This window comes from Pseudophryne corroboree, chromosome 12, assembly GCF_028390025.1.
Source record: "Pseudophryne corroboree isolate aPseCor3 chromosome 12, aPseCor3.hap2, whole genome shotgun sequence".
Lineage (NCBI taxonomy): Eukaryota > Metazoa > Chordata > Amphibia > Anura > Myobatrachidae > Pseudophryne > Pseudophryne corroboree.
The window spans coordinates 8054095-8338061 of record NC_086455.1 but is presented as its reverse complement, the minus strand read 5'-3'; the positions used below and the strand labels follow the sequence as shown (position 1 = coordinate 8338061).

The 283967-nt window shown below is 50.2% G+C and overlaps 2 protein-coding genes across 8 annotated transcripts; one reads left to right on the top strand and one right to left on the bottom strand.

Annotated features, from left to right (window-relative positions):
* Positions 1-40641: 40641 nt before the first annotated feature.
* On the top strand, positions 40642-43358 carry RXFP4 (relaxin family peptide/INSL5 receptor 4). Its single transcript, XM_063947976.1, has one exon. The coding sequence runs from the start codon at positions 41099-41101 to the stop codon at positions 42302-42304; it is 1206 nt and encodes a 401-aa protein (XP_063804046.1). The 5' UTR covers positions 40642-41098; the 3' UTR covers positions 42305-43358.
* Positions 43359-70218: 26860 nt separating this feature from the next.
* ARHGEF2 (Rho/Rac guanine nucleotide exchange factor 2) lies at positions 70219-280589 on the bottom strand. Of its 7 annotated transcripts, none has more exons than XM_063946869.1 (28): positions 280378-280589; positions 217238-217354; positions 216291-216589; positions 198120-198267; positions 191401-191506; positions 184943-184982; positions 184181-184310; positions 118054-118216; positions 103041-103108; positions 102869-102932; positions 96028-96160; positions 95672-95781; positions 95408-95554; positions 94997-95247; positions 94450-94575; positions 94201-94318; positions 93569-93817; positions 92545-92621; positions 92171-92340; positions 91880-91947; positions 91471-91659; positions 91054-91134; positions 90862-90926; positions 90215-90256; positions 77409-77459; positions 75596-76036; positions 75292-75481; positions 70219-73058 (listed from the first exon to the last, which is right to left on the bottom strand). In XM_063946869.1, the coding sequence occupies exons 3-28, from the start codon at positions 216557-216559 to the stop codon at positions 72973-72975; spliced, it is 3582 nt and encodes a 1193-aa protein (XP_063802939.1). In that variant the 5' UTR covers positions 216560-216589; positions 217238-217354; positions 280378-280589; the 3' UTR covers positions 70219-72972. The 7 variants fall into 7 exon arrangements, with proteins under 7 accessions (XP_063802939.1, XP_063802940.1, XP_063802942.1 ...); XM_063946870.1 differs by having other exon boundaries at positions 217238-217351; XM_063946872.1 differs by having other exon boundaries at positions 280382-280589.
* Between the last annotated feature and the right edge of the window lie 3378 nt (positions 280590-283967).

Sequence of the window (283967 nt, the reverse complement as noted above, 5' to 3'; positions counted from 1 at the left end):
TCGTCTGATAATCACTCAGCTACATAACTTTTGCCATTGCATACATCTCTGTACCAAACCCTTTATTGCAGGGCTGGCCAAACCGGTCCTCGAGATCTACCAACAGTTCATGTTTTCCAGGTCTCCTGGATATCTGTAGAATTGTCAGTTAGGAATGAATGCAGCACATCTTAATTAGTAATGACTACACCTGTGCACCAGCTAGGTGGTCTGAAAAATGTGAATAGTTGGTAGATCTCGAGGACTGGTTTGGCCAGATCTGCTTTATTGGGTTCAATTGCAACAAGATAAATCTGCCACCTGCTGGCCAGAGAAAGCGTCATCAGTGGGTGTGGTTACATACTGCAATGCCTCTCCTGAGGTACTTATGGCCGCCACCAAGCAGTGACTGTGTAAGATTACTTAGATTAGGGAGACACTTGTTCATGCCCAAGCGCAGATCTGGTTATCTGGCCTGAGTGTAAAATAAATATATGGTTCAGCATTTAGGACTGATGACTGGATCACAAAGGCCTGATTCACACATTGCACCCATTTTAGAAACGCCAATGGTCTGTGGCTTCCTGCTGCCTCCATTCCCCTCCTCACATCATGTCACTGCCCCTGTCACATGCAGCCCTGTCCTCAGTGACACATCACTCATCTCCTGATATACTCTGTGCTGCTGGGGACCCTGCTCCTCCCACTATATAACTCTCAGTCTGTGGCTTCCTGCTGCCTCCATTCCCCTCCTCACATCATGTCACTGCCCCTGTCACATGCAGCCCTGTCCTCACTGACACATCACTCATCTCCTGATATACGCTGTGCTGCTGGGGACCCTGCTCCTCCCACTATATAACTCTCTGTGGCTTCCTGCTGCCTCCATTCCTCTCCTCACATCATGTCACTGCCCCTGTCACATGCAGCTCTGTCCTCACTGACACATCACTCATCTCCTGATATACTCTGTGCTGCTGGGGATCCTGCTCCTCCCACTATATAACTCTCAGTCTGTGGCTTCCTGCTGCCTCCATTCCTCTCCTCACATCATGTCACTGCCCCTGTCACATGCAGCCCTGTCCTCAGTGACACATCACTCATCTCCTGATATACTCTGTGCTGCTGGGGACCCTGCTCCTCCCACTATATAACTCTCAGTCTGTGGCTTCCTGCTGCCTCCATTCCCCTCCTCACATCATGTCACTGCCCCTGTCACATGCAGCCCTGTCCTCACTGACACATCACTCATCTCCTGATATACTCTGTGCTGCTGGTGACCCTGCTCCTCCCACTATATAACTCTCAGTCTGTGGCTTCCTGCTGTCTCCATTCCCCTCATCACATCATGTCACTGCCCCTGTCACATGCAGCCCTGTCCTCACTGACACATCACTCATCTCCTGATATACTCTGTGCTGCTGGTGACCCTGCTCCTCCCACTATATAACTCTCAGTCTGTGGCTTCCTGCTGCCTCCATTCCCCTCCTCACATCATGTCACTGCCCCTGTCACATGCAGCCCTGTCCTCACTGACACATCACTCATCTCCTGATATACTCTGTGCTGCTGGGGACCCTGCTCCTCCCACTATATAACTCTCAGTCTGTGGCTTCCTGCTGCCTCCATTCCCCTCCTCACATCATGTCACTGCCCCTGTCACATGCAGCCCTGTCCTCACTGACACATCACTCCTCTCCTGATATACTCTGTGCTGCTGGGCACCCTGCTCCTCCCACTATATAACTCTCAGTCTGTGGCTTCCTGCTGCCTCCATTCCCCTCCTCACATCATGTCACTGCCCCTGTCACATGCAGCCCTGTCATCACTGACACATCACTCATCTCCTGATATACTCTGTGCTGCTGGGGACCCTGCTCCTCCCACTATATAACTCTCAGTCTGTGACTTCCTGCTGTCTCCATTCCCCTCCTCACATCATGTCACTGCCCCTGTCACATGCAGCCCTGTCCTCACTGACACATCACTCATCTCCTGATATACTCTGTGCTGCTGGTGACCCTGCTCCTCCCACTATATAACTCTCAGTCTGTGTCTTCCTGCTGCCTCCATTCCCCTCCTCACATCATGTCACTGCCCCTGTCACATGCAGCCCTGTCCTCACTGACACATCACTCCTCTCCTGATATACTCTGTGCTGCTGGGGACCCTGCTCCTCCCACTATATAACTCTCAGTCTGTGACTTCCTGCTGCCTCCATTCCCCTCCTCACATCATGTCACTGCCCCTGTCACATGCAGCCCTGTCCTCACTGACACATCACTCATCTCCTGATATACTCTGTGCTGCTGGAGGACCCTTCTCCTCCCACTATATAACTCTCAGTCTGTGGCTTCCTGCTGCCTCCATTCCCCTCCTCACATCATGTCACTGCCCCTGTCACATGCAGCCCTGTCCTCACTGACACATCACTCATCTCCTGATATACTCTGTGCTGCTGGGGACCCTGCTCCTCCCACTATATAACTCTCAGTCTGTGGCTACTGCCTCCATTCCCCTCCTCACATCATGTCACTGCCCCTGTCACATGCAGCCCTGTCCTCACTGACACATCACTCCTCTCCTGATATACTCTGTGCTGCTGGGCACCCTGCTCCTCCCACTATATAACTCTCAGTCTGTGGCTTCCTGCTGCCTCCATTCCCCTCCTCACATCATGTCACTGCCCCTGTCACATGCAGCCCTGTCCTTGTCCTTGATGACACTGAGAAAAGCTGAACCCTACACAAATGCTGCAGTAGCCCAGGCGGCTTGTAGTTACATCTGCCCCTGGTGGTAGTCGTGTATGTCCTAGGTCAGTGGTTCCCAAACTGTGTGCATAGGCTCCCTGGCGTGCCTCAGAACACTTGCAGGGGTGCCTTGGATTGGTGGTCCAGGAGAAATCAAAATTATTTTTGGTCAATGTAATAGGCAAAACCAGTGCTGGTGGCTGCCAATGATAAAATATGTTGACAAGCGGAAGCAAATCTTGTTCCTCACCACATAATGGAACCTAAAGATGACATATAAACACAATTTTTTATTTAATATCTATTTCAACATTTCTCGCTAAGAAATTTTTGGCCTAGGGGTGCCGCGAATAAAATTCTGATACTCTAGGGCAGTGTTTTTCAACCACTGTGCCGTGGCACCCTAGTGTGCCCGGAGCAGTCTCCAGGTGTGGTGCCATAGAAGCACAGCCAGGCCCGTCAGTGTTTGGCGCTACTGAGGCCCTGGAACGATCAATACTGGTGGGTTTAGTGGTTGCAGAGCCAGGTCTAATTTTGGGCCCGGGCAGTGTTGGGCTCTTCTGGCTTTCTCAGATGTGGCTCAGGCGTTACCTATGGAGAAGCCTATGACATCCTAGGACACGCAACTGCACCATGCATCACCGTTATATTTGAGTGTGCCTTGGCAATATTTACATCTTGTTCAGTGTGCCGCGAGTTGTAAAAGGTTGAAAATCTCTGCTCTTGGGTGCCATGATTCCAGAAAGTTTGGGAACCACTGTCCTAGCTCATATCACTATCTGGTATTTCCTTTTATGTGTACAGAGGGAAAAAATTGCAGGTGCACTATCTCACACTAGCTCAACCTGTAATAACCAAAGGCATTTAGCATAATCCTGGCCCGGGCTATGATCTTACCCACCGCGCCAAGGTAGCCTCTCATTGGGTAAGTCTCTAACACCACTATAGGGGTTCAGTTCCGGGGGGCAGGACACCCCAGAGCCACCCAGCCAGACAACCCCAGGGCATCGCAAGAGTGGTACAAATAAAGGGTTAAAGAGGTAGGAGCTGCTGCATGTGTGAGTGATGTGAGGAATAAAAGAAAATGATGTGAAAGTGTTACACATATATAAAACAAACTATAAGTGCTATAGTGTATTGAAATAGAGTTAGATTGTGATGCCCCGGGGTCGTCCCAGCCACGGCAGGTGCAGGGAGCCCCACACCCCAGATAATCCCCCCAATAGTGGCTATCATAGTAAACAAATGTATGAGTCTTACCTCAGTGTGCTTACTCCACATATGTAAGTCAGAGTGCTGGGCTATCTAATTAATATCAGTGAGGGGTGTGTGGGGCAGGGTGCTAAACTAGGCTGAAGGTATCTCATGCCTTCAGACATATGTATAAATACATTGCACCAGGTTACTTACTGACACTGAGACAAGTCTCCCTTCAGCCTGGAGTGTAAGCTCAGCAGACTATTATTCTGCCCCTACCCTCCGCAGTATTGGTGTGATTCTTGCTTTGGTTCCCATGGTAGGCTTCTCTGTATGTTGATCACTGCTGCATGATATTATTATTGTCTCCACTCCTGTAAGGCTCCAGGACATCAACCATCACTGGCAGTGGGCTTCTGTCTGCTGGATGGCTGTTCCAGCCAGGCCTGGCCTGGTTCATACGCCGACGACGCAGCTTGGTAGAGCGCCGAAATGGTGAGGGCACTGCTGATTTCACTGTCACTCTCTCTTCTTCCAGCCAGGTATGCTCCAGACGCGTAGCTCTTCTTCAGGGGTTACAGCACCTTTGGCACATATCAGGAGTACTGGGGAAGGAGATGGAAGCCGGCCACCGGCAGCTAGTGCTGCTGTAGCCCTGTGTGCCCGGCACTTGCCTGCTGCGCTCTGCGTCTCTGGGGAGAGGGCTAGGTGGCCGGCAGCAGCAGCGCACGGAAGGCACAGTGTAGTTGGAGGACTTAGGGCACGCCGGCGATAGAGGCACAAGGAGAAGGAAGGGCGGCAGTGTTGGGGCTGTATATAGTGGTGCAGGGTTGCCTGTGTGTATACACAGTATATATTAATGCAGCGTTGTTTGTGCTTATACGCTGTATGTATATAGTAGTGCAGTGTTCCCTGAGCGGTGTGTGCATGTATAAGCGGCTCTTCTGTGGTGTAATGTGTATAGGCGGCTCTACTGTGGTGTAATGTGTATAAGCGGCTCTACTGTGGTGTAATGTGTATAAGCGGCTCTACTGTGGTGTAATGTGTATAAGCGGCTCTTCTGTGGTGTAATGTGTATAAGCGGCTCTACTGTGGTGTAATGTGTATAAGCGGCTCTACTGTGGTGTAATGTGTATAAGCGGCTCTACTGTGGTGTAACGTGTATAAGCGGCTCTTCTGTGGTGTAATGTGTATAAGCGGCTCTACTGTGGTGTAACGTGTATAAGCGGCTCTTTTGTGGTGTAATGTGTGTAAGCGGCTCTTCTGTGGTGTAATGTGTATAAGCGGCTCTACTGTGGTGTAATGTGTATAAGCGTCTCTACTGTGGTGTAACGTGTATAAGCGGCTGTACTGTGGTGTAACGTGTAAAAGAGCCTCTACTGTGGTGTAACGTGTAAAAGAGCCTCTACTGTGGTGTAACATGTATAAGGGGCTCTTCTGTGGTGTAACGTGTATAAGCGGCTCTTCTGTGGTGTAACGTGTATAAGCGGCTCTTCTGTGGTGTAATGTGTATAAGCGGCTCTACTGTGGTGTAACGTGTATAAGCGGCTCTTCTGTGGTGTAATGTGTATAAGCGGCTCTACTGTGGTGTAACGTGTATAAGCGGCTCTTCTGTGGTGTAATGTGTATAAGCGGCTCTTCTGTGGTGTAATGTGTATAAGCGGCTCTACTGTGGTGTAATGTGTATAAGCGTCTCTACTGTGGTGTAACGTGTATAAGCGGCTGTACTGTGGTGTAACGTGTAAAAGAGCCTCTACTGTGGTGTAACGTGTAAAAGAGCCTCTACTGTGGTGTAACATGTATAAGGGGCTCTTCTGTGGTGTAACGTGTATAAGCGGCTGTACTGTGGTGTAACGTGTATAAGCGGATCTACTGTGGTGTAACGTGTATAAGAGCCTCTTCTGTGGTGTAACGTGTATAAGCATATCTACAATGGCGTAACGTGTATAAGCGGCTGTACTGTGGTGTAATGTGTATATATGCCTCTTCTGTGGTGTAACGTGTATAAACGGATCTACTGTGGTGTAACGTGTATAAGCGGCTCTACTGTGGTGTAACGTGTATAAGAGCCTCTTCTGTGGTGTAACGTGTATAAGCGGCACTACTGTGGTGTAATGTGTATAAGCGGCTGTACTATGGTGTAATGTGTCAGTGTCCGGAGTCTTACCGGTACGCTGGGGCCGCGGGGCTAGCTTCCTTGGCGATGTGCGGGCAGTGGCGGAGGTGGGCTGCTGCGCCGGATCCGTGGGCAGCAGTAGCGGCGGTGAGGGGGTCTGCTCGTGGTGGCGGGACGCTCTTGCTGAGCCGTTGCTAGGAGACATGGGGCAGTGAGCATTGTGGCTTTGCAAAAAGGTCTGCATTACTGGGCGCCGCCATGTTGGAGACCAAGTTTTAAGCATAGTTCCTGTTTCCTGTTTCTTCCAGCCAATTTAGGGGAAGCTCTCCCTGTAAAAGGGGGCTGGTTTAGGACAGGGATGCCAGTGCTTCAAGTTACAACCCTGTTGTAGGGTCTTTAGCCTGTGCTCCCAGGATTCCTGCTGTATTCTGGTTCCTCCTGATCCTGCTTGGTCGGTTCTCTCGTTGCTGCTGCAGCCCTGCCGTTTCTAGCCTGCTACTGCCTATAGAAGCGCCCCTGGGAAAACCGGTCCAGTAAGACTCTTTGGGCACAGTCGGCCCCGAGTCTTCCGCCTCGTCTTTCAAGCCACACTCCACAGATATACTTCACCAGCCACGCCTCTGTACCACCGACCACAGATTATCTTCAGCCTCGTTTTCCAAACCACAGTCCTTGTCTCAAGCCACGTCTTCAACCACCATCCACAGTTCCACAGTTCATCATCTACAGTCTCGTCTTACAAATCTCAGTCCACAGTTCTTCGCCGCCAGCCACGTCTTTAACCATCGTGCCCCAGCCTCAGTTCTCTACCTCAGCCCTGTACATAATAAATACTTTCCATTGACTCTCAAACCCTGCCTACGTTCTTCATTGCTCCGTGTCCCATGTGAAGGAACTATATCCAGCCCCCTCATCTGGTTCATTCACAGCCTGCTACCTCCTCGGGCAAATCTCAGCTGCCGGACCTCAAACTCTGCTAGACGTGACATAATGTGTATAAGCGGCTCTACTGTGGTGTAACATGTATAAGAGCCTCTTCTGTGGTGTAACGTGTATAAGCATCTCTACTATGGTGTAACGTGTATAAGCGGCTGTACTGTGGTGTAACATGTATAAGCGGATCTACTATGGTGTAACGTGTATAAGCGGCTGTACTGTGGTGTAACGTGTATAAGCGGATCTACTATGGTGTAACGTGTATAAGCGGCTGTACTGTGGTGTAACGTGTATAAGCGGATCTACTGTGGTGTAATATGTATAAGAGCCTCTTCTGTGGTGTAACGTGTATAAGCATCTCTACTATGGTGTAACGTGTATAAGCGGCTGTACTGTGGTGTAACGTGTATAAGCGGATCTACTATGGTGTAACGTGTATAAGCGGCTGTACTGTGGTGTAACGTGTATAAGCGGATCTACTGTGGTGTAACATGTATAAGAGCCTCTTCTGTGGTGTAACGTGTATAAGCGGCTGTACTGTGGTGTAACGTGTATAAGCGGATCTACTGTGGTGTAACGTGTAAAAGAGCCTCTTCTGTGGTGTAACATGTATAAGGGGCTGTACTGTGGTGTAACATGTATAAGGGGCTGTACTGTGGTGTAACGTGTATAAGCATCTCTACTATGGTGTAACGTGTATAAGCGGATCTACTATGGTGTAACGTGTATAAGCGGCTCTACTGTGGTGTAACATGTATAAGAGCCTCTTCTGTGGTGTAACGTGTATAAGCATCTCTACTATGGTGTAACGTGTATAAGCGGCTGTACTGTGGTGTAACATGTATAAGAGCCTCTACTGTGGTGTAACGTGTAAAAGAGCCTCTTCTGTGGTGTAACATGTATAAGGGGCTGTACTGTGGTGTAACATGTATAAGGGGCTGTACTGGGGTGTAACATGTATAAGGGGCTGTACTGGGGTGTAACATGTATAAGGGGCTGTACTGTGGTGTAACATGTATAAGGGGCTGTACTGGGGTGTAACATGTATAAGGGGCTGTACTGGGGTGTAACATGTATAAGGGGCTGTACTGTGGTGTAACATGTATAAGGGGCTGTACTGGGGTGTAACATGTATAAGGGGCTGTACTGTGGTGTAACATGTATAAGAGCCTCTACTGTGGTGTAACGTGTAAAAGAGCCTCTTCTGTGGTGTAACATGTATAAGGGGCTGTACTGTGGTGTAACATGTATAAGGGGCTGTACTGGGGTGTAACATGTATAAGGGGCTGTACTGGGGTGTAACATGTATAAGGGGCTGTACTGGGGTGTAACATGTATAAGGGGCTGTACTGTGGTGTAACGTGTATTAGGGGCTCTTCTGTGTTTATACTTACCAGTCGCAGGAGCAGGTGTCCGCTGCTTCAGGAGGCTGCCGGGTGCAGGTCCTTCTTTTGTGCTGTGGCCCCCAGTGCTGTGAAGTGAGCTGCCATTTTGCAGCGTCACTTTACTGCACCAGGGTCACAGCCTAGCACATGGAGGTCCCGACGCCCAGCTGCCCGCACAGGAGCACCAATCACCGGCTCCTGGACAGGTAAGTATGTTTTGTTTGTTTTTTTACTTTTTTGTTTTGTTTTTATACTGTGATCAGCTTGGGTGTCCATCAGCTTGTGTGCCATAGCTGATCACTGGAGCCCGGTCACCGCACATCTACAGTGTACAAGGGAGGTCATTCCGAGTTGTTCGCTCGCAAGGCGATTCTAGCAGAGTTGCTCACGCTAAGCCGCCGCCTACTGGGAGTGAATCTTAGCATCTTAAAATTGCGAACGAAGTAATCGCAAATATTGCGATTACACACCTCGTAGCAGTTTCTGAGTAGCTTCAAACTTACTCGGCATCTGCGATCAGTTCAGTGCTTGTCGTTCCTGGTTTGACGTCACAAACACACCCAGCGTTCGCCCAGACACTCCTCCGTTTCTCCGGCCACTCCTGCGTTTTTCCCGGAAACGGTAGCGTTTTTTCCCACACGCCCATAAAACGGCCTGTTTCCGCCCAGAAACACCCATTTCCTGTCAATCACACTACGATCGCCTGAGCGAAGAAAAAGCCGTGAGTAAAAATACTAACTTCATAGCAAATTTACATGGCGCAGTCGCAGTGCGGACATTGCGCATGCGCACTAAGCGGAAAATCGCTGCGATGCGATGAAATTTACCGAGCGAACAACTCGGAATGAGGGCCAAGGTTTTAGCAAGGTACAGTACCAGGCACAGCCTGTAGGTGGTGCTCTACACCAGTACTATGCATTTTCACTTTTTTACTTGAGTTCATAGACCGTGTTTAAAGGGTCAGCTTACTGGCAGGAGGGGATCGGAGGGTTAAGGCAGTATAGGGGAGAAGTTAGGCGAAGGTTGGAAAGTTAGGGTGGCTACACACCAGAACGACCACGATAATGCGACAATCGTGATACGATTTCCCTTGAACTTCCTGGGAGCTCCCAGGCTCACGATTTGTTAAAAACGGTGCATTTGTGTCAAACGATCGCGATCCGATTCCTATGGTCGTTAGACGGTCGGATCCTGTGCATCGTGTGTTGCACAGTACACCATGCGACCATCTTGCAGATTGGCCTTTGAAATTCAAATAGGCAGGTCGCTTGATGGACTTGCGATGGATTTGAGATGCAAACACACACACGATCTGCACACGATCGGCACCCAATTGGAGGTCGGATTGACGAATCTTTACTGCAGTAGGTAAAATCTCCAATCCGACATACGAGTGGCATGGACCCGCATCGGATCGGAATCGTTGTCAAAACAGGTACGATTCTGTACTTTTCTCATAAAATCGATTGTATGACGCATCAAAATCGGGGACTTGGAGGCCTAATCGTCCTGGTGTGTAGGGGTACTAAGGCACTAAGCGGGAGGGTTAGGCTGCGGGAGGGAGGGTTATGGTCAGGCTGCGGAGAGGGAGTGTTAGGGTTAGACGCACAGCGGGGAGGGTTAGGCTGCAGGAGGGAGGGTTAGGGTTAGGCTGCGGAGATGGAGGGTTAGGGTTAGGCTGGAGGGAGGGTTAGGCTGCGGGAGAGAGGGTTATGGTCAGGCTGCAGAGAGGGATTGTTAGGGTTAGACGCACAGCGGGGAGGGTTAGGCTGTGGGAGGGAGGGTTATGGTCAGGCTGCAGAGAGGGAGGGTTAGGGTTAGGAACTAAGCGGGGAGGGTTAGGCTGCGGGAGGGAGGGTTATGGTCAGGCTGCGGAGAGGGAGTGTTAGGGTTAGACGCACAGTGGGGAGGGTTAGGCTGCGGGAGGGAGGGTTAGGGTTAGGCTGCGGAGATGGAGGGTTAGGGTTAGGCTGGAGGGAGGGTCAGGCTGCGGGAGAGAGGGTTATGGTCAGGCTGCGGAGAGGGATTGTTAGGGTTAGACGCACAGCGGGGAGGGTTAGGCTGCGGGAGGGGGGTTATGGTCAGGCTGTGGAGAGGGAGGGAGGGTTAGACGCACAGCAGGGAGGGTCAGGCTGCGGGAGGGAGGGTTAAGGTTAGACGCACAGCAGGGAGGGTTAGGCTGTGGGAGGGAGGGTTATGGTCAGGCTGCGGAGAGGGAGAGTTAGGGTTAGACGCACAGCAGGGAGGGTTAGGCTGTGGGAGGGGGGTTATGGTCAGGCTGTGGAGAGGGAGGGAGGGTTAGACGCACAGCAGGGAGGGTCAGGCTGCGGGAGGGAGGGAGGGTTAAGGTTAGACGCACAGCAGGGAGGGTTAGGCTGTGGGAGGGAGGGTTATGGTCAGGCTGCGGAGAGGGAGAGTTAGGGTTAGACGCACAGCAGAGAGGGTTAGGCTGCGGGATGGGGGGTTATGGTCATGCTGCGGAGAGGGAGAGTTAGGCTGCGGGAGGGAGGGTTATGGTCAGGCTGCGGGAGGGAGGGTTAGGGTTAGGCTGGAGGGAGGGTTATGGTCAGGCTGCGGGAGGGAGGGTTAGGGTTAGGCTGGAGGGAGGGTTATGGGGTAGTTGAGGAGGGGGTTAGAATGCTCACCTAACAGTTATCAAGATTCTGCGTGTCAGGATGCCGCTGTCGGTGTTCTTCCCGCTGCCATCCCAATTGCCGTGATCTTGATACCATTCCATTTAAAGTAACATGATGTCTGTCCACCAACCACAGGCATGTCAGGGGATCAGTGCAGATACAGGTCATGTGAGATAGTGAAATGATATTTAGCTAGGCATAATGGTATCATGTTGGAATTGCAGAAGTGCAGTGGTTATCATTGCTGACTTACAGCATCGGTTTCATGGGTTAGATTTCCACCAGTGTCATATATGTGTGGAGTTTGTATGTACTCACATTTCTGTGGGCTTCCTCCAGGTTCTCCAGTTTCCTTCCACCTTCTGAAAATATACTTTTAGGGGCACATTTATTTAAAAAAATAAAGTGCTGGATATGCCCACAAATTCTAAGTACCCCCAGGATGTATGTACGGTGGCCCCGGCAGATATCGGAGGCATCTTCTTCATTTACATAAACAGGTGCTATATGGGGGGCTGCTAAATAGTCACATTTACCAAGCTCCGGTATGCCCACCATTCTGGTAGCTAGCACCATCTTCAGGTGCATTAGCCATTGTAGCCTAAGTGGAGGGGGATTTATAGGATCTCACCCCGGTACTCTCCACTCTCACATCTGCAGTCCCAACCCTGGAAGTGAAGTGATCACGTTACTCCTCACATGATCCAGGCGATCCTTCATTTCTCATTGCTGCTATAAGATATAATTATGGGGACCACTTCCGGATAATTTCTCAATGTTCCTTCTAGTAAGTTGCACCAGTCTTAGTAATGACACTGAGGGCACGCACGCCAGCTAGCTGCAGCTGATGGAGCTTTGTGGCCTAATAGCCGGCTTCTCTCCTGGTAGTGATGGTCTCCTGAGGGGCTTTATTTCAGCATCTTGCTGGATGATGGAAGTCTCCCTGCTTACATACACCGGGGCGCAGTCTCCCACTGACAGAGTAACGTCATGTGGCCAGGTGCTTCATTGGGCTGATCATGGGTAAAATCCCCCGTCTGGCCTCCTGTCAGTGCCTCGCATGGTGCACCTGGCTGATTAATGTCATTAGTAAGTGCTGAGTTCCAGGACAGAGCAGGATGGCTCGGTGCACTAATGCCTTGTTGTATAATGTCAGCGTTAGTGGGGGCCCTGGTTCTTATTTACATGTAGGTTTCCATTGATGGATTCTGCACTAGGCTAGCTGACTGGGGAAAAAAGCCGCCTGGTTTATTATAGTCTGTAGTCTGGGATCTCTGGTTTGAGTCCTATGTGGGTTTACATTTAGTTCTGTGGATTTTGCACTAGGCTAGATGATAACACTGAGGAACGGAAGCCTATGTCTCCGTAACCTGCGTAGCTCAGTGGGCTAGTAGCTGCTCTCTATACTGGTAATTGATGGTGGTGTTCCTGGTTCGAGTCCCGTGTGGGTTTCCATTTAGTTCTGTGGGTTTTGCACTAGGCTGTATGATAACACTGAGGAACGGAAGCCTATGTCTCTGTATCCTGCGTAGCTCAGTGGGCTAGTAGCTGCTCCATACACTGGTAATGATGGTGGGATCCCAGGTTCGAATCCCATGACGGCTTCTCTTTAGCACCTTGGATAATGATCCCGGCTGGATGACGATACTCTCGCTGCTTCTTGTAAGCAGGCTCCCAGCATGCCCCTCCACACTGCATGCCCACCCCCGCACCGCACTCACCCTGCATGCCTCCCTCCCACCCTGACAGCAATGGTGAGTCCTCGTAGCTAGGTGCCTCATGTGGAGGATGCCTCCCAGCAGCCCTGATGGTGCATAACACACAATCAGAACACGCAAGGAGTGTCCCCAAGATAGAAATCCGAGCTAGGACATCCCGTCATTGCCAGTAGGGAGGGCAGCTACAGGGCAAAGGAGCTACGCAGGTTTTATTATTTGTAAACACCATACAAAATAAGGAAACCAACAAAACCCATTATATTTTACACATAGCACAGTAGAAGCTCACTGTGTTATTCAAACCAGGGTCCCTATGACCATAGAAGACCACAAACCTGCCAACAAACCCACCGAGCTACTGCAGGCTTTACAGAGAAGAGAGTATTTTTCTCATTGTCATCAATTACCCCAGTGCAACGGCCAATATATAGCAAAATAATCCCACCATGGGAATTGAACCAGGGTCTCCATCATCATAAAGTACCATGTATTTGGCAACATACAGACTGAGCCATGGCAAATATCATAGAGCGTGGTGTATTTTTCTCATTGTCTTAAATGTGCAACAGCAAATATATAGCAAATCAATGCAATTATGAGAATCGAACCAGGGTCTCTATCACCATAACGCTCCGAGTACCTGGCAACATACAGACTGAGCCATAGCAGGTGGTATAGAAATAAGTGTATTTTTCTCATCATCAATTACCCCAGAGCAATGGCCACTATATATCAAAACAATGAAGTCATGGGAATTGAACCAGGGTCTCTTTCACCATAAAGTATGGAGTACTGGCAAACATACAGACGGAGCCACGGCAGATGTTATAGAAGTGAGTGTACTTTTCTAATTGTCCAAAATGTGCAATGGCCAATATGTAGCAAAACAATCCAGTCATGTGACTGGAACCAGGGTCTCTAGCACCAAGTACCTGCCAACATACAGACTGAGCCATGGCAGGTGGTATAGCAATTAGAGTATTTTTCTCATGGTCATAAATTACTCCAGTGCAATGTGCAATAGAATGCAATCATGGGAATCAAACCAGTGTGTCTATCACCATAAAGTACCAAGTACCTGCCAACATACAGACAGAGCCATGGCAGACTGATTCGAACCAAGATCCCTATGACCATAGCAGACTACAAACCCACCGAGATACTGCAGGCTTTACAAAGAGGAGAATATTTTTCTCATTGTCATCAATGTGCAATGGCCAATACATAGCAAAACAATCCAATCATGTGACTGGAACCAGGGTCTCCATCACCATAATGTTACTGTATCCTGTGTGGCTCAGTGGGCTAGAAGCTGCTCCATATACTGGCGATGATGGTGGGATTCCTGGTTCTGATCCCATGTAGGTTTCCATTTAATTCTGCGGGTTTTGCCGGCAATATACCGGGTTATTTGTGCAATGTGAAAGGGGTTTTACCAATGCCAGATACAGTACCAGCACACAGCCTGTAGGTGGTGCTCTACACCAATTCTATGCATTTTAGCTGTTTCACTTGAGTGCATGGACTGTGATTAAAGCAACATGACATCTATGGTCCACCAACAGCAATCACTTCTAGGGAAATACAGGCGATCTCAGATAGTCAGGGCTGGACTGGGCCACAGGTGAACCCCCCGGTGGGCCCTACTACCTCTAGGGATCATGCTCCAGCCCAGCCCATGTGTTTTATTTATACATTATACATGTGTTACCTTATACTGCACAGGACTGTGGTGTATTCTCTACAGTGCATTGCTGTTATTAATCTGGCTCATTATCATGCATACACTAGCAGTATTTACTATATATATTTATGAAGGGGCCCAGACCATGCACTCTCTTATGGTTATCCAAGCCGCTGTGGTGGCTGGCCACACCCCCTATGGATAGTGGCCACACCCCTAAGCATGGGCCCCTACAACTGCATTTCACCAGCGGGCCCTTCATACACTAGTCTGACACTGGAGATCGTGAAATGATATTTAGTTAGGCATAATGGTATCATGATGGAATTGCCGATGCACAGTGGTTAGCAATGCTGCCTCACATCACTGGGGTTATGGGGGTAGAGTCCATTAGGGTCATATGTGTGTGGAGTTTTTATGTTCTCCTTCTGTTTCTGTGGGCTTCCTTCCAGGGGGCTCTGGTTTTCTCCCTCCTTCCACAGTCAGTTTATCCCTAGATAGATAGATAAGAGTCTGTCGTTTTCTAGAATACAGGAGAAATGAGAGCTAGAACCGGATTGGTCGCTGTCACCCCTTTTTATGAAGCTTTAGAACAAAATCTGCAAATACGCAGTTAACCCCTTCGTACCAGTTCCCGTTAGCGCTCCCAGCACAGCAGCAGGGACACCTACCAAGTGTACCGGCCTTTATCTTTCCCATAGTAGGGCTAGGTTGCAGGGGGGTAGGCTGTGAGGGAGGGTTAGGCTGCAGGCAGGGCTAGGTTGCAGGGGTGGTTAGGCTGTGGTGGGAGGGTTAGGCTGCAGGCAGGGCTAGGTTGCAGGGCTGGTTAGGCTGTGGTGGGAGGGTTAGGCTGCAGGCAGGGCTAGGTTGCAGGGCTGGTTAGGCTGTGGTGGGAGGGTTAGGCTGCAGGCAGGGCTAGGTTGCAGGGCTGGTTAGGCTGTGGTGGGAGGGTTAGGCTGCAGGCAGGGCTAGGTTGCAGGGCTGGTTAGGCTGTGGTGGGAGGGTTAGGCTGCAGGCAGGGCTAGGTTGCAGGGCTGGTTAGGCTGTGGTGGGAGGGTTAGGCTGCAGGCAGGGCTAGGTTGCAGGGTGGTTAGGCTGTGGTGGGATGGTTAGGCTGCAGGGTGGGTTAGGGTTAGGCTGCAGGGGAATTAGACTTTGGGGGAGGGTTAAACTGCAGGGGAATTAGACTTTGGGGGAGGGTTAGGGCGCAAGGTGGGTTAGGGTAAGGCTGCGGGGGAATTAGACTTTGGGGGAGGGTTAGGGTTAGGCTTGCGGGGGAATTAGACTTTGGGGGAGGGTTAGGCTGCGGGGGAATTAGACTTTGGGGGAGGCTTAGGGTTAGGCTGCAGGGTGGGTTAGGGTTAGGCTGCAGGGGGATTAGACTTCGGGGGAGAATTAGGCTGCAGGGTGGGTTAGGGTTAGGCTGCGGGGGAATTAGACTTTAGGGGAGCGTTAGGCTGCAGGGGAATAAGACTTTGGGGGAGGGTTAGGCTGCAGGATGGGTTAGGGTTAGGCTGCGGGGGGATTAGACTTTGGGGGAGGGTTAGGCTGCAGGGGAATTAGACTTTGGGGGAGGGTTAGGCTGCAGGGTGGGTTAGGGTTAGGCTGTGGGGGAATTAGACTTTGGGGGAGCGTTAGGCTGCAGGGGAATTAGGTTGTGGGGGAAAGATTAGGGCTAGGCTGCAGGGGAATTAGGCTGTGGGGGAGGTTAGGGTGAGGCTGCAGGGGGGTTGACTGACTGGGGGTGTGGGGGTTAGGGTTAGGAATCTGGCATACACTGACCGACGGGGGGGCAATTTATTATACACTGACTGACTGGGGGAGGATTGTTTGAGGAAGGAGAGCTCCCAATTGGTGTCTTGCTTAGGGATCTATGAGGTCTAAATCCACCTCTGGTGGGGAGGGTTGGGCCTGCCGGGAACGGGGGGAGTCAGCGAGGGTTATGCACTAGAGGAAGGGTTAGGGGTAGGCATTAGGGAGATATATTCACCTGAACACCAAAGGATTGGAAGTCTACATCAGAAGCCAGGAGACAGCGGTGCAGCCATCAGGAGCCGGCCCACCAGAAACATTCTATCATGCCCAGATCTCATCGCTGTCTACATCAGTGGTTCCCAAACTCGCTCCTCAAGAAAACCACTAGTCTACATGATGAATGTGGAAATAGCATACACACCCAACCAAAGCATTTCTGGTGTTTATTGGGAGTATTATACACATTTTGCTGTGAGACCACTTTCTTACAATTTCAAGAGATGCTTTTTCTTTTCTTTTTTTTCCACAATTTCTTTGACGTGTTAAAAGGAGCAAATAAAGAGTAATTGTGCGGAATATGTGTGCGCCATATAGATAACTGGTGACAATAAAGAGAAATGGGCTTTTCTGAACATGCATTTCCTCTGGCACTGTATAGTAAATATGACTGGTAATAATGGTAGAAACACAAATGTAGGACTATGTGCTCAGCTATGAAGGGGTAAAGGAGAGGGGACGACAGATGTGCGCACTGGGCGGAACGTAATTAGTAATTTCATTTTGTATTTGCGTCTGTCTGTTTTTTTTATTTCCTCTTACATAATAAATGTGACAATTATTTATTACTGACACTGACCAGACGTAGACGCACTATACGGTATGGATGTATGTGTGCTGTAATATGTGCTGCTGGCATTGTGACGCCAGGATTACCCGCACACAATATACTGTGCTATGCCGCTAGTGCAAACTTGTCCAGACACAGGATATGGAGCGTTGTTGGTAATAACACACAATAAATGAATACAACATATAACGTTCAACATTACAGTGATGCACTTGCAAAAATGATTAAGCAAATATCCGCAAAACGAGCATCAATGTGATATGCATACAATAAATAGGGCGTGAGTTTCTGACATAGGACAAACGTGGCTCTAAGGGGCAGATTTATCACGTTTTTTTTATTACAAAAATTTGAAAAAGTGTTTTTTTTCATACCCTCTTCTCATTTTAGTTTCACTCAGAAGTATTGAAAGGCTGTTGGAGCAGTTTTTGTGAAAAATGTCTCCAAACCCGTTAATTAGCATTTTTGTAGTAACCCAGATCGCATTTCAAAATGTAAAAAAATACCGCAGCGAGCCCTGTGATGAAAACGCAATCTTCAGCTGGCATAATCACAGGGCAGCACTGCGATAGGGGTTGGTTCTATATTGGAGTGGGAGAAGGGACCTTCTGACGTACCTGGGGGAGGAGACACGTCACCAGGGGGAGGAGCTGCGGCCGAACAAGGTACCCGAAAAGTACCCTCGCGGGCTCGCTTCACTCGCCACGCTTCGGGCACGGTGGGGCGCTCCGCTTCGCTCGCCACCTAATTACTAAAGGTAATAGTTGGTGGTGTGGATACTAGACCAACTGTACCGCTGGCGTAGCTCCTCCCCCTTGTGTCGTGGCTCCTCCCCCTGACGGAAAAGGTCCCTTAGGCCACTTGGATCTAGCCTCTACCCTGCGATAGGAGTACCTCTGCACAGCTTCCTGTGCCCCACGGCCGAGAAAGCTGTGCGGGGAGCCGGCAGTGTGATCAGCTCTGTGTGTCCGATGAACCCGCAAGCTGATCACCTTAAAACAAAAAATCATACTCACCTGTCCAGGAGTCGTGGATCGGTGCTTCAGTGCGAGCTGCTGGTCATCAGGACCTCCCACTGTTGTGCTGTGATCCCTGTGCAGTAAAGTGATGCTGCAAAGCGGCAGCTCGCTTTACAGCACCGGGGGTCACAACACAGCAGCAGGATGCGGCGCCCGGCAGTCTCCTGGAAGCACCGGTCACTGACTCCTGGATGGGTAAGTATAATTACATGTGTGGGGTGCCCGGCACGGCGCGGGGGTAGACGGGATGGGGAAGTACCAGGTGGCGGCGGTAGCGATGGCTGGTGGTACATGCGCAGCAGGATATCGGAGTATTTTTCCAATAAATACCCCGATAATGCTGCGGAGAGGCATCGCATGCGATAATCGCATGTCCCTGCATGCGATAATCGATACATCCATGCAATGTAATCAATTATCACATTGCGAGTTCGAACTATTTCATCACCTGTCATCAGCTGCGATGTTAATCAGTATAGCATGATTGACAAGCTGCCTGCGCTCAGGGTGTGGCAACAGGCAGCGTTCCAAGGAATGGGGCGTCTTGGGCGTGCTGAAGCCAGGACGTAGCTTTGCTGGCTTCAGCAACCTGATTTCAGTGGACATCCTGAGTTACCCGAGTGTTTCTCAGATGTCCAATGGTCACGCAGATGATCTGATGGATCACAGGGGCCGGCAGCGGGCGTCTTTCTACACGACAGTTCTTTACCACGCCCAGTCACTGCCGGGGAACACCCAATACAATATCAGTACACTACTGATGCTGTGCCTCTCAATCGCACCTGCGACTCTCTGAGCGTGGACTCTGGCCGCAGGCGCTGTGCGACTTAGACACCTGCGCAGTAGAAAAGAGAATCGCTCAACTGCATGCGAAAGAGGCCCTCTGTGTCTCTCTACCACCAGATACAAGCTCTGAACTGGGAGCATCTACTCATGGAGAGAAGGCCCGTCTGGTCTGAGACTTTAATTAAAGTAGCATCTGGTAATTAGTGTCCGAAACACGTTGGTAAACATCCGTGCTGGGATTTCTCAGAGTATTATGAGAGGATGACTGGATGGAGCGTGTTCTGGAAGTCCCCCACCCCACTAATCTCATCGCGTGTCAATATTGATCTATAACCCTCGTCCTCTATGCTGTACCGGCAGCTGACTGAAATACTAAAACCTTTATTAGCTCATCGTAAAGTCCTAATGAAATTGGCCAGAAAGTATTACGGTCGTGCGCTGTGCGGTCTCCTCCATGGAAAGCCACCGCAGAGACAGCGTGACGTATCCAGGTGCAAAAACGGGGCGATGTCAGATCTTTACAAACCTAAATATTTTACCGATATATGATGAGGAGTTATGGATTTTCCTTTATTCAGTTGTTTGGTTTATTGATGGCTAGCCGCAGCCTCCCAGGAGGTGTAATTAAGCATTTGGAAGCTTCCAATGAACTTAATTAGTCTGTAATTACTCACCTTCCCATGCAGGGACTTCTATATCCAACGTCAGAAGGCGGTCCTCTGCAGGAGCGGTGGATATGTAGTGTGTGTGAGAGTTTGGGAAAACAACATTTCCCAGCAGCCCCTGGGCCTCACAACAGCTTCTGGGACTCCCAGCAGCCCACTCCCCAGTTGGAAGATGGGTTTTCAGCACTGAGAACCACGTGACTATTTTTTTTATTGAATACCACGGGTATCAGGGGCGCGCATGATGCTAAATTGGGCACGGGGTCCGCAAGATTTTTTACCTCACGAAACCTTGCTCCCAAATGACTCTCCCCCATAGACAGAAGAGAGACGTCCTATGTACTATGGGGGTAATTCCAAGTTGATCGCAGCAGGAATTTTTTTAGCAGTTGGGCAAATCCATGTGCACTGCAGGGGAGGCAGATATAACATGTGCAGAGAGAGTTAGATTTGGGTGGGTTATTTTATTTCTGTGCAGGGTAAATACTGTCTGCTTTATTTTTACACTGCAAATTAGATTGCAGATTGAACACACCACACCCAAATCTAACTCTCTCTGCACATGTTATATCTGCCTCCCCTGCAGTGCACATGGTTCTGCCCAATTGCTAACAGAATTCCTGCTGCGATCAACTTGGAATTACCCCCTATAATATGTCATATGCCACCATACGCTTGCCGTAACCCCTTAAGGGTAGATTTACTAAAGCATAAAAAAATGAAAAGTTGTCCTGTTGCCCATAGCAACCAATCACAGTATGTCTATCATTTTCTAGGACCCAGTAGAGAAATGGTAGCTTGAATCTGATTGGTTACTGGGGCAACACCTTTACTTTTCATTTTCAGAAGCATTAGTAGATCTACCCCTAATCAGTTCCCAGTATCTTCCCGATAGCAGCGCCATCATCTTGGGTACTTAGGGCTTATCACAGAGTGTATTCTTAGAGAATAAACAGAACACTAATTAGGTGTACAGGTCATACTTACCTACTCTCCCGGATTCTGCGGGAGACACTCGGTTTCTTGGGTAGTCCCCCGCAGCCCCGGAAGAGTGGGCACCCCTCCTGCATTCTGTCCACTTCCAAGAGAAGTGGGCAGAATGGGTAGCTAAATCGTGGACCTGACGGAGGGGGTGGGGCTTAATGACACACTTATATGCAAACAGTGTAATTGAAGCTCCGCCCCTATGCAAATAACGTCCAATTGCGGTATTTTCACGTGCAGTGGGTGGGGCCTAATGATGCCATTGTCTCGGTCCCGCCCCCACCGCCGCCCACCTGCTTCTCATCTCCGTACCGCCCTAACTTGTGGGAGTGTCTTTGGAGTGTAGTAGGCGATATTAAGCCCAGGTGAGCAGTCTTCAGCAGACAAGACAATGTCTCAGTCATGTGACCACTGGAGGGTATAAACCAGTGTCCTGGTCGCTATGCAGATCGCTGCTCATAAGTTGTCAGGTGCGGCTGCCCTTTTTTACTTCCACCAGTACACGTGTGAGGCCATCTCACCAAAGGGCCCATTTATCCTGAAATATTTGTGGCTTATTCCCTAAAGATGGCGTTAGCCCATTGTAGTTTACGGGTAGCTATAGCTACAGATCGCAAATCTAGTTGGCAGAGGGTTACTCCGGGGACTCCACATCAATGGCCAGCAGGACTGCACATGTGCAGGAGACCCACTATCACTCCGAGCAGATCGCAGGGACGGGCTTCTCTCAGCCCTGTGTAATCGCATACTGCAATGCTAGGGCACAGCACAGATAGTCTCAGGGCACAGCACAGATAATCCCAGGGCACAGCACAGATAGTCCTAGGGCACAGCACAGATAGTCCTAGGGCACAGCACAGATAGTCCTAGGGCACAGCACAGATAGTCTCAGGGCACAGCACAGATAACCCCAGGGCACAGCACAGATAGTCCTAGGGCACAGCACAGATAGTCTCAGGGCACAGCACAGATAACCCCAGGGCACAGCACAGATAGTCCTAGGGCACAGCACAGATAACCCCAGAGCACAGCACAGATAGTCCTAGGGCATAGCACAGATAGTCTCAGGGCACAGCACAGATAACCCCAGAGCACAGCACAGATAGTCCTAGGGCACAGCACAGATAGTCCGAGGGCACAGCACAGATAACCCCAGAGCACAGCACAGATAGTCCTAGGGCATAGCACAGATAGTCTCAGGGCACAGCACAGATAGTCTCAGGGCACAGCACAGATAACCCCAGAGCACAGCACAGATAGTCCTAGGGCACAGCACAGATAGTCCCAGGGCACAGCACAGATAGTCCTAGGGCACAGCACAGATAGTCCTAGGGCACAGCACAGATAGTCTCAGGGCACAGCACAGATAACCCCAGGGCACAGCACAGATAACCCCAGGGCACAGCACAGATAGTCTCAGGGCACAGCACAGATAGTCCTAGGGCACAGCACAGATAGTCTCAGGGCACAGCACAGATAACCCCAGGGCACAGCACAGAGAAAACCCCAGGGCACAGCACATATAGTCTCAGGACACAGCACAGATAGTCCTAGGGCACAGCACAGATAGTCCCAGGGCACAGCACAGATAGTCCTAGGGCACAGCACAGATAGTCCCAGGGCACAGATAGTCTCAGGGCACAGCACAGATAACCCCAGGGCACAGCACAGATAGTCTCAGGGCACAGCACAGATAACCCCAGGGCACAGCACAGATAGTCTCAGGGCACAGCACAGATAACCCCAGGGCACAGCACAGATAGTCTTAGGGCACAGCATAGATAGTCTCAGGGCACAGCACAGATAACCCCAGGGCACAGCACAGATAGTCCTATGGCACAGCACAGATAGTCCCAGGGCACAGCACAGATAACCCCACAGCACAGATAGTCCTAGGGCATAGCACAGATAGTCCTAGGGCACAGCACAGATAGTCTCAGGGCACAGCACAGATAACCCCAGGGCACAGCACAGATAGTCCTAGGGCACAGCACAGATAGACTCAGGGCACAGCACAGATAACCCCAGGGCACAGCACAGATAGTCCTAGGGCACAGCACAGATAGTCCCAGGGCACAGCACAGATAGTCCTAGGGCACAGCACAGATAGTCCTAGGGCACAGCACAGATAGTCCCAGGGCACAGATAGTCTCAGGGCACAGCACAGATAACCCCAGGGCACAGCACAGATAGTCTCAGGGCACAGCACAGATAACCCCAGGGCACAGCACAGATAGTCCTAGGGCACAGCACAGATAGTCTCAGGGCACAGCACAGATAACCCCAGAGCACAGCACAGATAGTCCTAGGGCACAGCACAGATAGTCTCAGGGCACAGCACAGATAACCCCAGAGCACAGCACAGATAGTCCTAGGGCACAGCACAGATAGTCCTAGGGCACAGCACAGATAACCCCAAAGCACAGCACAGATAGTCCTAGGGCACAGCACAGATAGTCCTAGGGCACAGCACAGATAGTCCCAGGGCACAGCACAGATAACCCCAAAGCACAGCACAGATAGTCCTAGGGCACAGCACAGATAGTCCTAGGGCACAGCACAGATAGTCCTAGGGCACAGCACAGATAGTCCTAGGGCACAGCACAGATAGTCCTTGGGCACAGCACAGATAGTCCCAGGGCACAGCACAGATAACCCCAAAGCACAGCACAGATAGTCCTAGGGCACAGCACAGATAGTCCCAGGGCACAGCACAGATAACCCCAAAGCACAGCACAGATAGTCCTAGGGCACAGCACAGATAGTCCCAGGGCACAGCACAGATAACCCCAAAGCACAGCACAGATAGTCTTAGGGCACAGCACAGATAGTCTCAGGGCACAGCACAGATAACCCCAGGGCACAGCACAGATAGTCCTAGGGCACAGCACAGATAGTCTCAGGGCACAGCACAGATAACCCCAGGGCACAGCACAGATAGTCCTAGGGCACAGCACAGATAGTCCCAGGGCACAGCACAGATAGTCCTAGGGCACAGCACAGATAGTCCTAGGGCACAGCACAGATAGTCCCAGGGCACAGATAGTCTCAGGGCACAGCACAGATAACCCCAGGGCACAGCACAGATAGTCTCAGGGCACAGCACAGATAACCCCAGGGCACAGCACAGATAGTCCTAGGGCACAGCACAGATAGTCTCAGGGCACAGCACAGATAACCCCAGAGCACAGCACAGATAGTCCTAGGGCACAGCACAGATAGTCTCAGGGCACAGCACAGATAACCCCAGAGCACAGCACAGATAGTCCTAGGGCACAGCACAGATAGTCCTAGGGCACAGCACAGATAACCCCAAAGCACAGCACAGATAGTCCTAGGGCACAGCACAGATAGTCCTAGGGCACAGCACAGATAGTCCCAGGGCACAGCACAGATAACCCCAAAGCACAGCACAGATAGTCCTAGGGCACAGCACAGATAGTCCTAGGGCACAGCACAGATAGTCCTTGGGCACAGCACAGATAGTCCCAGGGCACAGCACAGATAACCCCAAAGCACAGCACAGATAGTCCTAGGGCACAGCACAGATAGTCCCAGGGCACAGCACAGATAACCCCAAAGCACAGCACAGATAGTCCTAGGGCACAGCACAGATAGTCCCAGGGCACAGCACAGATAACCCCAAAGCACAGCACAGATAGTCCTAGGGCACAGCACAGATAGATAGTATTAGGTGTGACACACAACATTAACACAATATTGTTTTTTTATCAGGATACAATTTTATAATGATAGATGATTTACAAATGGATGTTCCAGGCATAAGAAGCTATAATATCCCCTTCCTCATTCCTGGTAGTATGTACAATGCTTGGTTCCACACTGCCGCACCTTCATCTCCTCTCATTCCAGTAGCGCCACAGTCTACAGCCCAGCTGATAACATGTCATAAATGGGGAACATTCCTGGAGAAGACTGTGATTTGTGAGCTCAGTGTGCAAACAGAAAGTCCTACTGTAATCTGATAACATCTCCATCCCCTAACACGGAGAACAGCACTAACAGGGGCAGAGAATGGCACTAACGTGCACAGGGCATCACTAACAGGGGCAGAGAATGGCACTAACGGGCACAGGACATCACTAACAGAGGCAGAGAATGGCACTAACGTGCACAGGGCATCACTAATGGGCAGAGAATGGCACTAACGTGCACAGGGCATCACTAACGGGGAAGAGAATGGCACTAACGTGCACAGGGCATCACTAATGGGCAGAGAATGGCACTAACGTGCACAGGGCATCACTAACAGGGGCAGAGAATGGCACTAACGTGCACAGGGCATCACTAATGGGCAGAGAATGGCACTAACGTGCACAGGGCATCACTAACGGGGAAGAGAATGGCACTAACGTGCACAGGGCATCACTAATGGGCAGAGAATGGCACTAACGTGCACAGGGCATCACTAACGGGCAGAGAATGGCACTAACGTGCACAGGGCATCACTAATGGGCAGAGAATGGCACTAACGTGCACAGGGCATCACTAATGGGCAGAGAATGGCACTAACGTGCACAGAGCATCACTAATGGGCAGAGAATGGCACTAACGTGCACAGGGCATCACTAACGGGCAGAGAATGGCACTAACGTGCACAGGGCATCACTAATGGGCAGAGAATGGCACTAACGTGCACAGGGCATCACTAATGAGCAGAGAATGGCACTAACGTGCACAGGGCATCACTAATGGGCAGAGAATGGCACTAACGTGCACAGGGCATCACTAACTGGCAGAGAATGGCACTAACGTGCACAGGGCATCACTAATGGGCAGAGAATAGCACTAACGTGCACAGGGCATCACTAACAGGGGCAGAGAATGGCACTAACGTGCACAGAGCATCACTAATGGGCAGAGAATGGCACTAACGTGCACAGGGCATCACTAATGGGCAGAGAATGGCACTAACATGCACAGGGCATCACTAATGGGCAGAGAATGGCACTAATGTGCACAGGGCATCACTAACGGGCAGAGAATGGCACAAACGTGCACAGGACATCACTAACAGGGGCAGAGAATGGCACTTATGTGCACAGGGCATCACTAACGGGCAGAGAATGGCACTAACGTGCACAGGACATCACTAACAGGGGCAGAGAATGGCACTAACGTGCACAGGACATCACTAACGGGCAGAGAATGGCACTAACGTGCACAGGACATCACTAACAGGGGCAGAGAATGGCACTAACGTGCACAGGGCATCACTAATGGGCAGAGAATGGCACTAACGTGCACAGGACATCACTAACGGGCAGAGAATGACACTAACGTGCACAGGACATCACTAACATGGGCAGAGAATGGCACTAACGTGCACAGGGCATCACTAACGGGCAGAGAATGACACTAATGTGCACAGGGCATCACTAACGGGCAGAAGATGGCACTAACGTGCACAGGACATCACTAACAGGGGCAGAGAATGACACTAACGTGCACAGGACATCACTAACGGGCAGAAGATGGCACTAACGTGCACAGGACATCACTAACAGGGGCAGAGAATGGCACTAATGTGCACAGGACATCACTAACGGGCAGAGAATGGCACTAACGGGCACAGGACATTACTAACGGGCAGAAGATGGCACTAACGTGCACAGGGCATCACTAACAGGGGCAGAGAATGGCACTAACATGCACAGGGCATCACTAACAGGGGCAGAGAATGGCACTAACGTGCACGGGGCCTCACTAACAGGGGCAGAGAATGGCACTAATGTGCACAGGGCATCACTAACGGGCAGAGAATGACACTAACGGGCACAGGACATCACTAACAGGGCAGAAGATGGCACTAACGTGCACAGGGCCTCACTAACAGGGGCAGAGAATGGCACTAATGTGCACAGGACATCACTAACAGGGGCAGAGAATGGCACTAATGTGCACAGGGCATCACTAACGGGCAGAGAATGGCACTAACGGGCACAGGACATCACTAACAGGGGCAGAAGATGGCACTAACGTGCACAGGGCCTCACTAACAGGGGCAGAGAATGACACTAACGGGCACAGGACATCACTAACAGGGGCAGAAGATGGCACTAACGTGCACAGGGCATCACTAACAGGGGCAGAGAATGGCACTAACGGGCACAGGACATCACTAACGGGCAGAAGATGGCACTAACGTGCACAGGGCCTCACTAACGGGCAGAGAATGGCACTAATGTGCACAGGGCATCACTAACAGGGGCAGAGAATGGCACTAACAGGCACAGGACATCACTAACGGGCAGAAGATGGCACTAACGTGCACAGGGCCTCACTAACGGGCAGAGAATGGCACTAATGTGCACAGGGCATCACTAACGGGCAGAGAATGGCACTAAAGTGCACAGGGCATCACTAATGGGCAGAGAATGGCACTAATGTGCACAGGGCATCACTAATGGGCAGAGAATGGCACTAATGTGCACAGGGCATCACTAACAGAGGCAGAGAATGGCACTAACGTGCACAGGGCATCACTAATGGGCAGAGAATGGCACTAACGTGCACAGGGCATCACTAACAGAGGCAGAGAATGGCACTAACGTGCACATGGCATCACTAATGGGAATGGCACTAACGTGCACAGGGCATCACTAACGGGCAGGGAATGACACTAACGGGTAGAAGATGGCACTGATGTGCACAGGATGGCACTAACGGGCAGTAGAAAGGCACTAATTTGCAGAGGGCATTGCTAACGGGCAGAAAATGGAACTGATGGCAGAAGATGGCGCTAGTGTGCACAGGGTGGCACTACCGGGCAGGTAATAGCAGTTATGCGTTTATAAGTGATGCAGTGATGACATCACAAGGTCTGATGCCCCTTCTCCTGTACGGGGTGGTCTTCAGGTTGCCGACTGTCGGGATCCCGGCGCACAGTATACCGGCCCCGGAATTCCGACATTTTTTCTCCCTCGTGGGGGTCCACGCCCCCCCCCCCCCCGGAGGGAGAATAAATAGCGTGGCACGCATAGTGCACCACCGTGCCCGTAGCGTGGCGTGGAGCCCGCAAGGGGCTCATTTGCGCTCGCCACGCTGTCGGTATGCCGGCGGTCGGTCTTCCGGCACCGGTATGCTGGTCGCCGGGAGCCCGGCCGCCGGCATACCATACCACACCCTCCTGTACGTTGTTACTGATATCAGATGTCCATGACCTGAATAATAGCCCCGGGCTGTGAATTGCTCCGATATATTTACAGCAGTATAAGAAAGTATCATGTAAAATGATTATTATTCCTGGAAAGGGTCATTTAACATTGTAGACTTATAATAAATAATGTGACATCTTGTTTCCAAGGGCAATGATAACATGCAGGCCTTAGGCTGCATATAGAATATCAATCCAACCCCCACCCCCCGGACAGCGCAATAAACACAGCTTTATTAGTACATACAAAGCAATATGTTTAAACAGCAGGCGATTCTCTCAGGGAATCAGGAGCAATTCCAGGCCCGGCGCGGCCGTCTTTCATGTTAGTTTCCAGGCGTACAGCAAATCACTGACAATGCCCCGAGGGGGAGATCTGGGGCCACATGTTATATTAACATGAATATATTGTATTTGTATAGTGCCACAAGTGTCCCCTGGCTACATACTGTACACACTCGTATGTAGTGGACGGAACACACTGTACATGGATGATAAGACAGGGCAGTTATATAGAAGGTCGCAGCTTACAGGTATACATCATCTTACTCTCGCAGATAATATATTTACGTAGTGACCCTGGAATGATGGAGGCCTTGCCCGCAAGAGCTTACAATCCGGTGGGGCTGAGGTCAGACACAAGGGAGAATTGTGGAGCACAGCTGGATATTGTGGAGGCCGGAGAGCAATGTGGAGGTGTGGTGGGCTTGGCTGGAGAAATAACTTTTCAGTTGGTCAACTCTGGAGCTTGCTGAGCTGGGAGAGTATCTGAGGTAAGGACAGGGGCAGCACGTGAGAAGTCCTTGGAACCAGGCGTGGGATGAGAGAGGGTCTTGGAAGGTGAGTTATAGGAGTTTGAACTTGATTCTGAGCGAAGTCATAGCCCTTTCAGACCTCATTCAGTCGTACATGGGTGCGGTCCGCCTCGGCCCCTTTCACAGTGGCGTCCCCAGCCCGGCTGACGCGTGCGGAGGTGGTGCTTGGAGATTAGATGATCTTCAAGCACCACCCGTCCATACAGTGTGAACGGGAAACGGGCCACATCGCCCGGGCAACCCGTTCACACCGCACAGCGACCCGGGTTGAAGCCATATTCAACCCTGGTCGCTACCAGGGTTGAAAAAACGGGTCGCTCGACCTGGGATACTTCTCCTGGCACCTTTCAGACTGCACAGCAACCTGGGTTACAAGCTGGCGGTCTGAAAGGAGTATTAGTGGAGTGAGTGGCAGAGCGCCGAGAGGAGGCGGAGTAAGAGGCGGAGTAAAGGAGAGAGTGAAGGGGGGCAAGGCAGAAGTTCGGGAGTATATTACCGGAATGGAGGTGACAGGTGATAAGGATGTGGGTGATGGTCTTAGTGGCCTCACTGGTGCCAAGCTATAGTGAGTTGCCCCTTCACTAAAGTGCAAGTTTTTAGAAGTGGAGATGTTGCCCATAGCAACCAGGTTTTACCTATTATCTTCTACAAGGTGCTAGATAAATGATAAGGAGAATCTGATTGGTTGCTATGAGCAACTTCTCCACTTCTAAAAACCAGCACTTATCCCGTAAACATACCCCGCACAGTCTGCATTATTGCCCGGCTATGGCCGGGTCCTCAGGAGCTGCTCAGCAGCCGGGCAGCAGTTATGGAGAAAGTACTGAGTAGATCTCAGTCTGTGGTGTTGGCTCACTGCAAGGCATCACTACCTGCAAAGCAACATTGCAACACACACCTGATGGGGGAGTCGCTAAATGTGTGTTTACGCTCAGCATGCCCTTTGTACACACTATATTGTCACATTATTGTCACATTCTGTTGTCTAACAAAACAAATGATTGAGGTTAGTGTTGTGTGGCACACAGATACTGCAGTACCGCCACTGGCCAGAAGGAGGTGTGTCTGAGGATCTCTACCCGGTCTGATCTTCACAGAACAAGTGATATATGTCACCCCCCAGCCACAGCCTGAGAGTTATATAGTGGGAGGAGCAGGGACCCCCAGCAGCACAGAGTATATAAGGAGATGAGTGATGTGTCAGTGAGGACAGGGCTGCATCTGACAGGGGCAGTGACATGATGTGAGGAGGGGAATGGAGGCAGCAGGAAGCCACAGACAAAGAGTTATATAGTGGGAGGAGCAGGGTCCCCAGCAGCACAGAGTATATCAGGAGATGAGTGATGTGTCAGTGAGGACAGGGCTGCATGTGACAGCTGCATGTGACAGGGGCAGTGACATGATGTAAGTAGGGGAATGGAGGCAGCAGGAAGCCACAGACTGAGAGTTATATAGTGGGAGGAGCAGGTTCCCCAGCAGCACAGAGTAAATCAGGAGATGAGTGATGTGTCAGTGAGGACAGGGCTGCATGTGACAGGGGCAGTGACATGATGTAAGGAGGGGAATGGAGGCAGCAGGAAGCCACAGACTGAGAGTTATATAGTGGAAGGAGCAGGTTCCCCAGCAGCACAGAGTATATCAGGAGATGAGTGATGTGTCAGTGAGGACAGGGCTGCATGTGACAGGGGCAGTGACATGATGTGAGGAGGGGAATGGAGGCAGCAGGAAGCCACAGACTGAGAGTTATATAGTGGAAGGAGCAGGTTCCCCAGCAGCACAGAGTATATCAGGAGATGAGTGATGTGTCAGTGAGGACAGGGCTGCATGTGACAGGGGCAGTGACATGATGTGAGGAGGGGAATGGGAGCAGCACGTAGCCACAGGCTGAGCGTTATATAGTGGGAGGAGCAGAGTCCCCCAGCAGCACAGAGTATATCAGGAGATGAGTGATGTGTCAGTGAGGACAGGGCTGCATGTGACAGGGGCAGTGACATGATGTGAGGAGGGGAATGGAGGTAGCAGGAGGCCACAGACTGAGAGTTATACAGTGATAAGAGCAGGGGTCACCAGCAGCACAGAGGTTTTATGTAGGGCTATAATTTCTACGGCTGTCTAGATCCATTATCTCTGGTAAAATATATTATCAGTGTCATAAATCTCTGTCGTTAATCAAACCAGATGAGAAGCTGCCTCTGTGTAATTATCTCAACTGAGACAGTTCTCAGCCACAAGCAATGTGGCACATCTGTGTCTGAGTTGTCGGTAGCAGACCATAGCTGCTTATTCTCCGGGAACATATTCCTTGATTTGGATGATCGACACGCACTTGAGAAAGAACCTGTGTAGTCCGATACATTGTAAACTTTAAGAAACCACATATATGTGCATAGATACACATTACTTGTATGACATGGATGTTGACCTGTTCACCTTTCGCACAGGGAATCCGTCATTATAATCAGGTTATCTTGTTACGGTAAATTGACATTCTATATTTAGCATTGTTTCCAAATCTCATTTTATCGATCTGTCCAGGGTTCTAACAAGGAGTGATAAGCTGCTAGGTCATAAAATCAGGGTTTCCCCTGGCAGCGGGGCTTGTGATCATTTTACTGAATATAATATTGGGGTTATTACCAGGCACCAGCAATATTCTCATTCCTGTAGAGCTCTACGTGCACAGCCAAAATAGATCTTTTTGCCAGAATTAATTTTTCTTTCTTGGATAATATCTCGGTGGCATTTACAGAAGGAAAATTATGGAAAACAAAAATATATATATTTTTTTGAATGCACGTATATTTAAAATGATCAGGGTCAACGCTTTGCCCCGGGTTTGCTCAGCTGGCTTGTCTCTCTCTCTCTATATATATATATAGTCAAAAGATATATACTGTATATATATATATATATATATATATATATATTTATTTATTTTTTGGTGGGGGGGGGGGGGGAGGGAGTCAAACCTTCTAAAGATGATAGAATCTGATTGGGCCATATCTCTGCCTATCTAATTTATAGAATGCGCCTGATAATTGGCAGACAGAAGCTGATCTCCACTTCTCCTCTTCGGAAGTTTTGGCATGTCTCCCCTTTAAAGACGCTCTTATTCACCATGGATCAGTAATAAAATAACGTGCTCACTAACACCCCTTTTCCATTGCCGCAATAATCCAGTTTATTTTTGGGTCTACCCGGGTCGTGGCTTGGTGTAAAAGGATTCCCAATAAATGACCCATGTCCAGTGACCCAAGAATCCACCGCAGGTAGCGAGCAGGGTTGGATCCAGGTCACACAAAGCCTATGGAGAGTAGGCTCACCAGTGCTCAGACATGATGTCATCTCCAAGCGCCGGCAGAGGGAAGACCCCTATCTAACCTAGGTCCAGCCCCTCGATGTGACACGGCTTGAAACCGTGTTCAGATGCCCAGGTCGAACCCATGTTTTTGGAGGAAAAGGGGTCTTCTAAAACAGAAGAACTTGTCTCCCCACGTATTGTGGCATTTGCTCCAAGTCAGGGCTACATTCCGTCTCGCAGTGGTGTTGCAGGTATATGAGGAATGTGCAGTCCACATGTATAGCACCACTGTTGGTCTTACGTTATTGACATTCCCCTCTCTCCATACTCGATGAGTGCACTTTATGTCCATAGACACACACGGGATAGTAACAATGAAAGGTGTTATCGTTTGTGACAGGAGACGGAGTGTACGCAGACTCTAGGGTCATCCGGTCATTGGAAAACCACCCAACTGCAAATATTGCATTAAACGTCTTTTCATTTTAGGACAGCGCCTACAAAAATGTGTTCATTTGCAGATAGCTGCCCCATGGTTCCTGGCTGTTTCTGTAATGCTTTCTCCTGTCCATATTAGACAGCTGGCGCTCCTTCCATATATTCAGCACCGTGTCCTAATGGCACCCACGTCTGAATGAAAAAGCTGAGGCTGCAGTTGGTTAAGCTGCTGACGCATCACTTGCCATGTTCCAGTGCACAAATCCATATAGCTCACTGCTGCGGTCTGTGAGCTATGGTCCTCTGTTTATTCAGCTTTTGTAATAGCGGACGTCATTTCTTGGACAAGACAATTATGTCTTCATAAATAAATAACATTAGAAATATATGACCCCAGTTTTCCCCATTAAATGCATATACATGCAGCAGATGACGCAATTCCTGCCACAATGACATGATCCCAACATCACCCCCCCCCCCCTTCCCAATGCCTCCCACAGAAAGTTGGCAACTATGAGATACACCCTCATAGGACCTACAGAGGAGGCAGCCATTTTGTGCAGCCTGTGGAGTCATGATGGGCCGTTCCCTCATGAATATTAATGGTAAAGTGCCTCAGATGTCGTACAAGGCCTAGGAAATTATTCACCTATGTTCTTGTGAACCCTGGGTCGACCCAGAGAAACGTCTGCTGACTACACTGCGCGTGAGGAACAAGTGCGCCAATCTCAGGCCCTTTACTGTACAGAAAACCAATATTTTCCTGAGGGCTACATTAAAAAGATGAGAGACCTGTTAATTATTAACGGCTATACAGTACTTGAGGTAACTCATTGGCAATAGTTTTCAGCGATGCGTTAACTGTGTAAATGTATGCACTGCAATGCGCACTGTATTCCGTGGTATGGTTAACAATGTAGTCCCCAGCGGCCAGCACACATTTACTGAGGGCCAAGTCATTTTATAGCTGCTAATCCCAACTCAACAGCGAGTGCACCACCGTTAGGGGGAGATTCATCAAACCTTCTTACAAAGAAATGTGGGTTGTTGCCTATAGCAACCAGATTCTAACTATGACTATAAAATGATGGCGCCTGACCTGCACTTTTTAGAAGGTTTGACCCCCCCCCCCCCCCCCCCCTTAACCATACACAGTTTCCTCTGTGGAATGTAGCCATAATTTGAAAATTTACAATCATAATGTCAACACTGCAATGTCAACAGTTATGTCGACAACATTGAAATGTCAACATTTATCAAGTTGGCATCTGTAGAATGTCAACTTGTTTACTGTGTTGATGTGAAATGTCAACATGTGAAATGCCGACATTCGGGAGGGACTCAGAGGGTTAGGTTGCGGCAGTGGAGGGTTAGGAATAGGCTGTGACAGCAAAGAGTCAGGGTTAGGCTGCGGCAGAGGAGGAGCAGGGTTAGGCTGCGTCAGCGGAGGGTCGGGTTAGGCTGCGTCAGTGGAGGGTCAGGGTTAGTCTGCATCAGCGGAGGGTTGGAGTAAGCTGCAGCAGAGGAGGGTTGGAGTTAGGCTGCGGTAGCAGAGGGTTAGGGTTGGGCTGCATCAGTAGAGGGATAGGGTTAGGGTGCGACAGCAGAGGGTTAGGTTAGGCTGTGGCAGAGGAGGGGCAGGGTTGGGCTGCGTCAGCAGAGGGTTAGGTTAGGCTGCGGCAGAGGAGGGGCAGGGTTGGGCTGCGTCAGTAGAGGGTTGGGGTTAGGCTACGGCAGCAGAGGGTTAGGTTAGGCTGCGGCAGAGGAGGGGCAGGGTTGGGCTGCGTCAGTAGAGGGTTGGGGTTAGGCTAAGGCAGCAGAGGGTTAGGTTAGGCTGCGGCAGAGGAGGGGCAGGGTTGGGCTGCGTCAGTAGAGGGTTGGGGTTAGGCTACGGCAGCAGAGGGTTAGGTTAGGCTGCGGCAGAGGAGGGGCAGGGTTGGGCTGCGTCAGTAGAGGGTTGGGGTTAGGCTAAGGCAGCAGAGGGTTAGGTTAGGCTGCGGCAGAGGAGGGGCAGGGTTGGGCTGCGTCAGTAGAGGGTTGGGGTTAGGCTGCGGCAGCAGAGGGTTAGGTTAGGCTGCGGCAGAGGAGGGGCAGGGTTGGGCTGCATCAGTAGAGGGATAGGGTTAGGGTGCGACAGCAGAGGGTTAGGTTAGGCTGCGGCAGCAGAGGGTTAGGGTTGGGCTGCATCAGTAGAGGGATAGGGTTAGGGTGCGACAGCAGAGGGTTAGGTTAGGCTGCGGCAGAGGAGGGGCAGGATTGGGCTGCGTCAGTGGAGGGTTGGGGTTAGGCTGCGGCAGCAGAGGGTTAGGTTAGGCTGCGGCAGAGGAGGGGCAGGGTTGGGCTGCATCAGTGGAGGGTTGGGGTTAGGCTGCGGCAGCAGAGGGTTAGGTTAGGCTGCGGCAGAGGAGGGGCAGGGTTGGGCTGCATCAGTAGAGGGTTGGGGTTAGGCTAAGGCAGCAGAGGGTTAGGTTAGGCTGCGGCAGAGGAGGGGCAGGGTTGGGCTGCGTCAGTAGAGGGTTGGGGTTAGGCTGCGGCAGCAGAGGGTTAGGTTAGGCTGCGGCAGAGGAGGGGCAGGGTTGGGCTGCATCAGTAGAGGGATAGGGTTAGGGTGCGACAGCAGAGGGTTAGGTTAGGCTGCGGCAGCAGAGGGTTAGGGTTGGGCTGCATCAGTAGAGGGATAGGGTTAGGGTGCGACAGCAGAGGGTTAGGTTAGGCTGCGGCAGAGGAGGGGCAGGATTGGGCTGCGTCAGTGGAGGGTTGGGGTTAGGCTGCGGCAGCAGAGGGTTAGGTTAGGCTGCGGCAGAGGAGGGGCAGGGTTGGGCTGCATCAGTGGAGGGTTGGGGTTAGGCTGCGGCAGCAGAGGGTTAGGCGGCGGCAGAGGAGGGGCAGGGTTGGGCTGCGTCAGTAGAGGGTTGGGGTTAGGCTGCGGCAGCAGAGGGTTAGGTTAGGCTGCGGCAGAGGAGGGGCAGGGTTGGGCTGCATCAGTAGAGGGATAGGGTTAGGGTGCGACAGCAGAGGGTTAGGTTAGGCTGTGGCAGAAGAGGGGCAGGGTTGGGCTGCGTCAGTAGAGGGTTGGGGTTAGGCTGCGGCAGCAGAGGGTCAGGTTAGGCTGCGGCAGAGGAGGGGCAGGGTTGGGCTGCGTCAGTGGAGGGTTGGGGTTAGGTTGCGGCAGCTGACGGTTAGGTTAGGTTGTGGCAGAGGAGGGGCAGGGTTGGGCTGCGTCAGTGGAGGGTTGGGGTTAGGTTGCGGCAGCTGACGGTTAGGTTAGGTTGTGGCAGAGGAGGGGCAGGGTTGGGCTGCGTCAGTGGAGGGTTGGGGTTAGTCTGCAGCAGCAGCGGTTTGGGGTAGGCTGCGGCAGCAGAGAGTTGGGGTTAGGCTGTGGCAGTGAGGGGGGCGTACAATTAGGCTGCAGCATAGAAGGGTTGGGTTTGGTTGCGGTAGCAGAGGGGTAGGATTGGGACGCAAAATGCCAAAGTACCAACACCTGAATCCCACCCAGCGGCCATAATACCGACACCACAATTCCGACATAGTAAGGATGCCTGGCATCAGATAACCAATGCAGAGAATCCCGGACGTCCTCTCAGCAGCACGCGCTCTGGTCCTGCTGCGGGTGGGGGGGGGGGGGGGGGGGGTTAGGTTTAGCCATTAGAAGTGGGGTTAGGGTGTAGGGACAGGAAGGTTGGGGTTAGGCACCAAGCGGGAAGGGTTAGGTATAGTCAGCGGGGAAGGGAGGGTTAGGCACCCCCGGGTAAGGTTAGGCACCCCCGGGGAGGGTTAGGGTAGGGGACAGGGGAAGATTAGGGGGTTAATGCGGGGCTGTCAGGATTGTAATGGCCGGGATGCCGGTATTCAGACCATCTGTATTCCATTCATCGGGAATACATACTGAACCCGCTTCTGTGCGGAGGGTTGGGGGTAGGCTACAGGAGGGGAGGTTAGGGGTAGGTACTAGGGGAGGGTTAGAGGTCTACTGGAAGTCATCATGACGTCACTGATGGACACCGAGCTGATGGACCCACTGTACCAACTAAGCCACCACTATACCACCAGAAACATGGTGCTGGTATTTCAATACACTCTACCCCCTCTCCTATCTACCCCCTGTCCCATCTGCCCCCTCTCCTATCTACCCCCTGTCCCATCTGCCCCCTCTCCTATCTACCCCCTGTCCCATCTGCCCCCTCTCCTATCTACCCCCTGTCCCATCTGCCCCCTCTCCTAACTACCCCCTGTCCCATCTGCCCCCTCTACTATTTACCCCCTGTCCTATCTACCCCCTGTCACATCTACCCCCTGTCCCATCTGCCCCCTCTACTATTTACCCCCTGTCCTATCTACCCCCTGTCACATCTACCCCTCTCCTATCTACCCCCTGTCCCATCTGCCCCCTCTCCTATCTGCCCCCTGTCCTATCTACCCCCTCTCCTATCTACCCCCTGTCCCATCTGCCCCCTCTACTATTTACCCCCTGTCCTATCTACCCCCTGTCACATCTACCCCCTCTCCTATCTACCCCCTGTCCCATCTGCCCCCTCTCCTATCTACCCCCTGTCCCATCTGCCCCCTCTTCTAACTACCCCCTGTCCTATCTACCCCCTGTCCTATCTACCCCCTGTCCTATCTACCCCCTGTCCCATCTGCCCCCTCTCCTAACTACCCCCTGTCCTATCTACCCCCTGTCCCATCTGCCCCCTGTCCTATCTACCCCCTCTCCTATCTACCCCCTGTCCCATCTGCCCCTCTACTATTTACCCCCTGTCCTATCTACCCCCTGTCACATCTGCCCCCTCTCCTATCTACCCCCTGTCCCATCTGCCCCCTCTCCTAACTACCCCCTGTCCCATCTGCCCCCTCTCCTAACTACCCCCTGTCCCATCTGCCCCCTCTACTATTTACCCCCTGTCCTATCTACCCCCTGTCACATCTACCCCCTGTCACATCTACCCCCTGTCACATCTACCCCCTGTCCCATCTGCCCCCTCTACTATTTACCCCCTGTCCTATCTACCCCCTGTCACATCTACCCCCTCTCCTATCTACCCCCTGTCCCATCTGCCCCCTCTCCTATCTGCCCCCTGTCCTATCTACCCCCTGTCCCATCTGCCCCCTCTACTATTTACCCCCTGTCCTATCTACCCCCTGTCACATCTACCCCCTCTCCTATCTACCCCCTGTCCCATCTGCCCCCTCTCCTATCTACCCCCTGTCCCATCTGCCCCCTCTTCTAACTACCCCCTGTCCTATCTACCCCCTGTCCTATCTACCCCCTGTCCCATCTGCCCCCTCTCCTAACTACACCCTGTCCTATCTACCCCCTGTCCCATCTGCCCCCTGTCCTATCTACCCCCTCTCCTATCTACCCCCTGTCCCATCTGCCCCTCTACTATTTACCCCCTGTCCTATCTACCCCGTCACATCTACCCCCTCTCCCATCTACCCCCTGTCCCATCTGCCCCCTCTCCTATCTACCCCCTGTCCCATCTGCCCCCTCTCCTAACTACCTCCTGTCCTATCTACCCCCTGTCCCATCTGCCCCCTGTCCTATCTACCCCCTGTCCCATCTGCCCCTCTCCTAACTACTCCCTGTCCTATCTACCCCCTGTCCCATCTGCCCCCTGACCTATCTACCCCCTCTCCTATCTACCCCCTGTCCAATCTGCCCCCTCTACTATTTACCCCCTGTCCTATCTACCCCCTGTCACATCTACCCCCTCTCCTATCTACCCCCTGTCCCATCTGCCCCCTCTCCTATCTACCCCCTGTCCCATCTGCCCCCTCTCCTAACTACCCCCTGTCCTATCTACCCCCTGTCCTATCTGCCCCCTCTATCTACCCCCTCTCCTATCTACCCCCTGTCCCATCTGCCCCCTCTACTATTTACCCCCTGTCCTATCTACCCCTGTCACATCTACCCCCTCTCCTATCTACCCCCTGTCCCATCTACCCCCTCTACTATTTACCCCCTGTCCTATCTACCCCCTGTCCTATCTACCCCCTGTTCCATCTGCCCCCTGTCCCATCTGCCCCCTGTCCTATCTACCCTCTCTCCTATCTACCCCCTGTCCCCATCTGCCCCCTCTACTATTTACCCCCTGTCCTATCTACCCCCTATCACATCTACCCCCTGTCCCATCTACCCCTCTACTATTTACCCCCTGTCCTATCTACCCCCTGTCCCATCTACCCCCTCTACTATTTACCCCCTGTCCTATCTACCCTCTGTCCCATCTGCCCCCTCTCCCATCTGCCCCCTCTCTCATCTGCCCCCTGTCCCATCTGCCCCCCTGTCCCATCTACCCCCTGACAGATACATAGTGATATACTCTGCGGATTATTACATTACTGACCTCTCTAGTGATCTGCAGAACATTGCTGTGTCCCATCTACCCCCTGACAGGTACATAGTGATATATCCTGCAGATTATTACATTACAGACCTCTCTAGTGATCTGCAGAACATTGCTTTGTCCCATCTACCCCCTCACAGGTACATAGTGATATATCCTGCAGATTATTACATTACTGACCTCTCTAGTGATCTGCAGAACATTGCTCTGTCCCATCTACCCCCTGACAGGTTACATAGTGATATATTCTGCAGATTATTACATTACTGACCTCTCTAGTGATCTGCAGAACATTACTCTGTCCCATCCAGCCCCTGACAGGTACATAGCGATATATTCTGCAGATTATTACATTACAGACCCCTCTAGTGATCTGCAGAACATTACTCTGTCCAATCTACCCCTGAGAGGTATATAGCAATATATTCTGCAGATTATTACGTCATTGACCCATCTAGTGATCTGCAGAATATTGCTCTGTCCCATCTACCCCCTGACAGGTACATGGCGATGTATTCTGCAGATTATTACATTACTGACCCCTCTAGTGATCTGCAGAACATTGCTCTGTCCCATCTACCCCCCGGCAGATACATAGTGATATACTCTGCAGATTATTACATTACTGACCTCTCTAGTGATCTGCAGAACATTGCTCTGTCCCATTTACCCCCTGACAGGTACATAGTGATATATCCTGCAGATTATTACACTACTGATCTCTCTAGTAATCTGCAGAGCATTGCTCTGTCCCATCTACCCCCTGACAGGTACATAGTGATATACTCCGCAGATTATTACATTACTGACCTCTCTAGTGATCTGCAGAACATTGCTCTGTCCCATCTACCCCCTGATAGGTACATAGTGATATATACTGCAGATTATTACATTACTGACCTCTCTAGTGATCTGCAGAACATTGTTCTGTCCCATCTACCCCCTGACAGGTACACAGTGATATACTCTGCAGATTATTACATTACTGACCTCTCTAGTGATCTGCAGAACATTGCTCTGTCCCATCTACCCCCTGGCAGATACATAGTGATATATTCTGCAGATTATTACATTACTGACCTCTCTAGTGATCTCATACCTCCCAACTGTCCCGATTTTCGCGGGACAGTCCCGTTTTTTGGGGACTGTCCCGCTGTCCCACCCGCGGGCCGCAGTGTCCCGCGGTGGGGGGGTGGGGGGGGGGCAGTTGGGAGGCTCTGTCTCTCGCTGCCCTGCTTAGCAGAGCAGCGGTGAATAGATGCTGTGCGCATACGCACAGCGTCTATTCATTGGAGACAGAGGGAGAGGGGGCATGCCAGCAGCTCACAGAGCGCTGGGCATGCCCCTTCAGTGACAAAAACGGGTGCATGGCTCGCAATCGCGGGTCCTCCCGCGAAGCCACGCACCTTTTCGTAGGTCACACCCCCATTTTCGGGAGTGCGCGCGGCAAAGCCGCGCGTGTGTCCCTCTTTACAGAAGGGAAAAGTTGGGAGGTATGGTGATCTGCAGAACATTGCTCTGTCCCATCTACCCCCTGACAGGTACATAGTGATATATCCTGCAGATTATTACATTACTGTCCCCTCTAGTGATCTGCAGAACATTGCACTATACCATATACCCTCTGAGTTTTCTGGAGAACTGCAGAACATTGACCTGTTTCATCTGCATATGTTCCAAATATCTATTGCAGAACATCCCATAAAAAAAAAAAAAAAAAAAGAAGGAATATTTCCCATAATGGATTTTACTTAACCCCTTACTCCCTGATCACATGCAGTTGCTATAGATCATGTGTAATGGGCGCTCCCTGACTGAACACTAATATAGGAACATGTCCCCACAGCTCTTATAATAACATATTCATATTGGCGGTCACACAGAGCAGCTCTGCAGGGTCTACGCTCAAATCCTATAGCACTTCAAAGATCGGAGCATTGGTTCTGCAGAGTGCGGACCTTGCACCGTTCCTTGTTGCAGAGCTATATAACATTGGCCATAAAATAATTTCATTTTGATCAGCCTGTTTTCCTGGCCCCGTCTCTGCATTCTGCTCTGTTTGCTCTCCATGAGACATAAACTAGTTTCATCCAAGCACGTGAAGTGCTGGGCAGAAGCCTTGCCTCCTCTGCAGAACAGCCCCCACCACTTGTGCACAGACAAGGCAGGAGCAAGCAACACGCTGGGACTATCACGCTGCTGTAGTGCCCTGAACTGCTGCTACTCAAGACAGTCCAGTAAAGCGTGATTCCAGGAATAAGGGTGAGGCAGTCAGAACTCTGCAACACACTCAAGAAGCAGCCATGGAGCAAGACGCAGCCACACCGGTCACCTTTCAGATGACAGCTGAGAACTAACCTGGGATTGCAGTGCTAGCAGCAGATTTGAGCACCGGTGCTTGGTTTCAGAAAGCTGGGTTGCATCCAGTTGTCGCCTGCAGAAGATGAGTTTGGTCACCTGTAGCACCGCAACACCTCAGGAATTTGCTGCCATGTCTTACGGCTTGTGTCTTCTAGTTTCCCACTGTTGACTGGCTACCTCTAGGAGACACCTGGGAAAGATGGAACTCAACTTCTCCTCTCTGATGGTTGGCAACACGTCCGAGGCTTTGCAAGGCATCAGCGTGGACGATGATGCCATCATACCAACCTATGGGCTGGAGAGTTTCCGAATTATTATTGCCGCCGTCTACTCTTTGGTCTGCGCGGTGGGACTGCTGGGCAACTTCTTTGTCATGTACCTCATCAGGGCTAAGAAAGTCGCCGGTCTCACGGCCATAGACATCTTCGTTTTCTGCCTGGCCCTAAGCGACTTCCAGTTCGCCATCACCCTGCCATTTTGGGCTGTGGATGCCATCTTGGACTTCAGCTGGCCTTTTGGTAATCTCATGTGCAAGATTATCCTGACTATGACTCTCCTAAATGTCTACAACAATGTTTTCCTCCTTACCGCCATGGCGGTGACCAGATACTGGTCGGTAGCCTCGGCAATGAGCCTTAGGTGCAGGGTCTCCACTTCTGTTGCCAAATGGATCAGCTTTGCCCTCTGGCTTTTGTCTGTGGTGGCCACAATGCCAACTACAATTTTTGCCAGCACGGAAAAAGTCCACGGGGAAGAGCTTTGTCTTCTCAAGTTTCCGGGCAAGAAGTGGCTGGCCACCTACCATCTTCAGAGGGTCATCATTGCATTTGTCATACCTCTGGTGGTGATATCTTCATCCTACATTATGCTATTAAACTTCCTGCGACAACATAAGGTCAATGCCAACAACCAACACAGGCAAAGCAGGATCACCAACTCGATCCAGCTGGTTATCATCGTCTTCTTCATCTGCTGGTTCCCCAACCATGCCGGCATTTTCTGGGGGATCCTCATGAAGTATGAAGTGGTGCAATGGAGTGATGCATATTACTACTTTCATACATTTGTTTACCCCATCACGGTGTGCCTTGCCCACAGTAACAGCTGCCTAAATCCTGTGATCTACTGCCTCATGAGGAAGGAGTTCCGCAAGGCTCTCAAGGATTTGTTCTGGCAAGTATCGAGCAGGACGGTTTCCTACTTGCCCGACGGAAGTGGAAAACGTGCAGGTATGGACCAAGAGACCACAATGCCCCTGTTTCAAAAGTCCAGTTTCCCCCAAACTGGGAGCAAGGACTACCCAGTAGCCTCAATCTCCACCATAACCATCGTTCCAGAGCTGACTATTAAGGATCCGAGTCAGCACAATGCAGAGCCCAGGCGGCAGGAAACATTGATAGACTAGCTTGGTGCCTGTAGGTGAAGTCGGACTGCTTTCCCACTCTCATATGTACTAACAGACAAAAATAGAAATTTCTGTGTGGCCGTCTTTGAGTCAGGTCTACGTGACGGATGCTCGGATGGTGTGGTGTCCTCCTTTCAGTCTGTTATTTTGCCTCTGTTACTACTACTTCAAAGTGTGTCGTTGATTGCTGAGCATTAATAGGCACTTAAAGACATCAATACCAGCTATCTGCCTAATGATCCAGAACAGTGTATTGTTCTTAGTAAATATGGATTTATCGAGTGGCCCTTGTTTTATAATTGAGTCTGTTGCTGAGGTCTTGCAGAGCACAAACAGCTCAGCCGTGCTTAAACTTTATTTTGAGACAAATTGCAGGTTATTGATCAAAAGACTGTGGCCTGGCGGCCGGAATGAACTGGGGCGGGGGGGTCTAGCAGCCCGTCATAGATAACATCAGTTCTACGTGCAATATCATAGACTGCAGAGCATTTTACACATGCATCATTACTGCGTAAGCAGGAGAATGTCTCGTAGAGAAGGTTGCATAATTATCTTTTTGTTACGGTCAGGGTATCTGACAAATTTGTTCAATTGTTTGTTCAATTGTTTGTACTGTAAAAAAGGAAACAAATGAAAAATACATTATCATGTGTTGCTGGTCAATGATAGGTGCAAGAAAGTGGATGCTATACGGAGGCTTTTCTATATAACAATCTCCCGTTCTCATTCTCACTCCTCTTCCCCAGAGATGGAACTAACGATTGTCTTATCAATCAATCATCTGCTGGAGAGTCGCACATCTCTGTGACAGTACGACTAACAGCTTGTCCTAATATTTCACAGCAGAGAATGGGGAAAATGGTCTTGCATAGGGCTCTTATCCAGAGAAGCCCAAATTTGGGAGTACGGCTTTGGGTATGACAGTGTTTGGTTCATCCGTGGTATTTCTATGACTGTCAGTCTACTCCAAGTTGATGTGTCTTATTGATCTGATTATTAACATCCCAGTACTGGAAGGGGATGTAGTTGGGATCCCGAATGTCAGTATGCCGGGGAGGGTTGGGCTTAGGCTGTGGGGGGATGGTCAGGTTTAGGCGGAAGGGGAGGGGGGCGGTAAGGGTAAGTGGGAGGGTTAGAGTTTGCGCCTCCTGCACCCCTGTCGGCATTCAAAGCAATCAGGATGCCTGCGTCTGTATTCTACTGGGGGGGGGGAGGGGGAGGGGGGGTAAGGGGGAGGGTTAAAATCCTGCACCCCTGTCGGCAGTCAAAGCAGTCAGCATGCCTGTGTCTGTATTCTGACTGCCGGTATCCCATACCCAACATGTTTTCAGGATTTGCTTAATAAGTCAATCTTCTTGCCTTTCGATTATGAAATCCTGAAAACAAGACTTGTCGGTGATAGGGAAGAGGGAGAGCGAGACACCGTAAGACACCGCGTAATAACAATTCACCATACATTATAATACCCCAGACCCCATCCACCAGTCAGAAATATACGCAAAAATTGATGGTTTGCGTTCATTTCTGACGGTGGGGCGGCTGCGCGTTTGTAGAACGGGTCCTGCGTGATCGCCCGCAGTGCCCTGATGCTACAGCCTGATTGACAGGGGTTCGGCATTTAGGGGCGGGGGTTAGCCTAGCCAGTGTAGCCGAAAATGGGGCCAATATCAGAATATAAGTAGTTCAGCGCTCACCCTTGTTTGTATTGGCTAAACCTAATTATATGAAAAACACACTTGTATACAGGATTCTATTTTAAACAATAAATATACATGAACCAAATTAATTCACAATCTCCATATTTTATTGATAAAAATTATATATAGTGTAAGTTATCTTCAAAGAAAAATGAATATCTATATACCGGTATATAACTTACAAACAAACAAACATATAAAACTGGACACACAAACAGGACAATTCCCTGTGGGTACACTTAATAGCGTTTTACCCCACTTGGGTGGAGACGGGTTTTTCTTAAATACCGTTTCCGCAGTCTCTAAAAATCCCACTTGGATATCCAAAGTTTTTCCTGAATGGATATTATTTCTGTACTGGTTAAAACCCCCCTTAGGGTGTAGAAGTTTCCTCCAATGTGGATTCAATTTCAACAGTCTCTGTATGGTGAACTCTAAAGTTACTAGTAAAATGTGAGATCAAGCAGTCTGTTTCAGGGGTTGTTGGTAGTATATTTAAATGGAAAATATTCCTACCGTTTCTATCAGTCAAATTCTGAAGCACTTCCCCCACCTGCAAGTGTTGTTATTCACCCTCCGGTGTAAGTCTTCCGCGATGCGGCGGTGATGCTGTCTGCCGGCAGACACCCGTCCGTGTGGCTCCGTTCTTCCTTGTTCCCGGACGCTGTACGGAGCGGGATCGACTTCTCCACGATCAACGCGTTTCGCCTGGTAGGCTTCGTCAGGATTGTAGTGAAGTCGATTTCCAGCCCAGCGCTGCTTAAATCGCTCCTGAGGTCTGTTCACTTCCGCCCTCAGTTCTGATGGCCATGGAGGCTTCCCTGCCCTCATGCAGTAATAATTGTTTCAAGTAGTGCTTTAAACCATGCGTAACGTTACACATATAGACAAACACACATTTAACATAAAAACTATTATTTTATCATGTATTAAAATGGTTCATTATTTACATCTGATGGTCTTAATTGCTCCTGAGGTGGAACTCCCTTCCGCCCTCAGTTAAAATGGTAAATATGGCTTCCCTGCCCTCACAAAGTGCTAATAATTTGAAAAGGTGGTATTCAAGTCCCCACATAACTGCATATAAGAACAGACACACACATATCATAAAAATTATAGATTTATTAAATATTTAAAAAATTGCATGATTTATATGTAATGATCTTAATCAATCCTGAGGTACTTTCCCACTACCGTCCTCAATTACAATGATCAAAACGGCTACCTTGCCCTTAAACAGTGCTGATTTAAGAAAATATTGCTTAAAAGCCTACACAATGTTGTATATAAAAATAAACACACATATAACATAAAAACTAATATATGAACTTGGCACCCTGACTCCCAGAGGACTTAATATAGACTTGGAGATTATACCTTTCCTGAAGTGATTTGAACATTACAGCACTGTAATTCATTTTTAATAAAAACCATCTTCCTTATATGAATTGCGATACGAAACACTCCAAGAGGATTTAATATAGATATAGAGATTATACCTTCCCTGTAGTCATAGTAGTATTACAGCAGTTTAGTTAGGTTTTAATAAGAACCATTCTCCTTATATGAATCATAATATATAACACTTAGTAGAAGGAGATTATAAACACTCTTGAGCAGAAGTTTTTATTAGCACTTTGTGAGGGCAGGGAAGCCATATTTACCATTTTAACTGAGGGCGGGAGGGAGTTCCACCTCAGGAGCAATTAAGACCATCAGATGTAAATAATGAACCATTTTAATACATGATAAAATAATAGTTTTTATGTTAAATGTGTGTTTGTCTATATGTGTAACGTTACGCATGGTTTAAAGCACTACTTGAAACAATTATTACTGCATGAGGGCAGGGAAGCCTTCATGGCCATCAGAACTGAGGGCGGAAGTGAACAGACTTCAGGAGCGATTTAAGCAGCGCTGGGCTGGAAATCGACTTCACTACAATCCTGACGAAGCCTACCAGGCAAAACGCGTCGATCGTGGAGAAGTCGATCCCGCTCCGTACAGCGTCCGGGAACAAGGAAGAACGGAGCCACACGGACGGGTGTCTGCCGGCAGACAGCATCACCGCCGCATCGCGGAAGACTTACACCGGAGGGTGAATAACAACACTTGCAGGTGGGGGAAGTGCTTCAGAATTTGACTGATAGAAACGGTAGGAATATTTTCCATTTAAATATACTACCAACAACCCCTGAAACAGACTGCTTGATCTCACATTTTACTAGTAACTTTAGAGTTCACCATACAGAGACTGTTGAAATTGAATCCACATTGGAGGAAACTTCTACACCCTAAGGGGGGTTTTAACCAGTACAGAAATAATGGCCCTCATTCCGAGTTGATCGCTCGCAAGGCGATTTTAGCAGAGTTACACACGCTAAGCCGCCGCCTACTGGGAGTGAATCTTAGCTTCTTAAAATTGCGAACGATGTATTCGCAATATTGCGATTACAAACTACTTAGCAGTTTCAGAGTAGCTTCAGACTTACTCGGCATCTGCGATCAGTTCAGTGCTTGTCGTTCCTGGTTTGACGTCACAAACACACCCAGCGTTCGCCCAGACACTCCCCCGTTTCTCCAGCCACTCCTGCGTTTTTTCCGGAAACGGTAGCGTTTTCATCCACACGCCCATAAAACGCCGTGTTTCCGCCCAGTAACACCCATTTCCTGTCAATCACATTACGTTCGCCGGAGCGAAGAAAAAGCTGTGAGTAAAAAAACTATCTTCATAGCAAATTTACTTGGCGCAGTCGCAGTGCGAACATTGCGCATGCGTACTAAGCAGAAAAACGCTGCGATGCGATGAAATTTACCGAGCGAACAACTCGGAATGAGGGCCAATATCCATTCAGGAAAAACTTTGGATATCCAAGTGGGATTTTTAGAGACTGCGGAAACGGTATTTAAGAAAAACCCGTCTCCACCCAAGTGGGGTAAAACGCTATTAAGTGTACCCACAGGGAATTGTCCTGTTTGTGTGTCCAGTTTTATATGTTTGTTTGTTTGTAAGTTATATACCGGTATATAGATATTAATTTTTCTTTGAAGATCACTTACACTATATATAATTTTTATCAATAAAATATGGAGATTGTGAATTAATTTGGTTCATGTATATTTATTGTTTAAAATAGAATCCTGTATACAAGTGTGTTTTTCATATAATTAGGTTTAGCCAATACAAACAAGGGTGAGCGCTGAACTACTTATATTCTGATATATGCCCTTCTTGTAAGTAGTGTTTTGTAGTACACCTACCCACAGTTCACAGCAGCCACCAGTTTGCCAGGTAGTGTAGTTGATAAGCGCAGTTCTTACAAAACCATTTTTTACTGAAAATGGGGCCAAGTTGCGTGCCGATGGTCGCAATAGAGATCTGATGCTGCGTCTTAGGACTCAGCACTCGGAACTCAGATGCCGACAGGGTGCATCCCAGCTGCCGACACCTTCTCATCCCTGGTCGGCGTAGACCAACATCTTTGTTAAATATCTCCAAGATGGCGTCTCTGGCAGCTCTGTGCTTTATTGTATAGGTCCAGGTGAGTGTTACAGCTGTGGCAGCATCTCTGTGCGGGTAGTATAGGTCCAGGTGAGTGTTACAGCGGTGGCAGCACCTCTGTGCGGGCAGTATAGGTCCAGGTGAGTGTTACAGCGGTGGCAGCACCTCTGTGCGGGCAGTATAGGTCCAGGTGAGTGTTACAGCGGTGGCAGCACCTCTGTGCGGGCAGTATAGGTGCAGGTGAGTGTTACAGCTGTGGCAGCACCTCTGTGCGGGCAGTATAGGTGCAGGAGAGTGTTACAGCTGTGGCAGCACCTCTGTGCGGGCAGTATAGGTGCAGGAGAGTGTTACAGCTGTGGCAGCACCTCTGTGCGGGTAGTATAGGTGCAGGTGAGTGTTACAGCTGTGGCAGCACCTCTGTGCGGGTAGTATAGGTCCAGGTGAGTGTTACAGCTGTGGCAGCACCTCTGTGCGGGCAGTATAGGTGCAGGTGAGTGTTACAGCTGTGGCAGCACCTCTGTGCGGGTAGTATAGGTCCAGGTGAGTGTTACAGCGGTGGCAGCACCTCTGTGCGGGCAGTATAGGTGCAGGTGAGTGTTACAGCTGTGGCAGCACCTCTGTGCGGGCAGTATAGGTGCAGGTGAGTGTTACAGCTGTGGCAGCACCTCTGTGCGGGCAGTATAGGTCCAGGTGAGTGTTACAGCGGTGGCAGCACCTCTGTGCGGGCAGTATAGGTGCAGGTGAGTGTTACAGCTGTGGCAGCACCCCTGTGCGGGTAGTATAGGTCCAGGTGAGTGTTACAGCGGTGGCAGCACCTCTGTGCGGGCAGTATAGGTCCAGGTGAGTGTTACAGCTGTGGCAGCACCTCTGTGCGGGCAGTATAGGTGCAGGTGAGTGTTACAGCTGTGGCAGCACCTCTGTGCGGGCAGTATAGGTCCAGGTGAGTGTTACAGCGGTGGCAGCACCTCTGTGCGGGCAGTATAGGTGCAGGTGAGTGTTACAGTGGTGGCAGCACCTCTGTGCGGGTAGTATAGGTGCAGGTGAGTGTTACAGCTGTGGCAGCACCTCTGTGCGGGTAGTATAGGTCCAGGTGAGTGTTACAGCGGTGGCAGCACCTCTGTGCGGGCAGTATAGGTGCAGGTGAGTGTTACAGTGGTGGCAGCACCTCTGTGCGGGTAGTATAGGTGCAGGTGAGTGTTACAGCTGTGGCAGCACCTCTGTGCGGGTAGTATAGGTGCAGGTGAGTGTTACAGCTGTGGCAGCACCTCTGTGCGGGTAGTATAGGTCCAGGTGAGTGTTACAGCGGTGGCAGCACCTCTGTGCGGGCAGTATAGGTGCAGGTGAGTGTTACAGTGGTGGCAGCACCTCTGTGCGGGTAGTATAGGTGCAGGTGAGTGTTACAGCTGTGGCAGCACCTCTGTGCGGGTAGTATAGGTCCAGGTGAGTGTTACAGCTGTGGCAGCACCTCTGTGCGGGTAGTATAGGTGCAGGTGAGTGTTACAGCTGTGGCAGCATCTCTGTGCGGGTAGTATAGGTGCAGGTGAGTGTTACAGCGGTGGCAGCACCTCTGTGCGGGCAGTATAGGTCCAGGTGAGTGTTACAGCTGTGGCAGCACCTCTGTGCGGGCAGTATAGGTGCAGGTGAGTGTTACAGCTGTGGCAGCACCTCTGTGCGGGTAGTATAGGTCCAGGTGAGTGTTACAGCGGTGGCAGCACCTCTGTGCGGGCAGTATAGGTGCAGGTAAGTGTTACAGCGGTGGCAGCACCTCTGTGCGGGTAGTATAGGTCCAGGTGAGTGTTACAGCTGTGGCAGCACCTCTGTGCGGGTAGTATAGGTGCAGGTGAGTGTTACAGCTGTGGCAGCACCTCTGTGCGGGCAGTATAGGTCCAGGTGAGTGTTACAGCTGTGGCAGCACCTCTGTGCGGGCAGTATAGGTCCAGGTGAGTGTTACAGCGGTGGCAGCACCTCTGTGCGGGCAGTATAGGTCCAGGTGAGTGTTACAGCGGTGGCAGCACCTCTGTGCGGGCAGTATAGGTGCAGGTGAGTGTTACAGCTGTGGCAGCACCTCTGTGCGGGTAGTATAGGTGCAGGTGAGTATTACAGCTGTGGCAGCACCCCTGTGCGGGCAGTATAGGTGCAGGTGAGTGTTACAGCTGTGGCAGCACCCCTGTGCGGGCAGTATAGGTCCAGGTGAGTATTACAGCTGTGGCAGCACCCCTGTGCGGGCAGTATAGGTGCAGGTGAGTGTTACAGCTGTGGCAGCACCCCTGTGCGGGCAGTATAGGTGCAGGTGAGTGTTACAGCTGTGGCAGCACCCCTGTGCGGGCAGTATAGGTCCAGGTGAGTATTACAGCTGTGGCAGCACCCCTGTGCGGGCAGTATAGGTGCAGGTGAGTGTTACAGCTGTGGCAGCACCCCTGTGCGGGCAGTATAGGTGCAGGTGAGTGTTACAGCTGTGGCAGCACCTCTGTGCGGGCAGTATAGGTGCAGGTGAGTGTTACAGCTGTGGCAGCACCCCTGTGCGGGCAGTATAGGTGCAGGTGAGTGTTACAGCTGTGGCAGCACCCCTGTGCGGGCAGTATAGGTGCAGGTGAGTGTTACAGCTGTGGCAGCACCCCTGTGCGGGCAGTATAGGTGCAGGTGAGTGTTACAGCGGTGGCAGCACCTCTGTGTGGGCAGTATAAGCCGATGTATGTTGTATATATGTCAGTAAATGTTCCTGTTAGCTGTATGACAGACGGACTCAGCGAGGGAGGAACAAGGACATTATAGGAAACCTTGGTTCAGTGACCTTTGTGTGAATGTGTTTTATCCTCCTGGTCCCCAAAGAGCCAGCAACGACGTAATAATATCTGTCCGCTGCTTATAGGGACACAGGCACCCTGGTGGGGTATTGTGGGAAGCGGGAGCCGGAGGGTAATAATCCCTAGTACCAGAGTACCTGTCAGATACTGTACTGCCCAGTATACACAGATTGATGGTGGTGTTTCTGCAATAAATACAGCAGAATACAGTACGTACACGGGAGGTGGCTAGTACTGCGTATACATGATATATAGCACATGCGCTAGCCGTTGCAATGTTGGTTTGTTTTTTTCCATTGCATCCTTTTGATGCGGTCATTGATTACCATTGCATGGAAGTTTTGGTGTCGCCTGTTGGAGGGTTTCTGATGTCCGTCCATACACTACAAGCCTTTATTCAACAATGCAGGGGTAAGCAACCCGAGTCTCTATAGAACTACAAGCCCCAGCCTACCCTGCCAGCTACAACAGCTGAAGAGTGCCGGGTAGAATCTCTGTCTAATATAACCTTTGGCATTCCATCTGACAGGCACGCTGGGACTTGTAGTTCTACACCAGTAACCAGGTTCTCATGCCTTCCTGATTTTCTGTCATCTCCTTACTCCCTGCTAGTCACAGTCCTCCCCAGAGGGATCGCTTCCCCCATTTATAGTCCACAAGCGGACAGGCCTCCAGACCCCTGTAACAGCATATACATCTGGTCTCACAGACACTGCCAGATAATCTTCTTCCTGCAGCCGTCACAGCAGCACACAGCATGCCCCCCCCCCCCTTCTTCCTTCCCCCCGGCATCTCCCGACTGCCGGTCACATAACCGTATCCCATCCAATGGGTCTGATTCAGAGATTTACATAAACGCGGTGTGCAGGTCTCCCTCTATGCGATTGCTCGCAGTGCCCCCAAACTGCGTCATGTCTGACATGTTGCGGGCTGGCTGCGCTTCTAGAAAACGGGGGAGTGTCGGCCCCGTTCTCTGGGAGCGGTGGGTAGGTGGCACTCATACTGAGCAAGCTGAGGCTTACGCGGATGGCGGATACTCTGGTGCAGCGCTCGGATCTACGATGCCGGCAGGAGGCGTGTTTTCCGTTAGACGGCTCCTGCGCTCATTAGCATATTTCCGCATCGTTGCTACGTGGAAAAGCGGCGTCTCTGCATCAGGCCCTACACACAAGGATGTTTTTTGTGCAGGGTTTATGTGGGAAGTGACATGCCCCTATGTGAGAGACGGTCGGCCGGTTCCGCTTCCAGGTTCTCAGTGACAGGTTCAAGGTGAAATGGAAAGAGGCAAAACTGGTTTCTAAGCCGGTGACAGAGATACGTATATGAGCCTGGTTCTCCAGGGCGGGGGATTCTCTCACCTCATACAGGGGGAGATGTACTAACCTGGAGAAGACATAAGGAAGTGATAAACCAGTGATATGTGCAAGGTGATAATGCACCAGCCAATCAGAGCCTAACTGTTCATTTACATATCGGAGCTGATTGGCTGGTGCCTTTATCACCTTGCACTTATCACTGGTTTATCACTTCCTTATGCCTTCTCCAGGTTACTACATCTGCCCCCATGGGGTCTTATTCAGTCCCACGCTGTGCCGGTATTCACACAGATGATTGGGTCACTAGGAGGTAACGGGGGGGAGGCTGTGCAGACGCAGGCGTGTCGCTGTAAGTCGCCATGGTCAGGCGGAGAGACTGCAGCTGCCATAGCACTGGTGCAATTTCCCGATGGTGCGCCTAAAGACGCACAGAGACAAGCTCACGCTGCAGGCTGGCGTCTCAGTATTAAGGAAACCCCTGGCAGCAGCGTATGACGCGTCTGTGTGTGACTGCGACTCCGGACAGTGCTGCATATTATCTGCACCTTTTACTGACACAGAACTTATTGTAAAAACAATGGGGCAACACATACACCAGTGATGTCCTGCACTACGTGCCAGGGTTATTCTTGTATTTAAAAGTGTTCCAGTATCTGGGCCGGCTGTCAGTGTCCAGCCAGCCAGTGGGGGCAGTATCTAGGCCGGCTATCTGTGTCCAGCCAGCAAGTTGGGGCAGTATCTGGGACGGCTTTCAGTGTCCAGCCAGCATGTTGGGCATTATCTGGGACGGCTATCAGTGTCCAGCCAGCAAGTGGGGGCAGTATCTGGTCTGGCTATCAGTGTCCAGCCAGCAAGTGGGGCAGTATCTGGTCTGGCTATCAGTGTCCAGCCAGTAAGTGGGGCAGTATCTGGTCCGGCTATCAGTGTCCAGCCAGCAAGTGGGGGCAGTATCTGGTCTGGCTATCAGTGTCCAGCCAGCAAGTGGGGCAGTATCTGGTCTGGCTATCAGTGTCCAGCCAGTAAGTGGGGCAGTATCTGGTCTGGCTATCAGTGTCCAGCCAGTAAGTGGGGCAGTATCTGGTCTGGCTATCAGTGTCCAGCCAGCAAGTGGGGCAGTATCTGGTCTGGCTATCAGTGTCCAGCCAGTAAGTGGGGCAGTATCTGGTCTGGCTATCAGTGTCCAGCCAGCAAGTGGGGGCAGTATCTGGTCTGGCTATCAGTGTCCAGCCGGCAAGTGGGGCAGTATCTGGTCTGGCTATCAGTGTCCAGCCAGTAAGTGGGGCAGTATCTGGTCTGGCTATCAGTGTCCAGCCAGTAAGTGGGGGCAGTATCTGGTCTGGCTATCAGTGTCCAGCCAGCAAGTGGGGGCAGTATCTGGTCTGGCTATCAGTGTCCAGCCAGCAAGTGGGGCAGTATCTGGTCTGGCTATCAGTGTCCAGCCAGTAAGTGGGGGCAGTATCTGGTCTGGCTATCAGTGTCCAGCCGGCAAGTGGGGCAGTATCTGGTCTGGCTATCAGTGTCCAGCCAGCAAGTGGGGGCAGTATCTGGTCTGGCTATCAGTGTCCAGCCAGCAAGTGGGGGCAGTATCTGGTCTGGCTATCAGTGTCCAGCCAGCAAGTGGGGGCAGTATCTGGTCTGGCTATCAGTGTCCAGCCAGCAAGTGGGGCAGTATCTGGTCTGGCTATCAGTGTCCAGCCAGTAAGTGGGGGCAGTATCTGGTCTGGCTATCAGTGTCCAGCCGGCAAGTGGGGCAGTATCTGGTCTGGCTATCAGTGTCCAGCCAGTAAGTGGGGGCAGTATCTGGTCTGGCTATCAGTGTCCAGCCAGTAAGTGGGGGCAGTATCTGGTCTGGCTATCAGTGTCCAGCCGGCAAGTGGGGCAGTATCTGGTCCGGCTATCAGTGTCCAGCCAGTAAGTGGGGCAGTATCTGGTCTGGCTATCAGTGTCCAGCCAGCAAGTGGGGGCATTATCTGGTCTGGCTATCAGTGTCCAGCCAGTAAGTGGGGCAGTATCTGGTCCGGCTATCATTGTCCAGCCAGCAAGTGGGGGCATTATCTGGATGCTGTTTAAGAAATGATTTGTGTGTAAAAAAGCAGTCCCTGCATCCAGCAACATCTGCCAGCCATCCTGTCCCCCTGCGCCTCTCCTGTAGGTCTCCCGCCCGCCCTACACTCTGAGAAGGAGTCACGTTCCCATGCTCCGGCCACAGAGGTCTCCGGCACAGACACGTGAAAACAGATATAAGGAATCTGGCGCACCCCGCTGAAGTACACAGCCGCCCTGTTACTTATAACAGCAATAATACACTAGCAGGACACTGCGAGCTGCTCCTGACATAAAAGTAAAGAACACTAAATTGATGTGCTCGGGCAGAAAAAAGGGTCACAAGGTTAAGTGTTAATACTTCAGGATTCTAGAATGTACTTGCGCTGACACAAAACAATGGCGGCCATTTTGATTGCTAGGCCGTATTATCCCAAATATTGGAAAGACTCTGTGTATAGGTGAGAGGGATAGAATTAGCGCATAAAGTAGTTTTCAATGTAATTTTATTTTCTCATACGTCCTAGAGGATGCTGGGGACTCCAAAAGGACAATGCGGTATAGACGGATCCGCAGGAGCCTGGGCACACTATAAAGACTTAAACTGGGTGTGAACTGGCTCCTCCCTCTATGCCCCTCCTCCAGACCTCAGTTAGATTCTGTGCCCAGGAGAGACTGGACACACACTAGGGGAGCTCTACTGAGTTTCTCTGAAAAGACTTTATATTAGTTTTTTTATTTTCAGGGAGACCTGCTGGCTACAGGCTCCCTACATCGTGGGACTGAGGGGAGAGAAGTCAGATCTACTTCTACTTAGTTAAGGGCTCTGCTTCTTAGGCTACTGGACACCATTAGTTCAGAGGGTCTGATCACTTGGTGCGCCTAGCTGCTCGTTCACAGAGCCGCTCCGTCACCCCCCTCACAGAAGCCAGAAGCCGGGTGAGTATGAGAAGAACAGAAGACTTCAGTAACGGAGGTAACAGCGGCGGTAGCGCTGCGCTCCATGCTCCCACACACCAACGTCTCTGGCAGGGTGCAGGGCGCTGGGGAGGAGCGCCCTGGGCAGCATTTATTGAATGATCCCGGGCGGGGGAACATACCCGGACACCGGGTGTCTTCACCCCGCCAGGGTACCGCAGCGTGCGCGCTGCGCTCCAGGGTTCCCACACACCGACGGCTTCCGTGGGTGCGGGGCGCAGGGGGGGCGCCCTGGGCTGCGTTTATACATATAGGGGTATATACAGGGGGTTACTCCCTGTATATAAGTTCCCCCAGCTCAATTTAGAGTTATATATTTATATATTTTGAGTGGGCTTAAGCGCGTCGGGAAGGGGCGGAGTTTAGCCCTCACAGAGGTGTCAGCGCCATTTTCCTCAGATCCCCGCCAGGACTTGCTGGATAGTAAGATGGAGGGGGGGGGGGCACAGTGTTTTTAATGCTATATGGGTGTCATATAGCATTATGTTTGATATTGGACGCATAATCACTCTTATGTTGCAGAAATTCACTGTTTCCCTGTTTGTACCCACTATTGGTTAGTCAACATATGTCGGCAGGTGTGAGGGCTTGGTCACAAGCTGCTGTGGGGATAACTGTCGGCTTCGCCGGCGCATGGCGGTACTTGATGCGGAAAATTAAGTATTAGCAAATTGGTGTTTGTGTGCTTAACACAGTAAACACGATAGGGGAGACACAGTTGTTTGGGGATGCCCTGTCGGCATCAACGTATTTCCTGGGTAAAAAATTATCAGGCGGTTACTGCCTTGTACCTGTATATATATGTATAATTATTGGTATATGTGGGGGAAGTGTTATCAAAATTGTATTTGTATGCTTCCCTCAGACCCCTCGGGGTTCCGTGATTATTTTTTGCCCGCTTACTATTCCTTGCTGTCGACATTTACTACGTTTCTGTCGACCATAACGTTCCTGGTAGATCCACATCGGGGGCACGTCAGTACATGTCATACACATTCACAACACATTACCGTCACTTTAGACCTGACAGGTCTGGGCAATCCACTTGCGTATAGGTTATATCTATATGTGTATATGTAGATATGTTATATATGCATGGTTAGGATATATGTGTTTTATTGTGTATTACATGCTGTATATCCATGAATGCTGAAATAATGGTGTTCTTATCATGTGCTGGTCGCTCTGTTGATTAAGCTCTAGATTGGCCGTGACGAGTTGGTTTCGATCCTCTCAAGGAGTCCGAATATTATTCTATTCACATCGCAGAGAGAAAATTATGACAGTCAACTCCTGGTCGACGCAGAGCCGGTCGCAAAGGATCATACACAGGCAGCTAAGTGAAGTTTTATTTCTATACTTTGACCTTATTTGCGCTGTATGCACTTGAGGGAGTGTTGTAGTCGGGTAGGCATCCGATAGAATTACCCTACCCAGAGTGGCTGGGCTTGCCTATGGTTATTCTACCGTATAACATTACAGCAGGCTGCCCCGTGACAGCAGGAGGTGTGACCGGAAAAATGCGGAGGATGTCTCCGGGAGATACTGGAGGGAGGTATACAGCTGTGGGTGTGGCCTCTGTTCAGTCAATCTCGGCGGATTCCGCTGGTAAGTCTAACTGCGTGTGTTAGCCTCCTTCACAAAGGTTGGTGACGCATTCTTTTGTGGGATGCAGTCGGTGTAAACGGTTCGATACCGTTCTTTTTTCCTTTTCTGTGTAGACAGTGGAAGGTGAAAAGGTAAGAGTTCTGCAGCCTTGTTAGGTTCGCAGAAGTGGATGTAGTTTTCTGTTTCCACTACATCCATCACTTGTCGCTGAGTCTATCGGGCTGGTCCCCACTCCGGTGGGCACTCGTCTACTGTTTTTCAGTTGGTCCAGGAATAGACTGGGACCTGTGGGTTATTTATAGAATCCAAAGGGGAACATTCTGAGTTACGGTTGTTTCCCCTGACTGTTTTTCTAGTAGTTCTTGCCGTTCCACTCTGGAAGGGGAGATAGTACGCGACGCCATACAGAGGTGCGTCAGGATCAGGTCATTGTCCGGTTGTCCCTGTATAAAGGTGCAAATCGTTGTTTCTCTCTGACTGTTCTTCGACACAGGGATTGGCTGTTGTTTCCAACGACACAGATGTCGGAGGTGGGTTTCGGAGTAGATAATGACCGGTTAAAGTTCGGTGTTGTTCCATGTGAAAGGAGGTCTGAAGATCCAGAGTTGGATCAGCTTTACTGTGACACTTCATCAAGGTGTTCCGTTACTTAACCGGTTGGGTGCGGCCTGAGAGGCATTTTTTGGTGAGCGGCGCTAATGCCAGAGTGGTTTTCAAGAGACCAGTTGGAAATGTGGTCCGGGTCTCACCTGCACCTGAATATAATCCTAACGGCCAGGACATCGCTCCTATGGTGTCTGCTCGGTTCTCTCCTTCTAGAGGGATGAAGGTTCGGGTTCCGGGTGTAGATCCTGGTGTCCGTGCATACAGATCTCCGAGACGGGGGAGCAGTACTTGCAAGGGACGTGTTTCCAGGGGATAAGGTCAAGTTGGACAGCTTGTCTGCTATAAACTTTCTTGAATTAAGAGTTAGTTTCGAGTCGACCAACGTATTCTTCGTGTTCTGCCGTGTTAGTTCTGCTAGACGACTTGTCAGCAGTGGCGTAAGTAAACCGCTATGGCGGAACAAGAAGCAAAGCGGCAATGGCAGAAGATGCACAGTTTTGCCGTTGGGTGGAAAGTCTGGTAAACACTTTATTAGCAGTCTTCGTTCCGGAGGTGAACGACGGAGAAATAGATTTCCTCTGCTGACGCGATCTCCATCCGGGAGAAATTCAGTCATCATCGAAAAGTTTTCACAGACGTGACAAGTCGTTGAGGATTGTCGCAATTGGATATGTTGGCGTCTCGCCTCAATGAGGGGCCTCAGGGATATTGTTCCAGGTCATGGGACGCTCAAGCTATAGCAGTGGACAACCTCGTGACACCATGGGTGTTTTTAGTCGGTCTATGTGGCCTCTCCGCTTTCATTTTTTTTTTTTTTGAAGGTGATAAACGTGGGATGAACAAAGGTTCAGGCGATCCTCTTGGATCCGGTCTAGCCAAGGAGGGTTTGCTATCCAGTTTTTCATGATTTACTCATAGAAGATTCCTGCCCTCTTCCTCTACGTGAGGATCTGTTACGACAAGATCAGGGCGTGTTTCAAGACTTACCGCGGCTGCGCCTGACGTCGTGGCAGTTGAATGCCATATCCTAAGCCGAAAGGGTGTTCCCAGTGAAGTCATTTCCTTAATTCTTCAGGCTAAGAAAGAAGTAACGGCTAAGCTTTACCACCATAGTTGGCGTAACTATGTGTTTTGGTGTGTATCCAGGAGGGCTCCTATGGAAGACTTTCAGCTAGGTCGTTCTTATCCATACTTTACAAACCGGTGTGGATGCAAGCCTAAAGTTGGGAGTATGGCCTAATAATTTCTTTACAAAAATTTCTCTCTTGGAAAGTGGTCATGCTCTTGGCTTTGACATCCGCAAGGCGGGTGTCAGAAGTGGTAGTTTTGTCTCACAAGAGCCTTGTTTGATCTTTCATGTGGATAGAGAGGAATTGAGAACTCGGTTAGTAGTTCTGCCAAGAGTGGTTTCTGGGTTTTGCAGAAATCGGCCTATTTTGATGCCGGTGGTTACTTAGGCATTAGCTGATTCAAATTCTCTCGATGTAGCCAGGGATTTGAATATTTAGGTCGCCAATTTGGCTCAGATTGGAGAAACAGGGGCTCTGTTTGTCTGGTATGTTCCCAGCATGGTTTGGGTGACTGTGTTATGCAGTCGGTTACACGCTGGATCTGTGATGCTATTTGGCATGTTCGTTCTACGGCTGGATCGCCGTCACCGAAGTCGGTGGAGGCCCATTATACTGGGAAGGTGGGCTCTTCTTGGGCGGATGCCCGAGGAGTCTCGGCGGTTCAACTTTGCCGAGCGGCTACTTGGTCGGGTTCAAACGCTTTTGCTATGCTCTACAAGTTTGACACCCTGGTTGAGGGGGACCTTTTGTTTGCTCAATAGGTGCTGCAGAGTCGTCCGCACTCTCCCGCCCGTTCTGGAGCTTTGGTATTGACCCCATGGTCCTTTTGGAGTCCCCAGCATCCTCTAGGACGTATGAGAAAATAGGATTTTAGTACCTACCGGTAAATCCTTTTCTCTTAGTCCGTAGAGGATGCTGGGCGCCCGTCCCAGTGCGTACTGTGTCTGCAGTTATTGTTTTTGGTTACACCCTGGTGGTGTTTCTTCTCTGTCAGACTATTGCTGACGATGTTCATGCCATGGCATGTGGTTTCTTATTATTGGTTGTGTTGGCACACGCGTGGTGTTACATATTCTCTCAGCATGTGGCTGTGTTTTGTTCATGCCGTAGGCTGGTTTTGTATTGAATGCCACGTTCTGCGGTATGTTTGTGGTGTGAGCTGGTATGACACTCACCGTGTTTATAAATTCTTTCCTCGAAATGTCCGTCTCTCCTGGGAACAGTTTCTAACTGATGTCTGGAGGAGGGGCATAGAGGGAGGAGCCAGTTCACACCCAGTTTAAGTCTTTATAGTGTGCCCAGGCTCCTGCGGATCAGTCTATACCCCATGGTCCTTTTGGAGTCCCCAGCATCCTCTACGGACTAAGAGAAAAGGATTTACCGGTAGGTACTAAAATCCTATTATTAAAAATGATGGGGTCTATTCATGAAGCAGTGAAAAGAGTGGAGAGGTGAGCCTGTGGAGAAGTGCCCATGGCAAGTGTGGCCGGAGAGACCCCCAACCACATGTGTAATGGCGGCCGCAGCACTGAAGGGGTTAACCCTTAGCTGCCCGGCGCCATTATGAGGACAATGGGCGCTTGGCGCCAATTTTTAACTTTCACTGGCGCTAGGCGTCAAGTGTTTGTTTTTAAAAAGTGCACCCTGCGGACCCTTGGGGAGAGCCCAGCAGTCCTTCAGGCTGCAGGTCTATGGTAGCCCAACGCTGGGCAGAATAAAAACACTGCATTTAAATGTATATAATATATATTGTGATGTGAAGCACTGAGCTGGGGATAGCAGATCCCCCAGCTGAAGTGCCTGGGTATGTGGAGCCTGTGCAGGGCACAAGCTCAGTGTATATTTAAAGATACATGTAGCGTATTTAAATGTACATTAAAGGAAAATGCACTTACTTGATTGTGTGTCCCAGGAGGGCGGAATCCATAGCTGAGCAGGCTGTTGGATTCCTCCAGACCTTTCCCCAAAAACAGAATGCCTTCTCCTCCAGCCTTCCCCATGGAAGTATCATGGGGAGAGAGAGGAGAAGATCAGCTTCCCAACAAGCTGAGTGGTTTTCTGGAGCTCCATAGGGATCACCCTCGGTGAGCAGGAAACCCTGACCGGGGATCTAGGCTGCCCATCTCTGGAGCCCGAATCCAGGCTGCAGATAGTGAGCTAGGTCCCAGGCAGATTTCTGGAAGTAATTTTAGGCGGGAAAACTTCCCCCAGCCTATACTGAACATCACTGGGGCGGATACCGATCCTCCAGGATGGGACGGTCAAGGGAGAGTGACCACTCCCCACTGTCCATAGTGGACAATGGTAGCTGTGCATGTGACCAAGGCATGCACAGCACATGGGTAAACATTGATTGGTTGTAAACCACAGGGCGGACTTACCCCCGGTGGTATTGTGTATTGGAGTAGGATAAAAGGAGGGCAGCTGCCCCATGAAAAGTGTGTTATATTGCTGTTGCCCCTAGCAATAGGGAAGAGTCTTTTTTAAGACTGTTTGAGCAAATAAACATAATCTGCCTCAAGACGACTGCTTCATCTTGTGACCTGCAGGGCTAGGCGAAACCTAGCTCCGTTTCTGGCTGTCCAGGGTGTACCCAGCGCCTCCAAGCTCCGCCTCCAGTCAGCTACCGGGTAGAGGCCTAGTCAAGCGACTAGTGGGGATTCGTCAACACCACACAGGTGTGATAAGACAGTGTGTCGACGCATACAGAGCAGAACCATGGTTCCAGATGCCACGGCTATGAGGAGTCTGGTGGTGGCAGTGTAGTACCCGCCCACTGCGCAGTGGGTGGAGTCAGTAACAGGCGGTTACTGACGGTAAGCGGGAATCCCCTATGTGGCCAGGTCCCGTGTGACCTAAAACTCCATTCTGTTACTGGGGACAGGACGCAAAGCGGTGAGCGCTCTCGTACGGGTCCGTCCGGTCACAGCAACCAATCAGCTTCTCTGCACAATTGTATAGTATGCAAATTATAAATGTTACTTCAATGCTGATTGGTTACCACTGGCAACTTCTCCACTGGCTCACTTCTCCACACTTTTCACTGCTTCATGAATAGACCTCAAATAACTTTAATTGTATTATTTGGGGGGGGGGGGGGGGGGGAGGGGAGAACGCGAAAAACTATCAAAAGTCTGTATCTTTTTCCATTTGCTAATTTCCATATTTCTGATAGAAAACAGCCATTAGTGAGCTCTCGTGCTCAGTTATATAGCGCATGCATATTCCGCAGCACTGTACAGATTATTTCTCAGTCATTCCATTCAGTCCCTGACCCAGAGGAGCTTACAATCTACATTCCCTGTCACATGGACACACGTATACACACACTAGTTTTTCTCCTATGTCAGAAACCAATTAACCTACTAGTATGGTTTTTTTTTGGATTGTAGGAAGAAACCAAACACCCGGGGGAAACCCACGCAAACACAGGGAACGTACAAACTCCACACATACATTTCCTTGGTTGGGAATTAGCCACATAATTTATTGTAACCACTAGGCTACCAAATTATCATGTACCCCAGAGGCTGCATTTCCTGGCACAGTATCACTCGGATTAGATAAACCATCAAATCTGCGCTATATATTGCAGCGTGTCTCTTAATTCTTAAATTAAATTGCCCTTTTGTCAATTACATAGAAATAATTACTAACAGACCTTAATTAGTGTGTTAGGACTCTATACATACACAGATAATAATAATAATAATAATAATAATAATAATAATCATTTACTTACAGATAACGGTATTGATGCACATGTTACCTACAGATAACTGTATTGGCGCACATTACCTTAATTAGTGTGTTAGGACTCCATACATACACTAATAATAATAATAATAGTAATAATAATAATGTTACCTACAGATAACGGTATTGGCGCACGTTACCTACAGATAGCGGTATTGGCGCACGTTACCTACAGATAAATGTATTGGTGCACATGTTACCTACAGATAACGGTATTGGCACACATGTTACCTTAATTAGTGTGTTAGGACTCTATACATACACTAATAATAATAATAATAATGTTACCTACAGATAACGGTATTGGCGCACATGTTACCTACAGATAACGGTATTGGCGCACATGTTACCTACAGATAACGGTATTGGCGCACATGTTACCTACAGATAACGGTATTGGGGCACCTGTTACCTACAGATAACGGTATTGGGGCACCTGTTACCTACAGATAACGGTATTGGCGCACATGTTACCTACAGATAACGGTATTGGCGCACATGTTACCTACAGATAACGGTATTGGGGCACCTGTTACCTACAGATAACGGTATTGGCGCACATGTTACCTACAGATAACGGTATTGGCGCACATGTTACCTACAGATAACGGTATCGGCGCACATGTTACCTACAGATAACGGTATTGGCGCACGTTACCTACAGATAACGGTATTGGCGCACATGTTACCTACAGATAACGGTATTGGGGCACATGTTACCTACAGATAACGGTATTGGGGTACATGTTACCTACAGATAATGGTTTTGGCGCACATGTTACCTACAGATAACGGTATTGGTGCACATGTTACCTATAGATAATGGTAATACATACCTTCCAACTGTCCCGATTTTCGAGGGAGTGTCCCGCTCTCCCACCCGCGGGCCGCAGTGTCCCGTGGTGGTGGTGGTGGGGCAGTTGGGAGGCTCCTGTCACTCGCTGCACAGCGTCTATTCACTGAGCGCTGGCCATACCCCCACAGTGACGGAGACTTGGCTCGAGATTGCGGCAGTACCGTGAAGCCACACCCACTTTCTATGAAACAACGCCCTTTCTATGAAGCCACACCCATTTTCCCAACAGGTGCAGCTTTGCCGCGCAGGAGTCCCTCTTCCTCCCTCGTCAAAGTTGGGAGGTATGGTATTAGCGCACAGAGACTCCTTAACCAGGATGGTAGGTTTATCGGTATACAGCAAGTACAGGGTTAATGCATGAACACAGTGGTAATGCAGGTCTTAACAGCAGGAAAGATGGCTGCAGTCTGCACATCAGGTCCGAGGTTGCACCTCCTGGAAGCCTCTGGGTCCTAATGACCAGCATGTTCTAGAAGAAGAACAGAGGCAGCACAGAGCGCCCGTCCTTTATTACGTGTTACCCAGAAAGTGAGGTTTTCTGACACTTGGCGATAGTGCAGCACGTCCTCTATGCAGCAGAATACTGGCTGGGTAAACATGACCCTAAGAATTCAAGAAAAACACATTTCTCCTTTTCATTCATCCGCAAAACCTGAAATTCAGGTCTCCAGAATCATACCAGCAAGTTGCCCAGCCTCACCGGCCACGGGACAGGAGGACGGGAACTCCACGGTTTTATCTCCTAAAGGACCAGAACATCGGAGAAGAGATTACTTTTATGTAAACGTCTCACCCTGCTAGGTACGGATAATTGTAATCAGATTGAATATTGCACAGTCTCCAACATCATGGAGTTGGTTCTTGCGCGACTTAGTGGCGCCATAAAGACGTCCGATATTTACTACTGGACATAAATAGTTAGATAATGAGTCCCATCCAATCTGCCGCAATAAAAGTAATTCTCCAGCTGTAGTTCTGCTGTGACATTTCCCGGGAACGCTGGAGTAAGGGACGAGGCGGCAGGAGGGGCGCTGTCACCTGACACATTGAGTGATGTCTGCCGCATACCAGCGTATGTTTACACCTGTTTACACAACTTCTTCATAACTAGATTTAACACAAGCTATAAAGTGCTCTGTAGTAGGCCAGGCCTCAAGGACAAGGTCAAAGGTAACCTGTAACTTAGAGCGCAGCAACAGGTTATACACCTTGGGGATTGCGCAACATTTGCAGCTGCACGTTATAGCAGCCAGCGCGTTCCCGGCATTGCAGGATGGTTTGTCCAGGTGCAAATCTGCATCCTTCACCTGTATGTGCTCCTAGCTCAGGGGGCTCCAGTTTAAGAATTGTAAAGGACGGAACCTGGTCCCACTGATGAGAGTACAGGGTAGGATCTAACCTGATGTGTAATAGCAATTAGTATGTCGCCCCCTGCTGGCACTAAAGCATAACAGCCAGCATAGGGATATAGCCTGACACACACATGCAGTGGCCTGGCATATTAGATTGTGTGACGCCGAGTGCGTCTTGTGCTGGAGAACGTTTATAGTGGGGTCACGGGGAGGGTAAGAGGAAGAATCGATGCCAGTACTCCCAATTACTCCAGCATTAAGTCTTGTCCTATTACTGGGACAGATTAGGGGCCAGCTAGTGTCGCCAACTAACAAATCACCCTGAGAAACCTCACTCACGTCTGAAGCAAAGAGCGCCAGCTGGTTAACATTGTGCAGCTTGCCAGCTGTTGCTCTAGGACTACAAATCCCAGCACGCTTTGCCCAACTCTGTAGAAAAATAAATTCTGAGTTTCTGCTTTTATTCTGTGGCGATTTCTAACCTAATATTTATTATACAGCATTTGAGGTGCAAAAAAATAACTACGTAGATTATAGCCCAAATATTATAGGCTGCGATTTGCACAGGTGTGATTTCAGCCATACAGACTCTAGATTTAAAGCAGCAATTCGTTTTAAGGCAAAAACCAGCCTGATTGTGCTTTTAAAAGAATAGCGGCTGTATATCAGATGACTGTATTGTCAGGTATCGCCCCCCCTGTGCCCGCAAATCGCAGTCCATTGTATTTGGGCCTATCATTCATCTGCTACACTCTTTAACATGATAGCTAGAAGCTGATGGCTTGGTTGGTTGCTATGGGCAACTTCACGTATCCTCAGATGGAAAGGGGCTCTGTGTAACAATATCAGAGAGGCACCATCCACCCCCATGCCACATTGCCCACGTCAATCAACCATTCAGCACCACATTAAATGAAGCCGGATTTACAGGAAAGATTGGACAATAAACCCATGTGTAATTTACAGCCACTATACAATCTGACTAAGTTCCTCTTTCTCTCAGCAATATGTAACTGGATAGTATTTATATTGCCGGCAATGTATGGAAGACTGCGTCCCGCAGATTACACCGCTTTCCCCAAACAGTACAGTAAGCAGCTCTTCCATACAGAACGCACATTCCACTTATTACTGGGGTATTATGGGACCGTGCGGACACCAAGCATGTCTGATTTATGTATAGGGTACTGTATAGCTGATAGCCGGACATGTAATTCATGAATATTTTTATATAACACATATTGAATACCAGCAATTATTGACGTTTCTGAGAAAACTACTGTACATAAAAATATTTACCAGTAGAGGGCAGGCTTGTAGTGCTGGCTGTGAGTGGGCCATAGGGAAGGGCCCAGGGGAACACACTCTCTGATCAGTTTCAAGGAGCAAGACAGGAACAAGGTAAGTATGGTTTATTCAGGCAAAGGTCACCAGTTTGGATACTAATCCCAGTAATATCAGAATCCATTAATACTGAGGACCTGAGTGCAGCAGAAATAGGGACGGTCATTGAGTGATTCACCATCGATGGCGCCATTGGTACTTTTTATCAACGATATTAAAACATGAACGTTAAATAATTTACGGGCATCACTGCTGTGGGACATGGAATGCGGGAGACCAATCAGGGAAGGGGAATGCTAAGCAGACTGTCGGGGAAGGGGCAGGGGTAAGCACTATGCAATGGGACCCTTCTCCGCATGAAATGCATTAGCAAATCCAATGCCACATAATAAAATATAGTGGAAGGTATGAATAGAGGGGCCTTGAGTCCTGACCAGTGGTCTTAGGAACATTGAGGGTCATAAATCCCTAAAACTGACATTTATGAGGATCGTAACCTTAATCAGATTACTAATGATGGGCTGGAATGCAGCCGATTCCCAGACATAATTTGGAAGCCGAATTCAACTTTGGTCATTTTTTCCTTTCAGCTGGGATGCTGCATAGATATAAATAACACATTATACCAAAAGAAACGTGCATGTAGACAGCTGTGATGGCAGAGTAGAGAGAAGGAGAGGGAACGTGCATGTAGACAGCTGTGATGGCAAAGTAGGGAGAAGGAGAGGGAACGTGCATGTAGACGGCTGTGATGGCAAAGTAGGGAGGAGGAGAGGGAACGTGCATGTAGACGGTTGTGATGGCAGAGTAGAGAGAAGGAAAGGGAACGTGCATGTAGACGGCTGTGATGGCAGAGTAGGGAGAAGGAAAGGGAACGTGCATGTAGACGGCTGTGATGGCAGAGTAGGGAGAAGGAGGGGGAGGATGTCACAGTGCAGGTAGAAGGAGGGGGGACACTGCTAAACTATACATTATATGCCATGTAACTGTGGTTGCCATGGTAGTCACATAACATGGTGCAGAATTATAAATCAGTAAATACAGTCTGAAGAAATGAACCTATAAAAATAGTACTTACCTTGCATCTACTTGTAGCCTGGAAGTAGCTTCTCTTGGGTGTGGATGCACTGGATATAAATAATTAACTGCTTAGTGTATACAGCGTGGAGTTTCCTAATGTCCCAGCAGGAACGCAGAATGAGTACTCTCAGCATCTATGGAGAGATTCCGCTGAGAAACACAGCTTCTAGTGGGAGGAGTTTCCCTCTCAATATGGGGTGGTGCCCAATGATATGGTCCAGTCCGGGAATATGTGATTCCAGTAATTAGTTTAGTTAGCGATCAGATAAAAACACAGCATGAAAGCTGTGCCCCTTTGCAGTGTCCAAATGAAGTACAGGTTTGAGTACAATTGTATAGGTATGGACGAAGATCCTCCTTCCAGATAATATTCACATTTACGCGTTTCACAGGTCAGCTGCCACTACATCAGGGGGCCCCACATTGCAAAGCTGGACTAATTTCTTCAATACTTACTTCTCCATAAAGTCATACATAGGCTTTGGCAGTGCAGCACGAATCACCAGGAAAACGGAGCAGTGGACATTTTCCCGGTGTTCTGCGCAAGTGCAGTGGGTAAATCGCCAGTAAAATGTCCATAGCGCCTCCTCTTTTTAAACCCTATCTGTCTTATAAACCAGGTAATTGCTTTCTATCGCAGCACGCACACCCTACACCCCACTCCAGCACAACTGGGGGTAATGGCGCCCACTGGCTTCATCCTTAGCAGATTCTCACTGAACAATTACAAGACAGGAAATGTTTTTGCACTTCTAGCCAGGGCCCTGAACTTTTTCACACTTGTGATACTGTGCAATAGCAGCTGCTCCCTTGTGTGTACACTCTGCGCAACGCCTGCGCCGTAGGAGTCGTAAGGAATCTTTGTGAATGAGCATTACAATAATCACCCAGCTACAGGAACATCGGCACATCGCAATCAGGCCTCAGGCGCTCTGGAAGGCCGCACTGCCGGAGTCATGTGTAACCCTGCAGAAAGAGTCCAGCACTCTCCAAGCAGATACGAATAAATACATTGAGTCCATAATAAATTGTATTCGTTCATCTACTCGGCATTTATTTATTAAAGAAGGTTCCCGGGGGATGAGGTAACCTTTCTGTGGACAGCTGGCTGAGGTTCCGGCACGGTGTGATGCGGAGGGGCTTGCTGCCCGTTATGAGGGTCCGCACTCTCTTAGATGTAACTTTAGCTTGTGGAATAATAACAGTAGGTGTGTACATTTAGATTGCGCGTTTCACCATTTCATAATTGGCTCTCTCACTGTCCCGACCGCCATCTACTAACCTCATGCGTCTCAGCGACTTAATTTCCTTTTCCCACTTTCTCCCACTTTTTGGACCTTTTCATTTATTCTCTAGCGTATTCTTTGGGGCTTTGATGATCCATGAACTCTGCAGAGCAAAGGGCATTAACCCCCTAAATGACACCACGACACAGATGATATGGACGGGGATCGCAAATGGCTCGGCGGTCCTTCCCCTTCAGACCCTGGACTGCTTTTAAGTGCCATGGAACACAATAGCTTTAAATCGGAAGAACAAGAACAACGCATCCGACAGTTGATAGACCAACACCTCTGTGCTGCCCCCTGGTGGATGCTTTATGGGCGCAGGCCTAGAGTGTCAGGAAGGATTGCAGGGACCTGAAGGTGGCACATATACTCTGCAGTGATTGAGGGCAGTGGGCACACTCAGTGGGCCTGATGGGAAGTTATTGAGATCCAGGCCTGGCTCTAGGCATCAGCCTGTATGGTAAATTGGTTTTCAAGCTTAAACACAAGGGGAAGTACACTGAGCACCCTCCACCACACCCCTCCCCCCCTCCTGGACGTAGATAAAGTCCCAGACAACCAGCTTCTAGCTGTCATTTTTCAAATGCAGTCTGTGACATGCCAGGTAGTTACTGATTGGCTGGTACTTTATCTCCATCCAAGGATTAGTAAATACTATGCGATTTCCCTTGAATTCCCCCAGAGCGCAGTTAGCACAGATAGGACAGATTGTGACTCTGTGCTTGAGATTTTGTCTATGTACGATTTTGACTAAGTGCCAGTCTTGACTGTACTTCGTAGTATATAGTACACTAGATAGTAAAGATTGACTTGCCTGCACAGTGTATCTAGCCTTACGCTACCGACCTCACGGGAGCGCGCATCGGGATCAAATCTGTATCGCAAGCTGCCCAACGTACATAGATGGTCATTCCGAGTTGTTCGCTAGCTGCATTCGTTCGCTGTGCAGCGATGAGGCAAAAAAACCGGCACTTCTGCGCATGCGGCGCAATATGCACGCGCGAAGTAATATTACAATGAACGATGTAGTTTCACACAAGGTCTAGCAAAGCTTTTAAGTCGCACTGCTGGCCGCAGAGTGATTTACATGAAGTGGGCGTTTCTGGGTGTCAACTGACCGTTTTCAGGGAGTGTTTGAAAAAACACAGGCGTGCCAAGAAAAATGCAGGCGTGGCTGGGCGAACGCAGGGCGTGTTTGTGACGTCAAAACAGGAACTGAACAGTCTGAAGTCATTGCAAGCACTAAGTAGGTTTTGAGCTACTCTAAAACTGCACAAAATTTTTTGCCGCTGCTCTGTGATCCTTTCGTTCGCACTTCTGCTAAGCTAAAATACACTCCCAGTGGGAGGCGGCATAGTGTTTGCACGGCTGCTAAAAACTGCTAGCGAGCGATCAACTTGGAAGGACCACCACAGTCAAAATCGTAAGGAAAGTTAGTGCTTATCTTACGGATAGGAAGATGAGATGTAACACAGGTATCTTCAGGTGTGAAATAGGAAAACTACGTAATTAAAATTTTAAGAAACCTCCCCAAATGGGATGAAAAGGGGGCGGTGACATAATGACGTCATTACCAATGCGTGGCTTGCGTTGCGTTAACGATAACGCCCAAACGGATCAAAATTTGGATTGCACCTCCCGTGGGTAGAATTTAATAAAGTACAAAAATGGTCCTGTCACTTTTGACCGTATCGGCTACGGGGGCTCCTCAGAACAATCATTTATATTAACAACTGTGAAAATCAGAAACTCCCGTGCGAAGAACGGGAAGAGAGCTAGTACTTTATAAATCAGATACATAAAGTGTAACTACAGCTGGCGTACAGTGCTGGGGCTTATTACCCTTTGGCGACGTTGCAGTGTCACCTATTAAATATATTGTGATTAAAAGGGACAGGTACTTCGTAACACTGCGTATAACACTAGCAATATCTTCAGCCCACAGAGCGCGGTAATTACGGCTTGATGGCTCAGCAGCTTCCCCCGCCCAGGTGCCCCCCTCAGCCATGTGCCCCGGGGTCCCCACCCACACTCATTGTGACCCGCAGTTGACCACATAGCTACTGCCTATGGATCATAAAACACTTTATTGTATATATTTATTAAAAGCTATAATACAGAAGCGATGAGATTATACATCTAGAGTCCATTAAATAATAACTGTATTTCCGGTGAGTTCTGAGGTCATAATTTAATTGGTCATTAGGGAAATGTGTTAATTATAAGGAATACTGACTTCCCCGCTGTACTTCACAGGTACCATGCTTCCCAACTGTCCCGATTTCAGCGGGACAGTCGCGTTATTCACGTACTGTGCCACTCACAGCCCACAGTGTCCCGCGGACGGGCGGGAGGCTCGGAGACACTTTGTTACACCGCTGCTCTAACTGTAGAGCAGTGGTGAGCAGCGTAGGTGGCTGGGGGCAGTCTAGCAGGTGCGGGAGAGCTAGGCTCCTCCCCCCCCAGCATGATGAACAAAGTGTGTGTGACATGCGATTGCTGTTCTCTGCTGCGCCAATGGCGGCTTTCACACCAGCACAAATAGTGAATGGATTAGGGTGTTCAGTACTGAGGCAGATTATGTACGACGGTGCAAGAAACACCCGCAGACAATTCAGTATGAATACAATTTTATTGACCATCAAAGCAAAAAATATCCTTTTTTTCCAATTTTTTTGTTGTTGTCGTTGTGTATTTCTATCAGAACAAAACATGACTTGAATTTCATACATTATTAAGTCAGGCTATTTACAAAACTATTATTTATATATATACACACCTACACATATCTGTGTTACTTTTTTTCCCCAATTTTTTTTTTTTTTAACTTTCTTTAAAAATTCAGCAGCTGCCGCTGGTTATAAACCGGTTCCTTTTGGCAATATTTGTTCCATTGATTGGTCTTGATTTAAACGATACCCAATGGCTAGCACTCAGGGGCAGACGGTACCTACAGAGTGCACGGGATTCTATGCCGATCGTTAATTTTGTTTTCTTCTTTAAAATCGGACATAATCCACCTAGAGATCCTCTGCTTCATGGAGATCTCGTTATAAAATAAAACGAAAGCGCAAAGATTTCTACAGATAAAAAAAAAATGAAGATTTGGAAGCATAAAATAAGCAAATGCATTTTTTTTTTTTCATTTTCTGAAATAAAAATATAGCCACGATAATCAAATAAAACTATTTACATGAGATCGGTCCGTACAAAATATAAATAGTATTCGGGTAGGGGGGAATGTGTGGAATATTAGGTTTCCCGTTAGTATGAAGCAGCTTTGCAGGGTTTAACACACATGATGCGCCTGTTACTGAGCATTGGCCCCCCGTGGTTAGCGTGTTTGCCCCACGACGGCCTGAAACGTCCCTCGTGGGCATTGTAACTCAGATATTTTTTCCCCATTCTGCTGAAGTAAACAGAAACCAGTAATGATACTACCAGATTCATAGGCACCCAAAGGCTGCTGGAAAGGGCCACAACAAAAAGAGATTTTGTGACCGGAGAGTACTTGGGAGAAATGGATTCTCGCTGGGGTCGCTACACAAGATTTGGTGACACGCTTCTTAAATTAATGGCACGTGGCGCCTGGCTTCCTGCTCAAAGCATTCTTAAACGATCCAACCGTCCCGTGGCATGGCGGAGATCGGCCGTCTGTTGTGTGTGACCAAGATGGGGCAAAGCTCCTTCTCGCTCCTGTGCGGATGTTTGAAACAATAACTTAAAAACAGTGATTGCATTAAAATAAATAATAATAAAAAAACAATAAGGACATCTAGGCAGGCGGAGGGAATACCCGTCTTACAGAAATCTGTGGCAGAAATACACGCCCGTTCATGGATGTTGGGATTAGACAGCTGGAAGCTCGATCTATTTTTGCTAAAGTCCCTTCAGTTCATTAAAAAATATTAATTGGATTTTGGTTAAAAAAAATAAAAATAAAATTTGAATAAATTATCATCATTTGTGCTTTGTAAAATTAAGAACGTCCGATTAGTATTTAAGCAATGTGTTCCTCATTGCAGGCTTTGACCCATCCTCTCATCGTTTGGTAAATTAAGGTAGTGGTTCAGGAGATCGCTTCATCTTTCCATTTTAACGTTGATACTTTGGTATAAGACCAGATGTTTTAAAGTGCAACCATCATGCAAAAATGACTTCAAGTCATAAGAAAGCTTTTTGCAATTCTATATGTACATTGTACAAGTGAAACTGTTGAAAAATAAAGTATATACATTAAGTAAATTCCAGTTAGTTCTGCGTGGCCTGCAATATTATTGTTTGGCCACAAGGTGGTGCCAAAAATGCATAAATTGAAGTTTGTAATTTAAAACAGCTATTATCTCCAGCTGCTGGTGTACTACAAGTTCCACCATGCCCTCCACAAGTGACAGTGCCAGCTTCAAGGATATGACATGCTGGTACTTGCAGTGCCACAGCAGCTAGAGAACCACCACCTTAGCAGAAACTTGCAGATTACATCTCAGTCTGTCCCCATTCTTTTTCCAGGGACAACAAAAAGATCTATAACTGGAGATCAGTACAGCAGACCGCACTGCAAGACCTTTCTAATGACACTGGTTAGAGCCTTATTCACAAAAACTGCGTTGCCAACGTTACTTTGAATGGGAAAACCTAGACGCTGTATTTCCGAATGTCTAGCGCCATTTGTAGAACCACGACCATCAAATAAAAAAGGGGGCATTTGGCTGAAGCCAATGAGAGACGATAAACACAAACTTAATACCAAAGGACAAAGCGGTTGGATCGCCCCCTGGTGTGAACAGGAAAAAAAATGTGATCCTACGATGAGGAGGCCAGCGTGTGACGCGACCAACCTGGCGCATGTGAATCTCCAGGTTCTTAAAAGCAGGGTTGTTCTACATGCGGCCCTCCAGCTGCTGTGTAACTACACATCCCAGCATACCCTGTCACAGTTTTAGCATTCCCTAGTAACAAAACTGTGTTATCAAATACAGCAACGGTCAATGACCACCAGGGGGCAGTCCAACCACTGCAGCTTCCAACAATTAGTGTCAACGCAAATTTGCCAGCCTAGACCGATTCACAAACGCTGTCCACGGATCAGATTCGTACATTTCTAACGCTGTGTTTACGAATAAGGGTCTTGATAATCGCCCTTCCCACACATCCCAGCAGTGTATATGGTGCCTCCAGCTAACAGTCGCATGCAGCTATATCAGAAGCCGTGACACGGTATGACAAATAAGAAGCGGAATTGAGCCGGTTTCTCTCTTCCGCGTACAGTCACTTGTATCTCACTGCTCCCTGGGGTTCCAGGCCAGGAGCAGCGCGTCCATCCTGCGCTCGCAGCGGGAGTCATGCTGTAACGCAGCGCGGCCTTCCTCAACTATCCGAAGAGCCCGTCCCCACGTCTCTCAGCTCGTGCATGCTCTCGGCCTCCTCCGGAATGTCCTGCATTCTCTGGAACTCTGCGTAGGATAAAGGCAGGAGACGAGATTAGAACACTGGAACGTTCCATTATTATATCTCCGTCAAATACGTACGGAAGCCCCGCCATCACTTCCCTATCGTCGCCTATGATCTAGTACTGCGCTAAGTTGATGGGTACTATCCAATATTAATTACCAATAAGCTCTATGTGAGGATGACCGTTCTCTACGCAGGGTGTTTCTCCATTGCTACTATCCCGGTCTCTCTCCCACTCAGATTTTATAAAGTGGGAACATATTGTATCTCAGTTTTCTCCTCCCATTATCTTTCAGGCTACAAAAATCTGGCAGGTCCTGAGGGTTCTTCTTACATTTGATGGTTTGGACCCAGATACTCCCCTCTGGTACTCTAATTGCTTCCCGAATTAAAAACTCTCGAGGGACGGGAAGTTTGGGCTCCTAGATCCATTGTTTGCTTATCTCAACTGTACAGTGATGGCATATTAATATCCTTTCAGCAGCTGAAAGATGAGTTTCATTTACCTAACTCATACTTTTATAGGGGATCCGGTCTGAAGATCGACAGTGTCTAGGTCGACAATGTTTAGGTCGACAACTATAGGTCGACAGTCACTAGGTCGACATGGATGGAAGGTCAACAGGGTTTCTAGGTTGACATGTGCTAGGTCGACAGGTCTAAAGGTCGACATGAGTTTTTCACATTTTTTTTTCTTTTTTTGAATTTTTTCATACTTAACGATCCACGTTGACTACGATTGGAACGGTAAAGTGTGCCGAGTGAAGCGGTAGTGGAGCGAAGGCACCATGCCCGAAGCATGGCGAGCGAAGCGGTGCACTAATTTGGGATCCCGGTCACTCTACGAAGAAAACGACACCAAAAAAAATACTCATGTCGACCTTTAGACCTGTTGACCTAGCACATGTCGACCTAGAAACCCTGTCGACCTTCCACCCATGTCGACCTAGTGACTGTCGACCTATAGTGGTCGACCTAAACATTGTCGACCTAGACACTGTCGATTTGATGAACCACACCCCTTTTATAGATACTTACAACTCCGGCACGTTCTACAGAGTCAGTTCCAGAATCTACCCCCTGTACTCCTCCCATTTCCCGTTAAGACCTTTGTAAGCAAATTGGGTGGAGTTGAGGCGACCTCCCTCACATACTCTTACCTCCTTATTAAACTCCATTCAGACCCTCTTTCTGGTCTGCGCATGAAATGGGAGGGAGACTAAGGCCCTATAGATGAAGAGGACTGGGTGTATCCAAGCACAGTTACCAAGTCCACTAGATACAACAGATCCAGCTTTTTATTTGACATAGAACATACAGGACACCGGTTAGGCTGGCTAGGTTTGGGACTGGCTACTCAGATGTGTGCCCTAAATGTGGTGTTGGTGAGGACTCCTTCTGGCATCTAGTGAGGGATTGTCCGTCTATACAGGTGTTTTGGTCTGGGATCAGGTTAATTCTGGTGGGAACAGGAATATCTGGGACCGTGCTCACCCCGCAATTTTGTCTTTTGGGGATGGGAAACCCTGCTTCTGTGTCCACATGGGAGGGTCTATATGCTCAGAATATCTGTGCCTTAGCTAAGGTATGCCTTGCGAGAGTATGGATGGCTGCTAATAGTCCTTCAGTGTCCACATTTAAGGCCTTGGTGAATGATAGTCTTTCCAAGGATCGTTATATATATATGTATATGAAAAATAATGCCGTATCTAAATTTGAGAAAATCTGGTCTCCCTATCTTGTATCTCCATATTCCTCCCCTGACATTCTGCCGTAGAGGATATTACAGTTCCGTGACTTGCTGGGTTGATGCTGTGATTTGTGCACTTTATGAATGCGATGCCGCTTTACGCTCTTTTTCTTTTCTAGGTTTTATAGGTTCGTTAGTTAAATTGCCAAGGTTAAATAAAATATATAAAATGATTAATGAAGGTTATTATACTGTTTACGGATTTCGCTATCTTGCTCAGTATGAGTATTGTCTTTTCAACCTGTGCACTTCGTGAAATGCTGGTTACTGTTGTGTGACTGTTATTTGGGGAACTAGTCTCCGCTCTGGTATAATACCTATGTACAGTGCCTCGTGTTCGCTCTGTTGTACTGCAATGATGTTTTGCTTTAGGTATATGTGTGATATGTGTTATCTGTACACGTCATTGTGTCTTGAATAAAAATACTCTATTGAAAAAAAAACGATAAGCTCTGTGGTACAATTAGTGTATGATTAATGCTTACCCCGCGTGCTTGATGGTGAAGCTGGTGGACCCCCGCCCTCTTCTTCAGAAGATTCTGTGTCGGCAGTCTCTGGCAGTCTCTCCAGTTCGGTGAGGTCGCTGAAGTCGTCTTTGAGTTCGGTATCTTCCTGGAATGTGATGATGGGTATGGAGCTGTCAGTGACGGTGGGCGAGCGTTGGTCATGGTTTATCTGAGTGGGGGCAGAGAGAAGCCTTTATGTAGAGACGTAACTGTGGACATACTGGAAATGGCACCATCGGAAGTCTAATAGAGGTGATCTAGATAAAGGGAAAGTGGTTCATACCTGGGGAGGAGTAAAGGTTTGGTACAGGGCATCTCCAGCCGGCAGGCTACGTCTTCTGGGGTCCAGTCCCCGGAGATTCCTGCTAGTCTCTACCGCACAACTGCCATGTTCCCGCTGCAGGAGGGCCACCTGTCTCTTCCCTTCTTCCAGCTCTCGCTCCAGCTGGCTCCTAACCTGCTCACTTTCCCTCAGTTTGGCCTCTAGCGTCCCAGACTCCTGCGCTCGCTCCTCACACTGCCGGCGACAGCGACGTAACTCCTCCTGCAACAGGGTGTGCTGGCGCTGCAGCAGGGTCAGCTCCGTCCCGCTCTTTTCTATGCTCTTGGACAAGGGCTCAGCCACAGACAGGTCACGGGAGTTTGTGCGGCAGAGGCCCTCCTTCTTTTCGTTGCTCTCTGGGATCTGGAGACTCAGAAGACTGTCCTGTTGTGCAACCACAGCCTGTGGGGAAGAGAACAGAAGTCAACGAACGCAACTGCTGGAGCACTGGGGGAGAAAGGGGGATGGAGTGTGTGGGGGGGGGGGTTCTTAGTCATACCCCAAACAATCCAATGTCCTGATTTCTATGCATCTGAGCTGGAGATAAGATGGTCTGGAAATGCTGATGGGCATTGTGTCACCCTCTGATAATGTGCTGGTTCTCCCTTTGTAAAGCTTAGGTGACAGCTGATAAGCGTTTAGGGATAGGTACATATCTAACTATTACACAGCTGAGGAGGCCTCCTACATAGGCAGGTGGAGATAGCTGGTTCTCCTCCATGTTAGGAAACACTGGGGCACCCAAGCAGGGATAGCTACAGTAGCACAACAAGAACCCTGCTACAAACTTTCAGCAAACTCCCCATTCATAAAGATAATGGCGGAAAATAGCACATATCTCAAATGCTGCATAATCTAGAACCTGTTCGGCAGTCAATGTGTGGTCGCAGCCCATAGCCTGTATGTCACATTCATCTAGACACCAGTGTCTCTCTTCTACGGTCTATGTAACAATGATCTATGGCAGAGGTTCTCAAACGCAGTCCTCAAGGAACCCCAATGCTCCACACGTGACTTAACTAGCGCCTCAGTCCACTTGATTTAACCATCTGTGCTGAGCCATGGATATACCTAAAACCTGGCCCATTGGGGTGCCTTGAGGACCACGTTTGATTTATGTAATGGTGATCTAGAGCCCAATGTCTTCGTCCTACAGCCAACTATAAAGCGCAATGGAATTTGCTGTGCTATATAAGAAACTTAATTAATAAATAATAAAATAGAACTGATGGTCTCTCCTACAGTGACAATATAGAACCCAGTGTCTCTCTCCTACAGCCTATGTAATGATGATCTAGAACCGAGTGTCTCTCTTCTACAGTATATGCAAGGATGATCCACAACCCAGTGCATCTCTGCTACAGCCTATGTAATAATGATCTAGAACCTAGTGCCTCTCTCCTACAGCCCATTTAGGGATGATCTAGAACCCAGAGTCTCTCTCCTACAGCCCATGTAATGACAATGTAGAACCCAGCGACACTGTCCTGCAGCCTTTGTAACAACGATATAGTGGCCAATGTCTCTCTCCTACTGTCTATGTAACAATGATCTAGAACCCACTGTCTCTTACTTACAGCCTACAGTATGTAACAATGATCTAGAACCCACTGTCTGTCTTCTGTGCTCTCACCTACAGCCTATGTAATGATGATGTAGAGACCAGTGTCTCAATTACAGCCTATACAATGATTATCTAGAACCCAATGTCTCTTTCCTACTGTCTAAGTAACAATGATCTAGAACCCAGTGCCTCTCTCTCCTGTGCACTCACCTGCAGCCCATGTAATAAGCTGTATATACTGGTAATTCTCTGCAGGGCCTCCTGAAATACAGAGAGAGCAGTGTCAGCAATAATGCAAAATACATCTCTCTCTCTCTCTTTCCATATCTCTATCTCTCTCTCTCTCTCTCTCTCTCTATATATATATATATATTAAACAACAAAGCGCTTGATCTTAATTGGTAATGAATCAAACTGGAAAGACGGAAGCTTACACATTGAGAGATTGCTGAAACCCTCCAATTACCTTAAGACACAAAATATGATTTTAATTACCTACCGGTAAATCCTTTTCTCGTAGTCCATGAGGGATACTGGGGAGACTTAATACAATGGGTATAGACGGGATCCAAAGGAGCCAGTGCACATTAAATTTCTTCAACTGGGTCTGCTGGCTCCTCCCCTCTATGCCCCCTCCCACAGGCAGTTATAGGCAAAATAGTGCCCAAAGGAGACAGGACATACTTGAGAGAAGGAACATAACAACAACGAGTGGTGAGATTCATACACCAGCACACCACTAACATAAACTGACCAGCAACGGCTGGTAACAAAACAGCAACGGCTGAACAGGTAACCATAGAAAGAGAACCTGCAGAAAAGTCAACGCACTGAGGCGGACCCCCAGAATCCCTTATGAACTACGAGAAAAGGATTTACCGGTAGGTAATTAAAATCCTATTTTCTGTAGCATCCATAACGGATACTGGGGACGCTTAGTACGATGGGGACGTCTCAAAGCTTCCAGAACGGGCAGGAACTTGCGGAGACTTCTGCAGCACCACCTGCCTAAACTGGGTATTATCTTTGGCCCGGGAATCAAACATGTAGAACTTCACAAAGGTGTTCTTCCCCGACCAGGTAGCAGCTCGGCATAGTTGCAAGGCCGAGCCTCCATGGGCAACCGCCCAAGAAGACCCCAACGATCTTGTAGAGTGGGCCTTCATAGACTGTGGAGCAGGTAAGGCTGCCAACACATAGGCCTGTTGGATAGTAAGCCTAAGCCAACGAGCAGTGGACTGCTTTGAAGCAGGGCAACCCTTTATCTGCGCATCATATGGCATCATATGGCACGAACAAGGAATCCGTCTTTCTGATCCGAGCCGTTCTCTTGACATAGATCTTCAAGGCTCACACAGCATCCAATGCCTCCGGAGGAGCAGAAGTGCCAGAACTTGACGGAACCACAATAGGTTGATTCAAGTGTAATGCAGAGACGACCTTCGGCAGCAACTGCTGTCTAGTCCTGAGCTCCGCTCTGTCCTCATAAAAGACCAAGTAAGGTATTTAACACTATAAGGCCCCCAATTCTGAGACACGACTAGCAGAAGCCAGGGCCAATAACATCACCGTCTTCCACATGAGGTACTTGTCTTCTACCGTCATCAGAGGCTCAAACCAAGAGGACTGTAGAAATTCCAATACTATATTCAAATCCCAGGGTGCCGTGGGCAGCACAAAAGGAGGTTGAATGTGAAGCATCCCTTGCAAGAAGGTCTGAACTGTTGGCAATACTGCAAATTTCTTCTGAAAGAAAATTGAGAGGGCTGAAATCGGGACCTTAATGGAACTCAGACGTAAGTCCTTATCCACACCAGGCTGCAGGAAACAGAGGAAATGTCCCAAGTGGAACTTCGCAGGTGGATACGTGCATTCCTTGCACCAAGAGACATATCTCCTCCAGATATGATGATAGTGTTTTGACATCACAGGTTTCCTAGCCTGCACCATGGTAGCAATAACCTTTTTGGAAAGGCCCTTGTGAGCCAGGATGTTTCGCTTAACCTCCATGCAGTCAAACGAAGCTGCCGTAAGTCCGGGTAGCCGAACGATCCTTGCTGAAGATCTCTTCTCAAGGGTCCTCGACAGACACGTCCAGAAGATCAGCGTACCATGCCCTCCGAGGCCAATCCTGGGCAATCAGAATTGCCTGGTCCCTTTGATTCCTGATTCGCTTGAGCACCCTTGGGAGCAACGGAATCGGAGGAAACAGGTAGACCAGCCGGTAAGGCCAAGGCGACGTCAGTGCATCTACTGCCCTCGCCTGAGGGTCCCTGGTTCGTGAGCAATACCAAGGAAGCTTCTTGTTGAGTTGAGAAGCCATCATGTGGGCAGCCCCACCGGTTGATGATCTGCTAAAACACCTGTCGGTGAAGCCCCCATTCTCCCGGGTGGAGATCGTGACGACTCAAGAAGTCCGCTTCCCAGTTGTCCACTCCTAGAATGAAGATTGCAGACTCTGCTCTTGCATTTCTTTCTGCCCAGAGGAGTATCCTTGACACTCCTCGCATGCAGGCCCTGCTTTTTGTCCCTCCTTGTCGATTGATGTACGCCACTACCGTGGCGTTGTCCGACTGTACCTGGATCGCGTGATCCCTGAGTAGAGGGGAGTCCTGAAGCAGGCCATTGCAGATCGTCCGAAGTTCCAGAATGTTGATCGGAAGGAGGGCTTCGTGGGCTGACCACCTGCCCTGGAACTGAGCCCCCTTGGTTTCAGCTTCCCATCCTCGCAGACTCGCATCCGTCGGGTGGAGTATCCTATCCTGAATCCCAAAACTTCGGTCTTCCAGTAGGTTGGAGGACTGCAGCCACCACAGGAGAGAAATCCTGGCCTGAGGTTACAACTGAATTACCCGGTGTATATGAAGATGTGATCCGGACCACTTGCTCAGGAGGTCCAGCTGAAAAGTCCTGGCATGGATCCTACCATACTAGATCGCCTCGTACGAGGCAACCATTTTTCCAAACAATCTTATGCAAAGATGGATGGATACCAGAGTAGGCTGGAGAACCATGCAGACCATCTCCTGAAGTGTTCTCACCTTGTCCTCTGGGAGAAACACCCAATGGGCCACAGTATTCAGCAACATTCCCAGGAACAGGAGCCTCTAAGTTGGCTCCAGGTGGGACTTCTGTAAATTGAGGATCCACCCATGGTGTGACAGAAGCTGGATAATGCGGTCTATATAAAGCAATAAAAGCTCCCTGGATCTTGCTTTTATCAGAAGATCGTCCAGGTAAGGGACCACATTGACCCCTTGGACCCGGAGCTGGAACAACATCTCCGCCATCACCTTCGTGAACACCCTTGGAGCCGTTGGCAGGCCGAAGGGTAGCACCTGGAACTGGTAGTAATCGTTCAGCAGGGCAAACCGCGGGTAGGCCTGAAGAGGCGGCCAAATCGGGATATGGAGATAGGCATCTTTTATATCCAGGGAGACCATGAACTCCCGTTCTTCCAGGCCCGCAATCACCGCTCGCAAGGATTCCATTCCATCTTGAACTTGAAAACCTTTAGGTAAGGGTTCAAGGATTTTAGATTCAAAATGGGCCATACCGAACCGTCCGGTTTCGGTACCACAAACAGGTTGGAGTAGTAACCCTGTCCCTGTTGCTGCAGCGGCACTGGAACAATGACCTGAGATTGGACCAATTTGAGGATGGCCCATTGCAGCGTAACACGCATATCCTCCAAAGCTGGTAAGCTTGATTTGAAAAATCGTTGGAGAGGAGCGCTGTCGAGCTGCAGCTTGTAGCCCTGAGAAATTAGATCCTTGACCCAGGTATCCTGGCAGGAACTTTCTCAGATGCGGCTGAAGTGACACAGCCGAGCTCCCACCTCAAGAGCCTTAGTGGAAGCTGTACCTGTGCTCTCCTGAGAACTGGCGATCGCTGCTTTTCTTGTCCTACCTCTGGCGCCTCTAGCCACGTTGGAGGCACCTCTGGCCCTAGATCTAAACCTTTTAGACCGAAAGGACTGGGTAGATGGCCCCGGGTAGGTACGCCTAGCCGGTGGGGCCCCAGAGGGAGAAACGTGGATTTCCACGCAGTAACTTTAGAGATCCACGTATCCAATTCCACCCCGAAGAGCCATTCCCCAGAAAAGGGGAGAGACTCGACACTGCACTTGGATTCTGCGTCCGCTATCCACTGACGCAACAACAAAGCCCTACACGCAGACACTGCCATAGCAGTAGTCCTAGCGTTAATATTTCCTATCTCCTTGAGAGGGTCACACAGGACGCGTGCAGTGTCCTGAATGTGCTTCAGGGGATTCACTGTAGTGACCAGGGGCATATCCCCGGAGAGGCCCTTCTGAATCTGAGTAGCCCACGTATGAATGGCATGAGTCATCCAGCAACTTGCTATGACCTGTCTTTGTGATATACCTGCCGCTGTGTAGATAGACTTCAGTGTAGTCTCTATCTTCCTATCACCAGGGTCCTTCATAGTGAAGGAGTCCGGAGCCAGCAGTACCGCCTTTTTGGATAGGCGAGAGACTGATACATCCACAGCCGGGGGTTCTTCCCAGAATTTTCTGCCTTCAGGAGTACATGGGAAAGTGTGCAAAAACCGTTTTGACACTTGGTATTTTTTATCTGGATTTTTCCAGGCTAACTTAAATAAGTCATCTAACTCTGCGGAATCAGGGAAAGTAACTTTGGACTTGTTCTGTGTGAAGAAAAATGACTGCTGTGATGCAGTGTCCTCTAGAGGGAGTTTTAACACATCCCGTATAGCCAAAATAAAAGGTTCAATACCCTTTGTAGAAGGGGAATCCCCAGTAATAGGTTCCAATTCCTCCCCCGCCTCCAGTATTTCTCCATCTGAATAAGAGAGTAATGCAGGTAACCTACATTTTTGTGGTCCTGATCTAGAGGGGGGGGGGGGGGGGGGGGGCTGCTCTGCCCTTGCAGCCAGACCTGCAACACAATTGTGTTTTTTGAGCATTTGCAGTGAGCTGAGATGACATATCAGACATCATGTGTTTAATGGCACCTTGACTCCACCGCACATCATTTCAGTCTGTACAGGGGGCGTAAATGGCCACGCCCCCTGTACGAAGCCACGTCCCCCTACTGCCGCCCGGGGCGCACAGAGCGCCAGAACCGGCCCTGTTTCGGACACAGATTGTGTACGACACAGATTGTGTACAATAGCGGCTCTCCCCCTTTGCTACACCCCTGTACCACTTTCCAGCGATATTCTGCCTGTCTGAAGGAGCTGTGTGTGCCTGCTGCTGCTGCCGCTGTAAGCAGAGGAAGGCGCCAAAATGCTGCTGGTCCCGCTTTGAGGAAGCTCCGCCCTCCTTAATGGCGCTGGAGCTACAGTGTTTTATATACTAGCAATGTCTCCCAAACAGCTTAAAAACATCACACAAGTGCTGGTTTAAGCCACCGCTAGCCAGTGTTCACAGGGGGCTATAGCGGGTCCCCCCCATGAGGGTCCTGTATACCTCCCCTGCGTGTCAGCTGCACCTTGAACTGGGGTACCCCCAAGCGGGACCCCCAGTTTGTACTCACCACTGTCGTCACCTTCAGGCTACTGTTATGGGTGTGCAGCGATTGTGACCGCAAAGGCAACCTCTCAGGACGGTGGTCCTGCAGCGGGGAAGCGGCTCTGAGACCTCGCAAGGCCGGTGACCGCCTCCTCCCCTAACTCCCACAGTGCAGGTATGCTGTTGCCCAGACAGCATACCGAAACTAATAAAAGTTTTAAAAGAAACTGACGAAAACTCTGGAGCTGCAGAGTGTGCGTCCTCTACTGAGGGCACTGTTTTCTAAACTGCCTGTGGGAGGGGACTTAGAGTGGAGGAGCCCAGCTGAAGAAATTTAAAGTGCACCGGCTCCGTTGGACCCCGTCTATGCCCCATCGTACTAAGGGGGTCATTCCAAGTTGATCACTCGCTAGCAGTTTTTAGCAGTCGTGCAAACACTATGCCGCCGCCCACTGGGAGTGTATTTTAGCTTAGCAGAAGTGCAAACGTTTTTATCGCAGAGCACCTGCAAAAAATTTTGTGCAGTTTCAGAGTAGCTCAAAACCTACTCAGCGCTTGCGATCACTTCAGACTATTCAGTTCCGGATTTGACGTCACACACCCGCCCAGCGTTCGCCCAGCCACGCCTGCGTTTTCCCAGGCATGCCTGCGTTTTTCCAAACACTCCCTGAAAACGGTCAGTTGCCACCCAGAAATGCCCACTTCCTGTCAATCACTCTGCGGCCAGCAGTGCGACTGAAATGCATCGCTAGACCCTGTGCAAAACTGCATTGTTAGTTGTGCCCATGCGCCGCATACGTATGCGCAGAACTGCCGTTTTTTAGCCTGATCGCTGCGAACAAATGCAGCTATCGCTCAACTCGGATTGACCACCTAAGTCTCCCCAATATCCCTTATGGATGCTAGAAAAAAAGAGCTATAAGACGGCTGTTTGCCCAGATATACTTTAATAAACAATTAAATTCAGTATCGCATGCAATATAGCATATATACTTAAAACCAAGTAAAAAATAAGAATTTACTCACCGGTAATTCTATTTCTCGTAGTCCGTAGTGGATGCTGGGAACTCCGTAAGGACCATGGGGAATAGCGGCTCCGCAGGAGACTGGGCACAAAAGTAAAGCTTTAGGACTACCTGGTGAGCACTGGCTCCTCCCCCTATGACCCTCCTCCAAGCCTCAGTAAGGATACTGTGCCCGGACGAGCGTACACAATAAGGAAGGATTTATAAATCCCGGGTAAGACTCATACCAGCCACACCAATCACACCGTACAACTTCTGATCTGAACCCAGTTAACAGTATGATAACAGAGGAGCCTCTGAAAAGATGGCTCACAACAATAATAACCCGATTTTTGTAACTATGTACAAGTATTGCAGACAATCCGCACTTGGGATGGGCGCCCAGCATCCACTACGGACTACGAGAAATAGAATTACCGGTGAGTAAATTCTTATTTTCTCTGACGTCCTAGTGGATGCTGGGAACTCCGTAAGGACCATGGGGATTATACCAAAGCTCCCAAACGGGCGGGAGAGTGCGGATGACTCTGCAGCACCGAAAGAGAGAACTCCAGGTCCTCCTCAGCCAGGGTATCAAATTTGTAGAATTTAGCAAACGTATTTGCCCCTGACCAAGTAGCTGCTCGGCAAAGTTGTAACGCCGAGACCCCTCGGGCAGCCGCCCAAGATGAGCCCACTTTCCTTGTGGAATGGGCTTTTACAGATTTTGGCTGTGGCAGGCCTGCCACAGAATGTGCAAGCTGAATTGTACTACAAATCCAACAAGCAATAGTCTGCTTAGAAGCAGGAGCACCCAGCTTGTTGGGTGCATACAGGATAAACAGCGAGTCAGATTTTCTGACTCCAGCCGTCCTGGAAACATATATTTTCAGGGCCCTGACTACGTCCAGCAACTTGGAGTCCTCCAAGTCCCTAGTAGCCGCAGGTACCACAATAGGCTGGTTCAGGTGAAACGCTGAAACCACCTTAGGGAGAAACTGAGGACGAGTCCTCAATTCTGCCCTATCCGTATGAAAAATCGGGTAAGGGCTTTTATAGGACAAAGCCGCCAATTCTGACACGCGCCTGGCTGAAGCCAGGGCCAACAGCATTACCACTTTCCATGTGAGATATTTTAAGTCCACAGTGGTAAGTGGTTCAAACCAATGTGATTTTAGGAACCCCAAAACCACATTGAGATCCCAGGGTGCCACTGGAGGCACAAAAGGAGGCTGTATATGCAGTACTCCTTTGACAAACGTCTGAACTTCAGGAACTGAAGCCAGTTCTTTCTGGAAGAAAATCGACAGGGCCGAAATTTGAACCTTAATAGACCCTAATTTTAGGCCCATAGACAGTCCTGTTTGCAGGAAATGCAGGAAACGACCCAGTTGAAATTCCTCTGTAGGGGCCTTTCTGGCCTCGCACCACGCAACATATTTACGCCAAATACGGTGATAATGCTGTGCGGTTACATCCTTCCTGGCTTTGATCAGGGTAGGGATGACTTCATCCGGAATGCCTTTTTCCTTCAGGATCCGGCGTTCAACCGCCATGCCGTCAAACGCAGCCGCGGTAAGTCTTGGAACAGACAGGGTCCCTGCTGGAGCAAGTCCCTTCTTAGAGGTAGAGGCCATGGGTCCTCTGTGAGCATCTCTTGAAGTTCCGGGTACCAAGTCCTTCTTGGCCAATCCGGAGCCACGAGTATAGTTCTTACTCCTCTCCGTCTTATAATTCTCAGTACCTTGGGTATGAGAGGCAGAGGAGGGAACACATACACTGACTGGTACACCCACGGAGTTACCAGAGCGTCCACCGCTATTGCCTGAGGGTCCCTTGACCTGGCGCAATACCCGTCTAGTTTTTTGTTGAGACGGGACGCCATCATGTCCACCTTTGGTTTTTCCCAACGGTTTACAATCATGTGGAAGACTTCTGGATGAAGTCCCCACTCTCCCGGGTGGAGGTCGTGTCTGCTGAGGAAGTCTGCTTCCCAGTTGTCCACTCCCGGAATGAACACTGCTGACAGTGCTATCACATGATTTTCCGCCCAGCGAAGAATCCTTGCAGCTTCTGCCATTGCCCTCCTGCTTCTTGTGTCGCCCTGTCTGTTTACGTGGGCGACTGCCGTGATGTTGTCTGACTAGATCAACACCGGCTGACCCTGAAGCAGAGGTCTTGCTTGGCTTAGAGCATTGTAAATGGCCCTTAGTTCCAGGATATTTATGTGAAGTGACGTTTTCAGGCTTGACCACAAGCCCTGGAAATTTCTTCCCTGTGTGACTGCTCCCCAGCCTCTCAGGCTGGCATCCGTGGTCACCAGGACCCAGTCCTGAATGCCGAATCTGCGGCCCTCTAGAAGATGAGCACTCTGCAACCACCACAGGAGAGACACCCTTGTCCTTGGTGACAGGGTTATCCGCTGTTGCATGTGAAGATGCGATCCGGACCATTTGTCCAGCAGATCCCACTGAAATGTTCTTGCGCGGAATCTGCCGAATGGAATCGCTTCGTAGGAAGCCACCATTTTTCCCAGGACCCTTAGGCATTGATGCACTGAGACCCGGTCTGGTTTCAGGAGGTTTCTGACTAACTCGGATAACTCCCTGGCTTTCTCCTCCGGAAGAAACACCTTTTTCTGGACTGTGTCCAGAATCATCCCTAGGAACAGCAGACGTGTCGTCGGAATCAGCTGTGATTTTGGGATATTTAGAATCCACCCGTGCTGCCGTAACACTACTTGAGATAGTGCTACTCCGACTACTAACCGTTCCTTGGATCTTGCCCTTATCAGGAGATCGTCCAAGTAAGGGATAATTAAGACGCCTTCTCTTCGAAGGAGTATCATCATTTCGGCCATTACCTTGGTAAAGACCCGGGGTGCCGTGGACAATCCAAACGGCAGCGTCTGAAACTGATAGTGACAGTTCTGTACCACAAACCTGAGGTACCCTTGGTGAGAAGGGTAAATTGGGACATGGAGGTAAGCATCCTTGATGTCCAGAGACACCATATAGTCCCCTTCTTCCAGGTTCGCGATCACTGCTCTGAGTGACTCCATCTTGAACTTGAACCTTTGTATGTAAGTGTTCAAGGATTTCAGATTTAAAATAGGTCTCACCGAGCCGTCCGGCTTCGGTACCACAAACAGCGTTGAATAATACCCCTTGCCCTGTTGCAGGAGGGGTACCTTGATTATCACCTGCTGAGAATACAGCTTGTGAATGGCCTCCAATACCGCCTCCCTGTCGGAGGGAGACGTCGGTAAAGCAGACTTTAGGAAACGGCGAGGGGGAGGTGTCTCGAATTCCAATTTGTACCCCTGAGATACCACCTGAAGGACCCAGGGGTCTACTTGCGAGTGAGCCCACTGCGCGCTGAAATTCTTGAGATGTGCCCCCACCGTGCCTAAGTCCGCTTGTAAAGCCCCAGCGTCATGCTGAGGACTTGGCAGAAGCGGGAGAGGGCTTCTGTTCCTGGGGATTGGCTGTCTGTTGCAGCCTTTTTCCCCTTCCTCTGCCCCGGGGCAGAAATGAGGAGCCTTTCGCTCGCTTGCCCTTATGGGGACGAAAGGACTGCGCCTGATAATACGGCGTCTTCTTATGTTGAGAGGCGACCTGGGGTAAAAATGTGGATTTCCCAGCCGTTGCCGTGGCCACCAGGTCTGACAGACCTACCCCAAATAACTCCTCCCCTTTATACGGCAATACTTCCATATGCCGTTTGGAATCCGCATCACCTGACCACTGTCGCGTCCATAACCCTCTTCTGGCAGAGATGGACAGCGCACTTACTCTTGATGCCAGTCGGCAAATATCCCGCTGTGCATCACGCATATATAGAAATGCATCTTTTAAATGCTCTATAGTCAGTAATATACTGTCCCTGTCTAGGGTATCAATATTTTCAGTCAGGGAATCCGACCAAGCCAAACCAGCACTGCACATCCAGGCTGAGGCGATTGCTGGTCGCAGTATAACACCAGTATGTGTGTAAATACATTTTAGGATAACCTCCTGCTTTCTATCAGCAGGATCCTTAAGGGCGGCCGTCTCAGGAGAGGGTAGCGCCACCTGTTTTGATAAGCGTGTGAGTGCTTTATCCACCCTAGGGGGTGTTTCCCAATGCGCCCTAATCTCTGGCGGGAAAGGATATAATGCCAATAATTTTTTAGAAATTATCAGTTTTTTATCGGGGGAAACCCACGCTTCATCACACACCTCATTTAATTCCTCAGATTCAGGAAAAACTACAGGTAGTTTTTTCTCACCGAACATAATACCCCTTTTTAGTGGTACTGGTATTATCAGAAATATGTAAAACATTTTTCATTGCCTCAATCATGTAACGTGTGGCCCAATTGGAAGTCACGTTTGTCTCTTCCCCGTCGACACTGGAGTCAGTATCCGTGTCGACGTCTGTATCTACCATCTGAGGTAACGGGCGTTTTAGAGCCCCTGATGGCTTTTGAGACGCCTGGACAGGCACAAGCTGAGTAGCCGGCTGTCTCATGTCGTCAACTGTCTTTTGCAAAGAGCTGACACTGTCACGTAATTCCTTCCATAAGATCATCCACTCAGGTGTAGACTCCCTAGGGGGTGACATCTCTATTATAGGCAATTGCTCCGCCTCCACATCATTTTCCTCCTCATACATGTCGACACAACGTACCGACACACAGCACACACACAGGGAATGCACTGACAGAGGACAGGACCCCACTAGCCCTTTGGGGAGACAGAGGGAGAGTATGCCAGCACACACCAGAGCGCTATATATATACAGGGATAACCTTAAATAAGTGTTTTTCCCCCTTATAGCTGCTATATGTTAATATTACGCCAAATTAGTGCCCCCCTCTCTTTTATACCCTGTTTCTGTAGTGCAGGACTGCAGGGGAGAGTCAGGGAGACGTCCTTCCAGCGGAGCTGTGAGGGAAAATGGCGCCTGTGTGCTGAGGAGATATGCTCCGCCCCCTTCTCGGCGGCCTTTTCTCCCGCTTTTATGTGGAATCTGGCAGGGGTTAAAATTCATCCATATAGCCCTGGGGGCTATATGTGATGTATTTTCGCCAGCCAAGGTGTTTCTATTGCTGCTCAGGGCGCCCCCCCCTAGCGCCCTGCACCCTCAGTGACCGGAGTGTGAAGTGTGCTGAGGAGCAATGGCGCACAGCTGCAGTGCTGTGCGCTACCTTGGTGAAGACAGGATGTCTTCTGCCGCCGATTTTCCGGACCTCTTCTTGCTTCTGGCTCTGTAAGGGGGCCGGCGGCGCGGCTCTGGGACCGGACTCCGAGGCTGGGCCTGTGTTCGGTCCCTCTGGAGCTAATGGTGTCCAGTAGCCTAAGAAGCCCAATCCACTCTGCAAGCAGGTGAGTTCGCTTCTTCTCCCCTTAGTCCCTCGATGCAGTGAGCCTGTTGCCAGCAGGTCTCACTGAAAATAAAAAACCTAAAACTAAACTTTCACTAAGAAGCTCAGGAGAGCCCCTAGTGTGCACCCTTCTCGGCCGGGCACAAAAATCTAACTGAGGCTTGGAGGAGGGTCATAGGGGGAGGAGCCAGTGCACACCAGGTAGTCCTAAAGCTTTTACTTTTGTGCCCAGTCTCCTGCGGAGCCGCTATTCCCCATGGTCCTTACGGAGTTCCCAGCATCCACTAGGACGTCAGAGAAACATATTTAAGTAAATACTAGATTAGCATAGTCAAAATACAAATAACACTTGCAGAAGCCACTTAGATCTTGTGGCCGTAGATATTACTTGTTAGAACACAGGAAATATAGAGCAAGTCTAAAAACTTGTACTAATATACCAAATATTCTGCAGAGTCAGTGTGTATTAGACACAGCTCAAGGGATTATTATTTGTTAATACTTTCCATTGATGTATCCATTCCATACAGACCAATATTTATTTAATCAGTAATGTAAAGAAATCTATCTGTATTAGGGTGGTCATTCCGAGTTGATCGCTCGCTAGCAGTTTTCAGCAGCCGTGCAAACGCTATGCCGCCGCCCACTGGGAGTGTATTTTAGCTTAGCAGAAGTGCGAACGAAAGGATCGCAGAGCGGTTACAAAATATTTTTGTGCAGTTTCAGAGTAGCTCCAGACCTACTCAGCGCTTGCGATCACTTCAGACTGTTCAGTTCCTGTTTTGATGTCACGAACGCGCCCTGCATTCACCCAGCCAAGCCTGCGTTTTTCCTGGCACACCTGCATTTTTCCCAACACTCCCTGAAAACGGTCAGTTGACACCCAGAAACGCCCACTTCCTGTCAATCACTCTGCGGCCAGCAGTGCGACTGAAATGCATCGCTAGACCTTGTGTGAAACGACATCGTTCGTTGTAATAGTACGACGCGCGTGCGCATTGCGCCGCATGCGCAGAAGTGCAGATTTTTTGCCTGATTGCTGCGCAGCGACCGAAAGCAGCTAGCGATCAACTCGGAATGATCCCCTAGGTGTATATACATGTGTATGGATTGTGAGAGGCACAGATACAACGCTGCAGGATCATACCTCTTGTGGGCTCTTGTTCTGCAGCTGGTTTCCATTCCGGTCCTATAGGAACAGACAATAAGGGATTTAGGTTTTCATCCCGAGACCCCACACGCGTTGTAGATGGTAATATTGCAATACAGAGTGTGGCACAACAAAACTCCCAGATTTGGCTTTGAATATTATATCGCCCAGATGGTGACCTTCATTTGTGATACATATTTGTAGTCGGTGTCTGAAGTTGCGCATTACGCGGCAAGTCATTTCCGGCATTATCGCAGCAATTTCCTGACGAAGCTCACTTCAATTTGTCTGGTTACGCTAACAAGCAGAATTTTTGTTACTGGGCGGAAAACAAGTCTCATCAGCTTTATGAGGCCTCTACACAGCCAGCGGGGCATCTGACCGCTGAGGTCTACACACATCCACCAAGCACCATTAATGACGCGAAGGCTTCTACAGTATCTGCCAAGAAATACTATATCATATTCAAAATCAACTGAAAAGAAACCTTTGTATTATGTACTAATAATTGAATAGCATTTACCATGCCTGTTTTTGGTAACCTTTAAAATCTGGGATATTTTTTGCCTCACCTTGTAGTTGGCTTCTAAATAGAAAATTAAGATACATGGGAGGTCGGGGAGATTGGGATGTCCAGGTCTCACCTTTTGACTCGGATCCTCGTCCTTGCCAGAGTCTAGGGATCCATTGACACTGCCAGAGTCGCCATCTATGGGAAGACAAGAGAATGGCAGTTATTCAGCAGTGGATCACACAAGTCCTAGAAATGGCAGATGAGAGGGGAGAGAGACCAGAGGAGGGCCAGGCAAGTGCTAATCACTCTTGTGGATACTCACGTGCAGGATGAGTATGGTGCTGGCCCTTCGTCAGCGGTTGCTCGGATCCTATCGCAAGAACCGCATCTTTTAAGGCTTCCACTAAAAGACACACAGCGAGTATACGGTCAGACTGGATGCATTACTGACAACACATTATATGAATGTACACGTGTATCTGGATATGGTCTACTATAAATGTTCTACGTTCTTCACCTGCCAAAAAAAACGGCCATACTGTGTGAAGTGTACCAAGACTCAACTCTGCTCCTGACAGAAGATGCTGCCTTTCCACACCTGGCCAGCAGGTGGCAATGTGCACACAACCTATTCACTGGACACTGGCTTGCTAAGTGCTCATCTATAGCAGCCTTGGGCAACCCGAAGCATACCACTTTCTAGAAGTCCTAGGTTTCCCCACGATTCCACATGCCTCACCTTCTCTGATGGCCTCATTGATGAGCTTCTCGCCCCGATAGCTGTCTGTGGACTCTGTTCGGAAGAGCTTGCGAGTGTTGCCCGTCACTGGGATGTCTTCCCCGGCCTGCAGGTGAAGCACCTTGGTGAAGAGGGTCACCTTCTCTTCCAAGATCTCAGCCACTTCTCTATCTCGTTGCTGTATGACCTCTGTCAGGGACCATTAAACACAGTGTAAGAATTCCACTACTGGCATTGTCCAGCTTACTAACATATGCTTATCAGCATGGCTATTACACCGAATTCTATGGTAGTTTTGTTGCTACTGTAAAAGAAGGTCGTAGTCAGGAAAGTAGACTTTGGCTGATGACTAGATATGGTAGGAGAAGCCACATGATGCGGACGTTAAGATGGAAGTCACAATACGTACCTTTTAATTTCCTCAGTTTGGCCTCCACTTCAGTCTCTATCAATGGGAATTCTTCTCGTTTGGGACATCTGAAATTTAAACAAGCTGTGAGGCGAGAGAACCACAATGACACGACAGGCAGGTGACAGTCCTCATATCGGCTTCAGTTCCTCTTGACGTGCACCCACTGCTCACAGAAAGGACAGGTGGACATTCATATATTTCATAGACCACAAAATGGCTGCCTACACGAGGCAAGAGACACACTTATTGAGAGTTAGGAGAAGCTCGAGGATCCCCCATGATACTTACACCCGTACAGACTGTGAAATAATCTTCATCCAAGTGTTCCTCTCTTCCCGAGAGGCAGCATGGACCTCGTACATCTCAGGAGGCTTGGCGCTGATTAAGAACATTCCTTTCTCCTGGTTGGCGATGTCACGCACAATGAGGTTTGGCAAGGAGATCACAGCAGATTTGTCCTAATGTGCAGAAAGAGCAGAGGGGGAGGATGACTGGAGAGATAGAACGATGGGCCGCCAAACAGAACATGTTCTGACCATCAGAACGCCCAATGCCAAGTAAAGATCTATTTCTACACACAAACACAGCTGGTCTACACAGAGAAAGTGCATTGGGAGGTCCTCTTGTCCATCTAAAAAAATACTCATCCTCAGAGTTCTTACCAGGTTTGGGAAGCAATATTTTTGGTCCTTTTCTTGAAGCAGAACGAGGACGTCCGTCATTAGCAGCATGATGACATCTGCAAGAGACAATAGTTGATCACCCATCGAGTACAACAGAACCTCCTGCCAACCGTGTACCTATTATCAAAATATGGAGCTGAAGAAAGGGATATTAGAGAACACTGGAAACACGCGTCCAGGAAATTGGGAGCTTTAAGAAAATCTTACTGCATTTGGACATCCTCCCCCTCCATATACCCTCGCCACAGACAAGCCAGTTATTTTATAACCTAGTCCTGGCATAGGAGAGAGAGTGAAAGATAACAAATTGGGAGACCGGGCGGTAACGCAGTGGATGGACCTCATCACTTAAGAACAGGCAACTTAAGTCAAACGGGGAATAAAACCAGACAGCAAGAGGCATCCGGACTTTCTCCGGCATCCATTGTGGGACACTGGAACTATATGGCCATGCCAAATCTGCACTTATGGTAGCAGGCACATTTGAGAAGGGGTGTGTGTGTGTGTGTGTGTGTGTGTGTGTGTGTGTGTGAACCTATTTTTTTTTATAAAGGTGTGAATGGTCAAGTTTACCTTAAAGTAGACTGAAAGGGAGAGACAGTTAGTGGCGAGGCTTTGTCGAAACCTCACACACTAATACAATGTGGGTAAATCCTGCCAATGTTTCGTACCCTGTTGAGTTTTGGGAGAGAAAGTATTCCCTCCTGTCCCACAACATAGGTGCCAAGATGACATACCGCACACCATGGTCATTAGTAACACTTTTTATTTTTTAAATAAACTAGTCTTAGACAAAGTAAGAGAACACACAAAGGTGTCTGACACTAGCATCATTAACCAGACCTTCTGTCCTCGAGGACGCCTATCTGACTACACTTCTGTCTGTCTAAGTTAGACAAAACAGCAAACACTTTTGCTAACTGCAGACACAGTTGTCTCCTCATTCCATTGTATCCATCAATGTGTAGAAAACATCAACGGTGCCAAATGACCTGACTGGTACCTTTGAAACGGCCGGCGGCGGTCTTCCACAAGAGGGAACCTTCATGAATTAGCTTCCGTCGCAGCAACTCTTCCTTGCCGAAGCAATAATCTCCCTGCACCATGGCAGCGGATTTGCTGTCCACCCGATGGTATACCTCCTGCAGGCGTAGGTTCTTCTCGTAGTTGTAGACTTCCTGGTCGATGGTTGAGATGAGTTCCTTCACAAGTGTCAGAGAGGCGGCCAGATCTTGATACTCCTCCTCATCACCTGTAGGAAGAGAGGCTTTTGAGACTCGATGTGGTCTCCTGTAATGACTGTGAAGACTAGACATACACTTTGGGGGTTATTCAGATCCCGGAGCATATGCGCAAGGATGTGCAAAGTACAGATAATCGGTACTTTCCGCATGTGCAGGACCCGTTCTGCATGTAAGCGAATGGGTCCTGCGATGTAGTACGCAGTCTGGCATCAGACTGTCAATCACTGAGGGCGGGGAGGGGGGCGGCTTCCAAGGAAGCAGCAGTGATAGCAACTCCAACCACATCTGAATAAGTCCCATTGTCTTAGTGACCGTCCATATGAAAGGCAGAGTAGATATGGTCTTCAGAAGAAGCATACATATGTCTGTTAATTCTGGACATTCAACCTACCTTTGGAGTTCTGCAGTATCCGGTCGATGAGGACTGGGTACTTTGTAATCCTCTGGGTGACAAGTAGAATACACTCCGGCACGCCATGCCTCCGGAGCAGCTGAGAGCGAGTCATTTTCTGTACAGCAAGGAAAGAAAGTCAATACCAGGAGGCACAGGAAGACAACCATCTGCCCCATCACCTACTATTCTTAGGCATGCCACCTCGTGACCATTCACAGTCTTGTGTGTTGGTCAAACAAAACTCACTCGTATCAGCTGCTGGAACTTCTTGTCTCGGGAGAACAGCTCCTTGTAGAGTTTCACCGCCTTCTGGTGCTGGCTGCAGAACTCTGTGTAGGTTTTCTTCATGTGTTCTGCGTTGGTCCCTGAAAACTGCAGAGCAAGCAAATTAATTACAGAGATACTGTCAAACTATAGTTACAGTTCATTCTACGGTATACAGTCAACAAGAAGGTCAGCTCCCAACTTCTCCTTGCGGAGCTTAGAAAATAGTGTCCAAATCACAGCCTTTAAGCCAACAAATCATGGTGTGAGAACAACACAGGACTGTGTCCCGCTTCACTGAGATCATTCCTAAAGATCATATGGCTCAAAAAAATATGTTCTAGATACCACAAAAGAATGGCTGTATATCCAACCTGAAAACCACGTAGACCTTTGCCCAAGCGGTTCATGGTCCGAGATTTTATGATCTCTAGGTGACAGCAAAGCGCTGTATGATTCTATTCCAGATGAGACTTCACTAGACATGTCTTACTCCACACAACTGGCCCAGGGTATGATGAGTAGGTACCTGGTTGATGAGGATATCACCCAACTTGTTAATGACAAAGTTCTTGTTGCTGTCACCAGCCAGCGAGTCCTTGCGCCTCTCCAGGAGCTGGATGAGGAAGCGGATATGAATGTCACTGAGCTCATCCACGCACGGGAACATCTTCTGGACCAGAGCAGGGTCCATCTGAAGGTCCTCGATCATCCCCTTCCGGAACATGTTCGTCATGATCTTCAGTGTGCGAACGTGGTGGACCTCTGTCTGGATTAGCTCTGGGAAGAGAGGCAACGGGGGTTATAGTAAAGCCCCATTTGCTACAAACCTAGGGATGACAACCATCCACAGACATTGTCTAAAACACTCTGGGCAGGACAACCCCCGCCCCCCCTCCACCCTGGGTCTTTTGGCCTGTTGAAGCCCCCCAACTCTTACCATATATAACATCCTGCCGTTTCATCACATCCTTCTTGTGCTGTTGTAGATAGTTATTGTCCACCGCCAAGCTCCATGAATCTGCCTCAAACTCCTTCTCATCCGTAGCAAAATCGCTCATCAGTTGGCTATAGATGACTTCAGCACCTTGCGAGATAAATGGTAAAATAAGGGTCTTGTATTACAACAGAGGACGCATTGTAAGTAGGACCTACACACCAATGTTTTGTATTGCCCACAAAGGACATGAGGTGACGTTCCTACCTTCATCGATAAGTGACTCCACGGATAGTGTTCTGTTCCTCATGTTGAGCGAGTCCGTGGACTGAGATAAGATCCTGCGTATTCCCAGTGGACTTTCATCGTTCAAATTACTACGTAAAAAGCGTGAATATCGTCAGAATACCTCAGCTCTATATAGAAGTGAGGTGGGCAAGGCTTACAATCTTGCTCTGGAGTAACCTTACCAATTGACATTACATTGGACCTTACAGGAAACAATGGACGCCATTTTGTTGGTTATAAAACATAAGTCTTAGACTAAAAATGTAGGCCGCATTTGTCGAAAGCTAGCTGGGGTGCCGTCTGGCTTAGTCCAGCTGCGTGAGCAGCGATCTTACCCTGCAATGTTTGTTGTGGAGACACTTTTGGAGAGAGACAAAGATGGCCGCCCCCGGCGGGAGCCCAGCAGTGAATGCCGGAGGCTGTCGGAAGGGTAGATTGCAGAGTTGGGTCTTTCCCTCAATGTAGTGGCTGCAAGACACAACAGTACATTACCAGTCACGGGTGACTCATGTACACATTTACAGTGGTCACTTAGAAATCCCGCTATGGTAAGAATGACAAACTTCAAAAGAAATAATTTATAAAATACAAGTGAGCGTCTCTAATTGCAGTTCCACCATATGTTGTTCCAGTCAGTTCCTGAAGGTGGCAGTAGAGATTCAAAAGTGTAATATGTTATTCTCAACAAAATTAACCCTTTAATAAAGTATAATCAGCTGATTGCTACGGTCATACCTACACTGTGCTGTACCGTACTGTCATACCTACACTGTGCTGTACCGTACTGTCATACCTACACTGTGCTGTACCGTACTGTCATACCTACACTGTGCTGTACCGTACCGTCATACCTAAACTGTGCTGTACTGTACTGTCATACCTACACTGTGCTGTATCGTACTGTCATACCTACACTGTGCTGTGCTGTCATACCTACACTGTGCTGTACTGTACTGTCATACCTACACTGTGCTGTACTGTACTGTCATACCTACACTGTGTTGTACTGTACTGTCATACCTACACTGTGTTGTACCGTACTGTCATACCTACACTGTGTTGTACCGTACTGTCATACTTACACTGTGTTGTACTGTACTGTCATACCTACACTGTGCTGTACTGTACTGTCATACCTACACTGTGTTGTACTGTACTGTCATACCTACACTGTGCTGTACTGTACTGTCATACCTACACTGTGTTGTACTGTACTGTCATACCTACACTGTGCTGTACTGTACTGTCATACCTACACTGTGCTGTACCGTACTGTCATACCTACACTGTGCTGTAACGTATTATAATACCTACGCTGTGCTGTCATACCTACACTGTGCTGTACTGTACTGTCATACCTACACTGTGCCATACTGTACTGTCATACCTACACTGTGCTGTACCGTACTGTCATACCTACACTGTGCTGTGCTGTACTGTACTGTCAAAACTACACTGTGCTGTACCGTACTGTCATACCTACACTGTGCTGTACTGTACTGTCATACCTACACTGTGCCATACTGTACTGTCATACCTACACTGTGCTGTACTGTACTGTCATACCTACACTGTGCTGTACCGTACTGTCATACCTACACTGTGCTGTACTGTACTGTCATACCTACACTGTGCTGTACCGTACTGTCATACCTACACTGTGCTGTACTGTACTATCATACCTACACTGTGCTGTACAGTACTGTCATACCTACACTGTGCTGTGATACCTACACTGTGCTGTACTGTACTGTCATACCTACACTGTGCCGTACCGTACTGTCATACCTACACATTGCTGTCATACCTACACTGTACAGTACCGTACTGTCATACCTACACTGTGCTGTACTGTACTGTCATACCTACACTGTGCCGTACCGTACTGTCATACCTACACTGTACCGTACCGTACTGTCATACCTACACTGTGCTGTACCGTACTGTCATACCTACACTGTGCTGTACCGTACTGTCATACCTACACTGTGTTGTACTGTACTGTCATACCTACACTGTGCTGTACCGTACTGTCATACCTACACTGTGCTGTACTGTCATACCTACACTGTGCTGTACTGTACTGTCATACCTACACTGTGCCGTACTGTACTGTCATACCTACACTGTGCTGTACTGTACTGTCATACCTACACTGTGTTGTACTGTTCTGTCATACCTACACTGTGCTGTACCGTACTGTCATACCTACACTGTATTGTACAGTACTGTCATACCTACACTGTGCCGTACTGTACTGTCATACCTACACTGTGCCGTACTGTACTGTCATACCTACACTGTGCTGTACTGTACTGTCATACCTACACTGTGCTGTACTGTACTGTCATACCTTCACTGTGCCATGCCGTCATACCCGCACTGTGCTATACCATACTGTTATACCTACACTGTGCTGTACCATCATACCTACACTGTACTGTACTGTCACACCTACACTGTGCTTTACCATCATACCTACACTGTACTGTACTGTCATACCTACACTGTGCTGTACCATCATACCTACACTGTGCTGTACTGTACTGTCATACCTACACTGTGCTGTACCGTACTGTCATACCTACACTGTGCTGTACTGTCATACCTACACTGTGCTGTACTGTCATACCTACACTGTACTGTACTGTACTGTACTGCCATACCTACACTGTACTGTGCTGCCTTACCTACACTGTGCTGTACCATACTGTCATACCTACACTGTGCTGTACAATACTGTCATACCTACACTGTACTGTACCATCATACCTACACTGTGCTGTTCCATCATACCTACACTGTGCTGTACTGTACTGTCATACCTACACTGTGCTGTACCGTACTGTCATACCTACACTGTGCTGTATCGTACTGTCATACCTACACTGTGCTGTACCATCATACCTACACTGTGCTGTACTGTAATGTCATACCTACACTGTGCTGTATCGTACGGTCATACCTACACTGTGCTGTACTGTCATACCTACACTGTGCTGTACTGTACTGTCATACCTTCACTGTGCCATGCCGTCATACCCGCACTGTGCTATACCATACTGTCATACCTACACTGCTGTACCATCATACCTACACTGTACTGTACTGTCATACCTACACTGTGCTGTACCTTACTGTCATACCTACACTGTACTGTACTGTACTGTACTGCCATACCTACACTGTACTGTACCATCATACCTACACTGTGCTGTACTGTACTCATACTTACACTGTGCTGTACTGTACTGTCATACCTACACTGTGCTGTACCGTACTGTCATACCTACACTGTACTGTATCGTACTGTCATACCTACACTGTGCTGTACTGTACCATCATACCTACACTGTGCTGTACTGTACTCATACCTACACTGTGCTGTACTGTACTGTCATACCTACACTGTGCTGTACCGTACTGTCATACCTTCACTGTGCTGTATCGTACTGTCATACCTACACTGTGCTGTACTGTACTGTCATACCTACACTGTGCTGTACCATCATACCTACACTGTGCTGTACCATCATACCTACACTGTACTGTACTGTAATACCTACATTGTGTTGTACCGTACTGTCATACCTACACTGTGCTGTACTGTACTGTAATACCTACACTGTGCTGTACCGTACTGTCATACCTACACTGTACTGTACCATCATACCTACACTGTGCTGTACCATCATACCTACACTGTGCTGTACTGTCATATGTACACTGTGCTGTACCATCATACCTACACTGTACTGTACTGTCATACCAACACTGTGCTGTACCATACTGTCATACCTACACTGTGTTGTACCATCATACCTACACTGTGCTGTACTGTCATACCTACACTGTGCTGTACCATCATACCTACACTGTACTGTACTGTAATACCTACACTGTGTTGTACCGTACTGTCATATCTACACTGTGCTGTACCGTACTGTCATACCTACACTGTGATGTACCATCATACCTACACTGTGCTGTGCTGTCATACCTACACTGTGCTGTACTGTACTGTAATACCTACACTGTGCTGTACCGTACTGTTATACCTACACTGTGATGTACCATCATACCTACACTGTGCTGTACTGTCATACCTACACTGTGCTGTACCATCATACCTACACTGTGCTGTACTATCATACCTACACTGTGCTGTACTGTCATACCTACACTGTGCTGTACCATCATACCTACACTGTGCTGTACCATCATACCTACACTGTGCTGTATTGTCATACCTACACTGTGCTGTACTGTCATACCTACACTGTGCTGTACCATCATACCTAAACTGTGCTGTACCATCATACCTACACTGTGCTGTACTGTCATACCTACACTGTGCTGTACTGTCATACCTACACTGTGCTGTACCATCATACCTACACTGTACTGTACTGTAATACCTACACTGTGCTGTACTGTCATACCTACACTGTGCTGTACTGTCATACCTACACTGTGCTGTACTGTCATACCTACACTGTGCTGTACCATCATACCTACACTGTACTGTACTGTAATACCTACACTGTGTTGTACCGTACTGTCATACCTACACTGTGCTGTACCGTACTGTCATACCTACACTGTGATGTACCATCATACCTACACTGTGCTGTACTGTCATACCTACACTGTGCTGTGCTGTCATACCTACACTGTGCTGTACCATCATACCTACACTGTGCTGTACCATCATACCTACACTGTGCTGTATTGTCATACCTACACTGTGCTGTACTGTCATACCTACACTGTGCTGTACCATCATACCTACACTGTGCTGTACCATCATACCTACACTGTGCTGTATTGTCATACCTACACTGTGCTGTACTGTCATACCTACACTGTGCTGTACCATCATACCTACACTGTGCTGTACCATCATACCTACACTGTGCTGTATTGTCATACCTACACTGTGCTGTACTGTCATACCTACACTGTGCTGTACCATCATACCTAAACTGTGCTGTACCATCATACCTACACTGTGCTGTACTGTCATACCTACACTGTGCTGTACTGTCATACCTACACTGTGCTGTACCATCATACCTACACTGTACTGTACTGTAATACCTACACTGTGTTGTACCGTACTGTCATACCTACACTGTGCTGTACCGTACTGTCATACCTACACTGTGATGTACCATCATACCTACACTGTGCTGTACTGTCATACCTACACTGTGCTGTGCTGTCATACCTACACTGTGCTGTACTGTACTGTAATACCTACACTGTGCTGTACCGTACTGTCATACCTACACTGTGATGTACCATCATACCTACACTGTGCTGTACTGTCATACCTACACTGTGCTGTACCATCATACCTACACTGTGCTGTACTGTCATACCTACACTGTGCTGTACCATCATACCTACACTGTACTGTACTGTAATACCTACACTGTGTTGTACCGTACTGTAATACCTACACTGTGCTGTACCGTACTGTCATACCTACACTGTGATGTACCATCATACCTACACTGTGCTGTACTGTCATACCTACACTGTGCTGTACCATCATATCTACACTGTGCTGTACTATCATACCTACACTGTGCTGTACTGTCATACCTACACTGTGCTGTACCATCATACCTACACTGTGCTGTACCATCATACCTACACTGTGCTGTATTGTCATACCTACACTGTGCTGTACTGTCATACCTACACTGTGCTGTACCATCATACCTACACTGTACTGTACCATCATACCTACACTGTGCTGTACCATCATACCTACACTGTGCTGTACCATTATACCTACACTGTGCTGTACTGTACTGTCATACCTACACTGTGCTGTACCATCATACCTACACTGTGCTGTACTGTCATACCTACACTGTGCTGTACCATCATACCTACACTGTGCTGTACCATCATACCTACACTGTGCTGTACTGTCATACCTACACTGTGCTGTACTGTCATACCTACACTGTGCTGTACTGTCATACCTACACTGTGCTGTACTGTCATACCTACACTGTGCTGTACCATCATACCTACACTGTACTGTACTGTACTGTACTGTCATACCTACACTGTGCTGTACCATCATACCTACACTGTGCTATACCATACTATCATACCTATACTGTGCTGTACCATCATACCTACACTGTGCTGTACTGTCATACCTACACTGTGCTGTACCATCATACCTACACTGTGCTGTACTGTCATACCTTCACTGTGCCATGCCGTCATACCTACACTGTGCTGTACCATCATACCTACACTGTATTGTACTGTCATACGTACACTGTGCTGTACTTTACTGTCAAACCTTCACTGTGCTGTACCATCATACCTATACTGTGCTGAACCATCATACCTACACTGTGCTGTACTGTACTGTCATACCTTCACTGTGCCATACTGTACTGTCATACCTACAGTGTGCCATGCCGTCATACCTGCACTGTGCTATACCATGCTATTGATATCATACCTACACTGTGCTATGCCGTACTGTCATACTTACAGTGTGCTGAACTGTGCTGTCATACCTACACTGTGCTGCAACACGCCGTCATAACTACACTGTCTCGTGCTGCCATACCTATGCTGTGCAACCATAACTACAGTGTGATGTGCTGTCATACCTACAGTGTGCTGTACCGTGCAGTCATACACACACTGTGCTGTGCCACGCCGTCATAACTACACTGTGCTGTGACGTCATACCTGTGCTATGCCGTCATACCTACGCTGTGTCGTGCCGCCATACCTACAGTGTGATGTGCCGTGCTGTCATGCCTACACTGTGCAGTGTCGTCCTACCTACACTGTGCCACCATACCTACACCGTGCCACCATACCTACACCGTGCCACCATACCTACACTGTGCCATGATGACATTCCTACACTGTGTTGTGCAGTCATACATACACCTATCCAGTTCCGCTCAGCTGTGATTACATTGACAAACACTGTGATAAAACGCAATATTTTAGCTATCCTGCCTCTTACGCTCTAACAATACTGATTTATTGTGATAAATTAATGACATTTCATTTTGATGTATTTGTTCTCTAAAAATAAACATCTGGCTACATCTGATGCACATGTAAATGAGGTAACAAATCGTATCAGACCCCTAATCCTGCGCTGGCCGCAATTACACTTACTTTTATTCCGCAAGGACACATTCTGTAGCGCAGAACTATTCTTCAGAAAAGCGGCTTTCTGTTGCTGGGAAAGGGAAGGGGAAAAGAAATAGGTGACGTGTATATTTATTCATTGATTGTTACCCCAACACCCACCACCCACCCCCTGTTATAAAGCATGCTGGGTACTTACCTTCTGCTTCACCTTAGTGCAGCTGGGCAGGGCGTCCTTGCAACGGTTGTGTATGGTAACACTGCAGGCTGGGGGGAGGAAACAGAACATAAATGGCTTTTCTCCAGTTCTCTGGCTTCATAAAGCAGACTGACGACCTCGTGCTAGTATAACGCTCCACAGTCTTCTAGATCTGTGAGAATTTTCTATATTGTTTACATTTTACATAGGACAGAGGTAGGAAATGTGGCTTCCAGATATTGTTGGACTACAAGTACCAGCACAACAGGTCAGCCTGTGACTTTTAGATGTACAACTGCTGTAGAGTCACCAATGTTCGGCTGATGCAGTCATCGCTTGCACACAGGGACACAAAATGGTGGTACTGGTAAAACACCTGCGCTACCAATGTACAAATGGCTGGGCCACAACCCTGAACGTTATCTATATCAGACATCTGTTCTACCGTAAGGAAAATCAGAACTCGCTCTCCAGTACGTTTATATCAGATAATCCAACTGGAAAACTTATGGTTTCCTTTATTCAGAAAATATCTTCAGGAAAATGGCTGACTATGGACTAAACAGTTCTTGCACCAGTGGTCACATATTCTATATCAGTGTACTAACTATTGTCTCAATGTATATGACCCCTTTTCAGTTTGAAGTGTCAGCTTCCCGCTATATACAGCTATTATTTCCTGGATTGTAGCATATTTTACACCCTTCCAGCTTGCGTCACAGAGCTTCCTGTGTGGCGGCCATTTTGTGGTTTGCTTAAACTACTGTCTGTGCACACCCAAAAACCAGGTAAACACACACGTGTGAAATTATTACATTCACTGGGAGATTACTTCTTCCCACCTCCAAGATTTTGCACGTTCTGCTCTCTATCTCTGGAACTCCCTCCCACTCCCCATCAGACTACTATCCACCTCTCTACAAAACTTCAAACGGGCTTTCAAAAAGGTGTTGCCCATAATAACTGATCAGATCAGGTCAGTTGAGGACATAAAATGAGGCTTTTGGTTCTAAATTCATTCTCAATTCTTCCCTGCAGCACAAAGTAATATGTACTTAATAATGCCAGCCCTGGCTATGACGCAAAAAGCTCCTTGTAAGGGCTGAATGCTAGTCCTGCCACACAAAATGGCTGCCCCCACACTGCTGCTGCCCACCTGAAAAGTGTCCCAAATTATCAGATATATTTTTTACACTATCATATTTATAATTAAAGTTAAGCACGCCCTGTCCCTTGGCGTTACTGAGTCACAAAACAAAACCTGTCTGCTCTCTGTAGTGGTTTACAGACAGGAAATTGTTTTGCAGCAGTTCCCGGTGGGATGCCCTCCTTTTCTCGGACTCCAAAAAAAAACCCGTATAGTCGCTGGCAGCAGGTGTGGGAGCTGTATGAACAGGGATGCGTTCTGATTTACAGGCCAAGAATCAAGTGTTGGTGGTTGGGCCCTAAGCACCTAGATTTTAATTTCAAAAATAATATTTCTTTAGGTAAAAATATTATATTATGTTAACTGTAATTTCAATTTATCTATTAATGTTTATGAGTAAAAAAAGTTTAATAAAAAAAGAGTAACCAACATATACTATAAATATATGGTATTATTGAATGACGGGTTAAACAAATCTTCTATACAGAGCTGGGTGTGGCGTACACACCTCAGGCACCACTCCGAAAGCACAGGGTTAACCTTTCATAGTTGTTTTAGGATAGGAACCTACTTCCTCATGTATAAATAGAGGCCGGAAACCCCTCCTTATGTGCGAGTCTAGTGCAGATCAGGCCCGAGCAGACACCCAGGCCCAGAACACTACAGACCCATCTCGGCTTCCAAAACTTAGATTTTATGAGGGGAAAAAGTGTTGCAACCTGAGGAACTGCAACAGGGGGTTATGGGGGATGATAAATCTGAATTATAGAGAGGAGGAAGGATACCAGGAACCGCCTCCCAGTGGAGGTGGGCGCCACATCATAACTGCTTTATAGAATGCACAGACTGGCAGAATCCCATGATTACTGTGGACCCGTCACCTTCACGCACCAGAGGCTGCCATTTTATGAGCTGAGCATGGGTACCCTGCCAAAGAACTAGTGGCACCACTGAGGCATGAGGCACAGAGTGGGCAGTGTTAAGCAGACATGTTGGAATTACACTCCATTAGGATGATTTATCTAATAAACAGGCGTTTATGACATGGACAATGGACACTGGAACATTAGATGGATGAGTATGAGGAGAAGAGGGGGAGGTGAGGGCACTCTGACAGAAACATGGCAACTATCAGGACTTGGGCCAGTCTGGGGTGCCCTGAGGGGAGATGACGTATGCCGAAACTGGAGGGCCGGTAATGAGATGGATGAGGCAGACGGGAAGATCTTCTCCTGTGACATCTTACAATAGGTCCATTGTGTGGAGTTTGGAACGGTTAGCTTACAGCGTCTGTGTCGCCCGAATCACGAGCTCTCAGCTGAGTGCAGTCAGCTCCAATAGACTCGGTCAACCCTGACCGTTCTTGAGGGCCAGAATGTGGGGGTTAGACATAGGGCCATGGGAACGGACCATTAGAACTTAAATATCTTTATTACACCTCATGAAGGTGACATAGACCCGTCCTAGGAGGCGCAATGTGGGGTCTGATGACTAAAGTGGATCAGTCATCACACATGAGAAACAGCTGCAACCATGATGGGCTGACAGACGTACCAGCTGTGCATGGTCTTTATGAATGGGACGCCCGAGGATGGCGCACTGGCTTACTGTGCTGCCCTCTACCTCTATCAGCGCATGGCTTTGCCGTGCTGGCTGCGAGTCGCTGACATGCTGTCTATGACCCAGTCTGATGGACGAAAAGTTTGGCTCACGGAAAAGACCAAATCCTAAGGAAGCCTGGAGCGCAGGCGGAATGTCTGCATTAGACGGTGACCATATACACTGTCAGATGCTATCCTGGTCCAACCTCCTACATCATATTATTATTATACAGTGCAACGGAACATGCTAGTGCTATATAAATAGATGTCAATAATGGTCTGCCCCATCTAAGATCGGATGGCCCTCTATTCTGTACAATTTGGGGTCAGCATCGTTAGGTCTGAAACTGTCTAGCTGGCCATCCAAACTGCAGCGGCTACGGGCGCCTGTAACTACTATCAGTTACTAGGGGATAAAACATGTGCGATTATATTGTTAGAGATTTTTAATTAACTCCAAATTAACAGGATCCAGAACGCTGTATGTCCTGCAGCACAGGGGTTATAGAGGATCCAGGACGCTGTATGTCCTGCGGACAGGAGCTATACAGAACCCAGAACGCTGTATGTCGTGCAGGACAGGGGCTATAAAGGATCCAGAATGCTGTATGTCGCGCAGGACAGGGGCTATAAAGGATCCAGAATGCTGTATGTCGTGCAGGACAGGGGCTATAAAGGATCCAGAATGCTGTATGTCGCGCAGGACAGGGGCTATAAAGGATCCAGAATGCTGTATGTCGTGCAGGACAGGGGCTATAAAGGATCCAGAACGCTGTATGTCCTGCAGGACAGGGGCTATAAAGGATCCAGAACGCTGTATGTCCTGCAGGACAGGGGCTATAAAGGATCCAGAATGCTGTATGTCGTGCAGGACAGGGGCTATACAGGATCCAGAATGCTGTATGTCCTGCAGGACAGGGGCTATAAAGGATCCAGAACGCTGTATGTCCTGCAGGACAGGGGCTATAAAGGATCCAGAATGCTGTATGTCGTGCAGGACAGGGGCTATACAGGATCCAGAATGCTGTATGTCCTGCAGGACAGGGGCTATAAAGAATCCAAAATGCTGTATGTCCTGCAGGACAGGGGCTATATAGGATCCAGAACGCTATATGTCCTGCAGGACAGGGGCTATAAAGGATCCACAACGCTGTCGTTCCTGCAGGACAGGGGCTATAAAGGATCCAGAATGCTGTATGTCGTGCAGGACAGGGGCTATACATGATCCAGAATGCTGCATGTCCTGCAGGTCAGGGGCTATAAAGTAGAGATGAGCGCCTGAAATTTTTCGGGTTTTGTGTTTTGGTTTTGGGTTCGGTTCCACGGCCGTGTTTTGGGTTCGACCGCGTTTTGGCAAAACCTCACCGAATTTTTTTTGTCGGATTCGGGTGTGTTTTGGATTCGGGTGTTTTTTTAAAAAAACACTAAAAAACAGCTTAAATCATAGAATTTGGGGGTCATTTTGATCCCATATTATTATTAACCTCAAAAACCATAATTTCCACTCATTTTCAGTCTATTCTGAATACCTCACACCTCACAATATTATTTTTAGTCCTAAAATTTGCACCAAGGTCGCTGGATGACTAAGCTAAGCGACACTAGTGGCCGACACAAACACCTGGCCCATCTAGGAGTGGCACTGCAGTGTCACGCAGGATGTCCCTTCCAAAAAACCCTCCCCAATCAGCACATGACGCAAAGAAAAAAAGAGGCGCAATGAGGTAGCTGACTGTGTGAGTAAGATAAGCGACCCTAGTGGCCGACACAAACACCGGGCCCATTTAGGAGTGGCACTGCAGTGTCACGCAGGATGTCCCTTCCAAAAAACCCTCCCCAATCAGCACATGACGCAAAGAAAAAAAGAGGCGCAATGAGGTAGCTGACTGTGTGAGTAAGATTAGCGACCCTAGTGGCCGACACAAACACCGGGCCCATTTAGGAGTGGCACTGCAGTGTCACGCAGGATGTCCCTTCCAAAAAACCCTCCCCAATCAGCACATGACGCAAAGAAAAAAAGAGGCGCAATGAGGTAGCTGACTGTGTGAGTAAGATTAGCGACCCTAGTGGCCGACACAAACACCGGGCCCATTTAGGAGTGGCACTGCAGTGTCACGCAGGATGTCCCTTCCAAAAAACCCTCCCCAATCAGCACATGACGCAAAGAAAAAAAGAGACGCAATGAGGTAGCTGACTGTTTGAGTAAGATTAGCGACCCTAGTGGCCGACACAAACACCGGGCCCATTTAGGAGTGGCACTGCAGTGTCACGCAGGATGTCCCTTCCAAAAAACCCTCCCCAATCAGCACATGACGCAAAGAAAAAAAGAGGCGCAATGAGGTAGCTGACTGTGTGAGTAAGATTAGCGACCCTAGTGGCCGACACAAACACCGGGCCCATTTAGGAGTGGCACTGCAGTGTCACGCAGGATGTCCCTTCCAAAAAACCCTCCCCAATCAGCACATGACGCAAAGAAAAAAAGAGGCGCAATGAGGTAGCTGACTGTGTGAGTAAGATAAGCGACCCTAGTGGCCGACACAAACACCGGGCCCATTTAGGAGTGGCACTGCAGTGTCACGCAGGATGTCCCTTCCAAAAAACCCTCCCCAATCAGCACATGACGCAAAGAAAAAAAGAGGCGCAATGAGGTAGCTGACTGTGTGAGTAAGATTAGCGACCCTAGTGGCCGACACAAACACCGGGCCCATTTAGGAGTGGCACTGCAGTGTCACGCAGGATGTCCCTTCCAAAAAAACCCTCCCCAATCAGCACATGACGCAAAGAAAAAAAGAGGCGCAATGAGGTAGCTGACTGTGTGAGTAAGATTAGCGACCCTAGTGGCCGACACAAACACCGGGCCCATTTAGGAGTGGCACTGCAGTGTCACGCAGGATGTCCCTTCCAAAAAACCCTCCCCAATCAGCACATGACGCAAAGAAAAAAAGAGACGCAATGAGGTAGCTGACTGTGTGAGTAAGATTAGCGACCCTAGTGGCCGACACAAACACCGGGCCCATTTAGGAGTGGCACTGCAGTGTCACGCAGGATGTCCCTTCCAAAAACCCCTCCCCAATCAGCACATGACGCAAAGAAAAAAAGAGGCGCAATGAGGTAGCTGACTGTGTGAGTAAGATTAGCGACCCTAGTGGCCGACACAAACACCGGGCCCATTTAGGAGTGGCACTGCAGTGTCACGCAGGATGTCCCTTCCAAAAAACCCTCCCCAATCAGCACATGACGCAAAGAAAAAAAGAGGCGCAATGAGGTAGCTGACTGTGTGAGTAAGATTAGCGACCCTAGTGGCCGACACAAACACCGGGCCCATTTAGGAGTGGCACTGCAGTGTCACGCAGGATGTCCCTTCCAAAAAACCCTCCCCAATCAGCACATGACGCAAAGAAAAAAAGAGGCGCAATGAGGTAGCTGACTGTGTGAGTAAGATTAGCGACCCTAGTGGCCGACACAAACACCGGGCCCATTTAGGAGTGGCACTGCAGTGTCACGCAGGATGTCCCTTCCAAAAAACCCTCCCCAATCAGCACATGACGCAAAGAAAAAAAGAGGCGCAATGAGGTAGCTGACTGTGTGAGTAAGATTAGCGACCCTAGTGGCCGACACAAACACCGGGCCCATTTAGGAGTGGCACTGCAGTGTCACGCAGGATGTCCCTTCCAAAAAACCCTCCCCAATCAGCACATGACGCAAAGAAAAAAAGAGGCGCAATGAGGTAGCTGACTGTGTGAGTAAGATTAGCGACCCTAGTGGCCGACACAAACACCGGGCCCATTTAGGAGTGGCACTGCAGTGTCACGCAGGATGTCCCTTCCAAAAAACCCTCCCCAAACAGCACATGACGCAAAGAAAAATAAAAGAAAAAAGAGGTGCAAGATGGAATTGTCCTTGGGCCCTCCCACCCACCCTTATGTTGTATAAACAAAACAGGACATGCACACTTTAACCAACCCATCATTTCAGTGACAGGGTCTGCCACACGACTGTGACTGATATGACGGGTTGGTTTGGACCCCCCCCCAAAAAAGAAGCAATTAATCTCTCCTTGCACAAACTGGCTCTACAGAGGCAAGATGTCCACCTCATCATCACCCTCCGATATATCACCGTGTACATCCCCCTCCTCACAGATTATCAATTCGTCCCCACTGGAATCCACCATCTCAGCTCCCTGTGTACTTTGTGGAGGCAATTGCTGCTGGTCAATGTCTCCGCGGAGGAATTGATTATAATTCATTTTAATGAACATCATCTTCTCCACATTTTCTGGATGTAACCTCGTACGCCGATTGCTGACAAGGTGAGCGGCGGCACTAAACACTCTTTCGGAGTACACACTTGTGGGAGGGCAACTTAGGTAGAATAAAGCCAGTTTGTGCAATGGCCTCCAAATTGCCTCTTTTTCCTGCCAGTATAAGTATGGACTGTGTGACGTGCCTACTTGGATGCGGTCACTCATATAATCCTCCACCATTCTTTCAATGGTGAGAGAATCATATGCAGTGACAGTAGACGACATGTCCGTAATCGTTGTCAGGTCCTTCAGTCCGGACCAGATGTCAGCATCAGCAGTCGCTCCAGACTGCCCTGCATCACCGCCAGCGGGTGGGCTCGGAATTCTGAGCCTTTTCCTCGCACCCCCAGTTGCGGGAGAATGTGAAGGAGGAGATGTTGACAGGTCGCGTTCCGCTTGACTTGACAATTTTCTCACCAGCAGGTCTTTCAACCCCAGCAGACTTGTGTCTGCCGGAAAGAGAGATCCAAGGTAGGCTTTAAATCTAGGATCGAGCACGGTGGCCAAAATGTAGTGCTCTGATTTCAACAGATTGACCACCCGTGAATCCTTGTTAAGCGAATTAAGGGCTCCATCCACAAGTCCCACATGCCTAGCGGAATCGCTCCGTGTTAGCTCCTCCTTCAATGTCTCCAGCTTCTTCTGCAAAAGCCTGATGAGGGGAATGACCTGACTCAGGCTGGCAGTGTCTGAACTGACTTCACGTGTGGCAAGTTCAAAGGGCATCAGAACCTTGCACAACGTTGAAATCATTCTCCACTGCGCTTGAGACAGGTGCATTCCACCTCCTATATCGTGCTCAATTGTATAGGCTTGAATGGCCTTTTGCTGCTCCTCCAACCTCTGAAGCATATAGAGGGTTGAATTCCACCTCGTTACCACTTCTTGCTTCAGATGATGGCAGGGCAGGTTCAGTAGTTTTTGGTGGTGCTCCAGTCTTCTGTACGTGGTGCCTGTACGCCGAAAGTGTCCCGCAATTTTTCTGGCCACCGACAGCATCTCTTGCACGCCCCTGTCGTTTTTTAAATAATTCTGCACCACCAAATTCAAGGTATGTGCAAAACATGGGACGTGCTGGAATTTGCCCATATTTAATGCACACACAATATTGCTGGCGTTGTCCGATGCCACAAATCCACAGGAGAGTCCAATTGGGGTAAGCCATTCCGCGATGATCTTCCTCAGTTGCCGTAAGAGGTTTTCAGCTGTGTGCGTATTCTGGAAAGCGGTGATACAAAGCGTAGCCTGCCTAGGAAAGAGTTGGCGTTTGCGAGATGCTGCTACTGGTGCCGCCGCTGCTGTTCTTGCGGCGGGAGTCCATACATCTACCCAGTGGGCTGTCACAGTCATATAGTCCTGACCCTGCCCTGCTCCACTTGTCCACATGTCCGTGGTTAAGTGGACATTGGGTACAACTGCATTTTTTAGGACACTGGTGAGTCTTTTTCTGACGTCCGTGTACATTCTCGGTATCGCCTGCCTAGAGAAGTGGAACCTAGATGGTATTTGGTAAAGGGGGCACACTGCCTCAATAAATTGTCTAGTTCCCTGTGAACTAACGGCGGATACCGGACGCACGTCTAACACCAACATATTTGTCAAGGCCTCAGTTATCCGCTTTGCAGCAGGATGACTGCTGTGATATTTCATCTTCCTCGCAAAGGACTGTTGAACAGTCAATTGCTTACTGGAAGTAGTACAAGTGGGCTTACGACTTCCCCTCTGGGATGACCATCGACTCCCAGCAGCAACAACAGCAGCGCCAGCAGCAGTAGGCGTTACACGCAAGGATGCATCGGAGGAATCCCAGGCAGGAGAGGACTCGTCAGAATTGCCAGTGACATTGCCTGCAGGACTATTGGCATTCCTGGGGAAGGAGGAAATTGACACTGAGGGAGTTGGTGGGGTGGTTTGCGTGAGCTTGGTTACAAGAGGAAGGGATTTACTGGTCAGTGGACTGCTTCCGCTGTCACCCAAAGTTTTTGAACTTGTCACTGACTTATTATGAATGCGCTGCAGGTGACGTATAAGGGAGGATGTTCCGAGGTGGTTAACGTCCTTACCCCTACTTATTACAGCTTGACAAAGGGAACACACGGCTTGACACCTGTTGTCCGCATTTCTGTTGAAATAGTTCCACACCGAAGAGCTGATTTTTTTGGTATTTTCACCAGGCATGTCAACGGCCATATTCCTCCCACGGACAACAGGTGTCTCCCCGGGTGCCTGACTTAAACAAACCACCTCACCATCAGAATCCTCCTGGTCAATTTCCTCCCCAGCGCCAGCAACACCCATATCCTCCTCATCCTGGTGTACTTCAACACTGACATCTTCAATCTGACTATCAGGAACTGGACTGCGGGTGCTCCTTCCAGCACTTGCAGGGGGCGTGCAAATGGTGGAAGGCGCATGCTCTTCACGTCCAGTGTTGGGAAGGTCAGGCATCGCAACCGACACAATTGGACTCTCCTTGTGGATTTGGGATTTCGAAGAACGCACAGTTCTTTGCGGTGCTACTGCTTTTGCCAGCTTGAGTCTTTTCATTTTTCTAGCGAGAGGCTGAGTGCCTCCATCCTCATGTGAAGCTGAACCACTAGCCATGAACATAGGCCAGGGCCTCAGCCGTTCCTTGCCACTCCGTGTGGTAAATGGCATATTGGCAAGTTTACGCTTCTCCTCCGACAATTTTATTTTAGGTTTTGGAGTCCTTTTTTTACTGATATTTGGTGTTTTGGATTTGACATGCTCTGTACTATGACATTGGGCATCGGCCTTGGCAGACGACGTTGCTGGCATTTCATCGTCTCGGCCATGACTAGTGGCAGCAGCTTCAGCACGAGGTGGAAGTGGATCTTGATCTTTCCCTAATTTTGGAACCTCAACATTTTTGTTCTCCATATTTTAATAGGCACAACTAAAAGGCACCTCAGGTAAACAATGGAGATGGATGGATACTAGTATACAATTATGGACGGACTGCCGAGTGCCGACACAGAGGTAGCTACAGACGTGAACTACCGTACTGTGTCTGCTGCTAATATAGACTGGTTGATAAAGAGATGTCGTAGTATGTATGTATGAAGAAGAAAGAAAAAAAAACCACGGGTAGGTGGTATACAATTATGGACGGACTGCCGAGTGCCGACACAGAGGTAGCCACAGCCGTGAACTACCGTACTGTACTGTGTCTGCTGCTAATATAGACTGGTTGATAAAGAGATGTAGTAGTATGTATGTATAAAGAAGAAAGAAAAAAAAACCACGGGTAGGTGGTATACAATTATGGACGGACTGCCGAGTGCCGACACAGAGGTAGCCACAGCCGTGAACTACCGTACTGTACTGTGTCTGCTGCTAATATAGACTGGTTGATAAAGAGATGTAGTAGTATGTATGTATAAAGAAGAAAGAAAAAAAAACCACGGGTAGGTGGTATACAATTATGGATGGACTGCCGAGTGCCGACACAGAGGTAGCTACAGCCGTGAACTACCGTACTGTGTCTGCTGCGACTGGATGATAAATAATGATATAAAAAATATATATATATCACTACTGCAGCCGGACAGGTATATATATTATATAATGACGGACCTGCTGGACACTGTCTGTCAGCAGAATGAGTTTTTTATAGAATAAAAAAAAAAAACACCACACAAGTGAAGTCACACGACGAGTGTTTAACTTTTTCAGGCAATCACAATATAGTATACTACTAACTATACTGGTGGTCAGTGTGGTCAGGTCACTGGTCAGTCACACTGGCAGTGGCACTCCTGCAGCAAAAGTGTGCACTGTTTAATTTTAATATAATATGTACTCCTGGCTCCTGCTATAACCTATAACTGGCACTGCAGTGCTCCCCAGTCTCCCCCACAATTATAAGCTGTGTGAGCTGAGCACAGTCAGATATATAATATATACATAGATGATGCAGCACACTGGGCTGAGCAGTGCACACAGATATGGTATGTGACTGTCTTGTACTCCTGGCTCCTGCTATAACCTATAACTGGCACTGCAGTGCTCCCCAGTCTCCCCCACAATTATAAGCTGTGTGAGCTGAGCACAGTCAGATATATAATATATACATAGATGATGCAGGCATGCAGCACACTGGGCTGAGCAGTGCACACAGATATGGTATGTGACTGAGTCACTGTGTGTACCGTTTTTTTCAGGCAGAGAACGGATATATTAAATAAAACAACTGCACTGCTGGTGGTCACTGTGGTCAGTCACTAAACTCTGCACTCTCTTCTACAGTATCAGCCTCAGGTCAATCTCTCTCTCTCTCTCCTAATCTAAATGGAGAGGACGCCAGCCACGTCCTCTCCCTATCAATCTCAATGCACGTGTGAAAATGGCGGCGACGCGCGGCTCCTTATATAGAATCCGAGTCTCGCGAGAATCCGACAGCGTCATGATGACGTTCGGGCACGCTCGGGTTAACCGAGCAAGGCGGGAAGATCCGAGTCGCTCGGACCCGTGAAAAAAAACATGAAGTTCGTGCGGGTTCGGATTCAGAGAAACCGAACCCGCTCATCTCTACTATAAAGGATCCAGAATTCTGTATGTCGTGCAGGACAGGGGCTATACAGGATCCAGAATGCAGTATGTCCTGCAGGACAAGGGCTATAAAGGATGCAGGACGCTGTATGTCCTGAAGGACAGGGGCTATAAAGGATCTAGAAGCTGTATGTCCTGCAGGACAGGGGCTGTAAAGGATCCAGAACGTTGTATATCCTGCAGAGCAGGGGCTATAAAGGATCCAGAACGCTGTATGTTCTGCAGGACAGGGGCTATAAAGAATCCAGAATGCTGTATGTCCTGCATGACAGGGGCTATAAAGGATCCAGAACGCTGTATGTCCTGCAGAACAGGGGCTATAAAGGATCCAGAACGCTGTATGTCCTGCAGAGCAGGGGCTATAAAGGATCCAGAACGCTGTATGTTCTGCAGGACAGGGGCTATAAAGAATCCAGAATGCTGTATGTCCTGCAGGACAGGGGCTATAAAGGATCCAGAACGCTGTATGTCCTGCAGGACAGGGGCTATGAAGGATGCAGGACGCTGTATGTCCTGCAGGACAGGGGCTATGAAGGATGCAGGATGCTGTATGTCCTGCAGGACAGGGGCTATGAAGGATGCAGGATGCTGTATGTCCTGCAGGACAGGGGCTATAAAGGATCCAGGACGCTGTATATTCTGCAGGACAGGGGCTATATAGGATCCAGGACGCTGTATATTCTGCAGGACAGGGAGCTGGTGTGGCGTGTCCGTACAGAAAGGGGGATTTGCACTTGACTGCAGCTGACTCCTAACACAGATGTCGTCTCCGGGAACACAAGGCTCCTATTAAGTGTGCCAGCCGTGCAGCTGCTGACAGCGGAGGCGCACACAGGTGGAGACGGCCACATGACGTAAGGGTAGATGATCCTAGCAGGGGCTCCTGTCTTCTAGTTCTTAGAGGCACAAGGGGCTCCTGGCAGCACTAGAAGCCTCAGACTATTTCCTCAGCCACAAATCCATCCCAACAGCACACGTGGCTCCATATTATATCCCATTAGAGTGTAAGCTCTTCTGATCCGCCTTTATCTGACCGATACTTCAGAACAAGCTGGCGTGTTAACGTAAAGAGTTTCCCATTCTACGTCACATATTTCGAGGTCTGTTTCTCAATAAGAGGATGGATAAAGAGCGATGCAGAAAGGCGGACAACAGCTGGAGTTTTCTGTCTGACAATGGCTGGAGTTTTCTGTCTGACAATGGCTGGAGTTTTCAGTTTCACGTTTATTATTATTCCAGACAGACATAGCGAGCAATGGGAGCCTGAAACGCAATCCATTGTTTACCTCATGAACCTCAGTAAAAACACACTTGATGGTTAATTAAACGCGCGTTTGGCTGCCTTTTATAAATCCGGCCTTTACGTTGAACAGATCAAACGCTGGCTTAATGGGCCGTGCAAGGAAGTTTCGGCTAATTAGACGATTAAAACGTGTTTGTTCTGGGATGTGTGTGGGGGTGAAGATAGGAAAATGTGTGTATGTGTGTGTGTGTGCATGTGTGTGTGTGGGGAGGGGGGGGGGGGGGGTTAGGGGGCCCTAGCCATGACATACATTGAGAGCATGGGTAAGGAGAGTACTGGTACTGGGGTAGGACCTGGAGAGGGGGAGGGGGCGCTGCTCACAGTCTGCTTTAGGATACACGCTGATTAAGCTGTGTCTGGGGAGTTTGGGAATCAGTTGCTTAACTATTTCTTTTCCAAGCCAAAGTCTCAGCTATTTTCTGCTCCACGGAGCTTGCAATCTACTGCTGACGGATCATACAGATGTGTATTAGCAATGACATATGGTATGTGTACAGAGCAGACCACAGAGGAAGCGAGCTGGACTACACAGTTATTCCGCCGGCCATATATAAAGTAATGTATTCTGGGCTGGAGGGGAGGCTGCATCATACACATATGTGGATATGCGCTCACGCCACGGAGCAGCTTGTTCTCAGATATCCCAAGATGCACCTAGCTGGATCCCAGCCCCTCCTAGCAGTCTGGCGCTCTGTGTAGCCAGACTAATGGTAACACCACCTGTGCAGGTAGCACGTATCAGCCAGTGTCTGGACAACGGAGGTTCCGCCAATAAAAATCCAGCTTCCTCCGTCTGCTTGTACATCCAAAAACAGGTTTAGCAACATGTGGCCCTCTCCTACACTTGTGGGATGATAAATTCTAGCATACCCCGCCTGGTTTAGGGTCGTAATGTGCACAGGAGAGCCGCATGCTACCTACACCTAAAGCCCATCTACCATAAGGAGACTTGCTAGGCATCTCCCAGTAGGGGCCCAGGCTGCGGGATAGATGTCTCGTCCTATGGCCAGCTGTGGGCCCATATCGGGTGACAGCAGCCAGATGGAACATGTAAGATGAACTGTTACAAGCAAAGCAGACGGGGGCAGACATCAAAGAACCATTTACTAACAGTTCATATAACACGGCCCAGCGCTGTAATGCCCACAAGTTGCAGAGATATTTCTATGCAATTATTTTTGGCCCTCGAGGACAAAAAAATTAAAATAGAAGGTGGCACTAGACTTAATAGTGGGTAACACAGGGCACACTGCAGTCCTGGATGTGTTACCCATTTACTCACACACACCTATGTCCTAAACACGCAGATTCCCAGTCTTTCTACCTAAACAACCACACACACACACACACACACACACACACACACACACCTATGTCCTAAACACGCAGATTCCCAGTCTTTCTACCTAAACACCCACACACCCACACACACACCTATGTCCTAAACACGCAGATTCCCAGTCTTTCTACCTAAACACCGACACACACCCACACACACCTATGTCCTAAACACACAGATTCCCAGTCTTTCTACCTAAACACCCACACACACACACACACACACACACACACCTATGTCCTAAACACGCAGATTCCCAGTCTTTCTACCTAAACAACCACACACACACACACACACACACACACACACACACACACACACCTACCTATGTCCTAAACACGCAGATTCCCAGTCTTTCTACCTAAACACCCACACACCCACACACACCTATGTCCTAAACACGCAGATTCCCAGTCTTTCTACCTAAACACCCACACAGTCACACACACACACACACACACACACACACACACACACACACACACACACACACACCTATGTCCTAAACACGCAGATTCCCAGTCTTTCTACCTAAACAACCACACACACACACACCCACCCCCACACGGCTTGGATCGTTAATCAACACAAATTTTACCTCAGACACTGGCACATACATGGCAGAAACAACGGGGTCACATTAAGGGTAACATGCCTCGCTAAGTGCGCAGTCCAGGGCAGGGGTGCCCGCGTGGCAGTGCCAGGGTAATCTTACACAGTTGTAATGGGGGTGTCGCACACTTACTGGGACAGATTAGCGCCTCCTTAGCGGTGATGCTCTTGCTACACATGAAACACATAGTTGTGCCAGACACGGTGATGGTGGTGAACAGGTGCCCGTTGGTGTACCGGGTGTCCTTATCTTTGCCATCCTTCTCTCGTTCCTTCATCTTCTCCTTCTCTTTATTCTGTACGGAGAAAAGACAGAAGAGGTCAGTGATGAATGCCCACCTTATACTGCCAGCCTGGCACCAACCGTCCACCCATCCCGTACAACTAGAAGAGAGCGAAAGCCACTGCCACCCGCTGCTTGCTCTTATTTCATGCTACAGCCTCAGTCATAGAACCGCAACTGCCACCACCTCAGACCAGAGGTCATGTGGTCATTTAGGATCTGTCAGAATATCATCCTGTATGGATTTAATGGCATGTTCTGGGTGTCGCCACCTTGCGTTAACCTACCAGCCCCGGCGTGGCACGCTCATTCTGCCGCCTGGCCCTCCAGCTCATGGGCTGGATCCTGCGGGGTGCGGTGTCCCCCCGGGCAGTGCCGTTCATGGAGGTGCCGCGGAATCCTGGCTGGTGCTGCATCTCTGAGTAAATGCTGCATTATCCACCAGCAAGAGAGATTCCAGGATTATAGCTGTATCCTACTAGTTATCTATGCATAACCATGACAACCATCAACTCTGCCAGGAGCCTCCTTATTTCTGAACATCACTGCAGAGGAGACAGGAGAGGTGCGATTGGCAGTGCCTTAATGAGCGTTTAACACTCTTCAGCCTGCAGAGAGGGAGGGGCCGGGGTAATAGTAGCAAATTTATTGCTGCTGGGAATGCAAGGGTTAAGTGTACGCTTTGCTTCATCAATAACGGGACCACCGCTGCGCTCACCGGTTCGGTGCGCCTGTATGTGCTGAATAAATAGGCCCCACCCACTTGCAGCATGAAAAGACCAAGTTGAAAACTGTTGCACAGTGGAATGTCTGCAGTGACCCCGTTATGGGTGCAATGCCATTGGCTAAGGAGGTTGTAGCTGTACATTCACAAATCAATTGGGAGTTTGACGAGGCGCGTTGGTAAAACTATCTGCTAGGCGGAATGCTTGGAACCTATACAGCGACGTAGTCGTCAGTCACCAAATAAACCAATTTTAGCTTTAAATTTATCATTTGTGGCAAATCAGCCACTGATCAGCCATTTGCCTCAGGTTACCGAGCTTAGACACGGCCAAAGTGGTAACAAGCTGTGCAGATTTAATGGCCTCTAGTTGTAGGCCGAAGCCTAGGAGAAATGGCAGCCGCATGGATTTTCCCACAGGAAAACAAATAGAGTAACCCAAGGTGATTTCACGGTCATTAAACCGGAATTTCATGAGATGAGACCCTCTGTAATCCCTGAAGACTCATAATACTCATTTACAAGAACTTGTCACCATGTCCTTTGGAATTTCCCCTGCCCCCAGCCAAGCACTTGGTTGGGGAGTTTGTAACACATTGGGGAGGAAGGTGAATCACATACGGCATCCTATGATAGGTTTCAGATTCGACAAGACATTTTTTTTTAATTACGTTTAAACGCTTTTATGTTATGCTGGAAAAAATGTTGTTTCTACAGATCACTGTATTTTTTTCTTTTACTAAACTATTGAAAAGTTTTAGTAAATTTACGGACGGCAGGCATCCATTGTGTATAAAACCAGGCCACAAGCCTTCTGCTTCCACTGTCTAACTGGATCGATTAAAGCAGATTGCCCGCTATGAATTATCATGGGCACTTTGGACCTGGTTAGCCATAGCCACCATTTTGTTGTAGCCCTCAATCCAGTTACACAATGAAAGCAAAAGGCTTCTGCACTGGTCACATATAACATATAAATGCACCATGGTTGCTTACAGTCAGTAAATTGACAAAATTATTTAAATGTGTTAGTAAAAAACCATGAGACGGCTTTTGTTTATCCGCCCTGTCATGACCCCTTGTGACTTTATATGTGGATTTCTTGAGCAGTGTTTCACAGCAATTTAGACAAGGACACGGTCCTGTCTGATACAACCCTCCACGTGAAATATAGAAGTGTGTTTGTTTTTTTGTTTTCTCAGGGGTCACTAGTGAAGTGTTGGGTAACTCTTGCAGAGTAAACATGGTTTCCGGGTGAAAGAGGAAGTGAGTGGGTCTTGCACTTCCTGTTGCAACCAGTGTCCGCAACTCACCCATGACTATTCATTTTCTTACACAAGTGGTTCAATTAACAGATCGGTTTAGGAAACACAGCATTTTGAATATCTACCTACATTAGACTATACAATCTGTAAAGGTCACTTGTTCTAGGAGCAGTGAACAAATCTGATTGGTTGCTATGGGTTACAACAGTTTACAAAAACAAATGCAAACAGCCTGGTTGCTATGGGTTTTCTTTTGTTATGTATATTATTAGTATTTTGCAGTCTGTGATGATTAGGAACAGGTGCAGCGTGAGGAGGCAGACGAGGCCTCTGTGTAAAGTGTTACGCCCATTATCTACTTAACCCTTCTCTGGACCGCTTTATCGTATATATTATTTTATTGCAATACATCATACTTGCCCGCCGCCTGGAAAAGTCTCCTGGAGCCGCTTTCAGCCCGCATCCCCTGCGGCTACAAGCACAACCCCCTCCCGGCGAAAGTGGGCGGTTTTGGGGGGGGGGGGGGGGGGGGGGGGGACGACTTTTCAATACTGGTAATTTGGGCATTGTATAGCGGGGCGGTGCCACAATCATGCATCCACGCCCCTGCACCATGCCACTATGGTTGCGACCTGTCTGCTCCCTCCTGGAGGGTGTTGCGGAACGTCAGCAAGTATGCAATAAATGGACATTTTTATAACAATCTATTGGTGCTCAATTATTAAATTAATCATCGACCCAAATTATATTTTGGGATCAGTCTAAATACAGACAGTCAATAAATGAATGTCCAACGCGCATGTACAGCTGATTGAGGGTACGTATACTCTATATCATCTGTCAAGTATAATATATTGCTTCCAAATCTGCGCCGTGGTATCACATTCCTGCCTACTCTCCCGGATCCTGCGGGAAACACCCTTTTTATGGGTAGGCCCATGCGCCCCCGGGAGAGTGGGCACCCCTCACGCATTCTGCCCACTTCCTCATGTAGTGGGCAGAATGGGGAGATAAATAGAGTGAACCTGCAATCCCGGCAGAGGGTGTGGGGCCCAATGACCCGATTCTGTGCTAATTGTGTCTTTTTAGCCCCACCCCTATTCAAATTGGCTACAATGGCGCCATTTTCCCCAGGAGGGGGCAGGGCCTAATGACGCAATTAGCCCATCCCCGCCCACCTGCTTCTCCACTCTGGGCATCTCCCGGAGAGGAAAGAATGAATGCAGGCTAGTAAGTGGTATCACCAGATTGTGTCTCCCACTATATCGTTATGGAGGAAGAAAATTCTAGGACTGCAGACGTTGCTGAGCAACCAGCACAGGACATCGGTGAGATTGCTGATCATTGCTTGTTACCCCAATCAAGGGTGAGCTAATATATCTGCATTTACAGGTTATCTGAATAGCATAGGGTACACACTAGTCTCACACCTCACCTTACTAGATAAGAAGCCCAGGAAAAAGGCCTCAGGTGTTCCCGGCCACACACCCTTTTCCAGCCACTCACATTCCAAGCCCCCGTGTCCCCGCCCCTTCTTCTTTTTTTCTTCTTTTATAAATAGATACATTTTAAAACAAATGGCTAATTTTAGTATCAGAAGTATTTTTTCTTTCTAATACTATAAACGTAAGATTATGGGGGGGAATGCAATTAGCTCCGTTTTTTCGCCTAGGTGAAAAAACTGAGCTTTTTCGCTATTTTTAGGGTGAATGGAGATTCGCATTATGCAATAGCAGGGCCGGATTTTCGCCTAGGTGAAAAATGCCGGCACTGGTGAAAAACATGTGGATCGGCGAATTCACTCCCGATCCACATGTTTTGACGAATCTGCAAGCGATTTTCGACGGTTTTTGGGGCCATTTTCGCCAATGCCGATTCGCCTACAAAACAAAGGTGAAACAAGCATGGCCGAAAATGTAGAAAAAAAGTGGGGGAAATTACCCACAAATGAATACGGTGGGTCGAATAAAGTTCCGGGTTTTTTCGACTAGGCAAAAAATATGGAGCTAATTGCATACACCCCTATAGGTGAAACAAAGAAACAAAACCAAAAACGATTCCACTTTCCACAGATTTTCTTAGGAAAACGTTATCTTGGTGTGATTATGTAGATGTTAATGAAGATCTTATAATACGTAAGAGATAATCTAGTAGCAGGGGCGCATTTATATAGCACCGGAATGTCTGGACCTCTACGGTCATCTTCCAGTGTCTAATATATTGACTGTACGCTCATTTTTTTGCAGCAAAACTGCGGTTTACAATCTGCGGCTCCTCAGTGTCACACATTTGAACCTCAGTGATAATTGCATGGATAATTTCTCCCAATGCATAGCAGCAGCCACCACACACACACACACACACACACACACACACACACACACGCTCCTGTGACGAGGGAGGAAAAGGCAGCAATGATATTATTATTAGAGCTGTGTTGTGTTAGGAAAGGCTGGCACTGACAGGCCCGGTAACAATCCCCCCTCAGACATCCTGTACTATGTTCTGCAGATTACACTAATGAGTCCTGAAGATGCAGACACAGTCCAGGCCTCGCACCATCCCTTATCTGAAGGCCTCGCCATCCCTCATGGTTTCCACTGACTGTACGTTATGGGCCCTTGTACAAAATCCTGCATAGAGTAGAGCTGCATGTACCTTGCACGGATGTGCAACGGCATCACAGTAACCATACGCCCCCCCGCCCCCACCCCAACTGTCCCGCCAGGGAGTTTAGGGGTAGCACTCAAGAGTCTCACCGGCAAATCATGACTTATTTCGAACCAATAACTCAGTTGAAATGCTCCCCAGTTCTTTAGGTAACGTTCAAACACAATTCAATATATATATATGAGGATCTGAGCGCCATGTTTAGTAAGAGAATATATCAACACGGATATGATTAAATGATGCTCCATAATTCTAATTAGAATTCCCTGATAGATTAAACGTCACAAATAGATGTGACGTTAAAACACTACAAATCATTATTTATGAAAGTGTAAGAAAAATGATGAGTAATATCTAATGACTCGTCAGCATTCTGCGTAGAGGGAAGAGGTATTTAGGTAACAGGGTTATGTCTATACCAAACGTGTAATGTATGAAAAGTGTGTATGATCCTGACAAAAAAAATGGTCACATATACCGAGTAACGCTAGACCGTTAATATGATAACGTAATAATTGTGTAGCCGATCAAAGCAACCGCAGGAAGCCCCGGTCAGCTCTGCACTTACCAATGCTGCTAGCCCCGCCCCCGATGTGCAACATAATGATGTCATGCATGTGACATGATGAAGCGGCGGGCCGGCGTGGGCCACATATGAGCCCCTGTTACAGCTCTGGCAATACCATAATAAAAACACAAATTAGAGAGCTATAAATGAAGTGAATATAAGGTGATAAACGTGAGGCTATATTAATATTTGAAATGTAAAATAGTTAAAGTGAAATATAAGAGATGTGTAAACCTGATATTTTGTAGTTTTGTATGTGTGACAATAAAGGTTCAATAAAAAATATGGCTGCTGTGCTTGTCTTCACGCGATCACATGAGAGCGCACTGTGCGCAGTTTGTGTGGTCACAACGCAGTAACCTCTGCACGGCAGAAAGGCGACTTCACGGTGCAGACAGGACACAGGATGCGTCTCTGCTGTCGCTACTGAGGGGTGACTTACAGATAACTCCCTTCACTAGGGAGAGTTTTAGTAAATATCACGTTAGCTGGTGAGGCGGCGTTATCTCCACAATAAGTGGATTTTTAGTACATGAACCCCATTATTCACTAAAGCTATGGCAACACTACACAGCAATGGACATCTACCTACAGTCTAGAACTTTCTAGAGTCCCCAGGATCCAGCACTGAAGAGCCACCCAGGGCGGAAGGGATCTGGATATAAGGGATCATTCCGACCCGATCGCTCGCTGCAGTGTGTTGCAGCGCAGCGATTGGGTCGGAACTGCGCATGCACCGGCAGCGCCGTGCACATGGCAGCTTTCGTTACCTAGTGATCGCCTCTGAGACAGAGGTGGTCGCTAGGCGGGAGGGGGCTGAACGGCGGCGTTAAGGGGGAGCGATCCGGCCAACGCAGGCCTTGCCGGACCGTTGGGGGGTGTGGGCCGCGGCAGCTGCGTGACGTGTCACGCAGCCGCTGCGGCCAGCGGGAGCGACGAGCAACCCCCGGCCAGCCGCAGGAGCTGCGCTTGCCGGGAGTTACTCCTCAAATACAAAGGCATCGCCTCTGTGCGATGCTTTTGTATTTGTGCAGGGGGGCCGGCACTGACATGTGGGGCGGACTAGCCCTGTGCTGGGCGTCCCCCCGCATGTCTGAGTTAACGATCGTAGCTGTGCTAAATTTAGCACAGCTATGATCAACTCTGAATGACCCCCATAGGGCCTAATTCTGAGTTGATCACAGCAGCAAATTTGTTAGCAGTTGGGCAAAACCATGTGCACTGCAGGAGGGGCAGTGCACATGGTTACATCTGCCCCACCTGCAGTGCACATGGTTTTGCCCAATTGCTATTAAACTTGCTCCTGTGACCAACTCAGAATTACCCCCATAAATCAGGCAACCCCCCCCCCCCCCCCCCCGCAGGAAAGTAAGTGTGGCAGGTTCCCGGTCTGCCAATGAGGAAGTGCCCACCGCTAGAAGCCCAGTCCAGATGGGGAATCGGCATAGAGAGCGGGAGCATGGCAGGGACTCTGGAAGTTGATGGGAGCGGCTCAGGGGAATGTGGTCCTCCAGAATGAGACAAATAGTTGTTAATAAAGCTTAGCGCGCCTCTGAGATGCGCCTTATTCTGAGGTAAACAGATACAGAAATTAATTCGCTAATAGACACATTTTGGGGTGTGGATCATAGGGTCGACTTTAACTAGGTCAACAGTCATTGGGTCGACCACTATTGGTCGGCAGTGACTATGTCGACTCGGTCATTATGTTGACATAGAAAAGGGTTGATGTGAGTTTAAAAAAAAAATTGGTGTCGTTTTCTTTGTAAAGTGACCGGGAACCCCAACTAGTGCACTGTGGCCCCTCGCATGGCTCCCTTTGCTCACCATGATTCAGGCAAGGTGCCCCGCTGTGCTTAGCACAGGTTACTATTCCCAAATGTAGACCTATGTGGATCGCAAAGTATGAAAAAGTAAAAAAAAAAAAAAAAGTGAAACACTCATGTCGACGTTTCCCCCCACATCAACCTAGTGACTATGTCGACCAATAGTGGTCGACCTAATGAGTGTCGACCTAAAGCCCGGATCCCTACATTTTGGATACGCGGTATATCGGGTGCATCTTTTGGAGTTGATGAGGACTATCACTCAGGGCAGACCTCTACTCTGGATTTGAGGTTCCGCTTAATTCAGAAGCTCATGACCCAAAATAGAGAGTGGAAGCCCAGCCCCCGCCCCCAGGAGTGCAGACGCATCTTTGCTCACACGCAAACAGGGGCTAGCATTGCTGGAGTGCGCAGAATTCAGTGGGCGCAATGGTCTGATCACCTGTAAGTGTAACTGGGACCAGAGGGTTATAATGGCAGCTGGATTGTACATGGAGTGCCCTCAGGGCAGCGGCAGGAGATGAACATTGCAGAAGCTGATACAAGGAGGTGCTGAGCCAATGGGACAGCCACTCATTATGTAGCTATGACTTTGCACGTAGAACATACTAGGGTAAACATACATGTGCATAGAGGCCAAAATCCCATTTTACATGCCACTAAATGTATGTACACCTATATGCAAACTAAATACATGCAGAAGCCCAGATGACCCCCCCAGACCCCTTTTATTCTTAGTGTACCAGTCATCACCCAGACTAGAGGATGCTCTTTTGTATCCAGAATTAACTGTATATTCCAGTCTAGCAATCACTACCTGCAGTGGCTGCAAACAAAATGGTGGGCAGGAGTCTCGCACCATTCCTGGCACGGTAATTACCATTAATCCGTTGGCCCTTAGGACACCTCTGGCCTTAGTAAGCATCCCCAGGCCGTCCAGCTTGCTGCAGGTTTCCGGTGGCAGCAGGTTTAGGTGTGGCTGCGTCTCAGGCAGTAAGTTAGGTTGTGGCGGGGAGGTGTTGTAATCACAGCTGGCGTTTAGGGAATTGCGCAGTGATACAGAACACCTCTCCTAACACCGGGGACAGATGGAGGAGACGCGAAAAACCTCAGGAGGGATTCACTCACATCCACAGCACAGTGCCAGGAACTGGCATGTACCGTATATACAACTGCATCCAGGGCAGATTCAGTTCCCATCATGTATTAAAGACACATACATGAATTAAGTCTGGAAAATCAGATAATTAAGATTCATATTCCTATATCATTATTAAGAACATTGTCAGCAGAAGACCACGGTCGCTAAATATTGTTCTACTTCTGACACCTAACCAGATTGTTCAGAGACCCAAAAAATGTAACCAATCAAAACACTGGGAACTGCTGCCGCCATTTTGTGAGGTAAACCAACATTTCCTGAGAGTGCATCCCATCGCTGTCCTAGAAACTTGGGATATCACTCTGTACCTCGTGCTTCAAAATGGATGCCTGCATTGCGTGCATCTGACCCACTCACCACATTCAGCGTGTTGCTCTAGTTTATCTCCCCTTTCTGTCACATTACAAATCTCTGAGTCACACTGATAACAGGTGGGATGTGTAACCCATACGTCACCATATCATTTCCTTAACGCATGCATCATTGTAATACTATGCCTGCACGGTGCATTGAGAAAGACCTGGGTGTTTGCACCACCAGGCAACTTTATTCCATTAAACCCTCCTGCAGGATTTACTAACTTTATTGTGTTATTATAACGGCTTTCTGCAGTTTTCCTCTCCACAATCAGTTTATTCCCTGCACAGGACATGAGCTATTTTATAACATATGTTCTTTGAGGGGCGGGACTGAAATCAGAAACCAGTAGAAGAGTGTACAAATTATCATGGAAAATTGAATTACACTTCCTTGGAAGGCTGAAGGAAACTTGTCTCAGACTTCAGAGCACCATTATACGCTGTGGACCAGAAAATGTATTCATAACACGTAATGTTTCAGTCATGTCTTAATTTGGTCATTAGACATGAGGAGAAAGTATTGCATAGACAATGCCAAATTCATATAAATAATAATCACACAGACTAAGCTTTATAACATCACCGTGGCAGTCACTTACCACATGCTGCTATTATGTCTGCGTGTGTGGCACAACTGCCAACTATCAGCCATTTTAGGAACAATCCCAGCCTTTAAAGATTTATACTAAGACATTTCGGTCCCTACAAAAGTCCCTATTTTTGTGTGTTAAATTGCATAATACAATATCCCACTTTTCTGCACATGAGGCACAATACTTACCGTCTTAGTGGGCAGAGGAGAAAGTATATAGACAGGAAGGAAAGGACTGGGTGCACTCTGTACACCATTATATACTTTCCGTCTGTGCACATATATAATCACACAGGACCAGTTACATGTGTTTGTTGTAAAGGCTTTGATCTGAGGCGGGCAGGCAGACTCATTTGTCCAATATTCCAGAAACATCTTGCCTGCGTCACCCTACAGTGTAACGGCTGCCTGCACAGGCTGAAAGCGGCCATTTTGTGGCCTACATATACAGGCTTCTCAATCCATTAGAATTAGTCACATCCCTGAGGCACGGTTCCTACTGAGGTGACAGGACAGATATTGGTTCACCCCATAAAATATCTGCCTTCTCAGTGTATAGGTGACCATTATTATTTATTAGTTATCAACCGGTCAAAAGGATAGAACAACATAACAGTAATATCAGCGCTGGCGGCTGTGGGCTCCCGAACGTAATAACACTTGAATTTATCCGTCAGGCGCCATCTAGTGGTCGCCGGTGCGCAAAACACTAGATTCCCAGAGGTGAGGAGCAGCGTTGACCTTTTATTATGTAGGATAACTGACCGCTATGGAAAATGTGGGTGTTCCATAAACCAAAACAATTACCTCAAAACATCACAGATACGATGCAGATTTATCATTACGCCCTTACAGATGTTGATAGTGCACTGTACATTCTCAATGTCAACTCACGCACCCATGCAAAGTTAATTGTATGGTACGAGTGAGATTAAATATAGATTTGATAATGGTATTTTATTTTATAACAATAATGTCTCCAGAACGCTTGTCATAATTCTCAGCTGCCACCTCTCTGTGATAATGAGATCAAAATACAAATTTGTAGGTGAAATACATCTGAAATTACAGGTATAAATATTATACCCTAGGTGGCATCTTATGTGAGATATATAAAGTGATCTCATCACCTCTCTATGAGGTTAATTTATTAAAAGGCCAAAACCCTTTCACTGAGAAGATGGCTTCTTCTTGTATTCTAGGGTGGGACGTACTAAGCATGTGCGGTACATCTTGCCACACAAAAGACAACTTGTCAGATAAGAGCTGCCCTTTGTGATACCGGGACTTCTGGGTTTCGGCCTGGGAGTTACTGTGACCGCAGATAGGACTGCTGGGAGGGATCCGATTGGATCTTTCTCATGAAGAATGCGGAGAGAAGTCCAAAGCCTTCTATAGGGTAACATAAGCGTTTGCACCAAAGCACCAGCGTCCAGGCCTTAGTACATATGGAAAATGCGGGCCGAAAATGGGCCGTTGGATACATTTTCCCTTTAATACATCCCACCCCTAGTCTTCAAAGTGTTACCTCAGGCGATGGCAGTGTTATCACAGCCATTTAACAGGTATTGCAGGGGAATTTTACTCAAGCAATACCTGTTCTGTTATCACCGTTTAGGGTAGACTGCCCCATTCCTCACTCGTCCCACCTCTCTGGTCACAAAAAAGTGGAAGTGTCGTATGATTGCAAATCTGCAGCGGCCTGTGTGTGCGGCCTGTTCTCTGGAGATGCGCAGAACCACTTTGCGTATTTTAAGCTGCATAACCTGGCTTTGGTCCAGCTCTGCTTTAGCTGCTGTATATATAGCTCCATATGTCTTCCATCAGACTACAAAGGTCGCCCACGGAAGTGGGGGAGACTCGGTGCTGAGAAGAACATACAGTGTAATACTATAGGGAGATAGTGACTCGTATGCCTGAGGAATGTGATGACTCCTGCCTACCGTCTGCAGATTTTGTCCTTTAATTATATTAATCATAAACCCCACAACGGGGAACGTTCTTATGTAGAAATGCTACCATTAATTTGCAGAGTGGATTTCCCCACCGGCGTCCTGCGGCGTGGCGTAGGTGGGTGAGGGTAAGTGGATTTCTGGAAACCGACTTATCGGCGTGTGACTATACAGATGACGTGTTGATCACTTATAGATTCTGTTATGTCTGGAAGATGTATCCTCACATCTCTATCTCCCCAGATGCTGAGACGTTGCGTAACGAGCTGGCCGGGATGCCGGTCACACAGACCCGAAACGCATGACTTGTGACTTATTGTGTCCCGTGCTGGATTCTGTCTGAGGATATGCACTAAACATCCTGTAAATGACAGGAAAGGATTATTTTTTCCTCATACAAGTTCCTGTACCCACTTCTAGAATTGTGGACAGAGGTGCACGAGCCCCAACCTGGTGCTGGGGGGGGAGGGCTGACTGCCCATACATATGTAAAATGGTGCCTGTAATGGTGAGAGGGGCAGGGCGCTCTCCGGTCAGGGTAGCAACAACTCAACTACATGTACTAATGTGCTGTAACCCGTAGCAACCAATCTGATACCCGCTTTCATTCATCTAACATTCTAACCAGAATTTGGGTTACGGCATGTACGTTGTTTAGCTTTATGGCACATAATAAACTGAATGTATAAAATGTATTTTAGAACACTGAGAAGGAAAAGGACTGTCCCATGGAGGCCAGTGGTCAGTGATTGGGACTGCACTCTGACTTCCTCCGCCTGTTCCCTATCTGTCCTGTCATTTCCCAGCTTCCCATCCCCTCCTCGGGGCAGGTTGGGGACAAAGACTCAATCTGAGTGTTTCTGCTTTCATGTCACACAATGGCACCTCAGTGAGGAAAGGGTGAGGGGAGCCCGCCCAGAGGGCAAAGAAACCCACATGGCATCAAACAGTTACATAACAACACAGCACAGCAGGAAACAGCACACAATGGGCCTCGGACAGACCCCAAGTATTCATTATACAGTCCCCGGCTACATACACTAACAGCACTGTATAGCAGGGGAATGAAGAGAGGGATAAACGGGCCACAGACAGTCCCCAAATACTCAGTATACGGTCCCCAGCTACATACACTAACAGCACTGTATAGCAGGGGAATGAGGAGAGGGATAAACGGGCCACAGACAGTCCCCAAGTACTCAGTATACAGACCCCGGCTACATACACTAACAGCACTGTATCAGTAGCGGATCTTGCCACGGGCAAGCAGGACTTTTGCCCGGGGCGCCGCCTTCCGGAGGACGCTGGCGCCATCCGGAGGGCGCCGCACCATGGCAATATCCGCCACTGCTGTGCCCTCCGCTGCCCGCTGTGTCCCCCGGCTCTGCGTCTGTGGTCCCGGCTGTGGTCCCCTGTGAAGGGAACTAGACGCGTAGCGTCTAGTTTCCCTTCGCGGAGAGGACCTTTGCTGAGCGGTGCGCGATGACGTCATCGCGCACAGCAAAGGTCCTCTCCGTGAAGGGAACTAGACGCGTAGCGTCTAGTTTCCCTTCGCGGAGAGGACCTTTTGCTGTGCGGTGCGCGATGACGTCATAACGCTCAGCATTTAAGCAGCGCTTCTACTGTACAGGGGGCGTAACTGGCCACGCCCCCTGTGTTAAGTCACACCCCCATCCCCTGCCCGGGGCGCCGAGGGCGCTCGAACCGGCCCTGCACTGTATAGCAGGGGAATGAGGAGAGGGATAAACGGGCCACAGACAGTCCCCAAGTACTCAGTATACAGTCCCCTGCTACATACACTAACTGCACTGTATAGCAGGGGAATGAGGAGAGGGATAACGGGCACAGACAGTCCCCAAGTATTCATTATACAGTCCCCAACTACAGACACTAACAGCACTGTATAGCAGGGGAATGAGGAGAGGGATAAACGGCCACAGACAGTCCCCAAGTATTTATGTATACAGTCCCCGGCTACAGACACTAACAGCACTGTGTAGCAGGGGAATGAGGAGAGGGATAAACGGGCCACAGACAGTCCCCAAGTACTCAGTATACAGTCCCCAGCTACATACACTAACAGCACTGTATAGCAGGGGAATGAGGAGAGGGATAAACGGCCACAGACAGTCCCCAAGTATACAGTCCCCGGCTACAGACACTAACAGCACTGTATAGCAGAGGGATGAGGAGAGGGATAAACGGGCCACAGACAGTCCCTAAGTATTCATGTATACAGTCCTCGGTTACATACACTAACAGCACTGTATAGCAGGGGAATGAGGAGAGGGATAAACGGCCACAGACAGTCCCCAAGTATACAGTCCCCGGCTACAGACACTAACAGCACTGTATAGCAGAGGGATGAGGAGAGGGATAAACGGGCCACAGACAGTCCCTAAGTATTCATGTATACAGTCCTCGGTTACATACACTAACAGCACTGTATAGCAGGGGAATGAGGAGAGGGATAAACGGCCACAGACAGTCCCCAAGTACTCAGTATACAGTCCCCAGCTACATACACTAATAGCACTGTATAGCAGGGGAACGAGGAAAGGGATAAACGGCCACAGACAGTCTTCAAGTATACAGTCCCCGGCTACAGACACTAACAGCACTGTATAGCAGAGGGATGAGTAGAGGGATAAATGGGCCACAGACAGTCCCCAAATACTCAGTATACGGTCCCCAGCTACATACACTAACAGCACTGTATAGCAGGGGAATGAGGAGAGGGATAAACGGGCCACAGACAGTCCCCAAGTACTCAGTATACAGACCCCGGCTACATACACTAACAGCACTGTATAGCAGAGGAATGAGGAGGGGGATAAACGGGCCACAGATAGTCCCCAAGTACTCAGTATACAGACCCCGGCTACATACACTAACAGCACTGTATAGCAGAGGAATGAGGAGGGGGATAAACGGGCCACAGATAGTCCCCAAGTACTCAGTATACAGTCCCCTGCTACAGACACTAACAGCACTGTATAGCAGAGGAATGAGGAGGGGGATAAACGGGCCACAGACAGTCCCCAAGTACTCAGTATACAGTTCCCGGCTACATACACTAACAGCACTGTATAGCAGGGGAATGAGGAGAGGGATAAATGGGCCACAGACAGTCCCCAAGTACTCAGTATACAGTCCCCGGCTACATACACTAACAGCACTGTATAGCAGGGGAATGAGGAGAGGGATAACGGGCCACAGACAGTCCCCAAGTACTCAGTATACAGACCCCGGCTACATACACTAACTGCACTGTATAGCAGGGGAATGAGGAGAGGGATAACGGGCCACAGACAGTCCCCAAGTACTCAGTATACAGTCCCCGGCTACAGACACTAACAGCACTGTATAGCAGAGGGATGAGTAGAGGGATAAATGGGCCACAGACAGTCCCCAAATACTCAGTATACGGTCCCCAGCTACATACACTAACAGCACTGTATAGCAGGGGAATGAGGAGAGGGATAAACGGGCCACAGACAGTCCCCAAGTACTCAGTATACAGTCCCCGGCTACAGACACTAACAGCACTGTATAGCAGAGGAATGAGGAGAGGGATAAACGGGCCACAGACAGTCCCCAAGTACTCAGTATACAGTCCCCGGCTACATACACTAACAGCACTGTATAGCAGGGGAATGAGGAGAGGGATAACGGGCCACAGACAGTCCCCAAGTACTCAGTATACAGTCCCCAACTACAGACACTAACAGCACTGTATAGCAGGGGAATGAGGAGAGGGATAAACGGCCACAGACAGTCCCCAAGTATTTATGTATACAGTCCCCGGCTACAGACACTAACAGCACTGTGTAGCAGAAGAATGAGGAGAGGGATAAACGGGCCACAGACAGTCCCCAAGTACTCAGTATACAGTCCCCGGCTACATACACTAACAGCACTGTATAGCAGGGGAATGAGGAGAGGGATAACGGGCCACAGACAGTCCCCAAGTACTCAGTATACAGTCCCCAACTACAGACACTAACAGCACTGTATAGCAGGGGAATGAGGAGAGGGATAAACGGCCACAGACAGTCCCCAAGTATTTATGTATACAGTCCCCGGCTACAGACACTAACAGCACTGTGTAGCAGAAGAATGAGGAGAGGGATAAACGGGCCACAGACAGTCCCTAAGTATTCATGTATACAGTCCCCGGCTACATACACTAACAGCACTGTATAGCAGGGGAATGAGGAGAGGGATAAACGGCCACAGACAGTCCCCAAGTACTCAGTATACAGTCCCCAGCTACATACACTAATAGCACTGTATAGCAGGGGAACGAGGAAAGGGATAAACGGCCACAGACAGTTCCCAAGTATTCAGTATACAGTCCCCGGTACATACACTAACAGCACTGTATAGCAGGGGAATGAGGAGAGGGATAAACTGGACACAGACAGTCCAAGTATTTATGTGTACAGTCCCCGGCTACACACACTAATAGCACTGTATAGCAGAAGAATGAGGAGAGGGATAAACGGCCACAGACAGTCCCCAAGTACTCAGTATACAGTCCCCAGCTACATACACTAACTGCACTGTATAGCAGGGGAACAAGGAAAGGGATAAACAGCCATAGACAGTCCAAGTATTCAGTATATAGACCCCGGCTACATACACTAACAGCACTGTATAGCAGGGGAATGAGGATAGGGATAAACGGCCACAGACAGTCCCCAAGTACTCAGTATACAGTCCCCAGCTACATACACTAATAGCACTGTATAGCAGGGAACGAGGAAAGGGATAAACGGCCACAGACAGTCCTTGGCTACAGACACTAACAGCACTGTATATCAGGGGAATGAGGAGAGGGATAAATGGGACACAGACAGTCCCCAAATATTTATGTATACAGTCCCCAGCTACATACACTAACAGCACTGTATAGCAGGGGAATGAGGAGAGGGATAAACGGGCCACAGACAGTCCCCAAGTACTCAGTATACAGTCCCCAGCTACAGACACTAACAGCACTGTATAGCAGGGGAATGAGGAGAGGGATAAACGGGCCACAGACAGTCCCCAAATACTCAGTATACGGTCCCCAGCTACATACACTAACAGCACTGTATAGCAGGGGAATGAAGAGAGGGATAAACGGGCCACAGACAGTCCCTAAGTATTCATGTATACAGTCCCCGGCTACATACACTAACAGCACTGTATAGCAGGGGAATGAGGCGAGGGATAAACGGCCACAGACAGTCCCCAAGTACTCAGTATACAGTCCCCAGCTACATACACTAATAGCACTGTATAGCAGGGGAATGAGGAAAGGGATAAACGGCCACAGACAGTCCTCAAGTATACAGTCCCCAGCTACAGACACTAACAGCACTGTATAGCAGAGGGATGAGGAGAGGGATAAATGGGCCACAGACAGTCCCTAAGTATTCATGTATACAGTCCCCGGCTACAGACACTAACAGCACTGTATAGCAGAGGGATGAGGAGAGGGATAAATGGGCCACAGACAGGCCCCTAAGCATTCATGTATACAGTCCCCGGCTACAGACACTAACAGCACTGTATAGCAGGGGAATGAGGAGAGGGATAAACTGCCACAGACAGTCCCCAAGTACTCAGTATACAGTCCCCAGCTACATACACTAATAGCACTGTATAGCAGGGGAACGAGGAAAGGGATAAATGGCCACAGACAGTCCTCAAGTATACAGTCCCCGGCTACATACACTAACAGCACTGTATAGCAGGGGAATGAGGCGAGGGATAAACGGCCACAGACAGTCCCCAAGTACTCAGTATACAGTCCCCAGCTACATACACTAATAGCACTGTATAGCAGGGGAACAAGGAAAGGGATAAACGGCCACAGACAGTCCTCAAGTATACAGTCCCCGGCTACAGACACTAACAGCACTGTATAGCAGGGGAATGAGGAGAGGGATAAACAGGCCACAGACAGTCCAAGTATTTATGTGTACAGTCCCCGGCTACAGACACTAACAGCACTGTATAGCAGAGGGATAAATGGGCCACAGACAGGCCCCTAAGAATTCATGTATGCAGTCCCCGGCTACATACACTAACAGCGCTGTATAGCAGGGGAATGAGGAGAGGGATAACGGGCACATTTGTCAGTCTGATGTTAGAAGTCAGGCCTGGGCGTCAGGATCACAATACAGGGGCAGTGACATTTATATACTGTGCAGATAACGGTCACTCCTGTGCTGTACTGTAACACTCCCTCCCAGTAACATTGATTTCGGAGGTCAGGTCTGACCTGAGACTATAATGGTTCCCAGAGCACCGTGGCCCTTACATAATACCATGAGGGGATGGGTTCATACAGATGAGAACCTAACGCCAAACTGTAAAAAGTACCCCAAAAAATGAGCATTTTGCAGGTAATAATCGTGTTTAGTGGGGGAGAGGGAAGTGCATAAAATCTTTCAGCGTAGAGAAAGTGTAGGTGTTTCCTATTAGCTTCTAAATGTCATTTTACAGACTGTGATAAATGATAGCTATAAGTTGACTGGTTGCTACGGGCAACATCTTCACCTTGCCTCTCAAGGTTTGATGCATATCATCCTACATGTGATAAATACAAAATATTGGCCCTCATTCCGAGTTGTTCGCTCGGTATTTTTCATCGCATCGCAGTGAAAATCCGCTTAGTACGCATGCGCAATGTTCGCACTGCGACTGCGCCAAGTAACTTTACTATGAAGAAAGTAATTTTACTCACGGCTTTTTCTTCGCTCCGGCGATCGTAATGTGATTGACAGGAAATGGGTGTTACTGGGCGGAAACACGGCGTTTCAGGGGCGTGTGGCTGAAAACGCTACCGTTTCCGGAAAAAACGCAGGAGTGGCCGGGGAAACGGTGGGAGTGCCTGGGCGAACGCTGGGTGTGTTTGTGACGTCAACCAGGAACGACAAGCACTGAACTGATCGCACAGGCAGAGTAAGTCTGGAGCTACTCAGAAACTGCTAAGTAGTTAGTAATCGCAATATTGCGAATACATCGGTCGCAATTTTAAGAAGCTAAGATTCACTCCCAGTAGGCGGCGGCTTAGCGTGTGTAACTCTGCTAAATTCGCCTTGCGACCGATCAACTCGGAATGAGGGCCATTGATCCAGCATCCTTCCAGATACTCAAGCACCGGCACTGCTCCCTCATTCAGGCACTGGCACTGCTCCCTCACTTAGGCAGTACTCCCTCTCTCAGACACTGGCACTGCACCCTCAGTCAGGCACTGGCACTACTCCCTGAGTCAGGCACTGGCACTACTCCCTCAGTAAGGCACTGACACTGCCCCCTCAGTCAGGCACTGACACTGCCCCCTCAGTCAGGTACTGGCACTGCTTCCTCAGTCAGGTAGTACTACCTCATTCAGACACTGACACTGCTCCCTCACTCAGGCACTACTCCCTCACTCAGGCACTGGAACGGCTCCCTCACACAGGTACTGGCACGGCTCCCTCACTCAGACAATGTCAGACACTGGCACTGGTGTCTCAGTCAGACAATGTCAGACACTGGCACTGCGCCCTCACTCAGGCAATGTCAGACACTGGCACTGCTCTCTCACTCAGACAATGCCAGACACTGGCACTGCTCCCTCAGTCAGACACTGGCACTGCTCCCTCAGTCAGACAATGTCAGACACTGGCACTGCTCCCTCAGTCAGACAATGTCAGACACTGGCACTGCTCCCTCACTCAGACAATGTCAGACACCGGCACTGCTCCCTCAGTCAGACAATGTCAGACACTGGCACTGCACCCTCACTCAGACAATGTCAGACACTGGCACTGCTCCCTCAGTCAGACAATGTCAGACACTGGCACTGCTCCCTCACTCAGACAATGTCAGACACTGGCACTGCTCCCTCAGTCAGACAATGTCAGACACTGGCACTGCTCCCTCAGTCAGACAATGTCAGACACTGGCACTGCACCCTCAGTCAGACAATGTCAGACACTGGCACTGCTCCCTCAGTCAGACAATGTCAGACACTGGCACTGCTCCCTCAGTCAGACACTGGCACTGCTCTCTCAGTCAGACAATGTCAGACACTGGCACTGCTCCCTCAGTCAGACAATGTCAGACACTGGCACTGCTCCCTCAGTCAGACAATGTCAGACACTGGCACTGCTCCCTCAGTCAGACACTGGCACTGCTCTCTCAGTCAGACAATGTCAGACACTGGCACTGCTCTCTCAGTCAGACAATGTCAGACACTGGCACTGCTCCCTCAGTCAGACACTGGCACTGCTCCCTCAGTCAGACAATGTCAGACACTGGCACTGCTCCCTCACTCAGACAATGTCAGACACTGGCACTGCTCCCTCAGTCAGACAATGTCAGACACTGGCACTACTTACAATTATTAGCTATGGATCAATTATTATTATTATTATTATTATTATTATTTTGTAAGTGTGGAAGTTACTGAGCGCATCTGATGCTCTGCTCTCCTTAATTACAGTTTTCTTGACTCTTTTAATGATGAACCTTTGAGGTTGTTTCTATGACGTGCCGGGTAGTCATATGACTATTTATAAATCACCCTGTACCGTTTATATGGGAAATTCCCAACGCTTGTATCCATTGTGTGCGCCTCACAGAGCGCATGTTCTCTGGAGACAAAGACCCTTGTTCCAGTTCACGGCCCAGGTGCAAACACAGAGATCAGTCAGCTCCATTGTCACCAGGCCACGCATGTTATAGCTAAACCCCTCATTGTGCCCACTCCACACTCCACGTCACACCTCTAAGGCCACGGGTGGGTGTGGAAATACATGAGAGACTGGAAAGAAGAAGACGTGTGAAAGCAGTGTGTTTTCTTTTCATTGTTCTTTTTTTTTGGGGGGGGGGGGGGGCGGGGGGGGGGGACGTGGCTAGAATCATCTTATGACTACTGTTTACCTACACATTTTGCTTGGCTTCCAGATCCACTTTCAATTGATAACCTGGTTTTCTCTCTTTATTAACTAGACTCCCAGAGGAGACTGTGTGTGGGGATCTTACCTCTGTGCACAGGATTACATAGTAATCATGGGGTGTTCTATAATGACAACTTAGACATAAGGTTTCTTAGACATGGGAGAACCTTGTTTTATTTTACAGAGAGAATCATATAAAATATTGTGTTGTCTTTTGTCCCTGTAAAGTCGACAATATGTAAATAAAACTGGTTTACATGCAAAGGAGAAGACAAACCCCATTATTCCAATGTCCCATCTTCACACACGCCATCATCCGTTATCTATATAGTGTCACAGGGACAGCCTGACATGCAGGGCATGAGTTCCAGTCCAGGTATTCAGTTTGATCAAGTCTGAGCAACAGCAAGCATGATTGCAGACACCCGTCAGTCTGCTTTAAAAATGGTTTCAGACACGAGACATGGCTCCTGATGGTGAATTAGTCGCCCAGGTGATAGGAGAGGGGAGGTGGCTACTGTTAGGGGTCCTGGATCAATGGTCTCTGGAGAATTTGCGATCTCTATGCTAAGAACTGCTGTGAACTACCCTGTAACCTGTGACTTGCTGGTAACTGCGTATGTTCAGTTGTGGATTACCTACCTCTGGAAAAGCTGCAGAAAATAAACCTACAGTACTACTGAACTTTCACCGGGTGTATGCGATCCCTGTCACAGTGTATTATATAGGTGTACACTGGATACACACTGCTATTGCACCAGTGATATCGGGTAACTGGACCAGTACTGCACCATATAATAATCCTATGGATTGGATGATGTGGGGTGTTGGAACGTGCAATCAGAACATTTATATAGTCACTGTCTGAGGCCGGCATCATACACTGTGTCCTTGCTGGACATTCCCAGGCTATCTGTAGAAATGACTGGCATACTTTTGGACATATGCCATGCACTAGATAACGCAGTACCATTGTTTTTTTTTAGCTATTTCCTAAAGGCAACTGCGTGAGCGCCATCACTGAGTCGCCGGCAGTGGGTGTGTCAATGATCAATGCACAGGGATGCTAGAGATTACAAATGTAACATGGACGGTGGTGTTACACGTACAACTGCTGTCTTCCAATCACTAGGATCACAGGATTTGTGTCAGGGAAAGAAGGAATAAAAACACATTGCTTTTACTAAAATCATATATCACCATACCAAACCCTGATTTACTGCTCCGTACACCGCCATACCAAACCCTGATTTACTGCTCCGTACACCGCCACACCAAACCCTGATTAACTGCACCGTACACCGCCATACCAAACCCTGATTTACTGCACCGTACACCGCCATACCAAACCCTGATTTACTGCACCGTACACCACCACACCAAACCCTGATTTACTGCACCGTACACCGCCATACCAAACCCTGATTTACTGCACCGTACACCGCCATACCAAACCCTGATTTACTGCACCGTACACCGCCATACCAAACCCTGATTTACTGCACCGTACACCGCCATACCAAACCCTGATTTACTGCACCGTACACCGCCACACCAAACCCTGATTTACTGCTCCGTACACCGCCATACCAAACCCTGATTTACTGCTCCGTACACCGCCATACCAAACCCTGATTTACTGCTCCGTACACCGCCATACCAAACCTTGGTTTACTGCACCATACACCGCCACACCAAACCCTGATTAACTGCACCGTACACCGCCATACCAACCCTGATTTACTGCACCGTACACCGCCATACCAAACCCTGATTTACTGCATCGTACACCGCCATACCAAACCCTGATTTACTGCTCCGTACACCGCCATACCAAACCCTGATTTACTGCATCGTACACCGCCATACCAAACCTTGGTTTACTGCTCCGTACACCGCCATACCAAACCCTGATTAACTGCACCGTACACCGCCATACCAAACCCTGATTTACTGCTCCGTACACCGCCATACCAAACCCTGATTTACTGCATCGTACACCGCCATACCAAACCCTAATTTACTGCACCGTACACCGCCATACCAAACCCTGATTTACTGCATCGTACACCGCCACACCAAACCTTGGTTTACTGCACCATACACCGCCACACCAAACCCTGATTTACTGCACCGTACGCCGCCATACCAAACCCTGATTTACTGCATCGTACACCGCCACACCAAACCCTGATTTACTGCTCCGTACACCACCATACCAAACCCTCATTTACTGCACCGTACACCGCCATACCAACCCCTGATTTACTGCACCGTACACCGCCATACCAAACCCTCATTTACTGCACCGTACACCGCCACACCAAACCCTCATTTACTGCATTGTACACCGCCACACCAAACCCTGATTTACTGCACCGTACACCGCCATACCAAACCCTGATTTACTGCACCGTACACCGCCACACCAAACCCTGATTTACTGCACCGTACACCGCCATACCAAACCCTGATTTACTGCACCGTACACCGCCATACCAAACCCTGATTTACTGCACCGTACACCGCCATACCAAACCTTGGTTTACTGCACCATACACCGCCACACCAAACCCTGATTAACTGCACCGTACACCGCCATACCAACCCTGATTTACTGCACCGTACACCGCCACACCAAACCCTGATTTACTGCATCGTACACCGCCATACCAAACCCTGATTTACTGCATCGTACACCGCCATACCAAACCCTGATTTACTGCTCCGTACACCGCCATACCAAACCCTGATTTACTGCATCGTACACCGCCATACCAAACCTTGGTTTACTGCTCCGTACACCGCCATACCAAACCCGGATTTACTGCACCGTACACCGCCATACCAAACCCTGATTTACTGCTCCGTACACCGCCATACCAAACCCTGATTTACTGCATCGTACACCGCCATACCAAACCCTAATTTACTGCACCGTACACCGCCATACCAAACCCTGATTTACTGCATCGTACACCGCCACACCAAACCTTGGTTTACTGCACCATACACCGCCACACCAAACCCTGATTTACTGCACCGTACGCCGCCATACCAAACCCTGATTTACTGCATCGTACACCGCCATACCAAACCCTGATTTACTGCTCCGTACACCGCCACACCAAACCCTGATTTACTGCTCCGTACACCACCATACCAAACCCTCATTTACTGCACCGTACACCGCCATACCAACCCCTGATTTACTGCACCGTACACCGCCATACCAAACCCTCATTTACTGCACCGTACACCGCCACACCAAACGCTCATTTACTGCATTGTACACCGCCATACCAAACCCTGATTTACTGCACCGTACACCGCCACACCAAACCCTGATTTACTGCACCGTACACCACCACACCAAACCCTGATTTACTGCACCGTACACCGCCATACCAACCCCTGATTTACTGCACCGTACACCGCCATACCAAACCCTGATTTACTGCACCGTACACCGCCACACCAAACCCTGATTTACTGCACCGTACACCGCCACACCAAACCCTGATTTACTGCACCATACACCGCCACACCAAACCCTGATTTACTGCACCGTACACCGCCATACCAAACCCTGATTTACTGCACCGTACACCGCCATACCAAACCCTGATTTACTGTACCGTACACCACCATACCAAACCCTGATTTACTGGTCCGTACACCGCCATACCAAACCCTGATTTACTGCTCCCTGCACAGCCACACCAAACCCTGATTTACTGCACCGTACACCACCACACCAAACCCTGATTTACTGCTCCGTACACCGCCATACCAAAACCCTGATTTACTGCTCCCTGCACCGCCACACCAAACCCTGATTAACTGCACCGTACACCGCCACACCAAACCCTGATTTACTGCACCGTACACCGCCACACCAAACCCTGATTTACTGCACCGTACACCGCCATATCAAATCCTGATTTACTGCTCCCTGCACCGCCATACCAAACCCTACAACACATCCTTGTACACCTGAATAAGCCGCAGGGCGTTCACTATGGTAACGTGCTGGTTGTGTGTTCTATCATCATACTACACAGCCATCTCCAGGCGTCTGATTCACCCTTACATCCCCCAGTAGCGGCAGCACCCACTTATTAGCAATGTTATTACTCATTAGTGAGTGTGTGGAAACATGTTACTTCATCACACGGCCTCATCCCCTGCATCTGGCCAACCTTCTAGGAGACCCTGAAGCCCATCAGCTAGGCCACCTCTGCCAGGAGGCCACTCTGTGCAGCAGGAGAGGCTCATAAACCCAAGAGCAGCACCTCTCTCGGCTTGGCACGGTCCATATCCCTGCCACCCCACCACACGTGCTGGTTGGTGCTGGTTGGTGGTGGGGGGAGAGACACCAAGTCCGCACCAACATTGTCTCCTAGACAACCACCGTCAGAGCACTGGGGTTGCTCCACGAGCGGATATCTGCTGTAATGAAGAGCCACAGGCCAGCTGCCCCCTGATGATCTGGCGGCCCCTCTACCACCGGAGGGGCAGCGCTCATCTGTCAGTGAGTTATATAACAGCAGCTGGGTAGCAGCGGGGGCAACTCAGCTCCAAATCACATTCTTCTCCTCATACCACAGAAAAGAGAATCAGATAAAATGTCAAATTCCAGGCACCGCAATATCAAACACCACACCCACAGAGGAGACTATAAATACTCTATACTCAGCTATTTATTCAGTACGGTCAGTGCAACTCTATATAGGCACTGCTGGGACTTGTGGTTCCACAGCAGCTGGTGGAGGAAGGCATGTATTGGTTGAGCAAGCAGAAATTTCTAACTATCTGAGCTGGTACTTACTAAGCAGACAACGCACCCCCTCATACCCGTCCTCCAGCAAAAAGGGAAGTAGATTCAACAGCATTGTACAAATATTGTGCAATGAGAGAGTTAAAGTGTCATGAAGTTTGTTTCCAGGACTGGTGCCCAGAACTCCGGAACATCCGCCGACTCAGGTACCCAGAACTCCGGAACATCCGCCGACTCAGGTAGCCAATACTCAGGAACATCAGTCAGTACAAGTACCCAGAACTCAGGAACATCCACCGGCACAGGTACCCAGAACTCAGGAACATCTGCCAGCACAGGCACCCAGAACCCGGGAACATCTGCCAGCACAGGTACCCTGAACTCAGGAACATCAGTCAGTACAGGTACCCAGAACTCAGGAACATCAGTCAGTACAGGTACCCAGAACTCAGGAACATCAGTCAGCACAGGCACCCAGAACCCGGGAACATCTGCCAGCACAGGTACCCTGAACTCAGGAACATCAGTCAGTACAGGTACCCAGAACTCAGGAACATCAGTCAGTACAGGTACCCAGAACTCAGGAACATCTGCCAGCACAGGTAGCCAATACTCAGGAACATCAGTCAGTACAGGTACCCAGAAGTCAGGACCATCAGTCAGTACAGGTACCCAGAACTCAGGAACATCAGTCAGTACAGGTACCCAGAACTCAGGAACAACTGCCAGCACAGGCACCCAGAAGTCAGGAACATCAGTCAGTACAGGTACCCAGAACTCAGGAACAACTGCCAGCACAGGTACCCAGAACTCAGGAACAACTGCCAGCACAGGCACCCAGAAGTCAGGAACATCAGTCAGTACAGGCACCCAGAACTCAGGAACATCAGTCAGTACAGGTACCCAGAACTCAGGAACATCCGCCAGCACAGGTACCCAGAACTCAGGAACATCAGTCAGTACAGGCACCCAGAACTCAGGAACATCAGTCAGTACAGGTACCCAGAACTCAGGAACATCTGCCAGCACAGGTACCAAGAACCCGGGAACATCAGTCAGTACAGGTACCCAGAACTCAGGAACATCCGCCGGCACAGGTACCCAGAACTCAGGAACATCAGTCAGTACAGGTACCCAGAACTCAGGAACATCAGTCAGCACAGGTACCCAGAACTCAGGAACATCAGTCAGCACAGGTAGCCAGAACTCAGGAACATCAGTCAGCACAGGTAGCCAGAACTCAGGAACATCTGCCAGCACAGGTACCCAGAACCCGGGAACATCTGCCAGCACAGGTACCCAGAACTCAGGAACATCTGCCAGCACATGTACCCAGAACTCAGGAACATCAGTCAGTACAGGTGCCCAGAACTCAGGAACATCCACCGGCACAGGTACCCAGAACCCGGGAACATCAGTCAGTACAGGTACCCAGAACTCAGGAACATCAGTCAATACAGGTACCCAGAACTCAGGAACATCTGCCAGCACAGGTACCCAGAACTCAGGACCATCAGTCAGTACAGGTACCCAGAACTCAGGACCATCAGTCAGTACAGGTACCCAGAACTCAGGAACATCAGTCAGTACAGGTACCCAGAACTCAGGAACATCAGTCAGTACAGGTACCCAGAACTCAGGAACATCAGTCAGTACAGGTACCCAGAACTCAGGAACATCAGTCAGTACAGGTACCCAGAACTCAGGAACATCAGTCAGTACAGGTACCCAGAACTCAGGAACATCAGTCAGCACAGGTACCCAGAACTCAGGAACATCAGTCAGTACAGGTACCCAGAACTCAGGAACATCAGTCAGCACAGGTACCCAGAACTCAGGAACATCAGTCAGCACAGGTACCCAGAACTCAGGAACATCAGTCAGTACAGGTACCCAGAACTCAGGAACATCAGTCAGCACAGGTACCCAGAACTCAGGAACATCAGTCAGCACAGGTACCCAGAACTCAGGATCATCAGTCAGCACAGGTACCCAGAACTCAGGAACATCAGTCAGCACAGGTACCCAGAACTCAGGAACATCAGTCAGCACAGGTACTCAGAACTCAGGAACATCTGCCAGCACAGGTACCCAGAACTCAGGAACATCAGTCAGCACAGGTACCCAGAACTCAGGAACATCAGTCAGCACAGGTACCCAGAACTCAGGAACATCAGTCAGTACAGGTACCCAGAACTTAGGAACATCCACCGGCACAGGTACCCAGAACTCAGGAACATCAGTCAGTACAGGTACCCAGAACTCAGGAACATCAGTCAGCACAGGCACCCAGAACCCGGGAACATCTGCCAGCACAGGTACCCTGAACTCAGGAACATCAGTCAGTACAGGTACCCAGAACTCAGGAACATCAGTCAGTACAGGTACCCAGAACTCAGGAACATCTGCCAGCACAGGTAGCCAATACTCAGGAACATCAGTCAGCACAGGCACCCAGAACTCAGGAACATCTGCCAGCACAGGTACCCAGAACTCAGGAACATCAGTCAGTACAGGTACCCAGAACTCAGGAACATCTGCCAGCACAGGTACCCAGAACTCAGGAACATCAGTCAGTACAGGCACCCAGAACTCAGGAACATCTGCCAGCACAGGTACCCAGAACTCAGGAACATCAGTCAGCACAGGTACCCTGAACTCAGGAACATCAGTCAGTACAGGTACCCAGAACTCAGGAACATCAGTCAGTACAGGTACCCAGAACTCAGGAACATCAGTCAGTACAGGTACCCAGAAGTCAGGACCATCAGTCAGTACAGGTACCCAGAACTCAGGAACATCAGTCAGTACAGGTACCCAGAACTCAGGAACAACTGCCAGCACAGGTACCCAGAACTCAGGAACAACTGCCAGCACAGGCACCCAGAAGTCAGGAACATCAGTCAGTACAGGCACCCAGAACTCAGGAACATCAGTCAGCACAGGTACCAAGAACCCGGGAACATCAGTCAGTACAGGTACCCAGAACTCAGGATCATCAGTCAGTACAGGTACCCAGAACTCAGGAACATCCGCCGGCACAGGTACCCAGAACTCAGGAACATCAGTCAGTACAGGTACCCAGAACTCAGGAACATCAGTCAGCACAGGTAGCCAGAACTCAGGAACATCTGCCAGCACAGGTACCCAGAACCCGGGAACATCTGCCAGCACAGGTACCCAGAACTCAGGAACATCTGCCAGCACATGTACCCAGAACTCAGGAACATCAGTCAGTACAGGTGCCCAGAACTCAGGAACATCCACCGGCACAGGTACCCAGAACCCGGGAACATCAGTCAGTACAGGTACCCAGAACTCAGGAACATCAGTCAGTACAGGTACCCAGAACTCAGGAACATCAGTCAGTACAGGTACCCAGAACTCAGGAACATCTGCCAGCACAGGTACCCAGAACTCAGGACCATCAGTCAGTACAGGTACCCAGAACTCAGGACCATCAGTCAGTACAGGTACCCAGAACTCAGGAACATCAGTCAGTACAGGTACCCAGAACTCAGGAACATCAGTCAGTACAGGTACCCAGAACTCAGGAACATCAGTCAGTACAGGTACCCAGAACTCAGGAACATCAGTCAGTACAGGTACCCAGAAATCAGGAACATCAGTCAGTACAGGTACCCAGAAATCAGGAACATCAGTCAGCACAGGTACCCAGAACTCAGGAACATCAGTCAGTACAGGTACCCAGAACTCAGGAACATCAGTCAGTACAGGTACTCAGAACTCAGGAACATCTGCCAGCACAGGTACCCAGAACTCAGGAACATCAGTCAGTACAGGTACCCAGAACTCAGGAACATCCACCGGCACAGGTACCCAGAACTCAGGATCATCAGTCAGTACAGGTACCCATTACCGGTACCCAAACATCAGTCACCATCATTACCCAGTACTCCGAAACATCAACCAGCACTTTTACCCCAGTACTTAGACATCTGTCAGTACCAGTACCCCAGTACTCAGAGACATCCGCCAGCAACTCTATACCCCAGTACTCAGACATCTGCAGGTACCAGTAACCCAGTACTCCGAGACATTCGCCAGCACCTATACCCCAGTACTCAGACATCTGCCGGTACCAGTACTCAGGAACGTCGTCTTCCTGTAGGTACATGTGTGCCACACACTATATAAATGGCTGTCTGTGGCTGTAACGGGCTGCGTGCCAGTGATATAAACACTGCTTAATGTGCAAAGACTTTCAGTATTTTCTAAACTTCAGGGAACCAGCCAACCAGATGTGGAAATGCAGCCCGTCGGCAACAAGTCTGTACCCATTCCGCGCCCCCCTCCCCCCCATCCCTTGTGCCAACTTCTAGTCCTGACTGTCTGGCATTTCCGCTCAGTACACAGATGCTTGAGAGACAATACCCCAACTGCACAACACTGATATCGCAACACAACTAGCTGCCCATAATTACAGCCCAACTGCCCCTCATCCATGTCATACCATACCCGGCTAGTAGCTAATGTCTGATCTGCCAGCACAACTGCCCAGCATCTACTCTGCTAGCACAACTGCCCAGCACCTGCCAGCTCAACTGCCCAGCACAACTGCCCAGCGTCTAATCTGTCAGCACATCTGCCAGCACAACTGCCCAGCGTCTAATCTGTTAGCACAACTGCCCAGCTTCTACTCTGCCAGCACAACTGCCCAGCATCTGCCAGCACAACTGCCCAGCGTCTACTCTGCCAGCACAACTGCCCAGCATCTGCCAGCACAACTGCCCAGCGTCTACTCTGCCAGCACAACTGCCCAGCGTCTACTCTGCCAGCACAACTGCCCAGCATCTGCCAGCACAACTGCCCAGCGTCTACTCTGCCAGCACAACTGCCCAGCGTCTAATCTGTTAGCACAACTGCCCAGCGTCTACTCTGCCAGCACAATTGCCCAGCATCTGCCAGCACAACTGCCCAGCGTCTACTCTGCCAGCACAACTGCCCAGCGTCTACTCTGCCAGAACAACTGCCCAGCATCTGCCAGCACAACTGCCCAGCGTCTACTCTGCCAGCACAACTGCCCAGCATCTACTCTGCCAGCACAACTGCCCAGCATCTGCCAGCACAACTGCCCAGCGTCTAATCTGCCAGCACAACTGCCCAGCGTCTAATCTGCCAGCACAACTGCCCAGCATCTACTCTGCCAGCACAACTGCCCAGCGTCTACTCTGCCAGCACCCAATATGACACACCTGACAGCACCCAATATGACACCTGCCCTGCACCCAATATGACACCCCTGTCCTGCACCCAATATGACACCCCTGCCCGGCACCCAATATGACACCCCTGCCCTGCGCCCAATATGACACCCCTGCCCAGCACCCAATATGACACCCCTGCCCTGCACCCAATATGACACCCCTGCCCTGCACCCAATATGACACCCCTGCACTGCACCCAATATGACACACCTGCCCTGCACCCAATATGACACCACTGCCCTGCACCCAATATGACACCACTGCCCTGCACCCAATATGACACACCTGCCCAGCACCCAATATGACACCCTTGCCCAGCACCCAATATGGCACACCTGCCCTGCACCCAATATGACACCACTGCCCTGCACCCAATATGACACATCTGCCCAGCACCCAATATGACACCCTTGCCCAGCACCCAATATGACACACCTGCCCAGCACCCAATATGACACCCTTGCCCAGTACCCAATATGACACCCCTGCCCAGCACCCAATATGACACCCCTGCCCTGCACCCAATATGACACCCCTGCCCTGCACCCAATATGACACCACTGCCCTGCACCCAATATGACACACCTGCCCTGCACCCAATATGACACACCTGCCCAGCACCCAATATGACACACCTGCCCAGCACCCAATATGACACCCTTGCCCAGCACCCAATATGACACACCTGCCCAACACCCAATATGACACCCCTGCCCTGCACCCAATATGACACCCCTGCCCAGCACCCAATATAACACACCTGTCCAGCACCCAATATGACACCCCTGCCCAGTACCCAATATGACACCCCTGCCCTGCACCCAATATGACACCCCTGCCCAGCACCCAATATAACACACCTGCCCTGCACCCAATATGATACCCCTGCCCAGCACCCAATATGACACACCTGCCCAGCACCCAATATGACACCCCTGCCTTGCACCCAATATGACACCCCTGCCCAGCACCCAATATAACACACCTGTCCAGCACCCAATATGACACCCCTGCCCAGTACCCAATATGACACCCCTGCCCAGTACCCAATATGATACCCCTGCCCTGCACCCAATATGACACCCCTGCCCAGCACCCAATATAACACACCTGCCCTGCACCCAATATGACACCCCTGACCAGGACCAATATAACACACCTGCCCTTGCACCCAATATGACACATCTGCTCTGCACCCAATATGACACCCCTGACCAGGACCAATATAACGCACCCGCCCTGCACCCAATATGACACCCCTGCCCTGCACCTAATATTACACATCTGCTCTGCACCCAATATGACACCCCTGCCCAGCACCCAATATGACACCCCTGCCCAGCACCCAATATAACACACCTGCCCCCAATATGATACCCCTGCCCAGCACCCAATATGACACACCTGCCCAGCACCCAATATGACACACCTGCCCAGCACCCAATATGACACCCCTGCCTTGCACCCAATATGACACCCCTGCCCAGCACCCAATATGACACACCTGTCAAGCACCCAATATGACACCCCTGCCCAGTACCCAATATGACACCCCTGCCCAGTACCCAATATGATACCCCTGCCCTGCACCCAATATGACACCCCTGCCCAGCACCCAATATAACACACCTGCCCTGCACCCAATATGACACCCCTGACAAGGACCAATATAACACACCTGCCCTGCACCCAATATGACACCCCTGCCCTGCACCTAATATTACACATCTGCTCTGCACCCAATATGACACCCCTGACCAGGACCCAATATGACACCCCTGCCCAGCACCCAATATGACACCACTGACCAGGACCAATATAACACACCTGCCCTGCACCCAATATAACACACATGCCCAGCACCCAATATGACACTCCTGACCAGGACCAATATAACACACCTGCCCTGCACCCAATATAACACACCTGCCCTGCACCCAATATAACACACCTGCCCTGCACCCAATATAACACACCTGCCCTGCACCCAATATGACACTCCTGACCAGGACCAATATAACACACCTGCCCTGCACCCAATATAACACACCTGCCCTGCACCCAATATAACACACCTGCCCAGCACCCAATATAACACACCTGCCCAGCACCCAATATGACACCCCTGCCCTGCACCCAATATAACACACCTGCCTAGCACCCAATATGACACATCTGCTCTGCACCCAATATAACACACCTGCCCAGCACCCAATATGACACATCTGCTCTGCACCCAATATGACACCCCTGACCAGGACCAATATAACGCACCCGCCCTGCACCCAATATGACACCCCTGCCCTGCACCTAATATTACACATCTGCTCTGCACCCAATATGACACCCCTGCCCAGCACCCAATATGACACCCCTGCCCAGCACCCAATATAACACACCTGCCCCCAATATGATACCCCTGCCCAGCACCCAATATGACACACCTGCCCAGCACCCAATATGACACACCTGCCCAGCACCCAATATGACACCCCTGCCTTGCACCCAATATGACACCCCTGCCCAGCACCCAATATGACACACCTGTCAAGCACCCAATATGACACCCCTGCCCAGTACCCAATATGACACCCCTGCCCAGTACCCAATATGATACCCCTGCCCTGCACCCAATATGACACCCCTGCCCAGCACCCAATATAACACACCTGCCCTGCACCCAATATGACACCCCTGACAAGGACCAATATAACACACCTGCCCTGCACCCAATATGACACCCCTGCCCTGCACCTAATATTACACATCTGCTCTGCACCCAATATGACACCCCTGACCAGGACCCAATATGACACCCCTGCCCAGCACCCAATATGACACCACTGACCAGGACCAATATAACACACCTGCCCTGCACCCAATATAACACACATGCCCAGCACCCAATATGACACTCCTGACCAGGACCAATATAACACACCTGCCCTGCACCCAATATAACACACCTGCCCTGCACCCAATATAACACACCTGCCCTGCACCCAATATGACACTCCTGACCAGGACCAATATAACACACCTGCCCTGCACCCAATATAACACACCTGCCCTGCACCCAATATAACACACCTGCCCTGCACCCAATATAACACACCTGCCCAGCACCCAATATAACACACCTGCCCAGCACCCAATATGACACCCCTGCCCAGCACCCAATATAACACACCTGCCTAGCACCCAATATGACACTCCTGACCAGGACCAATATAACACACCTGCCCTGCACCCAATATAACACACCTGCCCTGCACCCAATATAACACACCTGCCCAGCACCCAATATAACACACCTGCCCAGCACCCAATATGACACCCCTGCCCAGCACCCAATATAACACACCTGCCTAGCACCCAATATGACACACCTGCCCAGGACCAATATAACACCCCTGCCCTGCACCCAATATGACACATCTGCTCTGCACCCAATATAACACACCTGCCCAGCACCCAATATGACACACCTGCCCAGGACCAATATAACACCCCTGCCCTGCACCTAATATAACACACCTGCCCTGCACCCAATATAACACACCTGCCCAGCACCCAATATGACACATCTGCTCTGCACCCAATATAACACACCTGCCCAGCACCCAATATGACACTCCTGACCAGGACCAATATAACACCCCTGCCCTGCACCCAATATGACACATCTGCTCTGCACCCAATATAACACACCTGCCCAGCACCCAATATGACACACCTGCCCAGGACCAATATAACACCCCTGCCCTGCACCCAATATAACACACCTGTCCAGCACCCAATATAACACACCTGCCCAGCACCCAATATGACACCCCTGCCCTGCACCTAATATAACACACCTGCCCAGGACCAATATAACACACCTGCCCAGCACCCAATATGACACACCTGCCCAGCACCCAATATAACACACCTGCCCAGGACCAATATAACACACCTGCCCAGCACCCAATATGACACACCTGACCAGGACCAATATAACACACCTGCCCAGGACCAATATAACACACCTGCCCAGCACCCAATATGACACACCTGCCCAGCACCCAATATAACACACCTGCCCAGGACCAATATAACACACCTGCCCAGCACCCAATATAACACACCTGCCCAGGACCAATATAACACACCTGCCCAGCACCCAATATGACACACCTGACCAGGACCAATATAACACCGCTGACCAGGACCAATATAACACCCCTGCCTAGCACCCAATATAACACACCTGCCCTGCACCCAATATAACACCCCTGCCCAGCACCTAATATTACGGAACACCAGCTCTCACTATACCGATAGCGGCATCCAGTCTTACGGAATCTCGGCAGCGAGTCACGGGCTCGCTACACAACTTCCAGTTTCCAGTAAAAATGATTGTGCCCCCTGTCACACAGCCGCCCTGGTGGTGGCAGCCACCACCTACACAGAGTACCAGGGAGGACGGATGGTAACTGGCTGAGACCCTGCTCTCATTACATCTACATTACTGCTGTGAGTGATGTTGGGTAACCACATTTCTTCTCCGAGGCATGCCCATCTGGGAGTACCACCACTGGGTTATCCAGATAAATAGTAACTCTGCCACCATGACGAGACTCTTCCCTGGGACTAGATTATTAAATGAAGGGGGTGCAGGAACAGGTTCCGGCATAGGAGTAACTGCCCCTAGGAGTGTGCTACATGTTTTGGACACAGGGGGTGGGTAACCGGCGTATCAGGCTCAGCCACATGGCATAAGAGCGGGTAGTTAGAGCGGGGCATGGAGTCTCAGGGAGTGGGCGGACAATATTCCGGCCATCTGCACCGCAGAGCAGGGGTCCACCGCGCTCACTAACGCGGCTCACCTATAGCCGAGATTTACCAAGAGCAGCATCTCCAACCTTCCGCTTAACCCTTTCTTTCTTGTAACACAATAGAGCTTCTCCCTAGCTCCCAGCGAAAAGGGGGCTTTAATCCCCTCTGGGTAACAATGCTCCGCAGCTCCCCCTCTCCCCCAGCACCGAAACAATTAAAGCACCGTGACAGATGCCAATTGTGACCTACGCGCAAGGTTAAACAATGGAACCAGAAGAGGGAATCCCTGCTACTGGAAAACCCACCACAATTACCCCATCCGCAGGGTCCCGGCCCCCCAGACCCAATACCCTGACTGCGTCTCCTTAAGAGGGGACAATCTAAAAGGGGGGGAAAACCAGAAGAAGAACTGACCTTCAGGGATATATCCTTAGACCGGTCTGCGCGAGCTCTTGAAAAAGGCTCAATCCGAGACATATCCTCCTAAAGAGTAACGTAATGATCCGGTGGATCCTCGTTCGCCCCCCGCCAGCTTCCTAAATCCAGGGCCCCACTGCCTCTCAGTCCTGGGCGACAGAGCTTGCACGCTGCCTGGATGTAAGTATCCACAGGAAGTCACAGCCTCTGCTGCTGATATAATTCAAACCAAACCCTCCACCCCCAGCCTTTCTACCCATACTCTTTCCTATCCCACTACCAGCAGAGGGGGTGGGGAAGTGACTCCGCTCACACACACACTGCAGCTGTTGTACACTATTATTTCTCCATTAACCCTCCAGAGATGACAGACTGGCCGCACAAACAACAGTCTCTTGTGCTAGCCAAACTCCAAAGTGAAACCGCCGCATGCCCCCCTGCCGCTTTTACAGGTCCTCTATAGGAATTAGCAGCCGCCGAATAGATGCTCTCTGTGCGTTATATATCCCCCCTCCCCCCAAAACAAGAATGATAGAAATATATTTGTATTAATCATTTTTCTAATGTTATTTATTATTTATTACCAGTTATTTATATAGCGCACACATATTCCGCAGCGCTTTATCAGTACTTCATGAATGTACGGCAAACCCCCCCCCCCGGCGCCTTGTCCAGAGAGTACGGTCTCACCTACCCCCTTCTTGTTCTCCGGCAGTGACGCGGTGATTCGCATTGCAGCCCAGTTCTGACAGGGAAGACTTTTTTTCACAGACTCCAGTAATAATAATAATTTTATTTATATATCGCTCTTTCTCTATTGTTGTGCAACAACGGGGGAAAAGGGGCTTTGGGGCCCCAAGAAAACAGTTTATCGAGGTCCTGGTTTATGACCTTTACCTCACAATATAATCATTCTGTGCACGGTTATATGAGCCGACTGACGGAGGCAGAGGTGTAGGTGAATTGAGGCATTGTAATATGCCTTTGTAGGCTTTGCAATAAACGGGCGGTGTTAGGAAATGGCTCTGGAGGCCTGGGGGCATTATTCAGGCTGGATCGTAATTGCAAAGCTACTATTAGCAGTTTTGCATTACGATCCTTAGCAATGCAAATGCAGGAGGAGGTGCATGCCACCTCCTACCTCTATATCATCTGCTTCCTGCACTTGCGATTGCTAAAAACTGAGGTCCCGGTGCTCACCTGCTATTGCAGTCTGTAAATCTGACCTTACCCAGACTTGCAGGGACACTAGTGATGCCAAGTTACCTGCATCCGCTCCGCTGTCCAAGGCCTCACCACTCCCAGAAAATGGGGTCAACACCTCCCCCCCCTTCCCCCGTTTTCCCCAGAACCGTCTGTCTCCATCCCCCATCCTTCTCCGCAAACACCTCTGCCTGTCAATCAGACAGAGGCGATCGCATATCTGAGATGCGATCACAGGACCCTGCACATGCGCAGTTTCCCAAACATCAGGAACCTACGGGTTGGATATTTTACCTCAAAACTTTATATTTACATAAGCCTCTATTTCCATTGTATACTGAGGCCTTGGTGTAGGTACTGCTATAATATCTCACACACACACACTGAGTAACTGGGTGTTATGGCACGGGGGAGGTGTGAGAAGTGACCTTATACACAGGGTGAGTAATTGATGGCGTAGACACCCAGCAGAGGCGCTAAATACAACATTCGGCGCTACCCTATGCCGCCATGGAAGGTGAAGGCCTAGTTAACTCTTGCAGTGCTGAGCCATTTTGTCCTGGTGTGTGGAAATTCACAGAAAGCAAACCAAGCAATTACTATGGAAACGGACGCGAGCCCACCCACTGACATGTCTTCACACAATCTGCAGCTCCCTACAGATCCCCGTCAGCTGCTGTCATTGCCGCACAGCTCACTGTACATTGCCGGCCTTACAGACACCTCTGGATCATCTGCTTTGTCCCTCAGGCTGGGTACATATTAGAACGATGAGAATCGCGTAACGATACATTGGTCGCCCATATACACAGATTGATATATCGCGCTACCTACTATATCACAGCTATATGCCGTCGACCGCCGGGTCATCCCAGCTGACGTGCAGAGCAGCAGATGGGAGGACCCCAATGACGGTGGATGCACAATCACGGGTACAACCAGACGATCTACGATATGCTGCTTCGATGTGCGGCATCGGACGACTTATCGCTCAGTGTGTACCCAGCACAGGAGCTGATGTGATCTACGTATTTAACAGAGATTCTCCCCCCCACCCCCCACCAACGTGTTTCTATCACCAAGTCATGCTGGACAGCTGCTGCATTAATAACTATCCCACACAGGCATGCTGTGCTATACTGCTAGATAATCCCAGCGAGGAGCCATGCACTAGTGTCAGAGTATAGGGGAGAGGCCATCAGAGGCTGCCGGACTGTATAGGGGAGAGGCCATCAGAGGCTGCCGGACTGTATAGGGGAGAGGCCATCAGAGGCTGCCGGACTGTATAGGGGAGAGTCCATCAGAGGCTGCCGGACTGTATAGGGGAGAGGCCATCAGAGGCTGCCGGACTGTATAGGGGAGAGTCCATCAGAGGCTGCCGGACTGTATAGGGGAGAGGCCATCAGAGGCTGCCGGACTGTATAGGGGAGAGGCCATCAGAGGCTGCTGGACTGTATAGGGGAGAGGCCATCAGAGGCTGCCGGACTGTATATAGCGGCTGTGCGCTGTGACTCCATGACAGGACAGTGTGCGGCTGGGAACAGCCCAAGCTGAATGTCCGTCCCGTGGCTCTCCAGTCGTTGTGGAACTAGAAGTCTCAGCATGCCCAGCCAGGTTAACGGCATGCTGGAAGTTATTTTTGCCCGGACAGCCATGTTGTCTATCCCTGATGTAGTACACAACCCTAAAATGGTACTGGTTGGCAGGGCTTGCTGGTACTTGTAGTTCCACAGCATCAGAATAAATATTCCTTTGTAGAAGACCTAAACTGTCTGTATCCCTTTCTGCTCCCTCCCCTCTCTCTCTTCAACCCAAACACTCTCATTCTCAGTGTAGGCTGTCACTATATCCATCAGGTCTGTCTCACCGATACCGGCCCTCGCCCTGAGAAAATGTCCTCCAGGAGAGAGGTCACGCAGGGCACACACGCGTATCACCCGATGACTCCGGAATAGACTGGAATAGTGAATCATCACAGTAAAATCTGAGGTAGACACAGATTACAATCAGACATATCCTAATGGCTGGCAATGGTCCCACATCTGGGGAGGCGCTGGGGGGACACTTATTGCACGTCTACGTCGGCACAATGCCGACACCTCTGACTGCTCATTGATCTCATACCGCCCCTCCACGTCTTGTTGCTGAATGCGCTTATAAAATGTCTACGCCTATCAGACCCACTGAGAAAGTCATAGCATCCACCACCTCTTTCCCTTATTTCCAGGTCAGCCTGGGACATGCCACAACTCCCAGTGACATCACACCGCTGCTATGATGTCACATGTCTCCTTGCCATTAGCTCAAGCTATTGCAGTGCTAGTGGTTTATCCCACCTCAGTGACACTGGCAGCAGAGTTTTGGAGGGAGATAACGGCATTGGGTCCATTTCAGAGTTGCCCGTAGTTCACACATCTCTGGACTGGACTAACCGTGTTATACGTCCGCTTGATGTCTTAGCCGCCATCACTGTAACTGCGCACTTGCACCAGCCCTGTGCTCAGTGCCAAAGATGTGTCTGAATTATGCATACACATAACCCTGCGCAGCCCGCCCTCACTGAACTCAGCCTCATCACCCCTCAGTGAAGCCCCTTCACTAGCAAGTGGAAATGCGACAGACTCTGAGTGCAAACAATGGAACTGTACTTATGTGGAGCGCTCAGAATTTCAAGCAATATCATAGAGACTAGGGAAGGCCCTAGAAAAGGAATATTGTATGCAGGTCATGACTGGGGGCCCGATTCTTAGTCGGACACATCGGTGAAAACGGGCGCATCTATCGATTTCAGGTCCGCTGCACACACGCCTGAATCACAAGAAGCCATTTGCTCAGGCGCTGCACGACGTGTCTAGTCGTGGGTGCCATGTCTTGTTCAAAAGGAGAGCGTCATGGAATAGGTGTTTCTAGTCGGCGGGACGCTAGAGCAGTGGGAAGAATAGGCTTGCGTAGATTTGCGCCTCAGTCCGGCCGATTGTCGCATTAGCATACGAGGAGGAGGACAGCGCCGCTGCCTTAGGGAAAATCGTCTGCAGAAGCGTCTGACTTAGAATCAGAACCTTAATGTTTATATAAAAAGTACAGGGTCGTACATAAGGAGAGTTCGGGAGCACAGCATTTTGTAGCGGTCAGGCTGCAACGCGCTGCAAAAAACAATGAGCAGTGCATTTTGTAGCAGTCAGGCTGCAACGCGCTGCAAAAACAATGAGCAGAGCATTTTGTAGCAGTCAGGTTACAACGCGCTGCAAAAACAATGAGCTGAGCATTTTGTAGCAGTCAGGTTACAACGCGCTGCAAAAACAATCATGAAAAATGATGCAATAGAAACTATTATGGCAAACACAATTCCTGGCAATAATTGACACTAATCCATTTTTTAGCGTCATAAAAGCAAACTGTGAGAGATGGCGGCCGTATACGCAGCGACCCATACCTCACCCCCCTACCCAGCACAAGTAGTGTTGGTGTTAGAGAGACACAGACGTTCCAGACATGGGGAATACGCAGCGTCAGCACCCGGGCAACGAGCCGTGTGTAATAGGAAGAGGCACCGTGTATAGAAAGCGCGGAGGTAGCGACCCTTAACACCCGCCAAACTTTATCCAGCCATAAGCAGCCCAGACAGGGTCTGCCAGCGGGGGGAGGGGGCAGCATCTGGCAGAGCCAGACTAACCAGTCTGCGATATATTATAATGTGTTTATATAACTTATCACAGGTTCCCAGTGTATCTTTCATCAGATTCATTCTTTTATCTAGTGATTTCATTTTACCAATGTCAGATATAGAAGAGGAGGGTATCCCGGGAGCGTCGCTGGTGTGTAGCCAGAGTTGCGTCCTATTCTCAGCCGCGTGTGTACGCCAAAGTAGTGCACATTTGACGGACATCTTGCGTCCAGCACAGGGTAGGTGTAAGACGCGCTATAAGCGACGACAGCTGCAGCAGCACACGGAAAGAGTGTGGTGGCGCCATACACACGCCTGACAGTGCGCGAATAATCGCATTAATATTCCGTAAGCGAAATGTCCACATCCCGAATGCAGCACAATGGGGGTAATTCCAAGTTGATCGCAGCAGGATTTTTGTTAGCAATTGGGCAAAACCATGTGCACTGCAGGGGAGGCAGATATAACATGTGCAGAGAGAGTTAGATTTGGGTGTGGTGTGTTCAATCTGCAATCTAATTTGCAGTGTAAAAATAAAGCAGCCAGTATTTACCCTGCACAGAAACAAAATACCCCACCCAAATCTAACTCTCTCTGCACATGTTATATCTGCCTCCCCTGCAGTGCACATGGTTTTGCCCAATTGCTATCAAAAATCCTGCTGCGATCAACTTGGAATTACCCCCAATGTCGCCGGAAGGTTGCCATCACTTTACTATGAGCGTCCGGTACCACGTGGCGCCTGTTTACTGTAATTAGAAAAATTCCCCTAAACACAGCGACATGTGCACGTGACACTGGTTATAACGCAGCTCTCCTGCCCTGACTACATGTACACAGAGTGATGGATACACGCCAGGAGAGGCTGCACCTGGATATACTACACAGCCTGACCTGACTACATGTACACAGAGTGATGGATACACGCCAGGAGAGGCTGCACCTGGATATACTACAAAGCCTGACCTGACTACATGTACACAGAGTGATGGATACACGCCAGGAGAGGCTGCACCTGGATATACTACACAGCCTGACCTGACTACATGTACACAGAGTGATGGATACACGCCAGGAGAGGCTGCACCTGGATATACTACACAGCCTGACCTGACTACATGTACACAGAGTGATGGATACACGCCAGGAGAGGCTGCACCTGGATATACTACACAGCCTGACCTGACTACATGTACACAGAGTGATGGATACACGCCAGGAGAGGCTGCACCTGGATATACTACACAGCCTGACCTGACTACATGTACACAGAGTGATGGATACACGCCAGGAGAGGCTGCACCTGGATATACTACACAGCCTGACCTGACTACATGTACACAGAGTGATGGATACACGCCAGGAGAGGCTGCACCTGGATATACTACACAGCCTGACCTGACTGTCACCAGCCCCTATTCTCTCATGATACAGACCACCAGCGTAACCTACCACCAACTGGGGGCTCTCATAGGAAGTGCCAGGGTTAAATAAGGGTGATGTGCCAGGCGGGGGCAGGGAGAGAGGGGATGGGGGATGGGGAAGAGACAGCAGTCCCTGTCATGGGGGATGGGAAGAGAGAGCAGTCTCATGGGGGATGGGGAGAGAGAGCTGTCTCTCATTGAGGATGGGAAGAGAGAGCAGTCTCTCATTGGGGATGGGAAGAGAGAGCAGTCTCTCATGGGGGATGGGAAGAGAGAGCAATCTCATGGGGGATGGGGAGAGAGAGCAATCTCATGGGGGATGGGGAGAGAGAGCAATCTCATGGGGGATGGGGAGAGAGAGCAATCTCATGGGGGATGGGGAGAGAGAGCAATCTCATGGGGGATGGGGAGAGAGAGCTGTCTCTCATTGGGGATGGGAAGAGAGAGCAGTCTCTCATTGGGGATGGGAAGAGAGAGCAGTCTCTCATGGGGGATGGGAAGAGAGAGCAGTCTCTCATGGGGGGCGGATGGGAAGAGAGAGCAGTCTCTCATGGGGGGGATGGCAAGAGAGAGCAGTCTCTCATGGGGGATGGGGAGAGAGAGCAATCTCATGGGGGATGGGGAGAGAGAGCTGTCTCTCATTGGGGATGGGAAGAGAGAGCAGTCTCTCATTGGGGATGGGAAGAGAGAGCAGTCTCTCATGGGGGATGGGAAGAGAGAGCAGTCTCTCATGGGGGGATGGGAAGAGAGAGCTGTCTCTCATGGGGGATGGGAAGAGAGAGCTGTCTCTCATGGGGGGATGGGAAGAGAGAGCAGTCTCATGGGGGATGGGGAGAGAGAGCTGTCTCTCATGGGGGATGGGGAGAGAGAGCTGTCTCTCATGGGGGATGGGAAGAGAGCAGTCTCTCATGGGGGGATGGGAAGAGAGAGCAGTCTCTCATTGGGGATGGGGAGAGAGAGCAGTCTCTCATGGGGGATGGGGAGAGAGAGCAGTCTCTCATGGGGGATGGGAAGAGAGAGCAGTCTCTCATGGGGGATGGGAAGAGAGAGCAGTCTCTCATGGGGGGGGGCGGATGGGAAGAGAGCAGTCTCATATGGGGGGATGGCAAGAGAGAGCAGTCTCTCATGGGGGATGGGGAGAGAGAGCTGTCTCTCATTGGGGATGGGAAGAGAGAGCAGTCTCTCATGGGGGGGATGGCAAGAGAGAGCAGTCTCTTATGGGGGATGGGGAGAGAGACCAATCTCATGGGGGATGGGGAGAGAGAGCTGTCTCTCATTGGGGATGGGAAGAGAGAGCAGTCTCTCATGGGGGATGGGAAGAGAGAGCAGTCTCTCATGGGGGATGGGAAGAGAGAGCAGTCTCTCATGGGGGATGGGAAGAGAGAGCAGTCTCTCATGGGGGATGGGAAGAGAGAGCAGTCTCTCATGGGGGATGGGAAGAGAGAGCAGTCTTTCATGGGGGATGGGAAGAGAGAGCAGTCTCTCATGGGGGGAGAGAGCAGCCTCTGTAGGGATGGGGGGAGAGAGCAGCCTCTGTAGGGATGGGGGGAGAGAGCAGCCTCTGTAGGGATGGGGGGAGAGAGCAGCCTCTGTAGGGATGAGGGGAGAAAGTGGCCTCTGTAGGGATGGGGGGGGAGAGAGAGCGGACTCTGTAGGGATGGGGGAGAGAGCGGCCTCTGTAGGGATGGGGGAGAGAGCGGCCTCTGTAGGGATAAGAAGAGAGAGCGGCCTCTGTCATGGGGGATAGGGAAAGAGACCGGCCTGTGTCATGCGGGATAGGGAGAAAGTGGCCTCTGTAGGGATGGGGGGGGGGGGGGGGAGAGAGAGTGGCCTTGAGAGTGGCCTCTGTAGGGATGGAGGAGAGAGTGGCCTCTGTAGGGATGGAGGAGAGAGTGGCCTCTGTAGGGATGGGGGAAGAGAGCGGCCTCTGTAGGGATGGGGGAAGAGAGCGGCCTCTGTAGGGATGGGGAGAGAGAGTGGTATAGGACGAGAGAGCGGCCTCTGTAGGGATGGAGGAGAGGGGGCGGCCTCTGTAGGGATGGGGGGAGAGAGAGCGAGATAAGGAGAGAGAGCGGCCTCTGTCGGGATGGGGGGAGCGGCCTCTCATGGGGATGGGGAGAGAAGGAACAGCCTCTGTCATGGGGAGAGAGAGAGAGAGTAGCCTCTGTCATGGGGAGAGAGAGCAGCCTCTGTCATGGGGAGAGAGAGCAGCCTTTGTCATGGGGCATGGGGGAGAGAGAGAGCAGCCTCTGTCATGGGGCATGGGGGAAGAGAGAGAGAGAGAGAAGCCTCCGTCATGGGGCATGGGGAGAGAGAGAGGCAGCCTCTGTAATGGGGCATGGGGAGGGAGAGAGAGAGAGAGAGCATCCTCTGTCATGGGGATGGGGAGAGAAGGAGCAGCCTCTGGCATTGGGCATGGGGGAGAGAGAGAGAGCAGCCCCTGTCATGGGGAGAGAGCGCAGCCTCTGTCATGGGACATGGAGAGAGAGATAGAGAGCAGCCTCTGTCATGGGGAGAGAGAGAGAGAGAGAGAGAGAGCAGCCTCTGTCATGGGGCATGGAGAGAGAGAGCAGCCTCTGTCATGGGGAGAAAGAGAGAGGGAGCAGCCTCTGTCATGGGGGATGGGGAGAGAAGGAGCAGCTTCTGTCATGGGGGATGGGGAGAGAAGGAGCAGCCTCTGTCATGGGGCATGGAGAGAGAGAGCAGCCTCTGTCATGGGAGAGAAGGAGCAGCCTCTGTCATGGGGGATGGGGAGAGAAGGAGCAGCCTCTGTCATGGGGGATGGGGAGAGAAGGAGCGGCCTCGGTCATGGGGGATGGGAAGTGAAGGAGCGGCCTCTGTCATGGGGGATGGGGAGAGAAGGAGCGGCCTCTGTCATGGGGCATGGGGAGAGAAGGAGCGGCCTCTGTCATGGGGGATGGGAAGTGAAGGAGCGGCCTCTGTCATGGGGGATGGGGAGAGAAGGAGCGGCCTCTGTCATGGGGCATGGGGAGAGAAGGAGCGGCCTCTGTCATGGGGGATGGGAAGTGAAGGAGCGGCCTCTGTCATGGGGATGGGGAGAGAAGGAGCGGCCTCTGTCATGGGGAGAGAGAGAGCAGCCTCTGTCATGGGGGATGGGGAGAGAAGGAGCAGCCTCTGTCATGGGGGATGGGGAGAGAGAGAGCAGCCTCTGTCATGGGGGATGGGGAGAGAAGGAGCGGCCTCTGTCATGGGGGATGGGAAGTAAAGGAGCGGCCTCTGCCATGGGGGAAGGAGAGAGAAGGAGCGGCCTCTGTCATGGGGAGAGAGAGAGCAGCCTCTGTCATAGGGGATGGGGGGAGAGAAGGAGCGGCCTCTGTCATGGGGCATGGGGAGAGAGAGAGCAGCCTCTGTCATGGGGGATGGGGAGAGAAGTAGCAGCCTCTGTCATGGGGGATGGGAGAGAGAGAGAGCAGCCTCTGTCATGGGGGATGGGAAGTGAAGGAGCGGCCTCTGTCATGGGGGATGGGGAGAGAAGGAGCGGCCTCTGTCATGGGGGATGGGGAGAGAAGGAGCGGCCTCTGTCATGGGGCATGGGGAGAGAGAGAGCAGCCTCTGTCATGGGGGATGGGGAGAGAAGGAGCAGCCTCTGTCATGGGGGATGGGGAGAGAAGGAGCAGCCTCTGTCATGGGGGATGGGAAGTGAAGGAGCGGCCTCTGTCATGGGGGATGGGGAGAGAGAGAGCAGCCTCTGTCATGGGGGATGGGAAGTGAAGGAGCGGCCTCTGTCATGGGGGATGGGGAGAGAAGGAGCGGCCTCTGTCATGGGGCATGGGGAGAGAAGGAGCGGCCTCTGTCATGGGGCATGGGGAGAGAGAGAGCAGCCTCTGTCATGGGGGATGGGGAGAGAAGGAGCAGCCTCTGTCGTGGGGGATGGGGAGAGAGAGAGCAGCCTCTGTCATGAGGGATGGGGAGAGAAGGAGCGGCCTCTGTCATGGGGGATGGGGATAGAAGGAGCAGCCTCTGTCATGGGGGATGGGAAGTGAAGGAGTGGCCTCTGTCATGGGGGATGGGGAGAGAGAGAGCAGCCTCTGTCATGGGGGATGGGGAGAGAAGGAGCAGCCTCGGTCATGGGGGATGGGGAGAGAAGGAGCAGCCTCTGTCGTGGGGGATGGGGAGAGAGAGAGCAGCCTCTGTCATGGGGGATGGGGAGAGAAGGAGCAGCCTCTGTCATGGGGGATGGGAAGTGAAGCAGCGGCCTCTGTCATGGGGATGGGGAGAGAAGGAGCGGCCTCTGTCATGGGGCATGGGGAGAGAAGGAGCGGCCTCTGTCATGGGGAGAGAGAGAGCAGCCTCTGTCATGGGGGATGGGGAGAGAAGGAGCAGCCTCTGTCATGGGGGATGGGGAGAGAGAGAGCAGCCTCTGTCATGGGGGATGGGGAGAGAAGGAGCGGCCTCTGTCATGGGGGATGGGAAGTAAAGGAGCGGCCTCTGTCATGGGGGAAGGAGAGAGAAGGAGCGGCCTCTGTCATGGGGAGAGAGAGAGCAGCCTCTGTCATAGCGGATGGGGGGAGAGAAGGAGCTGCCTCTGTCATGGGGCATGGGGAGAGAGAGAGCAGCCTCTGTCATGGGGGATGGGGAGAGAAGGAGCAGCCTCTGTCATGGGGGATGGGAGAGAGAGAGAGCAGCCTCTGTCATGGGGATGGGAAGTGAAGGAGCGGCCTCTGTCATGGGGGATGGGGAGAGAAGGAGCGGCCTCTGTCATGGGGGATGGGGAGAGAAGGAGCGGCCTCTGTCATGGGGCATGGGGAGAGAGAGAGCAGCCTCCGTCATGGGGGATGGGGAGAGAAGGAGCAGCCTCTGTCGTGGGGGATGGGGAGAGAGAGAGCAGCCTCTGTCATGGGGCATGGGGAGAGAGAGAGCAGCCTCTGTCATGGGGGATGGGGAGAGAAGGAGCGGCCTCTGTCATGGGGGATGGGGATAGAAGGAGCAGCCTCTGTCGTGGGGGATGGGGAGAGAGAGAGCAGCCTCTGTCATGGGGGATGGGGAGAGAAGGAGCAGCCTCTGTCGTGGGGGATGGGGAGAGAGAGAGCAGCCTCTGTCATGGGGGATGGGGAGAGAAGGAGCGGCCTCTGTCATGGGGGATGGGGATAGAAGGAGCAGCCTCTGTCATGGGGGATGGGAAGTGAAGGAGCGGCCTCTGTCATGGGGGATGGGTAGAGAGAGAGCAGCCTCTGTCATGGGGGATGGGGAGAGAAGGAGCAGCCTCGGTCATGGGGGATGGGGAGAGAAGGAGCAGCCTCTGTCGTGGGGGATGGGGAGAGAGAGAGCAGCCTCTGTCATGGGGGATGGGAAGTGAAGGAGCAGCCTCTGTCATGGGGGATGGGGAGAGAAGGAGCGGCCTCTGTCATGGGGAGAGAGAGAGAGCAGCCTCTGTCATGGGGGATGGGGAGAGAAGGAGCAGCCTCTGTCATGGGGGATGGGGAGAGAGAGAGCAGCCTCTGTCATGGGGATGGGGAGAGAAGGAGCGGCCTCTGTCATGGGGCATGGGGAGAGAAGGAGCGGCCTCTGTCATGGGGAGAGAGAGAGCAGCCTCTGTCATGGGGGATGGGGAGAGAAGGAGCAGCCTCTGTCATGGGGGATGGGGAGAGAGAGAGCAGCCTCTGTCATGGGGGATGGGGAGAGAAGGAGCGGCCTCTGTCATGGGGGATGGGAAGTAAAGGAGCGGCCTCTGTCATGGGGGAAGGAGAGAGAAGGAGCGGCCTCTGTCATGGGGAGAGAGAGAGCAGCCTCTGTCATAGGGGATGGGGGGAGAGAAGGAGCGGCCTCTGTCATGGGGCATGGGGAGAGAGAGAGCAGCCTCTGTCATGGGGGATGGGGAGAGAAGGAGCAGCCTCTGTCATGGGGGATGGGAGAGAGAGAGAGCAGCCTCTGTCATGGGGATGGGAAGTGAAGGAGCGGCCTCTGTCATGGGGGATGGGGAGAGAAGGAGCGGCCTCTGTCATGGGGGATGGGGAGAGAAGGAGCGGCCTCTGTCATGGGGCATGGGGAGAGAGAGAGCAGCCTCCGTCATGGGGGATGGGGAGAGAAGGAGCAGCCTCTGTCGTGGGGGATGGGGAGAGAGAGAGCAGCCTCTGTCATGGGGCATGGGGAGAGAGAGAGCAGCCTCTGTCATGGGGGATGGGGAGAGAAGGAGCGGCCTCTGTCATGGGGGATGGGGATAGAAGGAGCAGCCTCTGTCATGGGGGATGGGAAGTGAAGGAGCGGCCTCTGTCATGGGGGATGGGGAGAGAGAGAGCAGCCTCTGTCATGGGGGATGGGGATAGAAGGAGCAGCCTCTGTCATGGGGGATGGGAAGTGAAGGAGCGGCCTCTGTCATGGGGGATGGGGAGAGAGAGAGCAGCCTCTGTCATGGGGGATGGGGAGATAAGGAGCAGCCTCGGTCATGGGGGATGGGAAGTGAAGGAGCGGCCTCTGTCATGGGGAGAGAAGGAGCGGCCTCTGTCATGGGGGATGGGGAGAGAAGGAGCGGCCTCTGTCATGGGGGATGGGGATAGAAGGAGCAGCCTCTGTCATGGGGGATGGGAAGTGAAGGAGCGGCCTCTGTCATGGGGGATGGGGAGAGAGAGAGCAGCCTCTGTCATGGGGGATGGGGAGAGAAGGAGCAGCCTCGGTCATGGGGGATGGGAAGTGAAGGAGCGGCCTCTGTCATGGGGAGAGAAGGAGCGGCCTCTGTCATGGGGGATGGGGAGAGAAGGAGCGGCCTCTGTCATGGGGGATGGGGATAGAAGGAGCAGCCTCTGTCATGGGGGATGGGAAGTGAAGGAGCGGCCTCTGTCATGGGGGATGGGGAGAGAAGGAGCGGCCTCTGTCATGGGGGATGGGGATAGAAGGAGCAGCCTCTGTCATGGGGGATGGGAAGTGAAGGAGCGGCCTCTGTCATGGGGGATGGGGAGAGAGAGAGCAGCCTCTGTCATGAGGGATGGGGAGAGAAGGAGCAGCCTCGGTCATGGGGGATGGGGAGAGAAGGAGCAGCCTCTGTCGTGGGGGATGGGGAGAGAGAGAGCAGCCTCTGTCATGGGGGATGGGGAGAGAAGGAGCGGCCTCTGTCATGGGGGATGGGAAGTAAAGGAGCGGCCTCTGTCATGGGGGATGGAGAGAGAAGGAGCGGCCTCTGTCATGGGGAGAGAGAGAGCAGCCTCTGTCATGGGGGATGGGGAGAGAGAGAGTAGCCTCTGTCATGGGGGATGGGGAGAGAAGGAGCAGCCTCTGTCATGGGGCATGGGGAGAGAGAGAGTAGCCTCTGTCATGGGGATGGGGAGAGAAGGAGCGGCCTCTGTCATGGGGGATGGGGAGAGAAGGAGCGGCCTCTGTCATGGGGGATAGGGAGAGAAGGAGCGGCCTCTGTCATGGGGGATGGGGAGAGAAGGAGCAGCCTCGGTCATGGGGGATGGGAAGTGAAGGAGTGGCATTCATCAAATAGTATGAGGAAAAAGGGAGCGGCCTCTGTAAGGGGTATGGGGAGATAGGGAGTGTTCTCTGATATGGGGGATAGGCAGTGGCGTCTGTTCCATGGCATGGGGAGATAGAGTGGCTTTGGAAGAAGAGGAGAGAAGGCGCAGTCTCTGTCATGGGGCAAGGGGGAGTGGCCTCTCTCGTTAGGGTTGGGGGTAGAGAGAGCAGCCTCTGTCTGGAATGATGGGGAAAGAGGGAATGGCCTCCTGTCATAAGTAAAGAGAGGCATCAGCCTCTGCCAAGGTGGCTGGAGAAGGACCATTGCCCACCTGCTCTCCCTTTATACGATGGGCACTCTGCCAGGTTGGTTTCGAGCCCACTTGTTGCCTCGTGTCTGGGTCACCCAGTCCATGACTCACCTGAAGGGGCTGTAATCTAGGTAGAATCCGGTCAATGTTCATTTTATTTGTAAAGTGCTTCATCAGGTAACAAGGCAACCTGTAATTATCATTTATGTACCGGATACCGTACCTCACAGTGTATAACTGCAGCCAGCAGACACGGGCTGATTCAGAGACGTACATAAATGCCTCTGCAGCTGAGATTTATTACGCAGCAAAGGAGTGAAAACATACAAATGACACAGCCTCCGGGATTTGGACTGAGACATCCTCAGGAAGCGTCCGAGCTCTGCCGCTTGTGCACAAAGAAGCAACCACGGGTCGCATATCGGCCGATGAGTACAGATGCGCTGTCGCAAGTTGCGACACGCCTCAGAAATGGCCGCAATACGCCTGCGTCGCCACTCCACCGTCACCTCCCGCAAACGCGCCCTGACCGTCAGCCACTTTGTGAATAAATCCTCAATGCAAGACCATTGCGTTCTGAGTGCAGTGTGGCTCGTGCGCACTGCATCCGACACTGCGTCCATGTGTGAATCCGGCCCACAGCGAGGGCTCTCAGCACGAGGACTGAGCAGCAGAGAACAGATCACAGGACAGGCATTTCCCACAGCAAAGAGTGACATCATTTCACTGCATCTAATTATAGATTCTGAGCAAACTCTCCCTCCGCCCCCACCCCAAACAGCTGAACCAAGCTTTCGCCCATAGCACTGCCAGGAACGTAGGTGACATCAGTCCCTGGGACAGGTGAGCATCCACTCTATGGGCACGGCACTGCTAAGTCGGGGCTGTAAATGCGGTTTCTGCTGCTAATAAGATGTTCTGTCACCCTATAGCAGGGTAATAAGGGGAAGCAGCGGCTTCCTCTTACGCTGGCTGTTACAATATGGCTGACTGAACTGCTGCTGGTAGGGAACATGACACAGAACACCGATCACCTCAGGTTTGAGGTAGTGATGAGCGGATTCGGTTTTACTCGGTTTTACTCGGTTCTCAAAACCGAATCTTATTGGCTCACTGATGTCACGTGTTTTGGATAGCCAATAAGATTCGGTTTTGAGAACCGAGTAAAACCGAGTAAAACCGAATCCGCTCATCACTAGTTTGAGGGGGACGCTTCTCTCAGCCCCTGTTCCTGCCTAGGGAGGTTCCTCACCACTCCTCATCACCAGACTTCCTGGGGGGAAGTGGAGGTCAGTGCAGAGATAAGCCAAGGCCAGCGGTCTGACCTGACTTGCCCCTTCCACTAGGAAACCTCACTGGACCTAATAATAATCATTTTATTTATATAGCACTTTTCTCCAGCAGGACTCAAAGTCGCTTTACATGCATTAAAAACACAGCACAAAGGTTTAGTATTACTGCCAAAGGAAAACAAACCGATAATCAGTGAAGATAGTGTACATGATCAACTTAATGCAGAGTTGGTGCAGCCATTTTGGGTAATACATTCCACAGGTTACATAACCCACCCATGAAAGGTACCAGGTGAGGCAGCCATTTTGGGCATGCTACATAGGCCTAGAAGAGATGACACAAAATGGGGAAGTTGCAGCGTACTAGAGCTAGAAGCTGATCTGTTACATAATGCTGATAGCCCAGAGGCTGTATGTCACAGTCACGCCTCTCTTCCCCAACATACACCTCATCACTCCTTTCCAACAGCCTTCCTCCTCACTCACCCTAACCATGCCTCTCTTCCCCAACATACACCTCATCACTCCTTTCCAACAGCCTTCCTCCTCACTCACGCTAACCATGCCTCTCTTCCCCAACATACACCTCATCACTCCTTCCTCCTCACTCACCCTAACCATGCCTCTCTTCCCCAACATACACCTCATCACTCCTTCCTCCTCACTCACACTAACCATGCCTCTCTTCCCCAACATACACCTCATCACTCCTTCCCAACATCCTTTCTCTTCACTCACCCTAACCATGCCTCTCTTCCCCAACATACACCTCATCACTCCTTTCCAACAGCCTTCCTCCTCACTCACCCTAACCATGCCTCTCTTCCCCAACATACACCTCATCACTCCTTCCTCCTCACTCACCCTAACCATGCCTCTCTTCCCCAACATACACCTCATCACTCCTTCCTCCTCACTCACACTAACCATGCCTCTCTTCCCCAACATACACCTCATCACTCCTTCCCAACATCCTTTCTCTTCACTCACCCTAACCATGCCTCTCTTCCCCAACATACACCCCATCACTCCTTCCTCCTCACTCACCCTAACCATACCTTTCTTCCCCAACATACACCCATCACTCCTTCCTCCTCACTCACCCTAACCATGCCTCTCTTCCCCAACATACACCTCATCACTCCTTCCTCCTCACTCACCCAAACCATGCCTCTCTTCCCCAACATACACCCCATCACTCCTTCCTCCTCCCTCACCCTAACCATACCTTTCTTCCCCAACATACACCCCATCACTCCTTCCTCCTCACTCACCCTAACCATGCCTCTCTTCCCCAACATACACCTCCTCACTCCTTCCTCCTCACTCACCCTAACCATGCCTCTCTTCCCCAACATACACCCCATCACTCCTTCCTCCTCACTCACCCTAACCATGCCTCTCTTCCCCAACATACACCTCATCACTCCTTCCTCCTCACTCACCCAAACCATGCCTCTCTTCCCCAACATACACCTCATCACTCCTTCCTCCTCACTCACCCTAACCATGCCTCTCTTCCCCAACATACACCCCATCACTCCTTCCTCCTCACTCACCCAAACCATGCCTCTCTTCCCCACCATACACCCCATCACTCCTTCCTCCTCACTCACCCTAACCATGCCTCTCTTCCCCAACATACACCTCCTCACTCCTTTCCAACAGCCTTCCTCCTCACTCACCCTAACCATGCCTCTCTTCCCCAACATACACCTCATCACTCCTTTCCAACATCCTTCCTCCTCACTCACCCTAACCATGTCTCTCTTACCTAACATACACCTCATCACTCCTTTCCAACAGCCTTCCTCCTCACTCACCCTAACCATGCCTCTCTTCCCCATCATACACCTCATCACTCCTTCCTCCTCACTCACCCAAACCATGCCTCTCTTCCCCATTATACACCTCATCACTCCTTCCTCCTCACTCACCCTAACCATGCCTCTCTTCCCCAACATACACCTCCTCACTCCTTCCTCCCCACTCACCCTAACCATACCTCTCTTCCCTAACATACACCTCATCACTCCTTCCTCCTAACTCACCCAAACCATGCCTCTCTTCCCCAACATACACCTCATCACTCCTTCCTCCTTCCTCACCCAAACCATGCCTCTCTTCCCCAACATACACCTCCTCACTCCTTCCTCCTCACTCACCCTAACCATACCTCTCTTCCCCAACATACACCCCATCACTCCTTCCTCCTCATTCACCCAAACCATGCCTCTCTTCCCCAACATACACCCCATCACTCCTTCCTCCTCACTCACCCAAACCATGCCTCTCTTCCCCAACATACAACTCATCACTCCTTCCTCCTAACTCACCCAAACCATGCCTCTCTTCCCCATTATACACCTCATCACTCCTTCCTCCTCACTCACCCTAACCATACCTCTCTTCCCCAACATACACCCCATCACTCCTTCCTCCTCACTCACCTTAACCATGCCTCTCTTCCCCATTATACACCTCATCACTCCTTCCTCCTCCTCACTCACCCAAACCATGCCTCTCTTCCCCAACATACACCTCATCACTCCTTCCTCCTCATTCACCCTAACCATACCTCACTTCCCTATCATACACCTCATCACTCCTTCCTCCTCACTCACCTTAACCATGCCTCTCTTCCCCATTATACACCTCATCACTCCTTCCTCCTCACTCACCCTAACCATGCCTCTCTTCCCCACCATATACCTCATCACTCCTTCCTCCTCATTCACCCAAACCATGCCTCACTTCCCCAACATACACCTCATCACTCCTTCCTACTCACTCACCCTAACCATGCCTCTCTTCCCCAACATACACCTCATCACTCCTTCCTCCTCACTCACTTTAACCATGCCTCTCTTCCCCAACATACACCTCCTCACTCCTTCCTCCTCACTCACCCTAACCATGCCTCTCTTCCCCAACATACACCCCATCACTCCTTCCTCCTCACTCACCCTAACCATGCCTCTCTTCCCCAACATACACCTCATCACTCCTTCCTCCTCACTCACCCAAACCATGCCTCTCTTCCCCAACATACACCTCATCACTCCTTCCTCCTCACTCACCCTAACCATGCCTCTCTTCCCCAACATACACCCCATCACTCCTTCCTCCTCACTCACCCAAACCATGCCTCTCTTCCCCACCATACACCCCATCACTCCCTCCTCACTCACCCTAACCATGCCTCTCTTCCCCAACATACACCTCCTCACTCCTTTCCAACAGCCTTCCTCCTCACTCACCCTAACCATGCCTCTCTTCCCCAACATACACCTCATCACTCCTTTCCAACATCCTTCCTCCTCACTCACCCTAACCATGCCTCTCTTACCTAACATACACCTCATCACTCCTTTCCAACAGCCTTCCTCCTCACTCACCCTAACCATGCCTCTCTTCCCCATCATACACCTCATCACTCCTTCCTCCTCACTCACCCAAACCATGCCTCTCTTCCCCATTATACACCTCATCACTCCTTCCTCCTCACTCACCCTAACCATGCCTCTCTTCCCCAACATACACCTCCTCACTCCTTCCTCCCCACTCACCCTAACCATACCTCTCTTCCCTAACATACACCTCATCACTACTTCCTCCTCACTCAACCAAACCATGCCTCTCTTCCCCAACATACACCTCCTCACTCCTTCCTCCTCACTCACCCTAACCATGCCTCTCTTCCCCAACATACACCCCATCACTCCTTCCTCCTCACTCACCTTAACCATGCCTCTCTTCCCCATCATACACCTCATCACTCCTTCCTCCTCACTCACCCTAACCATACCCTCTCTTCCCCAACATACACCCCATCACTCCTTCCTCCTAACTCACTTTAACCATACCTCTCTTCCCCAACATACACCCCATCACTCCTTCCTCCTCACTCACCCTAACCATACCTCTCTTCCCCAACATACACCTCATCACTCCTTCCTCCTCACTCACCCTAACCATGCCTCTCTTCCCCAACATACACCCCATCACTCCTTCCTCCTCACTCACCCTAACCATGCCTCACTTCCCTATCATACACCTCATCACTCCTTCCTCCTCACTCACCTTAACCATGCCTCTCTTCCCCATTATACACCTCATCACTCCTTCCTCCTCACTCACCCTAACCATGCCTCTCTTCCCCAACATACACCCCATCACTCCTTCCTCCTCACTCACCTTAACCATGCCTCTCTTCCCCATCATACACCTCATCACTCCTTCCTCCTCACTCACCCTAACCATACCTCTCTTCCCCAACATACACCCATCACTCCTTCCTCCTCACTCACCCAAACCATGCCTCTCTTCCCCAACATACACCTCATCACTCCTTCCTCCTCACTCACCCAAACCATGCCTCTCTTCCCCATTATACACCTCATCACTCCTTCCTCCTCACTCACCCTAACCATGCCTCTCTTCCCCATCATACACCTCATCACTCCTTCCTCCTCACTCACCCAAACCATGCCTCTCTTCCCCAACATACACCTCCTCACTCCTTCCTCCTCACTCACCCTAACCATACCTCTCTTCCCCAACATACACCCCATCACTCCTTCCTCCTCACTCACCTTAACCATGCCTCTCTTCCCCATTATACACCTCATCACTCCTTCCTCCTCACTCACCCAAACCATGCCTCTCTTCCCCAACATACACCTCATCACTCCTTCCTCCTCATTCACCCTAACCATGCCTCACTTCCCTATCATACACCTCATCACTCCTTCCTCCTCACTCACCTTAACCATGCCTCTCTTCCCCATTATACACCCCATCACTCCTTCCTACTCACTCACCCTAACCATGCCTCTCTTCCCCACCATATACCTCATCACTCCTTCCTCCTCATTCACCCAAACCATGCCTCACTTCCCCAACATACACCTCATCACTCCTTCCTACTCACTCACCCTAACCATGCCTCTCTTCCCCAACATACACCTCATCACTCCTTCCTCCTCACTCACCCAAATCATGCCTCTCTTCCCCAACATACACCTCATCACTCCTTCCTCCTCACTCACCCAAACCATGCCTCTCTTCCCCATTATACACCTCATCACTCCTTCCTCCTCACTCACCCTAACCATGCCTCTCTTCCCCATCATACACCTCATCACTCCTTCCTCCTCACTCACCCAAACCATGCCTCTCTTCCCCAACATACACCCCATCACTCCTTCCTCCTCACTCACCCAAACCATGCCTCTCTTCCCCAACATACACCCCATCACTCCTTCCTACTCACTCACCCTAACCATGCCTCTCTTCCCCAACATACACCTCATCACTCCTTCCTCCTCACTCACTTTAACCATGCCTCTCTTCCCCAACATACACCCCATCACTCCTTCCTACTCACTCACCCTAACCATGCCTCTCTTCCCCAACATACACCTCATCACTCCTTCCTCCTCACTCACTTTAACCATGCCTCTCTTCCCCAACATACACCTCATCACTCCTTCCTACTCACTCACCCTAACCATGCCTCTCTTCCCCACCATATACCTCATCACTCCTTCCTCCTCATTCACCCAAACCATGCCTCACTTCCCCAACATACACCCCATCACTCCTTCCTCCTCACTCACCCTAACCATGCCTCTCTTCCCCACCATATACCTCATCACTCCTTCCTCCTCATTCATCCAAACCATGCCTCACTTCCCCAACATACACCTCATCACTCCTTCCTACTCACTCACCCTAACTATGCCTCTCTTCCCCAACATACACCTCATCACTCCTTCCTACTCACTCACCCTAACCATGCCTCCCTTCCCCACCATATACCTCATCACTCCTTCCTCCTCATTCACCCAAACCATGCCTCACTTCCCCAACATACACCTCATCACTCCTTCCTACTCACTCACCCTAACCATGCCTCTCTTCCCCAACATACACCTCATCACTCCTTCCTCCTCACTCACTTTAACCATACCTCTCTTCCCCAACATACACCCCATCACTCCTTCCTCCTCACTCACCCTAACCATACCTCTCTTCCCCAACATACACCTCATCACTCCTTCCTCCTCACTCACCCTAACCATACCTCTCTTCCCCAACATACACCTCATCACTCCTTCCTCCTCACTCTCCCTAACCATACCTCTCTTCCCCAACATACACCCCATCACTCCTTCCTCCTAACTCACTTTAACCATAACTCTCTTCCCCAACATACACCCCATCACTCCTTCCTCCTCACTCACCCTAACCATACCTCTCTTCCCCAACATACACCTCATCACTCCTTCCTCCTCACTCACCCTAACCATGCCTCTCTTCCCCAACATACACCCCATCACTCCTTCCTCCTCACTCACCCTAACCATGCCTCTCTTCCCCAACATACACCCCATCACTCCTTCCTCCTCATTCACCCTAACCATGCCTCTCTTCCCCATCATACACCTCATCACTCCTTCCTCCTCACTCACCCTAACCATGCCTCTCTTCCCCAACATACACCCCATCACTCCTTCCTCCTCACTCACCCTAACCATACCTCTCTTCCCCAACATACACCCCATCACTCCTTCCTCCTAACTCACTTTAACTATACCTCTCTTCCCCAACATACACCTCATCACTCCTTCCTTCTCACTCACCCTAACCATGCCTCTCTTCCCCAACATACACCCCATCACTCCTTCCTCCTCACTCACCCTAACCATGCCTCTCTTCCCCAACATACACCCCATCACTCCTTCCTCCTCACTCACACAAACCATGCCTCTCTTCCCCAACATACACCCCATCACTCCTTCCTCCTCACTCACCCTACCCATGCCTCTCTTCCCCACCACATCCCGTCACCTCTCTTCACTTCCTCCCAGTGTTCTTCCTCCCCACCCTCCATACACCTCATCCCTCTGATCTTCCTCACTTAACTCTCTTCATTTCCTTCACACCCCCACCATCATACCTCTCACCCCATCACCTCCTCATCCTCCCTGCAATTAGCATTCCTGCCTCTCACATTTGCCTTGATCCCTCTTTACCCTTTCTTCATCTCACACTTTCCATCTATAACTACCAAGTCTCCTCGCTCACTCACCCCCTAGTCCTTCCCTCCTCACTCGCACCTTCCAAATTCTCCCTCTCCCAATGTGTTCCTCCTCACCGCACCTCTCCTTCGCCATCAACCCCCGTCGCCCACACCTTTAGCTCTCCCTCACCTCTACAACGGCCACATCCCCTCCCTCCTCAGCTCTCAGCAAATGTACAACAGTCTGGCAGCAGAAATGCACATTATTCTGGGACTGCCATAGCAACCGCACTATGTGGGAACAGGTAGACAGAGATGGAGAGAAAGAGACAGGAGATGAAAAGGAGGGACACAGAGAAGGAAAGCATAGTCAGCGCAGGGATAACCTACAGGGCTGGAAGATAGGAAAGGTAGGGGGAAGGACACGATAAAGAGATCAGGGGGCATTGCAGGACTGGCAGAACTAGAAGGTGCCAGGTATAACCTGCAGGAGTGACCATGTACCATGCACACAGGATCCGAGGGGGGGAGGGACTTCTGCTGTTACTACAACGTGGTATAAATGCTTGAGGAGCACCAAAGCCAAAAGTCTGTGAGAACACAACTGAATGCACAGAGGCAGATAATCGATGGTTGTTACACACTCAGCATGCACCGGGGGAGCCTAATCCCTCACCGGATTATCCCGTCTCCTGCAACATAAACGTTCTCCATTAGCGCTATCAGATTAATATTATATTTAGTGATTATCAGAACAGGATTAGATGTGTGCGGTGTGCCTGGGGATTAAAGGGCTCTCAGGCTGTAGGTAATTGCCCTCCTTATACAGTCTAACTCCCCCATTGGCACGTACCCTATGGTATAGGATGGCGCTATACAAATACAAATCAACCCAGACAATCTACTTTCTTGTCTAACACGAGTAACAGAATAAATGTCAGATATCCAATCGTCTAGCTCTATAGATGACACACGGGCTGAGGGACGGATTCTCACAGAAATATGGAAGCCGGCATTGGGCGTCTTGCCTTATATTTTGCAAGTCAAGTGAGCGCTGATCTTGTGTTTTAGGGAAATGGTTGATAAAAGAGGGACTTTTGGGTGGAACATTTGAATAGCCATTTTGCCCCCACCCTCTGCTGTTATCTCATTAGGCCGAGAGCCGCAGGAGATATTTGGTCGCTCAGTCATTGTGGTGCACGGTTTTCCCGAACAGGAAAGGCGCAATACAAGTGATATGGCACAGCAGAACCAGCCGCGTCCGACCCTCTCAGCTTGTCATTCTTGTCGGGCAGGAAGAGGATCATGTCCTGCATCCCCTCAACCAACTTCCTCCCAACCTGCAACTGTTTTCATGAGATAGGCGACTAGGGGACCAGAGATGAAGCCGCCGGGGGAGGGGGCGGCGGAGGGTGTCAGTCATTCCCTCCTAGAGTCTTGCATTTACACAGTCATTTTGACGAATGCATTATCAGCTCTGGAACAAAACAAGTGACACAAATAAGAGTGTTGTAGTGTATCTGTGTGTGCACAGCTTGTGTTCTGTAAAGGATAGAGACGCGCGGGGGGGGGGGGAGGGGGGGAGCACAGCTGCGGGGGGAGGCAAGTGCCAGGAGCTGAACGCACAGAGTAAGGGGGAGATAGGCTTTATTCTGTTCCCGTAACCAAGACCGTCAATGTATATATACTATGCGCCATCTAGGCCCTCATGTCTGCAGACCATCCGCTTCACTTTTCTACTGTACACTGCAAATTATTACATTACTGACCTCTCTAGTGATCTGCAGAACATTGCTCTGTCCCATCTACCCCCTGACATGTACATAGTGATAGATTCTGCAGATTATTACATTACTGGCCTCTCTAGTGATCTGCAGAACATTGCTCTGTCCCATCTACCCCCTGACAGGTACATAGTGATATATCCTGCAAATTATTACATTACTGACCTCTCTAGTGATCTGCAGAACATTGCTCTGTCCCATCTACCCCCTGACAGGTACATAGTGATAGATTCTGCAGATTATTACATTACTGGCCTCTCTAGTGATCTGCAGAACATTGCTCTGTCCCATCTACACCCTGACAGCTACATAATGATATACCCTGCAGATCATTACATTAATGACCTCTCTAGTGATCTGCAGAACATTGCTCTGTACATCTCCCCCCTGACAGGTACATAGTGATATATTCTGCAGATTATTACATTACTGACCTCTCTAGTGATCTGCAGAACATTTCTCTGTCCCATCTACCCCCTGACAGGTACATAGTGATATACTCTGCAGATTATTACCATTACTGACCTTTCTAGTGATCTGCAGAACATTGCTCTGTCCTATTTATCCCCCGACAGGTACATAGTGATATATTCCGCAGATTATTACCATTACTGAGCTTTTTAGAGCTCTGCAGAACATTGCTCTGTCCCATCTACCCTCTGACAGGTACATAGTGATATATCCTGCAGATTATTACTTTACCGACCTTTCTAATGATCTGCAGAACATTGCTCTGTCCCGTCTAACCCTTAGTATATTCTGCAGAGTATCTCAAACTTGGAAACCAATCATAGTCCAAAAAATTGGATTTATTTTTATCCGAGTTCTCTGTCCCTGCCAATAAAGTCTTAGGGCGAGAATAATTAAAGGAACAATGACGGTTGGAAACAAGAGTAAAAGAAAAGAATAAATTATACAACTAATCACCAAACCTGATTACAATTGTTCTGATCAGCATTTTTGCCTTTTCCAATCCACAACATAATAATGCAATTTAATTTTTTTATAGAGATTTCCTAAATTAAACTCCACTTTGTATTTATAGAAATAAAATGTGAATTGCTGCCGTTTTATGACCATTTGTGTTAGTGCCGTATTACAAAGTGTTTTCTCAGGTTATTCCACATGAGACAATCCTGCTGCTGTGGAACTACACATTCCAGCATGCCCCGCCACTGTTCTGCTATTAGGGTATGCTGGGATGTGCAGTTCCACAGCAGCCGGTGGGCCGCATATTGAATACCCATGCTGTAGAGTGTGTGTTATCCGGTATGGTGGTGTCAGCCGATAAGTGATGCCTTTAGGTGTCGGCAATCTAACAGGACGACGCCCTGCCAGAGGAGTTATGGATCTGTGTCCGTATTTTCCTGTCCAGTCACAGAGAACATCCATAACGCGGACAAACCAGCTACTGGCTACACAACCGTCACTTACACACACGCCAGGCACCTATTCTGAGGGCTAAACAAACATCCAGCCACTTCTGATTTAGTGACAACACTGAGGCATGAGGCACTTTGTACCTCAGCGATGTCATGAGGTCTCAATTAATCTACTGATCGGCTGAATATTGGCTCGGCTGACAACAGGGCCTGATTTTGAGTTGCAGAGTTTCTAGTCTACAAATATGCGATCGCACGGAACTGATTCGTCTCATTCGCAGCGTGTGGACGTAGACCGAGCGCCTGTCCCTGACAATTGCCTGCCAGCATGGGGAGGGTATTAGCGCCATGACATCACATTAAACCAAGCATATTTATTATTATTACATTTTATTTATAAGGCGCCACAAGTGTTTCGCAGCGTCGTACAAAGGACAGTACAGGGAGACAAAACTTAGCATTACAGTAAAGAAATAACCTTTTGCTGCGGAGTTCCTCGTTATCCTGGAGTACAGGAGAGGGCAGGACATTTCCCAGAATCACACGCTCATTACACAAGCCTCAGTAATTGGAGGCTGTGGGTGTGAGTACTTGGCCTCGCCACTGCCGGCTGGCAGGAAATGCCACATCGCTGTGTACAGGCTGATGCAACGCTCCCTCAATCGCTCTGCAGAGGAGAGGGGCCGAGAGCAGGCCAGACCACCACACAGCAGCCTCTAGTGTTGAAACCAAGAAGCCGGCCCATGACGGTGTCAGACACTACTACAGAAAGATGGTGTCTGTGATGGAGGATTATGGGTAGTGGCTACAAAGAGACCACCGCCAATCTTGTACAGCAGTAACGCAGTTTTAAGGCATACATGTCATCTGATCATCCTAATAAGCGCTTGGACGTACAGGTGTTATTAATTTAGCAGTGCAACTCTATAAAACAGTCGCGCAGCGTGGAAATCCACCGTGCGCTATAGAGGTCCATCGTGCTCATGGCTCGGAGGTTACCGTGAAAAATGACTGTATATTGGCATCATTATCTTGCGTCTCAAACTTATTTATTAAATGTAAGTTGTGGGAAGTCCCCAGAAAAAGTCTCATCACACTGCAATATGTATGCGGATTGTGATAAATAGGCCCCAAAAGGAGTCAGGGTTTACCGAACAACTCAACACCCCCCAACGGCAATTATTATTTCTGTCAGTGTAAATCTTGGCTGCATGTACCACATCTGTGCAGATTGTACGCCCGTACTCGCAGATCTCCGTTATCAGTGTGGGAAACAGCGGTGATATAGTGCAGAGATATCAGATCACTATCACCGTCTGTTTCTTCCGCTGTTTCCTGCGTTGTCTTCTCGCTAAAAAAACGTTGTCTCAACGTGTCCTTATTGCGGCAGCAAGTACCCTTACATAGGGCAGCTACAGGTGGTATTACCGGAGATTTCGCGAGCCGGTGCCGGCTAGATGTGACCGCGCACCTTACATACATCTACTGCATATGGCAAGCGTAGGAGATGGCTGAATTAGCGCGGTCAGGGATGACCGCATGCAGGTGAGGACGCAGTAATCACCCAGCCGGATCTGTCAGATGAATGGTGATGGTTTTTGAGCCCACACACAGCTGTCCTCCACACGGGGCTATTTCTGCGCCATCTTCATGATTAATCTGCAACGTTATATCATTTCCATTGTGACAAAATACTAATCCTAAGGGGTCTATTTATTAAGACTTGGCTGGAGATAAGGTGGACGGTGTTGTGGTTAGGCACTGCGGGTGCGGGATAGGCTAGGGATACCTGGCAAATAGTACATATTCCAATTGGCTGGTAGTATATCTCCGCCCACTTATCCATTGCTTAGTAAATAGTACCTGGCACACTATGGAGTATAGCTATATGTGATAAATTCCTCCCAATTCTCAATGTGATAATTGAATACATCGCAGGGATGTATCCAGTACTTGCGGGTATGCTCTGTCCCAGAGACTCTGCTTTCTGCAATTCCCAACAAATACCCTGAGACTGTACACCCCCCCCCCCTCCCGCAAAGGGTCTGGACCCCAACAACAATGCGACATGCGATCTGTTACCAATTAACGAGATTCCACAAAACGCTGCTCCAAACGCCCTTTAATACATTATTTTAGTTTAAAAAATGTGATACATATACCAATATACAGTAAGTGACTCTGTATACGTGAGACTCTGTGTAATACCCCTTTTACACCGTCAGCTTCCAACATGGGTTATTGCACATCGGCGCACATAACCAGTGTTGCTGGTTGGTATAAAAGTGGCCAGTTGGAACAATCCGGGTCAAGCAATCCGGTATTCCAAGTCGGGTAGCGAGCAGTATTGAACACGGGTTCAACCGAAATTGCTGTGCTGTGTAAACGCGTTTTTCCGTTCACTCTTTGTGGACGGGCGGCGTCACATCACCAACCCGGCAATGGCAGCGGCAGCGAGGGGCCTGAGGCGGGTTGCAGCCGGGAAGCTTCTGTGTCAGGCTCCCGTGTGCGAGACGCCTCAGGCGGTATAAAAGGGGTGTAAGCGAGACTCTGTGTAAGACACTCTGTATGCAGCTACAAGGCGAACAAGATGGGAAATTCAAGAAAAAGTACATAGTAACAGGAATCGCCACCCGTGGCGGAGCATCTAAATCGCACCGCGCGTCTCTCGCCATATGGCGCACAAAGGACAGATGTATGAGGACATATCTGTAAGCTGCAATTTGTGCCCAATTCAGTCATAAGTATCTAATTGGCTGTACAACATTTCCTCTTCCATTTTAATATACTTTAAGCTAATAAGGCAGCTGTATTGTCACAATTACCCAATAGTACGTTCTACACCTCAGTGACCCTGCAGCAAACCCTCTCAGCCAATAAGATACCACCAGGAGAGACCTGGCTGCTGTGCAAGACTCTTGTAGAGACATTGTAAACCTGCACACACAGTGAATTCACACTGATAATACAGTGTAAAATACTGAAACTTTGCTTGGTAACATTTATTACATGATAAATCGACATAGAAAAATCTTTAGTTATATTCTCTCTTTGGCGCCAGTCATGAAGCGGCTGTGCTATAATGTGGAATGTAGTCAAGTAGTAGAAAAATTAACACAACAGTAAATCGTTATGCTGCTATCTGGAATAAATCCCCATACTTGAAATAGGATTGCTGCCAGAAATGGGCTGCTGAAAACTCAGACGCAATGATGCAGCCATTTGACAGAGAAAACCTGTGAATGGCTGACATTCCTTAGCAACCATTTCAGCCAAGGAAACAAACAGTATAGGCCAGAGATAGTCTCCATGGTTGCGGAGGTTGCTACGGAGTATCCGTCTGTGACAACAACAGTATGTTTCTGAATTTTAAGCAGAAAATTTCACTCATTAGTCTTAAATTAAAATGATTGGATTTTAATTAGGCGTCATCATTCAGTGGAGATACCGTTTAAAATACTAGAGCACATTAACAAAGACATTTTCAGACATGTTTAGATAATTGCACAATTTATATCAGCTTTACATAAATTCATATAAGGGCTCACGTAGAAAAGGCATAAAATGTGGGCTAAAGATCTCAAGTACTTTAATTATATCTGCTTTTAAAACAGAAAAGCGATTCACACGTGGGTCACTGCATACTGCCATATTTGTGTGAAAGTCCATGCCACATCCCAAGTCACTGACTTTGATCCATAAAACAAAGCTATGTTAGTAACCGTGCATGAAACATAAGTCTATTCCTTTTACATTCTCTGGAAATAGATGTAAATGTGACATCACCTTATCAAGAATTTCCAAACATAGAAAAATGAGCAACAGCAGAGGCTCGAGTTTGTTTCGAGGTGTCCGACGCAACGCATTTCTGAGAATTCCGTCCCCAGACACTGGCTGTATACGTCGGGCTGAATATGTCTTTCAAATGCGCAATTTAAAATGAATGGATAAATTGTAAAAACTGTAAATGGACATAGTGGCCCGCCTTATATTAATATTATTTCCTCGTTGTGCCCTTATCCCCCCACAGAGCAGAGGGAAGGGATACCGCCGATGTCCCAGCCTTATTTACTCTAGAATTTCCCATCGCCGCTGACTGACAGACAAGCTGAGGCATCACTTCTCCTCCTCTTCTCCAGACTACGCCCAACAGGGCCAGAACCTGTTCTACAACAGCGTAGTGCCGCCACACGGGGGCCAGCGTCCTTATTTACATTATGCGTCACACGGGCGCCCGCCTCCTCATTTACATGACCTCACGCGGGCACCCGCCTCCTTATTTACACGACACCTCACGCGGGCGCCCGCCTCATTTACATGACACCTCACCCGGGCGCCCGCCTCCTTATTTACACGACACCTCACGCGGGCGCCCGCCTCATTTACATTACACCTCACGCGGGCGCCCACCTATTGTTTTACATGACACCTCACGCGGGCGCCCGCCTCATTTACATTACACCTCACGCGGGCGCCCACCTATTCTTTTACACGACACCTCACGCGGGCGCCCGCCTCATTTACATTACACCTCACGCGGGCGCCCAACTATTCTTTTACACGACACCTCACGCGGGCGCCCGCCTCATTTACATTACACCTCACGCGGGCGCCCAACTATTCTTTTACACGACACCTCACGCGGGCGCCCGCCTCATTTACATTACACCTCACGCGGGCGCCCGCCTATTCTTTTACACGACACCTCACACGGGCGCCCGCCTCATTTACATTACACCTCACGCGGGCGCCCGCCTATTCTTTTACACGACACCTCACGCGGGCGCCCGCCTCATTTACATTACACCTCACGCGGGCGCCCACCTATTCTTTTACACGACACCTCACGCGGGCGCCCGCGTGAAGTGTAATGTAAGTAAGGAGGCGGGCGCCCGCTTGTGTCCTTATTTACATTATACCGCACGCGGACACCTGCCTCATTTACATTACACCTCACGCGGGCGCCCGCCTCCTCATTTACATTACACCTCACGCGGGCACCTGCCTCCTCATTTACATGACACCTCACGCGGACACCCGCCTCCTTATTTACACGACACCTCACGCGGGCGCCCGCCTCATTTACATTACACCTCACGTGGGCGCCCTCCTCCTCAATTACATGACACCTCACGCGGGCGCCTACGTCCTTATTTACGGTACACGTGTCCTACCTTACTCTTCCCCCCGGCCATCTTCTTGATGAAGCTCAGGGTCCTCTCGAACGGGGTCTCCTCTCTGTTCCTGTTCTCCTTCTCATCCGTTTCCAGCGTATCGATCTCGCCACAGCTCACAGCGCTCAACCTGAGGAGGAGACAGAGATATCGGTGGCCGAGGAGCATGTGGAAAGGGTTAACTCCTATATGCCAGCCGCTGCCCCAGGGAGCACGGTGGGCTGAACGCAGGTGGGCCGGGCACACAAAGATCCCGCTCTCATGACCGGGCAGAGCAGGGCCAAGTGTTAATTGAGACAGGGATTGGGTCTGACAGTGTGGGACAGAATCTTCTAATCCGCATCCATTAGGAGAGCAGCCATTCCCACCATCTGTGGAACCTTCCAGGCCGGGGGCATGTTACACGCAGAGCACCATGTGAGGATGGACGTCTGATGCCAGTATGCTCTGCAGAGCCAGATTACAGTTATGGAGGGCTCTGGGCAACGTGTAAGCAGCGTCGTACAAAGGTACAGATAGAAAGCAGTAACGGGATGGCAAAGCACGAATACAATACGCAAACTGCAATTTATGACACCTGTATATTGTATACGGACCCTGGAAATGGTAAATTATAATAATAAAGGATTAGGTTATATAAAATGTAGTAATTATCCTGAGATGGGAGGGGGAGACGTCAAGCCCAGGCTAGCAGGGAGACCCAGCAGGGCACCACAGCGGGACGCAGGCTGGCTCAGGTGTGTAAGTAGATCAGCCACTTACCCGTTGCTCAGGTGTCTTCCGTTCGAGTAGAGAGACGCATCTGCGGAGAGACAAAGTTGAAGGGTTTAGCCACTCAGACATCTGAGACCAAAAGCTCACACAGGATTAGCCAGGTCGCTGTCGCCCCTGAGCTGGGGTCCCAGACACCCCTAACGTCTGGCATTAATCCACAGAGGGAGCCAGGTGAGAATGGCGGACAAAAGTTACGTTACATTACGCGGAGTCTGCAGTGTAGTGAGGCCGCATATCGTAACACGTACTGTAATTCGCAGCAAATCACCCATATGTCAGGGGATCAGTCACTGGGATCAGGACTGAGCATATCACATAAAATAATATCATTTATATATAAATAACAATGGTTTTTAATAAAATGGTATACTAATGCAATAAAACATAGATCAATATTATTTAGCACTAACGTTATATGAAACGTATTAGCAGCATTCACACAAACGTTTTCTTTATTATAAAACATCTCCGTCACGGCTGGGATCTTCAGAGATCAAATAGTTAAATGATGAAGTCCACCTACTGTAATTAAATGATAGTGTGTTTTGGTCTCAATATTAAAAACAAAACAAAAACACTAGTTTCTGAGATTTTGCAGTTTTTCAAACAAGAGCTTCATCATGAAGATAAAAAAAGAAAAAAAAGACAAAGTTGTAAATTCAGGGAAAACATTGTGAACATAACATGATTTACAATACAGCAGCAAACAATGAGACAGAAGATGAGAGGATGCCATGCTGTAGAGCTTACAATCTAATTCTGGAAAAAGGGTAGGCTAGTTATCTGGGCCAGGTGTACTGGCAGACGACGAACGTGCGATTTTCACAATTTGGGGTCAGTGAGACGGAAAATCTTGTTACATTATTACTGTGGTCTTAGGGGGTCATTCCGAGTTGATCGCTCGCTAGCTGTTTTTAGCAGCCGTGCAAACGCTATGCCGCCTCCCACTGGGAGTGTATTTTAGCTTAGCAGAAGTGCAAACGAAAGGATCGCAGAGCGACTACAAAATATTTTCGTGCAGTTTCAGAGTAGCTTCAGACCTACTCAGCGCTTGCGATGACTTCAGACTATTCAGTTGCTGTTTTGACGTCACGAACACGCCCTGCGTTCGCCCAACAACGCCTGTGTTTTTCCTGGCACGCCTGCGTTTTTTCGATCAATCCCAGAAAACGGTCAGTTGACACCCAGAAACGCCCACTTCATGTCAAACACTCTGCGGCCAGCAGTGCGACTGAAAATCTTCGCTAAACCTTGTGTGAAACTACATCGTTCATTGTATTAGTACAACACGCGTGCGCATTGCACCGCATACGCATAAGTGCCGATTTTTTGCATCATCGCTGCGCAGCGAACATTTTCTGCTAGTGATCAACTCGGAATGACCCCCTTAGTGACAGAGAATACTGTGTGATACTGTGCATGGAGACAGTAACCCAATAGCTGGCTGACACAGCTTGTGGGGTGAGCACTCCCCCTGCTGGAGACTGGGGCAAATGTTTATTCCTGATATTCAAATTGCACACATTGCGGTCGTCATTTAAATTGTGTAATTACAGTTATCTTTTCAGGGCCGGATACCCCGGGGTGTCTCTCTGGACATAAGTCTAATAAGACATTTCCTGGTAAGCAGGGAGTTTGTGCAATGCCTTTCAGCAATCTTTTTCATCATCCACACCAGGAACAACAGACATACATGTATCAGCAGCACACATGCAAAACACGTGACATGGGTTTGGGACCTGCCATAGTGCACTGTGGGCAACCCAAGGTGTGGATAGTGAGAGTCCTGAGCAAGGGTAATCATATGCCATTTATATGGTTGCTATGGGAAACAAGTCAGAGAAGAGTGCTTTTCCATGGCAACCGTACTAATTATACACGGATACGATTAAGCATTTTGGGAAGCACTAATGCGGGAGATAGATTTAGCATAGTCTAAGCAAGGAGACTTCATCTGCTGGCGTGCTTCTCAGGAGTACGGCTTCCAGCCTCAGTATCATATGCTGATGGTGGTATAATTACCAAGACTGCTATGCACTAAGTCCTGGAGAGAGATAAAGTACCAACCAATCAGCTCCTGAGTGCCATGTTACAGGCTGTGGCTGGGAGCTGATTGGCTGATACTTTCTCTCTCTTCTAGGCTTAGTACATAGACATTTCTGATCTATCCCATAAACCCTTTAAGCTCTGAACTGGCCACATGGAAAGGTGGTTGAACCTTCTGCAGCGTTCTCCTGACTGCCACCTGTCATGGACACAATGGTCTCTTCTGTACCGTCCGTTAAAGCCTTTCTGTTATCTAAGAGCTAAACAAAGAATGCAAGTTCCTGAGAAACGAGGTGTAGTCACCGGGGTCCAAAGTGCGTTCCCCAGATGTTGTCACTGTAGGACAACCACTACTATCCCTGGGATATATGTTGACGGATCATGTACCTACCCCACCCAGGGGTGGCCATAGAGGGAAAAGTCTTGTATAAATAAGTCCTTCATTCCGCTTTAGCAAACGCTTTCCTCCTGTGAAGCTGTGAGCCTCTGGACACTGTGGGCCTTCGATAAGATTATACTGACGTACCGTTATAGACGGGCAGCGTAAAGAGAGTCTCTGTATATTACTAGACCCAGAGGTTCTCCCCAGTCTATGGAAACCCCGGAGATGACATCACTGCACTCAGAGAGGTAGGTGACATCACTGCACTCAGAGAGGTAGGTGACATCACTGCACTCAGAGAGGTAGGTGACATCACTGCACTCAGAGAGGTAGGTGACATCACTTCCCATTCTGTACTAAATGCACTACAGCAGGGAGCTGAAAGATGGAAAACACGCACTAGGATTCCCAGCTGTTTGCAATGACAGTGCGTTTCCTGTGGGGGGCAGTGTTTGAGATATAGTAACAGTGGTAGGCGGTCGAGAAAGGCGAATCACTGAGAATGCATCCTATCCTTTCAATAGGCACCAGCCCTTGGGGCTGCGAACAAAAATCTGTGAGTCCGGATGTACTGCAATTGCAACATGTAGCCACACTTACCTGCACCGCGAGGGAACTCATGTCTGATAGGACTCACCCCTTAAAATCACCTCCAAGAGCTGAATCATCTCCCCCTCGCCTACCAGGAACATCAGTATTGTCCTAATTTAACCCCAAGGATCCCACTTTCTCTAATCTCCAGAACGGTGACACTGGAACACTGGGGACAAAGCTGTCCAAACGGAACGGAACGCTCAGATGTTGCAGTGCACAGTACCTTACATTCACAGCTAGCTTTATTGGAAGGAAAGATGTTCTGTAGAATTTTGTGAAGGTATATACCAAAGACCAGTTGGCTGTGTACCACAGCTCTCCAGCTGAGTCCTCCTGCCTCTACAATCAGAAGGTACTCATTGGTCTACAAGAGTGTGCCATAGCCAGTTCAGGAACACGCCCAGCATAGACATAGGTCCTCAATGCCATTAGAGTGTCCAGGGAATTAAGACAACCTTTCCCTCGGGAGGCTTACCCAGTTCTAACGCTCGAATCACAATGAAGGAACATGGAGACCACTTTGGGCCAAAAGGAAGGTTTTAGTCCTAAAACCCAACCTGTCTTCATTAAGGATGAAAAATTGTGGACTTAGAGGACATAGCCACCAGCTGTGTAGCCAACTGAAAAGTGGTCTTCTGAGAATGGGACGTCAACTCCACCAAAACCAATGAGTGAGAATGGAGGATCCTGTGGACCTGTAAACACCAGGTTGAGATCCAAAGAAACGATATGGGGGGCAGGTGTATGGAGGCTGCACAAGCTTCAGGTAGAAAAGCAAGTTTTCTCTGAAGCAGAACGGAGAGATCCGACCTAAACCTTTTAGAGCAGAGATTCAACCCCCCTTCCAGACCTTCTTGCAAGGTTACCATTAACCAGTCCACAGGAGACAGGGAACCCTTGCATTTCTCACCAGGGACTATAAGTCTTCCAACCCCTGTGCTAAGTGTGGGCCAGCACAGGCTTCAGTGTCTTGAGCATGATATCAACCGTACGCTCTGCTCTCACCCACGGCAGCATCAATGCCAGAGGGAAAAGGTAGATCAGATAGGCGTTCCAAGGGACTCGCATGGCATCTGCTATAAATGCCTATGAATCCGTTACCCTGCAGTAAAAGCGGGCTCCCTTGTGGTTCAACCAAGATGCCATTGTGCCAACATCTGGCCAGACCCCACCTGTCCATAATCTGCTGGAAGACCTCAGGGAGAAGGGAACTGCTGCCCAAGGTGAATGGTCTGTCTTCTGAGAAAATCTGGTTCCCAGACTTCTATCCCAGGAGTGAAAACTGCTGCTGTGGCTGGAATGCTTAGCTCCAGACATACAATGGACATGCTGGTCTGTCTCGTGGACAGGGCACTCTTTGAGCCCTCCTGGTAAATTTAGGTAAGCCACTCCTGTGTTAATGACCCAACTGTAGGATTCTAAAGTCTGAGCTGTTTCTAGGATATGAACTTGCAGCACGGCCGAGGATCAATAGATTAATCCCAGTAATGGATGGCCACCACGCCCCTAGACCTGAGAAGCAGCAACTATCACTTCCATGATCTCCTTGAACAAACTTGGTGCTGTAGCCAGACTGAGGCCTGAAACTGAAAAGTAATGGGGCTGTACCACAAATGCAATGGAGTATTCATTGTTGTCCTTTCCAGATTAGAAATTTCAAAGTATGGATCCTTGATATCCATGGACAATACAAACGAGTCCTGTTCCATGCTGTTGAGGACTCTCCCAATCTCCTCTTCTCTTCCATTACTAGAATAACTACCCCTGGGGAAATCAAGAAGTGAATGACTTCTGGTTTGTCTCCAGGAAGAAGGTGATTTCTCCCCGGGAAGACCACTGGTGAAAAAGTGTATCGGTGGAGACTTCAGGAGATCTGATATTTACACTCATTTTATGAGTGCTCCAACAAAAGGTGTTGTGGAATCAAACCATTGGCCAAAAATGAGCAAGAGAAGGGCTTTTACTACGGAAGACCCAGGTGGGCAGTCTGCCTGTCATACCGACTACTTGTCTGAAGGTTTGGGAGCTGGGTGCTGGGCTGCTCTCCATTGACCATCACATACTTGGGTGGGGAGATATTGTGAGAGTTCTCCTGTTTTTTTTTTTTTAAGTGGCAATCATTTACGCAAAATAATGCTGGTTTGCTATGTAAATGATTGCCACATTTAAAAAACCCAGGATAACTCACACAAAATCTCTCACTTCCTAATTCTCACACCTTATTACATTCCCCCACTATCTTCTACTCATATTGCTGTGGGGTCCTTCAGTCTGGGGCCATTAAAATGAAGAAAAGGACTCGATCTTCCTGAGGCCAGTAATATAATGTTACCAGTACCCGACAATCAGCTTCTGTCTTACATTTTACAGGCTGTGTGACAGGAGCTGATTGGTTGGTACTTTCTCTCTCCCAATTTTCTCTCTCTAAGCTTTGATAAATACCCCCCTAAAAGTTTTATTTTGACAATTAGTGCACTTCCTTGAAACAACTTCTGCTCTCCTTTCTTTCATCATATAAGAAACAACAGCAGAGCTGTAGCTCTATATACACACACTTTGATGGTCCCTGCTCTGCTGCTACTATAGCACGTACCAGGACTCTTCAGCTCATGGGGGCTACAAAGGGGGCTTGTGTGCAAAGACAGCAGTTAGCAACGATTGCAGCAAATCAGGGGCGTAACTCCCAGAGGCAATGGAGACACCTGCCTCCGGGCTCCAAGCCCTGAAGGGGCACCTTCATGTACAGCAGCAAAGGTGTGTGTGTGGGGGGGGGCACCAAACTCCAACTTGCCTCCGGGCGACTGGGATGAACTTACGCCCCTGCAGCAAATCACTAAGAAATGATTGGTAAGAGATCTGTCCTAGATCAGCTGCCCCCTCGGTCTTTCCTCCTTGGTGCCCCCCTGACAGTTGGAGCCCGGAGGCCAGTGCTTCCACTGTCTCCAGGAGTTACGCCAATGGCTAAACTAAAATAGGGCTAACGGAGGCTCCTGCCACCATGTAAACCGACTTAAGGGTGGTTGAGCCTTTATTGCTGTGTTATCCCTTATGGTAGCAGTGTTCAGAGTCTAAATGGTGGTGGTCCAAGATAGGTGAGCTACGGAGAGCACTCATATTAGGCTGAGACTCCCATTTAGCTGTATCCTCGCTATAGAGAAGAGAAAGGGACCGCAACCTGTGGGAAACCTACAATGCTTCACAGAACAGCATTTTCTTCTACGGAGAATAAGAGAGGAAGGAAACGGTTTCCTCTTCCTCATAGACAGTGAACTGTCTGGAATCTCCAATATTCCGCTAGCCTGAATACGGAGTGTCTAGCAAATAGCACTTGGTAAACTCTCTACTCGTCCCCTCCTACAGGTTATTATATCAGGGTATCAGACCCAGCCTACTAGACCCCACAAACATTCCGCACTCTACTTACCATCAGGGTAGCAGTGGTCGATGCCGGTCATGGAGACGGACTTGGACAGTGGGTTATACAGGTAGTTCTGGGAGGAGAGGTAAGCCTGGAGTCTCTTGGCGTGCTCCTAAACAAGATCAGATTGAAAAGAAATAATTACCAGACAGTATAACCAATACACAGCGCAGCCGGAGGGGACACAAAGCCTAACTATACTCCATACATATTTACCACTAGACAGTAAGATAATATAGATAATAATGCCATAATATTGAGCACAACGGTTGGTGCAGTGGTTAGCATTGCTGTATCACTGCACTGAGGTCATAAGTTAAATTCCCTGTCATGGACAATCTGTTTGGAGTTTGCATGTTCTCCTCCACTTGTGTGTGGGTTTCCTATGGCTGCTCCGGATTGTTCCCAAACTCCAAAATCATACCAGTAGGGTAATTGGGTTGTGACAAAATATGCCTAGTGTGTATGTGTGTGTACATGTGATCTAGGGACAATAGAGTGCAAGCTCCGTGGGACAGGGACTGATGGGAGTGACTGAAATACTCTCTGTACAGCGCTGCAGAATATGAGGCCGCTATATCATTAATGGTAAATAAAATAAGAATTTACTTACCGATAATTCTATTTCTCGGAGTCCGTAGTGGATGCTGGGGTTCCTGAAAGGACCATGGGGAATAGCGGCTCCGCAGGAGACAGGGCACAAAAGTAAAGCTTTTACAGGTCAGGTGGTGTGTACTGGCTCCTCCCCCTATGACCCTCCTCCAGACTCCAGTTAGGTACTGTGCCCGGACGAGCGTACACAATAAGGGAGGATTTTGAATCCCGGGTAAGACTCATACCAGCCACACCAATCACACCGTACAACTTGTGATCTAAACCCAGTTAACAGTATGATAACAGAGGAGCCTCTGAAAGATGGCTTCCTAAACAATAACCCGAATTAGTTAACAATAACTATGTACAAGTATTGCAGATAATCCGCACTTGGGATGGGCGCCCAGCATCCACTACGGACTCCGAGAAATAGAATTATCGGTAAGTAAATTCTTATTTTCTCTATCGTCCTAAGTGGATGCTGGGGTTCCTGAAAGGACCATGGGGATTATACCAAAGCTCCCAAACGGGCGGGAGAGTGCGGATGACTCTGCAGCACCGAATGAGAGAACTCCAGGTCCTCCTTTGCCAGGGTATCAAATTTGTAAAAATTTACAAACGTGTTCTCCCCTGACCACGTAGCTGCTCGGCAGAGTTGTAATGCCGAGACCCCTCGGGCAGCCGCCCAAGATGAGCCCACCTTCCTTGCGGAATGGGCCTTAACAGATTTAGGCTGTGGCAGGCCTGCCACAGAATGTACAAGTTGAATTTTGTTACAAATCCAACGAGCAATCGACTGCTTAGAAGCAGGTGCACCCAACTTGTTGGGTGCATACAGTATAAACAGCGAGTCAGATTTTCTGACTCCAGCCGTCCTTTAAATGTATATTTTTAAGGCTCTGACAACGTCCAACAACTTGGAGTCCTTCAAGTCGTCTGTAGCCGCAGGCACTACAATAGGCTGGTTCAGGTGAAACGCTGATACCACCTTAGGGAGAAAATGCGGACGCGTCCGCAGCTCTGCCCTATGTCGAATGGAAAATTAAATAAGGGCTTTTATAAAACAAAGCCGCCAGTTCAGATACTCTCCCGGCCGAAGCCAGGGCCAGTAACATAGTCACTTTCCATGTGAGATATTTCAAATCCACATTCTTTAGTGGTTCAAACCAATTGGATTTGAGGAAATCTAAAACTACATTTAGATCCCACGGTGCCACCTTAGGCACCACAGGAGGCTGTATATGCAGTACTCCTTTGATAAAAATCTGGACCTCAGGGCCTGAGGCCAATTCTTTTTGGAAGAATATTGATAGGGCCGAAATTTGAACCTTAATAGATCCCAATTTGAGACCCATAGACAATCCTGATTGCAGGAAATGTAGGAAAACGACCCAGTTGAAATTCCTCCATCGGAGCACTCCGCTGCTCGCACCACGCAACATATTTTCGCCAAATACGGCGATAATGCTTCGCGGTGACTTCCTTCCTTGCCTTTATCAAGGTAGGAATGACTTCTTCTGGAATGCCTTTTCCTTTTAGGATCTGGCATTCAAACGCCATGCCGTCAAACGCAGCCGCGGTAATTCTTGAAAAAGACAAGTACCCTGCTGAAGCAGGTCCCTTCTCAGAAGTAGAGGCCACGGATCGTCCGTGACCATCTCTTGAAGTTCCGGGTACCAAGTCCTTCTTGGCCAATCCGGAGCCACTAGTCTTACTCCTCTTTGCCGTATAATCCTCAATACCTTTGGTATGAGAGGCAGAGGAGGAAACACATATACCGACTGGTACACCCAAGGTGTTACCAGCGCGTCCACAGCTATTGCCTGCGGATCTCTTGACCTGGCGCAATACCTGTCCAGTGTTTTGTTGAGGCGAGACGCCATCATGTCCACCATTGGTTTTACCCAACGGTTTAATAGCATGTGGAAAACTTCTGGATGAAGTCCCCACTCTCCCGGGTGAAGGTCGTGTCTGCTGAGGAAGTCTGCTTCCCAGTTGTCCACGCCCGGGATGAATACTGCTGACAGTGCTATCACGTGATTCTCCGCCCAGCGAAGGATCCTGGCAGCTTCTGCCATTGCCCTCCTGCTTCTTGTGCCGCCCTGTCTGTTTACATGGGCGACTGCCGTGATGTTGTCCGACTGGATCAACACCGGTCTTCCTTGAAGCAGAGGTTCCGCCTGGCTTAGAGCATTGTAGATTGCTCTTAGTTCCAGAATGCTTATGTGAAGAGACTTTTTCAGGCTCGACCACACTCCCTGGAAATTTCTTCCCTGTGTGACTGCTCCCCAGCCTCTCAGGCTGGCCTCCGTGGTCACCAGGATCCAATCCTGCATGCCGAATCTGCGGCCCTCCAATAGATGAGCCTCCTGCAACCACCACAGAAGGGATACCCTTGTCCTCGGCGACAGGGTTATCCGCAGGTGCATCTGAAGATGCGACCCTGACCATTTGTCCAACAGATCCCTTTGCATGGAATCTGCCGAAAGGGATTGCTTCGTAAGAAGCTACCATTTTTTCCCAGGACTCTTGTGCATTGATGTACAGACACCTTTCCTGGTTTTAGGAGGTTCCTGACCAGGTCAGATAACTCCTTGGCTTTTTCTTCGGGAAGAAAAACCTTTTTCTGAACTGTGTCCAGAATCATCCCCAGGAACAGCAGACGAGTTGTCGGCATTAATTGGGATTTTGGAATATTCAGAATCCATCCGTGCTGCTTTAGCACCTCTTGAGATAGTGCTAAACCCATCTCTAGCTGTTCTCTGGACCTTGCCCTTATTAGGAGATCGTCCAAGTATGGGATAATTAATACGCCTTTTCTTCGAAGAAGAAATATTATCTCGGCCATTACCTTTGTAAAGACCCGAGGTGCCGTGGACAAACCAATCGGCAGCGTCTGAAACTGATAGTGACAGTTTTGTACAACGAACCTGAGGTACCCCTGGTGTGAGGGGTAATTGGAACGTGGAGATACGCATCCTTGATGTCCAAGGATACCATAAAGTCCCCTTCTTCCAGGTTCGCTATCACTGCTCTGAGTGACTCCATCTTGAACTTGGACTTCTTTATGTACAGGTTCAAGGACTTCAGATTTAGAATAGGCCTTACCGAGCCATCCGGCTTCGGTACCACAAAAAGAGTGGAATAATACCCCTTCCCTTGTTGTAGAAGAGGTACCTTGACTATCACCTGCTGAGAATACAGCTTGTGAATGGCTTCCAAAACCGTCTCCCTTTCTGAGGGGGACGTTGGTAAAGCAGACTTCAGGAAACGGCGAGGTGGCTCTGTCTCTAATTTCAACCTGTACCCCTGAGATATTATCTGCAGGATCCAGGGATTTACCTGCGAGTGAGCCCACTGCGCGCTGTAATTCTTGAGACGACCGCCTACCGCCCCCGAGTCCGCTTGCGAAGCCCCAGCGTCATGCTGAGGCTTTTGTAGAAGCCGGGGAGGGCTTCTGTTCCTGGGAAGGAGCTGCCTGTTGCTGTCTCTTCCCTCGTCCTCTGCCTCGTGGCAGATATGAATAGCCCTTTGCTCTCTTATTTTTAAAGGAACGAAAGGGCTGCGTTGAAAAGTCGGTGCCTTTTTCAGTTGGGGAGTGACTTGAGGTAGAAAGGTGGATTTCCCGGCCGTAGCCGTGGCCACCAAATCCGATAGACCGACCCCAAATAACTCCTCTACGCATCGCCTGTCCACTGTCGTGTCCATAAAGCTCTTCTGGCCGAAATGGACATAGCACTTACCCGTGATGCCAGTGTGCAGATATCTCTCTGTGCATCACGCATATAAAGAAATGCATCCTTTATTTGTTCTAACGACAGTAAAATATTGTCCCTGTCCAGGGTATCAATATTTTCGATCAGGGACTCTGACCAAACTACCCCAGCACTGCACATCCAGGCAGTCGCAATAGCTGGTCGTAGTATAACACCTGCATGTGTGTATATACCTTTTTGGATATTTTCCATCCTCCTATCTGATGGATCTTTAAGTGCGGCCGTCTCAGGAGAGGGTAACGCCACTTGTTTTGATGAGCGTGTTAGCGCTTTGTCCACCCTAGGAGGTGTTTCCCAGCGCTCCCTAACCTCTGGCGGGAAAGGGTATAAAGCCAATAACTTCTTTGAAATTAGCAGTTTTTTATCGGGGCACCCCACGCTTCATCACACACGTCATTTAATTCTTCTGATTCGGTAAAAACTACTGGTAGTTTTTTCACACCCCACATAATACCCTGTTTAGTGGTACCTGTAGTATCAGCTAAATGTAACATCTCCTTTATTGCCAAAATCATATAACGTGTGGCCCTACTGGAAAATACGGTTGATTCGTCACCTTCACCACCGGAATCAGTGCCTGTGTCTGGGTCTGTGTCGACCGACTGAGGCAAGGGGCGTTTTACAGCCCCTGACGGTGTTTGAGGCGCCTGGACAGGCACTAATTGAGTGTCCGGCCGCCTCATGTCGGCAAACGACTGCTTAAGCGAGTTGACGCTATCCCGTAATTCCACAAATAAAGGCATCCATTCTGGTGTCGACCCCCTAGAAGGTGACATCCTCATATTTGGCAATTGCTCCGCCTCCACACCAATAACGTCCTCATACATGTCGACACACACGTACCGACACACAGCAGACACACAGGGAATGCTCTATACGAAGACAGGACCCACTAGCCCTTTGGGGAGACAGAGGGAGAGTCTGCCAGCACACACCAAAAAGCGCTATATATGACAGGGATAGCCTTATGATTAAGTGCTCCCTTATAGCTGCTTTTATATTAATATATTGCCATTTATTTTGCCCCCCCTCTCTGTTATACCCTGTTTCTGTAGTGCAGTGCAGGGGAGAGACCTGGGAGCCTTCCTGACCAGCGGAGCTGTGACAGAAAATGGCGCCGTGTGCTGAGGAGATAGGCCCCGCCCCTTTTCCGGCGGGCTCGTCTCCCGCTATTTAGTACATTTAGGCAGGGGTAAATATCTCCATATAGCCTCTGGGGCTATATGTGAGGTATTTTTAGCCTTTTTAAAGGTTTTCATTTGCCTCCCAGGGCGCCCCCCCCCCCAGCGCCCTGCACCCTCAGTGACTGCCGTGTGAAGTGTGCTGAGAGGAAAATGGCGCACAGCTGCAATGCTGTGCGCTACCTTAAGAAGACTGCAGGAGTCTTCAGCCGCCGATTCTGGACCTCTTCTTGCTTCAGCATCTGTGAGGGGGCCGGCGGCGTGGCTCCGGTGACCATCCAGGCTGTACCTGTGATCGTCCCTCTGGAGCTTCATGTCCAGTAGCCAAGAAGCCAATCCATCCTGCACGCAGGTGAGTTCACTTCTTCTCCCCTCTGTCCCTCGTTGCAGTGATCCTGTTGCCAGCAGGAATCACTGTAAAATAAAAAACCTAAGCTAAACTCTCTAAGCAGCTCTTTATGAGAGCCACCTAGAATTGCACCCTTCTCGGCCGGGCACAAAAATCTAACTGGAGTCTGGAGGAGGGTCATAGGGGGAGGAGCCAGTACACACCACCTGACCTGTAAAAGCTTTACTTTTGTGCCCTGTCTCCTGCGGAGCCGCTATTCCCCATGGTCCTTTCAGGAACCCCAGCATCCACTTAGGACGATAGAGAAATAAAGTGATATCTCTACACTGTGAGCTAGATGGTAATATGTTTGGCATTCACTATTATGTCGTTCCATTTGAGCACAAAGGAACGCTTGGTAAAATGTGTTTATGCTTTATTATGCTTTGCTTGGAAACAATTATAAACATCAATAGATTGTAAGCTCCTACTGCCAAGGTCTCATAACTTGCTAACAGAATACAGTTATCCCCTAATACGACGCTGACTGTGCCCCAATCACACGTCAAGGGCGTGCCTGGTGCTAAGACTGTGGTTACCTGTGGCTCTCAGTGTATGGTACAAAATAGCCCCCAGCGGCCAATCAGACATCAGCTTTCATACATCTAACTTGCACTGTACGGATCCATGCTGACATCTAACTGGCTGCAATGAGTCGCTGCTAATGCACTGTTTGGGAAGACGCATTTGGAAGACCCCCAATACATCTCACAGCCACATAAAGAGTAGTGGATACATGAACTGCCCCCCAGCATAGGCTTGTATCCTGGTAATCATGTTTTTCACCTCTTGTGTCACCTCCAGGTCCTCCCCTCGATGTGACAGCAAATTCTCCAACTCATCGGTGCTGCGGATAATGGGGGTCCGACGCGGGTCTCTCCTGTACCCCATACTCTCCTCTATCTCCTCAGGGTCCAGGCCTTTCAGGCTGAGGCTGCAACAAAAACACACACAGGCGGACATTATTTATTGCCAGCTATTTATAGAGCGCACACATATTCCGCAGCGCATTCCAGAGGAGATTTGGCCATTCACATCAGTCTCTGCCCCTGCGGAACTTACGCTCCATATTCCCGACCACATGTACACAGGCTAGGGTAAATTTTGGTGGGAGCCAATTAACCTACCGGTATATTTTTGGAATGTGGGAGGAGAGTGCGGCGAGAACATACAAACTTCACATAGATATCGCTTTGGTGGGAATTGAACTCAAGATCTCAGCGCTGCCCATTAATGCCTAACTGCTAGGTGATTGCACCGGTAATGATGCCTTTTAGTGGATCAGACAGGTTAGGTGTTCCGTATATATAGTGAACTACAGTAAGATCAATGGACCCCATTCCGATTTGGAAGGAACTGTACAGCTGCATTGAAGCACAACTGGTCTTGCACCTGCGCAGAACAATAAACATCGGCTTTGTACATAAACTTATCGGGTTTGCATACAAATGTAAATCAGGCTCATAGCCTAGAACGTAACAGAAGCTGCTTTGCATCAGAGACTCGGCTGCTTCCTGAGCAGCTCACTAACCACCAGCTTCCTCCCCCCCAGCATCAACCCCTGGTCTCACTACTGCCCTGTTCCTGCACCCCGGGATCACGTACCCCTCCAAGGACTGTGCGCGGGTGTCTGTAGCCGACACAAAGGTGCCCCAGCGGGTGAGACTACAGCCCTCGTCCATTTTGCTTCCTGTTGTAGCTCCGTCTGCAGTGGTGGCAGCCGTGTGACGGAAGATACCACGGGTGTATATGTGCTGAGAACGTCTGCAGGTCACATCCTCCAGCTTATGTGGGTGTCCGGTCTCTAGTAAGGTTACCACATCTGCCTGTACACGGCTCTGACGTCAGACTACTGCTCTTATATAGTCGCTCCTGAGTGACCTCTAATAACTATATAATGTACAGTAGGGAGCGCACTGTCCCATGTATAATAGACAAGAGACGTTAGGCTATTATCAGCCCCACCAGAGATGTGTATATGGTGGTACCCTTATACAGTAACAGTTCATAGATCATAAGTACTACATATAGGGAGGGGGGGGCGGCATAGCCTCCCTTCATGAAGAACTGGCGGGTTTCCGGCGAGTTCCAAGTCGCAGTAATAGAACGCAGCTAAAGGCAAAGGGCCTAATTCAGCATGGATCGTTATTGTGAGAACTTGCCATTGTCTGCGAGTAGAAAGGCGCAGCCCTGACAGGAAGAAAAACGCCCCATGCAAAATTGCAAATGCAGTACAGATCGCTGTCCACTCACAGATGCATACGCAAATCCCGAACATCGAAGAATTTTTGCCATCTGAGCAAATGTGAGTAGGTCTGAGGCTGCCAGTAACCTGAGACGGGCTGGAAGTGGTCTGAGCTGACGTCAGAGACCCTCCCTGAACACGCCTGGGACACGCCTGCGTCTTTTCTGACACATACAGAAAATGGCAGGTTTCCGTCCAGAAACGCCGGCTTCCTGTCAGTCACACAGCGGCTACATTGAGATTACGACCTGTACGCATTTTCTGACGCAATTACCCCTCGCGCAGACGTTCGATAATCACTCAGTTTGCAAATTCTCTAATTAGCGAGCCGTGCTGAATTAGGCCCAAAATCCCCAGAAATCTGCAGAGTTTTGAAGTTTTAAAAGCAAGCAGTGCCTTCGCCCGGGGCACTGCGGCCTGGGGGCGCTGCCACAGTCACCCTGCAGGCACCACCGCCTACCCGCACCCCGGCTGCAGCAGACGCCGTGGGCTGTGTGGGCGTCCGCTGCAGCCGGCTCCAGGGACAGACACTAGAGGTCAGTATTGACCTCTAGTGTCTGTGCGGTGCTGCTATGGGAGAGACGTCATGACGTCTCTCCCATAGAGAGGAGCCGGCGCCCGGAGACAGCAGCAGCAGCAGTTGGGAAGCAGGAGCGGGGCAGTGGTATTGTTTTTTTTATTTGTGTGTGTGTGTTTGTAAGCGGCGACAGGGGGCACAACTACTGGGAGCAAAGAAAGAGGGGGCACAACTACTGGGAGCAAAGAAAGAGGGGGCACAACTACTGGGAGCAAAGAAAGAGGGGGCACAACTACTGGGAGCAAAGAAAGAGGGGGCACAACTACTGGGGGCAAAGAAAGAGGGGGCACAACTACTGGGAGCAAAGAAAGAGGGGGCACAACTACTGGGAGCAAAGAAAGAGGGGGCACAACTACTGGGAGCAAAGAAAGAGGGGGCACAACTACTGGGGGCAAAGAAAGAGGGGGCACAACTACTGGGAGCAAAGAAAGAGGGGGCACAACTACTGGGAGCAAAGAAAGAGGGGGCACAACTACTGGGGGCAAAGAAAGAGGGGGCACAACTACTGGGAGCAAAGAAAGAGGGGGCACAACTACTGGGAGCAAAGAAAGAGGGGGCACAACTACTGGGAGCAAAGAAAGAGGGGGCACAACTACTGGGAGCAAAGAAAGAGGGGGCACAACTACTGGGAGCAAAGTGGGGGCACAACTACTGGGAGCAAAGAGGGGGCACAACTGCTGGGAGCAAAGAAAGAGGGGGCACAACTACTGGGAGCAAAGAAAGAGGGGGCACAACTACTGGGAGCAAAGAAAGAGGGGGCACAACTACTGGGGGCAAAGAAAGAGGGGGCACAACTACTGGGGGCAAAGAAAGAGGGGGCACAACTACTGGGGGCAAAGAAAGAGGGGGCACAACTACTGCAACTACTGGGAGCAAAGAAAGAGGGGGCACAACTACTGGGAGCAAAGAAAGAGGGGGCACAACTACTGGGAGCAAAGAAAGAGGGGGCACAACTACTGGGAGCAAAGAAAGAGGGGGCACAACTACTGGGGGCAAAGAAAGAGGGGGCACAACTACTGGGAGCAAAGAAAGAGGGGGCACAACTACTGGGAGCAAAGAAAGAGGGGGCACAACTACTGGGAGCAAAGAAAGAGGGGGCACAACTACTGGGAGCAAAGAAAGAGGGGGCACAACTACTGGGAGCAAAGAAAGAGGGGGCACAACTACTGGGAGCAAAGTGGGGTCACAACTACTGGGAGCAAAGAGGGGGCACAACTGCTGGGAGCAAAGAAAGAGGGGGCACAACTACTGGGAGCAAAGAAAGAGGGGGCACAACTACTGGGAGCAAAGAAAGAGGGGGCACAACTACTGGGGGCAAAGAAAGAGGGGGCACAACTACTGGGGGCAAAGAAAGAGGGGGCACAACTACTGGGGCAAAGAAAGAGGGGGCACAACTACTGCAACTACTGGGAGCAAAGAAAGAGGGGGCACAACTACTGGGAGCAAAGAAAGAGGGGGCACAACTACTGGGGGCAAAGAAAGAGGGGGCACAACTACTGGGAGCAAAGAAAGAGGGGGCACAACTACTGGGGGCAAAGAAAGAGGGGGCACAACTACTGGGAGCAAAGAAAGAGGGGGCACAACTACTGGGAGCAAAGAAAGAGGGGGCACAACTACTGGGGGCAAAGAAAGAGGGGGCACAACTACTGGGAGCAAAGAAAGAGGGGGCACAACTACTGGGGGCAAAGAAAGAGGGGGCACAACTACTGGGGGCAAAGAAAGAGGGGGCACAACTACTGGGGGCAAAGAAAGAGGGGGCACAACTACTGGGGGCAAAGAAAGAGGGGGCACAACTACTGGGAGCAAAGAAAGAGGGGGCATAACTACTGGGGGCAAAGAAAGAGGGGGCACAACTACTGGGGGCAAAGAAAGAGGGGGCACAACTACTGGGAGCAAAGAAAGAGGGGGCACAACTACTGGGAGCAAAGAAAGAGGGGGCACAACTACTGGGAGCAAAGAAAGAGGGGGGCACAACTACTGGGAGCAAAGAGGGGGCACAACTACTGGGAGCAAAGAGGGGGCACAACTGCTGGGAGCAAAGAAAGAGGGGGCACAACTACTGGGAGCAAAGAAAGAGGGGGCACAACTACTGGGGGCAAAGAAAGAGGGGGCACAACTACTGGGGGCAAAGAAAGAGGGGGCACAACTACTGGGGGCAAAGAAAGAGGGGGCACAACTACTGGGGGCAAAGAAAGAGGGGGCACAACTACTGGGGGCAAAGAAAGAGGGGGCACAACTACTGGGGGCAAAGAAAGAGGGGGCACAACTACTGGGAGCAAAGAAAGAGGGGGCACAACTACTGGGAGCAAAGAAAGAGGGGGCACAACTACTGGGGCAAAGAAAGAGGGGGCACAACTACTGGGAGCAAAGAAAGAGGGGGCACAACTACTGGGAGCAAAGAAAGGGGGGCACAACTACTGGGAGCAAAGAAAGAGGGGGCACAACTACTGGGGGCAAAGAAAGAGGGGGCACAACTACTGGGAGCAAAGAAAGAGGGGGCACAACTACTGGGAGCAAAGAAAGAGGGGGCACAACTACTGGGGGCAAAGAAAGAGGGGGCACAACTACTGGGAGCAAAGAAAGAGGGGGCACAACTACTGGGAGCAAAGAAAGAGGGGGCACAACTACTGGGAGCAAAGAAAGAGGGGGCACAACTACTGGGAGCAAAGAAAGAGGGGGCACAACTACTGGGAGCAAAGAGGGGGCACAACTACTGGGAGCAAAGAGGGGGCACAACTGCTGGGAGCAAAGAAAGAGGGGGCACAACTACTGGGAGCAAAGAAAGAGGGGGCACAACTACTGGGAGCAAAGAAAGAGGGGGCACAACTACTGGGGGCAAAGAAAGAGGGGGCACAACTACTGGGGGCAAAGAAAGAGGGGGCACAACTACTGCAACTACTGGGAGCAAAGAAAGAGGGGGCACAACTACTGGGAGCAAAGAAAGAGGGGGCACAACTACTGGGGGCAAAGAAAGAGGGGGCACAACTACTGGGAGCAAAGAAAGAGGGGGCACAACTACTGGGAGCAAAGAAAGAGGGGGCACAACTACTGGGGGCAAAGAAAGAGGGGGCACAACTACTGGGAGCAAAGAAAGAGGGGGCACAACTACTGGGAGCAAAGAAAGAGGGGGCACAACTACTGGGAGCAAAGAAAGAGGGGGCACAACTACTGGGAGCAAAGAAAGAGGGGGGCACAACTACTGGGAGCAAAGAAAGAGGGGGCACAACTACTGGGAGCAAATAAAGAGGGGGCACAACTACTGGGAGCAAAGAAAGAGGGGGCACAACTACTGGGAGCAAAGAAAGAGGGGGCACAACTACTGGGAGCAAAGAAAGAGGGGGCACAACTACTGGGAGCAAAGAGGGGGCACAACTACTGGGAGCAAATAAAGAGGGGGCACAACTGCTGGGAGCAAAGAAAGAGGGGGCACAACTACTGGGGGCAAAGAAAGAGGGGGCACAACTACTGGGGGCAAAGAAAGAGGGGGCACAACTACTGGGAGCAAAGAAAGAGGGGGCACAACTACTGGGAGCAAAGAAAGAGGGGGCATAACTACTGGGGGCAAAGAAAGAGGGGGCACAACTACTGGGGGCAAAGAAAGAGGGGGCACAACTACTGGGAGCAAAGAGGGGGCACAACTACTGGGAGCAAAGAAAGAGGGGGCACAACTGCTGGGAGCAAAGAAAGAAGGGGCACAACTACTGGGGGCAAAGAAAGAGGGGGCACAACTACTGGGGGCAAAGAAAGAGGGGGCACAACTACTGGGGGCAAAGAAAGAGGGGGCACAACTACTGGGAGCAAAGAAAGAGGGGGCATAACTACTGGGGGCAAAGAAAGAGGGGGCACAACTACTGGGGGCAAAGAGAGGGGGCACAACTACTGGGAGCAAAGAAAGAGGGGGCACAACTACTGGGAGCAAAGAAAGAGGGGGCACAACTACTGGGGGCAAAGAAAGAGGGGGCACAACTACTGGGGGCAAAGAAAGAGGGGGCACAACTACTGCAACTACTGGGAGCAAAGAAAGAGGGGGCACAACTACTGGGAGCAAAGAAAGAGGGGGCACAACTACTGGGGGCAAAGAAAGAGGGGGCACAACTACTGGGAGCAAAGAAAGAGGGGGCACAACTACTGGGAGCAAAGAAAGAGGGGGCACAACTACTGGGGGCAAAGAAAGAGGGGGCACAACTACTGGGAGCAAAGAAAGAGGGGGCACAACTACTGGGAGCAAAGAAAGAGGGGGCACAACTACTGGGAGCAAAGAAAGAGGGGGCACAACTACTGGGAGCAAAGAAAGAGGGGGGCACAACTACTGGGAGCAAAGAAAGAGGGGGCACAACTACTGGGAGCAAATAAAGAGGGGGCACAACTACTGGGAGCAAAGAAAGAGGGGGCACAACTACTGGGAGCAAAGAAAGAGGGGGCACAACTACTGGGAGCAAAGAAAGAGGGGGCACAACTACTGGGAGCAAAGAGGGGGCACAACTACTGGGAGCAAATAAAGAGGGGGCACAACTGCTGGGAGCAAAGAAAGAGGGGGCACAACTACTGGGGGCAAAGAAAGAGGGGGCACAACTACTGGGGGCAAAGAAAGAGGGGGCACAACTACTGGGAGCAAAGAAAGAGGGGGCACAACTACTGGGAGCAAAGAAAGAGGGGGCATAACTACTGGGGGCAAAGAAAGAGGGGGCACAACTACTGGGGGCAAAGAAAGAGGGGGCACAACTACTGGGAGCAAAGAGGGGGCACAACTACTGGGAGCAAAGAAAGAGGGGGCACAACTGCTGGGAGCAAAGAAAGAAGGGGCACAACTACTGGGGGCAAAGAAAGAGGGGGCACAACTACTGGGGGCAAAGAAAGAGGGGGCACAACTACTGGGGGCATAGAAAGAGGGGGCACAACTACTGGGGGCAAAGAAAGATGGGGCACAACTGCTGGGAGCAAAGAAAGAGGGGGCACAACTACTGGGGGCAAAGAAAGAGGGGGCACAACTACTGGGGCAAAGAAACGGGGCACAACTACTGGGGGCAAAGAAAGAGGGGGCACAACTACTGGGAGCAAAGAAACGGGGCACAACTACTGGGGGCAAAGAAACGAGGCACGACAGGGAGCAAAGAAAGAGGGGGCACAACTACTGGGGGCACAGCTACTGGGGGCATATCTACAGGGTGCATAACTGTGGCCACGCCCCTCCCCTATGAAGCCATGCCCCTATTTTTTTGCACACTAACTGTTTTGCTGCGGGGGGCAGTGGAAACTTTCGCACTGAGCGCCACAAGGAGTAGAACCGGCCCTGATCCTAACCCTCCCCCCTAAGGCCTAACTCTACCCCTCCCGGATCCTAACCCTCCCCCTAGTGCCTAACCTCCCCTTCCACAGCCTAACCCTCCTCCTGTAACCTAACACCGTCCCTCCCCCTAGTGCCTAACCTCCCCTTCCACAGCCTAACCCTCCTCCTGTAACCTAACACCGTCCCTCCCCCTAGTGCCTAACCTCCCCTTCCACAGCCTAACCCTCCTCCTGTAACCTAACACCATCCCTCCTCCTAGTGCCTAACCGTCCCTTCCACAGCCTAACCCTCCTCCTGTAACCTAACACATCCCTCCTCCTAGTGCCTAACCTCCCCTTCCACAGCCTAACCCTCCTCCTGTAACCTAACACCATCCCTCCCCCTAGTGCCTAACCTTCCCTTCCACAGCCTAACCCTCCTCCTGTAACCTAACACCATCCCTCCCCCTAGTGCCTAACCTCCCCTTCCACAGCCTAACCCTCCTCCTGTAACCTAACACCATCCCTCCCCCTAGTGCCTAACCTTCCCTTCCACAGCCTAACCCTCCTCCTGTAACCTAACACCATCCCTCCCCCTAGTGCCTAACCTCCCCTTCCACAGCCTAACCCTCCTCCTGTAACCTAACACCATCCCTCCCCCTAGTGCCTAACCTCCCCTTCCACAGCCTAACCCTCCTCCTGTAACCTAACACCATCCCTCCCCCTAGTGCCTAACCTCCCCTTCCACAGCCTAACCCTCCTCCTGTAACCTAACACCATCCCTCCTCCTAGTGCCTCCTAGTGCCTAACCTCCCCTTCCACAGCCTAACCCTCCTCCTGTAACCTAACACATCCCTCCTCCTAGTGCCTAACCTCCCCTTCCACAGCCTAACCCTCCTCCTGTAACCTAACACCATCCCTCCCCCTAGTGCCTAACCCCCCCTTCCACAGCCTAACCCTCCTCCTGCAGCCTAACACCATCCCTCCCCCTAGTGCCTAACCCCCCCTTCCACAGCCTAACCCTCCTCCTGCAGCCTAACACCATCCCTCCCCCTAGTGTCTAACCTTCCCTTCCACAGCCTAACCCTCCTCCTGTAACCTAACACCATCCCTCCCCCTAGTGCCTAACCTCCCCTTCCACAGCCTAACCCTCCTCCTATAACCTAACACCATCCCCCCCTTGTGCCTAACCTCCCCTTCCACAGCCTAACCCTCCTCCTGTAACCTAACACCATCCCTCCCCCTAGTGTCTAACCTTCCCTTCCACAGCCTAACCCTCCTCCTGTAACCTAACACCATCCCCCCCTAGTGCCTAACCTCCCCTTCCACAGCCTAACCCTCCTCCTGTAACCTAACACCATCCCTCCCCCTAGTGTCTAACCTTCCCTTCCACAGACTAACCCTCCTCCTGTAACCTAACACCATCCCTCCCCCTAGTGCCTTACCTCCCCTTCCACAGCCTAACCCTCCTCCTGTAGCCTAACACCATCCCTCCTCCTAGTGCCTAACCTCCCCTTCCACAGCCTAACCCTCCTCCTATAACCTAACACCATCCCTCCCCCTAGTGCCTAACCTTCCCTTCCACAGCCTAACCCTCCTCCTGTAACCTAACACCACCACTCCCCCTAGTGCCTAACCTCCCCTTCCACAGCCTAACCCTCCTCCTATAACCTAACACCATCCCTCCCCCTAGTGCCTAACCTTCCCTTCCACAGCCTAACCCTCCTCCTGTAACCTAACACCATCCCTCCCCCTAGTGCCTAACCTCCCCTTCCACAGCACAACCCTCCTCCTGTAGCCTTACCCTCCCCCTATTGCCTAATCTCCCCTTCCACAGCCTAAGCCTCCTCCTGTAACCTAACACCATCCCTCCCCCTAGTGCCTAACCTTCCCTTCCACAGCCTAACCCTCCTCCTGTAGCCTTACCCTCACCCTAGTGCCTAACCTCCCCTTCCACAGCCTAACCCTCCTCCTGTAACCTAACACCATCCCTCCCCCTAGTGCCTAACCTCCCCTTCCACAGCCTAACCCTCCTCCTGTAACCTAACACCATCCCTCCCCCTAGTGCCTAACCTTCCCTTCCACAGCCTAACCCTCCTCCTGTAGCGTAACTCCATCCCTCCCCCTAGTGCCTAACCCCCCCTTCCACAGCTTTACCCTCCTCCTGTAACCTAACACCATCCCTCCCCCAGTGCCTAACCTTCCCTTCCACAGCCTAACCCTCCTCCTGTAACCTAACACCATCCCTCCCCCTAGTGCCTAACCTCCCCTTCCACAGCCTAACCCTCCTCCTGTAACCTAACACCATCTCTCCCCCTAGTGCCTAACCTTCCCTTCCACAGCCTAACCCTCCTCCTGTAACCTAACACCATCCCTCCCCCTAGTGTCTAACCCTCCTCCTGTAACCTAACACCATCCCTCCCCCTAGTGTCTAACCTCCCCTTCCACAGCCTAACCCTCCTCCTGTAACCTAACACCATCCCTCCCCCTAGTGCCTAACCCTCCTCCTGTAACCTAACACCATCCCTCCCCCTAGTGCCTAACCTTCCCTTCCACAGCCTAACCCTCCTCCTGTAACCTAACACCACCCCTCCCCCTAGTGCCTAACCTCCCCTTCCACAGCCTAACCCTCCTCCTATAACCTAACACCATCCCTCCCCCTAGTGCCTAACCTTCCCTTCCACAGCCTAACCCTCCTCCTGTAACCTAACACCATCCCTCCCCCTAGTGCCTAACCTCCCCTTCCACAGCACAACCCTCCTCCTGTAGCCTTACCCTCCCCCTATTGCCTAACCTCCCCTTCCACAGCCTAAGCCTCCTCCTGTAACCTAACACCATCCCTCCCCCTAGTGCCTAACCTTCCCTTCCACAGCCTAACCCTCCTCCTGTAGCCTTACCCTCACCCTAGTGCCTAACCTCCCCTTCCACAGCCTAACCCTCCTCCTGTAACCTAACACCATCCCTCCCCCTAGTGCCTAACCTTCCCTTCCACAGCCTAACCCTCCTCCTGTAACCTAACACCATCCCTCCCCCTAGTGCCTAACCTTCCCTTCCACAGCCTAACCCTCCTTCTGTAGCGCTAACTCCATCCCTCCCCCTAGTGCCTAACCCCCCCTTCCACAGCTTTACCCTCCTCCTGTAACCTAACACCATCCCTCCCCCTAGTGTCTAACCCTCCTCCTGTAACCTAACACCATCCCTCCCCTAGTGCCTAACCTTCCCTTCCACAGCCTAACCCTCCTCCTGTAACCTAACACCATCCCTCCCCCTAGTGTCTAACCCTCCTCCTGTAACCTAACACCATCCCTCCTCCTAGTGCCTAACCTTCCCTTCCACAGCCTAACCCTCCTCCTGTAACCTAACACCATCCCTCCCCCTAGTGCCTAACCTCCCCTTCCACAGCCTAACCCTCCTCCTGTAACCTAACACCATCTCTCCCCCTAGTGCCTAACCTTCCCTTCCACAGCCTAACCCTCCTCCTGTAACCTAACACCATCCCTCCTCCTAGTGCCTAACCTCCCCTTCCACAGCCTAACCCTCCTCCTGTAACCTAACACCATCTCTCCCCCTAGTGCCTAACCTCCCCTTCCACAGCCTAACCCTCCTCCTGTAACCTAACACCATCCCTCCCCCTAGTGCCTAACCTTCCCTTCCACAGCCTAACCCTCCTCCTGTAACCTAACACCATCCCTCCTCCTAGTGCCTAACCTCCCCTTCCACAGCCTAACCCTCCTCCTGTAGCCCAACCCTCCCCCTAGTGCCTAACCTTCCCTTCCACAGCCTAACCCTCCTCCTGTAACCTAACACCATCCCTCCTCCTAGTGCCTAACCTCCCCTTCCACAGCCTAACCCTTCTCCTGTAACCTAACACCATCCCTCCTCCTAGTGCCTAACCTCCCCTTCCACAGCCTAACCCTCCTCCTGTAACCTAACACCATCCCCCCCTAGTGCCTAACCTCCCCTTCCACAGCCTAACCCTCCTCCTGTAACCTAACACCATCCCTCCCCCTAGTGTCTAACCTTCCCTTCCACAGACTAACCCTCCTCCTGTAGCGTAACACCATCCCTCCCCCTAGTGCCTAACCTTCCCTTCCACAGCCTAACCCTCCTCCTGTAACCTAACACCATCCCTCCCCTAGTGCCTAACCTTCCCTTCCACAGCCTAACCCTCCTCCTGTAACCTAACACCATCCCTCCCCCTAGTGCCTAACCCTCCTCCTGTAACCTAACACCATCCCTCCCCCTAGTGCCTAAACCCCCTTCCACAGCTTTACCCTCCTCCTGTAACCTAACACCATCCCCCCCTAGTGCCTAACCTTCCCTTCCACAGCCTAACCCTCCTCCTGTAACCTAACACCATCCCTCCCCCTAGTGCCTAACCTCCCCTTCCACAGCCTAACCCTCCTCCTGTAGCCTAACACCATCCCTCCCCCTAGTGCCTAACCTTCCCTTCCACAGCCTAACCCTCCTCCTGTAACCTAACACCATCCCTCCCCCTAGTGCCTAACCTTTCCTTCCACAGCCTAACCCTCCTCCTGTAACCTAACACCATCCCTCCCCCTAGTGCCTAACCTCCCCTTCCACAGCCTAACCCTCCTCCTGTAACCTAACACCATCCCTCCCCCTAGTGCCTAACCTTCCCTTCCACAGCCTAACCCTCCTCCTGTAACGTAACACCATCCCTCCCCCTAGTGCCTAACCTTCCCTTCCACAGCCTAACCCTCCTCCTGTAACCTAACACCATCCCTCCCCCTAGTGCCTAACCTTCCCTTCCACAGCCTAACCCTCCTCCTGTAGCCTTACCCTCCCCTAGTGCCTAACCTCCCCTTCCACAGCCTAACCCTTCTCCTGTAACCTAACACCATCCCTCCTCCTAGTGCCTAACCTCCCCTTCCACAGCCTAACCCTCCTCCTGTAGCCTAACACCATCCCTCCCCCTAGTGCCTAACCCCCCCTTCCACAGCCTAACCCTCCTCCTGTAACCTAACACCATCCCTCCCCCTAGTGCCTAACCTTCCCTTCCACAGCCTAACCCTCCTCCTGTAACCTAACACCATCCCTCCCCCTAGTGCCTAACCTTCCCTATCACAGCCTAACCCTCCTCCTGTAGCCTAACACCATCCCTCCCCCTAGTGCCTAACCCCCCCTTCCACAGCTTTACCCTCCTCCTGTAACCTAACACCATCCCCCCCTAGTGCCTAACCTTCCCTTCCACAGCCTAACCCTCCTCCTGTAACCTAACACCATCCCTCCTCCTAGTGCCTAACCTTCCCTTCCACAGCCTAACCCTCCTCCTGTAACCTAACACCATCCCTCCCCCTAGTGCCTAACCTTCCCTTCCACAGCCTAACCCTCCTCCTGTAGCCTAACACCATCCCTCCTCCTAGTGCCTAACCTTCCCTTCCACAGCCTAACCCTCCTCCTGTAACCTAACACCATCCCTCCCCCTAGTGCCTAACCTTCCCTTCCACAGCCTAACTCTCCTCCTGTAGCCTTACCCTACCCCTAGTGCCTAACCGTACCCCTCCACTTGCATAGCCTAACCTTAACCCTTTGCTAATGTACCAAACCTTACACCTCCTGCAGCCTAACCCAAATGCTAGTGCCAAACCCTACCCTTCATGAAGCCTAAATCTAACCCTAGTACTAGGGTGGCCAATCCCGGGATCAGCGTATCCCTGGATTTAGGCCAATAATCGGCCATAATTCAATCCCGGTATTGGAACCTCCAAACCCGGGGATTGAGGGATCAGGAGGCCCTTGGTGTGTTTTTTTTTACTACCGGGCAGCGTTGCGCATCCCCAGGACACTCAATGCTGCCCGGCTCCCTCCTCCCGGCTACCCCTGCACAGCGTGACGTGTAGTCAGAGGTCACGCTACACAGTCAGCTGCTCGTCAACCGCCCCCGCAGTATGGCGAGTTAAAATGTTCCGAGTGGGGGGGACGAGGTGGACACAAAGCAAAAAAGCCAATCCTGGGTATCCTGGGATTGACCATTTTTCAATCCCAATACCCGGGATTGAAAAAATGTCCTGGGATCCCTACCTAGTTTCTAACCCTAGTGCCTTACCCTCCCCCTAGCACCTAACCCTACCCTTCCTGAAGCCTAAACCTAACCATAACCCTAGTGCCTTACCCTCCCCCTAGCACCTAACCCTACCCTTCCTGAAGCCTAAACCTAACCCTGGTACCTAACCATAACCCTAGTGCCTTACCCTCCCCCTAGCACCTAACCCTACCCTTCCTGAAGCCTAAACCTAACCCTGGTACCTAACCATAACCCTAGTGCCTTACTCTCCCCCTAGCACCTAACCCTACCCTTCCTGAAGCCTAAACCTAACCCTGGTACCTAACCATAACCCTAGTGCCAAACCTTAACCCTCCGGCAGCCTAAACCTAACCCTGGTACCTAACCCTGGGGGTCATTCAGCTCTGATCGCTGCTGCGCGTTTTTTCGCACAGCGGGCGATCAGATCATAACAGCGCATGCGTATGCACCGTGACTGCGCAGAGACTGCACACACTGGATTTTAGCAGCTCAGTGTACACATGGGATCGCACACTTGCACGTTGAATATACACTCCCCCTGCAGGCGGCGACTATATGCTCGCAGGACAGCAAAATTAGCAGCCCAGCGATCAGATCTGAATCACCCCCCCTGTCCCTCTCCCTCCCGCAGCCTTACCTTAGCACCTAACCCTCCCCCTCCTGCAGCCCTTACCCTAGCACCTAATCCTCCCCCTCCTGCAGCCTAACCCTAGTGCCTAACCCTCCCCCTCCTGCAGCCTCTACCCTAGCACCTAATCCTCCCCCTCCTGCAGCCTAACCTTAGCACCTAACCCTCCCCCTCCTGCATCTTAACCCTAGCACCTAATCCTCCCCCTCCTGCAGCCTAACCCTAGCACCTAACCCTCCCCCTCCTGCAGCCTCTACCCTAGCACCTAATCCTCCCCCTCCTGCAGCCTAACCCTAGCACCTAATCCTCCCCCTCCTGCAGCCTAACCCTAGCACCTAGCCCTACCCCTCCTGCAGCCTAACCCTAGCACCTAACCCTCCCCCTCCTGCAGCCTCTACCCTACACCTAATCCTCCCCCTCCTGCAGCCTAACCCTAGTGCCTAACCCTATCCCTCCCACAGCCTAACCCTAGCACCTAACCCTCCCCCTCCTGCAGCCTAACCCTAGCACCTAGCACCTAGCCCTACCCCTCCTGCAGCCTAACCCTAGCACCTAATCCTCCTCCTCCTGCAGCCTAACCCTAGCACCTAACCCTCCCTCTCCTGCAGCCTCTACCCTAGCACCTAATCCTCCCCCTCCTGCAGCCTAACCCTAGTGCCTAACCCTATCCCTCCCACAGCCTAACCCTAGCACCTAACCCTCCCCCTCCTGCAGCCTAACCCTAGCACCTAACCCTCCCTCTCCTGCAGCCTAACCCTAGTGCCTAATCATCCCCATCCTGCAGCCTAAGCCTAGCACCTAACCCTCCCCCTCCTGCAGCCTAACCCTAGCACCTAACCCTCCCCCTCCTGCAGCCTAACCCTAGCATCTAACCCTCCCCCTCCTGCAGCCTAACCCTAGCACCTAATCATCCCCCTCCTGCAGCCTAAGCCTAGCACCTAACCCTCCCCCTCCTGCAGCCTAACCCTAGCACCTAACCCTCCCCCCCCTGCAGCCTAACCCTAGCACCTAACCCTCCCCCTCCTGCAGCCTAACCCTAGCACCTAACCCTCCCCCTCCTGCAGCCTAACCCTAGCACCTAACCCTCCCCCTCCTGCAGCCTAACCCTAGCACCTAACCCTCCCCCTCCTGCAGCCTAACCCTAGCACCTAACCCTCCCCCTCCTGCAGTCTAACCCTAGCACCTAGCCCTACCCCTCCTGCAGCCTAACCCTAGCACCTAATCATCCCCCTCCTGCAGCCTAACCCTAGCACCTAACCCTCCCCCTCCTGCAGCCTAACCCTAGCACCTAATCCTCTCCCTCCTGCAGCCTAACCCTAGCACCCAATCCTCTCCCTCCTGCAGCCTAACCCTAGCACCTAATCCTCTCCCTCCTGCAGCCTAACCCTAGCACCTAATCATCCCCCTCCTGCATCCTAACCCTAGCACCTAATCCTCCCCCTCCTGCAGCCTAACCCTGGCACCAAATCCTCCCCCTCCTGCAGTCTAACCCTAGCACCTAATCATCCCCCTCCTGCAGCCTAACCCTAGCACCTAACCTTCCCCCTCCTGCAGCCTAACCCTAGCACCTAACCCTCCCCCTCCTGCAGCCTAACCCTAACACCTAACCCTCCCCCTCCTGCAGCCTAACCCTAGCACCTAATCATCCCCCTCCTGCAGCCTAACTCTAGCACCTAACCCTCCCCCTCCTGCAGTCTAACCCTAGCACCTAACCCTCCCCCTCCTGCAGCCTAACCCTGGCAACTAATCCTCCCCCTCCTGCAGTCTAACCCTAGCACCTAATCCTCCCCCTCCTGCAGCCTAACCCTAGCACCTAATCATCCCCCTCCTGCATCCTAACCCTAGCACCTAACCCTCCCCCTCCTGCAGCCTAACCCTGGCACCTAATCCTCCCCCTCCTGCAGTCTAACCCTAAAACCTAATCCTCCCCCTCCTGCAGCCTAACCCTAGCACCTAATCATCCCCCTCCTGCAGCCTAACCCTAGCACCTAACCTTCCCCCTCCTGCAGCCTAACCCTAGCACCTAACCCTCCCCCTCCTGCAGCCTAACCCTAACACCTAACCCTCCCCCTCCTGCAGCCTAACCCTAGCACCTAATCATCCCCCTCCTGCAGCCTAACTCTAGCACCTAACCCTCCCCCTCCTGCAGTCTAACCCTAGCACCTAACCCTCCCCCTCCTGCAGCATAACCCTGGCAACTAATCCTCCCCCTCCTGCAGTCTAACCCTAGCACCTAATCCTCCCCCTCCTGCAGCCTAACCCTAGTGCCAAACTCTATCCCTCCCACAGCCTAACCCTAGCACCTAATCCTCCCCCTCCTGCAGCCTAACCCTAGCACCTAACCCTACCCCTCCTGCAGCCTAACCCTAGCACCTAACCCTCCCCCTCCTGCAGCCTAAACCTAACCCTAGTGCCTAACCCTATCCCTCCCACAGCCTAACCCTAGCACCTAATCCTCCCCCTCCTGCAGTCTAACCCTAGCACCTAACCCTCCCCCTCCCCCAGCCTAACCCTAGCACCTAACCCTCCCCCTCCCCCAGCCTAACCCTAGCACCTAACCCTCCCCCTCCTGCAGCCTGACCCTAGCACCTAACCCTCCCCCTCCTGCAGCCTAACCCTAGCACCTAATCCTCCCCCTCCTGCAGCCTAACCCTCCCCCTCCTGCAGCCTAAACCTAACCCTAGTATCTAACCCTATCGCCCCGCAGCCTAACCCTAGCGCCTAACCCTACCCCTCCTGCAGCCTGACCCTAGCACCTAACCCTATCCCTCCCGTAGCCTAACCCTAACCCTCCGCTGCCGGCCTGTGCAGAATGTCGACATTCAACATGTCCGATGTCGACACTGAGCACGTTGACATTCTGCACTTGCCGACATGTTCAATGTCAACATTTTAACTATGCCGCCATCATCACTGACCACATTATAACTACATTCCCTCCTATCTATCATGTATAATTATCTAAGGTTATAGCATGGACAATATTCAATATTTCCCTTTTCCCAGAATGAAGTCTTTATTAGCCATTATGAAGTGTCATTATTTTGTTCCGCAGTTGGCGCAGGTATTCAGGTTTATAACAAGAGTCATCCTGGAACTTTGTGTTCCAGTTATTGTGTATATAAATGTTTTGTGTTGTGTAGTGATTTATTGCCTTGCGTGCCTACACTTTGTGTTAATGTGTCACTGCAGCTGTTTGCACAGCGTGGCGTGTTGCGATTAGCTACCCCATGGAATACGCACACGGACAGCCCGGGAACTGTGTACTCTGTGAATAAGTGATAGGATTGTGAGCTGAAAGGCGTGTGAACTGCTAGGCAAGGAACACAATACAGGGCAGGATGGGGGAGGGGTACTTAGCACAATAGGTTACATTTCACTGCTTGGACGGTGTGTCGCGCGATCAGCGCTCGTCGCCCCTCTGCTTAGGCTGTCGCTGGACAAAATCAGAATGAAGCTAAAATAGTACTATTAAAAAAGGCTCAGTGATCCCTAAGACGACTGCAAGGGGCATTCACACGGCCACTAGGGGCAGCGCAGGGTGAATGCCTGAGAGAACAGAAAACTGCCTTCCATTTATGCTCCGTCAAGCCTTCACCCTGAGCTGCCCCTACAGTTGGCGTAGTGGTTAGCATTACTGTCTCACAGCACTGAGGTCAAGAGTTCAATTGCCAGTTCATGGCACTATCTGTGCAGAGTTTATATGTTCTCTTGCACCGTTTTCCCCACGGTGACCCAGTTTCCTCTCGCACTCCAAAGACATACTGGTAGGTTAATTGGCTTCTGACAAAAATTCACCCTAGGGTGTACTGAAATATCGGTTTGGGCTGCATTCTGTTCTGTAGGCTCATTAGCCTGTGCGTAAGTGTTCACTTTGCCAGCGTCACTGTCATAGACTGCGGAGTACATGGTGCTGTGGTGCCACCTGCTGGTTGTTTGGAGACACTGCGCTGTTGTGAAACTACAAAAAAGTAGGATGGGGGTAGTAAAAAAAAACAAAAAACACACTGTGTGGGCCACCTACAAGCTGCACAGGTTTGTGATAAAGCATATAACCCCCTCATCAGTTGTCTTTATGTGCAAGTCAATGTGATGAAAGATGATATTGATTGGTTGCTATGGGTTACAACACAGGTGCGCCATGTTACCGAACAGGCCTACGCCGTGGGATGTGTCTTTGTGCGGATTCTTACCTCAGCTGGTCATAGTTGGACTCTTCCTCTTGGAGTCTCTTGCCCGGCTCCCAGCTGTGTCTGCGGAAAGAGTCCCGGACGTGGACGGAGGAGCGCAGGTTGCAGTACCTCCTCAGCGGGACCCCCAGAAACCTGTCCTGCTCCTCGTCCTGCAGGTCCACGTCGCTAGGAGTGTGCGGCTCCACAGCCGACATGCAGCGCTGCTTGTGGCCCCGCATCATGAAGGGCCCGCTGTCACCCCCCGGCGTGAAGACTTCTCCGTTATTCATTCCCGCCCCCTTCGCTGCACACGCCAGGCACTGCGGGGAACACAGATTTAGCATATGGTGATTTAACAGGGAAACATTTCCACAAACATACTACCGTGGATTCAATAAACAGGCCACGTCTACGTGTGTCACATATACCGGAGCGTTTTACCTCACAAAGCATAGCTGCCAACATCGCCCACTGGAAATTAGCCGTACCCCTGCCGGAAGCAAACCACATCCGCACAACACCCATTAGGGTGAGACTAGACCGCCTTCATAGCCATCCCAGGGAGATTCTAAAGCGGGTGTGCTTACAATTAGGCCCCACAGAAAGCAAATGACACTTTCCTTAAACCTGCAAGGGGTGCTGAATGTAATGACTGACTGACTGACTGACTGACTGACTGACTGACTGACTGAGCGAATACTGTATCCAGACAGTTTTGGAGACCCACAAACAACGTGACTCTCGGCTTTTCCCTAAATTATCCCAGATTTACCCTCCAGAAATCTTTTCCACGTATTACTTTATATCCCAGAATTCAGGCAGACTTAAAAATTCTGAGGAAACTGAAGACGCGGAGTAAAAATAGGCCATTAGGGCTAACGTCATCCGGCAGCTCCCCCCCTCCCCCTTATTTTTTTGCTCCACAAATACAGTGGACGCAGACTGGTGGCCGTATGGTGGGTACATACCTCCTAAAAGAGCGTCGGATCAGAAGATGCATTCTGTGAGAGGCCGGGGTTATGGGGTACACCGGGGAACCACGTCCAGTCTATGCCACGGCCGCATCTGTCCTGCTCCCAAGTCTACTGCAAACAAGGAAACAAGACAATAAGTCACTGGGCATTTACTCATTCCATCAACCATCGATAGTTTATGGTCGATGGCGAGAGCGTTTTTCCCCCGCAACCAATGACGCCACTGATGCTACAACATTAACGGTTGCATCCTGATGTCAATTAAAAATCGCAAGCGCCGGTCCGATGGATGAGCTCTGCGCATACGCAGCGCTCAGCCATCGATGTATAAGTCACCTAAGTCACCTACTGATGGGTGTTAAACCATCGGCCATCAATAGCACAGCTAATGAAATAAATGAAATAACAAAACATTATTTAACGTTCAAGCTGGTAAAAAAACATTGGTTACCGATATGTACGGCGCTGCGAAACACTTGTGGCGCCTCATAAATAAAATGTAATAATAATATTTACGGTCGTATGCGTTTCCTCCTGCTCATTGGCGCGGAGATCCTTCCAAGTGCCAAGCGCCTGTCATGCAAATGAGAGGGAGGAGGCCGGTGTGGCGTCACCTTATGAGCTTGCAGTGACAATACCGTGTCACCGGCCATAGTGTGAGGAGAGTGACACTTTGGGTCATTGTGCAGAATGCCAGCTCGGGCCTGGGAGGTAGAGAACGGTCACTCTCAGTGAGTCGGGGGTCTCACAGGTCACTCTCAGAGAGTCAGGGGTCTCACAGGTTTGGACCTGGGAGGAGGGGAACGGTCACTCTCAGTGAGTCAGAGGTCTCACAGGTTTGGGCCTGGGAGGCAGGGAACGGTCGCTCTCAGTGAGTCGGGAGTCTCACAGGTTTGGGCCTGGGAGGTAGGGAACGGTCACTCTCAGTGAGTCGGGGGTCTCACAGGTTTGGGCCTGGGAGGTAGGGAACGGTCACTCTCAGCGAGTCAGGGGTCTCACAGGTTCGGGCCTGGGAGATGGGGAACGGTCACTCTCAGCGAGTCGGGGGTCTCACAGGTCACTCTCAGAGAGTCAGGGGTCTCACAGCTTTGGACCTGGGAGGAAGGGAACGGTCACTCTCAGTGAGTCAGGGGTCTCACAGGTTTGGGCCTGGGAGGTAGGGAACGGTCACTCTCAGCGAGTCAGGGGTCTCACAGGTTCGGGCCTGGGAGATGGGGAACGGTCACTCTCAGCGAGTCGGGGGTCTCACAGGTTTGGGCCTGGGAGGTAGGGAACGGTCACTCTCAGCGAGTCAGGGGTCTCACAGGTTTGGGCCTGGGAGGTAGGGAACGGTCACTCTCAGCGAGTCAGGGGTCTCACAGGTTCGGGCCTGGGAGATGGGGAACGGTCACTCTCAGCGAGTCGGGGGTCTCACAGGTTTGGGCCTGGGAGGTAGGGAACGGTCACTCTCAGTGGGTCTCACAGGTTTGGGCCTGGGAGGTAGGGAACGGTCACTCTCAGTGGGTCTCACAGGTTTGGGCCTGGGAGGCAGGGAACGGTCACTCTCAGTGAGTCAGGGGTCTCACAGGGTTACAGCTGTGATGTGTGTGTTGTGGTTTCCATGGGGTCCTGCTCCAGTGAGCCATAATTGGAGTTTGCAGGAGGGGGGTAGGGAGCAGGGGGGGGGGGGTCTGTTTAATTACTGCTGTCTCACAGACAGGTCCCCCTCCCCTAGTGAGTGACGCGGATTGCCAGTGACTTGTCTCTGTATGTAACCCAAGCTGGGCGGTGACCTGATCAGTGGCACAAAGGCGCGACCACCGAAGCGTGGCACACAGCCCATTAATGCAGAGCCAGGCTGACTCATGGAGGCAGGACCCCTGCTAATTACCCCGCAGGACCTCTGTATGAGAGGAACATGCCCACAGAAAGCTCAGCCTCCCAGGTGAGCCAAAGGGAAAACTACAATACATCAAATATATATATATATATATATATATATATATACATACACACACACACATATACATACATATATATATATATACACATACATATACATACATACATACATACATACACACACACAGTACATATACGCACATACATATCTCTTAGGGCAGGTGGTCTCCATTCTTGGCGAAACGCGCCTGATCAGATCGCTGTGTACGCTGAGCTCTGCGTTGCACGAAGTTCCGCCAGCCGCCCTCACTATATACCCAGTTCGCATTATGCCACACAGAGCCCCCAGTTCACATAATGCCACAGTGCCCCCCACGCTGGTGGTGTAGCTGCGTGTGCGGGCCTTTGACGCCCTGTTGTTGATCTGTCACCCCCTCACATTGCAGAAGTCACCTATTCCTGGCCGCTGTGGTAAATCCAGTGACTGCTATCGCAATGTTTATTCAATTAGGTTGAAAATGAAATTGTCCCACTAGATGTTTCAGAGCGACTCGGAATTCCTCCTGTATGTACATACTGACTGGCCAACTCCACTGTGCAAGGCCTAGAATACAGGCTGCAGAGTTTCCCAGATTTGGCCTTACACTCCAGGTTTTAAGGCCATCCACACTTGAGCAGAGGTGACTTAATTAGTACCTCAGTCAATTTGATTTAACCATGGATATTCTTAAAACCTGGCCTGCAATGGCAGAGATTGTGGAGCTCTGGGCTATGGTAGTGTTCATGGAAACATAAGGCCACAGGAGGCAATAGGAGGCCACATTGTGCCTGTCATTTTGGGCAGGTCAGGAAAAGGTCCCCAGTTGTGCTGGAACAAGTGCCTGCTCATGCTATGATGGAACTTGTAGTTATACAGAAGCCAGAGGGCCACATAGATTGTTAGCCTGCAAGCAGGGCCCTCTTACCTCGGTCTGTTATTACCCATGGGTGGAATTACTGAAGCTACGATAGAGACAATGGTGATGCCCGTAGCAACCAATCAGATTTTAGCGCTCATTCCTCTGGGTATCCAGTCTCTAGGTCGACCACTAATGGTCGACAGTAAGTAGGTCAACATGGTTTCTAGGTCAAAATGTTCTAGGTCGACATGACAGCGCCTCTACTTTTCTCCATTTGTGGAGAAAAAGATTTTATTCGACATGACAGAAGGTCGACATGAGATTTAAAAAAAAATTCATTTTTATACCTTTTTCATGCTTTGCGATCCACGTGGACTACGATTAGGAATAGCAACCTTGCCCGAAGCATGGTGAGCGAAGTGAGCCATGTGAGGGGACAAGTGAGCCATGTGAGGGGACAAGTGAGCCATGTGAGGGGACGAGCCATGTGAGGGGACAAGTGGGCCATGTGAGGGGACAAGTGGGCCATGTGAGGGGACAAGTGAGCCATGTGAGGGGACAAGTGAGCCATGTGAGGGGACACGGGGCACTAACTGGGGTTCCCGGTCACTGTACGGAGAAAACGACATTTAAAAAAAAATAAGAATTTACTTACCGATAATTCTATTTCTCGTAGTCCGTAGTGGATGCTGGGGACTCCGTCAGGACCATGGGAAATAGCGGCTCCGCAGGAGACAGGGCACAAAAGTAAAAGCTTTAGGATCAGGTGGTGTGCACTGGCTCCTCCCCCTATGACCCTCCTCCAAGCCTCAGTTAGGATACTGTGCCCGGACGAGCGTACACAATAAGGAAGGATTTTGAATCCCGGGTAAGACTCATACCAGCCACACCAATCACACTGTACAACCTGTGATCTGAACCCAGTTATCAGCATGATAACAGCAGAGCCTCTGAAAAGATGGCTCACAACAATAATAACCCGATTTTTGTAACAATAACTATGTACAAGTATTGCAGACAATCCGCACTTGGGATGGGCGCCCAGCATCCACTACGGACTACGAGAAATAGAATTATCGGTAAGTAAATTCTTATTTTCTCTGACGTCCTAAGTGGATGCTGGGGACTCCGTCAGGACCATGGGGATTATACCAAAGCTCCCAAACGGGCGGGAGAGTGCGGATGACTCTGCAGCACCGAGTGAGAGAACTCCAGGTCCTCCTCAGCCAGGGTGTGCCCCTGACCAAGTAGCAGCTCGGCAAAGTTGTAAAGCCGAGACCCCTCGGGCAGCCGCCCAAGATGAGCCCACCTTCCTTGTGGAATGGGCATTTACATATTTTGGCTGTGGCAGGCCTGCCACAGAATGTGCAAGCTGAATTGTACTACACATCCAACTAGCAATCGTCTGCTTAGAAGCAAGAGCACCCAGTTTGTTGGGTGCATACAGGATAATAGCAAGTCAGTTTTCCTGACTCCAGCCGTCCTGGAAACCTATATTTTCAGGGCCCTGACAACATCTAGCAACTTGGAGTCCTCCAAGTCCCTAGTATCCGCAGGTACCACAATAAGCTGGTTCAGGTGAAACGCTGACACCACCTTAGGGAGAAACTGGGGACGAGTCCGCAGCTCTGCCCTGTCCGAATGGACAATCAGATATGGGCTTTTGTGAGACAAAGCCGCCAATTCTGACACTCGCCTGGCCGAGGCCAGGGCCAACAGCATGGTCACTTTCCATGTGAGATATTTCAAATCCACAGATTTGAGCGGTTTAAACCAATGTGATTTGAGGAATCCCAGAACAACGTTGAGATCCCACAGTGCCACTGGAGGCACAAAAGGGGGTTGTATATGCAGTACTCCCTTGACAAACTTCTGGACTTCAGGAACTGAAGCCAATTCTTTCTGGAAGAAATTCGACAGGGCCGAAATTTGAACCTTAATGGACCCCAATTTGAGGCACATAGACACTCCTGTTTGCAGGAAATGTAGGAATCGACCGAGTTGAAATTCCTCCGTGGGGGCCTTCCTGGCCTCACACCATGCAACATATTTTCGCCAAATGCGGTGATAATGTTGTGTGGTCACCTCCTTCCTGGCTCTGACCAGGGTAGGGATGACCTCTTCCGGAATGCCTTTTTCCCTTAGGATCCGGCGTTCAACCGCCATGCCGTCAAATGCAGCCGCGGTAAGTCTTGGAACAGACATGATCCTTGCTGAAGCAAGTCCCTTCTTAGTATCTCTTGAAGTTCCGGGTACCAAGTCCTTCTTGGCCAATCCGGAGCCACGAGTATAGTTCTTACTCCTCTCCTTCTTATAATTCTCAGTACCTTGGGTATGAGAGGCAGAGGAGGGAACACATACACCGACTGGTACACCCACGGTGTTACCAGAGCGTCCCAGCTATTGCCTGAGGGTCTCTTGACCTGGCGCAATACCTGTCCAGTTTTTTGTTCAGACGGGACGCCATCATGTCCACCTTTGGTCTTTCCCAACGGTTCACAATCATGTGGAAGACTTCCAGATGAAGTCTCCACTCTCCCGGGTGGAGGTCGTGCCTGCTGAGGAAGTCTGCTTCCCAGTTGTCCACTCTCGGAATGAACACCGCTAACAGTGTTATCACATGATTTTTCGCCCAGCGAAGAATCCTTGCTGCCATTGCCCTCCTGCTTCTTGTGCCGCCCTGTCTGTTTACGTGGGCGACTGCCGTGATGTTGTCCGACTGGATCAGCACCGGTTGACTTTGAAGCAGAGGTCTTCCTAGGCTCAGAGCATTGTAAATTGCCCTTAGCTCCAGTATATTTATGTGGAGAGAAGTCTCCAGACTTGACCACACTCCTTGGAAATTTCTTCCCTGTGTGACTGCTCCCCAGCCTCTCAGGCTGGCATCCGTGGTCACCAGGACCCAGTCCTGAATGCTGAATCTGCTGCCCTCTAGTAGATGAGCACTCTGCAGCCACCACAGAAGAGACACCCTTGTCCTTGGAGACAGGATTATCCGCTGATGCATCTGAAGATGCGATCCGGACCATTCGTCCAGCAGATCCCACTGAAAAATTATTTCGTGAAATCTGCCGAATGGAATCGCTTCGTAAGAAGCCACCATTTTTCCCAGGACTCTTGTGCATTGATGCACTGACACTTGGCCTGGTTCTAGGAGGTTCCTAACTAGCTCGGATAACTCCCAGGCTTTCTCCTCCGGGAGAAACACCTTTTTCTGGACTGTGTCCAGAATCATCCCTAGTAACAGCAGACGTGTCGTCGGAATCAGCTGCGATTTTGGAATATTTAGAATCCACCCGTGCTGTCGTAGAACTACTTGAGATAGTGCTACTCCGACCTCCAACTGTTCTCTGGACCTTGCCCTTATCAGGAGATCGTCCAAGTAAGGGATAATTAAGACACCTTTTCTTTGAAGAAGAATCATCATTTCGGCCATTACCTTGGTAAAGACCCGGGGTGCCGTGGACAATCCAAACGGCAGCGTCTGTAACTGATAGTGACAGTTCTGTACCACGAACCTGAGGTACCCTTGGTGAGAAGGGCAATTTGTGACATGGAGGTAAGCATCCTTGATGTCCAGGGACACCATATAGTCCCCTTCTTCCTGGTTCGCTATCACTGCTCTGAGTGACTCCATCTTGATTTGAACCTTTGTATGTAAGTGTTCAAAGATTTCAGATTTAGAATAGATCTCACCGAGCCGTCTGGCTTCAGTACCACAAATAGTGTGGAATAATACCCTTTTCCTTGTTGTAGGAGGGGTACTTTGATTATCACCTGCTGGGAATACAGCTTGTGAATTGTTTCCAATAATGCCTCCCTGTCGGAGGGAGACGTTGGTAAAGCAGATTTCAGGAACCTGCGAGGGGGAGACGTCTCGAATTTCCAATCTGTACCCCTGGGATACTACTTGTAGGATCCAGGGGTCCACTTGCGAGTGAGCCCACTGCGCGCTGAAACTCTTGAGACGACCCCCCCCACCGCACCTGAGTCCGCTTGTACGGCCCCAGCGTCATGCTGAGGACTTGGCAGAAGCGGTGGAGGGCTTCTGTTCCTGGGAAGGGGCTGCCTGCTGCAGTCTTCTTCCGTTCCTCTACCCCTGGGCAGATATGACTGGCCTTTTGCCCGCTTGCCCTTATGGGGACGAAAGGACTGAGGCTGAAAAGACGGTGTCTTTTTCTGCTGAGATGTGACTTGGGGTAAAAAGGTGGATTTTCCAGCTGTTGCCGTGGCCACCAGGTCCGATGGACCGACCCCAAATAACTCCTCCCCTTTATACGGCAATACTTCCATGTGCCGTTTGGAATCTGCATCACCTGACCACTGTCGTGTCCATAAACATCTTCTGGCAGACATGGACATCGCACTTACTCATGATGCCAGAGTGCAAATATCCCTCTGTGCACCTCGTATATATAGAAATGCTCTATAGTCAATAAAATACTGTCCCTGTCAAGGGTATCAATATTTTCAGTCAGGGAATCCGACCAAGCCACCCCAGCGCTGCACATCCAGGCTGAGGCGATCGCTGGTCGCAGTATAACACCAGTATGTGTGTATATACTTTTTAGGATATTTTCCAGCCTCCTATTAGCTGGCTCCTTGAGGGCGGCCGTATCTGGAGACGGTAACGCCACTTGTTTTGATAAGCGTGTGAGCGCCTTTTCTATCGGGGGAAACCCACGCATCATCACACACTTCAATTAATTTATCTGATTCAGGAAAAACTACAGGCATTTTTTTCACACCCCACATAATACCCTTTTTTGTGGTACTTGTAGTATCAGAAATATGTAACACCTCCTTCATTGCCCTTAACATGTAACGTGTGGCCCTAATGGAAAATACGTTTGTTTCTTCACCGTCGACACTGGAGTCAGTGTCCGTGTCTGTGTCGACCGACTGAGGTAATGGGCGTTTTAAAGCCCCTGACGGTGTTTGAGACGCCTGGACAGGTACTAATTGGTTTGCCGGCCGTCTCATGTCGTCAACCGACCTTGCAGCTTGTTGACATTATCACGTAATTCCCTAAATAAGCCATCCATTCCGGTGTCGACTCCCTAGAGAGTGACATCACCATTACAGGCAATTGCTCCGTCTCCTCACCAACATCGTCCTCATACATGTCGACACACACGTACCGACACACAGCACACACACAGGGAATGCTCTGATAGAGGACAGGACCCCACTAGCCCTTTGGGGAGACAGAGGGAGAGTTTGCCAGCACACACCAAAACGCTATAATTTTACAGGGACAACCTTATATAAGTGTTTTCCCTTATAGCATCTTAATATGTAATAATATCGCCACAAAAATGCCCCCCCTCTCTGTTTTAACCCTGTTTCTGTAGTGCAGTGCAGGGGAGAGCCTGGGAGCCTTCCCACCAGCAGTTCTGTGAGGGAAAATGGCGCTGTGTGCTGAGGAGAATAGGCCCCGCCCCCTTTTCGACGGGCTTCTTCTCCCGTTTTTCTGACAACCTGGCAGGGGTTAAATACATCCATATAGCCCCAGTGGCTATATGTGATGTATTTTTAGCCAGCATAGGTACTTTCATTGCTGCCCAGGGCGCCCCCCCAAGCGCCCTGCACCCTCAGTGACCGTTGGTGTGAAGTGTGCTGAGAGCAATGGCGCACAGCTGCAGTGCTGTGCGCTACCTTAAGAAGACTGGGAAGTCTTCAGCCGCCGATTTCTGGACCTCTTCTCTCTTCAGCATCTGCAAGGGGGTCGGCGGCGCGGCTCCGGTGACCCATCCAGGCTGTACCTGTGATCGTCCCTCTGGAGCTAGTGTCCAGTAGCCTAAGAAGCCAATCCATCCTGCACGCAGGTGAGTTCACTCCTTCTCCCCTAAGTCCCTCGATGCAGTGAGCCTGTTGCCAGCAGGACTCACTAAAAATAAAAAACCTAACAAAACTTTTTCTAAGCAGCTCTTTAGGAGAGCCACCTAGATTGCACCCTTCTCGGCCGGGCACAAAGATCTAACTGAGGCTTGGAGGAGGGTCATAGGGGGAGGAGCCAGTGCACACCACCTGATCCTAAAGCTTTTACTTTTGTGCCCTGTCTCCTGCGGAGCCGCTATTCCCCATGGTACTGACGGAGTCCCCAGCATCCACTTAGGACGTCAGAGAAATAAATAAATAAATCTCATGTCGACCAAGACACTGTCGCCCTAAGTGTGGTTGACCCTATGAGCCACACCCATTTCTCTGTGGCTCCTAGAAAACAATAGACAGAACCTTTAGTAAATCTACCGCCAAGTCTTGCTTTATTACTGTACTGTGCGCCGGAATCTGCTGGCGCTATGTAAGTTACGGTTGATATGGAAATACAATGAGGCCTAGCTGTGTGTGACGCAGTGCGTCAGTGCGGGACTCAGTCTCCAGTCTCCATGGCCGGTCAGCGTCCAGCTGTAAAATGGACATTGTGGGTCAGATACAGCACAGGGACAAGTATATACCACCTGCCATAGGACATGGGGATACAGCAGGACAACAATGCCTTGGTGCTGTGATTGCTCTTACACCATAGAACCAAAGCATTTTACAACCAGGGACAGTAAAAGGAGTTTTACCACTTTGTGGTAGGAGGGAGGGAGGGGGTGATGGGGGGACACAATAAATTCTTGTCCCACTACATTATGCCTTTATAAAGCCCCGCTGACTGAGACACGGCGGTACATTATAAATGAATGCTCGACCTGAGATATTCAGAGGATAAGGAGGAATCCTGTGCTACAGTATGCTCTTTGTGCAGTCTACACGGCACTGTACATTACTGCTGCAGTTGCACAAAACAGCCACTCTCGGTGCGCCAGGTGCAGTGAGACTATGCTAGCGTCGGGCGTCTCTCTTGCTGACAATGTATCTTAGCCACAGCGCGCGGAGGCTAGGGCACACCAGTGGTCTGTGCGGATTTACCATGTGACACTTGTATGTGTGTGTGCGACAGTCTCTGGATCTGCATATGAAGTGCTACAATGCAGCGGGCGCAGCTGTGTCTGTTCCGCTTCACATACAGACTCATTCACACACAATATACCAGTGTCATAATCAGCAGAGTCTCCTGGTGCGTTCTAGCTGCACTGCGGCTAAGATGCAAAATATGGAGTTGCAGGAGACCTGGCAGGTATCTCACGGTGCATGGCGTATCGAGGCTGGATGTAGGAGGACACATCTGTACTTGGTGCAAAAGATCCATCTGATAACAGGTGTACACACAACTGAGCATGACCCGAAGCTAAAAGCTGGTTTTCAGGTATCCTCAGACAATTCATAACATAAATGGGGCTGGATACAAAATCCTCGTAGTCGGGACCCCGACACTCAGAAAACTGACAGCAGGATCCCAATGTCCGGAATCAAGACCCCCACCCCCCGCAGCAGCCAATCCTTAACCTCCCCCCACCCCTGCAGCCTGACCCTAACCCCACAGTAGCTAACCCCTGTACTTACCAAATGTCTTTACAGGACTCAGATTGATCTTGTGCCGCAACAAGATTTTGTAGCACCCGGAAATTATGTTTCAGGGCATTTGATGCAAAAATGGAGTTTGTGCCAAAAAATAAAGTTAGTCAGCAAATTCCAGATTGTGTAACACACAAATGACTCCAGATGCACAAAATGTACCTCAGAGGGATTTTTCTTTTGGACAATAAAAACCCCTCACATGCAGGAATATACCTGATGATGTAGACAAAACGGCACCACATAATTATTACTAACCCCTTACTCTCCCTGGCTCCAGGAGACAGTGGGCCAGACTGAGGTGGGAGCAAAGAGCCAGTAACTGTGCCCCTGGGTAACACCGTGCTGCAGGGGGGCAGATGTAACAGGTGCAGAGAGAGGTAGATGTATGAGGGGGCATGTCCTAGTTCAGAGCCAGTAACTGTGCCCCTGGTTAACACCGTGCTGCAGGGGGGCAGATGTAACAGGTGCAGAGAGAGATAGATGTAGGAGGGGGCATGTCCTAGTTCAGAGCCAGTAACTGTGCCCCTGGGTAACACCGTGCTGCAGGGGGGCAGATGTAACAGGTGCAGAGAGGTAGATGTGGGAGGGGCGTGTCCTAGCTCAGAACCAGTAACTGAGCACCTGGGTAACACCGTACTGCAGGGGGCAGATGTAGGAGGGGGCGTGTCCTAGCTCAGAGCCAGTAACTGAGCACCTGGGTAACACCGTGCTGCAGGGGGGCAGATGTAACAGGTGCAGAGAGAGGTAGATGTAGGAGGGGGCGTTTCCTAGCTCAGAGCCAGTAACTGTGCCCCTGGGTAACACCGTGCTGCAGGGGGCAGATGTAACAGGTGCAGACAGATGTGGGAGGAGCGTGTCCTCTCGCGTGTGTAATGTTCTCTATGTCAGTCTAATTTCCCACCAGGCCAGAGCAGGTAGACCGCTGCCTCCTCTCACAGCCATTAGACTGCACCTCATATCAGTCATACTGTCCCAGCATCAGGTGTAAGATGGCAGGGCTGGCAGACACATGGTCACACACTGCGGTGTGTAGTGTGGTCACTATGGTACATCAGCAGCTGACATTCATCGCCAACTTGTCCTGGTATACGCTGATAACGTCATGGAATCGGGTTTGGGTTTGGCGCGCGGCCTTTGATAATGGCAGGACAGACGTTCAAGATAAGCAGCGATCCGGCCGGCCAGGCACGTCCACCACAGATGATTCAGGAGGGCAGACGCATTTGAGGCAGTGATATGGCTGATGAGATGGACATATCGGTGGGTGCTGTACACAGCATGGTTCATGAGCAGCTGGGGGACCGCTGGGTACAGAATCAACGCTGGCTACCGAACAGAAGTTCCCAAAACCAATAAAATTAGGTTTGTCTCACACTCAGCTACTACATCGCTACCACTAGGAGGTACTGGACCAGCCTCCCTACAGCCTGGACCTGGCACAGACTGAGGTCCATCCCTTTGGGTGGAAGCACCTGGGTGGAAGGCGATTCACAACAGACGGTGAGGTTCAGCAAGCCGCCATGTCCTGGCTTCAGGCGTGTGACACTGGTTTCTGCTATATAGGGACAGACGCCTTGGTATAGTTGGAACATATGCTTAGACAAGTCTAGGGACCATGTGGAAAAATAATCTGTACTAAGGCCACACTATTGATTATATGTACAGATGGAGCCATCTTTATCTTGGCCTTTAACAGGATCAACTGAGCCAGGACAGTCAGACTTAATCCCCTGCTGTATTGTTCTCTCTGTATTGTATCGCAGCTGAGAACAATAGATGAAAGACTTATGCTAATAAACCTTGGTGCACCTAGGTGCAGCAGAGAGGCCAAGATGAGTGTGGCTCCATCTGTATATGTACGAGCTGAATAAATGTACTCAATGAGAGGTCGTTACATTTATTACGAGGATGGGTCTATAAATAAGGTATGTGCCCCCCCCCTTGTATTGCAGCAGGGTGTGTTCCAGATACAAAGCTACTCGCTCTATATTTGCTTTATTCCCCACTCAGAATCAGCCGCTGGGCGCACACTGTCCCCTTTTCCAGCCTAGAACAGTAAATGGGATAAAACGACTTTCCAACGTGATGGGGACGGAGGGAGAGAGCCCGCCAAGTGGCTGGCCAAGCGGGAGCAGGGCTGCCCATCACTCACTGCCGATGAGCAACCATCTATGGTCTGACGTCGACAGTGAATGATTTCTGCCATTGATGGAGGTCCACTGGTGATGTACATCAGAGTCCCAAAGTCTCATGGCGGCTGTGGCCTGCGCAAGCGGGGTCGTGGCCTATGGGGGCGTGGTTACACCTCCCCTGCCCTCCTGGGCCTCTGGAGAGGTCTGGGCCTTGGTACAAAACAAATAAGAATGTAAGAGAAGACAAAATTGAGGTGAGATACCGGTGTGGGAGCTATAGGCACCAGGCCCATGTGGCCCTTATTGATTATCAGGGTAAAAGTTGCACTGGCGACTATGAGGGGGGTGAGGAGGGACAGTACTTACTTCCGTGGCTCATTCAGCAGCGTTGGGGTACATACACTGACTCCTCCTGGGTCATAGAGACATAGAAATTGACGGCAAGTAAGAACCAATTGGCCCATCATGTCTTCCCCTCACACCTCAGTGAGCGATATACTGGGGAGAAAGCGGCCTAATGGCTTATAATGTTATATAAGATGAGGGGGAAATGATTAAAGTGCAAATGACATGACTCGTCTGCATTCTGATGTGTTAGGAAACCATTTATATCTAGTTTTATCTGGTTTGTTTGGCCCATGGGCCACTAGTCGGACAACCCACACGCGGCAGTAACTCAGACTGTCACTCTCACCAACGCCTACTCTATTCTGTCCGGGAAAAATGCTGCTTTGCTAGCGAGGCTCTATTGTCAGCTAACTCCTGTGACCTACCCATCCTCACACTGAGAAATGTCTGCGCCTCACAACAAAGAGCCCTAATCCCTGTCTGTCCCTCCCTGCGTGTCTTCTCACTGCCAGCCAGCAAGCAGGCCTGTCACTGGCAGCAAACGGGGGTATCCCGCGGCATGGCACCTTAGAGCAGCACAGCATACACGCAGACCTGTCCCTCGCTGCGGGGCCGCATTATACTTAAGTATAAAGAAAAGTTCTATCAATCTCTGTTGGGCTACACAGCAATGTTCTGCAGATCCCTAGAGAGGTCAGTAATGTAATGATCTGCAGAATATATCACTATGTACCTGTCAGGGGGTAGATGGGAAAGAGCAATATTCTGCAGATCACTAGAGAGGTCAGTAATGTAATAATCTGCAGGATATATCACTATGTAGCTGTCAGGGGGTAGACGGGACAGAGCAATGTTCTGCAGATCCCTAGAGAGGTCAGTAATGTAATGATCTGCAGAATATATCACTATGTACCTGTCAGGGAGTAGATGGGACAGAGCAATGTTCTGCAGATCCCTAGAGAGGTCAGTAATGTAATGATCTGCAGAATATATCACTATGTACCTGTCAGGGGGTAGATGGGAAAGAGCAATATTCTGCAGATCACTAGAGAGGTCAGTAATGTAATAATCTGCAGGATATATCGCTATGTAGCTGTCAGGGGGTAGATGGGACAGAGCAATGTTCTGCAGATCACTAGAGAGGTCAGTAATGTAATAATCTGCAGAATATATCACTATGTACCTGTCAGGGGGTAGATAGGACAGAGCAATGTTCTGCAGATCACTAGAGAGGCCAGTAATGTAATAATCTGCAGGATATATCACTATGGATAGGATGTACAGTACTAACCTCTTGTGTTACATCCCACCACACATCATGCCGACACTATGTACTAACATATGCGATTAATACGGCAAGGGGCAGCTCTCCCGATAAGATCTGCCCTTTGCAATGGCCGCCGGTCCCTGGCCTTCTGGGATTATGACCTGGGAGTCCATCTGTGCAGGCGCAGTGACGCGGCGGCCTCAGGGGGCGGTGCTGGGTGGGATCCAATCAGATCCGTCTGAGAGCACATATGCGATAAGAAGCTAATAGTCTTCTATAGGGTAACGCCAGCTATAGCCCTCCACATCGGAAACTGGGCATCGGGGCTTTAGTACATATGGGTAAAAGCGGTAAAACCCAGAAAACTGGAATTTTACCACATTTTCCTGTTAGCACATCCCACCCTATGTAACTATCAGGGAGTAGATAACACAGAACTAGAGGGGTACTTACTGTACCAGTCTGTTCCTAATATGTCCTTGATATTAGTTATTGTCTGCGGCCTCGGTGTGTCTCATCCCCCAAACAGATTGTAAGCTCTTTGGGTAAAGGCATTGTGAAACGACACAATTGTATACTGTATCACACGATTAAGCAATCTGTACGCTGGCAAGACATGCAGGTACATGTAGTCCCACAACACATGGTATACATGTATCAGTACAAGTTACACGTAGAACTGACATTTTGGAGAAGGAAGAGCACTTGCCGCAGCACTGGCCATTACTGGTACCAGGCATACACATGCTTTGTGCCACGTACGGCTCCTATATGTCTGTATGGAAACAAGTGCATGCTCTGAGCTTACCCAGGGGCACAGTGCCAGCTTCCATCCCCCATGCCCCTCATGCAGATCCCTCCAGCCGAGCTCCCAGGGACCTAGCTACCTGGTGTCTGCTCTCTGTACTCTGACTGAGTTACCTGCCTGCCTGGCCCCGCCCCCACAGAGGAAGTGGCTATCTGATTGGCTGCTCCTACAGGTAATGCACACCTGCATTACGCAAGCCCTGATAATGACCAGACAGCTATAAAGGGTAAGTGTCCTGAGCCAGCACTGAGACTAGCAGCCCCAGGAGTCTCCGCGTCGTTATGTAATAGATAATATAAGACTATAATTAGCAGGTAAAAGCTTCCAGGGGTCGATTCACTGAACTCGTCCCTGAGAGTCCCCAGGAGTAAGGGCGGCTATATGCTGCATGCCCCATGTATGTATGGCACTGACACCAAGAGACCCACAGGGCGAGAAGCGCTGCAGTGTAAGGGGAAGAACTTTAAATACACACCGTCACCCAGAAGACCCAGGTAACGGGGCGTCACAGTTTCAGCGGTTCATTCATGGTCCGGCCAGTTTGATATGTGTGTACGGACTGGTGCCTGTGAGGTGAATTCATATATTCAATTTCAAACTGGTTCTAAAGGTGAACGGCAGACCCCAAACAGAATCGCAAATTGCACATTCTGAACCTTAAACTGCTCAAACAAAGAGGAAAAGCGAAAGTAATTTTTACTGGTTATTATAATGTTTTATGTATTACGTCCTTTTTTTTTTTTTTATAAAGTACAAACCCCAGTGAAGTACCCCAGGGATCTGTACTTGGAGTGTGGCAACAACAGTAATGCCAAAAAATGATAAATCATGCACCTGGGTCTCAAAAACCCAAAGGCTACGGCCCTCATTCAGAGTTGATCACTCGCTAGCTACTTTTAGCAGCCGTGCAAACGCATAGTCGCCGCCCACCGGGGAGTGTATTTTCGCTTTGCAAGTGTGCGATCGCATGTGCAGCCGAACTCTGCAAAAACATTTTGTGCAAAACATGACCAGCCCTGTAGTTACTTATCCTGTGCGATGATCCTAAGGACTGAGGTCCCGGAATTGACGTCAGACACCCGTCCTGCAAACGCCCAGCCACGCCTGCGTTTTCCCTACCACTCCCAGAAAACGGTCAGTTGACACCCATAAACGCCCTCCTCCTGTGCGATCGGCTGTGCGAATGGAATCGTCACTAGAAGCAGTGCCCAGCAACGATACTGTTTGTACCCGTACAACGCGCCTGCACATTGCGGTGCATACGCATGCGCAGTTTTGCTGTATTTTTACCTGATCGTTGCATGGCGAAAATCGTCAGCAAGCGATCAACTCGGAATGACCCCCTAAATGTGGTATTAACGGTACTATACTGGGAACTACAGAGGTGGAAAGGGATCGTGGGGTGGATCAAAGTGCAGGCGGGACATTTAAAAATCCAGCAGCCGCAGGTTTGGTATTCAATTACGGGATTGAAAATGGGATGCAGCGATTTCTGTCTTTTTTCTCGAACCCCAGAGCAAGTCTGATTTTTCCTAAAATCTTTATTTTAAAGGAAAAATCACTGGGATTCGCTCTGGGACCCTTGTGGAACCCAACCCCATCCCCCGCCCCCCACCCCTCCAAGGACTAAATAAGCAACTGGAAGTTTCCAAATTGCTTAATTAGTCAGTAATCACCTTCCAAAGTGGGGACTACTTCCAGCGTCAGGAGCCAGTCCTCTGTAGAAGCGGAGAGTATGTAGTGTGTGTAAGTATGCATGAGTGTGTGTGTCCGTGCAGTGTCATCCCCCCTGCAGCTGGCCGCTGGGAGAACTTCATCTCCAAACAGCCCTAGCACCTCCCAGCAGCCCCTTCCCCAGTGGCAAGATGGAGGGGAGACCACCGGGAGCCTAGGAGACCAGCGGACAAGTGAGAATCTTCTTTTCAATTTTTTTTTCACGCACCGCTGGGTCTTCAGCCCACAATCATTTTATTGGATACTGCAGATACCGGCCTCGTGCCCAATTGAATTCCCCTTTGGGAGTCACTATCTCGCACAGCGTCTATTCACAGAGAAGAGATGAACTGGGGGTAAGGCCAGCAGTTCACAGAACACTGGTCATGCTCCCACAGTGACGGAGAATGGGGGCGTGGCTCGCAATGGCGGCATTTCAGCTAAGCCATGCCTCCTTTACTGAGGCCACACCCCTTTTGGCGGGAGCGGCTATGCCGCACTGGAGTCCCGCTTTCTTCGGCCACAAAGTTTGGGAGGTATGCATTCAGCAAAGGAGGAGAAGTATTAGAACACAATGACATGCACTGAGACTGGAGGGGGGGGGGGGGGGGGTTTCAGGGGAAATGTGAGGAAAAATTACTTCACAGAAAGGGTAGTGGACAAGTGGAACAGCCTCTCGTCAGAGGTGGTAGCGGCTAAAGGTACATACACACGGCCCAATATATCCTTGCAATTTTGACTATATAGTCAAAATCGCAAGGAACGTTAGTGCAAATCGCACAGTGTACACAGCTTGCGATACAGATGCGCGCTCCTGCGGGATCGGTGTCACAAGGAAAAATAGACTGTGCAGGCAATTTATACTATCTAGTACAGGTTGAGTATCCCTTATCCAAAATCCCACATTTTTGGGTCCGGTACTGAGATAATAGCATATACAGTATATTATTTATTATGTGTATATATAGATCTATTACGTGTGTGTGTGTGTGTGTGTGTGTGTGTGTGTGTGTGTGTGTGTGTGTGTGTGTGTCTGTGTGTGTGTGTGTGTGTCTGTGTGTGTGTGTGTGTGTGTGTGTCTGTGTGTGTGTGTGTGTGTGTGTGTGTGTGTGTGTGTGTGTGTCATTATCTCAGTAGGGGACCCAAAATGATTTTGAATTTTGGATAAGAGATACTCACCCTGTACAAAGTATAGTCAAAATCGGCCATAGCAAAAACCGCAAGCACACACAGTCAGTATTGCCTAGTCAGTATCGCACTGTGTGTATGTATGTATGCACCTGAAGACTGTAGGGTAATATAAACACGCATGGTATAGGCATAAGCAGTGTCGTGACTAGACTTTTTAATGCCCTGTGCCAGAGGTTTTATATATTATACCACATCCATGTACTTAACTTGAGAGCTTGTTGTTATTCAGTAACACATTTCAATATACTGCCATGCCCAGGACTCACACCTATAACCTGCTGAATTCTGATCAAACACCCTACTCATTGAGCTATTTACTCCTACATAATAACTATGAACACTATATGAAGATACTGGTACTATGTAAAAAAATAATCGGCATTGCAGTTGAGCAGATCTATGTAGTGTGCAGCCACACATCCAATCTCTTGCAGCCACACACTACATAGATCTGCTCAGCCGCAATGCTGATCATTTTTCACAAAGTACAAGGAAAGCTTCAAACAGTAATGGGCCCTACACACTGGCAGATCTGCAGCCGAGCTGCCCGATGGCGGATACGGCCGACGGGCGACCCGGCGGAAGGGGCAGTGAAGTTTATTCGCTCCCCCCGTCACCCGGCTCCATAGCAGTGCAGGCAAATATGGACGAGATCGTCCATATTGGCCTGCATGCACAAGCGTCGGGGCACCAGCGATGAACGAGCGCGGGGCTGAGCATCGTTCATCGCTGGAGCCTCCACACTGAAAGATATGAATGGTATCGCGTGCATTAATGAACAAGATCGTTCATATCTTTCAGTATTATCACCCAGTGTATAGGGCCCATTAGAATCTCTGGTTTAGAATTCTCTAGCTTTCTATGTAAGGGCAGATAGTTCAATGAATAGATTGTCTGTCTGCAGTGCCACAGGCAATGGGTTTGACTCCTGGGTATGTCAGCATCTTGAAATGTAATAAAGGAGAGTGTGACTGAATAACAAAGAAATCTCAAGTCCATGATTGTTGTATAGGTATTAGTGACAGAAGAGGTGGGTATGGGAGACAGGGGCGGCCAGGAGATGCTGGGTTTCAAAAAGGGGGGAAGCTGCAAGTGAAAGTAATAAAAACAGATAATTGACAAGTGCCGCCAACAGCGCCCCCTACCCTGCAGCGCTATGTGCGGTGCCCCCTCTCCACACACCTAGTTACGGCCCTGGGCATAAGAATATACTTACACAGAAATAAGGATCAAATAAGGTTTGAGGTAAAAAAGGGGCAGACTAGATGGGCCAAGTGGTTCTTATCTGTCGTCACATGCTACCTCCCTATGTACGTGAACTGACAGAGCTCACACAGACAGCTGCTGTTTGCAGCAATACTGAATTGCTAGGTCTGCACCACAGCTTGGAGCTAGTCTGTGCGGGTGCTCCTTATGTGCCGCACCACAGGTGCTACCAAACTGCAGCTACTCCCTCTGTGCCGCACCACAGGTGCTACCAAACTGCAGCTACTCCCTCTGTGCCGCACCACAGGTGCTACCAAACTGCAGCTACTCCCTCTGTGCCGCACCACAGGTGCTACCAAACGCATACCTCCCAACTTTAGCCGCTTGCAAAGAGGGACACACGCGCGGCGAAGCCGCGCGCGCTCCCGAAAAAGGGGTGTGGCCTATGGGAAAGGGGCGTGGCCTCGCGGGAGGACCCGCGATCGCGAGCCACGCCCCCGATTTCGTCATTGAGGGGGCATGCCCAGCGCTCCGTGAGCTGCTGGCATGCCCTCTCTCCCTCTGTCTGCACTGAATAGACGCTGTGCGCATGCGCACAGCGTCTATTCATCGCTGCTCTGCTAAGCAGAGCAGCGCGTGCAGGAGCCTCCCAACTGCCCCCCCCCACCGCGGGACACTGCGGCCCGCGGGTGGGACAGCGGGACAGTCCCCAAAAAACGGGACTGTCCCGCGAAAATCGGGACAGTTGGGAGGTATGCAAACTGCAGCTACTCCCTCTGTGCCGCACCACAGGTGCTACCAAACTGCAGCTACTCCCTCTGTGCCGCACCACAGGTGCTACCAAACTGCAGCTACTCCCTCTGTGCCGCACCACAGGTGCTACCAAACTGCAGCTACTCTCCCTGTGCCGCACCACAGGTGCTACCAAACTGCAGCTACTCCCTCTGTGCCGCACCACAGGTGCTACCAAACTGCAACTACTCCCCCTGTGCCACACCATAGATGCTACCAAACTGTAGCTACTCCTTCTGTGCCGCACCACAGGTGCTACCAAACTGCAGCTACTACCCTGTGCCGCACCACAGGTGCTACCAAACTGCAGCTACTCCCTCTGTGCCGCACCACAGGTGCTACCAAACTGCAGCTACTCCCCCTGTGCCACACCATAGATGCTACCAAACTGTAGCTACTCCCTCTGTGCCGCACCACAGGTGCTACCAAACTGTATCTGCTCCCCCTGTGCCACACCATAGATGCTACCAAACTGTAGCTACTCCCCCTGTGCCACACCACAGGTGCAACCAAACTGTAGCTGCTCCCCCTGTGCCACACCACAGGTGCTACCAAACTGCAGCTACTCCCTCTGTGCCGCACCACAGGTGCTACCAAACTGTAGGTACTCCCCCTGTGCCGCACCACAGGTGCTACCAAACTGTAGCTGCTCCCCCTGTGCCGCACCACAGGTGCTACCAAACTGCAGCTACTCCCTCTGTGCCGCACCACAGGTGCTACCAAACTGCAGCTACTCTCCCTGTGCCGCACCACAGGTGCTACCAAACTGCAGCTACTACCCTGTGCCGCACCACAGGTGCTACCAAACTGCAGCTACTCCCTCTGTGCCGCACCACAGGTGCTACCAAACTGCAGCTACTCCCTCTGTACCGCACCACAGGTGCTACCAAACTGCAGCTACTCCCTCTGTGCCGCACCACAGGTGCTACCAAACTGCAGCTACTCCCCCTGTGCCACACCATAGATGCTACCAAACTGTAGCTACTCCCTCTGTGCCGCACCGCAGGTGCTACCAAACTGCAGCTACTCCCCTGTGCCACACCACAGGTGCTACCAAACTGCAGCTACTCCCTCTGTGCCGCACCACAGGTGCTACCAAACTGCAGCTACTCCCTCTGTGCCGCACTACAGGTGCTACCAAACTGAAACTACTCCCCCTGTGCCACACCATAGATGCTACCAAACTCTAGCTACTCCCTCTGTGCCGCACCACAGGTGCTACCAAACTGCAGCTACTACCCTGTGCCGCACCACAGGTGCTACCAAACTGCAGCTACTCCCTCTGTGCCGCACCACAGGTGCTACCAAACTGCAGCTACTCCCCCTGTGCCACACCATAGATGCTACCAAACTGTAGCTACTCCCTCTGTGCCGCACCACAGGTGCTACCAAACTGCAGCTACTCCCCCTGTGCCACACCATAGATGCTACCAAACTGTAGCTACTCCCTCTGTGCCGCACCACAGGTGCTACCAAACTGTAGCTGCTCCCCCTGTGCCACACCATAGATGCTACCAAACTGTAGCTACTCCCCCTGTGCCACACCATAGATGCTACCAAACTGTAGGTACTCCCTCACTGCCAAACTACAGATACTCCCACACTCCAGGTACTACCAAACTGTAGGTACTCCCTCACTGCCACACTGCAGCTACTCCCACACTCCAGGTACTACCAAACTGTAGGAACTCCCTCACTGCCACACTACAGCTACTCCCACACTCCAGGTACTACCAAACTGTAGGTACTCCCTCACTGCAGCTACTCCCACACTCCAGGTACTAACAAACTGTAGGTACTCTCCCTCACTGCCACACTACAGCAACTCCCACACTCCAGGTACTACCAAAATGTAGGTACTCCCTCACCGCCACACTACAGATACTCCCACACTCCAGGTACTACCAAACTGTAGGTACTCCCTCGCTGCCACACTGCAGCTACTCCCACACTCCAGGTACTACCAAACTGTAGGTACTCCCTCACTGCCACACTGCAGCTACTCCCACACTCCAGGTACTACCAAACTGTAGGTACTCCCTCACTGCCACACTACAGCTACTCCCACACTCCAGGTACTACCAAAATGTAGGTACTCCCTCTGTGCCACACCATAGGTGCCACCAAACTGTAGGTACTCCCTCACTGCCACACTACAGCTACTCCCACACTCCAGGTACTAACAAAATGTAGGTACTCCCTCACTGCCACACTACAGATACTCCCACACTCCAGGTACTACCAAACTGTAGGTACTCCCTCACTGCCACACTGCAGCTACTCCCACACGCCAGGTACTACCAAACAGTAGGTACTCCCTCACTGCCACACTGCAGCTACTCCCACACTCCAGGTACTACCAAACTGTAGGTACTCCCTCACTGCCACACTACAGCTACTCCCACACTCCAGGTACTACCAAACTGTAGGTACTCCCTCACTGCCACACTGCAGCTACTCCCACACTCCAGGTACTACCAAACTGTAGGTACTCCCTCACTGCCACACTACAGCTACTCCCACACTCCAGGTACTACCAAAATGTAGGTACTCCCTCTGTGCCACACCATAGGTGCCACCAAACTGTAGGTACTCCCTCACTGCCACACTGCAGCTACTCCCACACTCCAGGTACTACCAAAATGTAGGTACTCCCTCACTGCAGCTACTCCCACACTCCAGGTACTACCAAACTGTAGGTACTCCCTCACTGCAGCTACTCCCACACTCCAGGTACTACCAAACTGTAGGTACTCCCTCACTGCCACACTGCAGCTACTCCCACACTCCAGGTACTACCAAACTGTATGTACTCCCTCACTGCCTCACTGCAGCTACTCCCACACTCCAGGTACTACCAAACTGTAGGTACTCCCTCACTGCCACACTGCAGCTACTCCCACACGCCAGGTACTACCAAACTGTAGGTACTCCCTCACTGCCACACTGCAGCTACTCCCACACTCCAGGTACTACCAAACTGTAGGTACTCCCTCACTGCCACACTGCAGCTACTCCCACACTCCAGGTACTACCAAACTGTGGGTACTCCCTCACTGCAGCTACTCCCACACTCCAGGTACTACCAAACTGTAGGTACTCACTCACAGCCTCACTTCAGCTACTCCCACACTCCAGGTACTACCAAACTGTAGGTACTCCCTCACTGCAGCTACTCCCACACTCCAGGTACTACCAAACTGTAGGTACTCCCTCACTGCCTCACTGCAGCTACTCCCACACTCCAGGTACTACCAAACTGTAGGTACTCCCTCACTGCCACACTGCAGCTACTCCCACACGCCAGGTACTACCAAACTGTAGGTACTCCCTCACTGCCACACTGCAGCTACTCCCAACACTCCAGGTACTACCAAACTGTAGGTACTCCCTCACTGCAGCTACTCCCAACACTCCAGGTACTACCAAACTTTAGGTACTCCCTCACTGCCACACTGCAGCTACTCCCACACTCCAGGTACTACCAAACTGTAGGTACTCCCTCACTGCCACACTGCAGCTACTCCCACACTCAGGTACTACCTTACTGTAGGTACTCCCTCACTGCAGCTACTCCCACACGCCAGGTACTACCAAACTGTAGGTACTCCCTCACTGCCACACTGCAGCTACTCCCACACTCCAGGTACTACCAAACTGTAGGTACTCCCTCACTGCAGCTACTCCCACACTCCAGGTACTACCAAACTGTAGGTACTCCCTCACTGCAGCTACTCCCACACTCCAGGTACTACCAAACTGTAGGTACTCCTGCACTGCCACACTCCAGCTACTCAGACACTCCAGGTATTCACTTTATATAGACAGGCAACTGTAATGAAGGAAGTATATGGGCAGTGTATAAATAGTATAGGGGAGGCACAGGGGAAGTTTAAGAGAATCATAGTGTAGAAATAGGGGAAGTCTAGGAGATGTACAGTATATAGGAAGCACAGGAGACAGTGCTGTAACTAGACATTTTAGCGATGTGTGCAAGAAATAGCATGGGCACCGCCCCCTCCCCCCCCCCCCCCCTTCCCATTTAAAATCGGGCCAGTACGCGCCATAGTCATGCGACAAAAATGCAGCTTCATGGGGAAGGTACATGGCCACAAAATAATACCAATTCATATCACGCTGTACAGTAGTCTCCATTATACAAACTACACCGCACAGTAGCACCACTTACATTACACCAGGTAGCGCTGCCTTTTACACATTACGGCAGGTAGAGCTCCCTGTTACACATTACGGCAGGTAGCGCTCCCTTTTACACATTACACCAGGTAGCGCTGCCTTTTACACATTACGGCAGGTAGAGCTCCCTGTTACACATTACACCAGGTAGCGCTGCCTTTTACACATTACGGCAGGTAGAGCTCCCTGTTACACATTACGGCAGGTAGCACTCCCTTTTACACATTACACCAGGTAGCGCTGCCTTTTACACATTACGGCAGGTAGAGCTCCCTGTTAAACATTACACCAGGTAGCGCTGCCTTTTACACATTACGGCAGGTAGAGCTCCCTGTTACACATTACACCAGGTAGTGCTGCCTTTTACATATTACGGCAGGTAGAGCTCCCTGTTACACATTGCGGCAGGTAGAGCTCCCTGTTACACATTACGCCAGATTGCCTGCCTAATGTGTAAAAGGCAGTGCTGAGTCCCCTTTTTATATATTACTGCAGCAAAATCCCTCCGTTTACACATTACGGCAGGTAGAGTTCCCCCTTTTACACATTACGGCAGGCAGAGTCCCCTTTTAACACATTACGAGAGGTAGAGCTCCATGTTACACATTACGGCAGGTAGAGCTCCCTGTTACACATAAGCCCACATAGCACTGCCTTTTACACATTACGCCAGGTAGTGCTCCCTTTTACACATTACGCCAGGTAGCACTGCCTTTTACACATTAGGCAGGCAGAGTCCCTTTTTTATATATTACTGCAGCAAAATCCTTCCTTTTACACATTACAGCAGCAAAATCCCTCCGTTTACACAATACGGCAGGTAGAGTTCCCCTTTACACATTACGGCAGGTAAGAGTTCCCCCTTTTACACATTACGGCAGGCAGAGTCCCCTTTTAACACATTACAGCAGGTAGAGCTCCCTTTTACACATTACGGCAGGTAGAGCTCCCTTTTACACATTATGGCAGGTAGAGCTCCCTTTTATACATTACGGCAGGTAGAGCTCCCTTTTATACATTACGGCAGGTAGAGCTCCCTTTTATACATTACGGCAGGTAGAGCTCCCTTTTATACATTACGGCAGGTAGAGCTCCCCACTCCTACCCTAGACTGTGACTGAGGGTACTGACCTGGACAGGGTGGGGGTACAGTCACTGCTTTAGATGCACATGCACTATAGTGCAGTGCTGTACCTCCTGCTGCTGGGTACTGGGATGTCCGATCAGCGTTGCTCCTGCCTGCTGGACCTGTCTGGGGTCAGGTCAACTTCTCTGCTCTCCATGCTCTCCCTCCCGCCGGAACGACGCGGCTCCTTGCAGGGCACAGTCTCACAGAGGGATGGGGCGGAGTATGCAGGCGTGTAGCTGCCCGGCTCTCTACAAGTATTATTAGTGAGATAAGGAGCTGGGCGGCGGGCGCTCCCCTCTGGTGGCAGTGCTGCAGCTAGCTGGTGGCACTGCCGGGCGGGCAATGTGGCATGGCCCTGTGGGTGCTGACATGTTTTTGCGCCCCACGGTGCAGCACCTCCAGCATATACCTATATGTGTATAGTAAATATAGTATAGTAGAGTAAGTGTAGGAGAAGTATATGGGAGGTGTAGGAGATATATAGGAGGAAGTGCAGCAGAAGTATAGGGGGATATGTAGAAGACATCAGGGAAGTGTAGGAGAGGTAAAGGGTAGGTGTAGGAAACATAGGGGAAGTGCAGACATATATGGGATGTATAGGGAAGGCATTGCAGGGAAATTATATGGGAAATGTAGGACAAGTTTTTGGTGGTGTAGGAGACATTCAGGGGAGATGTAGACGTACAGGGGAAGTGTTGGAGACATATAGGGGACGTGTAGGAGAAGTATGGCGAAGGTATAGTAGGGGAAGCACAGGTTTCAGGGAGGTGTAGGAGACAAATAGGGGAAGTGTAGCTGAAGTATAGGGGAAGTGTAGGAAAAGTATTTGGGATGTATAGGAGAAGTGTAGCTGAGGTATAGGGGATGTATGTGGGAAGTGTAGCTGAAGTATATGGGATGTATAGGACAAGTATAGGGGAAATGTAGCTGAAGAATAGAGGAAGTATAGGATAAGTGTAGGGAATGTGTAAGAGAAGTGTAGCGGATGTGTAGGATAAGAATAGGGGAAGTGAAGCTGAAGTATAGGGGATGTGTAGGAGAAGTATAGGGGACGTGTAGGATACCGCATAGGGGACGTGTAGAAGAAGAAGAAGAAGAAGAAGAAGTGTAGGGGATGTATAGGGGAAGTGTAGCCGAAGTATAGGGGAAGTATAGCCAACGTATAGGGGAAGTGTAGCTGATGTATAGGGGAAGAGTAAGGGATGTATATGGGAAGTGTAGGGGATGTGTAGGAGAAGTACAGGGGATGTGTAGGAGAAGTACATGGGAAGTGTAGGGGATAAGAGAAGTATAGGGGATGTGTAGGAGAAGTATAAGGAATGTGGAGGAGAAGTTTAGGGGACGTGGAGGAGAAGTGTAGCTGACGTATAGGGAAAGTGTATGGGAAGTGTAGGGTATGTGGAGAAGCATGGGGGATGTGTAGGAGAAGTATAGGATATGTGTATGAGAAGTACAGGGGATGTGTAGGAGAAGCATAGGGGATGTGTAGGAGAAGCATAGGGGATGTTTAGGGGATGTGGAGAAGTGTAGGGGATTTGTAGAAATAGTATAAGGGATGTGTAGAAGAAGTATAGGGGAAGTGTAGGGGATGTGTAGGAGAAGTGTATGGGATGTGTAGGAGGAGTGTAGGGGATGTGTAGGAGAAGTATAGGGGATGTGGAGGAAAAGTATAGGGGATGTAGAGGAGAAGTATAGGGGATGTGTAGAAGTATAGGGGATGTGTAGGAGAAGTATAGGGGATGTGTAGGAGGAGTATAGGGGATGTGTAGGAGAAGTATAGGGGATGTGTAGGAGAAGTATAGGGGATGTGTAGGAGGAGTATAGGGGACGTGTAGGAGGAGTATAGGGGACGTGTAGGAGGAGTATAGGGGACGTGTAGGAGGAGTATAGGGGATGTGTAGGAGAAGTATAGGGGATGTGTAGGAGAAGTATAGGGGATGTGTAGGAGGAGTATAGGGGACGTGTAGGAGGAGTATAGGGGACGTGTAGGAGGAGTATAGGGGACGTGTAGGAGGAGTATAGGGGATGTGTAGGAGAAGTATAGGGGATGTGTAGGAGAAGTATAGGGGATGTGTAGGAGAAGTATAGGGGACGTGTAGGAGGAGTATAGGGGACGTGTAGGAGGAGTATAGGGGATGTGTAGGAGAAGTATAGGGGATGTGTAGGAGGAGTATAGGGGACGTGTAGGAGGAGTATAGGGGACGTGTAGGAGGAGTATAGGGGACGTGTAGGAGGAGTATAGGGGATGTGTAGGAGGAGTATAGGGGAAGTATAGGGGATGTGTAGGAGAAGTATAGGGGACGTGTAGGAGGAGTATAGGGGATGTGTAGGAGAAGTATAGGGGATGTGTAGGAGGAGTATAGGGGAAGTATAGGGGATGTGTAGGAGAAGTATAGGGGATGTGTAGGAGAAGTATAGGGGATGTGTAGGAGGAGTATAGGAGATGTGTAGGAGAAGTATAGGGGATGTGTAGGAGAAGTATAGGGGATGTGTAGGGGGAGTATAGGAGATGTGTAGGAGAAGTATAGGGGATGTGTAGGAGAAGTATAGGGGATGTGTAGGAGGAGTATAGGAGATGTGTAGGAGAAGTATAGGGGATGTGTAGGAGAAGTATAGGGGATGTGTAGGAGGAGTATAGGGGAAGTATAGGGGATGTGTAGGAGAAGTATAGGGGATGTGTAGGAGAAGTATAGGGGATGTGTAGGAGGAGTATAGGGGAAGTATAGGGGATGTGTAGGAGAAGTATAGGGGAAGGGACTCGGACACGGCTGTGTTTACAGAGACCCGTTGGGCATTATGGGACAGGTTGGTACGAGCGCTGGGTACAGCAGCTGGGAGCAGTAACTATTACTTGTCTAAGGCCCAGTGACTGTAACTGAGCTAATATGAGCCTTGGGTGGGGCAGGAGACGGACGTCATCCACTTGGTCAGATGTAATGTAAACACAGGACTTCTGGCCACTGTGGGCTGGAGAGATCCCAGTACCAGTCATTCAGGAATACAACTATTGCAGGACGTTCAGTCATTAACCCCCCAGTGTCCAGGACCAATCTGCCTGCGAACTGGTATCTAATCTCCCATCTGATTCCAGAGATACCCGCAGGTGTAGGTCCTCAGATCACTCACTGCCCCTTCCCACGTCTCATCCTGTGCCATCCAACGCTCCCCCACACAGCACACATACCTCTCATCTCCTGCCCCACACAGCACACATACCTCTCATCTCCTGCCCCACACAGCACACATACCTCTCATCTCCTGCCCCACACAGCACACATACCTCTCATCTCCTGCCCCACACAGCACACATACCTCTCATCTCCTGCCCCACACAGCACACATACCTCTCATCTCCTGCCCCACACAGCGCACATACCTCTCATCTCCTGCCCCACACAGCGCACATACCTCTCATCTCCTGCCCCACACAGCGCACATACCTCTCATCTCCTGCCCCACACAGCACACATACCTCTCATCTCCTGCCCCACACAGCACACATACCTCTCATCTCCTGCCCCACACATACCTCTCATCTCCTGCCCCACACAGCACACATACCTCTCATCTCCTGCCCCACACAGCACACATACCTCTCATCTCCTGCCCCACACAGCACACATACCTCTCATCTCCTGCCCCACACAGCACACATACCTCTCATCTCCTGCCCCACACATACCTCTCATCTCCTGCCCCACACAGCACACATACCTCTCATCTCCTGCCCCACACAGCACACATACCTCTCATCTCCTGCCCCACACAGCACACATACCTCTCATCTCCTGCCCCCACACAGCACACATACCTCTCATCTCCTGCCCCACACAGCACACATACCTCTCATCTCCTGCCCCACACAGCACACATACCTCTCATCTCCTGCCCCCACACAGCACACATACCTCTCATCTCCTGCCCCCACACAGCACACATACCTCTCATCTCCTGCCCCACACAGCACACATACCTCTCATCTCCTGCCCCACACAGCACACATACCTCTCATCTCCTGCCCCCACAGCGCACATACCTCTCATCTCCTGCCCCACACAGCGCACATACCTCTCATCTCCTGCCCCACACAGCACACATACCTCTCATCTCCTGCCCCACACAGCACACATACCTCTCATCTCCTGCCCCCACACAGCACACATACCTCTCATCTCCTGCCCCCACACAGCACACATACCTCTCATCTCCTGCCCCACACAGCGCACATACCTCTCATCTCCTGCCCCACACAGCACACATACCTCTCATCTCCTGCCCCACACAGCACACATACCTCTCATCTCCTGCCCCACACAGCACACATACCTCTCATCTCCTGCCCCACACAGCACACATACCTCTCATCTCCTGCCCCACACATACCTCTCATCTCCTGCCCCACACCGCACACATACCTCTCATCTCCTGCCCCACACAGCACACATACCTCTCATCTCCTGCCCCACACAGCACACATACCTCTCATCTCCTGCCCCACACAGCACACATACCTCTCATCTCCTGCCCCACACATACCTCTCATCTCCTGCCCCCACACAGCACACATACCTCTCATCTCCTGTCCCACACAGCACACATACCTCTCATCTCCTGCCCCCACACAGCACACATACCTCTCATCTCCTGCCCCACACAGCACACATACCTCTCATCTCCTGCCCCACACAGCGCACATACCTCTCATCTCCTGCCCCACACAGCGCACATACCTCTCATCTCCTGCCCCACACAGCGCACATACCTCTCATCTCCTGCCCCACACAGCACACATACCTCTCATCTCCTGCCCCACACAGCACACATACCTCTCATCTCCTGCCCCACACATACCTCTCATCTCCTGCCCCACACCGCACACATACCTCTCATCTCCTGCCCCACACAGCACACATACCTCTCATCTCCTGCCCCACACAGCACACATACCTCTCATCTCCTGCCCCACACAGCACACATACCTCTCATCTCCTGCCCCCACACAGCACACATACCTCTCATCTCCTGCCCCACACAGCACACATACCTCTCATCTCCTGCCCCACACAGCACACATACCTCTCATCTCCTACCCCACACATACCTCTCATCTCCTGCCCCACACCGCACACATACCTCTCATCTCCTGCCCCACACAGCACACATACCTCTCATCTCCTGCCCCACACAGCACACATACCTCTCATCTCCTGCCCCACACAGCACACATACCTCTCATCTCCTGCCCCACACAGCACACATACCTCTCATCTCCTGCCCCACACAGCACACATACCTCTCATCTCCTGCCCCCACACAGCACACATACCTCTCATCTCCTGCCCCACACAGCACACATACCTCTCATCTCCTGCCCCCACACAGCGCACATACCTCTCATCTCCTGCCCCACACAGCGCACATACCTCTCATCTCCTGCCCCACACAGCACACATACCTCTCATCTCCTGCCCCACACAGCACACATACCTCTCATCTCCTGCCCCACACAGCACACATACCTCTCATCTCCTGCCCCACACATACCTCTCATCTCCTGCCCCACACATACCTCTCATCTCCTGCCCCACACCGCACACATACCTCTCATCTCCTGCCCCACACAGCACACATACCTCTCATCTCCTGCCCCACACAGCACACATACCTCTCATCTCCTGCCCCACACAGCACACATACCTCTCATCTCCTGCCCCACACAGCACACATACCTCTCATCTCCTGCCCCCACACAGCACACATACCTCTCATCTCCTGCCCCCACACAGCACACATACCTCTCATCTCCTGCCCCACACAGCACACATACCTCTCATCTCCTGCCCCACACAGCACACATACCTCTCATCTCCTGCCCCCACACAGCACACATACCTCTCATCTCCTGCCCCACACAGCACACATACCTCTCATCTCCTGCCCCACACAGCACACATACCTCTCATCTCCTGCCCCACACAGCACACATACCTCTCATCTCCTGCCCCCACACAGCGCACATACCTCTCATCTCCTGCACCACACAGCGCACATACCTCTCATCTCCTGCCCCACACAGCACACATACCTCTCATCTCCTGCCCCACACAGCACACATACCTCTCATCTCCTGCCCCACACAGCACACATACCTCTCATCTCCTGCCCCACACAGCACACATACCTCTCATCTCCTGCCCCACACATACCTCTCATCTCCTGCCCCACACCGCACACATACCTCTCATCTCCTGCCCCACACAGCACACATACCTCTCATCTCCTGCCCCACACAGCACACATACCTCTCATCTCCTGCCCCACACAGCACACATACCTCTCATCTCCTGCCCCACACATACCTCTCATCTCCTGCCCCACACATACCTCTCATCTCCTGCCCCACACAGCACACATACCTCTCATCTCCTGCCCCCACACAGCACACATACCTCTCATCTCCTGCCCCACACAGCACACATACCTCTCATCTCCTGCCCCACACAGCACACATACCTCTCATCTCCTGCCCCACACAGCACACATACCTCTCATCTCCTGCCCCCACACAGCACACATACCTCTCATCTCCTGCCCCCACACAGCACACATACCTCTCATCTCCTGCCCCCACACAGCACACATACCTCTCATCTCCTGCCCCACACAGCACACATACCTCTCATCTCCTGCCCCACACAGCGCACATACCTCTCATCTCCTGCCCCACACAGCACACATACCTCTCATCTCCTGCCCCCACACAGCACACATACCTCTCATCTCCTGCCCCACACAGCACACATACCTCTCATCTCCTGCCCCACACAGCACACATACCTCTCATCTCCTGCCCCCACACAGCACACATACCTCTCATCTCCTGCCCCACACAGCACACATACCTCTCATCTCCTGCCCCACACAGCACACATACCTCTCATCTCCTGCCCCCACACAGCACACATACCTCTCATCTCCTGCCCCCACACAGCACACATACCTCTCATCTCCTGCCCCACACAGCGCACATACCTCTCATCTCCTGCCCCACACAGCACACATACCTCTCATCTCCTGCCCCACACATACCTCTCATCTCCTGCCCCACACCGCACACATACCTCTCATCTCATGCCCCACACAGCACACATACCTCTCATCTCCTGCCCCACACAGCACACATACCTCTCATCTCCTGCCCCACACAGCACACATACCTCTCATCTCCTGCCCCACACAGCACACATACCTCTCATCTCCTGCCCCACACAGCACACATACCTCTCATCTCCTGCCCCACACAGCACACATACCTCTCATCTCCTGCCCCACACATACCTCTCATCTCCTGCCCCCACACAGCACACATACCTCTCATCTCCTGTCCCACACAGCACACATACCTCTCATCTCCTGCCCCCACACAGCACACATACCTCTCATCTCCTGCCCCACACAGCGCACATACCTCTCATCTCCTGCCCCACACAGCACACATACCTCTCATCTCCTGCCCCACACAGCACACATACCTCTCATCTCCTGCCCCACACATACCTCTCATCTCCTGCCCCACACCGCACACATACCTCTCATCTCCTGCCCCACACAGCACACATACCTCTCATCTCCTGCCCCACACAGCACACATACCTCTCATCTCCTGCCCCACACAGCACACATACCTCTCATCTCCTGCCCCACACAGCACACATACCTCTCATCTCCTGCCCCACACAGCACACATACCTCTCATCTCCTGCCCCCACACAGCACACATACCTCTCATCTCCTGCCCCACACAGCACACATACCTCTCATCTCCTGCCCCACACAGCACACATACCTCTCATCTCCTGCCCCACACAGCACACATACCTCTCATCTCCTGCCCCACACAGCACACATACCTCTCATCTCCTGCCCCACACAGCACACATACCTCTCATCTCCTGCCCCACACAGCACACATACCTCTCATCTCCTGCCCCCACACAGCACACATACCTCTCATCTCCTGCCCCCACACAGCACACATACCTCTCATCTCCTGCCCCACACAGCACACATACCTCTCATCTCCTGCCCCACACAGCACACATACCTCACATCTCCTGCCCCCACACAGCACACATACCTCTCATCTCCTGCCCCCACACAGCACACATACCTCTCATCTCCTGCCCCACACAGCGCACATACCTCTCATCTCCTGCCCCACACAGCGCACATACCTCTCATCTCCTGCCCCACACAGCACACATACCTCTCATCTCCTGCCCCCACACAGCACACATACCTCTCATCTCCTGCCCCACACAGCACACATACCTCTCATCTCCTGCCCCACACAGCACACATACCTCTCATCTCCTGCCCCACACAGCACACATACCTCTCATCTCCTGCCCCACACATACCTCTCATCTCCTGCCCCACACATACCTCTCATCTCCTGCCCCACACAGCACACATACCTCTCATCTCCTGCCCCCACACAGCACACATACCTCTCATCTCCTGCCCCACACATACCTCTCATCTCCTGCCCCACACAGCACACATACCTCTCATCTCCTGCCCCACACAGCACACATACCTCTCATCTCCTGCCCCACACCGCACACATACCTCTCATCTCCTGCCCCACACCGCACACATACCTCTCATCTCCTGCCCCACACAGCACACATACCTCTCATCTCCTGCCCCACACCGCACACATACCTCTCATCTCCTGCCCCACACAGCACACATACCTCTCATCTCCTGTCCCACACAGCACACATACCTCTCATCTCCTGCCCCACACAGCACACATACCTCTCTTCTCCTGCCCCACACAGCACACATACCTCTCATCTCCTGCCCCCACACAGCACACATACCTCTCATCTCCTGCCCCCACACAGCACACATACCTCTCATCTCCTGCCCCACACAGCACACATACCTCTCATCTCCTGTCCCACACAGCACACATACCTCTCATCTCCTGCCCCCACACAGCACACATACCTCTCATCTCCTGCCCCACACATACCTCTCATCTCCTGCCCCCACACAGCACACATACCTCTCATCTCCTGCCCCACACAGCACACATACCTCTCATCTCCTGCCCCACACAGCACACATACCTCTCATCTCCTGCCCCACACAGCACACATACCTCTCATCTCCTGCCCCACACAGCACACATACCTCTCATCTCCTGCCCCACACAGCACACATACCTCTCATCTCCTGCCCCACACAGCACACATACCTCTCATCTCCTGCCCCCACACAGCACACATACCTCTCATCTCCTGCCCCACACAGCACACATACCTCTCATCTCCTGCCCCACACAGCACACATACCTCTCATCTCCTGCCCCCACACAGCACACATACCTCTCATCTCCTGCCCCACACAGCACACATACCTCTCATCTCCTGCCCCCACACATACCTCTCATCTCCTGCCAGGCGTCTCCTGTACCGTCATAATACTAATATACAGAATGATGTCTGCAGAGCATCGCTCTGACCCATCCAGCTTGTGACAGGTACATAGCGATATATTCTGCAGATTATTACATCACTGACATCTCTAGTGATCTGCAGAACATTGCTCTGTCCCATCTACCCCCTGCCAGGTACATAGTGATATATATATTCTGCAGATTATTACATTACTGACCTCTCTAGTGATCTGCAGAACATTGCTCTGTCCCATCTACCCCCTGACAGGTTCATAGCGATATATTCTGCAGATTATTACATTACTGACCTCTCTAGTGATCTGCAGAACATTGCTCTGTCCTATCTACCCCCTGACAGGTTCATAGCGATATATTCTGCAGATTATTACATTACTGACCTCTCTAGTGATCTGCAGAACATTGCTCTGTCCTATCTACCCCCTGACAGGTTCATAGCGATATATTCTGCAGATTATTACATTACTGACCTCTCTAGTGATCTGCAGAACATTGCTCTGTCCTATCTTCCCCTGACAGGTACATAGTGATATATATTCTGCAGATTATTACATTACTGACCTCTCTAGTGATCTGCAGAACATCGCTCTGTCCCATCTACCCCCTGATAGCGGTTAGCGGTCAGTTTCCTCTCACACATGGCTATAAGCTGGATCCTGTGAAAGCACACTAATATAGTGATTAAAGACACCTGGAAGTGATCGTCCCCAGCTGATCTAACCACCCCTAAATCTGTTCTTTATGTTGTTCTGCCACAACAAAGAACACAAAGTCCAACACACCCTAAATGTCCCAGGTCCGTAGTCAGCAAAATGGCTGCTGTGACGTTATTTATAAATATTCCAGGATTGTAACATCAAAAAGCTCTGACGGCCACAGGGCTGCGTAGTACTGCGGGTAATTAGGCCTAATATTTTGGGTGTAGTTCTCTGGATTGGAAATTCCTCAGACAGCGATGTCAGTGTGTGTCACACACACACACACACACACACATATATCCCCTTCCTCAGAGAGCGCACTCGCGCTCAGTCAGAGAAAAGGTGGCGGGTCCCTGACAGGACTTGTCAGCAATGATAGACGCCAGCCCCGACCACAAAGCTTAGTAAACATTAATGGTATATCACACAGGCAACAGTGTCCCCTTACACACAGGAGGCATTGTCACGCTACATGTGTGTTAGTGAGGGAAACATGTCATGTTATACTGCTGGGGAATCCGTGTACAGCCTCACAGAGGCCTCAGGCTAAGCACACAGCCTGGGGGTCCTTCAATCTCTGGGCAGTACGGATGGTGTAGTGGTTAGCATTACTGTCTCACAGCACTGAGGTCATGGGTTCAATTCCCACCATTGCCCTAACTGTGTGGAGTTTGTATATTCTCCCTGTACTTGCGTGGGTTTCCTCTGGGTACTCCGGTTTCCTCCCACAATCCATAAATATACTGGTAGGTTAATTGGGTCCCAACAAAATTAACCCTAGAGTGAATGTGTGTAAATGTGGTATGCAATATAGAGTGTAAGCTCCACTGGGGCAGGGACTGATGTGAATGGCCAAATATTCTCTGTACAGCACTGCGGAACATGTGTACGCTATATAAATAACTGGTAATAATAATATGGTAAGGATATATAGCTCCTCAGAGCAGCCATACTGCAGGGATGTTTTGCACAGACCATGTTTTGTGACGATAGAAGCGAAGGAACGGTGACACAAGTGCGACTGTATATTTATAGTTTCATTTATCACAATATATAGTGTGTGAATACAGCTGGAGTCGCCCTGACATCGGGCACCCCTCATTCTGCTCCCGGAGAGGAGAACTGTAAGTCACTAGGCCCCAGCTAGTTTGCTGTGAGAGGGTGAGCAAACTTTTTTTTCCGATTAACTTAACAGCTCTGGGAGTAGATGCAGGGTTCCTGGAAGAGAATGGAAACAATGGAACTGTACCACCTCATGTTCTGTAAGCAGACTTACTAGAACTATCATAAGTAAGTCTATGGATAAAGCCTATTTAAGTTAAGTTCTACATTAGTAATTGTGACTGTTTGTACGGACAATAGCGGCGTTGGATTATGAGTGTGTGTGTTGTCATGGTCTGATTTGGTAATGGTGCCTAGTGCATGTCGACTTTCTGGTGTCGACCTATTGTCTATCCTCTATCCAGATACCGGCTGTGCCCTCTCGGGATGTTGTCGGCAGGTTACAATACATCATACTGTCAGTGATCAAAAGGGCAGCACCATAATGTGGAATGCTAGAATGCCGACACATCCTCATGTTGACACAGTGAAAATGTTGTCAATAGAAACCATAGGGTTAGCGTAAGGGTTAAAATCCCTTGTCAGTATTTCAGAGTGTCCATGGTCTGTCAGTGTGAACGTGCTGCAAGCCGACACTGTAGCTGCTGTACATGTCGCCATGCTGTCTGTCAGCATGTCGACCACGCCAGTGCTATAATGATTGTCGACAAAACATAGTGAACCAACCCTGACAGACCTTTGGTCATATACAGTATATGTACTGGACAGAGATCCAGGATATCAGTGGTTTAGCCAAGAGGCCGGATCGCAGAGTGTTATTTTCATGGAGACCATGACTGGTTTATGCCAGTGTAACAGTACAGTCATCACCCGGGGGCCAGGGGACTGAGGGGACAGTCCCAGAGGAGCCTGTGATGCGGAACCCCGTGTATGTCATTTCTCCTCAGCGAGCATGTAGCCGCCGCAGCTGCTGATCTATGATCACTGATATTACAGATTCATACAGAGATACATATCAGATATCTGCTCTCCCACGCACAGCTGCATCCGCGCCATCTCTCCATCAGCCCGGGTGCAGCCGTCTGTGCAGGGAATATCCACCGACCGTGTCCTGCAAACAGCATCATGTGCCCTAGAGCGCACCAACATGAGGGAAGACCCTAGAAGGCGCTACGTAACCCCCAGCAGCCACCAGCAAACACACAAAGTACAGAAATGCTCACTTCTACACAATAAGGGAAGTGGTACTGTGTAGGGATGACTGGTTAACAAACATCGATGGTTTGCGGATTGTCAATGGCTGTGCCATTGATGGCGGAGGTCCGATGGTGAGGTGCAAAATTTTCTCTTTTTTTCTGATTGGCGCTCTACCGCCATATAACACCCATCTATGATTTCTGTCAGTGGTTTCCGGCCACGGATGCCATGATGCCATCACTGGATACCATCAATGGTTAACCCATCGATGGCCGTATTTACAGCGCTGTAGTTCCAGGTGGACACACACGATAAGAGCAGATGGTTAGAATTACACCCAGCGTCATACTTGACTACTGTACTCTCCCGGAATGGCCGGGAGGCTCCATAAAATGGAGTGTCAATCCCAACCCCCAGGAAAGTGGTCAAGTCTCCCAGAGCTGCCAGCACACCCGCTACCCACTTACAGAGTAAAGTGGCTGACGAGGCGGTTCATGCTGTACTGCGTCACTGTAGCCATCGTAGCGCTCTGCAGGATCCGGGCCTATCGCATTGAGCGTTAATTTTATCCTCGTTCCGCAGTGATGGCAGGGATGGAGGATCCAGGCTGGGACTCCGAGCAGAAGGCATGGGAGAGTGCTGAATAGACGCATATTTCCCCACTCGCCGCCACGCTGCCGGAGATACGCATTCTGCATCACCAGGCCAGGCCTGCCACTGAGCAGGTAGTGAAAGCTGCCCTGGGACCGGGTAACACCTTGCTACCTGGCCTCAGATGGGAACAACTTCCACTTCTGTACTGCATTGCGAGGCATGGTCCCAGATCAGGAGACTTACGCCTGGTACACACTGTACAATTACTGCCCATAACTGAAAGAACGACCAAAGTTATTGTATATTGGCCCTCATTCCGAGTTGATCGCTCGCTCGCTGCTTTTAGCAGCATTGCACACGCTAAGCCGCCGCCCTCTGGGAGTGTATCTTAGCTTAGCAGAATAGCGAACGAAAGATTAGCAGAATTGCATAGGAAAATTTTCATGCTGTTTCTGAGTAGCTCCAGACCTACTCCTATCTTGTAGTCAGTTTAGTTCCTGGTTTGACGTCACAAACACGCCCTGCGTTCAGCCAGCCACTCCCCCGTTTCTCCAGCCACTCCTGCGTTTTTGCCTGGCACGCCTGCGTTTTTTAGCACACTCCATGAAAACGCAGAGTTGCCGCCCAGAAACACCCACTTCCTGTCAATCACACGACGATCACTCGAGCGATGAAAAAATGTCGCTCGAGCTTCTGTAAAACTGCTAACTTTTGTGTGAAAGTACTTAGCGCATGCGCGCTGCGTACCATGCGCATGTAATGTTCACTCTAGGAGTGAAAAGGGGCATGGCGTCGGACTCCGGGGGCATATGTGTGCGCGTGCGGCTTCACCGCGCGCGCGCCCGAAATGGGGGCTCGGCCACGCAGATTAGGGGGCGTGGCCACACCCACGTCATTTTAGGGGGCGGTGCGGCCCACAGACGCTACTATAGAGAGCGTCTGTGGCCGGCGACGTCACTGTTGGGGGCGTGCCCAGCACCTCCGTCGGTGCTGGGCTTCCCCCAGCTCTCTCCCAATGCGTGAATGGATGCCGCGCGCATGCGCACGGCATCTACACACGCCGGGAGGGCAGGAAGCAGGCGGCTGTTCTAGCAGGGCGCCGCAAAAGGGGTAGGGCGGGTTTTGCCTGCTAAAAAACGGGCAGGGCGCGGCGCCCTGCTAAAACAGCCTAGAGTGAACACTACGCATGCGCATAAATGCCGTTTTTTTCACCTGATCGCTGCGCTGCGAAAAACGGCAGCGAGCGAACAACTCGGAAGGACCACCATTGTGTACGAACGATCGTACACAGTATACACAGTTTTGTACACAGTTTCGCCGATAATTCGGGAAAATCTTGCCCACACACACGAACCATCGATTTTCCGATCTATCGGCCCAGACCAAAAATATCTGCCACAATCTCCCAATATCTAGTAGTGTGCGCACATGCTCAATAATCTGCCCATATTTCCTATGTTTTCCTGTCACTACATCATCCTACTTGTGGGCGGACATATGCAAATGCAGTGTGATGCCGTGTAATGCCGTGTGATGCAGTGTGATGCCTTGCGATGCAGTGCGATGCCGTGTGATGCAGTGCGAGGCCGTGTGATGCAGTGCGATGCAGTGCGAGGCCGTGTGATGCAGTGCGAGGCCGTGTGATGCAGTGTGATGCCGTGCGATGCAGTGCGATGCAGTGCGAGGCCGTGTGATGCAGTGCGAGGCCGTGTGATGCAGTGTGATGCCGTGCGATGCAGTGCGAGGCCGTGTGATGCAGTGCGAGGCCGTGTGATGCAGTGTGATGCCGTGCGATGCAGTGCGAGGCCGTGTGATGCAGTGCGAGGCCGTGTGATGCAGTGTGATGCCGTGCGATGCAGTGCGATGCAGTGCGAGGCCGTGTGATGCAGTGCGAGGCCGTGTGATGCAGTGTGATGCCGTGCGATGCAGTGCGAGGCCGTGTGATGCAGTGCGAGGCAGTGCGATGCCGTTTGATTTTTAAAAATTAAATCTTTTAGTGTGTAGCTCAGATATTGGTGCCTACAACTTCCCCAAAAAATTGACCGATTGTCGGGCCGACCCCCCCAAAAAATCTGCCAGTGTGTACCTAGCTTTACAGTGTGCCCGTGAGACATGGACAGTCTAAAGGCCCATACACATTAGACAATGTCGCTCTGTGAGCGACATCGCCTAATGTTTTCCATCCCGGGCCGGCCGGTCGGCGGCAGACTGTACACACTGAGCGATATGACCACTCATATCGCTCAGTAACGTCACGCCTCCGCCAGCCTTGCATGAAGGTTGTGGACGACAGTCCACATCCTTCATGCATGCCCTACCGACAGCGATGATCGTTGCCGACCCGCGGGGCCGCGCATCAGTCGTCGCTGGCGGCATACACACTTGACGATAAAATGAGCGACGTCGCTCAAGGAGGGGGAAAATGAGCGACGTCGCTCATTTTATCGTTAAGTGTGTATGGACCTTAAGAGAAGTGGTACTGTGCAGATACACTGCAACATCTCAGAGTATGTAGGGAGAAGTGGTACTATGCTAAAGGAAAATAAATATATCAGTTACATCAAACTTGCCGACTTTACTGCCCCCTCCTTTAGTCGGCACATAGAGGGCATGGTGTTTGCAAAGGTGGGCTATGCAGGGGGCGTGGTGGCATGATTGCATCATAGCTCCACCCCCTACTATACGGTGTCGCGGAAACAGACATTGTATAGCTGGGGGTGGGGCTACGGTGACGCGATTCAGCACACATCACATTATAGGGTCCCCTCGGACCACCCAACTGTGCTCTGTAAGTGGACGGCCCACAGGGGATGGGAGCAACTGGCAGGGGATGCGAGCGGTTGGATGGGGGGTACGGGAGACTTGACCACCTTTCCAGGGGGGCTGGGAGAGCCACACGATTTTCAGAAGCATTCCGGCTAATCCGGGATAGTAGGCAAGTATGAATTACATCCAGACAGAGTGGGAGAAGTGGCACTGTGCACAATTCTAGTCATAGGGGTACATTTACTAAAGGTTGTGTGTTATAATTCCTGCATTGTACGTGTGTGTGTGTGTGTGTGTGTGTGTGTGTGTGTGTGTGTGTGTGTGTGTGTGTGTGTGTGTGTGTGTGTGTGTGTGTATATATATATTACACCGGATTGTACAGCAAATAAGTGGCACTGTGCACTTTTACAGTCATTAAGAATAATTACAGATACTAAGAAGTGTGCCAAGTGTACAAAGTGAGAAGTGATACTGTGCACATATATAACAATAACAACTAAGAAATGCATCAAGCGTACAGAGCGAGAGCAGTGGTACTGTGCACCAGCTGTACTGAGTGGGCAAATTGGTACTGTACACTTTTCCAAACACACAAAATAAGTACAGGTACTAAGATTTGCACTGTGTGTACAAAGCGTGAGAAGTGGTACTGTGCACTTTTTCCAACCCTACAGAATAGGACAGGAACTAACAATTATACAATGCACAGAAAGCAAGAGACGTTGTATGGTGAACTTTACCAAACGTACAGCATCAGAACAGAAACTAAGAATTACACCAGGCATACACCAGTGAAGGAAGTGGCACTGTGAACTTTCCCAAACATGCATAATAAGTACAGATACTAAGATTTGCACTGTATGTACAGAGCAAAAGAAGTGGCACTGTGCATTTCTCCAGATATACAGAATAAGGACATGAACTAATTATTACAACAGGCGTAGAAAATAAGAGAAGTTGAACGGTGCACGTTTCCAAATACCCTAGATTAAATACAGATACTAAGAATTACACCAGGCATACAGAGCAAGGACGGTGTTACTGTGCACTTTGCTAAACATACAGAAAAAGTACATATAAGAGTCAGAGAAGTTGTACTGTGCACTTGCCCAGACATACAGAGTAAGTACAGATACCAGGAATTACACCCGGCGTACATAGCACCACACAGGGGGTTACATAACCGCACGCGAGTGAATGTCCACGTGTCATCTCTCATGGGCATAACAACAAAGTAATAAGAATAATGTGTGAGGAGGGGCAGTGATATAATGGTACAGCAGATGGAGGAGCATGTGGTGCCTGGCTCTGCATTACACCGTGGTGGGAAGTCCTACAGATACCGCACAGGGAACTGTGTGCAGGCCGCTGTTGTTATGTGTACACTTTGTGTTGTTGCCATAGTGACGCACATACCCACCCTCCATCTTATCAGCTCTGGCTTCCTGCAGCCCCCTCCCTCCATCTCTTCTCCCACACCAGAGATCCATCTCATCCCTGCAGAATGATGTCCTCTCTCCGCTTCCCCAAACGGGCCACACCTAAACCTTCCCCATACATTTCCTGCGGTTGATGTACCGGCCCGGAAGCAGCATTATATGCCTGGCTCACAGCTATTCCCATATCAGGGGGATGGGACGGACTGGTGGGGACTGTCCTGCTATCCCGTGATTGGAATATAAAAAACAATAGCAAGGAAACGAAATGGTTGCTATGGGCAACGTGTACTCCTGTCCTCTTGGTCTGGTTTGGTACATCTCCCCCAAACTACCAGACACTAGGCCTAATTCATGTTTGGATTGAATTGCGCAGACGCGGCTGCGCAATTCCATCTAATTACAATTCTAATGCAACAGGGGGCGTCTGCAGGTGATAGATGCCTCCTGTTACTGAGGATCCCAGTGCTGTGTCTGTAGGAGATAGATGCCTCCTGTTACTGAGGATCCCAGTGCTGCGTCTGTAGGAGATAGACGCCTCCTGTTACTGAGGATCCCAGTGCTGTGTCTGTAGGAGATAGATGCCTCCTGTTACTGAGGATCCCAGTGCTGTGTCTGTAGGAGATAGACGCCTCCTGTTACTGAGGATCCCAGTGCTGTGTCTGTAGGAGATAGACGCCTCCTGTTACTGAGGATCCCAGTGCTGTGTCTGTAGGAGATAGACGCCTCCTGTTACTGAGGATCCCGGTGCTGTGTCTGTAGGAGATAGACGCCTCCTGTTACTGAGGATCCCAGTGCTGTGTCTGTAGGAGATAGACGCCTCCTGTTAGTGAGGATCCCAGTGCTGTGTCTGTAGGAGATAGACGCCTCCTGTTACTGAGGATCCCAGTGCTGTGTCTGTAGGAGATAGACGCCTCCTGTTACTGAGGATCCCAGTGCTGCGTCTGTAGGAGATAGACGCCTCCTGTTACTGAGGATCCCAGTGCTGCATCTGTAGGAGATAGATGCCTCCTGTTAGTGAGGATCCCAGTGCTGTGTCTGTAGGAGATAGATGCCTCCTGTTACTGAGGATCCCAGTGCTGCGTCTGTAGGAGATAGACGCCTCCTGTTACTGAGGATCCCAGTGCTGCGTATGTAGGAGATAGACGCCTCCTGTTACTGAGGATCCCAGTGCTGCGTCTGTAGGAGATAGACACCTCCTGTTACTGAGGATCCCAGTGCTGCGTATGTAGGAGATAGACGCCTCCTGTTACTGAGGATCCCAGTGCTGCGTCTGTAGGAGATAGATGCCTCCTGTTAGTGAGGATCCCAGTGCTGCGTCTGTAGGAGATAGACACCTCCTGTTACTGAGGATCCCAGTGCTGCGTCTGTAGGAGATAGACACCTCCTGTTACTGAGGATCCCAGTGCTGCGTATGTAGGAGATAGACGCCTCCTGTTACTGAGGATCCCAGTGCTGCGTATGTAGGAGATAGACGCCTCCTGTTACTGAGGATCCCAGTGCTGCGTCTGTAGGAGATAGATGCCTCCTGTTAGTGAGGATCCCAGTGCTGCGTCTGTAGGAGATAGACGCCTCCTGTTACTGAGGATCCCAGTGCTGCGTATGTAGGAGATAGACGCCTCCTGTTACTGAGGATCCCAGTGCTGCGTCTGTAGGAGATAGATGCCTCCTGTTAGTGAGGATCCCAGTGCTGCGTCTGTAGGAGATAGATGCCTCCTGTTACTGAGGATCCCAGTGCTGCGTCTGTAGGAGATAGACGCCTCCTGTTACTGAGGATCCCGGTGCTGCGTCTGTAGGAGATATGTGCCTCCTGTTACTGAGGATCCCAGTGCTGTGTCTGTAGGAGATATGTGCCTCCTGTTACTGAGGATCCCAGTGCTGTGTCTGTAGGAGATAGACGCCTCCTGTTACTGAGGATCCCAGTGCTGCGTCTGTAGGAGATAGACGCCTCCTGTTACTGAGGATCCCGGTGCTGCGTCTGTAGGAGATATGTGCCTCCTGTTACTGAGGATCCCAGTGCTGTGTCTGTAGGAGATATGTGCCTCCTGTTACTGAGGATCCCAGTGCTGTGTCTGTAGGAGATAGATGCCTCCTGTAACTGAGGATCCCAGTGCTGTGTCTGTAGGAGATAGACGCCTCCTGTTACTGAGGATCCCAGTGCTGTGTCTGTAGGAGATATGTGCCTCCTGTTACTGAGGATCCCAGTGCTGTGTCTGTAGGAGATAGATGCCTCCTGTAACTGAGGATCCCAGTGCTGTGTCTGTAGGAGATAGACGCCTCCTGTTACTGAGGATCCCAGTGCTGTGTCTGTAGGAGATAGACGCCTCCTGTTACTGATGATCCCGGTGCTGTGTCTGTAGGAGATAGATGCCTCCTGTTACTGAGGATCCCAGTGCTGTGTCTGTAGGAGATAGACGCCTCCTGTTAGTGAGGATCCCAGTGCTGTGTCTGTAGGAGATAGACGCCTCCTGTTACTGAGGATCCCAGTGCTGTGTCTGTAGGAGATAGACGCCTCCTGTTACTGATGATCCCGGTGCTGTGTCTGTAGGAGATAGACGCCTCCTGTTAGTGAGGATCCCAGTGCTGTGTCTGTAGGAGATAGACGCCTCCTGTTAGTGAGGATCCCAGTGCTGTGTCTGTAGGAGATAGACGCCTCCTGTTACTGAGGATCCCAGTGCTGTGTCTGTAGGAGATAGATGCCTCCTGTTACTGAGGATCCCAGTGCTGTGTCTGTAGGAGATAGATGCCTCCTGTTAGTGAGGATCCCGGTGCTGTGTCTGTAGGAGATAGATGCCTCCTGTTAGTGAGGATCCCGGTGCTGTGTCTGTAGGAGATAGACGCCTCCTGTTACTGAGGATCCCAGTGCTGCGTCTGTAGGAGATAGACGCCTCCTGTTACTGAGGATCCCAGTGCTGTGTCTGTAGGAGATAGATGCCTCCTGTTACTGAGGATCCCAGTGCTGTGTCTGTAGGAGATAGACGCCTCCTGTTACTGAGGATCCCAGTGCTGTGTCTGTAGGAAATAGACGCCTCCTGTTAGTGAGGATCCCAGTGCTGTGTCTGTAGGAGATAGACGCCTCCTGTTACTGAGGATACCAGTGCTGCGTCTGTAGGAGATAGACGCCTCCTGTTACTGAGGATCCCAGTGCTGTATCTGTAGGAGATAGATGCCTCCTGTTACTGAGGATCCCAGTGCTGTGTCTGTAGGAGATAGATGTCTCCTGTTACTGAGGATACCAGTGCTGTGTCTGTAGGAGATAGATGCCTCCTGTTACTGAGGATCCCGGTGCTGTGTCTGTAGGAGATAGATGCCTCCTGTTACTGAGGATCCCAGTGCTGTGTCTGTAGGAGATAGACGCCTCCTGTTACTGAGGATCCCAGTGCTGTGTCTGTAGGAGATAGACGCCTCCTGTTACTGAGGATCCCAGTGCTGTGTCTGTAGGAGATAGACGCCTCCTGTTACTGAGGATCCCAGTGCTGTGTCTGTAGGAGATAGACGCCTCCTGTTACTGAGGATCCCGGTGCTGTGTCTGTAGGAGATAGACGCCTCCTGTTACTGAGGATCCCAGTGCTGTGTCTGTAGGAGATAGACGCCTCCTGTTACTGAGGATCCCGGTGCTGCGTCTGAGGGGCCCACGGTTCACAATGTTTCCAGGCACCAGGCAGCCTGCGTAAGCTGAATCTTACTCTGGGGCCGTCGGATGTGTCCAAGCCTCCTTTAGGAGGAGAACTTGGACATGTGATTCAGATGTACGTTGTGTGTGTCAGTAAACAGAATCAGCTATCTGATCAGCTGCCGAGTAGCCTGTCTGTAAGGTGGCTGTCAGCAGGCGGTAATGGTGCAGATTGCATCACCATGCCCCGCCCACACATTGATTCCAATGACATCATCATGTTCTGTCCGCCACTTCCCTCTGCGTCTCCTGGAAGCAAGGTATGAAAAACAGGCAATGATGGAAATAGTTAAATGATTGTAAAGTCTGATGAGTTTATATCCTGGGTACAATCAGCCATCACTGTAGTCTCCCAGAGGCGGCCCACTGTCACTCTGGGCCGCTCAATGGTCAAGTGAAGTGGTTGGTTCTGGTGGTTTAACGATGCGATTCATGCTGAATTGTGGTATCGTGGCAATAGTGTGGCACTTCACTCCCCTCCTGTGTGTTTTAGGCACCCCCTAACCATTGGCTCCCTAGGAAACTGCCTAGCTTCACCTAATGCTTGCACCGACGCTGGCTCGATAGCGTTTGCTTCTATTCTATTTAAAGTCATAACAATGGTTTAGGGTGGGAAGCAATTTTCCTTTGCGCTCCTCACTTCCTCAGGCAGATGTAGGCGTTGCCGCTCCAGTTTGGCACGGGCCGCAGCTGATCTCAGCATCGCAGCTGTATGAATGTAAACATAAGAATAATAATATTACACAGAGCTGGAACATTGTCTATTCATAAAGTGCCAAAATATTTCTTCTGGGAACAATAGCGCAAGCAGCACATTCCCGGAGCCTGCAAAGGTGGCTTGCAGCGGGTCTGCCTGCGGCCTGGTTATGGAAGGGTTAACCAATCATCCGGGACACTTACTAAGTAGCGATAAGAGCGGATAAGTGAGCCAGTTGCCCCATCAACCAATCGGCAGCTCTGTATAATTTTATAGTATGCAAATTATAGATGTTACTTCAGTGCTGATTGGTTGCCATGGGCAACTTCTCCACTGGCTCACTTCTCCGCTCTTATCACTGCTTAGTAAATGTCCCCCATAGTTCTATATGGAGAATAGTGACCATTCCCTACTAGCTAGCACTGGTATTTCCTATAGGGCCAGCAGACAAAGACTGGGGCTGGAGAGGCAGCGGAGAGATCAGTACACCTTGCTGACCCCGGGTGAGGTGTTCAGGAAGCCCGGCCTATTGGTCCTGGAAAAGGATGAGCTCATGGAGAGCGCTGGGTCAGGGGGAAGCGTGGGAATCATTTCTGCGTCCTTGCTCATATCCGTTTTCATTTCCATGTTTAAAGGAGGGCGTTAGGTATTGGCCTGTGTACACCCTCCTGCAACTTTTACTAAATCCATTGCTCTTTTTTCCTCATTCTAGACCATCAGTCTGAGAGAGAGTAAAGGTTCCGGAATCGCAGATTCTCTTATGGCAGACCCACACTGGGTCTCACAGGGCTGGCTGACCAAATTCACAAGTCTGGGGCGATTTGGGGGCTCCTGATCTCCTAAGCTGAAGGTGGAGACATCGCTGTCCGGGCTCCCGCACTGTAAACGTGGGGAGGCAGGTCTATCGGACACCAAAGACCAGCCACAATAACATTTAATTGAGGCAGAGAGATAGGTTGCTATAACATTGTTCCTCCCATACATGTTCAATTAACCAAAGGACGGTATTGCAGGAAGTAGTATGTGCCCGTCACACAGGTAAGCTGGCAGCGGCCATGACACCTATCCATCTAGCAGCACAGCTATCAGATCAGATGCATGGTCGTGTCTGCGTTACCACAGGCCTGTGAGGGGATTAGCCTCCTTCCATGTCCCTCATCATTCCTGAACGTACACGAGAGAGAGAGAGAGAGAGAGAGAGAGAGAGAGAGAGAGAGAGAGAGAGAGAGAGGTCTAATTACACCTCCTGAGCCGGTCTGACAATATACTCATGTGTCTGACATGATTACACCGCCTGAGCCGGCCTGACAATATACTCATGTGTCTGACACCATTACACCTCCTGAGCCGGCCTGACAATATACTCATGTGTCCGACACCATTACACCGCCTGAGCCGGCCTGACAATATACTCATGTGTCTGACACCATTACACCTCCTGAGCCGGCCTGACAATATACTCATGTGTCTGACACCATTACACCTCCTGAGCCGGCCTGACAATATACTCATGTGTCTGACACCATTACACCGCCTGAGCCGGCCTGACAATATACTCATGTGTCTGACACCATTACACCTCCTGAGCCGGACTGACAATATATTCATGTGTCTGACACCATTACACCGCCTGAGCCGGCCTGACAATATATTCATGTGTCTGACACCATTACACCGCCTGAGCCGGCCTGACAATATACTCATGTGTCTGACACCATTACACCTCCTGAGCCGGCCTGACAATATATTCATGTGTCTGACACCATTACACCTCCTGAGCCGGCCTGACAATATATTCATGTGTCTGACACCATTACACCGCCTGTGCCGGCCTGACAATATACTCATGTGTCTGACACCATTACACCTCCTGAGCCGGCCTGACAATATACTCATGTGTCTGACACCATTACACCTCCTGAGCCGGCCTGACAATATACTCATGTGTCTGACACCATTACACCTCCTGAGCCGGCCTGACAATATACTCATGTGTCTGACACCATTACACCTCCTGAGCCGGCCTGACAATATACTCATGTGTCTGACACCATTACACCTCCTGAGCCGGCCTGACAATATACTCATGTGTCTGACACCATTACACCTCCTGAGCCGGCCTGACAATATATTCATGTGTCTGACACCATTACACCGCCTGAGCCGGCCTGACAATATACTCATGTGTCTGACACCATTACACCTCCTGTGCCGGCCTGACAATATACTCATGTGTCTGACACCATTACACCTCCTGAGCCGGCCTGACAATATACTCATGTGTCTGACACCATTACACCTCCTGAGCCGGCCTGACAGTATACTCATGTGTCTGACACCATTACACCTCCTGAGCCGGCCTGACAATATACTCATGTGTCTGACACCATTACACCTCCTGAGCCGGCCTGACAGTATACTCATGTGTCTGACACCATTACACCGCCTGAGCCGGCCTGACAGTATACTCATGTGTCTGACACCATTACACCTCCTGAGCCGGCCTGACAATATACTCATGTGTCTGACACCATTACACCTCCTGAGCCGGCCTGACAATATACTCATGTGTCTGACACCATTACACCGCCTGAGCCGGCCTGACAATATACTCATGTGTCTGACACCATTACACCGCCTGAGCCGGCCTGACAATATACTCATGTGTCTGACACCATTACACCTCCTGAGCCGGCCTGACAATATACTCATGTGTCTGACACCATTACACCTCCTGAGCCGGCCTGACAATATACTCATGTGTCTGACACCATTACACCGCCTGTGCCGGCCTGACAATATACTCATGTGTCTGACACCATTACACCTCCTGAGCCGGCCTGACAATATACTCATGTGTCTGACACCATTACACCTCCTGAGCCGGCCTGACAATATACTCATGTGTCTGACACCATTACACCGCCTGAGCCGGCCTGACAATATACTCATGTGTCTGACACCATTACACCGCCTGAGCCGGCCTGACAATATACTCATGTGTCTGACACCATTACACCTCCTGACCCGGCCTGACAATATACTCATGTGTCTGACACCATTACACCTCCTGAGCCGGCCTGACAATATACTCATGTGTCTGACACCATTACACCGCCTGTGCCGGCCTGACAATATACTCATGTGTCTGACACCATTACACCTCCTGAGCCGGCCTGACAATATACTCATGTGTCTGACACCATTACACCGCCTGAGCCGGCCTGACAATATACTCATGTGTCTGACACCATTACACCGCCTGAGCCGGCCTGTGATATATTCATGTGTCTGACACCATTACACCTCCTGTGCCGGCCTGACAATATACTCATGTGTCTGACACCATTACACCTCCTGAGCCGGCCTGACAATATACTCATGTGTCTGACACCATTACACCGCCTGAGCCGGCCTGACAATATACTCATGTGTCTGACACCATTACACCTCCTGAGCCGGCCTGACAATATACTCATGTGTCTGACACCATTACACCTCCTGAGCCGGCCTGACAATATACTCATGTGTCTGACACCATTACACCGCCTGAGCCGGCCTGACAATATACTCATGTGTCTGACACCATTACACCGCCTGAGCCGGCCTGACAATATACTCATGTGTCTGACACCATTACACCGCCTGAGCCGGCCTGACAATATACTCATGTGTCTGACACCATTACACCTCCTGAGCCGGCCTGACAATATACTCATGTGTCTGACACCATTACACCTCCTGAGCCGGCCTGACAGTATACTCATGTGTCTGACACCATTACACCTCCTGAGCCGGCCCGACAATATATTCATGTGTCTGACACCATTACACCTCCTGAGCCGGCCTGACAATATACTCATGTGTCTGACACCATTACACCTCCTGAGCCGGCCTGACAATATACTCATGTGTCTGACACCATTACACCGCCTGAGCCGGCCTGACAATATACTCATGTGTCTGACACCATTACACCGCCTGAGCCGGCCTGTGATATATTCATGTGTCTGACACCATTACACCTCCTGTGCCGGCCTGACAATATACTCATGTGTCTGACACCATTACACCGCCTGAGCCGGCCTGACAATATACTCATGTGTCTGACACCATTACACCTCCTGAGCCGGCCTGACAATATACTCATGTGTCTGACACCATTACACCGCCTGAGCCGGCCTGACAATATACTCATGTGTCTGACACCATTACACCTCCTGAGCCGGCCTGACAATATACTCATGTGTCTGACACCATTACACCGCCTGAGCCGGCCTGTGATATACTCATGTGTCTGACACCATTACACCTCCTGAGCCGGCCTGACAATATACTCATGTGTCTGACACCATTACACCTCCTGAGCCGGCCTGACAATATACTCATGTGTCTGACACCATTACACCTCCTGAGCCGGCCTGACAATATACTCATGTGTCTGACACCATTACACCTCCTGTGCCGGCCTGACAATATACTCATGTGTCTGACACCATTACACCTCCTGAGCCGGCCTGACAATATATTCATGTGTCTGACACCATTACACCGCCTGTGCCGGCCTGACAATATACTCATGTGTCTGACACCATTACACCTCCTGAGCCGGCCTGACAATATACTCATGTGTCTGACACCATTACACCTCCTGAGCCGGCCTGACAATATATTCATGTGTCTGACACCATTACACCTCCTGAGCCGGCCTGACAATATATTCATGTGTCTGACACCATTACACCGCCTGAGCCGGCCTGACAATATACTCATGTGTCTGACACCATTACACCTCCTGAGCCGGCCTGACAATATACTCATGTGTCTGACACCATTACACCTCCTGAGCCGGCCTGACAATATACTCATGTGTCTGACACCATTACACCTCCTGAGCCGGCCTGACAATATACTCATGTGTCTGACACCATTACACCGCCTGAGCCGGCCTGACAATATACTCATGTGTCTGACACCATTACACCTCCTGAGCCGGCCTGACAATATACTCATGTGTCTGACACCATTACACCTCCTGAGCCGGCCTGACAATATACTCATGTGTCTGACACCATTACACCGCCTGAGCCGGCCTGACAATATACTCATGTGTCTGACACCATTACACCTCCTGAGCCGGCCTGACAATATACTCATGTGTCTGACACCATTACACCTCCTGACCCGGCCTGACAATATACTCATGTGTCTGACACCATTACACCTCCTGAGCCGGCCTGACAATATACTCATGTGTCTGACACCATTACACCGCCTGTGCCGGCCTGACAATATACTCATGTGTCTGACACCATTACACCTCCTGAGCCGGCCTGACAATATACTCATGTGTCTGACACCATTACACCGCCTGAGCCGGCCTGACAATATACTCATGTGTCTGACACCATTACACCGCCTGAGCCGGCCTGTGATATATTCATGTGTCTGACACCATTACACCTCCTGTGCCGGCCTGACAATATACTCATGTGTCTGACACCATTACACCGCCTGAGCCGGCCTGACAATATACTCATGTGTCTGACACCATTACACCTCCTGAGCCGGCCTGACAATATACTCATGTGTCTGACACCATTACACCTCCTGAGCCGGCCTGACAATATACTCATGTGTCTGACACCATTACACCGCCTGAGCCGGCCTGACAATATACTCATGTGTCTGACACCATTACACCTCCTGAGCCGGCCTGACAATATACTCATGTGTCTGACACCATTACACCTCCTGAGCCGGCCTGACAGTATACTCATGTGTCTGACACCATTACACCTCCTGAGCCGGCCTGACAATATACTCATGTGTCTGACACCATTACACCTCCTGAGCCGGCCTAACAATATACTCATGTGTCTGACACCATTACACCGCCTGAGCCGGCCTGACAATATACTCATGTGTCTGACACCATTACACCTCCTGAGCCGGCCTGACAATATACTCATGTGTCTGACACCATTACACCTCCTGACCCGGCCTGACAATATACTCATGTGTCTGACACCATTACACCTCCTGAGCCGGCCTGACAATATACTCATGTGTCTGACACCATTACACCGCCTGTGCCGGCCTGACAATATACTCATGTGTCTGACACCATTACACCTCCTGAGCCGGCCTGACAATATACTCATGTGTCTGACACCATTACACCGCCTGAGCCGGCCTGACAATATACTCATGTGTCTGACACCATTACACCGCCTGAGCCGGCCTGTGATATATTCATGTGTCTGACACCATTACACCTCCTGTGCCGGCCTGACAATATACTCATGTGTCTGACACCATTACACCGCCTGAGCCGGCCTGACAATATACTCATGTGTCTGACACCATTACACCTCCTGAGCCGGCCTGACAATATACTCATGTGTCTGACACCATTACACCGCCTGAGCCGGCCTGACAATATACTCATGTGTCTGACACCATTACACCTCCTGAGCCGGCCTGACAATATACTCATGTGTCTGACACCATTACACCGCCTGAGCCGGCCTGTGATATACTCATGTGTCTGACACCATTACACCTCCTGAGCCGGCCTGACAATATACTCATGTGTCTGACACCATTACACCTCCTGAGCCGGCCTGACAATATACTCATGTGTCTGACACCATTACACCTCCTGAGCCGGCCTGACAATATACTCATGTGTCTGACACCATTACACCTCCTGTGCCGGCCTGACAATATACTCATGTGTCTGACACCATTACACCTCCTGAGCCGGCCTGACAATATATTCATGTGTCTGACACCATTACACCGCCTGTGCCGGCCTGACAATATACTCATGTGTCTGACACCATTACACCTCCTGAGCCGGCCTGACAATATACTCATGTGTCTGACACCATTACACCTCCTGAGCCGGCCTGACAATATATTCATGTGTCTGACACCATTACACCTCCTGAGCCGGCCTGACAATATATTCATGTGTCTGACACCATTACACCGCCTGAGCCGGCCTGACAATATACTCATGTGTCTGACACCATTACACCTCCTGAGCCGGCCTGACAATATACTCATGTGTCTGACACCATTACACCTCCTGAGCCGGCCTGACAATATACTCATGTGTCTGACACCATTACACCTCCTGAGCCGGCCTGACAATATACTCATGTGTCTGACACCATTACACCGCCTGAGCCGGCCTGACAATATACTCATGTGTCTGACACCATTACACCTCCTGAGCCGGCCTGACAATATACTCATGTGTCTGACACCATTACACCTCCTGAGCCGGCCTGACAATATACTCATGTGTCTGACACCATTACACCGCCTGAGCCGGCCTGACAATATACTCATGTGTCTGACACCATTACACCTCCTGAGCCGGCCTGACAATATACTCATGTGTCTGACACCATTACACCGCCTGAGTCGGCCTGACAATATACTCATGTGTCTGACACCATTACACCTCCTGAGCCGGCCTGACAATATACTCATGTGTCTGACACCATTACACCGCCTGAGCCGGCCTGTGATATACTCATGTGTCTGACACCATTACACCTCCTGAGCCGGCCTGACAATATACTCATGTGTCTGACACCATTACACCTCCTGAGCCGGCCTGACAATATACTCATGTGTCTGACACCATTACACCTCCTGAGCCGGCCTGACAATATACTCATGTGTCTGACACCATTACACCTCCTGAGCCGGCCTGACAATATACTCATGTGTCTGACACCATTACACCACCTGAGCCGGCCTGACAATATATTCATGTGTCTGACACCATTACACCGCCTGTGCCGGCCTGACAATATACTCATGTGTCTGACACCATTACACCGCCTGAGCCGGCCTGACAATATACTCATGTTTCTGACACCATTACACCGCCTGAGCCGGCCTGACAGTATACTCATGTGTCTGACACCATTACACCTCCTTAGCCGGCCTGACAATATACTCATGTGTCTGACACCATTATACCGCCTGAGCCGGCCTGACAATATACTCATGTGTCTGACACCATTACACCTCCTGAGCCGGCCTGACAATATATTCATGTGTCTGACACCATTACACCGCCTGAGCCGGCCTGACAATATATTCATATGTCTGACACCATTACACCGCCTGAGCCGGCCTGACAATATACTCATGTGTCTGACACCATTACACCGCCTGAGCCGGCCTGTGATATATTCATGTGTCTGACACCATTACACCTCCTGTGCCGGCCTGACAATATACTCATGTGTCTGACACCATTACACCGCCTGAGCCGGCCTGACAATATACTCATGTGTCTGACACCATTACACCGCCTGAGCCGGCCTGACAATATACTCATGTGTCTGACACCATTACACCGCCTGAGCCGGCCTGACAATATACTCATGTGTCTGACACCATTACACCGCCTGAGCCGGCCTGACAATATACTCATGTGTCTGACACCATTACACCTCCTGAGCCGGACTGACAATATACTCATGTGTCTGACACCATTACACCGCCTGAGCCGGCCTGACAATATATTCACCATTCCCGGTACTCCGGCCTTACAGTTACCCTCTCATTACAGCAGTAACACAGCGGCTGCTGGGAAAGTCTAATGGTATAAAGGGGGTAATTCAGACCTGATCGCAGCAGCAACTACATGTGGGGCAGATGTAACATGTGCAGAGAGAGTTAGATTTGGGTGGGGTGTGTTCAAACTGAAATCTATATTGCAGTGTAAAAAATAAAGCAGACAGTATTTACCCTGCACAGAAACAATATACCCACCCAAATCTAACTCTCTCTGCACATGTTACATCTGCCCCACCTGCACTGCACAAGGTTTTGCCCAACTGCTAATAAATTTGCTGCTGCGGTCAGGTCTGAATTGTCCCCAAAGTCAGAAGTGAAGCCCCCTATTAAACAAAAAAGTGCGATTGTACCACCCAGAAATGAACATTCCTAAAGGCTGCATATCACCACAAATGTTTATTTCAGGCTATTCCTCAAAGGTGTCATGACGGGACAGCGGCACCCATTAGACGCAGAGATCTTGGGCAGCTAGTGTCTTTCTGACACTGCACACAAGGCCGTGGCCGCAGTGTTTAATATTCCAATTTATGGCAGCCTTGGAGGAGGGACGCTGCAGGAGAGGCAATGTAAGAGCTTAGAATGTAAGCTCTCTGTGACAGAAAGTGCCCGTATAATATAACTAGATTGTAAGCTCCTTCACACAGGGTCTTTCTTTATATCACTAGTCTGCAAGTTCTTTATGTCAGAATGACCCTGTATATCACTAGATTGTAAGCTCCTTTGCACAGGGTCTTGATTGGATCACTAGAATGTATATAGTATATATAGCACACACACCTTCACGCAGGGTCTTCCATTAGATCACTAGCTCCTGGTGAGTGTATGACCAAGTATATTATTAGATTGTAAGCTCATTTGCCCAGGATCACCCAGTATATCCCTATGCTGTAAACTCTTTGGCATAGCATCTTCCGTTACAGGACTAGATTGCTACCCTCTTGCAGCAGTATAATCAGTTGTACCACCAGACTGTTACCACCTTGGTAACTTTACACTACATTCAAAGATCATTTGGGATTTTGGGTTGATTTATTTTGTTACACTACTAGACTGTAAGCTCCTCAGACTTGGGAGAGGGTCTTCAATTGCAGCAGCAGTGTCTCCATTTATATTAATAGATTGCAAGCTCTTTGGAACACGTCCCTCATTATACCACCAGATTATAAGGTCATTGGATCAGTATCTCCCATTACGCTCTAATCCCTTGGGACAAAGGTTTCAGTATACTGTACCACTAGACTGCAAACAACCTCACAACACCGGGGGTAATTCAGATCTGACCGCTGGGCAGCGATTTTTGCAGCGCTGTGATCAGATAGTCGCCGTCCATAGGGCAGTGTATTTTAGCTGTGCAAGTGTGCGATCGCATGTATAGCAGAGATGTACAAACAGATCTTGTGCAGTCTCTGCGCAGCCCAGGACTTACTCAGCCGCTGCGATCACATCAGCCTGTCCGGTCCCGGAATTGACGTCAGACACCCGCCCTGCAAACGCATGGACACGCCTGCGTTTTTCCAACCACTCCCTGAAAACGGTCAGTTGCCACCCACAAACGCCCTCTTCCTGTCAATCTCCTTGCGATCGCCTGTGCGGATGGATGCTTTGCACAAACCCGTCGCTGAGCGGCTATCCGCTTTGTACCCATGGAACGCGCCTGCGCAGTGCGGTGCATACGCAGTTCGGATCTGATCGCCCGCTGTGCGAAAACGCACAGCAGCGCTCAGATCTGAATTACCCCCACAGTCTCCCATTGAACCAGTAGATTGCAAGCTCCTTGGTGCAGAGCCTGATTGTGTCATGTGTCCCTAGCCCTGTGTAACCAGATAATGTGCTGTGTCCTCAGCCGACACAGTGAAAAGCTTCTGCAGACAACTCACTATCAGCCTGAGGCTACAACCTGGAAAGAAAGCTTTGATCACTCCCCTACCCAGAATAATCAGCCTCTCCCCACGGATGGATAATGCGTTACTGTTCTTCCCCATTTTATGGGACGAGGAATGAGTTGTAGGTTTACAGTCTACGCCTGGCTGCCTGCCCCTCTCTTTGTGTTGTACAGGTGTGTAATTCTGTGCATCCCTTCCACGTTTATAATCCCCGAAACTGACAATTAGCACAAAGGGTGGGCTCCTGGGATGGTAACGACGACACCGCTTTACTGGGGCAGGATCCGATTACATGTACTGCACTCCGGCCCCTCGCAGCGGCCGCCGAAAACCGTCTGGTCTCTGCCCACCTACCGTAAAACCGGCAGACGGATTCAACGACGGCCTTCATGTGTTTATCAAGTGGACGCTGTAAAGCCGACGCACAGATGTTTGCAAGCGGCATCTGTTGGTGCATGAATATCAGCCCCGAGGTTGTGTTTGTGTGTTATTATTGTGACACCAGATATATCTGTAAACCCCAATAGCCGTTGGCAGCTAGCTGACATCCGGAGAGGTAACACCAGCAGAGGAGAGGTAACACCAGCAGAGGAGGCGACACACAATGCAGTTTGAATTGAGAGCGGGCCGATACAGTGTCCAAGCAACAAAACCAAACAGTGTATTGCCACTGGAAGCCACTCGTGTTGTATCTTCTAAGCTCCTTGTCTCAAGTATCCTGTTGCGTTAGCAAATATGTATGTTTGGGTAATTATTCCTTAAGCAGCATTCCCTGAGTATGGGCGTCCCCCAGGAGCTGAGAATACAAATCACTATCCATAGACTAAAACCAGCTCAGGATAACACATTCTATCAATGGGAACACAGTCTAAGCGTCAGGATAAAAAGAATTCGCAGTGGAGTGGTGACCCGGCGCTAACCGTGCCCTGATAGTTTACAATTTTCATGACACGAGCTCAGGAACCTGGGCCATGATAAGTTTTTTTTTCTGATACTTGTTAATTATACAGACTTCATCGTCCGTTGTCCATCACCACCCTAACCCTTTCCCCGGCCCCCTGACACATGCACCTTTCTGCCAGCCATGGGGAATAGCCTTCTCGTCCAATCGGCTCGTGTGGTGCAGATGAGCTACAGCGGGGCCCTTATATTTAACAAGCACCTTTACTTCCTCTATAAACTCATTATTACAAATCTGTACACATTACACAGACCTCACTTATTTTTCTGCACATTAGCAATTAATTTGCAAACCCCCCCCCCCCCCCCCCCAACTGCTTTAGAACTTCAAATATTTGTCATGCTGGGACTTGTAGTTCCACAACCACTGGAAAGCAACTGCTTTAACTGAGTCAGTCAGTACATGGTCTGAGGCACCGTATGTACCCTTCGGCAGAGACAAGGTTAATAGGCAGTGCAAGCAGTTCCGCGTTCCGGGGCCCGACCACCAGATCTTAGTTCCTTGTCGCTATTGTGTCCCGCAACAATAGACGGCAGCCGGTAACATGACTCTGCCCTCGCCTGTACATGTCTTACACCAAACACCGGAGTAGTAACTAGAGAGGTATGTGCAGGGGGCCATCTCCAGCCACTCATGTCATCGCATCCAGCGCTAGCAGAACTGCACAGGATTATGGGTAGCGTTTATCTTGTCCGCTGAGCTGATAATTGGGCAATTAGGCTAGGCCAGAATTTCTCAACTCCCTAGAGTGTCCAAAACAGGCCCAAAACGTCCCCTATGGGGACACCTGCCGACGTCAGTCTTCGCATCACTTTATGAGGTAAGAAAAGGATATTTTACACAGAGAAACTTGAGCGCCACGTAATTCGTCCCTTAGCATGTGGGGGGCCGCCAGGTGCAGTACCACACGGTGAAAGTGAGGGGTTGTTTGCGGAATACAAAGGGTAAGCGCGGCTTCTGTTCCTGTTGTGGCATCTTATGTTTCCTTGCGCACAAGCATACGGGCTGGTCCTAAGTCGCACGCAAGACGCAGTGTGCGAAACTAATCACATTGTGCCTGCGCCAAAGACAGAAATAGGCGTCTGCTCACACGCAAGGCCAGGGATCCATGGGATGTGGTCAATTTACCTACAATCAAGATGCCAACGGCACAGACAAGGTCAAAATACCGACATTTACAATGTTGTCATAAAGTCGACATGAGTTTTTCTTTGAAACCAAATTGTTCATACTTTACCATCCCAGTGGACCTGAAGGGGTAATATAATAGTGGCGGGGCACCGTGCCCGAAGCATGGCGAGCGCGGTACACTTAGGTCGACACAGACACCGTCTATGTCAACATTGACACACAACCCCCCCCCCCCCTCAGAAAAATGCATGTCTGTATTTTGACATGGTCGCATTTCAATTGTCAGTATTCTATGTCGGCATTTTGAACATGACGGCATAATGAATGTCGGTATTTTGACTGTAGGTCAATGGCGGTCGGGATTATGACCATTGGTAATTTATACTGAACCTCTAATAACACTTATTCTACATGCAGATTCCCAGCAGCAGCACAGTTACACCCCTCAGCCGCAAAAGCGGGTGTGTGTCTGAGGAGCGTACAACCAGTGTCGGAGCGCGGCCCCCCAGGAAATGCAGTTGTAGGGGCCCTAGCTTAAGGGGCGTGGCCAGACAGAGAGGGTGTGTCGTTTCCATAGAAACAAACCAAGCACCCAACTACATTCATGATCCTGCTCCACTGAGTTACTGACCCGTAGTGACCACCAGGGATTTCCCCTCTACACCGGTGGGCCAGTCTGACCTCTGCGCCACTTTAAACCACCCGTAGTACGCTCGGCTAGATCAAGCCCAAGTTTAATGGAACGACGCCCCCTGTCGCCAAGTTCTGATAAAAAATGGATGGACTGATGCGCTGTGTACTAATTACCACCCCCATCTTTCATACACAGGATTACATGAGGAGCAATAAGCGCATCTGATTATCACGGATATTTGCATTGCGCTGGAGAAGCCATGTTGGAGCAAACTGATCAGTAACTGGCGAGCCCTCTTTATGGCAGACCTGGTGACGGTTTGGCATCACCGTAGGTTTATGGTGCAATAGAAAGAGACAGAAGCTGCATTAAATACAGCACAGGGCTGGCGCAGGACGGTCGCCTGCACTTATCAGCCTCTCAACTTTGTACAGCCATCCCCTCGCCAATATGTGCCGGGCCGTGCCACTTATCAGTCAAGAGGCGACACTCACGCCCTGAGCTCAAATACTGGCAGTCAGGTACGGCCTAAGAGCCTCCAAACTCCTCTTAATGATTAATCCGACACGCTCACATCCAAACAGCTGCAGATCACCTCAGTGGCGCCCGTGGCAGGAGCGCACATACACATACAGAGGCCCCAACATCCCCGCCACTGTATGGCCATTATTTACATACATACATACAACTCAGAGAACTATCAGACACTGCAGGGCAGGGGTGGGGAACCTGCAGCCCCCCAGCTGTTAAACTACACATACCAGCATGCCTTGCTACAGTTTTGCTATTTGGCCATGCTAAAGCTGTTGCAGGGCATGCTGGGATGTGTAGTTCAACAACAGCTGGAGGGCTGAAGGTTCCCATCCCTGCTTTAGGGGATCATTTATCAACCAGTGATGAAACTTGTTGTATATGATACATGGCGCTCCAGCCAATCAGCTCCTGTCGTGTGTTTGAAAAATGACAGTTGGGAGCTGATTGGCTGGAGCTCCATTTCCCATACGCAAAGAGTTTTATCATTCACAATGGGCTGAACTCAATTCTTTCCCCCCCCCTTCCGCCCGCAGTTGGGCGCGATATCATCTTAGATCACTACCTTCCAGGGGTGGCGAGCTGAAATGTGGGAGAAGTGACCCATTTGGGCGCCTATATGGGACTTTTTGCGATTGGGCCCATGACTTTAGTCAGGTTTTGCCTCTTTACACAGCTAAACACGACTGACATGGGTGCGATAAGGGGGATCAATTGAATATCGCCCTGAGATCTCCCGTCACTTTAGACGGGAAATTGTGCGTGAGAAAACAATTGAATGACCCCCTATGAGTGTTATCACGTGTTGATAAACGGGCCCCTTAGTGTGAGAAGTGATGTTTCCCCCCCAGTGCACCTGAGACTTCCTGCCAATACGCCTGTACGTTATAAAGCCCTGTGTCTGTACAAACAGCAAAATCATCCATACACATAAGAAAATACAATATATCCTGCAGGAGAACATTGTACAAACCGGTAACTTCCAGTTATAGGATGATAGATGGCTGTTATGTGCTGGATTTAATTCATTTATTGTTTACGTATAACTGAAGAAATAAAGGATTCTGCCAACATTATTCCGGTCGCACAGCCCCCCCCCCCCCCCCCCCCCACATAGCTACACCGTCAGCGTGGGGGTCCTGTGACATATGAGAACTGGGGGTTTCTGTGTGGTATAATGTGTGCCACCCATGTGCGGAGTCAGGAGCATTTCCACATCACACCGCCAGCATATATTACTGACACATTTATTGGTAGGGGTCCCCAAAAGTTATTTGCTCTGGGCCCCCCCAAACCTTACTCGGGCCCTGACAGAGCGATACCAAGCAGTCCATGTGAGACTATGGATAATGTAATGTTCTATCATTTCCCGGAGGGGCGTGTGACGTTACGGAGTAACCCGTGACAGTATAATCAGAACCGTATGCTTGGTCTGTAGCCGCCACCTTCCTCTGGCTACGTCTTACGATCGCCCTAAAGGAGTATGACATAGGATACCTTCACTACTTCAGTGATGCCGGTGATATGCCTACGTGGACCTGCACTACAAGTACCAGCAATGTTTTAGATAAGTATACGTTTGACCACCCAACACTGAGAGGCAGGGGGGAATGTAGCAGCATCCCTGGAATATTTTATTTCAAGCATTATAATAACCCATTCATTCTCTCCTGTAGGGGGAAGGCGGAGCCTGACAAGTCATGCTGGGACTAATAGTTCCCCAAGAGTGAGACAGCAACACTCTGCCTACAACTGTCACACAGGAACCTGCCAGGGACTCGGAACTCCACAATGAAATGCTGAGACGTGGGAACGTCAGGTAATACAGCAGGAACAATACCATGGCGTACATTAACGACCAGTTACACAGCAAACAATGCGGACAGGGCTGTGGGAGAGCGCCATGTATTGATGTACCTGGGGCTGACTCTTAAAGGGCCAGCGCGCACTACCCAGGTGCTCCCCCTGCTGGTCAGTGACAGAGTTGCACGGGGCTAGTGATTTGTACACCTGTCCTCTGTCTATTGTGACGCTCCCTCTTATACTATAGTCTGCACCCGATGACCTCGGCGAATTACCCCTACCACCTCTGCCGGTTGGTCGCTCCACAACCCAGAAAAGCCACACCACTGAGCAGATTAGGAGATGTGACTACAGGTGACCTTAGAACCGTCCTCGTCATCCCCTCCCAGTGCACAGGTGTAGATTTACCTGTCTGCAGAGGGCTGTATAATGTATGCCGTGTGTCGGATAAGCCAGGATCTCATGGCAGTAAATGCCGCAGAGTCTTGCCTAGTGACTTAAAGAGCAAACTTAATGAGCAGTTAACGAGAGACATTCCAGAGTGGTGACCCTGTGCGCCAGCTAGGATAGCACGGGCCAGACAGACATATAGGGGCAGCATACAGTTCCAGCTTGTTAGACCCTACACAAAACATGACTTGTCCACAATCTATTTCCCCAGGCTGCGGACAGGGATGGCGGCTACTTGGGGCTCTCCGACCGATGCGGCACTACAAATCTCAGGCTGGTAGGGCATGCTGGCACCTGTAGTTGAATAAAAGCTGGAGAGCACAGGTGGTAAAGGGACAGGATCAGCGCAAACCCTGACAATGGCACTTCCTGAATTCTCCCTTCTCTGTACACGTCCAGACCTATGAACCCCAGAGATTACCGCAGTCACCGCCGCGCTGCAAGAGATGGTGGCAGAGACTTTTACACCATTCTGACCATCAGGGACTCACCTACTTTCTCATATCCTCTCCCGGGGGCCGGGGATCCCTTTGGCAGTTCTCTCTGTGTCCTCTAACGTGTAATTCTCAGCAGTTATGTCCCAAGTCCTGTATGTGGGGAGCAGTCACCCGGCCTCACTCATCTCCCTGCCCTGTGAGCCCCTCTCGCCAGCAGCTGCTTCCTCCACTTTCTCCCTCTCTGCAGTCAGTAATCAGGGAACTGAGTGACTATCTTAGCTCCCGGTCTCCTTACCCTCCCTTCCCTCTACCCCTCCCTCTCTGTGTAATCTCCCCCTCCTCCTCCTCCTCCTGCCCAACTCAAGGCTTTGATTCAAACTTCTAAAAGTCTTCATCCCCTGGAATATATGAAAGTGTCAATCAGGAGCTTCCTCTGCATTCATCAGAGAACAAGACAACTGTCTATATAAATGCACACTTTCCTCCCATTAATGCAGGGGGGAATCTTTTGCACGATCGCTTCGCTCTAGATTGTGAGCTCTTTGGACCAGGTGCATATATATATATATATATATATATATATATATATATATATATATATATATAATATTTTTTTTTTTTTTTATATCTGGATTAAGGCTTACCAGACTGTACCTTTAAACCAGGACGCTCATGAGGAGTTACGCAGGTTCTGTGGCTGAGTAAAACCAGGTGACATGCAGGCTTGTAGTCACCCAGCCACAGAACCTGTATAATTCATTACTGTCCCAGTTTAAAGGGATAGCGGGGGTCATTCAGCGTTGATAGCTAGCTGAAAATGTTCGCAGCGCTGCGATTAAGTAAAAAACCAGCACTTCTGCGCATGCAGCGCAGTGCGCATGCGCGATGTACTATTACAACAAACAATGTATTTTTACACAGGGTCTAGCAAAGCTTTTTAGTCGCACTACTGGCCGCAGAGTGATTGACATGAAGTGGGCGTTTCTGGGTGTCAACTGACCGTTTTCAGGGAGGGGTCGGAAAAACGCAGGCGTGGCTGTGTGAACGCAGGGTGTGTTCGTGACGTCAAAACAGGAACTGAATGGTCTGAAGTGATCGCAAGCGCTGAGTAGGTCTGAAGCTACTCTGAAACTGCACTTTTTTTTTTTGTAGCCGCTGTGCGATCCTTTCGTTCGCACTTCTGCTAAGCTAAAATACACTCCCAGTGGGAGGTGGCATAGCGTTTGTACGGCTGCTAAAAACTGCTAGCGAGCGAACAACTCGGAATGACCACCAGTATGGTAAATCTATATATAAGCCCCTACAAGGCTTTGATTCAAACTTCTAAAAGTCTTCATCCCCTGGAAATATGAAGGTGTCAATCAGGAGCTTCCTCTGCATTCATCAGAGAACAAGACAACCGTCTACATAAATACATACTTTCCTTCCACTAATGCAGGGGGGAATCTTTTGCACAATCGCTTCGCTCTAGATTGTGAGCTCTTTGGACCAGGAGCATATAAGCAATAACATACAGGGGCGCTGGTAGCTCTAAATGGGGTCCAGTCCACAGGACAGCTGTCCGGGCTTGGAGCACAGGTACACTTGAATACCGCAGCAAGTCTCTCCTTAAATAACTCCGGACTCCAGGAGTAAAATCTTCCTATAAATAAGGATGAGGAGAGTGCGCTCATAGTGCAGATCAGGTTTTAATGAATAAAACAGTGTCACAGGATGGGTTAAACACAGATGCTTAAAATACTTATTCCCTGACCTCCCACACTGTGGGCTGATTACCATATGGTGAAAGTGTATTCCAAGAGGCTAATGCTGCAACCAACGTCTGCTACCTGGGACCAAACACCGCGCCGCTGGCTGTGGAAGACAGCCGAGACCCATCAAGACACCGCGCTACGGGACCAGTCGGAGCAAGCAGTACCCCTGGAAGAGAGAACGCTTCTAGATCTGTCCTGTCCCCTCACACTGAGATTGTGTGGCTTTATATCAGTGGTTACAGGTCACCACAGAATCGCAAGTGGAATAATTAGCTCCTCCTGTGGACCTTTGAATATGTGTCAGTGAGTAATGAGTACACCTGTGCACCTGCTAGGTGACCTGGAAAACATGACCTGTTGGGATTCCTTGAGGCCGGAGTTTGGGGACCACTGCTTTTTATAATTGCCCGATTGCTCTGGAGACTGAAGCAAATCATGCCCCATATTATATCTAGAAATTATCAGAAATTGGCAAAATCAGCCGGGATATATTATAATACATCTGAAAGAAAACCAAACATTATTAATATAAATCTTCACTGTACACCAACAGTCCAGATTTTAAGGATAGGCATACTTGAGAACAGGTGGTTTAATTTAATCCCAACTGTTCCAATTTTCGCGGGACAGTCCATTTTTTTTTTGGGACCGTCCCGCTATCCCATCCTTGGGCGAGCATCCCTCGGTGGGGGGAGGGGGCATTTGGGAGGCTCCTGTCGCATACGTACAGCATCTATTGACGGGAGATACAGGAGCAGCTCAGAGCGCTGGTCACGCCCCCATAGTGATGAAAACAGGGGGTGTGGGGGGTGCCTTGCGATTGCGGCATTCCCATGAAACCACTCCCCCTTTCCTCAAGACCACACCCCCTTTTCAGGAACACGCAGCTCCACAGCGCAGGGGAGTCCCAGGTTTATCCCTGATGATGTCGGGAGGTATTTAGTACCTCAGGTATTTATTTAGTACCTCAGCTATTTTGATTTAACCATATGTGCCCAAGCAGGCATATCACTATAACCTGGGGGTATATTTACTAAAGGTCGATTTTTTTTTCCATTTATTTTTTTCATTCGATGTTAGCTCGATGTTGAATCGATTTTAACTGATGTTGGGCTTCTAGGGTTAAAACACACATTTACTAACATTTAAAAATGAATATAAAAAAAATCATCTGCTAGTAAATGTGTGTTTTAAACCCGGAAGCCCAATATTGATTAAAATCGATTTAACATCTATCTAACATCGAACAAAACCAACCTTTAGTAAATATAACCCTGGACTGTTAGCGTGCATTGAGGACCAAGGTTGGGAAACACTGGTATAGAGTGTGAGCAGCGCCCTCTTACCGTCTTGTCTGTCTGCTACAACCCATCTTTATTACTGTGTCTAGCCCTAATGTAACATACTGTGCAGCACGCTGGCGCTATAGAAGTGTTAATGGGTGAATGCGTACGAGTAGTGTTCTTAAGTGTATTCTGTCTCCCCCTAGTGGCCACAAGATCAGTAAACAGCCCAGTGTCCACTTTTAGACAATTGCTTCCCAAATGAAAGACAAATATTTACCAAAGTGTTTTACTATGAGGGCAGCATTCTAGTGGAAGGTCGGAGATTCCAGGGGGAAGGTCAGAGTTTATGATGAGCCCATTTTGCAAGGCAAAACCATGGGCACTTAGAGAGGTAAGAGTTACGCAGCACTCCCTTTCCGGTGCCAAATGCAGTAAAACATTTATAGGAGCCTCTTCCGGACAATCCTGCTGATCCAGACATACAGTGAGGAGGGGAAACAGCAGTCTGAGTAAATGATTCACATTGGCAAAAATTGAGCTAAAAACTATTTTCCGACATCATATCACTTTTTATTCATTGATTCTAATATTCTTCTGAGCTCTT

Excerpts from the sequence above, each read along its gene's own strand:
- RXFP4 (XM_063947976.1), top strand. The coding sequence starts at position 41,099 with ATGGAACTCAACTTCTCCTCTCTGATGGTTGGCAACACGTCCGAGGCT.
- ARHGEF2 (XM_063946869.1), bottom strand. The coding sequence starts at position 216,559 with ATGAATAACGGAGAAGTCTTCACGCCGGGGGGTGACAGCGGGCCCTTC. Across the intron at positions 92,341-92,544 it reads AATATTGCTTCCCAAACCTG|GACAAATCTGCTGTGATCTC; the intron begins GTAAGAACTCTG and ends TCTGCACATTAG. Across the intron at positions 90,257-90,861 it reads ACGAGGATCCGAGTCAAAAG|GACCGGAATGGAAACCAGCT; the intron begins GTGAGACCTGGA and ends CTGTTCCTATAG.